Below are 281966 nucleotides of genomic sequence, written 5' to 3' on the forward strand. Positions count from 1 at the left end.
TCCCAGTGCTCCCAGGACAGCATCCTGAGCTGCTCCCAGTGCTCCCAGTGCTCCCCGTGCTCCCAGTGCTCCCAGTGCTCCCAGTGCTCCCAGGACAGCAGCCTGAGCTGCTCCCAGTGCTCCCAGTGCTCCCAGGACAGCGGCCTCAGCCGCTCCCAGTGCTCCCAGTGCTCCCAGTGCTCCCAGCGGGGCCGGCAATCCTGCCGGGGAACGCCAGAGGACAGCATTGCCCTGTGCTGGGAAACCGCCGGGAGCGCCGAACTGCTGGGCTGGGAGCGCTCCGAGAGCGCAGCGAGAGAACTCAGAGAGAACACCGAGAGTGCACCGAGAGAGCACAGAGAGCACCGAGAGAACACCGAGAGAACCGAGAGTGCACCGAGAGAACACCGAGAGAGCACCGAGAGAACACCGAGAGAGCACCGAGAGAACACCGAGAGAGCACCGAGAGAACACCGAGAGAGCACCGAGAGAACACCGAGAGTGCACCGAGAGAACACCGAGAGAACACCGAGAGTGCACCGAGAGAACACCGAGAGAACACCGAGAGAACACCGAGAGTGCACCGAGAGAACACCGAGAGAACACCGAGAGTGCACCGAGAGAACACCGAGAGAACACCGAGAGAGCACCGAGAGAACACCGAGAGAGCACCGAGAGAACACCGAGAGAGCACCGAGAGAACACCGAGAGAACACCGAGAGTGCACCGAGAGAACACCGAGAGAACACCGAGAGTGCACCGAGAGAGCACCGAGAGAGCACCGAGAGCACCGAGAGAACACCGAGAGTGCACCGAGAGAGCACCAAGAGAGCACCGAGAGTGCACCGAGACAACCGAGAGAGCACCGAGAGAACCGAGAGAACACCGAGAGAACACCGAGAGAGCACCGAGAGAACACCGAGAGAGCACCGAGAGAGCACCGAGAGCACCGAGAGAACACCGAGAGTGCACCGAGAGAGCACCAAGAGAGCACCGAGAGTGCACCGAGACAACCGAGAGAGCACCGAGAGAGCACCGAGAGAGCACCGAGAGTGCACCGAGAGAGCACCGAGAGCACCGAGAGCAGCGAGAGCAGCGAGAGAACACCGAGAGTGCACCGAGAGAACACCGAGAATGCACCGAGAGAACACCGAGAGAACACCGAGAGAACACCGAGAGAACACCGAGAGTGCACCGAGAGAACACAGAGAGCCCGGCACTGCTCAGAGCGCACCGAGAGCGCACCGAGAGCCCGGCCCTGCTCGGAGCTCACCGAGAGCCCGGCGCTGCTCAGAGCTCAGAGCACCGAGAGAACACCGAGAGAACACCGAGAGTGCACCGAGAGCCCGGCACTGTCAGAGCTCAGAGCTCGGAGCTCACCGAGAGCCCGGCACTGCTCAGAGCTCAGAGCTCAGAGCTCACCGAGAGCCCGGCACTGCTCAGAGCTCAGAGCACAGAGAGAACACCGAGAGAACACCGAGAGTGCACCGAGAGCCCGGCACTGCTCAGAGCTCAGAGCTCAGAGCTCACCGAGAGCATTGGCACTGCTCAGAGCTCAGAGCACCGAGAGAACACCGAGAGAACACCGAGAGTGCACCGAGAACCCGGCACTGTCAGAGCTCAGAGCACAGAGCGCACCGAGAGCCCGGCATTGTCAGAGCTCAGAGCTCAGAGCTCACCGAGGGCCCGGCACTGCTCAGAGCTCAGAGCTCACCGAGGGCCCGGCACTGCTCAGAGCTCAGAGCTCACCGAGGGCCCGGCACTGCTCAGAGCTCAGAGCTCGGAGCTCACCGAGAGCCCGGCACTGTCAGAGCTCAGAGCACCGAGAGCCCGGCACTGTCAGAGCTCAGAGCTCACCGAGAGCCCGGCACTGTCAGAGCTCAGAGCTCACCGAGAGCCCGGCACTGTCAGAGCTCAGAGCTCAGAGCTCACCGAGAGCCCGGCGCTGCTCAGAGCTCAGAGCACAGAGCGCACCGAGAGCCCGGCATTGTCAGAGCTCAGAGCTCACCGAGGGCCCGGCCCTGCTCCGTGCCCAGAGCCCCCCGGCTGATGCCGCAGGCCCCGGGGAGGCTCTGGGAGCGCAGGGAAGGGCGCCGCTTCCTGCGCCTCGCAGAAAGGAGTGACTGCTGAGGCCGCTGAGCCAGGGATCGAAGAGCAGCACGACGATGCACAGACAAAACTTGTAGAAGTGAAAGTACAGAACAGGATTCACAAGATGCAGAATTATAGGCATTACTCAATTCCCCCAAAATTGTGGGGAATTAGTGAATATTGTGGGGGGGGGGGGAAAAACCCCATTGCTGGTGTGGCAATTATTGACCAAAAAATAAAATTAAGAACAGCTCCAGTGGGTTTATTCTCTCCTTCACTCAACCAGGTACTTCCCTGTTTCAGAAAGGATTCACCAATACATTCTCTCCAATAGTGTTTGTATTATATGCATATTGCTACACATAAAACATTCATAAAGTGCTTTCTATGCCAATGTAAAGGAACATAACTTCTTGTCTTGTATTTATATATAGTTATTTATCATACTGCATGTACTAGAAATGAAAAAATAAATTACCTGTAGGATTTGACAGTCCATCGTAGTCAGTATTATAAAATCCTGTTGGTTTTCAGTAGAAGGAATCTGGATATTCAAGGGTACAATTACCAAAATAGGAATACAAAAAGTAACAATTGAGGAAATAAAAAAGGCTGATAGTGCTTTCAATTCTGGGGGGAAAAAAAAAAGGTTTTTCAATAGCAGAAAATAGAAAAGTTGGTTTGTATCCTGTAGGCACACAGTTTGGGGTCACTGGGGCTGTGTGTGGCACAGTTTGGGGTCATTGGGCTGTGTATGGCACAGTTTGGGGTCACTGGGGCTGTGTGTGGCACAGTTTGGGGTCATTGGGCTGTGTATGGCACAGTTTGGGATCATTGGGGTCATTGTGCTGTGTGTGGCACAGTTTGGGGTCATTGTGCTGTGTGTGGCACAGTTTGGGGTCACTGGGGCTGTGTGTGGCTCAGTTTGGGGTCACTGGGCTGTGTGTGGCACAGTTTGGGGTCATTGGGGTCATTGGGGCTGTGTGTGGCACAGTTTGGGGTCACTGGGCTGTGTGTGGCACAGTTTGGGATCATTGGGATCATTGTGCTGTGTGTGGCACAGTTTGGGGTCACTGGGGCTGTGTGTGGCACAGTTTGGGGTTACTGGGCTGTGTGTGGCACAGTTTGGGATCACTGGGGCTGTGTGTGGCACAGTTTGGGATCACTGGGGCTGTGTGTGGCACAGTTTGGGGTCACTGGGGCTGTGTGTGGCACAGTTTGGGGTCACTGGGCTGTGTGTGGCACAGTTTGGGATCATTGGGCTCTGTGTGGCACAGTTTGGGGTCACTGGGGCTGTGTGTGGCACAGTTTGGGATCATTGGGCTCTGTGTGGCACAGTTTGGGGTCACTGGGGCTGTGTGTGGCACAGTTTGGGGTTACTGGGCTGTGTGTGGCACAGTTTGGGGTCATTGGGCTGTGTGTGGCACAGTTTGGGGTCACTGGGCTGTGTGTGGCACAGTTTGGGATCATTGGGCTCTGTGTGGCACAGTTTGGGGTCATTGTGCTGTGTGTGGCACAGTTTGGGGTCATTGGGGCTGTGTGTGGCACAGTTTGGGGTCATTGGGCTGTGTGTGGCACAGTTTGGGGTTACTGGGCTGTGTGTGGCACAGTTTGGGATCATTGGGCTCTGTGTGGCACAGTTTGGGGTCATTGTGCTGTGTGTGGCACAGTTTGGGGTCATTGGGGCTGTGTGTGGCACAGTTTGGGGTCATTGGGGTCATTGTGCTGTGTGTGGCACAGTTTGGGGTCACTGGGGCTGTGTGTGGCACAGTTTGGGGTCACTGGGGCTGTGTGTGGCACAGTTTGGGATCACTGGGCTGTGTGTGGCACAGTTTGGGATCATTGGGCTCTGTGTGGCACAGTTTGGGATCACTGGGGCTGTGTGTGGCACAGTTTGGGGTCACTGGGGCTGTGTGTGGCACAGTTTGGGGTTACTGGGCTGTGTGTGGCACAGTTTGGGATCATTGGGCTCTGTGTGGCACAGTTTGGGGTCATTGGGGCTGTGTGTGGCACAGTTTGGGGTCATTGGGGTCATTGGGGCTGTGTGTGGCACAGTTTGGGGTCACTGGGCTCTGTGTGGCACAGTTTGGGGTCACTGGGCTGTGTGTGGCACAGTTTGGGGTCACTGGGCTGTGTGTGGCACAGTTTGGGGTCACTGGGGCTGTGTGTGGCACAGTTTGGGGTCACTGGGCTGTGTGTGACACAGTTTGGTGTCACTGGGCTGTGTGTGGCACAGTTTGGGGTCATTGGGATCACTGGGGCTGTGTGTGGCACAGTTTGGGGTCACTGGGCTGTGTGTGGCACAGTTTGGGGTCATTGTGCTGTGTGTGGCACAGTTTGGGGTCACTGGGGCTGTGTGTGGCACAGTTTGGGGTCACTGGGGCTCTGTGTGGCACAGTTTGGGGTCACTGGGCTGTGTGTGGCACAGTTTGGGGTCACTGGGCTGTGTGTGGCACAGTTTGGGGTCATTGGGGCTGTGTGTGGCACAGTTTGGGGTCACTGGGCTGTGTGTGGCACAGTTTGGGATCATTGGGGTCACTGGGCTGTGTGTGGCACAGTTTGGGGTCATTGTGCTGTGTGTGGCACAGTTTGGGGTCACTGGGCTGTGTGTGGCACAGTTTGGGGTCATTGTGCTGTGTGTGGCACAGTTTAGGATCATTGGGGCTGTGGCCCAGCCCCATCCCCAGTGGTGCAGCTGTGAGCAGCAGGTGAGCAGCACTGACAGCAGTGAGCCATGGAGTGCCAGGTGTGCTGAGCAGCCACGCAGGGAGCAGAGGGCACACGGGGCAGTGTGTTGTGAACATCAGGGGGTACAAGGGTGGGCTGAAGGGTGAGGGCAGGTGCTTGTTGCCTTCTGAAGTGGTTTGGTGTTACTGTGTATGGGTGGAAGCTTTGTGAAATGGTGTGGTGACACTCTGTGTATTGTGGCCTTTTCAACTGTGACATGTGCTGTGACAATATTCTATACACTTATGTCAAAATACCATTCATTCATCAAATTCAGATTTGATCATGCACATAAAACTGCTTCTATATTTTTCAGTGGAAAAGTGGAGTTTTCCAGCCTGATCCTGGTTGCACACCACAGAGGCTGCTCACCTGCCCAGAGGAGCTGCCTTGGTGCCGAGCTGTCCTTCCCCAGGGTTTAAATGTGTCCAATCCAGTAATCCAATCCCGTTCCAGTAAAATCCTGGGCTGGGTTCACATTCACCAGCAAGAAATTCTTCTGTTACGTCTTTCATTGTTTCTTCCTTCAGCTCCCAAACTCTTGGCCTGTCCCCTTCCTTAGGCCACTGTGCTGCAGGCCCAAGGGCAGCTCCCCACCACGAGGGATCTCTGTGGAGTGAGAGGAGGCGGCTGCAGTCCGTGCACCAGCCCAGCTGCTCGGGCTGTAGGCAGAACAGGGTGTGTGGTGTCAGTCAGCCCTCCCAGTGGAAATGGGCTCCGTGGTCTGCTTGCTTTTAATGCATGTTTTATTCTCGAGGATTTTTCACAAAGCCCCCTGTGTTCTGGAAGAAACCAGCAAGCTATTGATGTACATGAGCACAGCAGTGGCTTCCTTCTGACAGATAGTTAATGGATCTCATCATTAATGGATTCACACAGTTAACAGATCTCATCATTTGGCAAGCCCTTCACCTGGAGTTTATCCATCCCACCATGTAGAAGCTAATCCAGCTTACAATCACTTTGGTTAAGTGCTCAGTGTTTCTGGCTCGTGCCAAGTGTGAGAGGCCCCTGTTCCCAACACCCTGCACAAGTGAAGCTCTCAGAGCTGTGTCCAAGCCCTGCTGAGGGGCCCTGGTTGCCCTGGCCATGGGCACGTGGGGCTGAGCACGACCCCACATTGCTGGCTGAGCCTGTGCTCTGTCACGGTCACCCAGCCCTGTGCAAAGCCCCAGCAAGGTTTAAATGTGTCCAATCCGCCAATCCTGTTAGACAGCAGGGAATTCAGAAACAGAGCCAGGCATGCCAGTGGAAAATCCCAGCTCTGTGCTGGGATCTCTACTTTGGAGAAAAAATAGAGTGGAAGCCAAGAGTGACGTAATTAATGTGCATATAAGGACTGAGTTAGAGCCACATATAACCCCAACTTCTCTCATTTGCCTGCAGCATTTACAGCCTGCCAGTGCTGACTGGGGTATAAATAAGTATTACATGAGCTGTGTATGACTGAGTTGAAGACAGAGCTCTCTGCATGATGAATAGGAGTTAAAAATATGTTCCATGTATCAGAGGAAGCAAAAAGGCAAAGCAAACAGCCACAATAATCATTAACATACTACGAGGGCCCAGATGCAATCTGTGAGTCAAAACAAGAGAGATCTTCTAACATAATCAGTTTAAATGTCAAGGCAGGGTTAGATGGGGCTTGGAGCAGCCTGGGCTAGTGGAAGGTGTCCCTGCCCATGGCTTTAGGGTCCCTCCCAACCCAAACACTTCTGCCATCCCGTGACTCTAAATATGTGACATAACGCCATATAATGATGGCAACCATGAAATGAAAGCTTTTGCACACCTTGCATTTCATCCCAGCTGGCATCTCAGGTTAAACAAACGTAGCCTTATCTCAAATTACACCTTTATAGGTGCAGAACTGAACTCATCCAGTGATCTTTCATATTTACCTGCTGCTGATTCATCTGAGGGTACGTTTACAGTGTGCTCAAGGCCTGGCTTGCTCCCTGGGAGCTGTGTGAGGAATTCCTTGGGTGGCACCGCAGAGCTCAGCCCCGCTCCCAGGCAGGCCTGGGCCCAGAGCTGCTGCTGCAGCTGCTGCAGGGTCACCGTGCTGCCCAGAGATGGGCAGGCTGGGTCTGTCCAAGCGCAGGCTGGGTCTGTCCAAGCGCAGGCTGGGCTCTCTCTGAGCACAGGGGTCCCTGGATGCTGGAGCAGCCCCACACCGGGATGCTGAGCCCTGAGCAGCAGCATTCCCAGCACAGCCTGTCGTCCCCGCACGCCGTGTGTGGCTGCTGCAGCTCCACTCAGCGCTCACAGATGGGCCCGTGGGAGGGAGCACAAAGCTCGCCTGTTACAGAAGGTTCCCAAACCTCCTGTCCATGCCCACAGATTCTAAATATTAAGAGCATGGGAATATTTTTCTTTAAATACACACTGTGTAAACTACCATTAAACGTGATCACAGAACTCAGCTACAATGCTGTTCCAGACCTTCACTTACACTCGCTTTGTTGTTCCAACCTGTTTGAGTCAAAGAGAACAGAACACAACTCCGTTTACTCATACAGACAAAATCAGCAGGAACAACACTTGATTTGCTGTTTTGAAGAACAGTAATCAAATCCTGAAAACTTTCAAAATTGTGCCTCCCTGAAGGGGAGTTAAAACCCAAAATCACTAGCTTGAGTGATTCAGGTGTGCTCTTTGTTGGAAAGGAAGGCTGTAACAAATGGTGAGGGAGCTTGGGAAAACAACAGGAATAGTTCACTTTACCTCATGAGCAACACACACTTGTCAGCTTTGCTCATTTCCAAACCAAACTCATTAAAATGCCAGTATTTACCAAAACCCCTGAAACACTTAATGAAACTCACCCTCTACAGCTGCCTCCTCAGGAGAGGCACCTCTGGTTTATTTCCATGATTAGCAATGGCCTGTTCTGATTCACAGATCCATGGAATGCTTTGGGCTGGGAGGGACCCCAAACCCCCCCAGTGCCAGCCCTGCCATGGCAGGGACACCTCCCACTGTCCCAGGGGCTCCAGCCCCAGTGTCCAGCCTGGCCTTGGGCACTGCCAGGGATGCAGGGGCAGCCCCAGCTGCTCTGGGCACCTGTGCCAGGGCTGCCCACCCTGCCAGGGAACAGTTCCCAATTCCCAATGTCCCATCCAGCCCTGCCCTCTGGCACTGGCAGCCATTCCCTGGCTCCTGTCCCTCCATCCTTGTCCCCAGTCCCTCTGCAGCTCTCCTGGAGCCCCTGCAGGCACTGACACATGGACAGTTCTGTGAAATGGGGAACTTTGGAGTTCTAGCTCCACCATTAATAGTAGATTTAAAATCATACTAGGACTGGACTTCTAAAACCACAAAATATCTTTAAAAGCACAGAAGTTTGCTTTTAGAGGTCTATTTAATATATCAGTGGTCTCCTTCCTGGAAAGCTCAGTGAAGGTTTCCAGATGGTGGATTTACACTAATTCCACTGGTTCTGCTGGGCTGAGGCAGGTGTGAGGAACCTTCCTGCAGCCAGGTCTCCTGTCCAGCCCCCTCAGGTGAGCCAGTGCTGTGCCCATCTCTGCTGAGCCCTGCTGAGGCAGGTGTGGAGCTCTCAGAACTGTGCTCTGAAACAGCCTCAGGTCAGGGCTCCTGAGGGAGAGTTTAACTCCAAACCCTGAGCATCCCAACCCTCTGCTCAATCTGCCCAGGTCACGGGCAGTGCAGCTCTCTCCTGCTGAAAAAGCCAGGCCAGGAGGGTCTCACAGAGGGTGCCTGGCTCTGGAGCTCCACTTGAGACCCTGGTACTTCAAACCTAAGTGAGCAGCTTTTTACATACTCTGCATGCTAAAATAAATATTCTCTAACATGGAAAAATGATGCAAACATTAAGCACAGGTAAGGCAGATAAAACATGTTTCCTTAGAAAAACACACTGCTTGCCGTCAGGCCGTGCTAAAATGTGTAAAACTTGAAGGTAAATAGTGCTAATTAAGCAACACTACTGCCTAATTAAAAGCAACACGAATTAAAACCAAGGTATTAAAACACAAAGACAATAATCACGTGACATTCTGGGAATGCACGTCGTTGCCTTTAATGATACCACACATGGAACTGAGATTTGGTAAAAAAGGAGCCATCTGTACATCAGTATTTTGACTTAGTTTCCAGTCTCACGGTATTTTGAGTTGATTTTTTTGTATTTTAATATTTCACTACATGGTTTTGCACTTCAAGTAGCTTATTTATACCCTAAGTTTACTGCATTTCCTTGAATGATATCACATTGAACATCCCTAATTCCAGTCTGATACTAATGGTACCCACAGTAATTAGCCCTCATTACAGGAAAGCTTAAGTGTGAGAAGAGGCATTCTGTGGGAATATGCCCAGTATTTCCATTATTAATGGCTTCTGGAATCCATCAGACCATAAATAATGCATCTTTCCCTCTCTGCTGACAACTTCTTAATTCTGCCCTCCTAATGTAAATTTATAACTGCAATACTGGGGGGGGAAAGACAAAGTGTGAGAAGAGACAAACAGAATTTGCTCTAAGAACAGGAGCTCAAACACCTCATGCAAACACAGACACCACTCAGGCTTCTGGTATGTGGATGAACAATGTTGAGCTGCTTCTAAAAATGACTTATGGGGTATTTACAGTGTACTAAATGATTTTGTTAAAGTAGGTCTGAGCACCAGTTGTACACAATGTGATGATTGTGTCCCTGGACACACAAGCACACAGAAGGCATTTCCTCCATATGTATCAGCCAGTACTGCATCTCCATTTCCCCCAGAGTCTTCTGCTAATTAACTGTCCTCTTTTCTTCCCTAAGATCCTGATTTCCCCTCTATGCCCTGTAGAATGTCAGCTACCATTGCTGTCTGTGCTGGGGCAAGCGTCTGCCATGCCAAGAGCCTTTTCCCAGGCCAGCACTGCAGCCCAGCCTCCTGCTCCTGCTCCTGCCCCTGTCCCTGTCCCTGTCCCTGTCCCTGCCCCTGCCCCTGCCCCTTCCCCTGCTCCTGCCCCTGCTCCTGCCCCTGCCCCTGCCCCTGCCTCTGCTCCTGCCCCTGTCCCTGCTCCTGCCTCTGCTCCTGTCCCTGCTCCTGCTCCTGCTCCTGCCCCTGTCCCTGCTCCTGCCCTTGCTCCTGCCCCTGCTCTGCTCCTGCCCTTGCTCCTGCTCCTGCCCCTGTCCCTGCTGTGCTGGCTCCCAGAGCAGCTCTGCTGAAAGCCTCACTCCCCTGGTGCTCCTGGCCATTCCTGGGTGAGTGCTGCTGCCTCTCACACACACACACACACACACACACATACAGCCTCTCCTTGTGCTCCTGGCCATTCCCTGGTGAGTGCTGCTGCCTCTCACACACACACACACACACACACACACACACACACACACACACACAGCCTCTCCTTGTGCTCCTGGCCATTCCCTGGGCTGCTGCCTCTCACACACACACACACACACAGCCTCACTCCCCTGGTGCCCCTCTGGCCATTCCCTGGTGAGTGCTGCTGCCTCTGACACACACACAGCCTCTCCCTCCACTCAGGGCTCTCAGATCCTCAGGCTGATATTTGATCACACCACTGGGCCATTCATTCTCTGTCCTGACTTCTCCTGGCCCCAGCATCCCCTGGCTGCAAAGGGTGCACTCCTCACTGACAAGGCACAGGAAAATTGTCCCTTGGCTCACTCTTTCCTGCCAACCAGCTCCAGTGGAGGCACCCAGATATGACTCCCACATGCCTGAGGCTCCATCCAGAGCAGCTGTGCATCCCCAGCAGCCCCCAGAGGGATTTATTCCCTTTGCAGGGCCCCTGTGGCAATGCCAGTGGCTCAGCTGGGGCTCCCAGGGCAGGGGGAGCAGCTGTGCATCCCCAGCAGCCCCCAGAGGGATTTATTCCCTTTGCAGGGCCCCCGTGGCAATGCCAGTGGCTCAGCTGGGGCTCCCAGGGCAGGGGGGTTTCCTCTGGAGCAGGGACATTGGGCCAGCCCTGGCTGAAGGGACCTGGGGGCCCAGGGCTGGCAGAGGTGGGTGAGGGCCCAGGGCCAGGGCAGCTGAGCCCAGGCAGGGGCTGGGATTCCCTGGGTTTCTGATTTCTGTGAGAATTACCACTTCTACTTGGGCAGACACTCTAGACTACCTTAAATTATTTAGCTGGCCAAGTTCTTAACTTGTTCTTAACTAGTCCAAACCAGACTGTCCAGACTGTCATGGTCATGCTTGTAGTGGTTGCCTGCATGCTCTTCTTATTTTTCTTTTTTTTTTTTTTTTTTTTTTTTGCCTTATATTGTCCTGTTGCTTAATAGCTTTGCAAATTTTCATGGATTTTTCTAAATTTGGTTTTTAAAATTTTTGACTGTTTCTCTATGCAAATGTTTGCCCTATTCAAGCTTAGTCAGACAGAATGAACTTTGTCAGCTAACCCAGTGCTACCACCCACTCATAAATGAAAGCATTATTTTGATAAATAATTTTTATACTGTATTATTTTTCCTCATATGAAAGAAAAGGTACTGAAGTTTTTAGCTGAAGTTTTCCATGTCTTCTTTCCAGTTCATTGTGACTTTCTGCTGCTGATTGCTCCTCAGCAGAACCCTCCTTGCCCAAGGGAACCACGAGCACCCATTGTCCCCTAGGCAGGAACCTGTGCAGCACAGGCAGAGAGAAGGTGACAGGTAGGGGGGCAGTCACCTTCAGGCCTTTCTCTGTGCCTGCTGAGGTGGGAACACAGTGCCAAAGATGCACAATCCCTTCCAGAAATCAAGTTTCTGCTGATTATTTGTAAACATTTATAAATTATATTTCATAGCAGTAAAACAAAAGAAGCAATCTTCCCTGTCTAACTGGATTTTGCAGAATTAAATAATACTTTCAATTATTTTTGATTCAAACAGAAGAACAACAACTGAAATCTGGTAAATCTTTGAGAATATAAATGTACCAAGCCTGTAAGAGAAAGGTAGCATCATACATTGTCCTGACATTTATCTTAGATGGACATATGGTTTATAAAGATGTATTTTGGAAGCGCAGCACCAAAAGCCCCACAGCCAATCTCAATCAGGACATATTTTTCACATTGTACTGCTGGAGTCACTGCAAATCTCCTTTCCCAGCTCAGCTGTACAGTCCAACCTGCCTCACCTTTGACAGGCTGGCTGCTTAAAATTCTGCCTGTGTCTGTCTGCCTCCCTCATTCCAGTATGAAATAATGTATTTGCCCTTTTTGAATGTTTCTCTAAAACCTCACTTGCAGAAATGACAAATACATTGCTCATGGCACAGCTCTTTGGTTCTAAATTACCAGTAATTAAAGCTGAAAGGAATGTTACAAAACAAATCTTGCAGTGTGATTAGCAGCTCCATTTGACAGCACTTCCCTGGAAATGCCAACTCCTGCAATATTGACAAGGTACACTGGAAAGAGACACCAGAGCCCAGCATGAGAAGCCGTGCAGGCAGGGGCAGCAGAGCCTGGAGGCCCTGGGGCTCCGGGACGCTGGGGGTGTGCAGGAGTTTCCCCAGGCACCACGGTGGGGACAGCAGCCGGTGCCTCCTGGCTCCTGCTCCGACACAGGGAGCTGAGGGGCAGATGGAGAGGCACCCACACCCGCTGCCTGCAGAGCCCCCAGCCTCACCAGGAATGCACAGCCTGCTGCTGCCACGGAACCTGGGACTGTCCCTCCTACACTGAAAGCCGGAGGGAAGTTTAACTGCACTGCACACACTGGCTGCAGAACAGGCATTTCATCTACTGCAGTTAAAGTTTGTGAGGGAACGAGGTGGAATCAGCCTCCAGTGTCTCACAGAATCACAGAACAGCCTGGGCTGGAAGGGACCTTAAAGCTCATCCCATCCCATCCCATCCCATCCCATCCCATCCCATCCCATCCCATCCCATCCCATTATCCCATCCCATTATCCCATCCCATTCTCCCATCCCATCCCATCCCATTCTCCCATCCCATCCCATTCTCCCATCCCATTCTCCCATCCCATTCTCCCATCCCATTATCCCATCCCATCCCATTCTCCCATCCCATTATCCCATCCCATCCCATTATCCCATCCCATCCCATCCCCAGTGTCCAGCCTGGCCTTGGGCACTGCCAGGGATCCAGGGGCAGCCCCAGCTGCTCTGGGCACCTGTGCCAGGGCTGCCCACCCTGCCAGGGAACAATTCCCAATTCCCAATATCTGATCTTCACTCAGTCTCTTTCAGTTTGGAGCCATTCCCCCTTGTCCTGTCCCCACACACTCTTGTAAAAAGTCCAGGAGCTCTGGGGAGAGGCCAGGAAAGAGGAATTACCTGGGACCACAGAGCAGTGGAAATATTCCATGCAGGCAAAATGGCCAGGAAAGAACACATAAAGGAAGAACTTGCCTACAAAGCAAAAATCCAGCCCAGAAATGCCATACGTGTAATTAGGGTACAGAGTAACAAAAGTGGATGAAACTGAAAATACTTGTTCATTGCACAGACTGAACGTGCTGCTGTGCAGCTCCTGCTGCTGGCTTTGTGGAGGACAGTGTCTGCAGAGCTCCTGCAGGACCCTGACCGTGAGAGCAGTGAGCATCCCCTGTGCCTGGCCCACCCCTCTGACTGCTCAGCTTTGGGGCCCAGCAAACTGAAGGCATCCCCACCACCCAAACCCACACCTTTGCTAAGCAAGACACAATTCATTACCAGAACACCTTTTCATAATGCCATGAGTCACAAATAAGGAAATGACTTCAAATAATAATAAATTACAAACACAAAAATGGAAGAGTTGTGTTATTAACAGGCAGAAATGGCTTTGAAAATGCAACTTGTAAGGGACTATTTGGGAATACAATCAGATTTAAAATAGTTTATTACGAAGAAACTGAATCTATTTTTAACCAGACATGACCAAAATGAGTCACTGATGACTTCACTATTGGAAAAACGCAATCTCTTTTTATCTTGCTGGAAGCCACTGAGGTTTGGACACTCTGATCTGAGTGCAGGGGGAAGTTGCCCTGGCACTGCCATGCCTGGGGGGCAAGCTGGCACTGCACCTTTCAGCATCCCCTACAAAGCCAGGCAGTTCAAACCACAGCCCCTCGTGAGGAGCTCCACTCTGGAATTGCTCCTAAATCACTGACAGTGCTGAGGAACTCTTGGGTAGGGCAGGCACACAATTCTCCAGTGCCTGGGCTTTCTTTAGTGGCTGGAGAGTGGATAACTGTGCTCTCAGCCCCTTTTACAGCAGAGGAGGCTGAGGCCTGAGCAATGAACTTTTCATCTCTGCTATTCAATGACAATGCTCCATGAATCAGGGGAACCAGATTTGGGAACAGCCACAGGTAAATAACAAAAGTGATCTGTCACTTTTCAGCCTTCTGCCTCCCTTCCAAAGGTGTCACATTCATTGAGCAGGTGACTTTTGACAACAAAAGAAAGTTCAATCAACAAAGGTGAACGCTGAGAATCCATTCCAGGTCCATGGGAAAACATGCCCAAGTTTAACAGCTGAGGCAGAATTATCATGGATCAGCCTCCAAGCTGGCCTCAGATGGCCTTACAGATTTTTGATTGGCAGTGATTGGTATATTGCTCCATTTTGATTGTAGCAGTGCCATAAGACTGGGTTCTACTCACTGGAAGAGAAGGCAGCAGTGCAGGGGTTCCTCTGAGGCAGTGCTGCACTGCAGCTCTGTGTCCTGTCCTGTCCCTGATCCAGGTGCTTCTGATGGCAGCTGTGCAGCCTGGGCACAGCGAGGAAGGAGGAGGAGGAGTGGGCTGGAAATCAGATCACAACACAGATCTTTTTGGGGAAAAACTGTCCTGTGGAAACGTGTGCTTTGTACAATACACTGGGCTTTGCCAACAGCTCCCTGTGTCCCAGGCACAATTCCAGGTGCTCTCCCCGGTTCCAGGTGAGCTGCCTGGCAGTGTCCAGGCCCCTGTGACTGCAGAATGTGATGTGGGCTGCCCTGGGAGCCTGGCCAGCACAGCTGCACCCAGGGAAATGCCTTCAGTGATGTGCACTGGGCAAGTCCCTGCACTGGGCCTCCTTCAGCCGAGGTGAGACCATTGTGCTGCCAGAGGAGCAGCCCTGGGGCAGGGGGACAGGCTCTGTGAACACAGCCTGTGTGTGTGTGACAGCCTGGTGCTGTGCCACTGTCCCACAGTGCCACCCACCCCGGCCTCTGCCAAGGCAGCAGAGCAGCCAAGGCTGGGCTTTGGTAGGACAGCAGCAGCCTGGCCCAGTGCTGCCAGCCTTACCAGTGCCTGGGAGTGCTGACAATACCAGCAGGATGGGAGGGAGGGATGGAGCAAACCCTGCTGGCAGTGCTGGCCACGATGGGCACCTCTGCTGTGCCAGAGCCAGCACAGCTCAGGGGCCTCAGTGCCTCAGCCATGGGGCAGTGCCATGGTCCCAAAAAACCCCAAATGGGCACCTCTGCTGTGCCAGAGCCAGCACAGCTCAGGGGCCTCGGTGCCTCAGCCATGGGGCAGTGCCATGGTCCCAAAAAACCCCAAATGGGCACCTCTGCTGTGCCAGAGCCAGCACAGCTCAGGGGCCTCGGTGCCTCAGCCATGGGGCAGTGCCATGGTCCCCAAATGGGCACCTCTGCTGTGCCAGAGCCAGCACAGCTCAGGAGCCTCAGTGCCTCAGCCATGGGGCAGTGCCATGGACCCCAAATGGGCACCTCTGCTGTGCCAGAGCCAGCACAGCTCAGGGGCCTCGGTGCCTCAGCCATGGGGCAGTGCCATGGTCCCCAAATGGGCACCTCTGCTGTGCCAGAGCCAGCACAGCTCAGGGGCCTCGGTGCCTCAGCCATGGGGCAGTGCCATGGTCCCAAAAACCCCAAATGGGCACCTCTGCTGTGCCAGAGCCAGCACAGCTCGGGAGCCCCGGTGCCTCAGCCATGGGGCAGTGCCACGGACCCCAAAACCCCAAATGGGCACCTCTGCTGTGCCAGAGCCAGCACAGCTCGGGAGCCCCGGTGCCTCAGCCATCTGTCACTGTGCTGCTCCCAAATGCTGCCCTCAGTCCTGCAGAGCTCCTGAGCATTGCATTGCTGAACAAAGCCTGCAGCACAGCAGGAGCACCAGCAGCCTCCTCGAGAGCCACAACAAATGCCACACATGCAGGACACCCCTGAGTCAGGAACAGCCTGGGAAAGCTGCAGCCACCAAAGGCTGGCAGGGCACAAAGCCAGACCCAGGGCCTGGCCAGAACAGGGCAGTGCATGGAACATGGAACATGGAACATGGAACATGGAACATGGAACAGTGAACATGGAACATGGAACATGGAACATGGAACATGGAAGCAGTTTCACTGCAGGAGGGCAGCAGGCTGTGGCTCATTCTGTTCTGGGGGATACAGAGACACTTCAGCACTCAAATAATCTCTTTTTGGTTTGTCACTGCTCAGCTTGGGAAAAAGAGAGCAGAGTTATTGAGGAGCAGGCTGCTCATGTGAGGCAGGAATGGAGTGTCCGGTGTCCTGGCTGCTGGTCACTGCCCTGGGGCAGCCAGAGGGGCAGCAGGGGCTGTGGGGGCCACCAGCCCAGGCCACCCCTGCTCCCTGCCCTGCTTTGATTCCCTGCTCAAAGCTCTGCTGCAAAGGATCCTGCTGGGACACACAGCCTGCTCCAGGATGCTGCAGGGGCAGCTGCACAGGGTGGGAGCTGTGTCTGACAGGGCACTGACCACACGTGGCACAGAGTGACCACAGGTAGCACCCCCACAGGTGTCACACAGTCCCCCACAGGTACCACACAGTGCCCCACAGGTAGCACACAGTGACCACAGGTGTCACACAGTGCCCCACAGGTGCCACACAGTGACCACAGGTGTCACACAGTGCCCCACAGGTGCCACACAGTGCCCCACAGGTACCACACAGTGACCCACAGGTAGCACACAGTGCCCCACAGGTGCCACACAGTGCCCCACAGGTAGCACACAGTGACCACAGGTAGCACACAGTGCCCCACAGGTACCACACACCCCAGGTCACCTCCCAGCTCTCAGCACCCTCTGCACACAGCCTGGGGGCACCAGAACAGGAATGGCTGCCAGTGCCAGAGGGCAGGGCTGGATGGGATATTGGGAATTGGGAATTGTTCCCTGGCAGGGTGGGCAGCCCTGGCACAGGTGCCCAGAGCAGCTGGGGCTGCCCCTGCATCCCTGGCAGTGCCCAAGGCCAGGCTGGACACTGGGGCTGGGAGCCCCTGGGACAGTGGGAGGTGTCCCTGCCATGGCAGGGGTGGCACTGGGGGGGTTTGGGGTCCCTGCCACCCAAACCAGTCTGGGATTCTGTCATTATAAATAACATAAATAATTTCTCCCCTCTCTCATAACACATGTTTGCAATAAATTAATCCCATTCTTTAGATAAATATCAAAGTATTTTAAGGTCTAACCACAGAATTCAACACTGAGAGCCAAAAAAATCTTTGACATCTTCAAAGCAGAAGTGGGCACTCACCAAGCTCTGTGGGAGCTCATTTATAGGATTCCTTTCCAAAAGCAGAGTTTTCAATTGCCTTATCAATAAAACAGAAAAGAGTAGCAACTGCAAAAGCAAAGTTCACTGAATTAAATAGAAACACAAGAATATTTTCCTCTTTAATTTTTTCCTGTCTTTGTTTCCTTCATCAGAAAGGAGTAGGAAAGGCACACAAGACAAATCCAGATTTCTCCAGCATTAACACCAGTACTAGAAAACAGCACAGCCCAAAGCTTTCCAGCATGACAATCTGAAGTTTGCATTTATGCCCATTCATTATACACTGCTCCAATATTTAGTATTTGATCTTTGCAAATGCTGCTTATCACTTTAAAGTCTCGTACTGACTGTCCCCGTTATAAACACATAATTTGCTGTTGTTTATCATCTTGCTGAGCTTTAGTCTTTGGGTTGCTGAGTGCCTTCCTCTGGCTAAATCTGAGCTAAAGCTGCTCAGCCATTTTTGATGATAAGATTAGAAAGAAATATGCCCTGTTTTTATTTAATTTCATCAACTTCCTTTTGTGAAAAGCTCTGGTGTTCCTGTTCTGGGAAGCAGCTCGGCATGGGGCACAGCAGACATCCATGTCACATAGAGGATAATGGGTTTTGATCTATCTGAAACCCATCAGTCAAACCCTGCTCTCCTGAAAGGTGCCAGCACAGGAACACGTCTGGGCTCAGAAAGCAGCTGCTGCTTTGCTGTTGTTGAGTGTAAAGGGCTCAGGGCTGCTGTGTGCACTCCAAGCCAGGCAGGGGGACCGTCCCCACAGCCACCACACCGAGACCAAGCACAAACCAGCCTCAACTGCTCCTGACTTTTCACTGCTCCCCTTTCACCACTGCAATAACATTCCTTTAAACAGCTTTTATATCCAGCAGCAGATCAGCTCGAATGAAACTCTCCAGACAAAGGGCTGGGTTTATTTCCCAGCATTGCAAATTGACTTGTTTACTGTTAAAAGTCAACAAAACAAACACTAAGGAAGCTTGGTAGTTTCAGTCATAATATTTCATTACCTCTAGGAAGGAGAAACAAACATTTTGGCAGCTGTTCAACACCACATTAACATTTGTGGCAATATTTTAAGACATTTCAATTCAATCAAAGCCTGAAAGCACTGCGTTCACATTCACATTTTGAAGTGGGGAATTCAATGGCTTTAAAGCAGAAAAAGGAGGGAAAGGATACCCACAGAATGTCCAAATAGCTTGGAATACAGCGTGTGGACCAACATGTAATGAGGACAAAATGCAACCAAGGAATATTCAGTGGATGGATATTTCTGATGGGTATTTCCTAAAAGCTGAGCTGCTGGTTGAAGTCAATGGGAAAACACAAACAAGCACAACACATGAAGGGACTAATAACTGCCATTAGATTTGAGGAACCCATCATACAATAAGGAACACACAACTTAAAACCATATCAAAATACTCTCACCTGTCCAATTTAAAAATTGGACATGAGAGCTGTCAAAACCTTGGTATTTTCCAGCTATTTTTGGAGACATAACCTTCATTTGCTGCATTTGTCTAATCACGGGTGGAATATGTAATGATTCACAAACAGGAGATCTTAAAATACCTTTAAGCACCTTGTTTCAGTCACAAGACAGAACCATGGAAAGGTTTGGGTGGGAGGGACCCCAAATCCCCCCAGTCCCAGCCCCCTGCCATGGCAGGGACACCTCCCACTGTCCCAGGTGCTCCCAGCCCCAGTGTCCAGCCTGGCCTTGGGCACTGCCAGGGATGCAGGGGCAGCCCCAGCTGCTCTGGGCACCTGTGCCAGGGCTGCCCACCCTGCCAGGCAGGAATGCCTATAGAGAATTTCCCCAGAGGCACCATCATATTGTGTTTGGGTTCTTGTTTCTGCCTCCTTTTCCTCCTGAACACTCTCACAGAAATGTTTATTTCAGTACCACTACTGCAAACAAGCTGGTCTGGGCTGCTCTTCTCTTTCTTTCCAGTAAAAAAAATTTCTTTGTTCCAGTTAATTACCACACATTGGGACTTCTTGTCCTCCACTTCTGGAGTGAGAAGCAAGGAGCTGTCCAAGGACATCCCCAAAGCTGGTGAGACGTTAGTTTGGTGCTCATGGCAAGGTGAGAGCGAGTGTCGCTTCCCAGGGTGGGCGTCATTGTGGTGAACCTCCCTCCCTGCACACCTGTGTGCCAGGGACAGACAGTCAATCCTCCCAAGAGGTGATCAATACCTTGTCTGACAGCCACCCAGAGCAGATGGATGGGGAGCTCTCTCTGGCAGAGCTGTCCTTCACTGCCACCAGGAGGGACACCGGGTTTGTGACTGAGGCTCTGCATTTCCCCTACAACACCATCAAAAGAGCCACCCAATGAAAATGGTACAAACCTCACACCAAAAAGCAACAGCTCTTACATCTCTGAAGTTAAAAGAGTTTGGATTCACCCTGTAATATCAGCTGGACCTTTCAGTTCATCTGAACTTCAGCAAACAACATTAAGCTGCCCTACCCTTCCCCTGCACCAAAGGCAGTACCAAAAAAAACCATCTCAAAGTCTGACTGTTGCAATGAAATTACAGTCAGGCAGGTGGAGGATAAATACAATTGTTATTAGATTGCCTGTGTGACCAGTGATCTTACTTGTGGTAACCAATTGCATGGGGAAGCTTTAATGCTTTCAGGCTGGAGAACCAGCCAAAGCAGATCTGGCAGATTCTGAAACAATTTGTCAGGAATTGTTGATAGGACATTTTCTTCCGGATGCCAGTGCTGAGAGAGAAAAACACAAACATGTTTTAGACCCAGAAAGAGGGGCTGGTACTCCTTGGTATGTAAAATGTCACATGTGAGCACTGTCAAGGGCTCCACGTTTCTGTGGGAGGAACAAGTAAAGGGCATTAAAGAATGCACAACTACACCAACAGCACATGGAAGTGATTTAGTCTGAGATTTTTTCTTAAAAAAAATAAAATACAGGAATTAAAGACCATAGCTAAGAATGTGCAGGGTGCCCAGAGAGGCTGTGGCTGCCCCATCCCTGGGAGTGTCCCAGGACAGGGGCTTGGAGCAGCCTGGGATAGTGGAAGGGAGCCCTGCCTGGGGCAGGGGTGGTGTGGGATGAGCTGTGATGCCCACCCAAGCCATCCTGTGAGTCCATGAAATGCTGATCATGAGGGTGCAGGTCAGGCTGGCACTGCAAAGCAGGGCCACTCCTGCCTGTCCACGTCTGTGCCCTGTGAGGGGAGAACAGCTGAGACCCTCACACGGGGCACACCCGGAGGTGTGAGAGCCATCCCACGGCACAAGAGACAGCCTGAAATAGATTTTTGGGCAAACAGGAAACATCTGTTTGGATCCACACATGGAAACTGAACACCTCCCACAGCTGGGGACACTGCCCCCACTGCTCCCAGCTTGGCTCCCTGGATCAGCCCCTGGATCGGGAACTCCTGACCTGCCCAGATGGAGCCTGCTGCGGGTGGCAGCACCTTGAAAGCTTCCATTGCACCTGAAACCTCAGAATTCCTAAACCCTGTGCTGTCCTGCAGTGCCAAATCATGCTGCTGTTTCACAGGAGCAGTTGGCTCCAATGCACAACCAAATTGCCCTAAATCTCCATGGATTTTTATGGTGCTTTTTGTTTGTTGGGTATTTTTTTTTCATTTTGTTTTGTTTTGTTTTGCTTTGGGCACAAATTCTTAAGAAATCCCCTTACTGGGACTGAATGAGGCAAGGCACCTGTTCCCCAGCATGGATGCATGTCTGCTTTGAACAGACAGATGCTACTAAATAGGCTATTACCTGATTTTAAGAAAAAGCAGGTATGACTAGTCATTACATTATGCTTTTCCTGGAATGGATTTTCTTTGAGGCTACTTAGGCAATTAAATCCTGATTACAAGCAGTATTTGTAAACCAGAGGGCAATATTAATGATAAATACAAATGGATCAATGGCAAAGAAGTGCTGGAAGAAATATTGCTTTGTATTTGTTTACCCAAAACAAAAAATATTTGAGTGTAATTTTATTTAAGGTTACATGAGAAAATACATTAGGATTGAAAGCAATGACATCATTCCATTAATTAAAGCAGGGATTATTTCAGCTAGTTTTGATCTCAGCATTGTGTTTAGGATTTTGTAGCACAATAGTAATGGTGAAACAAGTTCATTGACATTTTGGGGAGAGAAAGTAGACTGGGAAAGATCCAGAACTCAGGTAAATCATCTTAAAGCAGGACTTTCAGTGTTCCTTTTTCAAATCTGGTTGTCCACTTCAATCTCCTCACTGAAGCCTGAGTTCTCTGCAGCACCAGCACAGTAACACAAAACCACTCCTTTAACATGGCACTGTCTAAGAAGATTTTATCCTAATGAGGCAGAAAGAAAAAGCAGAGCAAAAGTCAATAAATACATCCCTCCATAGTTTCATTTGACTTTCAGCAAGCCAGAGTCACGAGCTCCAGTCCCAAAGCAGCAGCCAGAACTAAAAGACTGAATTCTCAGAATGCATCTTATTAAACTGTAGCAGCATATGTCCTTAATTTCTTAGTAAAACATTTGGTTAATCTAAATAAATGAATAGCACAAGGAGAAAAGCAAACAGACGTGTAAATGGAAAGAAAAACAACAACTTAAAGGAGGCAGAAGTCACCAAAAAATTAAAGGGCTGAATTGCTCAAGTAGTGCCAGAAATAAAATGGCTTTTTCACACGATTAGGCAAGCATCACAGCATAGAGAGAATTAAGCAGGATACAGATTTGATACTGCAAAAGGCTAAACCAAAACAAGCAACTGCAGGAGCTGCAGTTACCTCAGCAGCGTGGGAGGCGGGAGCTGGGCAGGAGGGAGGCAGCCCTTGGATCCCACTTTGGGCTGGGAAAGGCCCCGTGGGCCCCGGGGCTGCTCTGGCACCTGCAGGGCTGCTGAGGGGGGCCAGCCTGCCCTGCCACAGTGCTCAGACCTTGGCCTGGGCTCTGCTCTGCTCCTGTGGCACTGCAGGTGAGCACAGAACCACAGAATGGGCTGGCAGGGACCCCAAACCCCCCCAGTGCCACCCCTGCCATGGCAGGGACACCTCCCACTGTCCCAGGGGCTCCCAGCCCCAGTGTCCAGCCTGGCCTTGGGCACTGCCAGGGATGCAGGGGCAGCCCCAGCTGCTCTGGGCACCTGTGCCAGGGCTGCCCACCCTGCCAGGGAACAATTCCCAATTCCCAATCTCCCATCCAGCCCTGCCCTCTGGCACTGGCAGCCATTCCCTGGCTCCTGTCCCTCCATCCTTGTCCCCAGTCCCTCTGCAGCTCTCCTGGAGCCCCTTCAGGCCCTGCCAGGGGCTCTGGGCTCTCCCTGGAGCTGCTCCTGTCCAGGTGAGCCCCCCAGGTGTCCCAGGCTGGCTCCAGAGGGGCTCCAGCCCTGGGGCAGCTCCGTGGCCCCTCTGGCCTGGCTCCAGCAGCTCCAGGCCCTTGTGCTGCTGCTGTGTCCCCAGGGCTGGGGCAGCTCTGCAGGTGCAGCTCTCACCTGAGGGGCAGAGGGGGGATCCCCACCCCACCCGGGGCACCAGCCCAGCCCTGGGGCAGTTCTGGGGTGCCAGGGCCGTGTCTGGGCCGTGCCCAGCAGCCCAGCTCCCCCTGCCAGGGCTGCTCAGCACCAGCCTGGGGTGACTGGGGCCGGGCTCTGCCCTGGCCGGGTGCAGGGCGTTGTGCTTGGCCTGCTCGGACTCGAGGAGGTGCCCAGAGCCCTGCAGCACCCTCTGGGTGCCCCATCCCTGCCCACACACAGCTCGGGGTCACTGTCAGTGCCACTGTCCCTGTCTGGGACATTAAACTGTGCCCATCCCAGCCCCTGAGGGTGCCACTGGGACACAGGGCCCTGATCACACCTCTGTGTGACCATCCAGCCAATTCCATGTCCATTGAGTGCTCCATCCATCAAATCCCTGTCTTCTAACACAATCTATTACTTAACTGTGGTGGTGTTAAAAGACTTTGAACAGCTGGCTCCGAGTCATTACTATTAGCATCTTTAAAAATAGAATTGGCAGTATTTACAGAAACACTAATGATAGGAAAATATGTGAAATTTCCCCCTTATGTAATGTTTATTGAAAGAATTATGTGTTCTGTTAGAGGGACTTTTAAAAATAAACACAGGCTTTTCTCTGTAGGCTTTCTTCTCGATGAAGAAGGCATGTGAATTTTGGGAATCACAGTAATATTCCTTTCATCATCTTAAACATGTTGCAATTACAGCCATAATAACCAGGACAGGACTTTTTAAGGAATTTAATATCATGGTATCTTGCCCCCCTAGTTTCTCTGCCCAAATTAGGAGTTTCTCACAGTACTTGCCTCCTTTGCAGTTTTGTGATAATTGGTGGTATTTTTGTTTAGAAATCGCTTCATCAGCTCCCTGAGACCAGATAACCATGAAGAACATCATGCTGCTTCAGGCAGTTCTATTTCTATTTACGCTGGTTTTAGTCAGGATAGCTTCACTGATAGCAGGGAACCTGATCCTGATTTACAGCAGTGAAAGGAGAAAATTGTAATCATTTTGTGCCACCAGAAACACGACAGAATGGGAACTGTAATAGCTCCCAGTAGGGCACAGCATAACAAGGAAAACTCCAGGATCCGTGCTGCTTAATTGAAATGTGAGATTAACAGTGGAAGTTTAATATTATCTGCAGTTTCCCTCATACTAATTTTGACACGATGTGAAATACTCAGCTCACGATGCTTGGGAATGAGAATGATCAGTCATTCCTCAAAGAAGACTCATTCACTTGCAATACTGAGGCATTTCAGAAAAGTGGGACGAGATAATAACTGGTACAAATACTTTGATTAAAATAGTAATCCAGGAATTTATTAAAGAATTTATTTGGCTTAATTGCATCTCCCAGTTAAATAATGCCCATTGACTTTGCCCATTGAATGTCAGTGGACTTTGATGATGGTTCTGATTAGACTGAGTGAGTTTGGCTCAGCATATGCCACTCTGTAAGGCTGGGGGTGATTTCATGGCTGGTGAAGTGAAAGAAAACTCTTATCTCTCTAAATCTCGGGGAAAAGAGCGAATACACGAAAGCAAAGGTGGATGGGAAAAGATAAACCCTCCCAAAGGTGTGAGTGGTGGCTGTGCCCTCTGGCAGGCTCTGCTCTCAGCCAGGTGGAGCCCTGCAGTGCCAGCTCCCCTGCCCGGGGCTGCACTGACCTGTCCAGGGCTGCACTGACCCACCCAGGGCTGCACTGACCCAGCCATGGCTGCACTGACCTGTCCAGGGCTGCACTGACCCTCCCAGGGCTGCACTGACCTGTCCAGGGCTGCACTGACCCACCCAGGGCTGCACTGACCCATCCATGGCTGCACTGACCTGTCCAGGGCTGCACTGACCCACCCAGGGCTGCACTGACCCATCCATGGCTGCACTGACCTGTCCAGGGCTGCACTGACCCACCCAGGGCTGCACTGACCCACCCAGAGGCTGCACTGACCTGTCCAGGGCTGCAGTGACCCATGGCTGCAGTGACCCCTGGCTGCAATGACCCATGGCTGCAGTGACCCATGGCTGCAATGACCCATGGCTGCAATGACCCATGGCTGCAGTGACCCATGGCTGCAGTGACCCATGGCTGTAGTTATCCATGGCTGCAGTCACCCCTGGCTGCACTGACCCCTGGCTGCAATGACCCATGGCTGCAGTGACCCATGGCTGCAATGACCCCTGGCTGCAATGACCCATGGCTGCAGTGACCCATGGCTGCAGTGACCCATGGCTGCACTGACCCATGGCTGTAGTTATCCATGGCTGCAGTCACCCCTGGCTGCACTGACCCCTGGCTGCAATGACCCATGGCTGCAGTGACCCATGGCTGCAATGACCCCTGGCTGCAATGACCCATGGCTGCAGTGACCCATGGCTGCAGTGACCCATGGCTGCAGTGACCCATGGCTGTAGTTACCCATGGCTGCAGTGACCCCTGGCTGCAGTGACCCATGGCTGCAGTGACCCAGGGCTGCACTGACCCATGGCTGCAGTGACCCAGGGCTGCAGTGACCCATGGCTGCACTGACCCATGGCTGCAGTGATCCATCCATGGCTGCACTGACCCATGGCTGCAGTGACCCATGGCTGCAGTGACCCAGGGCTGCAGTGACCCAGGGCTGCACTGACCCATGGCTGCAGTGATCCATCCATGGCTGCAGTGACCCATGGCTGCAGTGACCCATGGCTGCAGTGACCCACACTCTGCTGGTCCAGCACCAGGAGGGAGCCCCAGAGCACCCGGAGCTCCCAGCCCAGAGCCCCTGCTGGCCCTCCCGCACACCTGGCACACGCAGTGCCCTCAGGCAGGGCTGGGCACTGCCCACCACTGCAGCCCTGCTTTCCATAAGGTTCCCTCCTGCTCTCCCGAGGAGGAACAGAAGCTTCTCACAGCTATTTGTCTGTTGTGATCTAAGCAAACCCCCCAGCCTGCTGAATGCTCCCAGTGCCAGCACTGCCAGGCACGCACAGAGTATCCCCAGGACTTCCACTGGTAAAATGCCTGATTGTCTCTTCATAAAATGTAAACCACTAAACCAGACTGGAAACAAAGAGGAAAAACTGAAAAAAGGAGTAATGAAGTCCAAGTGTTTTCAAGGACAGCCTGTTCCCAGTGACCCTTTGGCCACCCAAATTGCACATTTGCCCCTTAGAGGTGCAGTCACAGCTACAGCCAAAAATGTTTGAGGAATAAATTACTGTGAAAGTCAGTTTTTATTTAAACTCCCTCATTTCAAACACAAAGTGGTTCTCTGTTTCCCTGGAGACCGGGATATGTAAGAAGGCAGAATTTTCTCTCCATTTCCCTTTCCTACACTGGACCACTGTAGAGCAGGTTTTGGATTTTCCTTTTTCCCTCCTACAGGAGTGGCATCAATTATGACTGGGTCATTTTCCTCAGGTGACTGGAGCTGTGTCACTGAGGTGGGTGACCTGTGCTGAGACTCCTGACATGCAGGTGCTGCTGAGGGGATCAGCATCTTCCACTGCACGTCCCTCCCTGGGTTTAAAATTGCTGTCAGACACGAGTGCCCAATGAACAGAAAGGGAGACACTTCTTGAGTTCTTGAAGTAGAAAATTAATACAATTGAAATGAATATATTTCTGCTACAATAATGGAGCACTAAAAAAAACCCAACCAACCAAACAAAAAACTTACAAGATCTTTTATCTGTCTCTGACTCCTGTTTAGGAAGGTGAAACCACTTACTACACTGCTCAATGAAGAATAAATTGAACAAACCCTATGTTGCACTCTCTGCCTCTGCCCAGGGAAAGGAATTAGGAGATGGAGTGGACTGAAATCCTCCTCTGGCACGAGGACAAACACATCCTTATGTGTTTTGCAATGCTATCTTGAAATTTTTTTGGGAAAAGACTCCATGCTCTGGATTTCATTGTCCAAATATTAGTGGAGAATGAGAAAGAAATGACAACTGACTGGAGCTGTTAGATGGCATCTTTCATACTTTTCCCACGGAACGTAAAGGCAGGAGAAAGGAAGGAGGAAAGCTGATAGCTCAGAGATTCACAGTGTATTTAAACACAAACCTATACCTAAACAAAGTTAAAATTACTGCCTTGTATAAAAGTGTTCTATCTTTTTATTTGAGAGCAAATTCTTTCTGATTTTTCAAAGAAATATTCTTTGAGAACTATTCTTTGCCTTTGGAAAGCTGTTCTTAAATGATACCTTTCCATTGTAATCCTTTTACAACTTCCAGGCTCTTTGAAATAATGATTGCCTCCTCGCACACATTCTGTGAGGAGCACAATAACTAATGTATCCATTTCAAAACATGCTGGGAAAGAAAACAGCATCGATTTTAAATGAAAACTTGGGGAACAGCATCTCAGGAGCCACCAAAGTACTGCTGGTGTTCCAGCTGCGGTCTACTGGCTCCAGGGCTGTCCTTTGCCATGGTCTGCTGGCACTGACAGTTATTCCAGAGATGCTTTTCATTAGCCATTCCACGAGACATTCCAGTTCAGCAAGGCACGGAAACCCAAGTCACGAGCGTGTTCCAGCTCAGCAATCTCACGAGCTTTAGCAAGACCAAGCGCTGGTGCTAGGCCTGGACTGGGGCAACCCCTGGAGTCAGTGCAGGCTGGGGGATGCCCCGGAGAAGGAGCTGGGGTGCTGGTGGGTGAGAGCTGGCCGTGCCCCAGCTCAGGGGCCAGAACCCCCCTGTGCCGGGCTGATCCCCCAGCGAGGGCAGCAGGGCAGGGGGGATCCTGCCCCGCTGCGGTGAGACCGCACCTGCAGAGCCGCCTCCGGCCTGGGCACGCCAGCACATCGGCTTTTGGAGCAAGTCCACAGGAGGCCACGGAGATGGTTTGAGGGACGGAGCACCTGTCCCATGGGGAAAGGCTGAGAGAGCAGGGACTGGCCAGCACGGAAAATAAAAATTTTTGCGGCGACCTAATCGCGGCGCTCCAGTGCCTGGAGGGGGCCTACAAAAAGGATGGAGAGAGACTGTTTACAAGTGCCAGAACAAGGGGGAATGGCTTCCAGTGAGCTCCGATATCGGCAGTGAGCCCCAGGGACCGAGGCAGGATGAGCGGTGTGCGCTGGCACAGACCCCGCCGAGCGCCGGGGAAAGCCTGGGCTGGGCTGGGCTGGGCTGGGCTGGGCTGGGCTGCACCGCAGCGCGGCGGCCGCTCCTGCCCGTGCGGGCTGCGCCGTGAGATTCGAATAACGGGGCTGGGGACACGGGGCCGGGGACACCGGGCCGGGGACACCGAGCCGGGGACACCGAGCCGGGCGGGGCTCAGCGCGGGGAGCCGCGGGGGCCCGGAGCGCCGCCCTCGGCACGGCCACGGCCCGGCCCCGCGCCCGGGGGATGCGGGCGGGGCCGGAGGAGCATCCCGGCCCGCCCCGGTCCCGCCCCCGGTCCTGCTCCGCCCGGGCCGCCCCCGGCCCCCGGCCCCGCTCTGCTCCACCCCGCTGCCCGCATCCCCCGCTCCGCTCACCCCGCCCCGCCCGCATCCCCCGGCCCGCCCCTGGCTCCCGGCTCCCGGTCCCGCTCCAGCCCACTGCCCCCATTCCCCGGTCCCTCTCCACCCCCCTGCCCGCATCCCCCGGCCCGCCCCTGGCTCCCGGCTCCCGGTCCCGCTCCAGCCCACTGCCCCCATTCCCCGGTCCCTCCCTACCCCCCTGCCCGCATCCCCGGCCCGCCCCCGGCTCCCGGCCCCGCTCCGCTCACCCCGCCCCGCTCGGCCCCGCCCGCCTCCCCCGGCCCCGCTCCGCTCCCGCCGCTGTGTCCCCGCCCCGCCGCGCTGTGGCCGCCGCGGGCAGCGGGCGGGAGGCGGCGGCGCCGGGCGCTGCCATGCGGGCGGGCGGCGCCGGGGCGCGGGGCGGCTGAGGGCGGCGGCGGGGCCGGCCGCGGGAGCCGCCGGGCCGGCGGGGAGAGGCCGCAGGGCATGCCAGCCGCCCGCCCCGATGTTTCCCTGGAGCAAGTGGAAGAAGAGGATGGGAGCGAGCGCCTCCTCCTCCAAGAGACCCGTCTTCGACGAGCGAGAGGACGGTGAGTGCGGACCGCGATGCTCCGGAGTGCCCGCCCTGCCCGGGATGCTCTGCTCTGCCCTGCCCTGCCCTGTCCTGCCCTGCCCTGGCGGCGGCTTTGCCGCGGTGCCCCGGTTCCCAGCCCCGGTTCCCAGCCCGGGGTGCCCAGCCCAGGGTGTCGGTCCCGGGGTGCCCGTCCTGCGGTTCCCAGCCCGGGGTGCCCTGTCCGGGGTGTCCTGTCCCGGGGTGCCCTGTCCCGGGGTGCCCTGTCCGGGGTGCCCTGTCCCGGGGTGCCCTGTCCGGGGTGTTGGTCCCGGGGTGCCCTGTCCGGGGTGCCCTGTCCCGAGGTGCCCTCTCCCGGGGTGTCAGTCCCGGGGTGCCCTGTCCGGGGTGCCCTGTCCCGGGTGCCCTGTCCGGGGTGTTGTTCCCGGGGTGTTGGTCCCGGGTGCCCTGTCCGGGGTGCCCTGTCCCGGGTGCCCTGTCCGGGGTGCCCTGTCCCGGGATGCGGGGTGCCCTGTCCGGGGTGCCGAGCTGCCCCGCCTGGCCCCGGGGTCCCTCGGCGGAGCGGGCAGCGGGGGCCGTGTCCGGGGGTCCGGCCGGGCGTTGCCTCCCGCAGGACGGGGACCCTGCCCACGGCCACCCCACGGCCACGGGGCGGCCGCCGGTAAAACGGGGCGCTGGCTGGGGAGGGGGCGAGGGGACGGCTCGGCAGCGCAGTTTGGGTCTGTGCACGGACAGCCCCGCTTGGACCGAGGGAGAGCCAAGTGCTGCCGGCATCAGCGCCGAGCACTGCTGCCAGGGCAGAAAGCTGCTCTGGGGCTTTCCCCAAAATGCAGACTGGGAGGGTTAGGAATACGCCGTGAGATACCACCGCTGCATTAGAAATGCAGGGTGCGGGGTGAAATTTCAGAGGAGCAAAGGAAGGAAACTTTGACTGTGGTGGGGGAAGAGTCGGGAGAGCCATGGGGCCAGCAGATGGCCGGGACACTCCTGAATGCTGCGCTGGCCCCGTGGCACCAAGCGAGCACACACAGAAATCCCTGTGTGTGTGTGTGTGGGTGCTGGAATTGTGCGCTGTATAAACCTGGAGTTCGATGTGTTAGTCCGGGTCTGAGTGCAGTGATGTGAGGGTCAGGGTCTGTGGGATTCCCTCGGTGAGGGGACCACACCTGCCTGTGCTGCCCTGGCAGCTGACGGGTTAAATCAGGCAAACTTTTCCTGGCACAGGAGCTGGTTGATTTCTCCAACACGTTTTTATTAGCAATTCACACTGAGCCAGCCGAGTAAGGACACTCAAATCGGAGGCTTCGCTGCAATTACATTCTGAAAACAAATTTTCTTTCTGGGAGGCTTTTAATTCTGCCCTGAGCCTGTGTGCAGGCAGCCAGGGTGAGTGAGCTCTGCAGCTGAATGGCTGCTGACAGGAGCCTGGGAACACCTCTCCAGGTACTTTCAATCAGCGCTCTCGCTGTGTCCCAATTATTGGCACATCGCTTCCTTGATGTCTCCTGCTTTTCCATAATTCCTTGTTAAAGTGTGCTCAGAGCAATTACAGTGTTGTTCCAGTGAACTCATATTTACTGTCATGGCACGGTTGCTATGGTGATCTCCTAAGACATCCCAATAACTTCCTTAGATAAAGAAGCCAGTTGATACTTGGGTTTGTGTGTGACATAATGTGGAAGAGTTACTAGTGACAACAATATAATGAGAAATCAACTAAAAATATGAAAAGACCATTTGGTATGTCCAGTTTTGCCCATACGTGGTTCCTTGTGATGGATCTCTGCACAGGATGAGCCTGACTGCTGAAATCCAGCAGATAATCTCTGTTAATTTGTCAGGGTGTATGTAAATAGGAGGTTAACGTTTATTGTAGTCACTAGTAACACAACCAGTACTAAGATCCCACTCCAAATCGTTGCAGACCTTACAGTCTTTGTCCCTGACTCCCTGGGGACTGGTTTGGGGCTTCACTGAGTCCCTGGTTCCTGTCACAGCGCTGTGGCTGGGGCAGCACAGGGATGTGCTGGGGTGAGCAGGGATGTGTTTGCTCTCTCTGGCGTGGAACACCTGCCTCCAGAGGGTTCTCTGCTGTTTAAGGATGGCCATTTCTCCTCAGCCTGCCCCTGTGCAGCCCCAGCTGCTGCTGGATCTCCTCTGGACCAATGTGTGTGTCACAGCCCTGTCTCTGGGAGGGCACACCTGCTGCTGTGCTTGGTGGGATGTGTGGGTTGAGCTCTCTGAGCCAAGGGTAACCTTGGTATTCCAGAGTATGTCCTAAGGACCTTCTCTCAACCCTCCCCACTTTTTCAGCATCTTTTCTGTCAGTGCTGGCTGGGCTTGTTCTTTGGCAGAGATGGAAGCTGGGCTGGTGCAGCCTCTGTGTGAGGCTGGCTCCTGGTGCATCCAGGGCCAGGCAGTGCAGAGCTGGGCTCTGGGGAGCCGTGCCCCAGGGGCAGCTGTGCTGCTCCCTCCTTGCTTCCCTTCCTGGCTGCTGTGCTGTCCCCATCCCACTGTAGTGCCTGGTGCTGTGTGTTGGGCACACCTGTCCACGCCTTGGGGTGCCCTGCCCGCTGCAGCGTGCCCACCCTGCTCTCCCTGCTTGCACACAGCCTGCCAGAGGGATTTCACAGCTGGGGTTAACTAGCAGGAAAGCTGACTGTGAGAGGACAGTGCCTGTGTGTTTGTGTGTGCTTCCAGGCAGCCCTGGCATGCGGGACATGGGTTTCTCTGGCTCTGGGAGCCGCTGCTCCAGCTGGTTCCAGTCCCACAGAAAAGCTGGCAAGCTGCACGTCCATCAGCTGGGAGGGAGCTGCAGCCTGTCCAGCTGGAGATGCTGCCCAGGGATGCCTTTGTGAGAGCTCAGCTCTGGCGAGGTGCATTGTACCCTGCTCATGAACACAGAAAGTTAATGAATGGAGGGGAAGGAGGAGAAACAAAGCAAGGAGAAAAGTATGGGAAGAGGAAGGCCAGGCAAAAGGACAGAAGGGCTGCAGGCAGAGTGGAGCACTCGGAGCTGAGGTGTGCTGGAGTAAGGTGGGCTCAGTGAATCGTAGTGGGCTTGGGGTTCTGCATTATCACTGCGGGCTGATTTTCATCAGGAAAAATACACCCTCATCTGCAGGAACTTTTCGAGGTTCATTATTCATATCTGTCTCTGTCCCTCACATATCTTTAAGGAGTTTTTAGAAACTCCTCACCAGAGGAGTGGGTTTGTTCTCCAGCCCAAGGGAAGGGTGGGCAGTGCCTGTCTGCAGGCTGAGCCGTGTCTCTGTGCAGGGCACGGGGCACTGGGGTGTCTCACAGAATCACAGAATCATTTGGGTTGGAAAAAGCCTCCAGGATCATCGAGTGCCAGCTGTGCCCACCCAGGGATCCCCACCCTGTCCCCAGCCCAGAGCACTCAGTGCAACCCTCCCTGGGCAGCTCCTGAGCCCCCTTTCCATGGGGAAATTCCTGCTGTGCCCACCCTGAGCTGCCCTGGCCCAGCCTGAGGCCGTTCCCTCTGCTCCTGTCCCTGTGCCCTGGAGCAGAGCCCGACCCCCCTGGCTGTGCCCTCCTGGCAGGAGCTGGAGAGCGAGAGGAGGCACAAAAGTCATGAGGCTTGTTTGCCACTTGGGCAGGAATTATGCTGTTGTTCTGGGAAACAGCCAAGCAAGCTTTATGGACATCTCCCTCCTTTTTAGAAGAAAAAAATACTATTTTTCTTTTAAATTTATTTTTTATGCCAGGTGAGGAAAACCTGTAATTGTGAAGCCAATGGGAATGTTTCAACCCAGCTATCTGGAAAATGCTTAGCAGAGTTGTTGGACTCGGGCACCAGGGCTGAGCAGGAGGAAATACAGGGCACACTTAGTGCTATTAGCATTGCCCACAGTTGTGTTACATGAGAGAGGGGGGAAACCACAGCAAGATTTATCTCTCTATGCAATTGTGTCTGAAGAGGAATTTCAAGAGTGCATTTTGGATGTGGTTTCTCCTGAATCAAAGTGGTTTACTAAAAAAACTGTGTGTAAATATACATGAGAATCTGTGAAGCCATCTGCTGCTTTGTGCTTTGCTGTGCCTCCCCTCACTGACACGAGGCCAGTGGTCCAGGGTTCCTGTCCCAGTCCTGATGCTGAGTTAGTTTTTTCTGCTGATGCACAAGATTTTAATGGTGCAGCCCAGTGACTTTCATCATTATTCGTTTTTGTCTCAATCACTTTTCCCCCCATCCCTTGTTTGGCTCTGCCAGATTGCAGATGGTGTTTTGTAAGGGGGTCGGGTGCAGGCGCCTGTGTTTATCCTACTTGCATCAAAATCGACTTTTAAACACGTTTCCAGTTCTATAGCTCATGGCTGGAGCTCTCCCAGTGGAGCAGCCTGACTGGGGGAAGTGTGGGCTCAGGGCCAGCCCGGGTCAGGTGAAGTGTCCTGGGTGCCGTGTGCTGTGAGGTGTCCATGGGTGCTGTGAGGTGTCCATGGGTGCTGTGAGGTGTCCATGGGTGCTGTCAGGTGTCCCTGGGTGCTGTGTGCTGTGTCCCCTCTCAGGAGCAAGCTCAGACAGCGCTGGGCAGAGGCCCAGGCTGGGCTTTGGGGCTGGAAGGCAGCTGCAGGAGCCAGGGCAGCAGTGTGGGGTGTGCAGGTGCACTGCCCATGGCAGTGAGGTGTCCAGCGTTCTCCACAGCTCTCAGCCGCACTTTTTCAGCTTGGGATTCCTCCCCATAACTTTTGTTCCACGGGTTGGGACCTTCAGGGAGCCAAGGGCATGCTGCCAATCAGAGGTTTGGGGGAACAGGGCATGGAAGGATGGGGAACAAAGCCTGACCTCCCTCGTTCCGTGTCCTTCACCTCTGGGGCACCCAAACCCTTCTGGCCAGGCTTGTGGCAGGTCTGGGGACATCCTGCTGTGCTGCTGGGAGAAGGGACCTGGGTGATGGATCAGGAAAAGTTTCTCTCTCTCTTCTGAGGTGATCAGTGCTGTAAACCACGCGCTGGTCTTGGGGCAGCCAGCATGGCCTGGCTGTGTCCCCTGGTGCCCTGAGTGTTGTCACTGATGCTGGTGCCAGCCATGCTCCTCCTGCCCCTCTGCTCCTCACAGATCCCCACTGTCACCTCAGCTGGGCAGGGCTCGCAAGCCCTGGGCAGGAAACGTTCCCTTTTACTGGAAATCTATGGTCTAGTGCCCAGTAAGGCAGGTGTAAAATCCCAGATACTCCTTATCTGGGGTCAGATACAGATGTGTTCATGTCCATTCTCTGCACACCACTGACTGAAGTGTTCCCTGTTCAGACTGCAGGGAGAACTTTCCCATAGCCTGACTTTCATGGCTGTGGGCTGGGAGCACAGATGCCTTCCCTGATATTTAAGCACAAGGGAAAAAAGCCTTTCTGTATTATCAAAGTGGTAGCTAAGTAAGCAAGCGGGGGGAGGAGGGAGTGGGAATTGCAGGGAGGTGTCAGCAAAGCTGTGTTTAGCATCCTCAGCAGGGCTTTGTTCCGGCTGCCCCTGGATCTGGGATGCTTTGCCCAGGGTCTGGCTCCCTCCAGGCTCTCTGTGCCCAGCAGAGCCACTGCCCCTCATTCCTGCCAAGCACAGAAAACTTTCCTAGGGGTGAAGCTTTGCAGTGTGTATGTAATGCAGAAATAGGTTAAATCCTGGGAATTCAGCAATTTCCAGCCATGGAGGTGTGGGTACCATGGGCAGTACGGGGGTGACTGGCTCTGAGCTGTTTAATGGCTGTGCTGTCCCTCTCCACCCTGCTGGCTGTGGTCTGCTCACAGCAGTGCTGGCTCAAGTCTCAAGAAAAGCCATTCTCGAGGGGCTCATGTGTTTGTGGGAGATCTGAGGAGAGGAGATCGGGGTGAAATGAGTCCTCAGGGCAGCCGAGGCTGTTCGCATGGAGCTGGAGTAACAAAAAAGGAACAAACACAACAGCAGTTTGAAGGACATTTGATGGATAGGGAGGGACAAGGGCAATCAAGGAAAAGTCACTGGAAGTACCATTCGAGTGAAATATTAAATCAGATTAATACTTGGTGTATTCTGTGGAGGCCACAGTCCTCACGACTAGCTTGGAATGGGTTTCCTGTGATTTGGGAATAACATGCAGGAGCATGTGGCTGGGGATGTGCCCTCCTTCCCCCCCGTCCCCAGGGCTGGCGTGGTGACCTTCCCAGCAGGGCTGGCACTGCCAGAGGCTGCAGCTGTGCTTTGGGGGTCCCAGGACACGGGGCCCGCAGAGAGCAGCAGGGGCAGCTGTGGCTGGAGAGCCGCGCTGTGCTGGCAGCGCTGGCTCACCCACCTCAGGCCGTGCCTGCTGGCATAGCAGTGGGCAGCACTGGGCAAGGAAAGCCTCCCCAGGAATGAGAAAAGCTGCTCTTTGTGCACTGCAGTGCTCTCACTGTCTCAGGCTGGGGTGCTGAAGGGTGGAGCGGCTGGCTGGGCCCTCGGTGTGTCACATCAGGGCTGGGGAGAGCCTGCATTTCCTTCTGAATATTGCTGTATTCCTGGTGGGAACGCCTGGAATGGAGCCTGGCTCACCCACAGTGCTGGTGTGCCCTGGGTCAGGGCCGAGCGTGGACTCGGGCAGGGACACGGCTGAGCCCGTTGTTCATGAGCCTGGGGTGAATGGGCAGGTCTGGCTTCTCCCAGGGCTTTCAGTGGAGCTGCTCCCCAGTTTGGGATGCGGGGTCCCTCAGCAGGCTGTGGAGCCCCTCCTGGCTGTGGGGGTGCAGGGTCCACACCTGCCTGCACATCCTGGCCCGAGCACCCCATGAATCACCTCTGACAGCTGCCCGAGCTGGGCTCTGGGGTCCCAGCGGGGCACGGGAGCAGGAGGGGCACGGGAGCGGGGCACAGGAGCGGGGCACAGGAACGGGGAACGGGAGTGGGGCACGGGAGCGGGGCACAGGAGCAGGGCACAGGAGCAGGGCATGGGAGCAGGGCACAGGAGAAGGGCAAGGGAGCAGGGCAGGTCCCAGGGTTGGCTGGGGGTCCCTCCCAGCTGTTGGGGGTGCCAGCCCCTGCACAGGGCTGTGCCAGCGAGGGGATCCGTGCTGGCAGGGCCTGGCTTGGTGCTTCTGTCCTGAACTGAGAGCGGCTCAGCTTCTCTGCACAAGAGGAGAGATGTCAGTGTCCTCTTTCCCTCTGCCACCGTTCTTCAGGAATTAAATTGCTCTCTGTGACAGTTATGGAAAATTAGAAGTGCCTGGGAAATGTGGGAACAGCCGTGTGTGAGCACTGCCAGGCAATGAGGTGTGACAGTGTGCCAGTGTGCCAGTGCTGATGTCTTCATTTACATCTCAGGTGCTGCTCAGGGCTCCCCCAGTACCTGGGAGTGCTGAGGACATGCAGGCACTGAATGATGTTCAGAGTTACGTGGCTTGCTGGTTTGCCTGTGCCCATGAATCCTTACAGGCCCATGGTTAGCCCTGCTGTGTAATGAAATGAAATGAAATTAAACTGCAATGTAATGTCTTTAGAGCTTTGTTGATGTTTCTGGAAGCTGATCAATTTTGTCTCTTAGTGCAGAAAATACCTTTCCTTGGTTCTGGTGGCTCCAGCAGAGAGCTGGCGGGCTCCAAAGGCTGGTGATGCCTGAGGACTTTCAGGGTAGCCTGCAAAGGGCTGTCCCAGCACAGAGGTTCCCTACTGCCCAAATTTGCACTGGGTTGCAGCTGAGCTGTCCAAAGGCACCAGTGACATTTTGTATTTCCATGGATAATGTGTGCACTGGAGCCCTGAGGACGCCCCAGAGTGGCTCTGAAGCAGAGTGGGGAGGGCAGGAGTCAGGCTGTAGGAGCACTGCAGGCTCTGCTGTGTTTCCTTGGGTCTCCATTCCTGCCTCAGCTGCCTTTGCTCAGGAAAAAAGAGTTCTTTCTCCTTTCCATTATTTCTCCTGACCATAACCCCCTCCTACCCTCCGGCAGAGAAAATGCACAACTCACACAATTTGCCATCACTGCTGAAAATACTGGGGTGTGATTTGTGTCCTGGGGTTTAAAGGGATCACGTGGTGGCCACAAAAGGCCATCATATGAATATTTCAGATATCCAGGGTGGGAAAAAACCCCAAGGAATAGGGAAACTTGGTAGAAACTGGGGAAGAATCTTAGATTGGGAAAAACCTGTTGGAGTGTTTGGGAACCCAGGAGCTGAGGCAGCAGAGAACAGCATTGGTGTGTGGGTGGGGCAGTCAGCAGAAGGCACACGCTGGTTCCTTGCAGAATTCCTGTGTTCTTAATTCTGGTGTCTGACAAAGGTCAGAAAGGTTTGGGGGTTGTGAGCTGGGCAGCCTTGGGCTAAAGCTCAGGCTCCTGCTCTGAGCAGGCAGAGCTCCGTGAGCACTGGGAGAAACATTTCTGGCTGAGGGTGAATCTGCTCTGGGCCCTGCTGCTGGCTGGACACCACTGCACCCACACGCTCGGTGTTTCACTGCCCGAGGGATATGGGGTGTGGGATAGGGGATATGGGATATAGGATATAGGATATGGGATGTAGGATATGGGATGTAGGATATAGTATATGGGATGTAGGATATGAGATGTAGGATATAGTATATGGGATGAAAGATATAGTACATGGGATGTAGTATATGGGATGTAGGCTATAGGATATGGGATATAGGCTATAGGATATGGGATATAGGATATGGGATATAGGATATGGGATGTAGGCTATAGGATATGGGATATGGGATATAGGATATGGGATATGGGATATAGGATTTGGGATATGGGATATGGGATGTAGGCTATAGGATATGGGATATAGGATATGGGATATGGGATGTAGGATATGTGATATAGGATATGGGATGTAGGATATGGGATATGTGATATAGGATATGGGATATAGGATATGGGATGTAGGATATGTGATATAGGATATGGGATGTAGGATATGGGATATGGGATATAGGATATGGGATATAGGCCGCCTCCTGTGTGGGAGATGTGGCATGTTAGACAGCCCTATGAAACAAGTGACACAGGGTCCATGGGAGAGCCATGCATTGCACCTTGGCTTTTTGTGCACTGGTTCCAGTCTTAATGGGAACTGGCAGGCAAAACCAGCCAGCAGGGAACACAGAAAATGATACACATTATGTTTGGATTGTTTGCACTGTTGGAAAACGTGCTTTATACTTCACAGAAAATAGGGCCAAAGCTTGGTCCCCAATAATTTGCGCTCTAAAGGCTCAATGCTGCATATGGTAAGCACATGAATAATTCATGCACATGCAAACAGGCCTATGATTTCATATTCAAGCCTGATTCTAGGTTTGCTCAGAACTTTGAACTGGCATGGATTAGTGGCTCTTCCAGCCCAGAAGAGGCTTGGCAGGACAGGCTGAAGCAGTCCCCTCTCCTGGCAGTGCTGGCTGTGTGTCCCTGGCAGCCCTGCTGGCAGCCCCTCTGTCAGAGCCTGCTGCCTGGGGAGCCTCAGAGCCTGGCTGTGACACGCTGGGGTTCCTGCCATGCCCTGCTGCTCCTGTAGCAGCACCAGGGCTGGGGAGAGCTGGGGGGTGCAGGATGGGGCTGTGAGCCCAGCACAGAGCTCTGAGCTGCCCAGAGTGCTGCTCCTGTAACCAGCACCAGGGCTGGGGAGCACTGTGGGGTGCAGGATGGGGCTGTGAGCTCTGAGCTGCCTGCAGTGCTGCTCCTGTAACCAGCACCAGGGCTGGGGAGCACTGTGGGGTGCAGGATGGGGCTGTGAGCTCTGAGCTGCCCAGAGTGCAGGGCCATGGGGCAGCTGCAGGAGCTGCCAGCTCTGCTCCAGCTCCAGCTCCAGCTCCAGCACAGGGCTTTGCTGTGATCCCTCGGGCGTGCTCTGAGAGCAGGGACAGCCCAGGAGCTCTGTGGCCACCCTGGTACAGTGTGGGTGAGTGCAGGGCCAGGGGCTGCTGCTCTGCTCCATGGGTTTTATTCCATGTGAAATGCCACAGCAGCAGCATCGCGAGCAGGTGTCAAAACAAGCACAGCTGCAGCGAGGCAAACTTAGGGATTGATTAATGAATGCTTCCAGCCTGTTGTGTGTTTCTCTACATGGCTTTCTGATGTAAAGATCAGTCTGTGGATTTATTTAAAAAATAGCAGGTTTCTTTTAACTAGAACAAATTGCCTCTGTTTATCGAAAGGCTGAGTAATATCAACAAACAGTTCAGTCTGTGTTGCCCCTCAGCACTACTTGGGAAATCACTTTAGCTAGTGCTTCTTCTGGCCTTGCTTTGGATTTTTCCATGCTCTGAGAGTGGCATCTCCAAAGGCAGCCCTGCCTCCCCCTCTGCTCTCCAGAGGCCCCTCTGCTCCTCCTGCTCTGTGCTCAGTGGGGTTTTTCCACTGCCAGCCCTGCTCCTGCTCCCTTGCCGAGGCTGCCAGGCTCATCCCCTGGGGTTTGCTCTCAGGGTGGCCCAGGGCAGTGGGCACTGGACAGATGGGTGCCCTGGTGCCCAGGGCTCAGTGCTGGGATGCTGAGCTGACACAGCCCCATCTGTGCCAGCAGCATGGCCAGAGGAGCTGTGCAGGGTGAGCAGGGCTGTGCCAAGGGCCCCAGGAGCTGTGCAGGGTGAGCAGGGCTGTGCCAAGGGCCCCAGGAGCTATGCAGAGTGAGCAGGGGCTGTGCCAAGGGCCCCAGGAGCTGTGCAGGGTGAGCAGGGGCTGTGCCAAGGGCTCCAGGAGCTGTGCAGGGTGTGCAGGGCTGTGCCAAGGGCCCCAGGAGCTGTGCAGGGTGAGCAGGGGCTGTGCCAAGGGTCCCAGGAGCTGTGCAGGGTGAGCAGGGGCTGTGCCAAGGGCCAGAGGAGCTGTGCAGGGTGAGCAGGGGCTGTGCCAAGGGCCAGAGGAGCTGTGCAGGGTGAGCAGGGCTGTGCCAAGGGCCCCAGGAGCTGTGCAGGGTGAGCAGGGCTGTGCCAAGGGCCAGAGGAGCTGTGCAGGGTGAGCAGGGGCTGTGCCAAGGGCCCCAGGAGCTGCGCAGGGTGAGCAGGGCTGTGCCAAGGGCTCCAGGAGCTGTGCAGGGTGAGCAGGGGCTGTGCCAAGGGCCCCAGGAGCTGTGCAGGGTGAGCAGGGGCTGTGCCAAGGGCCCCAGGAGCTGTGCAGGGTGAGGAGGGGCTGTGCCAAGGGCCAGAGGAGCTGTGCAGGGTGAGCAGGGGCTGTGCCAAGGGCCCCAGGAGCTGCGCAGGGTGAGCAGGGCTGTGCCAAGGGCCCCAGGAGCTGTGCAGGGTGAGGAGGGGCTGTGCCAAGGGTCCCAGGAGCTGTGCAGGGTGTGCCAAGGGCCCCAGGAGCTGTGCAGGGTGTGCCAAGGGCCAGCCCTGTCCCCTGCAGCCCCCATGGTGCCCAGCCCATGCAGGGGGCAATGCCAGGCCTGGCTCCCCTCCTGTGGGTGATCTCTGGCAGATGTTCCCTCTCTCCAGAGCGAGAGCACATCACTGTGCTCCAGAGAATTGCTATCACAGGAGGAGGATGTCTGCCTTCCCCAGAGGATTTGCACTTGGTGAATAATTCTGTTTGACATCTGCTGTGAATTTGGGTCTGCTCTCTTCTGGTGGAGCTGAATTGAATCCTGGGTGGCTGTGGCCACCCATCCTGCAGGTGCAGGCGGGCCAGCCCAGTCCCTGTGAGCTCAGGTGAGGGCTGCCCATGGAGTGAATCTGTTCTGACACCTCCAGAAGAAAGATCAGGCTCGTTGTGGACAGGGAGCACCAAAGGGGATCACTGCTCCCACCTGGGGTCGAGCAAAATATCTTCAGGTATTCACACTCTCCTGTGGTTCTTTTTCCCCCAGATTTACTGTCGCTGCCAGCACGTGGCAGTGATAGCCTCTCATTCACACTGTCTTGCTCCTAACTTTTCCTTCTTTGCTGAAGAGAGCCTCTTCCATTGCCAGAGCTGTGGGAAATGCCTGCCCAGCCCAGTGAGTGGCAGAGGATGGACCTGCATGTGGGGACCCCCGTGGTCCCTGAGACACCAAAGCCCCGTGGGTGCTGCCTCGGTGTTGGTGCTGGCCAGGCTTGGCCCTGCAGCTCCTGGGGCTGCTGCTGGTGCTCAGCCCGCCCTGGGGTCCCCCCTGAGCCCCTGGTGAGTTTGTGACAGGAGGGGGGGCCAGGGGAGAGCAGCAGCCCTTGCCCAGCCCCTCAGCTGCTGCCGCAGCAGCTCTGCGAGCAGCGCAGCCCCTGCTCCAGCCAGAGGTATTTTGGGAGCGTGTCTGCTGCTCACGAGCCTCTGGGACAAAGATAGGACCGTGTGCCTGAAATAGCACCCTGGAGCTGCACACCCCACCAGTGGCTGCTCTCGAGAGGGAAATCCAGAGTTTGTTTTCAAGCCATCATCGCTGTGTTGACAAGGCTGTCGTGAGGGAAGCGGCCTCAGCTGGGGAAGTCTGAATGAACTCCCAGCACACACACTCAGGGCACGCTGCTCCTCCCCACCCAGAGCGGGCTCAGAAGGGACTCTGCCTTCTGGAGCAGGTGTTCCACGCTGAATCCCAGAGCCTCTGGGGCTGGGAAAGCCCTCCCGGCCCAGGGAGTGCCCCATCCCCACCCTGTCCCCAGCCCAGAGCTCTGGGTGCCACCTGCAGGGACGGGCACCCCAACCCTCCCTGGGCAGTGCCAGTCCCTGAGCCCCTTTCCGAGCCATGGAGGAGCTGCTGGTGGAGGGTGTGCAGTCATCCATGTGCACATGTTCAAACCACAGCCCCAAAGCAGACATCCCTGGATTTTCCTGTATTTTCATGGTGCTGATCCATCCAGTCGCCAAGACATGAGCCTAGCTGCCAGCTCAGCTCTTTTTCAGGAGGTTTTTTTCTGTTCTTTTTGATTTGCTCTTTGGTGCTCCAGTGGTGTGAAATGCTGCAGCAGAGACCATCCTTCAGTGCAGTGTGTGCAGCAGTGCTGGAGTGCTAGAAAACAAGGAAAGGGCATTTCCAAATGAAATGTCTCTGCTGTTGCATCTCTTGCAGCTCAGATGCAACATGGCTGGTGCACAGTCTGACCTTTTGGTGTATTTTCCCAGTGCTCTGGTAGCTGTCACCAGCCCCAGCAGGAGGAACAAGACTGTCTTTCATGACCCACAATGAATTTGCTGGTGTGGCAAGTAGTAAAAGCCTCTTTTGATGGAAAACCAGAAGCAGCTGATTGTAGAAAATATTCTTGGGCTCTCTATGTTACAAAGAGTTGTTGTCCTGGGACTGTTACGTATTGTAGGAAACTGCAGTGGTTCTGGATAAAGATTTGGGAAAAGCAGTGATGATCAGGAGACATAAAATAAATGATGGAATAAAAGAGAATGAGGTAGGTTGTTCCCCAAAAGAGCTGTGTTTGTCTCAGACCTCTTAAACCCTGTCGTGTGATTTAAAAAATAAAAGGAATGCTGAATTCTGTCTTGTTATCAGCAGTTTTTAAGTTCTCAGTTAAAAATGCTTGTGTGTGATCCCTCACACACTGGTTGGTGCTGTGAGCCCAGCAGTTTTGTCACAATACCTTCTTGCTGTTTGCTGCTGCCCAGAACACAAAGTCAAACAAGATGTGGGTGGCTCCTTCTCCTCTCTGCCCTGAGCAGCTTTTGTGGCTCTCCTTGGGTGCACAGAAGAAACCTGCCAGGTCTGAGGGCTTCAGTTACCTGTGGTGACTGGATTTAATGTGGCTCTTTCTTGGAAAAGTGTTCTTAATTATTAATATTACTGGTTTTTTTCTATTAATTAATGTTTTAAGTCTTCCAAGTACAGCGTCAGAGCCTTCCCAAGTGCTGTGGTACTGCAGTTAGCCATGGTCTGTGTACTTTGGGTGTCCTTGTGAGCCATTTCCTGCTCTTTCAGTACAAAGCCCTGTTGTTTTCCTTCTCCCTTCCCTGCAGGACGCAGTTGTGCTGTTGCAGGAGGGTGGGATAAGGTTACAGCATGAAAAAGTGCATTGGATTTCACGATAGCAGCTGGTGCATCTCCAGGATGACTCGAGCTGCTCGTTATTCTCTGTATTGCCATGGCAACGGGAAGGGCTGGTGGGGGGTGAGGGCAGGGTCCCCAGTGCCACCCCAGCCTGGCACTGGGGACACGCAGGGCTGTCCCTCGGGGAGCTCCAGCACAGCTCTGCAGTCTGGCCACAGCTCCTGTGCTCTGCTTTTCCCTGAGCAGCCCTCCTTCACTTTGTGTGCCTCTCCTGCTCAGGTGAGTCCCTGAGCCAGCCCAGCCCCATCTCCAGGTGTGTGAGTCCCTGAGCCAGCCCAGCCCATCTCCAGGTGTGTGAGTCCCTGAGCCAGCCCAGCCCTGCTCCAGGTGTGTGAGTCCCTGAGCCAGCCCAGCCCTGCTCCAGGTGAGTCCCTGAGCCAGCCCAGCCCTGCTCCAGGTGAGTCCCTGAGCCAGCCCAGCCCATCTCCAGGTGTGTGAGTCCCTGAGCCAGCCCAGCCCTGCTCCAGGTGTGTGAGTCCCTGAGCCAGCGCAGCCCCATCTCCAGGTGTGCCCCTCCTGCCCACGGGAGCAGCCCCTGCTGTGCTGGTGGCCCTGTCAGCAGTGTGCTTGGTTGTCCCCAGTGCCCCTGAGCCTGGCAGTGCTGCTGCAGCCCTGACACCCAGCCAAGGCCCTGCTCCCCTCTGGCTCTCCTGAGTCTGCTCCCCGCAGTTCCGGGGCGCTCCCTTCCACAGGACGGCTGCTGCTATATAAAGAAATATCTGTTGTTTCCAAATTTGCCCTGTGAGTGGCACAGAGCATCAAGAAAGCAGCGAGAGGAGCTGCTCTCAGGCAGGGAGAGGGGCAGGGAGGCTGTGCCCAAATTTGCCCTGTGAGTGGCACAGAGCATCAAGAAAGCAGCAAGAGGAGGTGCTCTCAGGCAGGGAGAGGGGCAGGGAGGCTGTGCCCAAATTTGCCCTGTGAATGGCACAGAGCACCAAGAAAGCAGCAAGAGGAGGTGCTCTCAGGCAGGGAGAGGGGCAGGGAGCTGTGCCCAGCTGGCTGGGGCTCTGCTGCTCTCTCTGCTCAGTACCCCAGGCTGCTGGGTCACCCCTGTGTGCCTGCCTGCACCCTGCCCTGGTGCCTGGCCCGGGCTGGGAGCAGGGCACAGCACTGCCAGGGTTTGTAAAGGAGCAAGGAGGTGAGCAAGGCTCTGCTGGCATTGCAGTGGGGTGGGGATGTGGCCCTGCCACAGGCGGCAGCAGCAGGGCCGTGTGCCAGGGGCAGCTGCCAGCCCCAGCCAGGGCTGGGGAAGCCACCCTCAGGTGTCATTGGCACACAGATGGTGCCAATCTCCTTGGCCAAAGCTGGATACAGGCATCGTTCTGCCTGGAGCTGGGCTGTGTCTGAGCAGAGAGCCTCCTCTCTGCCACCAGCCACAGCCTTCTCACTGCTGGGGAAAGCTCACATCTGTAACTGAGCCAGGAGTGAGCACCGAACACGGGGCATTGCTGTGGTGCCACAGTTACTGACACGTTTGCAGAAGAAGTGATTCTTCTCTTTAGGATGGGGATGTACCACGGATGTACCTGTCCAGCCAGGTTCCCTTTCTGGCCCTCAGGTGCCCCCAGTGTGTCCCACACTGGTGCTCTCACAGGATCTGCTGTGAGGAGTGTGACTGGGGCTGTTCTGACAGACCCAAAATCAGGTTTCCCATGCGTGACCCAAGTGGGGGCTCCATTCCCCAGGGGTGTTTTTAAACTTTCAGTGAAGCCCCACTTGCAGTTCCTTTGTGTCTCAGCATGATGCAAATGCAGCACAAGGCTGGCTGCAAAGTAGGTCTGTACTGTCAGTGTTTGTTGCTTTGGGCTCGAGTGGAGCTGTGCAGTGTTGTCAGATCTGTGCCCTACATACCTCAATCCCTTCCTGCAGGTGCTTCCAGAGGTGTGTTTGGTCCATCAGGATGTGGTACGCCTCTGCCTGCAGGTGAACTCTTGCTGTTTCATTGGCTCTGAGCACAGAGGTGTTTGCCCAGGGGGTCCCAGCCCAGGCCAGCAGTGATGCCCTTGTTGGTGTGTCCCTGGTGCCGAGTGTCCCTGTGGCTCACAGAGTCCTCTCTCAGGCACGTGGGTGTGCAGCTGTTACAGGTGCCAGTCTCACTGCTGAGTGGAAGGGCCCATTCCTGTGCAGGGAGCATCTGCAGCTCTGGGCTGGGAGCCCCAGGCTGTGCTGTGCCCCCACACTGGGCTCCTGCTGCCCACATCTGGCCCCAGGAGCGTGTGGGTGTCCTGGCAGGCACCCTGCAGCTGGTGTGCTGGGCATGAGCTGGGGAAGAGGCAGAGGGAGCGGGAAAATGGTCCCTGGTTCTGCTGTTGGAGCTTCTGCTGCTTCTAGCCTGATCACTTCACGTGGTTTGAGGCTCATCCCCTCTGCTGGTCCCCCTGACACCCAGTGCAGGGCCGAGGCTGCCCCTGCACCTCAAAGCTCTGTGTGTGTCCAGCCCGGGTGGAAGGAGTTGCCTTGGGTGGTGTTAGGGGATCAGTGTGTCCCAGGAGGGACACACACAAAGGAGGGAGACACACACAAATCCTCCTCTGGTTCCCCCTCTGGAGCCCAGTGCTGCCCTGGCACAGCGTGGCCAGCACGGTGGGATGGTGCCACACAGACCCAACAGCCTGGCTGAGATCACTCCTAATTAAACCCCACTGTGCTTGGAGGGCAGCGAGATGCCTTTGAGAGGCACTCTGCTGAGGCTGCTGGGTGACACTAATTACTGGCAGTTAATTAGGAAGCAGTTGAGAGGACAGCTCGCAGTACTGGGGGCACAGGGTGCTTGTTGGGCTGATCTCGTTGCCATCCTGTGTGGCACCACTGTGATCTCCTTACCCTGCCTGTGTGGCACCACTGTGATCTCCTTACCCTGCCTGTGTGGCACCACTGGCTCTGCCCCAGGGCCCTTCCTGCCCCATGGAGCTCGGGCTGTGCCAGAGGCACTGGAGCTGCTCCCAGTGCCCATCACCCCTGGTCACCCATCCCCACCGCCCCTGCCTCCTCCTGTCAGCCACGGCCACCCCAACACCTGCATTCTGCCATTTCCACTGCCAATCTATATCGGCAAATGAGCAAAATAGACGCTGCTTGTTTGTTTTGACAATTACAGTAGAGGTTTAATTACACTCCTTCCTCGTATACTGCTGAATGTCATGTGGTGTGTTAGGCGTAAACAAAGATGTTCTGCTGCCGTGAGATATGGTTATTAAAGACACAGGGTGAGCCTGCAGCAGCCTCTGCTCTGAGCTGGTGTCAGCTGGAGCAGCTCCCAGCATCTGCCCGACCCTGGGGCCCGTGTGCTGTGCGCGAGGAACAGGCAGGTGCTGAGCAGAGATGGCACCCACGGTGGCTGAGGGACATAGCAAACAGAAATATAGGAAAAGAGAGAAAGCCACGTCTGTGTCTTCGGTGATTTTGAGGCAGCAGCTTCAGGTATCATAGCAGGAATGCAATATTTCAGTCTCTGAGTAAGTTCTCTGTTCAGAACAGTGGGGATCCTCAATGCCATCATGAAAAGGGCCCGATTTTCCTCCTCATCACTTCTTGCCTTTGAGGAATCTGTCTTAAAGCCTGAGCCTATTGTGTCGTGTGAAAGCAGCTGTAGCATTGTCTGGCAATGGTAAATTGGCAATGACTTTGCATTTCATAATTAGTTAACAAGGAATCATTTACAATGAACACGTCTCTCAAACCCCATTGAAATGTGCAGCACACGTTTGACATTATTAATCAAAAACAGGAACTTCAAATGCTCTCTGGCAACAGCTCCTATTTCCCCTCACTCCATGGGGCCGCTGACAGGGACGAGGCCAGGTCAAGGCAAGGGTTTGAAATTCTTTCTGAAAAAAATACTTTGGGACTCCAGGGTTGTGCAGGAGGGCATGAGACGCCTGACTGTGTTTCAGACCCCCCAGCCCTCGTCCTGAAGCTCCTGAACAGGGCTCTGTGAGCTCCCCCACTCCCAGGGAAGGTCAGTCTCTCAATTACAACTTGTCAGAAAACCTCTCTGAGAGGTAATCCAAGGGAGAAATTATTTCTAAAGATTCTTGTCAAATTACAGAGAGCCTTTAATTAAACGAGTGCCCATTACTTAATGGCAATTATGGAGAGAAAATCCTTATTTCTGAAAGAGGCAAAGCTCCACTTTCCTGTGGAAAATTTACTTTTTAAAATAATAAGATAAAGATGGATTATTCTGCTCTAGAACTGAAGCCTGACAGAAATGAATGTGCATCCTTGGAGGGGTTTGCTGTGGAAAGGGAAGAGCCCTGGCAGTGCCTCTGTGTGCTGTGGGAGCAGCCCCACTGCAGGATGGCCCTCACAGCTCCTTCCTGCCCTGGCACAGAGCTGGGGGTCCATCAGTGCTTTGGGGTGTCCATCAGTGCTTTGGGGTGCCCATCAATGTCTTTGGGTGCCCATCAGTGCTATTGGGGTGCCCATCAATGCTTTGGGGTGCCCATCAATGCTTTGGGGTGCCCATCAATGCCTTTGGGGGCCCATCAGTGCTCTTGGGGGCCCATCAGTGCTTTGGGGGTCCATCAGTGCTGTTGGGTGCCCATCAATGCTTTGGGGTGCCCATCAATGCTTTGGGGTGCCCATCAATGCCTTTGGGGGCCCATCAGTGCTATTGGGGTGCCCATCAATGCTTTGGGGTGCCCATCAATGCCTTTGGGGGCCCATCAATGCTCTTGGGGGCCCATCAATGCTATTGGGGTGTCCATCAATTCCTTTGGGTGCCCATCAGTGCTGTTGGGGTGCCCATCAGTGCTATTGGGGTGCCCATCAATTCCTTTGGGTGCCCATCAGTGCTGTTGGGGTGCCCATCAATGCTATTGGGGTGTCCATCAGTGCTCTTGGGGTGTTCATCAGTGCTGTTGGGGGCCCATCAGTGCTTTGGGGTCCTCATCAGTGCTGTTGGATGTCCATCAATGCCTTTGGGGGTCCATCAATTCCTTTGGGTGCCCATCAGTGCTGTTGGGGTGCCCATCAATGCTATTGGGGTGCCCATCAATGCTATTGGGGTGCCCATCAGTGCTTTGGGGTGCCCATCAATGCCTTTGGGGTGCCCATCAGTGCTATTGGGGTGCCCATCAATTCCTTTGGGTGCCCATCAGTGCTGTTGGGGTCCCCATCCGAGCCCTGCTGGGCTCCCCACAGTGACCCAGCCCTGTCCCTGTGTCCCTGCAGAGCTGGCTTTGGCAGTGAGTAGGAAAGCATGGCCCAGCCGTGCTGGTTTAGAAGCAAGGCAGTGTTTTTGAGATTTGCCTTACGTCTTTGGGGTATTTTTATCGTCTGCCTCATTCCAACGGTCTCAACTGAGTCATCTCATCCCTAGTTTAGATTTATGCTCCCTCTCCACCCACTCCAGCAGGACCCAGATCCTGCTGGCACAGCCAGCTGGAGGCAGGGGAGTCTGGCATTAAATCCTGTGGGCACTAGGTCAGGCAGTTCTGAGTGGTGGTACATTTGATTTAGCAGCCCTCTGGATTTAATGAGTGTCCATAATACGGTAATTCATAATTTATCTTTAATGAAGATATTAGATTAGGTTGCAGTTTAATTATTGCTTATTTTTGTAGCTGTTGTGGGGTTTGTGTAACAAAATATAGACAGGAAAAGCCACCTTCCCTAAATTCCAGCCCTTCCTTTGTGCAGGATTAGGGGAATAGCTGCACCCCTTGCCATGGCACTGCTCTTGGGATGAAATGACAGGACTCTGGCTGAGCAGGTTTTGTCTGGCTTTGAAACTCCAATAATCATTATTCTGATTCCTTGTTAATAGAGAATCAGGGGGTCACTGACACATTCTCTGTGCTTGCATTGACTGCAGGCTGTGACAGGAGCAGAGGGAACGGCCCCAGGCTGGGCCAGGGCAGCTCAGGGTGGGCACAGCAGCAATTTCCCCATGGAAAGGGGGCTCAGGAACTGCCCAGGGAGGGTTGCAGTGCCCATCCCTGCAGGTGGCACCTGGGGGTGGCACTCAGGGCTCTGGGCTGGGGACTGGGAGGGCTTTTCCAGAATCTGGGATTCTGTGGTTTTCCTTCCACAGACACCTGGCTTCTGCTTATTTGGTGAACAAAACCCCTCCAAGTGGGACAATGGACAGCTGCTCCTCTCGCTTAACTCCAAATGGTGAATCTTGTATTTATGAGAGAGAGTTCCAAATATGGTCCATCTGGTGCAAGTTCCTCAGCTGTTCACTTCACAAGAAGAGAACGTTTCCGTGTCTCTGCCATGATGTTCACACGAGGAGCTGAGCCTTTTAAAGCTGTTCAATGTTTTTCTTTGCTGAAGGGTTGCGTACACGTGAGAAATTCCCCTAAATCTTGCACCTCGTGTTCCCAAGAGAGCAGGGCAGCCCAGGTGTGCAGCCCAGGCTGCACAGGTGCCTCAGGTGGGCTCCCTGTCCCCCTGTGCCCAGCCCTGCTGGGTCCAGTGCCTCTTTTGCAGCCCCTGGGCTGTGGTGTGAGGGTGCCAGGTGTGCTCAGCTGGGCAGAGCCAGGCAGAGCCATGGTGCTGGGAGTGCACGGAGCTCAGGGCAGCAGCTGGGGGAGCTGGGTGCTGCTGCTGGGGAGCTGAGGGCTCATCCCAAGGGCTGCTGGGGAACCTCCCCGTTCCCCCAGTGTCACCTGGGCTGGCTCCAGTGCCTGCAGCTCCTCTGGGTCAGCTGAAGCTCTAGTGCTGGATGCCATGGTTAGACACGGATGTACAGAAAGCTTTAGGAAGTGCTGGAGGAGTTTTTTGCCAGAGATTTTAATTTTGCATTGAGCGTAAGGGAGCGGAAGGAGTCAGACACAGTCAGGAGAGCGGGGAACTGCCCAGAAATAATCTCCTGTCTTTGCCTCTGAAAGCTCTGAGAGTTTCTGATTGATTTCAGCAGCACTGCAGACTGGAACGAAGGAAAGTTGCAGAAGATGTGGTGGGTCAGAGATGAGATGGTTTCAAGGATTGGTGATGTGAGAGCTGCTAAGAATAGAGCATGGCAGAGACAGAGCAGTGTCAGGCAGGCTGAGGGGATGGATGCTCCTGCAGATCAGCAGCTCTGGCCATGGCAGCAGCTGCAGGGGTGAGGGTTTGCAGGAAACTGGTTAGAGAGCAGCTCTGCAAGAACAGAGGCTGTGCCTGGAACTGGGGTGTGGGATCCATAATAAAGCCTTGATGTGGAGCAGCCTCTGGAGGGGGACTCTGGCGAGGACCTCGAGCTGAAGGTTGGCCATTGGGACCAGGTGACAGTGCCAGAGGGAGGGAGGCACCTTTTGCTGCATCTCCATCAGCAGCAAAACAGGCCCTAGCTGGTTTAATGAACAGGAAGGAAGCAGTGGTTGGAGGCTGTGGAAGGTTTCCTGGTGGCATGGACAGCCAGCTCCATGGGGCAGCCTCCCAGGCCAGCAGCACATGAGGAGCTGTGGGGACCTCAGGGTCCCCTCATGGTGGATATGGCCAGCTGGGTAAACAAAACCCTCTGCAGGTGTATCTGCAACTTAATGCTTTTCCATAAAATATTCATTATTCCATTTTAGAAACTAATTTTTGCTGAAAATTATTTCTTAAGAATTCTTGATCGCCTCAATTAGAAAGAAGAACAATTCCAGCACACTCAGAAATGCACTGGCATAAATGGGAATAAAAGCTTTTGGTTTCCTGTGCTGCCTGGCAGTCGGGGTGTGCTGCAAGCAACTGCTGCAATTGCCATTTCCATAACACACACACGCACACACACATTAAATTTTGATTCACATCTCTGACATCTAGAAAATTGCTCCTTAACAAAAGGAACATTATAGGCATGCTACAAAATACAGGCTTGGTCTGGCCACACTTTGGATAACTCTACCCTATTCTTTAGAAAATTGGTTTTATTGCTGATAATTGGGCTAAAAGGAAGACTATTTAATCCTGGCCAACCCAACTTTCTGGGACATTAAGTTCTAATAGGCAGATATAAACTGGTCTTAATAGATGAATCTGACATCATCTGGCTGCTTATTAACTATTAAACCTTGTTTCAGTAATTCTCTTGGCAGCTCTGTGTGTGTTGCCATAGTTTCTTTGTTAACAGAGCAAGACATTAATGCATTTTGAGTACTTCTTGCCCAAAAGACATGGAAAAACACCTTATGTTTAAAGATGCAAACCGGCGCCTGCTCCGTGGCTCTGCAGCTGCTGGCACTCGGGTGTGGCTGTGCCCCAGGAGCCTCCCTCGCGTCACCTGGGCTTTGTCACCTTGGCTCTGTCACCTGGGCTCTGTCACCTGGGCTTTGTCACCTGGGGCAGCCAGCTCGGAGATGCCTCGTTGGCAGTGGCCGGGCCAGCAGAGGGGAGCGAGGTGTGTCTGGCTGGGGACACCTGGGGACACGCAGGGGACACACAGTGACCCCAGGGCTGGGCGGGATGGGGCCCAGCAGGCTCCTGGCTCAGGGGCCATTCCCCAGCTCTGCCCTGGGAGTTGGGCTGTATCCTTTCCATTCCCTTTGCCTCAGGAGTTGGGCTGTGTCCTTTCCATTCCCCAGCTCTCCCCTGGGATATGGGCTGTGTCCATTCCATTCCCTTTCCCCTGGGAGTTGGGCTGTGTCCTGTCCATTCCATTCCCCAGCTCTCCCCTGGGATATGGGCTGTGTCCATTCCATTCCCTTTGCCCTGGGAGTTGGGCTGTGTCCTTTCCATTCCCTCTCTCCTGGGATATGGGCTGTGTCCATTCCCCAGCTCTCCCCCGAGAGATGGACTGTGTCCTTTCCATTCCCTTTCCCCTGGGAGTTGGCCTGTGTCCTTTCCATTCCCTTTCCCCTGGGAGTTGAGCTGTGTCCTTTCCATTCGCTCTCCCCTGGGAGATGGGCTGTGTCCATTCCATTCCCCAGCTCTGCCCTGGGATATGGGCTGTGTCCATTCCATTTCCTCTCCCCTGGGAGTTGGGCTGTGTCCTTTCCATTCCCTCTCCCCTGGGAATTGGGCTGTATCTCCGTTCCCTCTCCCCTGGGAATTGGGCTGTATCCTTTCCATTCCCTTTGCCCTGGGAATTGGGCTGTATCCTTTCCATTCCCTCTCCCCTGGGAATTGGGCTGTGTCCTTTCCATTCCCTCTCCCCTGGGAGTTGGGCTGTGTCCTTTCCATTCCCTCTCCCCTGGGAATTGGGCTGTGTCCTTTCCATTCCCTCTCCCTGTTGGCACCTGGCATCCCTGTGAGAGCCATCACCAGGGGCACCTGGGCAGTGTCACCTCCACGGCCATGCCAGCCTAGGCTGGAGCTGTTGGAGGGCTCTCAGTACACATGAATAACATCCAATTTGTTTCTTCTCCTCGTCTGTGGGATAGATCAATCTGGAGGATAAATAGGCTGAAATCAACTCCTGTCTTTCAGCTGACAGTCATCAGCTTCAGCCCGAACTTACTGAGGCAAAATCTGTGGGAGATCTGTACAGTAGTGAAAGGCTTTTGTAAGTAATTACAGGCTTAAGGGAAGTTGTAGCATTGGATAGTGACAAGTGGTATTTATTCCATATTTTGTTCAATATTGTAAATTACATATTTATTTAAAAAAATAACAGGCATCAGCTGGACCAGTGTCTCCTTGTGCACTGGGGATGCAGCAGCAGCTGCCTCTGGACTCCCCAGCTCCTGCCAGAGCCAGTGGAGTCAGCCAGCAGTTAACACGGCAGTTTTTAAAGGAAAAACAAATGCCTACGTATATGTAAAGTCAACCTTGGTTTGCCTGAAGCAGCTGGGAAGGGCCTTCTGTGGAGAGGTTCCTGTCTGGGGATGATTCAGTGTCAGCACTCGGTTCTGTTTCCCTTGGAGATGCTTTGTAGGAATTGCAAACAGGTAGCAGAGACGCTGCCGTTGTTTACAGGCAAGGCTGCAGTGTTGCTCTGGGTGGGATCTGGGCTCAGTGCTGGGGATGAGCAGGCTCTGCTGGGCAGCTCTGGGGCCATGGCACAGAGGGATGGGGATCTGGGCTCTGTGCTGGGATGAGCAGGCTCTGCTGGGCAGCTCTGGGCCATGGCACAGAGGGATGGGTGTTTGGGCTCTGTGCTGGGCATGAGCAGGCTCTGCTGGGCAGCTCTGGGCCATGGCACAGAGGGATGGGGATCTGGGCTCTGTGCTGGGGATCTGGGCTCTGTGCTGGGCATGAGCAGGCTCTGCTGGGCAGCTCTGTGGCCATGGCACAGAGGGATGGGTGTTTGGGCTCTGTGCTGGGCATGAGCAGGCTCTGCTGGGCAGCTCTGTGGCCATGGCACAGAGGGATGGGGATCTGGGCTCAGTGCTGGGGATGAGCAGGCTCTGCTGGGCAGCTCTGGGCCATGGCACAGAGGGATGGGTGTTTGGGCTCAGTGCTGGGATGAGCAGGCTCTGCTGGGCAGCTCTGTGGCCATGGCACAGAGGGATGGGGATCTGGGCTCTGCTGGGGATCTGGGCTCAGTGCTGGGGATGAGCAGGCTCTGCTGGGCAGCTCTGGGCCATGGCACAGAGGGATGGGTGTTATCTGGGCTCAGTGCTGGGGATGAGCAGGCCCTGCTGGGCAGCTCTGGGCCATGGCACAGAGGGATGGGTGTTTGGGCTCAGTGCTGGGGATGAGCAGGCTCTGCTGGGCAGCTCTGTGGCCGTGGCACAGCAGGGTGGGGAGCTCAGGGCAGGGATGTTCTCCTCTGCTCAGTGCTGTGGCCGAGCTCTGGTTGCACGGGCTGTTGTGTCCCTGCTGGAACTCTGTCCCTGAGGTGCAGCTGGCTGGGGAATGGCTCAGCCCAGGGAGTAGGAGGGGAGCAGGATTCTCCCAGCACTCAGAGCCTGGTTGTGCTCCCCAGAGCCAGGCACTGACAGGTTCATTCTGCGCTGGGCAAGCACAGCTCAAGGACTGGCAGTTTAAACACCTCCTGGAAAATTGCCCCGCAAAGGGGAGGAAAAGGCAAGAAAAAGAGGAAATTTTGGAAATGCAGAACTTTTTCCCCCATGTTTTTTCACCTATGGCCCAACGAGTATTGTTTGTGCTGGGGTGAGGCTGTGGTAGGACACTGGTTTCCAGCTGGGAGGGACAAGCAGGTTGTGCTCTCCCAGCTTTCCCAGGAAAGGTGTATCTGTGTGCCTGTCAGGCACTGGAGCTCCATCCTTGCCATGAGCACAGCACTTGGCCCCTCCTCTGGCAGCTAATGTACATATTCTCCACTGTGTGAAGATATATATGTATCCATTATAAGGCTTTTTGGTATTTCTGGATACTAGTAGGCTAATTTAAGAAACATTTAGTCTTTTTCTCTCTGTTTCTTGAACAAAAGGAAGTAGATTTTGAACAATTTTTTCCCCAGGAGGTAGAAAATAGTATTTGCCTTCAGGGAATAAAAAAGAGAACACTTTCTGTTCATTAAATCTAACTGGAAAATGCTTGAGATGTCAAATGTGAAAACAGAGGCTGAGAGAAGGGAAAGGTTTTGATTTCATTCAATTGATTCTACAGTTTATCAGGAATTTGTTGAATTTGGTATTTCTCCCTGCTGTTCGCAGTGAGATGCATGACAAAAGATGTGACCCAGCTGTAGGGAAAGCAGCCGGGGTGAGGAGATGGGGGAGGGATCTGGGCAGTGTCACAGGCAGGTGAGAGCATGGGATGGCCCCCAGTGCTGTCCCCACCTGCTCATTGAGAATGTCTTCTCCCCTCTTGTTTCTTTGGGCATAATTGCACTAGTTTGAGCAAAGACAGGGCTTCATTGGCTTCTGTGAGGTACTCCAAAGTTATATTTATGGCATTTCATAGGAGTTCATTCCCTTGTCTATTTGCTTGGGTGCTTTTGGCATCAGTTGGATGCTGGGTTTGAAGTTTTTCCTGTTTGGAGGCGAGTCATGGTGTGGCTTCACTGTACTCTCTCCTGGCAGGCAGATGGGTCTCCTGCTTCCAGGCCAGGCTGGAGAGGCTGATGGGCAGTAAGAGAGCCCACGAGCTGCCAGAGGTGTGTGTTTAACCACTGTGGATTGCTGAGAGCCAGGATGGGATAGGAGAGCCCACGAGCTGCCAGAGGTGTGTGTTCAACCACTGTGGATTGCTGATAGCCAGGATGGGATAGGAGAGCCCACGAGCTGCCAGAGGTGTGTGTTTAACCACTCTGGATTGCTGAGAGCCAGCATGGGATAGGAGAGCCTGTGGGCTGCCAGAGGTGTGTGTTTAACCACTGTGGATTGCTGATAGCCAGGATGGGATAGGAGAGCCCACGAGCTGCCAGAGGTGTGTGTTCAACCACTGTGGATTGCTGATAGCCAGGATGGGATAGGAGAGCCCACGAGCTGCCAGAGGTGTGTGTTCAACCACTGTGGATTGCTGATAGCCAGGATGGGATAGGAGAGCCCACGAGCTGCCAGAGGTGTGTGTTTAACCACTCTGGATTGCTGAGAGCCAGCATGGGATAGGAGAGCCTGTGGGCTGCCAGAGGTGTGTGTTTAACCACTGTGGATTGCTGATAGCCAGGGGATCTGGGCATCTCCTCCCTCACATGGCCATGCTCCACCCAGACATGGTGATCCCAGCATCTCCTCCCTCACATGGCCATGGTTCCAGCTGGACACGGACAGGTGATCATGGGCTGGCTGGGGAGCAGCACAGGAGCCTGCTGCTGCTTTTCTGCCCGTGTGCAGGAGCTGGGCTGTGGCTGGGATCCAGAGGGGTGCACAGCTGCTGGGGCAGTCCCCTGAGTTTGGAGTCATCCTTTAATCAGCAGCATCTTGATAGCAGTGTAATGGTTTGAAGTATTTCTTTTTTCAGACCCAGGAGGCAGCTGAGCAGTTTCTCAGAGCGGGGTTCCCTGAGGCTGTTCCAAACAGGCACTGCTGGTACTGCAGTCACAGAGCCCAGTGTGCAACAGAGAGCCCCAGCAGCTCTTGGGCACACGCAGATCCTGCCTTGCTTTCCTCAGTGGCTTCAGCCTGGCAGATGTTTGTTCCCGTGGGCCATTGGTCCATGGCCAGAGGTGTCTGCTGAGCTTCCAGGAGCACAGTGTGCTCTGTGGTCCTGCCTGCCAGGCCATGCCTGCTGCGTGCCCACTGTCTGCCCCTCCTGTCCAGTGTGCCTGGCTGGGACACACCTCAGGGCATGGGCACGGGTGCTCAGAGCCATCCCAGCCCTGCCTGCTCCAGGGTGCTGCTGTGCCTGCACTCCTGCCTCTGCTGCCCGGGGCAGAAAGGTCACCCAAGGTCTGGGAGTGCCCATGTGTGGGCTGTAAACACCAGTATGGAGACCTTATATGGACTATCAGGGACTTGGCTGCTGCAGGTGTGATTGGACTCAGTGGTCTGAGGGGACTTTTCCAACCTGAATCATTCTGTGATTCTGTGAGCAGCACTTTTTGAGCTTTTTTCCTTTCTCCCAGCAAACACCGTCGGGTTTTGCAGACTCACAGGAGCGAGCTGTCTCGCAGAGCCTGGGTGCGCAGCATGGCTTCTGGAACATTTTGTTTTCAGTTTAGACAACACTGGAAAAGTTGCACTTGGCCCCCCAGGAGTCCTAATTATCTCCATCAGTGAATGTACACAGGAATCATTAAATGTGTGTGGTTGGGTTTAGCTAAGGAGGAAGGAACATCAAGATCCACCTGACTGCACATAATTAAGTTGAAAGCATGAAGAGTTAATCCTGCTGTGAATTAGAATTTCTGCTGTTTGAGTGTGAACTTCTCAATACACATGGATGGATGGATGGATGGGTGTTAAAAGTTGGTGGGAATTAGTGTAAGCTGTTATTGAGCCGAACAATCGGAACAAGCTGAATGCTGGAATATGGTTGGGAGCAATACTATTATTAGCACTCGTGTTCCTGAGTTGGTAATGATCTCTTTGACCTGCCATGGGAACAAATGATACAGTAATTAATCCGCTGCATATGGCAGGGCAGCTGCGCTCTGTGATCAGCACCCCTCTCGTGGTGTGAATCACAAACAAACAGCATCCCGAGCACACAGCCAGGCTGCAGGGACGGGGCTCTGCCAGGGCTGGGCCACTGCAGGGCTGGCACCGTGCTGGAAGGTGCTGGGCTCTCACTGGGCTGCCTTAAGGCAGGTCCCCAAGCTAAACCAGACTGAGCACCCAGCTGCTGCAGTGGGTGGCACTTCCCAGGGCCTTGCTGGGAGAATCTGTGTCTCATTAAAGTCAGTCAGAAAAGTCTCCTCAAGAGTCCACAGGGCAAAGCATCCCCAAGCTCTGCCTTTGTGCATAGAGGACCTCTCCTCATTGCTTTTGCCTTCTCTTTCCCTGGGAGCTGCAGGCGCTGCCCCACGAGCTGCAGCCTCTCCAGCCTGGAGATGATTCTGCTCCACTGTCTTTGCTCAGTTCCTGTGGGCAACAAGAGCCCCTGTGTTGGTGCCATGGGTGGCACAGCTTGGGGACACTTGGCACTGCAGAGTGTTCAATGAGCAGCACAGTGAACCAGGCAGTGCAATTCACTCTGGATCAGAGATAGCACCAGCAGCAGGGCACAGGGTGGTGGCTGTCCATGTCCTCGGTGGCATCGTTGAGGTCATCCATCCTCTCCATCCTCCCTTGCACCTGCCACACTCAGTTTCCTTCCCTCCCCTGCCTTCAGGATGGGCTCAGTCTTGATTTTCCTCTGTCTCATCAGTTCTAGTGATGGTATTGCACATTCTCAACCCTGGAAATATCCAAGGCCAGGTTGCATGGGGCTTGGAGCAGCCTCTTCTAGTGGAAGGTGCCCCTGCCCATGGCAGGGGATTGGAACTGGATGAGCTTTAAGGTCTCTTCCAAGAGAAACCAGTCTGTGAGTCTTTGATGCTATTTAAGGTCTCCTGCTTTGTACTTTGGCTTCATGTGCCACTTGTGTCCCCTGGGCTGTGTCCCTGCAGGCACCAGCGTGGTCTCCAGGTAATCCAGTGCTGGCTCTGCCTGTGCAAAGCACAGCAGGAGCACAAAGCCTGAACTGGGCCCTTGCTCTGTGCTCCCAGTGAGGAGAAATTCCTGTGGACCCAACAGACAGCAGCAGCCTGGGCATATCCTGGCTGACAGCTTGCTGAGAACAGGCCTCAGCCAAATGCGTTTTGTTTGGGGATGTGTAAAACCAGAAAGTTAAATGTGCCAGCAAGAAGTTTTGTTTTTTTGGGGTTTTTTTTGTTTTATTTTTTTTAATGTCACATTAAAATCTGATCATTTTGGAGATAGTTAGGTAGCAAAAACGAAAAGAAGGAAAACTACAACCTGCTCCCCCTTTCAAGGCAGGTGCAAACCCTTCTTGGCCAAGGGCAGTGGTTGGCAGCATCCTGGCTGGGCTCCAGCAGGATGGAGTTTTCCCAAGCCACGGTGGTGGCATTGGAAAACTGGGGTTATTTCCTTTGCACTTATCATTAAAGCTTTGCTCGGGTCTACAGGAACACCAGACAGAAGTTGGTCTGGTAATACTTCTGCTGGGTGCAGTTTATTAAAAATGGAAAGTCAGGGCACATGGTGGAGACAGTGGGAGCAGCATGAAAAATGCAGACTGTTTAAATTTGGCCCATCCTCACGTGGAGCAGAGCTTAAAAATGGAAACTGGGGAGGGGAGCAGATGAAGTGTATGGTAATTCTTCTATGGGATGAGCATGACCTATTTCTGTAAGTCATTCTTGGCTGCCAGCTCTAAGAAATGAAAATGTATTTTCTGAGCAGTGAATAATTTAGCAACTTTGAAGTGATTAACATAGAGGAGAGGCTGGAGCATGGAAGGTGGAGTGAGACACGTTCCTGGGCAGGATGGCAGCACAAACCCTTTGCATCCTTTCAGTTCTGTGGATTCACTCCAAGAAGGTTCCTGCTGAGAGAGGGGCCAAGATTTAGGCTTGTCACATCCTCAGGGCACAGGTGGACTGAAGACCTGAGGGTGGGGAGCAGTTTGTGTGTCAGACCCTCAGAGGGGGCTTTGTCACAGAACAACTTTTCTCTAAATTGTGAATTGAAATTATTTAAAGAACTAACTTCTTGTTTAATGGTTTCCCTTGTACAGTCAGGACCACAGGGTAAGCCAAGCTTATGGAAATAAGCAGATTTATTTCTGATATAATCCCTGTAATTTATTACACTGCAAGTTGGGGACACTCAGTGGAACTATTACTGTGTCATAAATGTTAAAAAAAATCTGTCCTTGTTGTATTGGACATAAGTGAACTGTGGTTAATGCTTAAAATGGTGCCAGAAGAGCACAGCTCAATCTGCCCCTCACCCAGGCAGTGTGACTTTGATTGGCACAGACAGAATTAAACCTTAGAGCAAACATTAAAGCTGGGGAGGGATGGATGGATGGAGGGATGGACAAATGGATGGATGGATGATGGATGGATGGATGGATGGATGGATGGATGGATGCATGATGGATGGATGCATGATGGATGGATGGATGGATGGATGGATGGATGGATGATGGATGGATGGATGGATGATGGATGATGGATGATGGATGATGGATGGATGATGGATGGATGATGGATGATGGATGGATGGATGATGGATGGATGATGGAGGGATGGATGGATGATGAATGGATGGATGGATGATGGATGGATGATGGATGGATGGATGATGGATGGATGGATGGATGGATGGATGGATGGATTATGGATGGATGGATGATGGATGATGGATGGATAGATGATGGATGATGGATGGATGATGGATGGATGATGGGTGGATGGAAGGATGGATGGATGATGGATGGATGATGGATGGATGATGGATGATGGAGGGATGATGGAGGGATGGATGGATGATGGATGGATGGATGGATGGATGATGGATGATGGATGGATGGATGGATGGATGGATGGATGGATGGATGGATGATGGATGGATGATGGATGGATGGATGTATGATGGATGATGGATGGATGATGGATGGATGGATGGATGGAGGATGGATGGATGGATGGATGGATGGATGGATGGATGGATGGATGGATGATGGATGGATGGATGATGGATGATGGATGGATGATGGAGGGATGATGGAGGGATGGATGGATGATGGATGGATGGATGATGGATGGATGGATGGATGGATGATGGATGGATGATGGATGGATGATGGATGGATGGATGGATGGATGATGGATGATGGAGGGATGGATGGATGGATGATGGATGATGGATGGTGGGGGATGGATGGATGGATGGATGGATGATGGATGGATGATGGATGGATGGATGATGGATGGATGGATGGATGGATGATGGATGGATGGATGGATGGATGATGGATGGATGATGGATGGATGGATGATGGATGGATGGATGGATGGATGGATGGATGGATGATGGATGGATGATGGATGGATGGATGGATGGATGGATGGATGATGGATGGATGATGGATGATGGATGGATGATGGATGGATGGCTGGATGGATGATGGATGGATGGATGGATGGATGGATGATGGATGGATGGATGGATGGATGGATGGATGGATGATGGATGGATGGATGGGTGGATGGATGGATGGATGATGGATGGATGGATAATGGATGGATGGATGGATGATGGATGGATGATGGATGATGGATGGATGATGGATGGATGGATGATGGATGGATGATGGATGGATGATGGATGATGGATGGATGATGGATGGATGATGGATGGATGGATGGATGGATGGATGGATGGATGGATGGATGATGGATGGATGGATGGATGGATGGATGGATGATGGATGGATGATGGATGGATGATGGATGGATGGATGGATGATGGATGGATGGATGATGGATGGATGGATGGATGGATGGATGGATGGATGGATGGATGATGGATGGATGGATGATGGATGGATGGATGGATGATGGATGGATGGATGATGGATGGATGATGGATGGATGATGGATGATGGATGGATGATGGATGGATGATGGATGGATGGATGGATGGATGGATGGATGGATGGATGGATGATGGATGGATGGATGGATGGATGGATGGATGATGGATGGATGATGGATGGATGGATGGATGGATGGATGGATGATGGATGGATGGATGATGGATGGATGGATGCATGGATGGATGATGGATGGATGATGGATGGATGATGGATGGATGATGGATGGATGATGTATGGATGGATGGATGGATGGATGATGGATGATGGATGATGGATGGATGGATGGATGGATGGATGATGGATGGATGGATGGATGGATGATGGATGGATGATGGATGGATGGATGGATGGGTGGATGGATGGATGGATGGATGGATGGATGGATGGATGATGGATGGATGGATGATGGATGGATGATGGATGGATGGATGGATGGATGATGGATGGATGGATGGATGGATGGCTGATGGATGGATGATGGATGGATGGATGGATGGATGGATGATGGATGGATGGATGGACAGATGGACGGACGTTTGGAGCAAGATGGAGCTCAGTGGCTCACTAGCCAGAGGATCCTGCGCCACTGCCTTCCAGTTCTGTGCCTTCTGGAAATTTCAGACAAGGCAATGGAGTTCGGCTGGTGGAATGGCTTCCCCACAGAGCAGTAAAACCTGCCATGAATTGTTTTCCTGTTTGTGTTTAGGAGAGAACCCAGCAGAGCTCCTGTTGTTGTGCCCAGGGTTAGGTGTGCCACACGGGCTGGCCGGTACCTGTCATTGCTTTTGCCCCTGCAGCACAGGCTGTGGGATGCTGATCCTTCCCTTCCTCTTGGGGATTCCATCCCACATCCCACTGCAGTGGCTGCCACAGGCAAAGCCAAACAGGACAGTGGCTGTTGGCCAGGCTGCCATAAGAGCAGCTGCTCCTCCTGGCTGTAGGGCCTCTCTCCCTGTGGGCAGGAGAACGGTGCTGGTGGTGTCCTCAGCATGGGCTCTCCAGCAGAGACACATCCTCCTTCCACCTAAATTTGGGTTTGCATAAGCTCAGCTGCCAGCCCTGCTGGTGTCCCGCCTCCAGAATTCATCCAGCATCTCTGGATGGGCTTAAATATTTTAGAGTTCAGCTGCAGCTTGAGGGTGCAGGGCAGGTTTCCTGCTCCAGTGTGGAGGCTGAGGAGTGCTGCAGTATCCATATTTTATGAGTGACGGGTCTGGTGAGGACAGTTGGGATGAAGGAATGAGTCGAGGGTCCAATCCAGCCTCTGCAGAGCCTGGGACAGGAGAGAAGTGCTGAGGACTTGGGCATCTTCAGTTTCCACCCCTTGTGTGTTCTGGGGGCTGTGGCTGATGGTACAATACAAGGGTGCACTTGTACTTAAGGGAGGACTGCTCTGAGAGGGCTGCAGTAACATAAACCCTCTCTTGCTAAAAAAAATTTATTGGAGTTAAATTTAAGGACATGAGCTGTTGAACTGGGATCCCATGAGGCTACAGACACATCCCATAAAGGGGGGAAAATCCTACCTCAAAGGGATTTCTAATTAAATTACTTCCTTTGATTTTAAAAGATTAAACTGACAGAGGTTAAATTTAGTTTTGATATACTGGAGGATTTCTTCCCTGTGAGGGTGGGCAGCCCTGGCACAGGTGCCCAGAGCAGCTGTGGCTGCCCCTGGATCCCTGGCAGTGCCCAAGGCCAGGCTGGACACTGGGGCTGGAGCACCTGGGACAGTGGAGGTGTCCCTGCCATGGCAGGGGTGGCACTGGGGGGGATTTGGGATCCCTTCTTACCCAGTCCAGTCTGGGATGCTGTGACTCTATGATCCATCTCTGCCACATTTAATATTGGAGATGCTTCTTGAACTTCCACGTCCTGAATTTTATTACAGATTTCAATAATATTTTCTTCATTTCTTCCTCCTCAAGCTTTCTGCTTCATCACAAGGGTCCCCTGTGGACTCCTGCTTCATCAGATGTTGGTAGCCATTGTCTCATAGACCTGGGAGGACTGAGCTGGCTTGGAATAGTAGTGATGAGTTTCTTCCTGGAAACAGTGTATGTCTGCTGGCTGGATTTTATTTCTGATTACTAAAGACTTTTATATCCCTATGAGAGTTCCTTAATTGTATTTAAGCTGGGCTTGCTCAGCAGACCTGGACACTGAAGAGCCAGAACATGCAGAACCTGCATAAAACCATGGATGTTTTCCCAGGGACAGGGGTGAGCTCAGGCTGATGAACCCCAAACCTCCTGTTGTGCTGAGCAAAGCTGGTTGCCAGCTTTTAGTCTTGAATGGAAATGGCAAAGACACCCTAAACTTTGTTCTCAGCCTTGTATTTGGCATTGAGGGCCTGGAGTGTACAGAGAAGGGAACGGAGCTGGGAAGGGGCTGCAGAATCCCTGAGGGAGCCGGGCAGGGGCTGCAGAATCCCTGAGGGAGCCGGGCAGGGGCTGCAGAATCCCTGAGGGAGCCGGGCAGGGGCTGCAGAATCCCTGAGGGAGCTGGGCAGGGGCTGAGCCTGGAGCAAAGGAGGCTCAGGGGCCCTTGTGGCTCTGCACAGCTCCTGCCAGGAGGGCACAGCCGGGGGGGTCGGGCTCTGCTCCAGGGCCCAGGGACAGGAGCAGAGGGAACGGCCCCAGGCTGGGCCAGGGCAGCTCAGGGCGGATTTTGGGAAAGTTTTCCATTTTGGGAAAGTTTTCCATTTTGGGAAAGGCTGTTACCACAGCTGCCCAGGGCAGGGCTGGAGTCCCCATCCCTGGAAGTGTTCAGAATCTGAATGGATGTGGCAGCTGAGGTTTATTGGTGACTGTGGTGGTGATGGGGATGGTTGGACTGGGTGAACTCCAAGGTCTTTTCCAACCTTAATGATTCTGTAATTCTTTGATTAAGCTTTTTTTTTTTTTTTAAATGAGTTTTCCCCCAAAGCAAAGTGTGTTCCCTGCAGCTTGTGGAGAGTGCTGGCCAGGGCTGGGGAGTCCCTGCCTGCACGGTCAGGATGTGGAGCTGGGTGAGGAGGTGAGAGTAGCAGTGAATAATACCCAGTTTGGATATTTCACCTGAAATTCAGATTTTTTCAGAGGAGAAATGAAGATTTCACTTGAGCTCAATCACTTAATTTTGTATAACTCTTTATTCCTTTTATACCTTTTAAAATAAAACTGCAAAAGAGTCTTTATTGTGCTAAAAAATACTGGCATGGCCAGTACTGAAAACACTCCAGAAGAGGCAATTTTACACGTTGTCAACAAATGAATGGAGGCAATTAATTCAGTGTCCTGTTCCAGCCAACTTTACAAACCTGGTTGGAATTAATTTGTCTAAAATTAATTTTAACGTAGCTTTACAAAGGTGCTTCTGTTCACTTTGGGGATTTTAGCAGTCCCAGCCGAGCCCTGAACATGGTACAGCCTCAATCTTTCATGAGGCACCGAAACTCAGCCATTTATCATTCCTAACATATGCTGCAGAAACATTAAGTAACATCCAGCAGCTGTTTATTGCTAACATTATCCAACTAAAAACATGTGCTATAAAGGCTTTCTAATTTTTTTTTTTCCGTAAATCAATTATAGTTCCTTGAAATAAAATTTTCTTATCGGTAGAAGTAAGGAAAAAAGCAACAACCCAAGAAATGCAGGGCTGGGACTGCTGCTGTGGGGCAGAGCTGCTGGTGCTGCTGTGGCACTGCCTGCAGGCTGTGTCTGGGGACAGGCTGGGCTGTGGCACTGCAGTGTGGCCAAGGAGCTGGGCTGGAGCTGGGCTCTGTCACTCCTGATGGGCTCCAGTGGGCAATCCTTCAGCCCAGACCCATGGATGGCTCTGGCACTGCAGTGTGGCCAAGGAGCTGGGCTGGAGCTGGGCTCTGTCACTCCTGATGGGCTCCAGTGACCAGCCCAGACCCATGGATGGCTCTGGCACTGCAGTGTGGCCAAGGAGCTGGGCTGGAGCTGGGCTCTGTCACTCCTGCTGGGCTCCAGTGGGCAATCCTTCAGCCCAGACCCATGGATGGCTCTGGCACTGCAGCATAGCCAAGGAGCTGGGCTGGAGCTGGGCTCTGTCACTCCTGATGGGCTCCAGTGACCAGCCCAGACCCATGGATGGCTCTGGCACTGCAGCATAGCCATGGAGCTGGGCTGGAGCTGGGCTCTGTCACTCCTGATGGGCTCCAGTGACCAGCCCAGACCATGGATGGCTCTGGCACTGCAGTGTGGCCAAGGAGCTGGGCTGGAGCTGGGCTCTGTCACTCCTGATGGGCTCCAGTGACCAGCCCAGACCATGGATGGCTCTGGCACTGCAGTGTGGCCAAGGAGCTGGGCTGGAGCTGGGCTCTGTCACTCCTGGGGGGCTCCAGTGGGCAATCCTTCCAGCCCAGACCCATGGATGGCTCTGTGGTCCAAGGGCTGCAGCTCTGTGTGCTCTGGACTCAGCGTGCCAGAGGGGTTTGGTGATGTGCCAGAGGGGTTTGGTGATGTGCCAGGGAGGGTTTATTCCAGCTGCAGAGGAAGTTTTCCATCCCAGATCCGTGCGGGCCATGGCTGCTCCTGGGAGCAGAAGGAAGGGAAGGTGTGTCCAGGTGTGCAGTGCTCTGCACTGCAGTGCAGCAGTGTGGGCTGGTGGCTGTCCCTGTCCCCTGCCAGCCCAGCAGGGAAGGTGAGCCCTGGCCCTGCAGGTTACCTGGGCTGTTTATGGCTGGGGTGGATGCCAGAGTGACCTTTGCCTTTCCAACAGCTCTGCTCTGATCTCCTGGCAGGCTGTTTAACCAGAGGTGCCCTGTAAAATGGATCATTTCCAGGCAGGTTTGCCGAGGGGCTGTGCCCTTGTGGAAACAGCAGCCAGACACGTGGCAGCTGACAGGGGGAACAGACCTGTCCTGGTGCTGGCCTTGGGGCACTGGGCACTCCCTTTGGGCAGCCAGGGCTCTGGAGCTGCCCTGCAGCCAGCCCCAGAACGTGCTGACCCTGAGCCCTGACTGCTGGGAGGGCAGCCCTGCTCACCCCTCCTGTGTGTGTGACCACATCTCCCGTGCTTTCGGGACCACTGTGAACTCATTTAGTGCTCGTTGACCTGCACCAGCCAGGGCTCAGCTGGTTAATGAGTGCCCTGCTGGCCTCCCTGGGTTGCTGCTGCACACTAACACGTGTTTTTCTAACAGAAATAGCCCTGGTCAGGGACACGGAGCACAAGGGATGAGGTGCTGGGTTTCCTTCTCCATCTCCAGTGCCTCCTGAGCTCGCTGATGGAGATCAGGTGAATGCAACCTGCTCACACTCTTTGGAAGGGCTCCTGGCCAATGCAAAGGGCATTTTTTGCTGTTTAGGAATGGTTTCTGGCCAATGCAAACATTTTTATATTGCATATCCATTACCCAGTCTGCCTAAACTGACTTAGCAGTTGCTTTGCATGGTGCATTTGATTCCTTATGGAGTTGCAGGGACTCATTTTTAATTATACGAAAAGTCTCTGTTTTTACACTACTTTAGAGTTGCTTCCTAGTAGTAGGTTTGAGTCTGTGGTTCCTAAAGGGGCTCATTAGAGCACTGGGCTGCCATTGTACCTTTAATTTCTTCCATTATCTACTAGATTGCCTGGATTCCTGGGTAGTGAATGCTCACTTGAGGTTCCTGACAGCCATATTACACTGTATTTCCATTTCCCTCACCTGTGTAATCTTCTCTGTGGCTATGAATAGGCAAAACAGATTAGCCTGAGATGCTGGAGACCAAACCTGCTGCTTGTGCTTTCTGCAGGAACAACAGGGAAAGAAAGCAGTGGTGTCCTGCACTGCACGGCCCTCTGGCTGGAGCAAATGGGATGCCTTGTGTTCCAAGGGATTCAGGCTGGGGAGGGAGTGCTGGCATCTCCCCCCAAGGCCCTTTGCTCCCTCTCTCCACCAACAGCTTTGTGTTTGAACTCAAATCTCAGCTTCCAGTTCGCCCAGGCTGATCCTCCGGTGTGAAAGCTTTTCCAAGCAAGTCCTCCCACCCCTCCCTTGTCCTGCCCCTCTCCCTGCTCTTCCTGGCAGCTCATCCCATCCCCTCCCTGGGGATGCTCCCTGTCTGCCGTGGTGCTGCTGCTCCCCTGTGGCTCTGCCTCCTTCCCTTCTGTGCCTGATGCCTGCCCAGGCTCCCAGAGCCCCAGAGCTGCCCCAAATCCCCCATCTCTTTGTCCTGCTGGCTTCCTGTCCTGTCCTCTTGCCCTGCCTGCCGTGCCCTGTGCAGGCCCCCATGCCCGTGTCCTGATGCCCCCTCTGTCCCAGCCGGGGTGGCCTCACCTCCCGTGTCACCCTGTGTGTGGTGGCTTCGCAGCAAAGCTGGAACTCTCCTTCCTGCCAGATGGAACTCACGGCATTCTGTGGCAGCAAACTTGTGGTTTCTGTGGCCACAATTTAATGTTTCTACATCAGTTACTGGGGTGCTTCTTCCAAGCTACATTGCAGAAAGACAGTGGGTAGAGAAATGCTATTTGTTATGCCAATGTCTAGAAATATGTTGACAGAAAGTGGATCATGTCATGCTACCCTGACACATTTGCTGTTACAAGATTCAAAAAATTATTTCTTAGGCCTTTAGTATTGAAGAGAATCATTCTTGGAGTTAAATGTCCCTGTTGGTATTAATGATGCTGGAAAACATGCAGCTGAAGGGTAAAAGGTTGACTTGAACCTTAACATGTGATTTATTTTGCTGGCTTCCCCAGATTTGAGGGTGTTGTAGACCAGGTTTACTAACTGCATCCTACTGTATTGTTCTCCTGCTGCTGGAGATTAATACCAGGTCCTGATGTTGAACACTCACGGGGAGTCCACTGTGTCTCTGAAGTATTGCTTTTAGGTATCTTGCAAATAAATGTGGAATAAATAGCAAAAAGTAATGAAAACATTAATAATTTTGAAATAGTGAAGACAAAGCTCTCCTTTTCTTTTTTTTTTTTTTTTTTTTGCATCCCTCATCCTTCTGTACAATGAGTTTTTGCAGGGAAATGGGGAAATGTACTTCTCATTCTCTCTATTTCACTGGCAGTGGAAGCTGTGTATCCAGCCTGCTTTATCCCACAGTACATCTTGTGATTACAATGAGGTCTTAATTACAGGGATGTCAGAGCAGCACCTGGCACTCTGTTGTGCAGTGGGCAGGGCTGGGCTGCGTGAGGTTTGGGGAGGTCCTGTGGGCACGTGGAGCCCTGCCATCCTTGCCATCCATCCTTGCCATCCATCCTTGCCATCCATCCCTGCCATCCATCCCTGCCATCCTTGCCATCCATCCCTGCCATCCATCCCTGCCATCCTTGCTATCCATCCCTGCCATCCATCCCTGCCATCCATCCCTGCCATCCATCCCTGCCATCCATCCCTGCCATCCTTGCCATCCATCCCTGCCATCCATCCCTGCCATCCTTGCTATCCATCCCTGCCATCCATCCCTGCCATCCATCCCTGCCATCCATCCCTGCCATCCATCCCTGCCATCTCTGCCATCCTTGCCATCCATCCCTGCCATCCATCCCTGCCATCCATCCCTGCCATCCATCCCTGCCATCCATCCCTGCCATCCCACTCGTCACGCACTCCTGGAGCTGGAGAGCAGAGCCACAGCAAAGCCAGAGCCACAGGCTATGGTATTTATTTTATTTGTGATTCATGGTTTGTCACTCGGTGCCAGGGAGAGCCGGGAAGCAGCGCATGGCAAATGCCAGCGTCTCCTGTCCCGTGGTTCCCCTCCCTGCCGAGGTGCCACGGTGGTGAGGAGCTGCTGGAACAGTGAGTGTCCTGTTCCTGTGAGGAGCTGAGGGAGCACCCTGGGCATTGCACACAGGCAGGGCATGGGCTGGCTGTGGGGGGCAAGTCAGCTCCTCCTGTTTGCACATTGCAGGTGGGGATGGGATGGGATGGGATGGGATGGGATGGGATGGGATGGGATGGGATGGGATGGAACAGAAGAACAGAATATTTTCAGTTGTAAGGCACCTACTAGTCCCACTCCTCACCTAGACTGATCTAGTTCCTGTGCTTGGTGCTTCAGGAGTGCCCAAAGCTGAAGCATGCCATTAAGGGCATTGTGCAAGTGCCTCCTGAGCCCTGACAGGCTTGGATCATGACCATGGCTGCGGGATGCCTGTTCCAGGCTCGAGCAGCCTCTGTACAGAAATGCTTCCTGAAGCCCCCAGGTTTGCAGCTCCCTGTGAGTGACTGGCTCCTCCTGAGGCCAGGGCTGTTTCTGCCCCCCAGCCTGTGGCTGGAGCTGTGCAGAGCCAGAGCAGTGGGTGAGCAGGGCCTGGCAGAGGCAGCAGCTGTCCCCTCCTGCTCCTGCCACCCAAGCTCCCCTGTGTCTGTGACTCAGGCTCCTAGCCATGCCCCCAGAGTCAGCCAGCCCTGCTGGCTGGGGGTGAATGACAGCTTTCTCCTGGCAGCCCAGAGAGCAGAGCCTCTGGAGCATATGCAGTTGTTCCAGGCAGGTTCAGGATTTCTATTTTAGGGATAATCACGTATTCCGTAGTGATAAGTTAACATTCTTAGTAATCCACTGTGCTGTGCACAAAAAGCAGCACACTGCTACTATGATTTTCTTCTTCACATGCTGAGATTGCTTTTGCTTTATTGGGATCGTGTAATCTTAGAATCGTTTACTTCCACAGAATTATCAGATTGCCTACTGAATCCTGCAGAAAATACTGGAACTGGGAAACCAGGCAGTGCATCATCCGAACTTCCCATCAGCAGAACTCTGTATTAATTTATTAAAAGTGACATCTCTTCTGATAGGTTCAAGGGCCTGGTGAATATTCATTTCTAGGTTTGTTTCCTGCCTGCTGGCTCGAGCAGGCTTCCCAGATCAGTTGTAGTCATGGATACGTGGAAATGACACTTTGGGGTTTGTTTTCTCAGAGGCAATGCCTTTTTACACAATATTCCAAACATTATAAGGAAGAATTATCAAAAGCTCTCCTCCTGGAGTGATGGCAGAGCACTTGCATGTGGGTGAATTGTCAAGAAAACGCTGCCCTTCCAAGGGGCTCCCTGTAGCTGGGCATCCTTTTGGTGACAGGAGGTCAGCCAGTGGATTTGGTTGCACGTGGAAAACATTTGATCTGTTGCTCCAGATGCTTCGGCCAGAACATTTCGGACAGAATACTTGTGAAGCTGAAGCTGCTGTTTTGCATTGCTCACTACAGCCCCTCTAGTAGGAGAGGGAGGAAGATCCTCAGTAAAATCACTGCTGAAACAAAAGGCCCACAGAGGAGGGAGGTGATGAGGAGGTGACACAGCACCCGTGGAGCTGAGCCCTTCCCCTGGAGATGGAGGAGGCTGTCAGAAGGTTTGGGGACACTGGTGTCCCCATGGGGTCTGTTTGGGGTCTCCTGGAGAAATCTCGGGCAGGTCACAGAGTCATTGAGGGTGGAATAAGATCCTTAGCCAAGATCAAGGAGTGCAGCCCTTGACTGATCACCACCCAGTCAGCTAAACCAACTAAACCAACTAAACATGGAGCAGTCGTGGTGCTTCTGCCCTTCAGCATCCCCGAGGGAGGGAACTGGGAGTGCAGGGACACACGGAGTACGAGCTGGCCCAGATTCTGTTCTCAGTTTCATTTGGCAAAGTTTTCTGAGCTCTCCTGCAGAAAACGTCCCACAAAAGTGACAATAACAATATTTTGGATATAAGCCTAGCACAAAAGGGTAATAGGAACTCCATGGGCATGCGTGGGCTCTTGATTCATCCTCAGAGATGACAGATGTGCATTTATTTAAGATCTGGGAGTGGGACTCGTAATATTTATAGTGAATTCTTTGTTCCCACTCCTCCTGAGTGATTTTGGTCTCTGTGGCCAGCCAACAGGCTCAGTGCTCATTGTTGGCCACCTTATGCTGCAAACCCCAAGCCCATGCCAAGCATTTCTTTTCATCCAGACATGTGGCAAGGAATGCTGAGGGTCCCCTGCACGGGGAGGGTCTCATGGTACAGCTGGCAAGGGCTGACAGCTGTATCTGAGCAGGTGGGCTCAGTCCATCAGCAAGCTCCTCCTCACCTTGTCTTCTTTATTTAACACTGATATTAAATTAAATCACAGCAGTACTTTGGTATAAAAATAATTTTGTTTGCAGCAGCAGCTGATGGAGTCAGTGGCTGAGTGTTACAGCTGCACGATCATCTCTTGTCATTGCTCCTCACGCTGGCTCTGAAAAACTATGGATCTCTTCCACAGATGGGTCTGCATGTGAAGGGAGAGGAGGGCTGTCCCTGTCCCTAACACTGTCCTTTGGCAGCAGCAACCACAGCACACCCAGCGCTGGCTGAGCACAGGGGGCAGGGGCAGTGGGCAGTGGGGCAGGGGCAGTGGGCAGTGGGCAGTGGGCAGTGGGGCAGTGGGGCAGTGGGCAGTGTTTGTGGGGCAGTGTTTGTGGGGCAGTGGGCAATGGGGCAGTGGGCAGTGTTTGTGGGGCAGTGGGCAGTGTTTGTGGGGCAGTGGGGCAGTGGGCAGTGTTTGTGGGGCAGTGGGCAGTGCTTGTGTGGCAATTGGCAGTGTTTGTGGGGCAGTGGGGCAGGGGGGCAGTGGGCAGTGTTTGTGGGGCAGTGGGCAGTGTTTGTGGGGCAGTGGGCAGTGCTTGTGTGGCAATTGGCAGTGTTTGTGGGGCAATGGGCAGTGTTTGTGGGGCAGTGTTTGTGTGGCAATTGGCAGTGTTTGTGGGGCAGTGGGGCAGGGGGGCAGTGGGCAGTGTTTGTGGGGCAGTGGGCAGTGTTTGTGGGGCAGTGGGCAGTGCTTGTGTGGCAATTGGCAGTGTTTGTGGGGCAATGGGCAGTGTTTGTGGGGCAGTGTTTGTGTGGCAATTGGCAGTGTTTGTGGGGCAGTGTTTATGGGGCAGTGGGCAGTGTTTATGGGGCAGTGGGGCAGTGTGCAGTGGGCAGTGGGGCAGGGGCAGTGGGCAGTGTTTGTGGGGCAGTGTTTGTGGGGCAGTGTGCAGAGGGGCAATGGGCAGTGTTTGTGGGGCAGTGGGGCAGTGGGGCAGTGTTTGTGGGGCAATGGGCAGTGTTTGTGGGGCAGTGGGCAGTGTTTGTGGGGCAATGGGCAGTGTTTGTGGGGCAGTGGGCAGTGTTTGTGGGTCAGTGTTTGTGGGGCAGTGGGCAATGGGGCAGTGTGCAGTGGGGCAGGGGCAGTGGGCAGTGTTTGTGGGGCAGTGGGGCAGTGGGCAGTGTTTGTGGGGCAATGGGCAGTGTTTGTGGGGCAATGGGCAGTGTTTGTGGGGTAGTGGGCAGTGTTTGTGGGGCAATGGGCACTGTTTGTGAGGTAGTGGGCAGAGGGCAGGACACAGTGTAGGGCAGGGTCTCACCACGCTCTCCGCTCTGCCACACTTGCAGTTTGCTCCTGAGCTCTGTGAAGCTCCCCCTGGATCCACACAGGTCGAAGCTGTATTTTACTTTGTGCTAAACCACTCATTTAGTAATCTCATCCAACCCTCTGCCAGCTCGTGAAGAGACTTGAAAGCAAAGCAGCTGCTGTCCTGCAGCTTCTCCAGAGGAAAACCTTTAATAAAAGCTTGGCCAATGCTCTGTAGTTGTCTCCTTGCCTTCTTTAGGATGCAAGCTTATTTGTAGTAAAGCATTTACAAATGTAAATTCTTTTTTCCTTGCCTTGTAGTGAACTTTGACCACTTCCAGATTCTCCGGGCCATTGGGAAGGGAAGCTTTGGCAAGGTAGGCTTGAGCTCTCAGTCTTGCATGGTTTATCAGGTGTCTGCTGTTATGTATTTGTGGTTTATTGGAACAGTAATGGGGCTGAAATTGGCTATTTTTCTATTTTTTTATGATGGCTGCTCAGTCAACACAGGAAAAATGTTCAGGAAAATACCTTGTTGCCATTTGGCTTTGCTGTAATTCTTGGCATCGTGGTGCAACAGATGTGTTGTAAGTTACCAGCACAATTGTGACCATTTTACAGCAAACATTCTTTATGTTTTCAGTTTCCTGTGGGGATGTCTGGGTTGTGGCAGGGGCAGTGAGGCAGGAAGGTGCTGGAAGTTGTCCTTGGTGCTTGACTGAGCTGGCACATGGGTCAGGAGGGTTCTGTGAAGTCCTGGGCTGTTTTCCCAATCAGAAATCAGTTATGCTGAAGAGGTTTTGTTGTTTATTTTTAACTGGCTTTTCTTGCCAAGCATGTGGGAGGATGTGGGAGGTGATGATCAAAAAGCTGTGTATCTCTGGAGTCGGTTACTGTTGGTTTCCTAGTGCCAGTCCTTCTCCATTCCCTGTTCCTCTGGCTGGCCCCTGCCCCTGTGCAGGTGCCTCTGGCGTTTGCCCCTGCTCTGGCAGTGCCAGCACGGTGCCCGTGGGATGTCTGACAGCACAGGGCTGTGCTGGGGGCTCTGCAGTGCTTCTGTCACTGTGCTCTGCTGCAGCCAGCAGCAGGGGTGCCCCCTGTGCAGCCTCACTCCCCTGTGTGTGGTGGGTGAGAGCTGGGAGCGGCGGTGCCAGCGCTGATCCCGGACACTGCAGGCTCAGGTGTGTCACCTGCTTGTGTGGGTGGGGCTGTGTGCCAGCACTGGGGCTTTGGGGGCAGACATGGCCGTGGAAATAGTGTGAAATGTGCAGTGTCAAAGCTGTGGAAGGGCTTTGGGTCAGTGGGTGGCACAAGTGTCCCCATGCACTGGGGACATCAACAGGACAGCTGAGTGGTGGGGCAAACTGCACCTGCTCGCGTTTCCCTCTGGTCAGGCCATCTTGGCTGGTTTCTGCCATCACACTTTGATCAAAAGCTGATGCCACGAGGGTCTGGAGATGACCCACACTGTCCTTTGCCTTCTCCCTCTGTGGTACAGCCTGACGAGGTCTTGTTCCACTGGGCCACAGCCTGGGGAGCAGCCTGGCCTATACTTGGATGGCTGGAAGATGGAAATTTTGCAAAAGCAGAAATTTCCCAGGAGATCTGAGACCTGTTTGGTCAGAAGAACCCAAATATTACCAATTACTGAAATCTCTTTTTGAATACTTCATGTATATTAAGCAGTTGTGGTGCTGCGTAACAGTGGCAGCACAAAATCAGCTGTGGTCTGTATGGGGAGGGTCCAGCTGTTCTGAGAGGCAGGACAGGGGACACTCAGTCCCAGTGCTGCCATCAGTGCTTCTTTCTAGAGAAGATGTTCCCATCCAGCCTCAGTTCCCTGATGAACACCAGGAGATCCATTACCCTGCTCTGGCACAACCCACCCACGTGAATTCCTGCTGGGCTTCCATGAGAGTCTGCCTGGGACTTCCAGGGTAATGGAAATGGATTGCCAGCAGTGTGCAAGTCACTGTGACGGGTTGAGGGGGTGGTTTGAAACACTCACCCCTCTTTGCAGCCACATCCCTTGAGCAAGGAGAGGCGAAAGCATGCAGCAGAGCTCTGTCACATTTCTGGGCTTCTGTTGAATGATGGCAAATGATTAAATACCAGCTCAGCCCTTGCGCTGTGAGGATAAGGCAAACAGCAGAAGAAAGTCTCCCCAGACACTCCTGGTGAGAACAGGAACACTCAAGGTCTTGTGTCTTCAGCTCACAAAGGCCAAACACTAACTCCAAACCTCAGTGAAAAAGAGCAGCTTGTTTTGAGCTGGTAGGAGAAGATTCATACTTCACATATAAACTTTCCAGACAAGGAGGTTTTGTTCTATTAAGGAGCAGCACCTGGAAAATTAATTCTGCTCAGAACATGAACCAGAGAAGAGCCAGTTCTTGTCCCAGGGCAGGAGTCCCTGGGCTCTGCAGAGAGCTGCTCCCCGTGGCTGCTCCCTGCAGCTGCTCGCTCTGCGTTGCACAAAGGTTAAGTCTAGCACGTAGCAGTCTGTCAGGCAGCAGAACCATACACACACTTTCAACAAAATGCTGAAATGATTCATCTGTCATCTTTCTGGATGACTTTGTCAATATGCTGAATTTCCTCTGACACTGAGAAAAGCATTTGCGTTTACCAAGTCATTTACAACTCACATCAAATTACAGAAAACATAAAACTACCTACCTGGCAAGTGTTCCTAAAAGTTTAGGAGTGACTTGATATGCTTGGTTAAACTCCCTGGCCACATTCAGGAAGATATTTGGGAGCCAGTGTGCGAGCAGACCCTGGGTGTGTGAGTGACCTGTGGGAGCTGTGGCACTGTGTGATCTCATGGTGACAGGACCGGGGCCAGCGCCTGGGGTGGCCTTGGGCACAGCATTTCCTTCCATGGTCACTTTGTGCACCTCTCAGGACAGATGGTGACATCCTCGGTGTGGGAACTGTAGGAAATGAAGGGAAAAGGGACTCAGAAATCCCTTTTGAAGAGCCTGAGAGCCCCAGAGCTGTGGTTTTGGCATATCTGCAATGAATGGCCAATTTCTGTTTTCTAGAGATGGGTTTAATCAGCTTTAAGATACAATTAATCAAATGAAGGTCAGGTTCAACTCCATGTTTACACCAATTAGCAAGTGTGGAATATTTTCCACACATAGTAGAGGTGATATGATTTGATTTTCAGTGATTTAATATCAGCATGGTGTTCCTCCTGCAGCACAGGCTCCTTTCCAAGCAGCAGCAGCAGCAGCAGCAGCAGCTGCCCAGGCTTTGGCTGCTCTGATGCCGTTTCCCGAGGAGCAGCAGCCAGGAGGGGGTTTCTGGACTGGGGTGCAGTTTGTGGCCCTGTTGCAGTGGGAAATGTGCTCTGAGGTTCATTGTGCTTCACCAGAGCCAGCATGAGACGCAGAGATGCCCCAAGGCAGAGGTGGCATTGCAGGACCGGGAGCTCTGCCTGTTTTATTGGCCTCTTGTGGCTTCAGCCCCGTGAGGCAGCGGGGGCTGTTTGCCCCTGACCTCCTCCTCCCACCTGGCTTCCCTCGTGGCTCTGCAGCCCCACTGCCTTTTCCAAGGGATAAGGAGCTGGATGGGGCTCCTGTGGGAATTCATTATTTACACTTCACTGCTGAGAAGACATAAGAACACGTCTGAAGTTTTTCAGCGTGGATTTGTGCCTTTGTGTGCCGTTGGAAATAGGGGATTAAACCAGGGCTGGGGCTGGAATGAGCAGCAGCAGGAAATGGAATCTTCCAGAGGGAACCAGTATACCTGGGGTGGGAGCCTGGGGGGGCCTGGCTTTCAGTTTGCTCCAGAGGAGCTGGGGGTCCTGGTCCCTGTGCCCAGCTCCACTGACCCTCCAGCGAGGGCTGGCTGTGTCTGGGTTTCTTTGTACAAGTACTTCAACTTCATGATTTTGTTGCTTTAATAATTCATACAGCCTGGAGCCGGGTATAGAAAGGCTTTAATCCATTTTCTAAAGGTCACAGATGCCCACCCAGTAGCTGCACCATAAATAAAATTCCCTTCAAGTCTATTCTCAACTGAATCCCTCTTTGACATCAACACTAGCTTGATCCATTTTCTTTTTTTCCAGCTTTATAAATGTTGGATTTTTCCCCCTAAAGAAAGGCTGGAAACTTAATCCCTTGGTATTTAGCTGCCACACATATTTTTTGCCCTTGATTTTTCCTTTCTTGTCCTTGATCTCACCTGAGGCTGAGGGTTTGCTGGAGCCCCCAGCAGGGCTGGACAGAGGCTGTCCCTGCTGGACACTGCCCCTGTCACTCGATCCCTCACCATGTCATTGGCAGCTCTGGGGCCAGGGCTGCCTCGGCTTTGTCAAAGGGCAGCCTGGTCATGGAGAGGGCACAGCCTGAGGGGTGTCTGTGCATCCTGGGGTGCTGGAGAGCTGCTGCTGTGGGGCCATCCAGTGCTGGTCAGGCCCCATCCTGCCCGGCCCCCGAGGCTGCCAGGGAGTCCTGCAGGATGCAGGAGATGGGACCTGCAGCAGGAGTGATGTGAAGGGCATTAGCACTAGGGACAGGTTCATCCTCAGAGGGTGCTGGCACTGCCCAGGCTGCCCAGGGAATGGGCACGGCCCCGAGGCTGGCAGAGCTTCAGGAGCCTTTGGATCCTGCTCCCAGGGATCCCAGGGTGGGATTGTTGGGGTTCTGGCAGGGACACGAGCTGGACTCCTTGTGGGTCTTTTCCAGCTCAGGATATTCCATGATTGTGGGATTCTCTGATTCCACAGCATGCTCCACCATTGCATCCAGCAGTGGAGCAGCTGCCTGGGCTGGGGACAGTGACCAGGAGCAGGGGGTGAGAAAGCACAGGGCACCCACAGGGGGATCCTCCCTCTGACACCATCTCCTCAGTAGTACCAAGGGATTTTTCTTCTTTCCTGGATGTTGCTAAGCTGTGAGCGTGTAATCAGTAAAAGCCACGGGAGAGAATGGCAGAGCATCAAAGGTGCAGTGGTGGTGGGGTCCAGCACCTCCTCACTGTCTGGATCTCAGGCTGTGGGGGCAGCAGCAGGAAAATTACAGAGTGGGAAGTGCCACTGAAGGGTCTGCAGTGACTGGGTGAGCAGTGAGCTCAGCTGGAAGGGGCTGGGGATTTTCCTGCACTTCCCCACTGGGGACCTGTTTGGGGGGGTCTCTGAAAGATCAGACTTCAAAAGACCATGATTTATCAAACAAGCTGCCCACTTTTGTTATTATTGTACACCCAGTGCCTTATTAACATTTGCATTAGAAGCTGCCTGGGGTTATTGGAGCCCCCGTCATTCCCTGTGGGTGAGTCACGCTGGTGTGGAGGTAGGTGGGCTGGGAGGTGGGATGGACCCTCACTCCAGCTGCCAGGGACCTGTGGACAGGAAAGAGGAGTAAGAGAGCAGAGGGCAGAAGCCTGGTCCCCCACCCGAGCTGGCACTGATGGCCCTGGGCCACCCCAGGTCTCCACAGGGGCTGGCACTGCTGGCAGCAGGGGCTGGAGCGTGGCAGTGGCTCAGGGCAGGTGGGGATGAGGCGGCTGATGTCCCCGAGGGGCTGGCCTGGGGCACAGGTGGTCGATGCCCTGTGGATGCCTGCTGGCTGCATGGGCTGCAGCCTCAGCAGCAGCTCTGGAGCAGGAGCGTGCCCTCAGCTGGACCACAGGGAGAGAGCTCACTGTGCCTTGTGCCAGCACGAGTGCTTTCTGTGAGCTCCTGCGTGTGCACTGAGCCTCGACAGCAGCTGGCTCTTCCTGCCTCTTAGATGAGAGGTTTTTCAGCTTTAGGTTCTGCAACAAAATCCACCCACACCCTCCCTGCTCCCCCTCCCCTCCTGAACCCAAAGAGATCTCACTCTGAGGTCTTTGATTAAGGAGACCTTTTCGTGGATCAACATATGCTGCCTGTTGAGTGGCAGATGTGCCTGAATCCAGCCCTGACCCCTTGTCAGAAGGGCCAGCCTTGCAGAGGGGTATGGGACAGAGAGCTGCAAGCGTTACAGGAGGAGGAGGAGGAGGAGCTGTGGAGGAAGCAGGGGAGGATGGAGCTGGGTCAGGGTGACCTGGCTTTGGAGAAACATTAGGATAGGCTGCCCAGGGAGGTGGTGCATTGCCCACCCCTGCCTGGTGGTGTTTGAGGAATGACAGGATGTGGCATTCTGTGCTCTGCTCTGGTTGGCAGGGTGGTGTTTGGTCAAATACTGGATCTCAGTCTTCGAGGGCTTTTTTTAACTCAGCTGAAAGGATTCTGTGATTCTATGAGACTTCTACAGCCTAAGTGCATCACAGAATTCTGTAAACATTCACCCACCTGAAAGGACAGAGAGCAGAATGTTTTGGCATTGTTCAGATTAATGATTGGAAATGTGATGATAGTTCTGTCAGGGCTGCCCTCAGGAGAACCTCCTGTGCCCCTGTGTGCCACTGGCAGAGGCTCCTCCTGTCCTCAGCAGGGCCCTCACGACCACACCAGGCTGCAGCTCTCACATGGCCAACATGAAAACCTCTTATTTTTAAAGTAAAAACCCCATCCTTTGTCACTACTGATAATTACAATTTTCTCAGAGGCTGAAATGTGGCCAGCATTTGGATCTTGTTTTTGTTCTGACAAGCCATCATAGCCCACACCCCCACCAGCTCGTAAATGGAGCTGAGAGATGGAAGGTTCCAGCGTCAGATGCAGCTTTTGGCAACAATAAAATTGAAGCTGTGTTGGACATGGAGGTCATCTACAGGTCCTTGGAAGCTGCAGCTTGTGAGCTTGGGATGTTGTGTTAATGCTCATGGTTGGACAATCCAATTACAAACCACTTAATGTCAAAAATGATAGGGAGCAGTGTCCTCGGTTCCTATGAAATTATGGGTACATCAGCATGATACAGCAAATAGAGTTTATTAAGGAAAATACTGCCTGGGTTTGTTGAGAGGATTATGGGTGTGCCCTGTTGTTACTCTGGGCAGTGGTGTCTGTGGAAGGAACCTTTGTCCTCTTCTTCACAGGATCTATTTCTTCTTGTGGGTCTAAAGTTCATGAGTTCTTATTGAAGTGTCCGTGCACTGCTCAGAAACTGGTCTGAATCTCATGGGAGTCTTTTGGACACAGCTCCAAAAGGCTGGATACAGTTCTGCTCTGGTTTCTCTGTGGTGAAGGCAGAGCTGCCCACAAGCCACTACAAGGCCGTTGGGATTTCCTGTGTCTCAGCAATGAATTAAAGATGGAGCATGAAAAATAGAAGCAGAAACTGATGCAGCTAGTGCACAACTCACAAAAGGAACAGTGTTGTGACAAGGGATTTGACGTGATTTTGCTGAGGTTGAGGGACCACGGCCTGAGCTGGGCACCCGGAGCCAGTGGCAGTGCCAGGGGACAGGGCCTTGGTGTGGGCCAGGCTTGCTAGGCAGGGTCCTTCCCTGGGATGAGCACACCAGGTGCTCTTACCCCTCCCAGTTTTCCTGGCAGCCCTTCTCCTTTGGAATCCCCTCTGCTCCTGTCTTCTGAGGTGGCCATTTGCCTTGTTTCCCAGATGGACGATGCTGGTGGACTGTGGAGAGGGCCGAGAAGGGGATGTGGGAAGAGCTGTTGTGGGATGGACCTGTGGAGGGGGATCAGGAAGGTGGTGTGGAGGGCTGGGTGTCCCCTCAGCTGAGGGGTCCCTTGCAGGGCCCAGGTGTGGGCTCAGGGGTTGTGGGGCCGTGGCTGGGAGCAGAGCAGGCTCTGCCCATGGCCTGAAGAGCCCTGCTCTGCAAAACCAGAGCCCTCCTTGTGCCCTGGGGCTGCTCCACACTGCCTTCCCTGCCCACACTGAGGGAGGGACAGGGACAGGACCCCCGTGGCACCTGCTCTTTCTGTCTATGTGAGGGGTCTGTGTGCCCAGCGCCGCTGTCAGCAGGGGAATGGGGCACTGGAGCATGGGCCATGACAGCCTGCTCAGGCTGTCACTGCAAAGGGCTCCTGAGACCACAGCCAGGAAACACTGACAGCTTTGGGAGCAGCATGGGTACTGGGCTGTGGGTTTTGGTGGGTTTGGGTTCCTTCCCGCTGCTCTTTCCATCTGTGCTGCTGTTGCCAAGCCCGGGGTGAGGGGTGAGAGGCCCTCAGGTGCAGCCCAGTGAGGGTCACCTGCTGAAAAGGCCTGGACATTGTTATTTATGTAATGTGCACGGCAAAATCATGTCTGTTTCAATAGTTCCATAAAATTAAAATATCAGGAGTGAAAATCCTGACAAATTCTAAATTTAGTGCTTTCCATTTTTGTACCAACTGGCCATTTTGTTCTCTGAAATGAAACTGTAAGTACAGGATCACTCTGACAATTGCAAATTGGCTTTTCTTATTTTTTCTTAATACTTTTTTCTTCTTGCTGACATGTCACATTTGGGATAGACTATATTTTATATGTATGATCAGGGATTCTACCTCCCTTTGGAAGGCACTCTGGAGTATAAGTCCATGAGAATTTGTAAAGAAAGAAGAGCATGGAAGGAAACCATATTTATTGAACAGAAGCCTTTTGTGTCTCTGCTTTCCACCCTCACCTCCCGTTTACTTACTATTTATGTCCAAAATTCATTGAGATTCCTTCTGTTCCTGTCGTTTTCTCAAGGAGTTGCAGTAAGATTGTTGTGCCACATTATTACTTTTGATCTAAAAATTGTCTTTAAAAGTAAATGCTAAAAATTCCTCTCAACAAAGGGCAGTGCAGTATGCAATACTTATCTGTTCATGTACAGCAAGTGGTGCAGTGAAACCAAGCCCCAGTGAAGATTGCCCAGCAGCAGCCCAGCTGGAGCAGTGCTGTTTGCCAGGAGGCAGGGGCTGCAGCCAGCCCTCGCTCCATGGTGGGACTGTGCCCCCTGTGTGCCCACGCACAGCTCTGGGGGGCTGCTGCATGCTCAGGCTCTCAGACCAGCTCTGCTCTGCTCTGGAACTCGGTTTTAGCCCCTGCTGCTGTCTCTGGGCTTGTCAGGGGAAGATTGCTGCCCAGAGCAGCTGGGGCTGCCCCTGGATCCCTGGCAGTGCCCAAGGCCAGGCTGGACACTGGGGCTGGAGCTGGGACAGGGGGGGTTTGGGGTCCCTGCCAACCCAAGGCATCCTGTGATCCTGTGATCCTGTGATTCTGAGGTTTGCAGGGTGTTCCTGGGCAGAGGAGTCCCATCCTTGGAAACATGGAGGAATATAAAGAGTATTTCTTTGTCTTGGTAGCTTGAGGTACTGGAGTGCTGTTTGGTGGGTTTGATAGAAAGGCTGGTGAGGCTTGTGCAGGCTCCTTGGGGCCAGGCAGTGTCTGCTGGGGCTGCTGGGTGGCTGCAGTGCAGGAGAAGGAGAGCAGCCAGGAGGGGCAGGGGGTTTGTGGCCAGGCCCACCACAGCCCTGTGCCCTCGCTCTGGCAGGGATCTCCAGACCCTGCCCAGCCTCCACAGCTGCCCTCCAGGCTGATCCCTTTGTGCAGCCTGCTGCTAAACCCCAGCTCAATGGGGCAAGCTTCTGCCAAGGGAAAATCAAGCATTTGGCTGCAAGTGGCACTGATTCCTCCTGAGGGTTTTGCGCTGTGAAACACGAGTATCCCCTCCTTTCTTGGCTGAAAAGAGAGACCCGTGTTTATTTCCTTCAGCACAGAAGGGAAGTTTGGTGCCTGGGGGCGTGTTGTGGCAGCAGCACAAACAAACGAGGACGTTGGGGCCACTTGGGTCTCAGTGCCAGTGCCCATCAGGGCCGGGTCAGGATGAGTGATGAGGCTTTTTTCAAAATAGCACAGCGAATGTTCTTGCCTTGGGGTCAGGGAGCTTCAACATCAATTTACGTTCACAGATTAAATAAGGCCCTCCAATCTTCGTTGGAAGTAATTAGATTTCTTTCTGTTCCCAGTATCTGTCAAATATGTAGCTAAAAACAATCATTTTGCCTCTTTAACCAGCCTATCACAGAATGTGGTCATGGCCATAAGGAGAGATGGCTCCAAGTACCAGACATAACTCAAAATGCATGTCGCCCACAGGAAAACATTGCACGATTTATTCACATAATGCTCATTAGCTGTGGCTGTGCACAGGGGTCCAGGTGCTCATGTAAATCTATGGAGTGCTGCTGAGATGGAGGAAATGCTGGATCCAGGTTTGGATCCACCCAAAAGGCAGAAAGATGGGTCACACTGTCTTCAGGGATCTCTGCAGGTTGGTCTGAGTTTTCATCATTCTACTTTAATTATTGGAAAAGAAAAGCCCAGCAGAGATCTCTGAGCATGTGATTAAAGCCAGACAGAAATGTAGATGCCTGACAGCCTTTCTGTAGGCAGTGTGACAGCTCCAGAACACATCTCTGGGCTGTGCTCCTCCCTGCTCTCCTCATGGAGCCAGCACAGCCCCTGTGCCCTTCAGGGCCTCCCCAGGGGCTGCCCCATGGCCTGGGGTCAGCAAATCACCCCGAGCCCCACCAGAGATGTGCTCAGGGCTGTGGCCAGAGGGGGATCCCAAATGTCTACGTTTGTGTTTGAACCCTGAGTGAAAACACCAGGTTTGGGGCGTCTGGCTGGTGATGGGGCTCAGCTGGTGTGCAGGGGAGAGGTGGAGAGCCAGGACAAGTAAAAGCAAGGAAAAGCACTTCTCTTCCCTTTTTGTTCTTTAGGGCTCTCTGCTGTCACTTCTTCAGTTTCTCCTTGTTTATTTGGATTAGTGTCTCTCCTGAGGAAAAGAAATCTAAACGTGTTTTGGAGCTTCAAGTCAAATAATCCCCCATATCCAAACTCAATTACAGAAACATCTGCTTAATGTCTGATGGGACCTTATTTTCTCAGCGTGACATTAAGGGGAAATGCTTACTCTGAGCCACCTTAAATTGCATTAAGTCAGGACTCAGACCCTGTAGATATCATTCTGAAGTCCCCTTCCATGATTTCTTGCAGGGAAATGAGGAAATGTTCCCTGATAGATGCCTCAGCCCCATGTGCAGGGTGCCAATGAGGAGAGCTTTCCCTGACATAGTTTCAGTGTGCTGGCTGTCCCATTTGTGTGAGACAGAATAAGGCTCATTCTGGAAAAAAAATAAATCAAAAACCATGGGCAAGCTTAGCTTTGCAATGTGTTTTGAGCCGCTCCAGCTGCACCTGCACACGTGGTTTCCTTTGCCTGCACACAGAGTGTGGGCACACCCAGAGGGGATTCAGATCCACAGGGGCCTGCTGAGCCCCAGGGAGGGCTGTGGACCTGCACAGAAACACAGGAACACATCCTTAGGACTCCAGATTGAACCACTGAGATTGCCCAGAGCAGCTGGGGCTGCCCCTGGACCCCTGGCAGTGCCCAAGGCCAGGCTGGACACTGGGGCTGGGAGCAGCTGGGACACTGGGAGGGGTCCCTGCCATGGCAGGGGGCTGGGACTGGATGATCTTTACGGTCCCTTCCAACCCAGACCAGCCTGGGATTCTGTGATCCTCTGATACACAGCACACTGAAGTGCTGCTGGGAACAGCAGGTGTTATTTTGGGTCAGAAGACTTTTTTGGCTCTAACATAAGCAACTGAGAAAGAGATTTTTTATGGAAGTGTTGACACGACCTGGAAACACCAACAGGCTTGCTGTGAATAAAAGTTTCATCAGCTGCTGTTACAACTTGGCTGCAGCAAACAGCAGTGCTGCATAAAAGAGATTTTAATGATTTATGGTGTTCTGACAAACGAGTCCATCAATCTTGTGGAAAAGCACAGCTTTTCAGCAGGGAAAAACTAAAGTTGTAAGGCTCCATGAGAAATATCTTAAGGAGTGAAACGTGGCAAGGTGTCTGGAAATGGAAACAAAATCAGCACTTAAAGATGTGAGGGCAGATTTGTCGAGCTGATAACCTTGTACTTAGAGCATGGCTCCTGAGGGTCCCACTTGTTTGGTTACCACTGCAACTTTAGAGTTTCAGATGGGAGATTGGGAATTGGGAATTGTTCCCTGGCAGGGTGGGCAGCCCTGGCACAGGTGCCCAGAGCAGCTGGGGCTGCCCCTGCATCCCTGGCAGTGCCCAAGGCCAGGCTGGACACTGGGGCTGGGAGCACCTGGGACAGTGGGAGGTGTCCCTGCCATGGCAGGGCTGGCACTGGGGGGGGTTTGGGTCCCTTCCCTCCCAAACCATTCTGTGAGTCTGTGCTTCTGTGAGCTGGATGGAAGGATTGAGGGGGCTGTTGTCACAGCCAGCAGCCCTCTCATGTTGGTGTCCCCTGGGCTGGGTCACTGGCACATGGGGAGGTGGCAATGGCAGCAGATGTCCTGCTCCTGCAAACGGGTCCTTGTGTGCTGGAGACAATGGCTGAGAGCACCCTGCCAGAGACACCGCTGTCAGAGCTGCTCCAGGACAAAGTGCTGCTTCAATAAGCTTTGCAGCCAGGCAGTGAAGGGTTTGGGTTGATTCAGAGTAAGCTTTTATCCAGGGTCAGACAGTTTCCTGTGTTCCGTGTCCCCGCCGAGCGTGGGGCGAGTGTCACTGTCACGGGCAGGTTGTGTGCAGCTGCAGCCCCATCAGGACTTGGTGCCACAGTCCCTCTGGGTGTTACCTGACCCCTTCACCGCTAAGGGTGGGTGGGAAAGGATCTGCTGAGCTCCCTCCCAGCCCCAGCCCTGAGGGCATGGAGAGGGGCTGCAGCTGCTGGCAGCCTGCAGTGTTTGCATCTCTCTTGGCGCTCATGGCACCAAGCTCTGGGTCAGCATTGTGGAAGGGGAGCTCCTGTGAGGGACCAGCAGCACCCTTGAGGGGCTGCCTGCCCCTTCTGGGCCTGCTGGTGCCTGTGGGAGATGCTTCCAGCAGCTCCATCCAGCTGTTCCTGTGGCTCCACGGGATTCACCCAGAATCCCTGACACTGAGTTATGTCACTGCACATACACCTGAGAGGCAGCTGTAGGCTTTGTTCTCTTGGCTATGCCTAAAAAGAAATTTGATTAGCTGATTTTATCCTTGATATTTGTGAGGATTGTAGAACAAATTGTTATGAAGTTTTTGATTACCAGTGTTACACAGATGCTAATTACCAGGGAAGGGTTGTATTTTAATTGCCAACAGCACCATCATAATACAATATGGATACAAAGATGCATTTGAATGCCAGGGGAAGTAGTTCTGTGTCCTGTGCAGCTGTGGCCATGCCCAGAACAGTGATCCCTGTTTGCAGCTTTCCTGATAACAGCTGAGAGTTTAATTTTTTTTTTTTTTTTTTTAATAAATGGCAGGATTCTGCCTGCAGTTCTTGGTACAAGAGCAAAGCAGAGGGGACCTAGGGATGCTGGGTGACAGGGATCTCTCTCCAGCCACTTTCTAAAGGATGAAAACCCTGGGAAAAGTGAACGGTGTCTTGGTGTAAGAGCTGAGCCATTCAAGGAGAGCTTGGCTGAAGGAGATGAACCTGTTCAAAGTCAGTATTGAGGTTATCCTTTCAGCAGTGCACAGGTGTAATAAAGCCCTTCTCACCTGCTTTACTCTTTGCTCAACAAGCTCAGGAAACCAGTGAACACAATTGTCCAGCCTATCCTCGCCCTTGCAGTCTGTCTCCAAAGTAAAATTTAGTGCTCAAAATGAAATCAGTTGTCAAAAAAGCTTGAGCTGTTTCTACATCATGCTAAGTGCCTTCTCACTGCTTCTGGTCCTTCAGGATGAAAGACTTAGTTCTTCCAGAGGCTGCAAATCTCCCGTGTCCCCAGCCCCCCGAGGCTGCTGCCGTGCTGCCCCCACAGCACAGAATTCTCTCCCCACGCAGTCCCAGAGCCTGCTGATGCTTCTGGGTGCCATGGGCAATTTTGTGTTAATGCTCCTCATTTCAATTTCCAGCCTTTCTGCTAAATGGCAGTTCTGTAGATCCTGGGGAAAACAGGGAGGGATAAGCACCCAGCAGAAGCTGGAGGAGAAATCAATGTATGTGGGCAAGGCGCAACCTCTGCAAAGAAGAATTTTTATAAACTAGAGCAGTGGCCATGGTTCAGAACTGGGTGGGATTAAGGTGTTTGGTGTAGGTGTGTAGTGTTGGCTGACTCTAAGCCTTGCCTCTGCTCTGAAAACAAAAAGAGTGAAATCCAGGTTGTATGCTGAAATGTCCCCGTGGCTCAGCTGCAGTCAACAGTGTCTGTGTGTGGGAGGATTACAGGGCATCACTCTCGTCTTACAGAGGCAGAAGCCAAAGGAGCAGAAATTCAAGAAGGAAAGCCAGTGCTCCCAGTTCAGACCCAAAGACAGATCCCTGGGTCAGCTGTGGGTTTGTCACCAGCCGTGACGGTGACGTCCCTCAGGGGCCACGAGTGCCTTCACTTTGGGTGACCTCTGCGTGTGCAGGAGGAAACGAGGTCTTGGTGCAGCCGAGGTAGAGCCATCCCCACTGTTTACCAGCTGCATGCATCCTGCCCAGAATGGCTTTGTTTGAGTCCAGGAGCACTCTGCTGTCCCTGGATAGCAAGGCTAAGTCAGGACATGCTGTCAGATGATTAGGTGACCTCTCATCAGGGGATTTCAGCCTGATGAATTCCTTCAGAATCAGCAGGGCAAAAAGTTATTGGATTTCTAAAGGAGAAAAGGCAGAGCTTGCTGGAGGCAGCGTGCCAGGCTGGGAAGGGTAGGGATTCAGCTGAGCTGCCAGCTGGGGTGACACACAGGTGTTGTCACTGTGATAGTTCAGGTGTTGTCACTGGGATAGCACAGGTGTTGTCACTGTGACAGTTCAGGTGTTGTCTCTGTGACGGCACAGGTATTGTCACTGTGATAGCTCAGGTGTTGTCTCTGTGACAGTTCAGGTATTGTCACTGTGATAGCTCAAGTATTGTCACTATGACAGCACAGGTATTGTCACTGTGACAGTTCAGGTGTTGTCACTGTGACAGTTCAGGTGTTGTCTCTGTGATGGCACAGGTTTTGTCACTGTGACAGCACAGGTATTGTCACTGTGATAGCTCAGGTGTTGTCTCTGTGACAGTTCAGGTATTGTCACTGTGATAGCTCAGGTATTGTCACTATGACAGCACAGGTATTGTCACTGTGACAGTTCAGGTGTTGTCACTGTGACAGTTCAGGTGTTGTCTCTGTGATGGCACAGGTTTTGTCACTGTGACAGCACAGGTATTGTCACTGTGATAGCTCAGGTGTTGTCTCTGTGACAGTTCAGGTATTGTCACTGTGATAGCTCAGGTATTGTCACTATGACAGCACAGGTATTGTCACTGTGACAGTTCAGGTGTTGTCTCTGTGATGGCACAGGTTTTGTCACTGTGACAGCACAGGTATTGTCACTGTGATAGCTCAGGTATTGTCACTATGACAGCACAGGTATTGTCACTGTGACAGTTCAGGTGTTGTCACTGTGACAGCACAGGTATTGTCACTATCTCGCCCGGGAGGTGTCACCTGCCCCTGTCCTGGCTGGAGTCGTGGGTGGGGGCTCCAGCCATCCCTGCAGGATGGGCAGCTGCACACGTGCCTGGCTGTCTGGGGCTCTCTGAAAGCTTTTATGTGCCGTGTCTTGAGCAATCCACTCCCAGCTGCTGCCTGCCTTCTGCCTCGCAGGGCTGGCTCCGTTCCACTCGTTCTCCTAATGGCTGTATTTAACCACCAAACACTCCCTTTGTGTGGCTGCAATGTGCAGAACGAGGACAGTCGTTTCTGCTTCTTGCCTTGCTCCGCATTGTAGACTTGCCTGAAAATGGATTAATTTAAAAAATGCACTCTTGACTTGTGATGAAATAGATGTTTATTCCTTCCCCAGGAACTGATGCATGAACAGAGAAGCACAAAAAGAAAAAAGATAGGTTTTGTGTCACTGCCATTTTGGGGGACACAAACATATCGATGCATTTCTGTAAGCAGGGGCACCGAGTGGCTGAGCCCAGCCAGGCAGCACCAGCACTAGTCCTGGTGTTGGTTTGACCCAAGTTAGACCCTGACCAAGAGCAGTGTGATGTGATCAGTACCTGCTGGTGGCTGTGCTGCGGACACAGCACCCCTGCCCAGCTGTCCATGGGGCTCACTGTGCCCTGCCCAGCTCTCCATGGGGCTCACTGTGCCCTGCCCAGCTGTCCATGGGGCTCACTGTGCCCTGCCCAGCTGTCATGGGCCATGGGGCTCTCTGTGCCCTGCCCAGCTGTCCATGGGGCTCATTCTGCCCTGCCCAGATGCCCATGGGGCTCTCTGTGCCCTTCCCAGATGCCCATGGGGCTCTCTGTGCCCTGCCCAGCTGTCCATGGGGCTCATTCTGCCCTGCCCAGCTGTCATGGGCCATGGGGCTCTCTGTGCCCTGCCCAGCTGTCCATGGGGCTCATTCTGCCCTGCCCAGCTGTCCATGGGGCTCTCTGTGCCCTGCCCAGCTGCCCATGGGGCTCTCTGTGCCCTGCCCAGCTGTCCATGGGGCTCTCTGTGCCCTGCCCAGCTCTCCATGGGGCTCATTGTGCCCTGCCCAGCTGCCCATGGGGCTCATTGTGCCCTGCCCAGCTGCCCATGGGGCTCACTGTGCCCTGCCCAGATGCCCATGGGCCATGGGGCTCATTCTGCCTTGTCCAGCTCTCCATGGGGCTCTCTGTGCCCTGCCCAGCTCTCCATGGGGCTCTCTGTGCCCTGCCCAGCTCTCCACGGGGCTCATTGTGCCCTGCCCAGCTGTCCATGGGGCTCATTGTGCCCTGCCCAGCTGTCCATGGGCCCTGGGGCTCATTGTGCCCTCAGGCAGCCCCACAGGCACAGGGCAGCCCCTGCTCACACCATGGACTCAGCTGCAGGGCAGCCTCTCCACTGCCATCCACTTTTCCCGCAGAAATCAGAGAACAAACATTCCCAGAGTGCCCGGAACTGGTGCTGCTCTGAGTGGAGGTGATGCTGTTCCATTGCAGAAAACTGTTTATCATAATTACAGAGTACATGAAGTTTTCATCATTTTCTCATTTATTATGCCGGGCTCCCATTTTCACTGTGGAGAAACAAGAGACAAATGACACCAGAATAACATGTAATACTCATTAAGGTACAGCAAGTCACAACTTAAAAAATAAAGGACCTAGAAATTAATGATCTTCCAGCAATAATGTGGAATAAGCTGACATCAGGAGAGAATGTTGCTCAGTGCCTTGATGGTTGTTACCCAGAGGATTGGATTGTTTTCAGAGCAGTTCTACAGCAATGACCATGTTTTAAAGGAAAATTGTTAGGGCTTTGCTGCTCAAAGAATTTATAAAATATATTTTTGCCTGGTTTATTGAATGTATAACCAACCATTCAGCCTGCTCTAGGCAGGGGCTGGATCCTGCTGGTGGTGTGCATTGTGGTAGGTCGTTTATTATTATTATTAAGTTTGCATGAAGAAGGTTTTCCCTTATGTTTTGTACCTGGAACAGTCCCTGGCAGCTGGAGTTGAAGGGCTCTGCTCGCCCATGGGCACCGGAGGGGTCCAGATGCAGGAAAACAGCCCAGGTCACTCTGCCCACGAAGTGTCCTTATTGTGAGCTCTGAGGTGTGCAGAGAGTTATGGCAACAGCTGATTTTCAGCTCTCACCGCAGTTGTAACGACGGCGGGAAATAATCGCGGTAATTCCTGTGCATCACTAATTAGGGGGTATATCAGGCTAACGATAACCACCCATTATTTTGTCACCTCCTCGCGGCAGCGTGTCCTTGATGATATTATACCGAGCACCATTAGCACTTGCACATGGTTATTAGTGGCAGCGTGTAGAGGCGCCGAGCGTTCGCGGCTCCCACCTGTCTCAGTTCCCTGCCACCCACAGAAATCCCCTGTCCTTGTTCCACTCGCTGTGAGCGGGACCCACTCCCTGCCTGCAGCCACCCCGGCCGAGCTGCCCGGGGAGCGTATCCAGCTCATCCTAATTACCGCCAGGGCTGATAATTAACAGAGGGCAGGCATAATTATAGCAGATGTAGACATGCCATTAGTAATTTAAAAGGAGTTACCGTGATAGCTAATTAGCTCTTGGGAAAGCAGTCACCTTGGTAATGAAGGTGTCATTAGCGGAGCTGAGGGGGGCGGCAGGGCCAGCCTGGGGGCTCCGTACCAGCCCAGGGTCTCCAAGGACAGGCCTGAGGGCTCTGTGCCAGCCCGGGGGCTCCGAGGACAGGCCCGGGAGTTCTGTGCCAGCCCAGGGTCTCTGAGGACAGGCCTGGGGGCTCTGTGCCAGCCTGGGGGCTCTGTGTCAGCCCAGGGGCTCTGAGGACAGGCCTGGGGGCTCCGTGCCAGCCTGGGGCCTCCGGGGACAGGCCCGGGAGTTCTGTGCCAGCCCAGGGGCTCCGAGGACAGGCCTGGGGGCTCCGTGTCAGCCCAGGGGCTCTGAGGACAGGCCTGGGGGCTCTGTACCAGCCCAGGGGCTCTGGGGACAGGCCTGGGGGCTCCGTGCCAGCCCAGGGGCTCTGAGGACAGGCCTGGGGGCTCCGTACCAGCCCAGGGGCTCTGAGGACAGGCCTGGGGGCTCCATGCCAGCCTGGGGGCTCTGTGCCTGTGGCAGAGCAGGGCTCAGCAGACAGGCCCGGGGTGCCCCTCTGGGCCAGGTCTTTGTTGTTATAACCAGTTTGCATTTTGGTCGCTTTCTGCTGCCTGAAGGGATTATTTTCCCCTTTGGGAGCCCAGTGATGTGCGGGCAGGTGAGAGCTGCCCTGTGGAGCAGCACTGTGAGCAGCGGGGCGGCGAGGCTGGCACGGAACCCTGTGGCTGCCTGACACCGCTTTCCATCCAGGCAGAGCGAGCCCAAAGGTGTCTCACAGCTCCCACAGAGTTGTTGGAAGCACTGTCCCTTTGGAAAGCTCTCTGGAGCTGGCCATCATGCCCTGGAGGCAGCTGCAGTGTCCGATGGGCAGCGCTGGAGCAGAGCCAGGGATGCTGCTGTCCGTAGGTCGAAGTGTCAGCCTAGGGATCAGGGATGTTTGAGGGGTGAGATGCTGAGCAGGGTGCTCTCAGCTCCCAAAGCAGCAGATGAGGACGTGGAGCACGCTCCTGACTGTTTTCTCCTCCTGGCCCAGGTGTGCATCGTGCAGAAGAGGGACACAGAGAAGATGTACGCCATGAAGTACATGAACAAGCAGCAGTGCATCGAGAGGGATGAGGTGCGCAACGTGTTCCGAGAGCTGGAGATCCTGCAGGAGATCGAGCACGTGTTCCTGGTCAATCTCTGGTGAGCAGCTCCCTCCCCAGCCTCCAGGGCTTGCAGGGCCACACACCCCATAATCCCAGGGGCTCTCATAACTTTTTCAGCAGCAGATCACTACAAATACTGGCATTTCAAGTTGCTCAATACTGACTTCACTCTGTGTGTGCTGGCAGAAATATCCTCATTACTGAGCAACATCTAATTTTAAAAAACACTCTTAAAATCAGGTTGAAATCTAACAAATAGCTTGAGTTGGCAATGCCTGGGAAATGTATCCTGTCTAGGCAGTGCCAAAGGCTGCAGTGTGTCTCATCTGCCCTACAACCACATTGACCCTTCAGCCCACCAGCTTCCCTTGGCACGCTTTGCATCACACTCACTGGCCAAATAAAACACATTCCTTTGGAGCTCAGACACATCATTATCAAATTTTGCAGGAAAAACTGATTTACCGTTTTAGAAAGTAGAGCATTATATCCCAGTGTTGTTGGTTAGTTTGGGGTGAGCCCTAGGCAGAGGCCTTGGGCTCCAGTGATCTCTTCTTTCTCAGCCTTCCTGCCCAGTGAAGGGTCTCCTCCCCTCCAGCAGTGCTGGATGTGAGCCAGGCTGGTAGGGAGGGGGAGACTTTTAAAAATTGAGGAAGTTTTATACCCAAAGTGATGGAAGTGGGTGATGTGTCACATTTGTTTTGTTGACCCATTGCTCCAGAATAGCCAATTGAGTTAATATTGATATTTTTTGGTTTCTTAGCAATTGCAAATGTTTTTCCCGACAAGCAATGAAATTCTGGAGAGAACTTGCTCTCGTGGCAAACCCTTTCGTCTCATAGTTTTAGAATAAACCTACATTTAAGATGGGAGCAGAAGTGAGTGATTCATAAGTATTATACAATCCCACATACTCTTTCCTTGGAAGTGCAGTCACCAAATATAACAATGAGCGTTGTTTTGGTGTATCCCCACTGCTGTCAGTCTCCCGTGGGACCCACAGCAGATTTAGAGAGGCGGTTTACTCCACAGTAAATATAAATCTCTTTTCCTGGTTTATCTGGTTAAATTAGCAGTTGAGTTTTCCAATTCATCTTCCAGATAGGCTGAGATATTTTAAGTAGGTTTTATGAGATTGTTTGCAGTTGAAAATGTGAAGTTTCCCTGAAGTGTCTGGCTGGCAGAGCCTGAGCTCTGTGCTGGTGGGCTGACATGGCACAGCTGCTCAGGGACAGTGACAGGGTGAGCAGGGGAACATTACCTGGGATACTCATCTCTTTCAGGGAAACATTGCTTAGTGTAGGAATTGATTTAAAAAACAAGTGAGCATCTTGAGCTGGATGTGCTTGATTGTGAAGGTGCAAGCAGCAAAGCTGCATCTTCAATTTTGGGCCCAACACTGCAAGGACCTTGAGGGGCTGGAGCAGGTCCAGGGCAGGGAACGGAGCTGGGAAGGGTCTGGAGCCCCAGGAGAGGCTGAGGGAGCTGGGCAGGGGCTCAGCCTGGAGCAAAGGAGGCTCAGGGGGCCCTTGTGGCTCTGCACAGCTCCTGCCAGGAGGGCACAGCCGGGGGGGTCGGGCTCTGCTCCAGGAGCAGAGGGAACGGCCTCAGGCCGGGCCAGGGCAGCTCAGGGTGGGTATTGGGGAAAGTTTTCTATCCAAAAGGGCTGCCCAGCTCTGGCACAGCTGCCTGGGGCGGTGGTGCCTATCCCTGGAGGGATTTAAAAGCCATGTGGTTGTGGCAGCTGGGGACATGGTCATTGCTGACCTTGGCAGTGCTGGGAATGGTTGGACTCGAAGGTGTGAGGGAGCTTTTACATCACAAACGATTCTGGGATTCTGTGCCCATGGTGGGGCCACGTGCCGTTCTCCTTGGAGCTGTGTGATGAGGAGAGGGGAAAAGCCTGGCTGGGTTTGTGAGCCCCGGGAGGCTCAGCCACTCCCCTGTCCTGCAGGTATTCCTTCCAGGACGAGGAGGACATGTTCATGGTGGTGGACCTGCTCCTGGGAGGTGACCTGCGCTACCACCTGCAGCAGAACGTGCAGTTCACTGAGGAGACAGTCAAACTCTACATCTGTGAGATGGCTCTGGCCCTCGACTACCTGCGGAGCCAGCACATCATCCACAGGTAACTCCACAGCCCTGCTGCACCTGCTGCACCTGCCCTGCTGGCCTGGGCTGGCTCATGGTGCTGCTCCTGCCCCCACCACCCAGAGGGAGTCTGATGCTTCACTGGGGGCTGAACATTTCAGGGCAGGTGTTTAAGCCATCCAGGGCTTCACACAAATATCCCCAGTATTGTTATTCCTTTTTCCTTGGGAATTACCTTTCCTTTCTGAACAAATCTAATCCTTCCAGTTTTTCACCAAGTTGCCCAGGAAAAGCATATTTCTAGTCCGTCATAAAGGGGCTTGCCTCGTGTTAGAATATTTTTGTTTAATTTGTTCCTAATTTTTGATAGATAAACAATTGCAGGATTTTTGTCATTGAGTCTCATCCCTGGTCTGACTGAGATTCCATCTGCTGTAATCTTCCTTCTTTTCCCAGAGATGTAAAACCAGACAACATCCTCCTCGATGAACAAGGTAGGATCGCTCTGCTTCTCTTTGCTTGCTCCCTCATTCATTCCAGGGATGGATTCCTTATAGTCCTGGGTACTGGATATCTTTTCCCACACTGGGGAAAGTGTGGGAAAAGCTGCTCTGCTTGTACTGGATCGTGTTTGCCTGAACATCCCTGTGCTTTTTAATGCGGGGAGGGTCACCCAACTGGCCTGTCCAGTGTGCTGTGCTCAGCCCAACTTCAGCCCTTGGAGTCACTGTAATTCAATGGCTTCAGTGTCTTGGAGCACCTATGCCTAGTGGAAGCTCCATAGCAGGAGCTTGGAATGAGATGATCTTTAAGTCCCTCCCAACCCAAGCATTCTGTGGCTCTATGATAGTGTTTCCCTGGTGTCCTTTTCACTCCTGTAGCTTCTGGCCCGAGCAATTTGTCCAGTGCTGAAGCTGCTGGGGGTTACTGGCTAGCTCCAAGTGTGATTCACAGAATCACAGAATCACAGAATTTCTAGGTTGGAAGAGACCTTTAAGATCATCGAGTCCAACCCATGTTCTAACACCTCAACTAGATCATGGCACCAAGTGCCACATCCAGTCTTTTTTTAAACACATCGAGGGATGGTGACTCCACCACCTCCCTGGGTAGATGATTCAAAATCAAAACCCAAAGCTCCTTACCCTTTAATCACCTGGCCAGCCCAAATCCTGGGAAACCTTTGGGATCTCCCATGGCCACGCTGTGGGACCTGACCCTGACTTGCCCGTGTCTGTGCTACCCTGTCTGAGGGCAGACGCTTATGAAACAAATGTGTTCTGACTCTGCATTGCCACTGCACTGCCATTAATTCCTTCTTAAAATGTGTCTTTATTTAAGGTCATGCCCATTTAACAGATTTTAATATTGCAACCATCATTAGGGACGGGGAAAGAGCGACAGCATTGGCTGGGACAAAGCCATACATGGGTAAGAGACAATTGCTGCCCCTGTGCCTGTGTCATGTTCTGCGTGCTCAGCACATGCTGCCCCAGCCAGGGCCCTCCAGTTAATTTGGGACATTGGTGCTCGTGCCCAAGTGGCTCAGCAGAGCCCGATTGTTTGAGAAGGGGAACTCCCAGTGAGAAGGCATCGGGGCTGGCATGTCACCCCATCCCATCCTGTCCTGTCCTGTCCTGGCCTGCCCTCTGCATTACACCCTGTCCAGTCCCCTCCATCCTGCCCTGCCCTCCTCATCCCATCCAGCCTCCTCCTCCTGCGCTCCCCATCCCTCTCTGGCTCCAGCCTTGCACTTGGTGTCTCCTGGGGCCCCATGGTTGTGCTGTCCTGTGCTGGGAGGGCTGTCCCTGCAGGTGGCTGACATCCCAGTTCCCAGTGAGGGCAGGCACACAGCTGCTGCTGCTGCTGTTCTCCTGCCTCACACAGCCTCCCCTGGGGCAGCTGAGCAGGAAAATCACCGCAAGTGTTGTGCGCTGACTTACATGAAGTACTGGAGTGAGAACAACAAATAACCTGTTGTGTGTTCTGCCTTTCTGCTCAGCCCCGGAGATTTTCCACTCCTTCCTGAGCGGCGGGACGGGCTATTCCTTCGAGGTGGACTGGTGGTCCCTGGGCATCATGGCCTACGAGCTGCTGCGGGGCTGGGTAGGGCTCCGGCCGTCCCGGCCCTCGGACGCGTGCTCTGGCTGGCCCAGAGGGACAGGGCACGCCTCACCCTTGTGCTCTTGTCCCCAGAGGCCGTACGACATCCACTCCAACAACCCCGTGGAGTCCCTGGTGCAGCTCTTCAGCACTGTCAGCGTCCAGTACTCCTCAGCCTGGTCCAAGGAAATGGTCGCGCTGCTGCGCAAGGTGAGGGGCCCTTCTGGGTGCAGCTGGATGAATTATTGGATGAATTGTCCTTCTGGGGTGGCTTTGGGTTGGATGGCAGCTGCTGTGCAGGCAGCACTAGCTGGAAAATTATCAGCGTATTAATAAACAATGAATAATAATTAAGTAATAATAATAATATATGAAAGACAGGCTGGGAGAGTTAGGGATGTTAAGCCTTGAGAAGAGAAGCTTCAGGGAGACCTTGTGGGAGTGCCTAAAGGGGCTCCAGGAGAAGCTGGAGAGGAACTGGGGACAAGGGATGGAGGGACAGGACACAGGGAATGGCTCCCACTGCCAGAGGGCAGGGATGGATGGGATATTGGGAATTGGGAATTGTTCCCTGGCAGGGTGGGAGGGGCTGGGATGGAATTCCCAGAGCAGCTGTGGCTGCCCCTGGATCCCTGGCAGTGCCCAAGGCCAGGCTGGACATTGGGGCTGGGAGCACCTGGGACAGTGGGAGGTGTCCCTGCCATGGCAGGGGTGGAACTGGGTGAGCTTCCAGCCCAATCCAGTCTGGGACCCTATGATTAATTATGTGTGTTGTGTGTTTATTATCCCTGTTAAAAAATGCATGATGTTTGATAGCAAGGGGAGCAAAAAGGCTGGTTTTGGTGTGACAGTCAGATTCCCAGCTGGGCTGGAATTGTGTCTTCCAGCATCCCATCCTCTCCACGGTCAGTGTCACCTGTAAAGGCAGCACCTCTGGCTGGGTTGGCAGCTGAGATGGAGCTGCACTGCAGCACTGGCTGCTCCCTCTTGCTTGTTTTTGGGGCTGAAGGGTCTGACGGGGTTGTGAGAGCTGCTGGGGGTTCCAGCTCTGTGGAATGCTCTGCTGCTTTCCTCGTGCTGCTGCTGCAGAAAGCTGGGATGGGTTGGGGCAGCGGTTTAGCTCTGGCTTCCCTGAGAACTCTGAAAAGTAGCTGGTGAGTTTGCTGTAGGAAAGGTGCAGCCGGTGCCGGCAGCAAATAAGTGCCTCTGATATGAGTTAATGTTGGATGGGCAATTTGCATAATTAGATTCAGTTTAATGAGGAGTTGCTGGCAGAGGCTGTGGCGGCACATTCGGTGGGTTTGCATTGCCATCTGCTGGGCAGCCGGGCTGCCAGGGAATCCAGCCTCTCACCAGGCATGTGCCAGCAGCCCCCTCAGCCGGGAGGGGACCCCCATGTCCCCCCCGAGCGCTGGGGTGCCCGCAGAACGTTTTCTTAGGTGCTTTTCCTGCAGTAAGTTCTCTATTTCCCCCAGCAGAAAGGCTCCTTGGCATGGCTGAGCCCTGCAGCTGGCCCGGGCTGCTGGCTGCCTTGCCTGCCTCCTGGCAGGGATGCTGCTCTCTCCAGTGCTGTGTCAGCAATGCTTTTCCCTCCCCAGCTGCTGACAGTGAATCCCGAGCATCGCTTCTCCTGCCTGGCGCACATCCAGGCCTCGGCTCAGCTCTCGGGCGTGGTGTGGAGCGACGTGAGCGAGAAGCGCGTGGAGCCGGCCTTCGTCCCCAACGTGAGTAGGGACCTGTCCTGTCCGAGCTGGGGCTGTTCCTCACGCTGCAGGAGCCGCTGTGAGAGAGAGCAGGGCTTTGCTGAGCAGGGAGGTGTTGCTGGGTCTCTGCTGCGCCTCACCTGAGTGTGTCTGTGTCCTGGCAGAAGGGCCGCCTGCACTGCGACCCCACCTTCGAGCTGGAGGAGATGATTCTGGAGTCAAGGCCCCTGCACAAGAAGAAGAAGAGGCTCGCAAAGAACAAGTCAAGGGATAACAGCAAAGACAGCTCGCAGTCTGTATGTGCTCCCTGGGGTAACATGCAGCTGGGAAGGGCTGGATCTGGGCGGCTGTTGCAGCTGTTACTGCCACACTGCTGGAGCCATGGGTTTGTTTTGGTGAAAACATTTGCCCATGGAGTCATTCCAACGACCACATATCCTCTTATGGGAGTTTGATCAGACTTCACAGTAGTGGGTACTTTGGGAAGTGAGATGAGCAGCAGAGGTCTGGTGTGTTCAGCCTCTGTCCCTGCACAGCCTCAGGCTGGGCACGAGGCAGCAGCTCCCTGTGTGCCTTGGCAGGGACTCCCACACGTGGGCTGTGTGCTGGGGTCTCCCCACGCTGCCTGAGCTCCCTTTGGGCTGACAGCACTCCCAAAATACAGGATACATGGAGGAACATGTTATGTTTATGTCAGGAACGGTGTGATCTGTGTTTATAGAAAACTGCTGCCATGGATGGCACCAGCCCCTGGTGAAAGCCACATGGCAGCCAGCCCTGCTGCCTCCAGCTGTTGGGCTGAGGTTCAGGAGCGTGGGGGCTCCTGCCCACAGCTGGGAGTGCCGGGGGCTGCAGGCAGCAGTGAGATGCAAATGGGGCTGCTTATGCATGTTTTGTTTTTCTTCAATAGGAAAATGACTATCTCCAGGAATGCCTTGAAGCTATCCAGCAGGACTTTGTCATCTTCAACAGAGAGAAGTGAGTGTGTGGGGTGTTTTTTTTATGGAAAAATACTCCTTTTTCTGACTTCCCTCAGGAATCAGTGCCAGTGCCTGACAGCCAGGAGCACCTTGCTGCCAGCCTAGCCCCAGGTGACTGGTGTCAGCAGAGGAGCTCAGGTCTGCCTGTGGATGAAAAATGGCTCTAGCCACAACGGGAGGCAAGATCAAGGATTATTAAGTGCCATTAAATAAATATGCTGTAGAGAGACTTCTGGGATTTGACATGTGTGTGTGACACTGCCTCCACTCCCCCATGGCATCTGCTCACCCATCCTGCTTTTAGCAGATGATGTTTTGGGAAATGAAAGCGAGGAAGGTTGGACTCAATGATTGTGGAGATCTTTAACACATAGAATAGATTCACAGGATCATTCAGGTTGGAGAGGTCCCTGGTGGGAATCAGCAGGCAGTGAAAGTGCTGGATTAAAGCCACAGCTTCCCCAGGGTTGGGGCTGCTTGCTGGGTCTGTAAGCAGAGCGTGGGGCAGGCTCTGTGCAGGAGGGGTTGGCAGGAGCCCGGCTGTGCTGTGGGTGCTCATGGCCAAGGTCTGGGTGGGCTGAAGCCTTACAGGCTGTTTTGGGGCATTTCAGAGCAGCTCAGTGTGGTTTGCTGGTACGCTGGGCTGTGTCATGACCTGTTTGTGAGCTCTGGGAGGACTCCATTCTCCATGTCTCTGCTGTAGGCACCTCCCGAGCAGGGAGTGGGCACAGGGTCCTGACCCCTGCCCACTGCTGGGGTGTTTGCTGTGGGGGCAGCTCTGTAACTCCTGTTCCTCCGCTCCCACAGGCTAAAGAAGAGCCAGGAGCAGCCCAGCGAGTCCGTGTCTGCCTCTGAGACCGCCGAGGAGGCCGAGGCCGAGCCCCTGCACATGTGCAGCTCCGTGTGCTCCTCGGGCAGCAGCTAGGCCGGGGCCGGCCGCCGCCCTCACCTGCCCTCAGGTGCGCCGAGCACCCGAGCCCACCGCACAGCACCGGCAGCTGCCCTGGGAGCTGGAGCACGCCAGATTCACACGGGACTGCCCTGGCCATGGATGTCCAGCCCAGGAGCCAGATTCACACAGGACTGCCCCGGCCATGGATGGCCTGCCCAGGAGCCAGATTCACACAGGACTGCCCCGGCCATGGATGGCCTGCCCAGGAGCCAGATTCACACAGGACTGCCCCGGCCATGGATGGCCAGCCCAGGAGCCAGATTCACACAGGACTGCCCCGGCCATGGATGGCCTGCACAGGAGCCAGATTGACACAGGACTGCCCCGGCCATGGATGGCCTGCACAGGAGCCAAATTGCCACAGGACTTCCCTGGCCATGGATGGCCTGCACAGGAGCCAAATTGCCACAGGACTTCCCTGGCCATGGATGGCCAGCCCCGCACCATGGCTGCCTGTCAGGGGAAGATACGGCCTATGCAACTTGTCAGGGGAGGAGATCAACTCATTTAGTCTTTCTGTTTTAATGTCAGGTTGCTGATCTACACGTTTTTAATGCAGTGAGAGGACAGGGAACAAAGCCATGTCCTTGGGCCCCACGGGGAGGGACAAGGAGCAAGGAGGAAGGCCAAAGAGGTGGTGTGAGTTTGGCTTTGGCACTCCCTGTTCACAAGTGCTGCTCTGGGGATGGGCAATCCCTGTGCAAACCAGAGCAGCCCCGGGGCTCTGGCAGCAGCTCCTGGGAGCCTCCAGCTGCTTTGGTCCTGCAGCACATGGGTGTCCCAGGCACCTCCTTGTCCCTGTGTCACCTGTCAGTTCCTTTCCTGACTCAAGGCAAATAAATGTTTTGTGTGCACTCCATGGATTCTTCAGGGGCTGGGTAATGGTTCAATGTGTATTTGAGATGCATTTAAAATGTTTTCTTCCTTGACGTGGCTGCTACAGGCAGTGAGGAGCTGTGGGATGGGTTGGAGGGTCTGGCTCCATGTGCCCAGGTTCAGAGGACACAGTTTATCACAGGCTGAGGTTTTGTTGGAGGCAGAGTGGGTGGCCTTGCAAGGCTGCTTGGTTATGAAAGACAGGAATATTGTATTTCACCCTTCAATTTACTTTATTTTCAGTGTAAAGTACAAGTACTGTATATAATTTGCCAATACCTGTCTTAACTTCTTAATAAGACGGGAAATCTTCCCTTGCTCCAGCTGTGGGTGTTGCCTTTCTCGTTCACTGTATTGATGTTGAACCTGCTGCAGAGGGGTTTTTGGTTGCTGTGAACCCGAGCCCTGCGGTGCCATACAACTGCCCCAGGTGCGTGGTGGGAGCACAGTCACCATCAGCCACCAGCAGCTGTTTGTGCCAGACACTGGCAGGCTGCAGTGTTTGCATCCCTGCTGGGTATTCCCAGTGCAGAAATGGATGGGAGATATTTTTAACAGATCAGATTCTGTCAGGACCAGTTTTGCTGCGGTTTTTGTTTCCATGAACAAACCAGAAAGGCAGAATGGTACAAAATGATCTTCCACAGGCAAGGGCATGGCGTGTGTGTCTCCCACAGTTTTATGTGGGAATCAGTGGCTGCACTTGTGCAGAGATGTGTTTTCATGGAAGTCTTTAGGGCTGTGCAGGAGGAGGGCAGCTGCAGCTCTCTGTCCAGTTATTTTATATATCTGCATGGTTATTTTCAGGGCAGAGCCAGGAGATGCTGTCAGGCCCGGGGTCCCTGGTGTCAGCCATGGGTCCTGCACACCCCATGCCTCGTTAGGAGCTGTGTTAATGATGGCTCGGGGGCTTGGCCAGTCATTGAGAGAGTGCTGAAATCACTGTGTCCTCCTGCTCCTTCTCCCAGCCACGGGAGGGCACCTGCCCAGGCTCTGACCCCAGGCTGTGCTGGGGAACCTGCCCTCTCTGCCCCCAGTAACGTCCTGTCTCTTTACTGGGTACCAGGGAGGCCCAATTACCTTGTCTCACCTGTCAGAGCTCACCTTTGTGTGCAGGGGCTGCTCTGGCCCCTCTGCTGTGCTGAGCAGCCCCTGCTCTCCACACGGGCAGCCTGGTCCTCTGCTGGAGCTCTGTGCTCACCCTGTGTCTCCATCCACATCTCCCAGCTGGAGCACCAGCCCTCTCCTGGCACAGCAGATCAGGCTCAAGCCATGTATTTATTCAGGAGTTATGAATTACAGGTGATTTACTCCAGCAGTGTGGGTAGGGTTTTACAGTGAATTCCGTTGCACTATTTAGAAACTTCCTGTAAATAACAGCAAAATTTTGGACTGTTGGAGTGACGAGGAGTGGTGCTGATTTTTTGACCAAACCATCCCACAGATGGGTGATGAAGATACATCCTCTTCAGCCAGAGCTCAGGCCAGGAGAGGTGTTGGCAGTTACAGGACGTGTGTAGTTGATGTTTTCATCGCTTTCCTTAGGACAAGAGACAGTGGGCCCTGTGGTGGGGGTTGGTGTGTGTGGGGAGGAGCTGGCTTGATTCTGAAACTGAGCCTTCTCAGCCCAAGCCCTCTCTCTGTCGCTCACCTCTTCCCCTTGCAGCACTCCTCTTCTCCAGTGCATTGTGCAAAACAGCTCAGCAGCACCTGGCACAAGCCAGGAGGGCTTCTGGGGGATGCCAGGGAATGGCTCCTTCCCAGGGGACACACTCTGGGTGGGTCCTGGCTGCCTGGGCAGCACCTCTGGAATGCAGCAGTGCATCCCCAGGGATGTGCTGGGGACACTGCTGAACCTGAATCCCTGAGACCAGCACCAGGACACAGAGCTGTGGGGTCACTGTGCTGAGTGGGAGAGACACCGTGGACACAGCACTGAAGTGCTTGGTTTGGGTCGAGAGTAATATTTGGGCATAACCTCACCAGAGCCCATAGGGGACAAGGGTTCATTGCCACCTGTTTGCACTCAGTCCCTGGAGAAGAAATGGCACAAAAAGAGCAATTGGTAAAGGGACAAATGATAGGAACAACAGTGACAACAGCTCCGTGTTATTGTCAGAACCCCTGTGGAGGGTTTCAGTGCTCCTGCCCCCCGTGCCCCACTCTGAGCCCCTCTTGTGTCCCCATTGCTGTGTCCCTGTAACGAGCCAGTGCCAGCTGAGCCCAGCTCAGTCCTGTTGGCCCTACACACCTTTGTGGCTCCTGCCAGGGTGTCCCGTGTCCAGCTCATCCCATGCACAATGCAGTCCTGGGGTCTGATCCTCTCTGCTCCCTGTGCCACTCCCGTGCGTGTTCCCTGGCCCTGGCCCTGGCACAGGCTGGGCTGGGGATGGCTGTGGTGCCCGTGGTGGTGCCCGTGTGGTGCCCGTGTGGTGCCCGTGGTGGTGCCCTTGTTCTGGCTGAGCCCTGGCTGCTGCTGCTGCTGCTGAGCAAACCTCACAGTGAAATTGTGACAGAGCCCTGGTCCCATGTCCCAGCTTGGAAGGTGTCACTGACAGCTCTGGGCTGCACCTCCACTACAGCCAGAACACAGGAATTTTCTGTACATAAATATTTAAATACCTGTATTTTTTTGTATGACAGATTTATACAGTGTGTGCCATTATCTGCTGTGAAAAGTCTACAGCACCTATAAATTATTCTCCTTTAATCACTTGCCATGAGATTGTTTTCTTGTCTCTGTTGTGTTACGAAGTTTTGCAAAGTTGCATATTTTTAAGTGTTTGCATTGAATTCCATGGCCTTCCCTGGGAATTTTGTGCATAAGACAAATGGCAGGTCAGGTCCTGATGTTTCTTCTGTTGCCAATTCTCTATTACTCCAGAGCTTGCCAAAAAGAGTCTAAGAGTAATAAAATAATAGCAAAAATACCAGTAATATGGACTTGACCCTGGACTGAAATCCTGCTGCCTTGGGAGGGTATTTTTAAAAACTATTTCAGTGCAGATATATGTAAATATATCTTTGTATTTTATGTTAATACATTCCCGTAATTTTCTTGCATGACAATTTTACCACATCACAGAATATTTAAGTTATGACAAGGTTGTGTTTTTGCAGATACTGTCGGAAGCCATTGCACACGTGCAGTAATAAATGTGTATTTTTAACATTGCCAAGGATTTGGTGTCATTTCCAGGGTATTGATGCACGAAAGCACGGAAGCGTCCAAACGCTGGAGTTCAGGAGCGCAGCTGGAACCAGGGCTGGTGGGACACTGCCAGCCAGCACAGAGCTGGGTGGGATGGGAGCTGTGGGACCTCCAGCTCAGGAACAGGCGCTGGAAGGGGAACAGCCAGCCCCGGGCGTTCCGTGTGCCCCTCTCGGTGCCAGCCAGGGTTTGTGTTCCATGGAGAGCTGTACCTGCTCACCCTGGGGCTGCGGGCACTGTCCATGCTGGCCGGGCATTTCGGTGAGGATGGGAGCCCCAGGCACGGCCACTGGCCTGGGACAGTGTCACACACATCTTTTGATGAAAATCCTTAGGAGTTTTTCCTCCTGAGAGGCTGAGAGGCCTCAGGAACAAAATGTACCCAATGGTTATCTGCTGCTGTGGAATGCAACAGGTGCAGCTGGGATTGGGCTCATGTGCTTGTTTCTAATTCATGGCCAATCACAGTCAGCTGGCTCTGACAGAGAGTCTGGGACAGCTGCCTTTGTTATCATTCCTTTCTATTCTATTCTTAGCCAGCCTTCTGAGGAGAACCTTTTCTTCTATTCTTTTAGTATCATTTTAATGTAATATGTATCATAAAACAATAAATCAAGCCTGCTGAAATATGGAGTCAGATCCTCATCTCTTCCCTCAACATAAGACCCCTGTGAGCACCATCACGGGACAGCTGTGCCCACTCTGGCCCTGCTGCCATCCGAGCTGGGGCACCAGGGTGGGGCAGAGGGGCAGGACCCAACCTCGCTGTGGCACGGAGGGCACCACAGCCACGGCTCACAGGGGTTTGGTATTTCCCCACAGAGCCCTGGATTACGTATCTTAACCTCAATAAAAGCACCCCTGGAAGTGTCAGGAGATCTCCGCTTTTCCTCTTTGATCCCCCTCAGTGCAGCAATGATTTATCTTGCTCATACACTCGCTGGTTGCAGCGCAGACACAGCTCTCAGAGATGCTGCTCACTTCAAAGGAGCAGTGCAGGCTGAGACAGTCCATGGCTGAGCCTGGACTCGTCCCTTCTGCACCCTCCTGGGTGTCCCCAGGGACCACGGGCAGCCACTGAGCTGGGCTGTGCACTGCAGGGGGAAAGGTGAGGGTCACAGAGGGAGGGCAGTTTCCCACACACAGGGAAATCTGAAAAAAAAAACCCAAAAAACCCCTGAAATCCAGGGCAGGGGAAGCTGAGGGACTGAAACACCCACAGCAGCCAGGAGAGCCCAGTGTCTGCCAGCCCTGTGCCATCACCACTGTGCCTAAACCCTAAACTGTGGCCCCTGGAATTTGCTGGGGACCAACGACCCTCATCAACTAGCTTTGTCTTTCTTACCTGCTGCAATTGGTCCTGCTGCTGATCAAGGTGCTGGATGTGAGGGAAATCACAGAACCACAGAATCCCAGAGTGGTCTGCATGAGAAGGGACCTTAAAGCTTATTCCACCCTGCCATGGGCAAGTGTCCAGCCTGGCCTTGGACACTGCCAGGGATCCAGGGGTGCCACAGCTGCTCTGGGCACCTGTGCCAGGGCCTGACTCTGCCCTGTGGCAGTGGGAAGCCATGCAAAATAAAAACAAACAAAAAAGACACAGTGAGCATGGAAAACCAGGGAGAAGCATGGGGATAGTTCAGTGCCTGCCTGGCAGCTCGTTTGTTCCCTGAGGAGCTCTGCTGTCCTGAGGGAATTGAGGGGTCTATCCCTAAGGAGCACTGCTGTCCTGAGGAATTGGGGTCTATCCCTGAGGAGCATTGCTGTCCTGAGGGAACTGGGGTCTATCCCTGAGGAGCACTGCTGTCCTGAGGAATTGGGGTCTATCCCTGAGGAGCACTGCTGTCCTGAGGGAATTGAGGGGTCTATCCCTAAGGAGCACTGCTGTCCTGAGGGAACTGGGGTCCATCCCTGAGGAGCACTGCTGTCCTGAGGGAATTGGGGTCCATCCTGAGGAGCACTGCTGTCCTTCAGGGAATTGGGGTCCATCCCTGAGGAGCACTGCTGTCCTGAGGGAATTGGGGTCCATCTCTGAGGAGCACTGCTGTCCTGAGGGAATTGGGGTCTATTCCTGAGGAGCATTGCTGTCCTGAGGGAATTGGGGTCTATCCCTAAGGAGCACTGCTGTCCTGAGGAATTGGGGTCTATCCCTGAGGAGCACTGCTGTCCTGAGGGAATTGGGGCTCCATCCCTGAGGAGCATTGCTGTCCTGAGGGAATTGGGGTCCATCCCTGAGGAGCACTGCTGTCCTGAGGGAATTGGGGTCCATCCTGAGGAGCACTGCTGTCCTGAGGGAATTGGGGTCCATCCCTGAGGAGCATTGCTGTCCTGAGGGAATTGGGGTCCATCCTGAGGAGCACTGCTGTCCTGAGGAATTGAGGGGTCTATCCCTGAGGAGCACTGCTGTCCTGAGGGAACTGGGGTCCATCCTGAGGAGCACTGCTGTCCTGAGGGAATTGGGGTCCATCCTGAGGAGCACTGCTGTCCTTCAGGGAATTGGGGTCCATCCCTGAGGAGCACTGCTGTCCTGAGGGAATCGGGGGTCCATCCCTGAGGAGCACTGCTGTCCTTCAGGGAATTGGGGTCCATCCCTGAGGAGCACTGCTGTCCTGAGGGAATTGGGGTCCATCCCTAAGGAGCACTGCTGTCCTGAGGGAATCGGGGGTCCATCCCTAAGGAGCACTGCTGTCCTCAGGGAACTGGGGCTCCCTCCCCACAGCAGGCACAAGCTGGGGACTCTGCAGAGCCAGGGCTGTGCTGCTGTCAAGGGCACGGCGCGTCTCCGCGGTGTCCCTGACCCAGAGCCTGCAGGAAAGCTGTCCAAAGGAATTAGGGCCAGACACGGTGTGGGTGCCACGGGGGGGTTCCTGGCACCGGAGAGCTGCAGAGATGCTGCTGGCTCTGCTCCTGCCCTGGGAGGAGCCTGGGGCAGCTGTGCTGGCTCTGACAGCTCCCTGACAGAGGGAATAAATGCAAACCCACCCTCCCTAGGGAACGGCTGGCAGGGCCCGAGCCTTGGGCTGCCACAGAGGGTGGAGGGACCTAAACTGGGTGATGTGGGACAGGGAACGGTGACTCTGCTGGGTCCTCACTGGCACAAACCAGGCCAACTGTGGGAAAAGGGACATTTGCAGCACAGGGACCTCAGAACTTCCTTTGCCAACTGTTTACAAGCTCGGGGTGCTGGTGTGTCCCTGTCAGCCTATGGATGTTGGGGTGGTGGGGAGGTCACTGCCATCAGACTGTGACTTCTATCCTTCCCATGCCTTATGGACTTCCCACTGCTGTAATTTAAGCTCTATTCAGGATGAAAAGAGATCATAGAATCATAGTTTGGGCTGCAAGGGACCTTAAAGCTCATCTCATTCCACCCCCTGCCATGGCAGGAACACCTTCCACTAGATGTTAATTGCCTTGGTGCAATTTCAGTGAAAATAAGAAAATCAACAAATTAAATAAATTAAATTAAATTTAAAATTAAATATAAAACATCCAAACAAATATATTCCCATGTGCTTAACACAGAAATTACTGCAGCATTAAGCTCTGAAATGTAGGTCATATCAGATAATCAAAAAACCCCCAGCAAAAAATGAAATCCCTCCCTGGTTTATATTTGTGGGTTCATTCCTAATTCATGGATTCATGTATCTGGAGCTGCTCTATGTGTGATTCCAGCCCCCACCCACAAATCAGACCCCTGCTTGTGCACCCTGCTCTGTTTCTCGTGCCTAGCTCAGACAGAGCAGGAGAGCCAAGCCTGGCAGTGCCAGGGAAATCAGTGTCTCATGGACAGGCCATGGCATCTCAGCAGCACCGGAACTGGCGTGGGCCGAGGGGAAGCCAGGCCCCTCTCCTGGAGCTGTGGGTTCATCTGCAAACCACGGGGCAGGAGGCAAACCAAGGGAGCACGGCTGAGGAGAAGGGAGGGACTCTGCCCAAACTACCATCACCAGCCTCTCCCCCTCCAAGGGAGCACAGTCACCTGCAAGTCACGATGGGATGGTCCCAGCCTCACCCAGAAAAACTCAAAGGAAGAAAACAACAAAATGGACTCGGGTGGATCAACCACTTCCACCATTTCGTGGTTGCCAACCAAGTTTATTCCAAGCAAGGAGCAGACAGGAACGGAAAGCCACTCCTGGAGGTACATGCATGGCTCTGCAGCCAGAGGTTCACTCTGTGTACACACCTTTAAATATAATACCTGGGCTAGAATAATCTTTATAAAAAAGTGTGTTGCATGCACCTGGCCTCCAAACGAGCCCCAGTATTGCGTATTAGACTCACACTCAGTTCTTGAAAAACCGTATAAATGATCTTTAAAAAACAAGGCTGACAGAAGGACATCAGCCCACGGCATGGCCAGGTCCTGGAGGGCCAGCACCGCTCTGCCCCAGGGCACGGGGCTGCACTCACCCCTGAGCTGTGGCCACCGAGGGACACACGGGCTGGGGGTGGCTCTGGCTGGAAACCACGGCAGTGCCCGTCTGTTGTAAGTCCTTGGATGAGAGCGGGCAGCGACTGCTGCTGGGAAGGAGCATGATCCAGCCGGGATGTGCCTTCATGCCCACGCGGGCCCGCAGCCCTGGGGCCGGGCGGTGCCACATGCACGGGGAGGGAAGGGCTTTCCTAGCAGCTAGCGAGGGAACACGCACGGAGGACCCAACGGGGAGCGCTACCTCGGGGATCACTCTATTTCTACCTACGAGGGAAGGGCTGGCGCAGCCGGCGAGCTCCGGAGCAGCCCCCGGGCCCCGTCCGGGCTGGAGCCGGCGGGACCCGCGCGGGGACGGCGTCAGGACAGAGAGGTGATGTTGGACCTGCCGCCCGGCGGGGCCATGATCTTCTGCGCCGTGCGCCGGGCAATGTGGTCATCGGCCTGGGACCCTGCGGAGAGCAGAGAGAGGGGCAGTCCCACTGCTGGAATGCCACAAGCACAAAACATTTCCTCAGGAAATACTAATACTTTCATTATATGCCATTGTGGACACTCTATGAGCATGGCACCGTTTGGAATGGCTGTATTTGCCTGAACTTAATTTTTCATTGTTTGTTTCTGGAAGATTTATAAGTGGCTTTCCTAGAAATAAATTCTGTATATAACAAAATGTGGGGACTGGTAACATTTATCAAACAATATGGGACCCATGTGATCCAACCAGCTAAAAACCATTATGGAAGTGGTTTTAGGGCAGAGCATTGGCTTTCCAAGCTCCCCACAGCTGCTTTCTGCAGGCCAAATGATGCTGAATCACTGCCTGCTCTGGCTCCTGGGAACAGAGCCCCCACCAGGCTTTGTGCATTGACATAAATACTGTGGAGCACTCCAGCGCTTTCTGTGCTGCACTCGGTGCCTTGGCTGCAGCCACAGGACACCGCTGAAGTTCCTGTGGCTGAGCCCAGCTGGCAGTGCCCCCGCCCAGGCCCTCCCCTGGCCCCACGTACCGGACAGGCTGAAGCCAGACTGGTGCAGGTTGCGCACGGGCGGCGCCGCGGCTTTGCCGGCGCAGGGTGCGACGCGCGGGGCCGCGGCCTTGACGCTGGCCGGCACCTCGTGCACCGGCCCGTCGTACATCCCCCGGGGCACGCCGTGCACCTCGGCCAGCTGCAGGGACAACAGGGTCAGCCACAGTCACCCTAGCTATCATCCCCCTCCCCGCTGTCCTCCTCAGCGGGAACTACACCCTCAGCACTCCCAATCACCCAAGAGCCTCTATACCTCATTTTCTCCTGCTGGCCCCTTGCTATAACATGATACATCTCTATGCTCGCTGAGACCAACCGTGCCCCTTTCGACCTAACAGAAGGAGAATCCGCACTAGTACCCGGATTCAATGTAGAGTATGCAGCAGGGCCTTTCACACTCTTCTTTTTAGCCGAATACGGCAACATCATACTCATGAATACGCTGACTACTATCCTGTTCTTCAACCCAAGCCTCTTCAACCCCCTCAAGAACTATTCCCTGTCGTACTAGCCACAAAAGTCCTGCTCTTATCAGCAGGATTCCTATGAATCCACACCTCTTACCCATGATTCCGGTATGGCCAGTTGATACACCTACGATGAGAAACCTTCCTGCCGCTCACACTGGCCCTGTGCCTCTGACATAGCAGCACACCAATCTGCTACACGGGCCTCCCTCCTCACCTGAGGCCCTACTGGAAATGTGCCTGAACACTAAGGGTCACTGTGGTAAAGTGAACATGGAGCCCTCTCATTTCCTAGCACTTTGAAAAAGCAGGAATCGAACCTACGCTAGAGGAATCAAAACCCTCCATACTTCCTTTATATTACTTTCTAGTAGAGTCAGCTAATTAAAGCACCTGAGTTGCATTTAGGGGATGCAGGGTAATGGCCTGCAGACTTTAGCAGAAATTAGAGTTTAACTCTGAGGCAGCGGCCTCCAGCTGTGCCAGGGGAGACTCAGGCTGGGTACAGGAACATTCCTCCATGGAAAGGGCTGCCCAGCCCTGGCACAGCTGCCTGGCCCTGGCACAGGGGCCCGGGGCTGCTCTGGAGTCCCCATCCCTGGAGGGATTTCAAAACCCGTGTGGATGTGGCACCTGGGGACATGGGGCAGTGGTGGCTGTGGCAGAGCTGGGAGAATGATGGTCTTCAAAGGACTTTCAACCTGGCCTTGGACACCTCCAGGGATGGGGCATCTGCACCTTCTCTGGGTCCCATTCCCACGGTGCAGGGAGCTGGCACATCCCCATCCTGCCCTCCAGCACCCCAGACACCCTGAGGAACACCAGAGCCAGGGCTCCTGCCTCTGCAGTTAATGTGGGTCACTGATTCCTGCTCTGCCTTTGTGTAGGATGCAGAATTACAGTGTCTGCAACACCACACAGAAAAGGGACGGAGGACAAAGCTCTTAAGAAGCCCTTTACATATTTGCATGTCTTTGTGTCTCTTTAAACAGCTGTGCCAGCACAGGGGAGGATTTATCTTACTATATTCCAGTACCTACAGGCCCCTACACTCCAAAGGCTGCAGAGCAGACACTGGGAATACAGCAACAGAAATTTCTCTAGCACAGGTAAGAGAGGAATTCCTGCCTCTACATCATTACAAAGAAGTCATATCTTTGCTTTGTAACATTGTGATAGGCTAATAAAACTGTCATTATTAGCTCTAATACTAAGAATTCTTGACTGAGGAGCCAGGCAGTTACACGAAAACACACAGAAAGAAATAGCATTGATAATATTCCTGCTGCTGTTGCAGGTTTGCCAGCACAGCAGCTCCAATACACTACAGCTGAGAGATTGTGATCAAAACAAGGGATTATGGCAAATAAAACTCTCCTTACCCTGTTTCTTGCCTTTATCCTTTTATAAACGAAGTCAGGGAATGTCTTCCTAGGGATGAAGCGACCCGAGCCCTGGGTGACACACAGATTTCCATCTTCAAGGACAACTCTTCCCTGACTTATGACCAAGGTTGGGACCCCGTGGCACTCAGTGCCTTCAAATATGTTGTACTCCACATTCTGGAAAAAGCAAACCCTGATATTCAGTGCCTGCAGGATTTAAGAGGAGGCGAACAATGCCCCCCATTTTTGTGCACTGCTCCTCGTGCACCATCAGTCAGAACTAACCAACCCCCTGTATTTCAAATAACAAGATTCCAATGGGAAGCAAACTGGAAGGGAGAAAATAAACCTTAAAACCAATCATATTAAACTACAGCAATAGTTTAATACTTTTTAATAAAATATATTTATATTATTATACTCTTTATATATTATTTACGGAATATTTAAATTTTGTATTATATTAAGATTAATACCATTATATATCAAACTATAGCAATAGTTTAAAACGTATTAAACTGTAACTAATACACAATGCACTTCAGCAATAGTTCAATACTTCAGTTCAGCACTGACATTTTTCTAGTCAACTGCAAATACACAGACCTTAAGATTTCCTTACCAGATGTCAGCTGTCTTGGAGTGCTCACTCAGTACCAATCCCACCCTTTACAGCAATAAAAGGATATTTTCCTACTATTTTTAAAATCAAATGCTAGGTCCTTCATCAGTTTATCCACACAGACAACTCCTCCCGTGCTGAATAATCTGATCTAGCTAAAGCCATGCATTGCCTTCCAGATCTCTTCTGCCTGTAAGACCAGCACCAGAAAATAATTTAAAATGTATTTTACCGAGTGGTGGGTTTTTGCTGAGATGATTTTCGTAGCCTTGGGGTTCCAGAGCACCAGGTCTGCATCAGCACCCACAGCCACGCGCCCCTTCCTGGGGTAGCAGTTGAAGATCTTGGCAGCATTGGTGCTGGTCACTGCCACAAAATCATTCTCATCCATCTTCCCGGGGACCTGGGGAGCAGGAAACATTCCAGGTGGACAAGGGTTGTGGGCAGGTCCCTCCCCATGGCCGGGCATGGGCTGTCCCCTGGCAGGAGCCACTGTCCCCACCCCTGTGCCCATGTAGGTGAGGGTCTGCTCTGCCACAGGGCTGTGTTACAGGGGAGGGGGATGTGAGGATGAGCCTTGTCCCTGTGGCATAAAGGATATGAGAGACAGGGTTTATTTTCCTTGGACTCCAAAGGCTGAGGTCTCTGAAAAACAAGACCTTCACTGGTTGGCTCCAGCTCCTGCACAGGCATCTCAGGATCACTGAAGAGGGTTGAGGACAGCCCAGTGAAGAAAGACTGGAAGTGAACCCAACCAGTGCTGTTTCTTTACCATCTTCACTCGTCATCTTAAGAAAAGTTCTATTTCTCTTTGAACAAAGCCCATCTAAGAGAGGTTTCAGGGTGGCTTGGCTCCCAAGCTCCTGCAGTCTGCACGGGGACATCTGCTCTGTGGGATGCAGGATAGAGCTCCCCAGGGATGCTGCTGGCAGGCAGATGTGCACTGGGGTGCAGGGACACGGGCTGATGCCAGCCTTGCATCACAGCCTTGCTGCCAGGCACACAGGGGTGACAGGAGCCTGCTGGGGTCACCTGGCAGCCTGAAGCATGGCCACAGTCACCTCCCACAGGAGAGGCATCCTCTCCCCATCCACCTGCCCAGCCCTCTGTGAGCACCAGGGGACAGGAGCACCCCATCACCCTGGGGAGAAAGTGCTGCAGAGACTCCCTGGTGACTGAGCAGAGCAGAGGGTGGTCCCTGCACCACAGCCTTCAAAGACACCGTGCAGGCATTTGTGTGTGTCAGTCTGTCGTCAGCAGCTCTCTGAAGCTGCAGCAGTGTCTAGACAGTGTCACTGCTGTGCCTTGTCTGCATTAAGGAGACTGTGACAGCTGGGAGCCCAGGCTCAGCTCCCTGCAGCACCTACCACGCACTTCTCCCAGACGATGGCCATCCTCTCCTCGACGCCGTTGGTGCCCTCGGGGATCAGGGTGAAGTTGTCCTTGCCCACGGCCTTCTGCGCAGTGGTGAAGGCGCAGTGGGCACTGCCTGTGACCTGCAGGTCCCCGCTGGGGAGAGGACAGGGCAGGGCTCAGGGAGGGGGGCACTGATGGCCCCCCAGGCTGGCAAAGCCCCCCTTGCTGGGCAGACCATGGGGCCCAGAGGCTCGTGGGCTCGGGCCCCACAGCGATGCCGGTGCTGTAAATGGCATTGGGTGGGCACGGGCAGGATGCAGACAGGGCAGGGCAGCTGTGCCCAGCTGTGCCCAGGTGTGCCCAGGTGTGCCACGGGACCCACCTGGAGAGCAGAGTGCTGAGGTGATCGGGCGTGCTGGGGTCGGGGCTGATGGGCGGGGACGTGACCAAGGCGGCGGCTTTGGCCCAGTTTTTGCTCCAGTAGTGGGAGCCATCCGTGCCCAGGCCGGCCGTGATGGGCTCCCCGTACACCACGGCACCTGCAGAGCGAGGGGCTGTCAGGGCAGCAGGGCACACACACAGCCCTGCCAGAACCACACACGGCAGCTCCACTCCTTCAGCACTGCCAGGGCCTCGCTAACCCTTCACATTATCTCAGGTGGCTGGGAGACGCTGTCAAAGCAAGTTCTGGATCTGTCTGTCCCCTCCTTACACCAGGCACACATTCCTACGAGCTGTCATGCCTTCCTTTAAACCAAACCTGTCTCTGTCTGGCAGCCACCGGGCCGGGGGAAGCGGTGACTGTGCTCCCCTTCCACCCTGCTCCCCACAGGACTGATCCCAGCCCTTCCCACTCCACCCCCAGCCACAATTTGGAGCTTGCTCCACATCTGTTTTTCATTCAGTTCACACCAAACGATGACAAGTGGATTATTCCCCGTTTCTCAGCTGTGTCTGCCTAGATGGAAGTGTCACAGCTTCCAACACATCCAATCCTCCCAGCTCCAAGCAATTAGCTCTGGCACAGCCTGCCATGGAAACCAGCACGAGCCTCAGCGCCCTCAGTGAGGGGGAGCTCAGGAGATGAGGACTTCTCAGACCTCCCAGTCAGAATGAGATTCCTGGCTGGATTCAGAGGTTCAGTGATTGCCTGTGCAGGCCAGTGTTACCTTTCCTCTTGGCCTGAGCCAGGACATCTGCAGCCCCCCTGCTCATGACCTTGGTGACATAGAGGGGGCAGTTGGCCTGCCTGGCAATGGTGATGGCACGGAACACGGCCTCTGCCTCCACCTGTGGGCACAAGAACACGACACAGGTGTCCCACAACACCGGGGTCCCATGACACAGGGGTCCCATGACACAGGGGTCCCAGAACACAGGGGTCCCACAACACAGGGGTCCCACGACACAGGTGTCCCACGACACAGGGGTCCCATGACACAGGGGTCCCATGACACAGGGGTCCCATGACACAGGGGTCCATGACACAGGGGTCCATGGTCCCAGGACACAGGGGTCCCATGACACAGGGGTCCCAGGACACAGGGGTCCAGGGATACAGGGCTCCCATGACACAGGGGTCCCATGACACAGGTGTCCCATGACACAGGGGTCCCACGACACAGGGGTCCCAGCCCCTCTGCACGGTGGGACTGGAGCTTGGAGCCAGGGCTGGTGGCGTTACCTCCTCGGGGCGGCTGAGGACGTGCCCCTCCGGGCCCGTAATCCCCAGCTCCAGCAGCCTCTTCTGCTCCTGGGGGCGAGGAGGAAGGAGAGAGCAGTCAGTGATGGGCACAGCCCCCTGGAGCACCATGGGACACAGCACACCCTGGCCAGAGCCACCTGAGGGCAGGTGGGACATGGGACACTCCCCAGGGACATCCCACTCCCCAGGGCCACCTCCCAGAGACCTGTCCTGAGCTGCAGAAATGCTCCTGCATGGGAGCTGCTGTGCCCCAGCAGCACCTCTGGACCCTCCCACCCCTCAGACCCACGGTTCTGGAGGAGGGGACTCACACCCAGGCTGCCCCAGCCACAGCAAAGGGAGGGGGATCCCAGCACCTGAGCCTGCTGGAGCTGTGCAGGAGCCCCTGCAGGAGGCAGGGATGGGCACAGGGATCTGTGAGGCTGTCATTGGGGTGCAGCAAGTGCCACCTCTCCCTTTGCACCTCACCAAGCAGCCCAGAGGAAAGGGAACCCACAGTGGCAGATGCTGAGATGAGCTCTGGGATGTCCCAGGTCACTCCTGTGGCATCTGAATGCAGATGTCCAGCACACAGCTCACCCTGTCCCTCTGCTGCTCTGTACCATGCAGCCTCCCAGGCAGCTGGCACTAAGGCAAGGATGTAATCCCACTCCATGGAGCATATCCCACAGCGTCCTTTAGAGGCCCCTGCTCTTAGAGCAAGCCTATTTGTCTGTGTTCTTGTCACAGATCTCCTCCAAGTTTGTCCCCAGGGCTCAAGTGTCACCATGCTGGCAGCTGACAGAAACACTGCTGCAGCTATGAGCTGCCTGGCTCCAGAGCCAGCTGAGGAACAGGTCTCCAGATAAAATCCCAGGAGGTGGGAATTAGCCTTTATCCTGTTTGTTCAAATAAACCCATTTGAAGGATTGGATCTGGCTTTCAGTTCAGCCTTCCTCCCACACCAGACGGAATGCTGGCATGACCATGAGCCTAAGGAACTGCCAGTCTAACTCCACCTTGTGTATCTGACCCAAGCTGGAGCCAAAACTGGCTTTTCTAAGGTAAAAAGCAAAAATAAGGCCCACGAGCAGAGGCTGCAACACCAAGGAATTCCCAAGTGCTGATGGTGGACTTGAATACTGCCCATGTCACAGACACTACTGCAAAAGCCTCAAACCTCCTGATTTTTTCAAGTAATCCAAACTCCTAAGCACAACAGATAAGGGATAAAGCATCACTTAAGGCAGCCAGTCATCCTTTAGGAACCCCCAAAGTGCTTTTTGGGAACCCAAGCACCCACATGATCCATGAGGACACTGATGATTCCACGGGACACCCTGATGGTCCCGCACCTGCTGCTACAGAGGGTCCTGTTCCCTCCAAGGCTTTGGGGCTCCAGCTCCCAGGGCAGGGACAGGGACAGGGACAGGGGCAGGGACAGGGACAGGGATAGGGACAGGGCAGGGGCAGGGGCAGGGACAGGGCAGGGGCAGGGGCAGGGACAGGGACAGGGACAGGACAGGACAGGGGCAGGGACAGGGAGAGGGAGAGGGGCAGGGACAGGGACAGAGGCAGGGACAGGGACAGGGACAGGGGCAGGGACAGGGACAGGGACAGGGACAGGGACAGGGGCAGGGCCAGGGGCAGGGACAGGGGCAGGGGCAGGGGCAGGGATAGGGACAGGGACAAGGACAGGGACAGGGACAGGGGCAGGGACAGGGACAGGGGCAGGGACAGAGGCAGGGACAGGGACAGGGACAGGGACAGGGACAGGGACAGGGGCAGGGGCAGGGACAGAGGCAGGGACAGGGGCAGGGACAGGGGCAGGGATAGGGACAGGGACAAGGACAGGGACAGAGTCAGGGGCAGGGGAAGGGGCCGGGGTTCTCCCCCCCAGGGCCCTGCTCAGCCCCGGGTCCCAGTGGGCACAGCCACGGTACCTCCTCGATGATGTCTCCGTTCTCCGCGTGCACCTGGGCGATGGCCCCCAGGTCCCGGAGGGCGCAGAAGATCTCGTACATCTGCCGAGACACAGGGGTGCCCCCTCAGCCCTGCCCCCTCAGCCCTGCCAGCTCCCACCGGGCTCCGAGCGAGGCCCTGGCTCTCCCTGCGTTCCCGTGTCCTACCTGGCCATCAGTGCACTGCAGCTTGTCCTTGTAAGCCATGAACACCAGGAAGGAGTTCACACCTGGAAAAAAGAAAATGACACGTGTGGCTTTGTCCCTTTGTCACTGCCCTGGTGTGGGCTGGGCAGGGGTGGTCGGACCAGGGGGTTGTTCTGGAGAGGGTTACAATGGAAGCAAAGCAAAGCCAAGGGCTGATGTGGGAAATGTCCCCACTGACCCCAAAGCTCAGGAGTTGTGAAAGACAATAAACCCCTACTTTATGGTGCACCCGAATCAAAAAAGAAACACCTTTTTGGAGTTAGGTACCCTCTGTGACTGCTCCAAATGCACACTCAGCTGCCTCACTCCCACTGCCAGAGGGCAGGGCTGGATGGGAGATTGGGAATCAGGAATTGTTCCCTGGCAGGGTGGGCAGCCCTGGCACAGGTGCCCAGCGCAGCTGGGGCTGCCCCTGGATCCCTGGCAGTGCCCAAGGCCAGGCTGGACACTGGGGCTGGGAGCACCTGGGACAGTGGGAGGGGTCCCTGCCATGGCAGGGAATGGGATCAGGTCCTTTCCAATTCAAACCATTCCACAATTCTATGAATTGCTGTTGTATTTTGTATGGATAGAGGCAATAAGCAATACCAAACCATGACCAAATTACAGCTGTATTTCATATGTGTTCCAAGGAACAGCTCCATTACCTCAGCCACTCTGCATTTTAATAGGAAATTCACTGCGAATTTCTACGGTAATTGGCCAATTAAACCCTTGCTTGCAAGACTACAAATTACACTGAAGACATTTAGCTCTGCATTAGCATATCTGAAGGAAAGTGTAGTTCCAAACACGGCAATAGGTATTAATGAATGCATGAATCCCTGCTGCGTGGTCTACTTTCCTGCTTTCCAGCCAGCCATGTGCCAGGGACACCTCGGGATGCACAGGAGTTACAGGCACAACAGAACCACTATGGAATGCTTAAAGCTGAGTTTCCTTTTCTACGCCCTGTCCCAGAGGTTTATCTTTAAATGTTTTTTTTCTGTACACCTGACAGCCCACATCAGGGTGTCCAGCCCAACTCCTTCAGCTTCCAAAATCCCTTTCCATCACCAGGCTGCCAACTGCCCAAAGGTGAGGGCACAGACCCGGATGTTATGGCAGGAACTTGGTGCCCGTGTCCCTGTCCACAGCTCTCTCCTGGCTGGCCAAGGACAGGGAGGTGCCAGCTGCACGGGCAGGAGCGCGGCCGCCCGCGCGTGTCCCTGCAGTGCCGGGTGCCGGGGGACAGCAGGGCTGCCACGGCCGCCCCGGGACCCTGCAGCGACCTAACCCGAACCCCGACCCCGCAGGGCCCCCCTGCCCTTACCCTTGTCCTTGACCAGGGCCTCCAGCTCCTCCCTGAGGCTCTCGTGCCAGCGCGGGATGTCCATGCTCAGGCCATAGTCGCAGCAGGCCTGGCTGTCGGCCTGGTCGCGCCACTGCTCGTAGGCGGCCAGGAGGCTGCTCCCCGCGTCCGGGCACACGTGGTCAACTGTGGGGACACGGGGGTCAGGGACAGCGACAGGGACAGGGACAGGGTCAGGGACATGCTGGGCACTGTGCCCCGGCCACACGGCTGCTGCTGCTGCTGTGGGGACACGGGGGTCAGGGACAGGGACAGGGACACGCCGGGCACCGTGCCCCCGCCACAGCTGCTGCTGCTGCTGCTGCTGCAAGGACGGGCACAGCAGTGCCAGCTCACTCTCAGCGCTGCTGAGGGACAGGGGGACAGAGCTCCAGGGCTAAGTGATACACGTGCAACAGGCAAACCCCAGGGATGGCCTTGGCATGTTTCTCAGCCAGCACAGCACAGAGGATTCTGCCCTGGGACAGTTGCCATGGGCAGCACCCGTTGCCCATCACTTCCCTCAGCTCTGCTTCTGCTGGAGAGCTGTGCCAGGACTGGTGAGACTGGTCCTGCAGTCACACACTGCAGTGGTTCTTGGGAATGGAACAGGAACAGAACAGAGAGCAAAATTACTTTACATTAAGACAGAAATGGAGCCTGTGCTTAAAGCTGGGAAACTCAAAAATGCCCCACACTTGCAGAGCTGTTAAAAACATATTAAAAGGTGTTTAAAGTGTTCTTCTGTCTTGCTCTCTAATGAGGTGAGTCAGGAGCAGACAGATATTTTTAATATCCACGTGCAGCAAGGGAAAGAGGTTCTGCACAGTACACAGCACCTTCAATTAGCTCTGTGGTGTTTGGATCTGTCCAGCAGCAACAGACATTTCTGTGCTATGAATGTAAACAAACACCCCCGCAGCAGCGACCCCAGGCCTGGTGTGCCTGCTGGAAAGCAGCAGCCCCTTACTGATCATGGTGGTGCCTCCTGCCAGCGCTGCCCTGGTGCCCTGCAAGAAGCCGTCGGCGGAGCTCATGCCCCGGGCGGGCGCCTGCAGCCGCGTGTGCACGTCGATGCCGCCCGGAATCACCAGCTGCCCGTGGGCATCGATGGTCCTGGTGCCGCCGGGAACGATCAGGTGCTCCCCGATCTGCCTGCAAAGGAAATCAACGTCTCCTCTTAGCTGGCAACAGCTTTGAAGTGAGGATGCCAAAACAGCCTCTGTTGCTCCTCCCCTGGCTGCCAGCGCTCTGCAAGTCTCCCCAGCTGCAGCTACACCAGTGTAGCTCTTTCCTGACACTACTCTAAAATGCTGCCTTTATTTTTCTAAAGAAAAAATTATGGGAAGGAACCTTGTTCAAATCCCAAGGCACTGTATCATTCTAAGAAATTACATTAGCAAATATAAATTTTTAACTTACTTTATTAAGCCATCCTCCACATAAATGTCTGCGTAAAATGACTGATCATCGTTGACAATTTTTCCTCCTTTGATTAGAATGTGGTCACCCTAATGGGAAAAAAATCCACAGTTTTTTAAAGATTTTTTTGTTTGGATTCCACCTTACTCATTCCAAGCTTCAAGTAAATCTAGGTTTAGTATTTTCCCTGCAATCACTCCAGTTCAGTGACTATCTAGACTATTCTACAACCACATTTTCAAGGGGAACCATATGAAATTGTCATTTGGAGGAGCCCAGCTCTCTGAAGGGTGGCAGGAGCCAGGGGTGCATTGCTGAGCCCTGGGCACCCCCAGCTCCGAGGGCTGAGCCAGCCGTGTTCCTGCCTCAGCTCCGGCTACAGGCTTCCAGTGCATCTCATTAACCTGGTAATTTATTGCCATTCATCCGTTTTCACAGTCTCGGCTGAGGCAGATAAAGCCTCGAGGACTTGCCTCACTTCAAAGCCAGACACTGGCACAGTTTTCAGATTTGCAGAATCTTCACCCAGAATCTCTAAATAGAAAATTTAGGAAGCAGCAGCACTGATGTCTATGAGGAGCTGCAGCCTAATTTCAGAGGATTCCTTTCCTGCTGTCTGGTGTTGCTTGAAAAATTATTTCGAGTGCTGAAATGGGCAACACAAAGAGCACGGCCTGGGCACAGAACCAGCCGAGGGACGCCTGAGCACGTGGCAGCACAGCCTGGAGATGCTGCACCACAAAGAGCCGGGTCCGGAGAAAAACTGCCTAGAAACATTTTGGGGCTTGTTTAAAGGAGCATCACTGGCATATAAAGTGAAAACTAAAGAACTGCATTTCTTTTCTTTTTAACAGTCAAGGATTTACTGTCTTTATTGTTTCCCCTTGTCCCATAACATCAATCAAAAGAAGCCTCAGTGTTGCTGCCCCATGGGAGAGCCTGACGGCCCCTCCCCTTGGGAGGCCCATCTTCACCCCATCCTTACCCCATGCCCATCCTTACCCCGTCCTCACCCTCATCCTGACCCCATCCCCATCCTCACTCTGTACTCACCCTCATCCTGACCCCATCCCCATCCTTACCCCTTCCTCACCCTCATCCTGACCCCATCCCCATCCTCACTCCGTCCTCATCCTCATCCTGACCCCATGCCCATCCTCACTCTGTCCTCATCCTCATCCTGACCCCATGCCCACCCCGGTGGCAGCGCCCCACGCCCAGGATCCGCTCCCGCATCCCAGTAACGGGGCTGGTCCCTGGCTCCCGCACCCACCGGGCTCTTCCCAAGGGAGTTCTGCCACGAGCCAGCAAGAGGAGAAAAAACAAAACACAAGGCATCGCAATCGAGGGATTTGTGCCGGCTGCTGCCGGGAAGCGCCGGGAGGAGGGAATCCCCTCCCACGCAGCGCGGCCGGCGCCGGGGGAGCCGCGGGGGGACCCCGGGCTGACGGGGGAGGCAGAGCTGGGGATGCTCTCACGCTGCCGAGCCCATCCCGCGATGAGAGCGTGCCCGGGGCACATCTCCGGCTCCGGCGGCGCAGGCGGCCGGGGCACGGCGGGGCAGCCCCGCTGCGGAGCCCGCCCGCCTTTGTCCCCCCGGGGCGGCCCCGGGACAAAGCGCCGGGACCGCCGGGCTCCGGCCGGGCCGCGCAACAAAGGAGCGGAGCGGAGCGGAGCGGGCGGGCTGCGAGGGGCGGACAGGGCAGGGGCTCGGCCCCGCGGCACCGGCCCCGCCGGCACCGGCCCCGCCGGCAACGGCCCCGCCGGCAACGGCCCCGCCGGGCGCTCACCCCGGGGCGGGCAGGCGCCCCCCGGCTGTGCGAGACCGCCCGCCCCGCTCCATCTCCGCCGGCCGGAGCGACCCCCGGCCCGGCCCGGCCCGGCTCGCAGCCCCGCGGCCCCGCAGCCCTCGCCCCGCGGGGACGGAGCCCTCACCGTGCCGCGGCTCCCGCTCCTCCTGCCCGGCTGCGACATCGCCGCCGCCTCCGCCGCGTGTGTGCGGGGCTGCCGCGCGTGCCCGCGCCCGCCGCCGCGCGCCCCCGCCTGCGTGCGCGCCCCCGCCCGCCCCGCCGCGCGCCCGGCCGCCGACAGAGCCGGTCCGGCGGGGCCGAGCGGGGCCGAGCGGGGCCGAGCGGGGCCGGCAGCGGCGGGGCGCTCACAGCCGTGCCCCCCGGGGAAAGGCGGCCGCTCGGCGCTCCCGCACCGCGCCCTGCTCAAACCCGCGCCGCGGGGACGGGCCCAGCGCCCGCTCCCGGAGGCAGCTCCGCGGCACCGGACGGGACGGGGCGGGACGGGACAGGACGGGGAGGAACGGGACAGCCGGACGGGTCCCCGCTCGCCCTCCCGCCGCGGTCTCGGCAAGGCCGGCCGGCCCAGGCACCCCGGCCCCTGTCCCGGCGCAGTCCCGTTACCTGCCCGCAGCCGTCGGGCAGCGCAGCCGGAGCTCTCGGGGGCAGCGCGGCCGCGGCGGGGCCGGGGTCGGGGCCGGGGCCGGGGCCGGGGTCGGGGCCGGGGCCAGGGTCGGGGCTCGGTCCCGCGTCGGGGCTCGGTCCCGGCTGGGTGTCGCGGCGGTGCCCCCCGACGGGTGTTGCTGTTCCGGAGGCAGCGAGCGAGGCGAAGTTCAGCGTCTTGTTGTCGAAGGCGTCCTCCACGCTGCAGAACATCCCGCCGCGCTTCTGCCGCGGCCGCGGGCTGCCCGCGCCCAGCCCCGCAAAGCAGGCGGGCAGAGCCTCCTCCTGCCGCCCCGCCATGGGCCCGCACCGCCGCTCCCGCAGCCGCTCCCGCAGCCGCTCGCCCTGGCGAGGAGAGCCCCGCGCCGCGTTAAGAGCCGCCCAAGGACCCCCGCCCCTCCCGGTGCCCATCCAGCCGTGCCCGGCCCCGCGTGCGACCGCGAGGTGACATCTCCGGCGTCTGTGATGGCAGAGACAGCGCGGGGTTGGCTGCGCGGGGAGCGGGTGAACGCCCCCACCCCGAGCCCTCCCGGGCATCTCCCGGTCCCCAGCCGGGCCGGTGTCACAGCCCAGCTCCCCCATCCCCTCAAACCCAAACCAGTTCATCTAATTTGAAGGTTTAAAACGGATCTTTTTAATTAAAATTGACAATAATTTATGTATTTTACAAAGGAATAGAAAGTCTCTCGATATATATCATAGGAATCACAATACAAAAATATCTGTAAAATTCTCTAGTCGATCTCTCCAGCCCCCGTTTTCGGGCTGTCGGTTGCTGTCGCAGCACTGAACCCAGCGTTCTGTATTTTGGATATGATTCTGGAGTAGGATTAGAGGACACGGGTCACGGCACGCCAGCCAGTGCACCAAAAACCTCCATCTTCTCTGTGTTACGTTTTGCATAAGTTTACAACAGTCCCTTTTTATAAACTGTACAGCACATCATACAGGGTTTAATACACATATTCACACGGCGATTTCCTGAGTCGAAGCTAAATCTCTTCCTGTGCACGCTGCCGGCGAGGGGCACAGGGGTGCGAAGGAGCCGGCGTCGGTCCAGGAGCATTTTCTCCTCCTGGTCAGGAATTCTGTCCACAAGCCACGTAAGGCACTCAAGGAATCACTGAAGGCTACAGATATAGAGCAGAGTACTGGAAATTACAGCCACATCCTCCAGCAGCCGGAACGGGCAGTCCACACAGCCTGGCACACACACGGCAGCGGGTTCGGGGCGGGGGGCGGCCCGCGGCACCCCCGGCCCGGCTGCTGCCCCCGCCCCGGGCACGGAGCGACCGCGGGAGCGCCCCGGGCCGGGACAGCCCCACCGCCAGCCCGGGGCTTGGAGACGGGGTTTGTGAGGGATGCACCGGGCTAGAGCGAGGAGAGAGCAGCCGAGACCCGACACGGCTCAGCCCGGCTCGGGGCCACCAAAATACTCCTGATACAGAGCCCAGCCCGGCTCGGGGCTACCAAAAACTCCTGACAGGGAGCCCAGCCTGGCTCCGGGCTACCAAAAAACTCCTGACAGAGCCCAGCCCGGCTCCGGGCTACCAAAAACTCCTGACACAGAGCCCAGCCCGGCTCCGGGCTACCAAAAAACTCCTGACATGGAGCCCAGCCCTGCTCCGGGCTACCAAAAACTCCTGCCACAGAGCCCAGCCCGGCTCGGGGCTACCAAAAACTCCTGACACAGAGCCCAGCCTGGCTCCGGGCTACCAAAAAACTCCTGACACGGAGCCCAGCCCTGCTCCGGGCTACCAAAAAACTCCTGACACAGAGCCCAGCCTGGCTCCGGGCTACCAAAAACTCCTCACACAGAGCCCAGCCCTGCTCCGGGCTACCAAAAAACTCCTGACACAGAGCCCAGCCCTACTCCGGGCTACCAAAAACTCCTGACACAGAGCCCAGCCCTGCTCCGGGCTACCAAAAAACTCCTGACATGGAGCCCAGCCCTGCCCCGGGATACCAAAACACTCCTGACACAGAGCCCAGCCCGGCTCGGGGCTACCAAAAACTCCTGACACGGAGCCCAGCCCTGCCCCGGGATACCAAAAACTCCTGACACAGAGCCCAGCCCGGCTCGGGGCTACCAAAAACTCCTCACACAGAGCCCAGCCCGGCTCCGGGCTACCAAAATACTCCTGACATGGAGCCCAGCCCGGTCCCGGGCCATCACAAACTCCTGCCACAGAGCCCAGCCCGGTCCCGGGCCATCACAAACTCCTCACAGAGCCCAGCCCTGCTCCGGGCCATCACAAACTCCTGCCACAGAGCCCAGCCCGGCTCCGGGCCATCACAAACTCCTGACAGAGCCGGCGGGCCGCGGGCAGCGAGCGGAAGCAGAGGGATCCCCTCCCGGAGAGTGAGGGAGCACACGGATGGCAATCTCCTGTCTGTGCATTTAAACGGAGGATACAGTTCTGAAAACATTCTTTGAGCCGTTTTCTCTTTCCTATGTACAAAACTTCATACATATTTATAGTGACATATAGATAAGCACGATTCCTTATTTACACACAGACCTGTCCTGTACAATTGGCTTTGTACTTAAACCCCCAGGATCAAGGAAGTTAACGGGAAAACAGAACCGGTATTTGAGACACACGGACACACCGGGCACAAGAGCACATCCCGAATGAAGAGCCATGAGATGGACTCAAGCCACTTCCCAAGGTGCCCTTTGCCACCTCAACCACCACCTGCAGGGCTTCCTGCAGTGAATACAGTATTTTAAGACATGAAGTATTTCAGTAGAACTCAAAATGAACTCGTTTTAGGCGTGAAATGCAGAAGCAAAAATGCAGCTCATCCCAGAATGCCAGCACTGGTATTGGTATCTGGTAGATTTGGAGCTTGTTAAATCAATTCCATGATAGAATTGTATGCTGATAGCAAAATCCACAACCTTGGCCTTAAAACATTGCATCCCTCTGGTCCAAATAGCACACTTCTCTGACCAAATCCCTTTCTTCTGTTTCTGCAGCTGAGCTCCCAGTGCTGGGTTAAAACACGGCTGATGTACAAGTGCAGGAAGAGGTTGAAGAATTTCAGTATCCAGGGGTTTTCTCCATAGCTTTATAAACTCCAGCAGCGCAGGTACCTACAGAATAAAATAAATACAAGGTTTAACTACTGCTGTGGTCCTCTCCTCCACATGGGATTTTTAATCCCAGAATCTACAACATTTCCATTCCATAGGTTGTGCTGGGTTGTGTTAAGCAGCTCTCAGTTAAGTCTAAGTTGGAGCAGATTTAGCCAGTTAGTTTTTTTTCCCTGAAAAACAAGAGATAATTTATTAAATGCTAAATGCACTTTTCTCCAGGCTGTGCCACACATCAAATAATTCATTTTCCTCAAGCAATCCTCTCCTAACAGCTTTGGGTAACACTCAGAATATGGTGATGATCGTGATGAATGATGAATTTAAAATTTGCCTGATCTGACAAACTCTGAGAGGACGAGTTAATAACCACGGAGCCAAATTCCAGCTCCCCAGGGGAGGAGAGGCGGCACGAAGGAAGGAAGGACGGACGTGGTGCCCGTAGGTGGGAGGGGGCTGCTGCAGCTGCCCTGAGCCTCCCGTGCCCCCTCCTTGGCCCCGTGTCCCTGCTCCCATGTCCCACCCAGCCAGGAGAGCAGCACCAGCTGGGCGGGGAATGCCTGGGGAAGGGGCACATGTGGGAAGAGAACAGCCCTGCCAGTGGCCAGAGAGGAGAGAATCCCCATTCCCTGACCCTTCTCCATCCCCTGTTCCCTGTCTCTTCTCCATCCCCTGTTCCCTGACCCTTCTCCATCCCCTGTTCCACATCTCTTCTCCATCCCCTGTTCCCTGACCCTTCTCCATCCCCTGTTCCCTGTCTCTTCTCCATCCCCTGTTTCCTGACCCTTCTCCATCCCCTGTTCCCTGACCCTTCTCCATCCCCTGTTCCACATCTCTTCTCCATCCCCTGTTCCCTGACCCTTCTCCATCCCCTGTTCCACATCTCTTCTCCATCCCCTGTTCCCTGACCCTTCTCCATCCCCTGTTCCCTGACCCTTCTCCATCCCCTGTTCCCTGTCTCTTCTCCATCCCCTGTTCCCTGTCTCTTCTCCATCCCCTGTTCCCTGACCCTTCTCCATCCCCTGTTCCCTGTCCTTTCTCCATCCCCTGTTCCCTGACCCTTCTCCATCCCCCGTTCCCTGTCTCTTCTCCCCGGGCCCCAGCAGCAGCTGAATCCCCTCCCTGGCGCAGGGAAGGGTTAACCCTTCCCAGCCCGCCTGGCCGCCAGGGCAGACAATCCCTGGGCTCGTTTGTCCCAGCCCGTGCCGTGGCAGGGACACCCTGCACCAGAGCAGGTCCTGCAGGCCCCTCTGTCCCCCCCGAGCCTTGGGGCAGGGGATGCTGCTCACAGCTGACAACAGCACCCCAAGGACTCCAGAAGCAATTCCTGAAAAGTAAACGACAGAAGAGGAAGCGAGGGCGGCTGAGGGGGTTTTCCAGACGCCCTTTGCTCTGCTCCCCGCCTGTCGGGGCCGTCACGGAGCCGGAGCGCTGGGCAGAGCGCGGAGCTGCCCCCGCCGGTCCCGGCCCCGCTGTCCCCGCCGGTCCCGCAGCGCTGCCCCCGCCGGTCCCGGCCCCGCTGTCCCCGCCGGCCCCGGCCCCGCTGCCCCCGCCGGTCCCGGTCTCGCTGCCCCCGGGGCTCCTGCGGCTCCCGCGGGCCTCGCACACGGCACCGTCACCCGTCCCTCACCCCCCGCCTCCCGCCGAACACACGGAATGGTTCCAGAGCTGTAAAACTGGGCCAGCAGCATTTGAAAAATGGTAACGGGTGGAGCGTCGGTGTTTGTGCTTCTGAGCACTCGTGGCTTGTGGAAAACAGCAGCTTTGCCGAAGAGAACAATGCAGGGAGGCAGCTCCTCAAAGATCACGGATTAAATTTGATGTGAGGAAGGAATCACAAAACCTCAGAATGGTTTGGGTGGGAAGGGAGCATCTGGGTGGGAAGGAGTGCCAGCCCTGCCATGGCAGGGACACCTCCCACTGTCCCAGGTGCTCCCAGCTCCAGTGTCCAGCCTGGCCTTGGGCACTGCCAGGGATCCAGGGGCAGCCCCAGCTGCTCTGGGCACCCTGTGCCAGGGCCTGCCCATCTTCCACATATCTAAGCTAAATTTCCCCTGATTTAGTTTGACCCCATTACTCCTTGTCCTGTCACTACAGATCCTGAAGAAGAATGCTCACCTTCATCAGAACAGCCTCTTACCAAGGCTGCAGTGGAAGGAGATATATATTTACACATTCATCTTTATCTATGGATATATATTTACATGCTTATTTATATGTACATATGCTTATTTATATATATCACACGGGACCATATGGCTGAGGGAGGCACTGACAGCATCCTGGGCTGCTGGGAAAAGCTGGGATGTGTTTGGGGGTAAGGAAAAGGCACCAGAACCACAGGCAGCACTTGGACTGGCCTAGGCACTGCCTCACTGAGCCCCTAAGCAGAGTTACCAAGCAGGTGAAGTGATGCTGGAGGTGGCTCTAAGGCAGCTCACTCCTCTCTCCCAAAGGAGAGCCTGCCTGGATGAGCCTGAGGTTCTTCATCACTGCTAAAGCTGAATCCAGCCTGGGACACACCCTGGGACCCCGCTGCTGCCTGCAAGGTGTCAGTGGGACAGCAAATCATGGATGCCTCTGGGAGCCATGCCATGGGAAGGAGGGGATCAGAGCCCCTGCACCAACCCCGTGGCCTTGGGGGCTGGACCCCATCCTCACCTGGGACCCCACAAACCCCCAGGAGCTGGGAATGCAGAATCTCTCATCTTCCCACTCAGGCCCCACGATGAGAACAAACAGGTGGAAATTCTTGTCCGTGTAAAGAACAATGGGCTAGACTTGGCTTCCTTGCCTTTTGCCCTTCCTCTCCCACTGGACATTTATGGCACATTCAACCCCTCCTGTGCACATGAATACAAATGCAAATAACCCACGGGGATGTACTGCAGGGCAGAGAGGGGTTCCCAGAGAACAGGAAGATGACAGATCACGAGCAGAATAAAATACAGCGGGGAGGGATTTAACCATGTAAAAATGGTGGCCATTTAGTTCCAATAGGTTCCACAGAAAGGAGAACATTTGATGTCAGGGAAGAGGACGGGACAGGTCCCTGGGAGGAAGAGGAAGCTCTTTTTTCTTTTCTCCTTTTTCCTGGTGAGAGAGAGGAAACTGCTGGCTGCAGTGAAGCAGCCAAAGACCAGGGTAATAACAGCAAATGGATTACACAAATGGACTCACACAAATCTCAGCTGCACCCCAGCTTTGACAACGTGCACCTTCTTTTTCAAGATGCTATTTTTTAACACTTGCCTTTGTGAGCAGGGTGACAGGGTAAACACACTTGGGCAATTCTCTGGAGTGTCTGCAAAAATTCAGATTCTTGATTGCATTTCAGGCCACAGTCCCATGGTTTTTGTGGCTGAAGGATGGGCCTCTAGCCCTGAGAATCTCAGCTATCAGCAGCCCCTCACTGTCCACCTAATTTCTTACTTAATTCCTCATTTTCAGTTTAATAATTAAGAACACTCTTTCACAGGACATCCCAGTGAACATGCCCATGGTGTATTTTGCTCCTGTCTATCTATATTGACTTGGAAGATTCTGGGGTTTTCCAGTCCAATTTACCAAGGAAGGAGTGTTCCTGACCGTATCCATTTCTGCTGACAAATGCTGTGAGTGTACACTGAGCAGAGAACTACCCACGAGCATAAAAGCATTTCACCTCATCAATATTCACAGACTGGAATCTGAAACACTCTTCCCGGGCCCCCTGAAGCTTTCCAGCAGCTCCAGGAGCCCGGGGGGAGGCTGCAGCTGGGCTGGGGATGCTGGGCATCACGGTGCCCATCAGTGCCAGCCCTGCTTGGCCAGCCTGGGACTGCAGGAGCAGCCAGCACAGGTGATTCCAACCATTCCTGTTCCCTTCCTGCACAGCCCATGCCATGAGCCACTCAAACCAGGACTGCAGGGGCAGCCAGCACAGCTGATTCCAACCATTCCTGTTCCCTTCCTGCAGCCCCTGCCATGAGCCACTCAAACCAGGACTGCAGGAGCAGCCAGCACAGGTGATTCCAACCATTCCTGTTCCCTTCCTGCACAGCCCATGCCATGAGCCACTCAAACCAGGACTGCAGGGGCAGCCAGCACAGCTGATTCCAACCATTCCTGTTCCCTTCCTGCAGCCCCTGCCATGAGCCACTCAAACCAGGACTGCAGGAGCAGCCAGCACAGCTGATTTCAGCCATTCCTGTTCCCTTCCTGCAGCCCCTGCCATGAGCCACTCAAACCAGGACTGCAGGAGCAGTCAGCACAGCTGATTCCAACCATTCCTGTTCCCTTCCTGCACAGCCCATGCCATGAGCCACCCCAGACAGGACTGCAGGGCTGAGCTCTGGCCCTGCCATCACCTCCTGTGCTGGAGGGGGAACCCAGCAGCTCTGGCCCCACAGTCAGGCTCTGCCCATCCTGCCCCCATGGACACGGGGGGATTCTGACACAGACACACTGCAAACTGCTTCTGCTAGAGCAGAAAACAGGGCTGCTCCCTCCAGGCATAATAGCAGGGGTTTAAAAAGCTGTTTCCTTCCATTACAAATTATTTACCTGTGATAAAATCTTGGTACTACTCATTTTACACACACACACACACACACACACACACACACATATATAGATATAAATATGTGCATAGAAACCCACAGCATTTTCTTTCTACATTGGATTTTCAGTTCAGTAGGGACAGCTCAGTGGGATCAGCTCAGGGACAGCTCAGGGACAGTTCAGTGGGATCAGTTCACGGACAGCTCAGGGAGATTTGGCAGGGACAGTTCAGGTACAGTTCAGTGGGATCAGCTCAGGGACAGTTCAGGGACAACACAGGGACAGTTCAGGGAGAGTTCAGTGGGATCAGGTCAGGGACAGTTCAGTGGGATCAGTTCACGGACAGCTCAGGGACAACACAGGGACAGCTCAGGGACAATTCAGTGGGATCAGCTCAGGGACAGTTCAGGGACAACACAGGGACAGTTCAGGTACAGTTCAGTGGGATCAGGCCAGGGACAGTTCAGGGACAGTTCAGTGGGATCAGTTCATGGACAGCTCAGGGACAACACAGGGACAAGTTCAGTGGGATCAGTTCAGGGACAGCTCAGCAGGTACAGCTCAGGGGCAGCTCAGGGACAGTTCAGTGGGATCAGCTCAGGGACAGCTCAGGTACAGCTCAGGGACATTTCAGGGACAGTTCAGCAGGTACAGTTCAGGGACAGCTCGGCAGGTACAGCTCAGGCACAGTTCAGCAGGTACAGCTCAGGCACAGCTGAGCAGCACAGTGCCCGGTCAGGCTGAGCAGGTGGAGCTGAGGCAGGAAATGCAGGCTGACACCTCAGCCTCCCCTGCAGCTGCTCGGGAAAGGCACCAGGGGACACTGGGGGACACTGGGGGACACTGTGGGGATGGCAGCCCCGATGGCAGCCGCAGGAACTCGGGGCTCTGTGTGACAGAGCCGCTCCCTGCAGCTGCACACCCTGCTCGTGCCTGACCTCCTCCCCACCTTGGGGAGCCCAGCTGCAGGGAGCCCCCAGAGCCCGGCTCCCCATCAATTCACAGCCCTCAGAGTCCTCCTGGTATTGAACAAAGGGACAAATGTGGCTCTAAGTGACGATGTGAGCATTTCACAGTCCCTTCCAGGCGCTCTCAGCGCTGCCGGCCCCTCTGTGACAGCCGTGACAGTCCCGACAATCCCTGCACTCACCGATCTGCCGTGTCCCGGGGGCGTTTGCAGCATCCTTGTTTATAGCGAGGAGCAAAGTGCCCCCCGGGCAATTCTCCTCAGAAAAGCATCGACAGAGCAGCAGCTCCTGGCTGCCTCTGCCCATCTGCATGAGGCCAGTTCAGCCTCAGTGACTTGGACACGTCCTCCTCTCCCAGGGAGGTTTCTCTGGGATTTCTGCTGCCCTGCAGGTGCAGACAGATCCCTGGGCACCCAACCCCTCCACGGCAGGGCTATTTACACAAACACAATTTACAAACAGAACGCATTCTTTTAAGAAAGCTAACTTTATGATAGATTTTCCAGCTGAATAATTCTCCAGGCTAACGCTGAGTTTGGTAAACTACAAAAATATTTGTCCTTGTTATTTGCAAGAGCTCAGCAAGACCCAAATTAAGGGGGAGAACCCTTCAGCTGTGATGAGAAGTGAAGCTGCTCTGCCCAGGAGTGCTTTGGGGAGTGAAAGGTGAAATGAATGATTATCTTTAAAACCAGCGTGGTGGAGCAGGCTTTTGCCCTGCCAGTCTGTACAGAGTTAGGCAGAGTTTTCATTCTGAGAGCAAGCTGAGGATGGAAGGTGCTGGGGTTTTGAGGGGGAAGCACACGGGACACCAAACTGCTGCTGCTGCACAAATTCACACTCCAAGAAAGCTCTTTACTTCCCACAGCAAGAGGAACACCCCCATAAATGACCCAAGGGAAGGCTCGATGGGGCTTGGAGCAGCCTGGGGTACTGGGAGGTTCCCAGCCTGCCCATGGCAGGGATGACCTTGCAAGTGCCTCCCAGCCCAACCCATTCTGGAACTCTGTGCTGGGTGTGATTCCCCTGCAGCAGCACAGGAGTGGGAGGTTTCGGTTGTAGGGAGGACAAATGAAAGGCCGGTCCCACATCCTGGCCCCGGAACGTGCCCAGGAAGCACAACCACAAGTTCCTGTGTAATAACGCAGGTGTTTTGCTCAGCAGGAGACTCCCGGCTGGCCTGTGGGGAGGTGTTTTCCCGAGGGGTTTGGCAGAGCCATGGGGGAGCAGCCTGTGCCCAGCAGAGATGTCTGGGATGGGGCCGAGGAGCTCCCAGCCTCGGCCAGGCCTGGCTGGAGCCCCCCTCAGCCCCAGCTCCCGCCCCAGGGCCTCCATCCCCGCCTCAGCCACAAATGCAGGCTGACATTGTCACTTCTGTGCACTTCAGGCTGCCGCAGCCCGAGACGGCGGAGCAGAAACGCGCTGCGTGCTCTTACACAAACTGACAGCCATCAACCCACTGGAAATCTCCTCCTTGGCTGGGCCAATCCTGCTCTCCCAGAGAGACAGAAACCCCCAAGGTCTGCAGCACAGCCAGAGGAATGAAAGCTTTTGAGTCAATGCTTTTGCTCAATGGGAGTCTCCTTGACGGCCTGAATTTCCCCACACTTCACTTCAAACGAGGATGTCTGGGCTCACCCTGCACGGCAGAGTGGCCAATTAGCATTCTGAGGCTGGAGCTCATTAGTGCCCCTGAGGGAAGCCATTGCAGAGGGCCTGGGCACTCACACAGCTCCAGCAGCTCCTCACTTCCCCCGGGGATCCCTTCTGAAAGGGAGGAAAAACCCCAAAACCCCACTGAGAGCGGGGTACACCAGGAACACAGAACGACTTGCTACTGTTCAACTGATCCGTGTGCAGAGTCATTTAAAGAAATGGAGTTATCCACAGGACTGAGAGGCGCACAGGCACAGATCCTGCTCTGGGGGTGAAGGAGGCTCTGAGGAGGAAGAACCCCAAAACCCCACTGAGAGCAGGGTACACCAGGAACACAGAAGGACTTGCTACTGTTCAACTGATCCGTGCAGAGTCATTTAAAGAAATGGAGTTATCCACAGGACTGAGAGGCGCATGGGGACAGATCCTGCTCTGGGGGTGAAGGAGGCTCCCCCTGGGGAAACCTCCCCATCCGTGGTTAAATAAAACCATCAAGCTCTGAACTCCTGCAACTGGTATTTCTAATTGCTGCCTACAGTAGGAAATATGCTATGTATTCTTAATTAAAAATATTAAGGGCCATTTCTAAAGAGAATTTATATTGTTGTAAGAAAAAGAAGGGTTAGAGGAGGATCTGAAAATGGGTGGATCCACCATGAACCTAAAGCTGGCTTGCTGCTGGTGACCATGGCTGGCGTCTCCCCATGAGCCCTGGGCACGTTCAGCTCCACAGACCAGTTAAACACAGCAAGCTGCTCTTAGAAACAGGAAAACAGACTGGCTTGGGTAGGAAGGCACTGCAGAAACCATGGAGCTCCAGCCCTCTGCCGTGGGGCTTTCCCCATCCTTCTATCACTGGAAAACTGAAAACAATAATTTCATGTTATTTGTTCCAGCACATTCCACACATTGCTTCCTTTGAATGGACAAATATCAAATGGAGCTATAATAAATGCTGGGGGTTTTAATTAAATTAAGATAATCAGGGCAAAAAATATGGATGCTCAAGCCTCTTCTAAAAATGTAAGAGTAAATATCTAATAAAAATTTCTCTTAGGTAAGTGACAGCTTATTTATTTGGACACAGGCAAGTGCTACCCAGCCCTGTGAGCCCCCAGCCTCCAAAGTTCAAGAGACACTGAAAAATAACTGAAACCATCCTAAACCAGCCTGGGACAGTCAAATGGCCTGTGAAGCAGCATCCTCTCCTCCAGGACACACAGCTCCCACTCTCCTGGCTGCAGCACCCTGCACTGGGTGCCCATGGATGGGGTCTCTGCTGAGGGGCACCCCTGGTGCCCGCCACCCCTACCTGGGCACTGCCCTCTGACCCAGGAGAGCTTCACCTCGTAGTGGAGCTACAATTCAATGCCTTATCAGTACATTAATTTGGCACATAAATAACACTTCTATAAATCCTGTGCAACTGCAGCTTTCTCTGCTGCTCTCCCCATCATGTTTATCTGCCAAGTAACTCCTTATCAGCACAGATTTGGAAAAAAATGAGGGAAATTGTGAATTAAAGTACTTTTCCAATTACTATTTGTCAAATACGCAAAATGAAAAGTATTTTCATTTCCTGCATTTAAAACATGCCTTTTTAAAAGCAGCATGACTGCTTGCTGTCCATACAAATCTGACAGTGCATTTAATTACCTTCCAATAATTTTGTGTTAGGAGTTACCACTGATGTAAAACATAAACCCAGAATTTGTTATTATATCACACTGAAATTTAACACCTAAATTATTAGCAATAATTAAATAAAGTTTACATAAAGACTCTGGTAATTTCAATATCAAATTCAGTATTTCCTCTGTTATCACCTTAAGAGAATAATAATAACAACAGATTAATAACATCTGTAATTATAAACCCAAGTGAGAGAGACCAGCAGGGGAGGGAGTTCCACAGAGCCCCAGGATGAAGGGGTTTCCAGCTGGTCAGCCCATCTTACCTGTCCAGAGCTCTGATCCCTTCCTGCCCGTGCTCCCAGGGAATGGGCACCGTGGGACCCTGGCTGCTGCAGCACCTCGCTCCTGCCCTTGGTCCTGGCTTTGACCTTCATCCCTGGCCTTGGTCCTGGCTTTGTTCCTCATCCCCGGCCTTGGTCCTGGCTTTGTTCCTCATCCCCGGCCTTGGTCCTGGCTTTGTTCCTCATCCCCGGCCTTGGTCCTGGCTTTGACCTTCATCCCTGGCCTTGGTCCTCATTCCTGGCCTTGGTCCTGGCTTTGTTCTTCATCCCTGGCCTTGGTCCTGGCTTTGTTCCTCATCCCTGGCCTTGGTCCTGGCTTTGGTCCTCATCCCCGGCCTTGGCCCTGGCTTTGTTCCTCATCCCTGGCCTTGACCTTCATCTCTGGCTTTGTTCTTCATCCCTGGCCTTGGTCCTGGCTTTGACCTTCATCTCTGGCTTTGTTCTTCATCCCTGGCCTTGGTCCTGGCTTTGTTCCTCATCCCTGGCCTTGCCCCACAGCCCTGCATTTCTGTGCTTGGCTGTGGATCCAACGTGGTCAATCACACTCTGGAATTTCTTCAGGGTTTTCCTCTCTTCTCCTGTTTTTCTAGAGGATTCTTTTTCCTTCCTGGTTCCTGTGCCAGCCCTCTGGGCTCGGGCTCTGTGGGACTTGTGCTCCCTTTCCCCGAGGTGTGGACACCTTCCAGGTGAGGACATCTTCCAGGTGAGGACACTTCCAGTTGAGGACACCTTCCAGTTGAGGACACCTTCCAGTTGAGGACACCTTCTGTTCCCTCTCCCAGCCCAGTGCACATGGATTAGGGATAATCTGGTTATTTCACTCTTTTCCAGGCTGAACTTTTTGCTGGAACAGCGTTAAGCCTTTTGTCACTGTTCAGGGACAGCCAATTATAAATTATTGCATACTTTTTCTCATCATGGTTTACTGACAACTCAAAAAAAAAAAAAAAAATTACAGCTTGTTTTCCTGCACGTAGCTTTATGTTTTTTCCTAAAACTGGGCTCATGGGATATTCAACAAAGCATGGGACATACCCTGTGCAACGGAGAAATTCCTTGGAACAAACCACTTCATTTTCACTCACATCCATCTTTTCATGAGCTACTCCTCTGGAACGCTTCCTAAAGCCTCCTTCCAAGACAGATTTTTGAAGAACTGTGGAACAAACACGAGCACACAGACAGGACAGGGGCACTTCTGCACAGAAGCAATTTGCCACCTGCTTAGCAGGGAACGGGGATAAATTCAGTGTATCTGAATCAGTGAAGGTGCTGCTGTCAGAGCCTGCCCAGCAGAGCAGCCTGGGCTGCAGGACAGGCAGCAGCAGAGTTCTTGGGGTTCCTGGCTTCCTTGGTGGGCTCAGCTCTGTCCTCTCCAAAGGCTCCTCGGGGGTTTTGGGGGTGCAGGGACTCCCCCACAGCCCAGCTCAGCCCCACTGCAAGTCCCACAGGCTGCAGCTGCCGTGGCCAGCAGCAAAGAACGAGACGGATGCGGGGCTGGAAGGGGCAAAGTCTCTGTGTGGGTCTCGGGAAGCAGGGCTGTCCCTCGGGCAGGAACAGCAGGAGCAGCTGCAGCGGCCTCAGGGGGCTGAAACAGGAGAGGAAAACAGCAATCAGAGGAAAGCCCACCGGGGCAAAAATAACATTCACAGAACTTCTGTGAGGTCCTGTCTACAATTATCTGCTGAACTGCAAAACTGATGAGAAAGGATTTGTGATCCGTTCCATTTCTGTTGTTAGTGGGGAGTGTTTCCCTCCATGCCATCCGTGCTGTGGGCATTTCTGGCAGCACACAGAAATAGGGCAATTTATCCCCCATTTACATGGGAAAAAGGGGATTCAGGGGGTCCCTGGGGCCCTATGGCACAATGCCTGGAGGAACACACCCCAATAAATGCTATGTTGCTCCAAACCCACCTGGCTGCTCTCCTGGAGGCAGGACAGGAGAGGGGCTGAGGTTTCCATGGACCTCCAGCACAGATCAGCTGGAGCTGCCCCTGATGCACTCAGAGGAGTCACCCCAGACTGGGGGTTTGCCCTGGCTTGACAGAAGTTTCTTTGTTTTTAAACCTGCCTAATTTTTCCTTTTCCTTCCCTCTAAAGAAGGAAATTCTGTTTGACAAGTTTTTGCCTGCTTGTCCAGGCTTCACGTTTTTTTAAAGGATTTGGAGATTTCCATTTTTGGGTTCTCTGGCATGCCCAAGAGACCCTTCAATCCTGCTGACACAGCAAAAGGAAGGCTCTTTTCTCTATGGGAAAATAGAGATGCTCTAGGAGGAGAAGAGGAGAGAGCAGAGCAGACCCGAGGGCTTACCTTGTGCATGTGGCCTGAAGGACTATGACCAAAGAATGAAAGCTAAAGAGAAAAATAAAAACAAAAATAAAAACTGAAAAGGGGAGAGAAGAGAGGGAAAAATGGAAGAGAAGAAAGAGATTAAGAGTTGACAGTGTGTTTAACTGAGAAATAAGCTGTGGTTACAGACAGAGCACAACACAACTCTCAGGTGAGAAGGAACATGGAGTGTGAAGTGAAGCCCGAGTGCTCGGGGCTCAGCTTGGCTCCCGAGAGCTCCCGTGTCCCCTGGGCTGGTGACAGTGACCCCCTGCCCCTGTGAGCCCAGCCAGCCCCAGCCCCAGGCTCGGGGAATGGGGAACAGCAGCTGAGTTCTGACCCTGAAACACCCGAGCCCGGCCCTGCTGAGCTCTGGGCTCAGGGCTGGCCCAGCTCAGCCCCCACTGTACCTGAGCACGGCCCTTCCACAAGGCAGGGCTCAGCTGAGCCATTCTGGGTAAAACACACCAGTTTGGGCTGGCTGCAGAACGCTCCATGGCACAAACTGTGGCTGCAGCTAGACAGGAGAGCAAAGCCCCCGCTCCTGCTGGGAAAGGCTGCTCCGTGCACTGCCCTCCCAGGGGCTGGGATGGATGGGAGGGAAGCAGGGAGCAACAGCCCCTTCCCCAGAGCTCTGCTGCTGAGCCCTCAGCTCTGACCCTCCCTGCCCAGGGCCAGGCTGCCCTGCAGGTTGGCAGGGAGGAAGGACTCAATGCAACCAGTTCACCTGCCCTGGTACAAATGCAAGGTGTTTTCCTGCAGCTGTGCCCCTTTCTCACTGCACTACACACACGAGCTCTCTCTAGGGTGGTTTCCTTGGCCCAGGTGAAATGGAGAATGGTCATGTGCACACACAGCAGCTGTTCCGTTTGCATGACCTTACCTTTTCCTCTAACTCTTTTATTTGTCTTTTTTGGCCTTCAATTCTTTCTTCTAGCTCTTTAATTCTCTGTCAGATTTCAAATAAAAAGATATTTATTAACCAACCAAAACAGATGTACCCGGAAGATGCATTAGTTTGGGGGACATAAATTGTATGTGCTGTGCTTCTACCAAAGCCAGATTGGGTATTAGGCTGCAGGTGAGTGCTCTGTGATTGTCACCGTGTGTGACAAAGGCAGGAAGGGCAGGTGAGTGCTCTGTGATTGTCACCGTGTGTGACAAAGGCAGGAAGGGCAGGTGAGTGCTCTGTGATTGTCACCGTGTGTGACAAAGGCAGGGACTGCAGGTGAGTGCTCTGTGATTGTCACCGTGTGTGACAAAGGCAGGAAGGGCAGGTGAGTGCTCTGTGATTGTCACCGTGTGTGACACAGGCAGGGACAGCACGCTGCCCTGTCTGCAGGGGTCTCCAGGGCCAAGCAAAGCCTGTCCCAGGCCTGGCCAGCTCGGACAGCCCCAGGGGAGGCCAGAGCTGTCCCTCCCGAGTGCCCTGGCCCAGACCCACCTGCTGGGCGTGCTGGATGAGCTCCATCCTCTCCCGCAGGATCTGGGCGTCCCTCTCGCGGAGCTCGCTCATCACCTGCCGCTTCCACTGCTCCACGGCGCTCTTCAGCTTCTCCTTCTCCTCTTCTGAAAGAAGTTCGGAAATTTTGGCTCCAGCTTCTTGCTGCAGGGCATCATAGAGCATGGCTTCTAATTCCAGAATTTGCTAATCAAAAACAATATAAAGCTGTCAGCTCGACCTTGTCCCCGGCGGGGCGAGGAGGTTGCGAGGAGCAGAGCGTCCGACCCTGAAAGGCAACGGGAGCGGAGCGGGGGCTGCGTGCTGAGCCTCCACGGGGACAGCACAGAAAACTCCATCCAGAGGGAAAACATCCTGAGGGGCTCCGAGCAGCCCTGGGGCTGGCACAGCCTCCCACCAACAGGGGGGAGCCAGCTGCTCCTTCCTGGGGACGGCACCGTGGGGAGAGGAGGAGAAGGAGAAAAGGTAAAGGAAGGGGCAAAGGGAGCAGGGAGAGGGAAAAGGGAGAAGGGGAAATGTAAATAGGAAAGAGGTTCATAAAAGACTCATCTTCTGAGTTACAGATATTTTTTACATGTATTTTTCAGTCCCTTGGTTGCCCTTTCCTGGTAGCTCTCCTGTGACCCAGCAGAGAACGTAACCTCACCCCAGCAAAGCGCTGCTGTTTGATACCTGGATTTCTGCTGTGCCCCAGCCTCATGGACACAAGCCCAGCCCTGTCTGGAGAACTGGCCTGGGCAGGAGAGGGGCAGGGGACCCTCCTGGCCCTCTCAGCAGGGTCAGCCAAGTGCTGCCTGGAGCAGGACCCTGCAGCAGCCAGGCTCAGGGGTTTTGCCTGCTAATCCTGTTGGCTCTGCTTCAGGGGCAGCACGATTAGCTGCTCCTCATCTCCAGGGCACAAAGGAAACATGGAAGTGAAGCGAATTTTACAAAGCAGAAGAGCTTTTTCCACTCGAATTCCAGGGCAGAACAAAGCTTCCTTTGCTGCTTTCAGGCTGCATTTGTGCCCTGGAACAAAGCAGTGCCTGGGACACGCGTATGGTGCCTTCAGAAAACAGAGGAAAATGCAAATAACCCTCAGCCCCCTCTGCAGGGGCTGACACTCCTTGCACTCCCTGCTTCCCATCAGCAGAGTCAGCCCTCAGCTGCACAAACTGCTGCTCAGGACAGGAGGTGATGGAACCACAGAGTCCCAGACTTAAAGGCCACCTTGTTCCATCCCCTGCCATGGGCAGGAAAATTCCACTGCAAGGTGTTATAGGGCTGGGGCCACAGCCGAGGGGGCTTGTGTGCTTTCCAAGGTTTGCACTGTGCCAAGCTTGGCTCCAGATACAGCTCAGAATGTGTCAAAATCAGTCCTAAAAATCACCCACAGGACAGAAAATGTATGGAGCAAAAGCTCCCCCAAATGGTTCAAGACACAAGTAGACAACAGGAGGCAGAGGCATAAACACTCACTGCTCCTCAGAAAGCGTAACTGTGCTCTAGGTTTGTGTAGAACTGGGAAAATGAGATAAACTGAGAGGAAACTTTATGCCTTTTGTGGATATATATATAAAACCTTTCTCTCATTGATGGAAACAAGACAGCTGATGACTGAAAAGATGGGTGAAATGCTATGGATCAGCTAATGATGAACCTGACTTAAAAGCAGTTCCATTTCAAATTTACACATTCCAGAATACCTCCAGCTGCTCTGGTTACAGGGGTGTAATCCAAAATCCAAGGAAATGTGCAGGCTAAAATATATTTTTAAAAAATACAAGACAAATTACTGCAAATCTAATTTTCTTATCAGTCTTTTACGGAAGCTTTGGCTGAATTAAAGCTGAGTAAGTGTTTGTTGAGTAAGTAAATGCTGAGGTGCTAACCCTGCGGGGGCCACTCAGACCCAGGAGTTCTGTTCACAAGGCAGTCCTGGTCAGCTCAGGGTGCAGAGGATTTGCTGGACCCTGACCCATGCAGCCCTCAGGGCACCCACAGCAGCGCTGCCCAGGGCAGAGCCCGTGGGCTGGCCCAGGTGTGCTCAGTCAGCCCCGTCTGACCGCCCTCACCTTGTGAGCCTGGTCCAGGGACTGTTTCCTGAAGTCCAGCTCATCGTCCAGGTATCCCTTCTGCTTGCTGAACAGCTCCTGGGGAGCGAGGAAGGGGCTGTCAGTGACCCCCAGGGCCCAGGCCCGTCCCCTGCCGCCCCCTCCCCGGTACCTTCTCGTTCTCCAGGTCCAGCATCTTCTGCTGCAGCGCAGACTCGGTCACCTCGATCTGCTGGAGCCACTGGGGGACAGACAGAGCCTGAGCAGGGCCCTGGGGCAGGGCATGTGCCAGCAGGCAGGCACCGCTCCAACAGCAGAGCACAACTAACCCTGCTGGTCTCCTCTGAAAAGCCACATGGCAGAGCCTGGCCCTTCCCTCCTGCCTGGCTTTGCGAGTTCAGCCACGTTTCAGTGGGGTCTGCTGCCTTGCTGGCAGGACACCCTGCTGGGACAGAGCCCAGAGCAACTCCTCATGAAGCACCGTGACTATGGGGGGCTGTCAGCTCCCTCTGCAGGTCTGCTCAGAGGGGTGGGTGCTTCCAAACACAGAGACCAGGACAGGTGCCCTGGGCCTCAGCTTCTCACCCTGTGCTCCTCACCTTCCCTTCCTGTGCTCCTCACCTTCCCCAGCCTGTGCTCCTCACCCTCCCCATCCTCTGCTCCTCACCTTCCCCCCTGTGCCCCTCACCTTCCCCCCCTGTGCTCCTCACCTTCCCTTCCTGTGCTCCTCACCTTCCCCACCTGTGCTCCTCACCTTCCCCACCTGTGCTCCTCACCTTCCCCACCTGTGCCCCTCACCTTCCCCCCCTGTGCTCCTCACCTTCCCCATCCTCTGCTCCTCACCTTCCCCCCTGTGCTCCTCACCTTCCCCATCCTGTGCTCCTCACCTTCCCCACCTGTGCTCCTCACCTTCCCCATCCTGTGCCCCTCACCTTCCCCATCCTCTGCTCCTCACCCTCCCCATCCTCTGCTCCTCACCCTCCCCATCCTCTGCTCCTCACCTTCCCCATCCTCTGCTCCTCACCCTCCCCATCCTCTGCTCCTCACCCTCCCCATCCTCTGCCCCTCACCTTCCCCATCCTCTGCTCCTCACCTTCCCCAGCCTCTGCTCCTCACCTTCCCCCCTGTGCTCCTCACCTTCCCCATCCTGTGCTCCTCACCTTCCCCATCCTGTGCTCCTCACCTTCCCCCCTGTGCTCCTCACCTTCTCAGCCAGTGTGAGGACAGTCCTGGCCTGGATGATGACCACCTGCTCCTCGTTGGTCAGATTCTGCACCAAAAGCAGAGCACAATTACAACAAATCACAGTTCTTGTTACTAACCCACTACTTGGGCCACTGCTGTTTCAAACATTAAATATGTCTGAGGAACAATAAACTGAGGCAGAGGAAATTAATATTGTAATGCAAAATCATTGTAAAAGCCATTGTCACTATTCATTACCAACCCTTGTCATACATAATTCTTCAAAAATTCTCATATTTACCAACAAGAGCAGGGACTGGATCTTTGTGTACCCAACAGGGAATAAACAGACATTTACACAGGACAAGATTGAGCTCAGCACAAAGAGCCATGGGGAAAAGAGATGCAGTGCTCATCCCATGCACCATCCTCACTTGTGCAGCCAGGTGATGATTTTGGGAAGCATTTATTAAGATGTTGGCCATTCCATCCACCTTCTGTTGCTTCCTCCAAAATACCAAAGTACTGGAACTGGGCTTTGCATTTCATCCCAAGCTTCAGTGTGACCACAGGTGCAGCTGAAGGGCTGGGCCTGGCTCGTGTGGGACCCTGAGCCAGAGCCAGGGCAGCTGCTGAGCAGGGGGACTGCAAAGAGCTTCAGCCTCAGGCACTGCTGGGACACGGCAGTGCTGTCCTGCAGGGATTGAATCAGGGAATGCCTTGGGTGGGAAGGGACCCCAATCCCCCCCAGTGCCAGCCCAGCCATGGCAGGGACACCTCCCACTGTCCCAGGTGCTCCCAGCCCCAGTGTCCAGCCTGGCCTTGGGCACTGCCAGGGATCCAGGGGCAGCCCCAGCTGCTCTGGGCACCTGTGCCAGGGCTGCCCACCCCCAGGTATTTATAGTTCTGGTACTTCCAGGCTGTGCCATGGTCCTGGGGATAGTGTTTTGCTGCTATCCAGCCTGTCACAGGGAGAGCTGGGGCAGCCCAGGTGCAGAGTGTGAGAACAGTGGGGACCCTCCTGCAGCTGGGGTGGGGGTCCCAGGAGGGCCCTGGAGGTGCTGAGGGCTCTGTGAGACCTTGAGGGGCTCAGCTGTACCTTGGCCCCTCCAGCCCTGGGGCTCTGCTGACAGAGGAGAGCACAGGAAAAGACCCACAGGACCTTGTGTGTGCCTTCCACGTGCATAACTGTGTGCAGCCATTCACTGCCACATGCTGAAGGAGAAGCACTTGCACGTTTCTTGTTATTTGCTTCTCCTTTTCATGCTGCTATTTTGGCTTTTTGTTTAATATCCTGGTTAGTATCAAGGGTTAATGGGTTATTAGGCAAACTCAAAGCATACAGCTGCTGAAATGCAAAAGCAAAGCAAATGCAGAGCAAGCAAATCAAGAAACCGTGTGTGGCCAGTGGCCAGAAAGCCCCAGACACCAACATCACTGAGTAACAGGGACCCAGGAGCAGTGTGGTGACACGAGCCCTGCACTTCACTCCTCAGTGGCAGCAAAACCTTGAAATGGCAGCAGATGCTGTGCTTGCAGCCCAAACCAGAGGCAGGACAGGCTGTGCAGCACCAAAGCAGGCAGCTCTGCTCACTGCACACCAGGACAGGTATTCCCCAAAGCATGCACAATTTATTAAAGGAACATACACTTACGGCGTTATCCCCTAAAATGTCCAACTTTTTCATCAGCTCTGCTACTACAATGTCCTGGCAAGAGAGAAATGGAGAGGTGGGAGTCAGCACGGGGCACCTGGCTCTGCCGGGGAGGGGATAGGAAAGGAGCATCCCTTACTGTTACACCTTCAGCCTCGCAGTACACCTGCAGAGGGCTCTTCCCCTCCGTGAAGGGGCCGTGGTGGAAGGTGATGGCCGGGGACCGTCTCTCCCTCTCCTGAAAGGACAAGGATCCTCGGTTACCCCTGGCTGTGCCACACCACAGCACCACGGACTGCTCTGGCTTGAAGGGCCCCTAAAGCCCATCCCAGCGCCCCTCCTGCCACAACAACCTGCCAGCCACACCGCTGGTGTCTGTGGTTCTCCTCTTTGACCAGACCCTGCACAGAGTGCCCCTCTGCAGTGCCCCGCAGGGCTGGGGCTCACCTCCAGCTCCAGGATCCTGAACTCCAGCAGCTCGTTCTGGTCCTTGGCGTCCTGCACGTCGTGCTTGAGGCGTGCCTCCTCTGCCTCCATCTGCCTGATCTGCCAAAGCACAGGGCACCTGAGCCAGGGGGCAGGGCTGGGCCAGGGGGGCAGGCACACCCAACCAGGTGGGCAGGGCTGAGCCAGGTGGGCAGGCACACCCAGTCCAGGGCAGGCACACCCAGCCCTGGGCACCGTCCTGAGCCAGGTGGGCAGGGCTGGGCCAGGGGGGGCAGGCAAACCCAGCCAGGGCAGGGCCGAGCCACCCCGGGCCAGGGGGACACAGGGCTGGCCCCCAGGGCCACTGTCCTCATGCACAGGACACCCCCAGAGAATGCCAGAGCCCCACTTCTCCAGCAGGTTTATGAAGATCTCCTATTAAATTATTTCCAGCAGGGCAGTGCCATGCAAATTGGAATATTGCCCCTTCTGCATTGCTCAGGACACAAATGCTATTTGAATAATGCAAATAGAAACATTAAATACCTTTTCTACCAGTTCCTGATTCCTTCTGTACAACGCCTGCTTCTCCTCAATCCACTTCATGTCCTTGGGGAGAAATGAACAATGCTGCAGGTGAGGCTGCAACATTTGCAACAGCACAGCTGCAAATATCTCACTGAAGCTCATGTGCAGAGGGACAGAACACACAGTGAGGGCTGTGAAACTCTAAGTCCATTACTTCTTAAAATAACTCCCTAAGCTAAACTTGCCCATGCACTTTTAACAGCTCTGTAGTTCACAAATGGAATGAAAACATTCCAGTGATTAAAAAACTCTTTCAGGTAAAATCTGGCTTGCATTAAAAGGGATATTCCCAACTATCTGTTTACTATCAAATTTCTATTTTACTGAATACAAATCACATATTTCTGCAGATCAGGCAAACTAAACTTTATCTGGAAGCTAAGCTCTTAGTCTGAGGAATATAAAACCCACAAACCCAGGACATCATTTATCAGCAAGAACAACAACAAGAGTTTAAGCTGGGAAGACAATGATGCAATTACTCAATTACTTAATATTTAATTGTTCTCAAAACCATTTTCTGTTTACTGCTGCTGTTGCTTTTGGTTTTTTTTTTGTTTGTTTGGGTTTTTTTTTTGGTTTTTGTTTTTTTTTTTTTTTTTTTTTTTGTTTGGTTGTTGTTTTTTTGTCAGCAGAAGTGGTGCACAAACTGTAACCAGCCTGGGAACCTTTCTGGTCCCCCAGCAGAGAGGTGGGGAAGGGCTGGAGTCAGCATTACCTGTCCCTGCTCAGCCAGAGCCTTCTCCAGGTCTTCTATCTGAGCCTGGGACCGGTGTATTTCTGCTTGGAGCTGCTCACGTGTCTGTGGCATATGAGAGAGAAACAAAAAAACCAAAAAATTGGTAAAGAATAATTTAAAAAGAAGTTTAAAAAAAAATCAAACTTTCTCCAAAAGACCAAACCTAATGCAGTATTGAAAATACCAAATGCTTTTAACAAATTATTTTGAAAGTTCCCTGGCAGAAGAAATTTGCAGCTGAGCACAGAGTATCAAATAATCAAATGTAATCAAATCAAGTCTGGGAGATAGGATTACTGATTCTGAGATTTAACTCAAGATTAACAAAATGGCAAAGCAGAGCTGGCCCCTCACAGCTGCTCATGGCAGGCTGCAGCCAGAGCCTCCTCCCTTTCTCCAGGGAAACAAATGAGAATTACTGTGGCACAATTCTGGGCACTCCTGGTTCCCTTAAATTTGGGGCACGTTAAACATTCAGAGCAGAGCCCACATTACAAACTGGCAGATTTCATTGACCTTTGTGCCTTTGGTGCCTTGTCTATAACTTAGAGCCTTATCTATGATTAAGTGCTACATCTATTTCATACCCATCTCTCATTTTTTACTGTATTTGTACCTTCCTGCTTATTTAAGTAGACACCACATTCCAATACACCTTTTCTGAAAAACAAATGAAATTATTGCTAGTTGTTGTACTTGTTACATACTTTCATAGAACATTTATTTCCTTGAGCCATTTCTCTGCTATTTATCCCATTATTTACACTGAGAGTGACTTTGTTTGCACGACCTACACTGGTGCCTCCTTTGGCCCCCTGTGAAAAGACTAAAACCCAGTCACTCTCACAGCTGGGAATGCCTTGGCTCACTGGGATTTTCCTTCCAGGTGCAATCCCTGATGTTTCAGAGTAGATGTTCATTCTGGGAATGTCTCTTTTCATGCATTACACCTTGAGCCACTCCCAGTGCTCCTGGATAACACCTCCACAGAACAGGTGTAGGAACAAATCTGCAGGCACATTTCTCCTGTTAAACAGCAAATTTGTCCCTTTCCTGATGGCACCCACACCTTTCCAGAATGGGCCTGACCCATCCTGCCAGCCCTTCAGGGAGTCAGGGAATGCTCTGGGTGGGAGGGACCCCAAACCCCCCCAGTGCCAGCCCTGCCATGGCAGGGACACCTCCCACTGTCCCAGGGGCTCCCAGCCCCAGTGTCCAGCCTGGCCTTGGGCACTGCCAGGGATCCAGGGGCAGCCCCAGCTGCTCTGGGCACTGTCACAGACATCTTTTATGGAAATCCTTTCCTTGGGATTTTTCCTCCTGAGAGGCCTCAGGAACAAAATGTACCCAATGGTTATCTGCTGCTGTGGGATGCAACAGGTGCATCTGGGATTGGGCTCATGTGCTTGTTTCTAATTCATGGCCAATCACAGCCCAGCTGGCTCGGACTCGCTGTCCCAGACACAAACCTTTGTTATCATTCTTTCTTTTTCTATTCTTAGCCAGCCCTCTGATGAAACCCTATCTTCTATCCTTTTAGTATAGTTTTAATACATTATATAACATAAAATAATAAATCAGCCTTGTGACACATGGAGTCAGATCCTGGTCTCTTCCCTCATCCTCAGACCCCTGTGAGCACCATCACAGAGCACCCTGTGCCAGGGCTGCCCACCCTGCCAGGGAACAATTCCTCTGTAACTGCTTGGCACACACAGCAAGCTCCCAACAAAAGCAGCACTTCAGGCCAGCTGTCCAGAGCCACAGGAACCCTGTGAGGCAGACAGGCAGAACGACACAGGGCACTTTGCAATTTAATTAACAGAAAAATCTCAGCTATAAGCCTTCTAAACATTTTCTGAGGAATCATGTAATCTCTCAGAGCCCAGAAGGAATTAAAGACCACGCATTATAGATTTAAGGCTATCTGTCCTAGTTCTTTGTAGAAAAAGAGCTTACTTTCAAGGATTTCCCATAGAAACCTCTCCCTGGATTCCCCTTGAGCAGACCAGAGGTGAAAAGCCCGAGCTGCAGCAGTGGTGGATTCTCAGCAGCCCTGGCAGCGCTCAGAGTGCCTGGAGCCGCCTGGCTGAGCCCAGGTGAGCTGGAGAACAGCCTGAGCCCGGCCAGGTGCGTCCCCCACCCACCCTGCCAGCTGCAGGGCCCCATGTCCATGGCATGCACACCCTGCAGACCTTGACTTCGCGCTCTGCATCCAGGGTGCCCCCGACCTGCTCCTGCAGCAGGGCGTAGGCGCGCTGCAGCGCCTGGTACTCCATCGTCAGCTGCCGGAACCGCAGCTCCGTCTCCTCCTTGGCCATGCCCTGCCAGCGCACAAAAGGAGAGAGGGTTAGGTCTGCTGTCTCTGAAAACGGCCAGAATTATCCCTTTTGAAACGCAATTTGGAACCATGGTACGAAGTATCTTAGTTAAGCGCCCTCAAGCTGCTTCCCCTCCGTCCCCTGCATATCCCTTGCACGCTCTTACCTCCAGGAAGTGCAATACAGAAATAAAAAGATAATCCCTGCCTTGGAAAGAGAAAAGCTTGCCTTCCATATAGCACACGAATGACTGCACCACCCTTTCTTACTGGAACAGGGAAAATCATCACATTAAAGGTGAAAATGCAGCTTTCTTTAACAACAAAAGGTTTCAATTTGGAAAGGAAACCAAGCCTGACAGCCTCACTCAATTATTAAAACATGAATCCAGAGTTAATAGTTGTAGAAGTGGTGACAGCCAGCATGAAAGGAGCCCTTCATCTTCTTCACCCTGCTTACAATAACCAGTATGGAGTGCTTTCATGTCTGACCGGAATATTTCACTCAACATGAAATGGAATTACATTGCTGGGTGCATGCATCAACTTCCCACTGGCTGAACGGGGGGAAGATATCAACACAGGAATGAAAAATAAACAGGCTCATGCATACACAAATACATCCAGATTTCCTGCAGTGCAGCCTGGTAACCATCAGGTATCTTTCATGATGGAGTGAGGAATTCTGCAGGCTCCCTTTCTGCAGATTGAATTACACACCTGCAGCCAGCACACCGTGAAAGGGCTGCACATCATCAGGGGCAATTCTTGTTTATTACAGGAGTCTTGTTAAGCCCAGAGCTGTGTAATGGGCCAATGTTCTGACACACACTGGGGAGTGCATTTGTGGGGAAGCCCTGGCAAATCAAGGAATAATCCCTTTAATTTGTGTTACATTTGTGTGCTGTGAACACACAAATGTTCCTCTGGAACCCAGCCAGGAACCAGCCTTTCCCTGGAGCCCAGAGCTTCAGGGGAGCATTCATTCCCTCTCCCTCCACCAACACAGACCTTACTGAGCTTGGCTGGCCCAAACTGCACCTGCCAAAATCTGCAGCCAGGCTCAGAGTGAACACACCTCCCATGGCCTGTCCAATTTCTCCATTTTTTAGACCTGCAAACCTGCCGTAAATTCAATATTCTTAGGATATCAGATTTCCAGCTTGGAAGTTGTGAAGTTACTGAAGACCTGAGATGTAGAGATACTGACCACCATGCACAGCACCAAATTTAATAGAAGTGTTTCATTTTGAAGTCTGAGGGACAGAACGATAGAACAGATATGAGAGAGCAGCAATGATAGATGGAAGTGATGGAACAGAGCAGGGATTTCATTAGACAGCAGCACCAGGGTCCCGAGCAAAGCAAGAGGGGTTTTTGAGGAGTACCTCTTCCAGGTCATCCTCGGGCGTGCACGGGGTCTGGTCGGTCCGGTCGGTTTGGTAGGAGATGGAGGAACCATCAGACTCCAGGGAAGCCTCCTCATCATAGCCATAGAACGTCTCCACCACCGGCTTCTGGCAGAGAGCAGGGTCAGGGAGTGCCCTGGCACCGGGACAGACTGCACCTGACACCCGGACAGACTGCCACTGCAGCTGGACAGACTGCCCCTGCACACAGACAGACTGCACCTGACACCTGGATAGACTGCCCTGACACCCGGACAGACTGCCCTGACACCCAGACAGACTGCCCCTGACACCCAGACAGACTGCCCCTGCACACGGACAGACTGCCCTGACACCCGGACAGACTGCCCCTGACACCTGGACAGACTGCCACTGCACCCGGACAGACTGCCCCTGACACCCGGACAGACTGCCCTGACACCCGGACAGACTGCCCCTGCAGCTGGACAGACTGCCCTGACACCCGGACAGACTGCCCCTGACACCCGGACAGACTGCCCTGACACCTGGACAGACTGCCCCTCACACCCGGACAGACTGCCCCTCACACCCGGACAGACTGCCCTGACACCCGGACAGACTGCCCCTGCAGCTGGACAGACTGCCCCGACACCCGGACAGACTGCCCCGGCACCTGGACAGACTGCCCCTCACACCCGGACAGACTGCCCCGGCACCTGGACAGACTGCCCTGACACCCGGACAGACTGCCCCTCACACCCGGACAGACTGCCCTGACACCCGGACAGACTGCACCTGACACCTGGACAGACTGCCACTGCACCCGGACAGACTGCCCTGGCACCTGGAGAGACTGCCCTGACACCTGGACAGACTGCCACTGCACCCGGACAGACTGCCCTGACACCCGGACAGACTGCCCTGGCACCTGGAGAGACTGCCCTGACACCTGGACAGACTGCCACTGCACCCGGACAGACTGCCCTGACACCCGGACAGACTGCCCTGACACCCGGACAGACTGCCCCGGCACCCGGACAGACTGCCCCTCACACCTGGACAGACTGCCCTGACACCCGGACAGACTGCCACTGCACCCGGACAGACTGCCCTGACACCCGGACAGACTGCCCCGGCACCCGGACAGACTGCCCCTCACACCCGGACAGACTGCCCCTGACACCCGGACAGACTGCCACTGCACCCGGACAGACTGCCCTGACACCCGGACAGACTGCCCCTGACACCCGGACAGACTGCCCCTGACACCCGGACAGACTGCCCTGACACCCGGACAGACTGCCCTGACACCCGGACAGACTGCCCTGACACATAGACAGACTGCCCTGACACCCGGACAGACTGCCCCTGACACCCGGACAGACTGCCCTGACACCTGGACAGACTGCCCTGACACCCGGACAGGTGCCCTGGCAGGCCAAGAGCCGTGGGCTGAAAGTGCTGGGGGATGGAAACAGCCCCGAGCCACAGGGGGGCCCTGGGATCCCTTCTGTGGCTCTGGGACCCCAAATCCCCCCCAGTGCCACCCCAGCCATGGCAGGGACACCTCCCACTGTCCCAGGTGCTCCCAGCCCCAGTGTCCAGCCTGGCCTTGGGCACTGCCAGGGATGCAGGGGCAGCCCCAGCTGCTCTGGGCACCTGTGCCAGGGCTGCCCACCCTGCCAGGGAACAATTCCCAATTCCCAATCTCCCATCCAGCCCTGCCCTCTGGCTCTGGGAGCCCTTCCCTGGGTCCTGTCCCTCCAGCCCCACCCAGCTTTCAGACAGAACGCGCCTCCCTGGAAGGCCTGGATGTGATGCTCAGGATGTCAGGAGTTATTTCCCATTGACCTCAATTAGTTATTCATAGGTTCATTAGCTCCAGCCTCACTCTAATTGTTCATCTGTGGATCACAGCACACTGGCAGCCCTGACATTAAACCTTCCTGTGACATTTTAGTGTTAATATTTACATTAACAGCCTGCCAAGCCCTCATTAACCAACATCCCCTTTTCCCTGAGCTCTAACCACTGCTTCCCTAACCAGCAATTTTCACATGTTACTAAACTCCATCATGAATTATTTACTACATACACATGTTTTCAGCACCATCAGAAGATCATTTGGAGATGCGTTGATTCATAAAATTTGTCTGCTCTTAAGACAACCACATCCCACCAGAGTCCCACAGGGTGAATGCAGAGCATGGAAAGGCTCAGAATGCTCGATGCAAACAGGTACCCTGCCCCCTTGAACATCCCAGTGCAGTCTGTCAATGTCCTTCACCCAAACGGAAGTTCAGGACCCATTTGCAGACCCTTGAGGAGAACATTGCCTTGGCCCTGAGGTGCTCTGAGCACCCCAGCCCTGTCCATCAGCATGTCACCATGGAAGGGTTTGTTTTTTACCTTAGGAATTCTTGTCATTTTTTTCCTTTGCTTCCTGAACCTTAGCAGCTTATCACGTTCCTGCAAGAGTCAGAGACACTGTTAGCTGTTTGCAGAGAGCAATTACTGAAATCAACCCTGTCAGTACAAGGGGCCACTGGGGAAGCAACAGACAGGAATGTCCCTGCTGGCCACTGTCCCATACTGTCTCCATGCCTGGGTTATTTACTCCAACGTCTCTCAGCTTTGCCACAGACAACTAGAAATTGCTCTTTATGTCCATGAAAATCAAGCTAAAATAAAGCTGGTGATAAGCTTTATGCTGAGAGTTTGGGTATGCCTGTGGAGCTGCTCCCTGGGTGACCATGGCCCTGCAGCCCTTGCCATGGCCCTGTCCCTGTCCCTGGTGGCTGTTGGTGGCTCTGGAAGGGGCACACACCCAACACACTGCACACACTGCAGGGCCTCTTGAACTCTGCACTTCCAGGCTCAGCTCCTTCCCTAAGGATCTGCAGGTTCCCTATGTGTCTGGAGTAAGGTTTGAGCCCTTACTGCTGCCAACAATTTTTCCAGTTGAAGGAAATAATAGAATAATCAAATTCCAGGTTGGAGGGACCTAAAATATCACCTCCTTTCACCCCTGCCATGGCAGGGACACCTCCCACTGTCCCAGGTGCTCCCAGCCCCAGGGTCCAGCCTGGCCTTGGGCACTGCCAGGGATCCAGGGGCAGCCCCAGCTGCTCTGGGCACCTGTGCCAGGGCTGCCCACCCTGCCAGGGAACAATTTCCTCCTCTGTGGTATTAGGTTGGTTTTTTACAGTACTCAGCAAAAAGTCTCTGTTCTGGACTTGCAAAGCCTGGGAGTGCAGAGAGGGAAGCTCCACAGGGGAAACCCTCAGCTGCTCCATTTCCCCTGGGTACAAGGATGTGGTGACCTTGGGGACAGTGACACGGGCTGCTGCCCAGCCTGGTGGCCAATCCCAGGCCAGGGACAATTGAACACTCGTTGCCTGGAATGGGAACAGCACATCCCATCAATACCCATCAGTGGTGGAACCCCAAACATCCCTGTTTGGAACCCCAAACATCCCTGCTCACCACAGCACAGGGATGGGGCAAGGGCAGGGCTGAGCACACCCTGCTGTGGGTCACACAAAGCCAGGGGCAGCCAGAGTGAAAAAATGACATTCCAAGGGGACAGAGCTGCACTGGAGATGGGGACACTTGCCCTTGGCCATCAGGACAGGATTAAAGCTTTCCTCCCCACCATCACTGTGCTTTTCTCTGGTGAACAACTGCTGATAAAAAATCTGCTCTGAGGAAACTCCTGGGTCAGCTCACTGCTGAACACAGATGGAAGGGAGAATAAATATTATTGTACCCTGCCTGCTTTCCATGAACAGCAATTTAAAGCATATAGATGAGGAGGAAGCTAATGTCACTCTTACCATGACACTCTTCACATAGCCAGCAGTCTCAAGGGTCTAATGAAACAGAATGAAATAATGTCAGTAACCGGACAGGCTTAAAAAGAAAGGGAAGAAACAAAAGTTATTTTCTAGAAGAGCGTGGTGATTTTGGTGTTTTCTGTTTCCAAGGACAGAGAACATGTTAAGAAGGAAGCAAACCCCAAGCCGAGGGCTGCAGACCCCTCCCTGTACACAGGAATCTTCAGCCCTGGTGGTGTGTCCAGCTGAAGGAGCTCGGACAGTTTCCCTCCCAGATCTGGCCACCAGCACATGCAAGGACATGGTTCTGTCAGGCCAGGCCAGTGCAGATTGAAAGGGTTTTCCCAGACACCACACCACAGATAATTTCTATTACTACTAAGCACAGAAATGCCTGCCAGGTTCCCCTGCTGCCCACTGTGCCCACCAGCTCCCAGAACCTCAGGCACCCCTTCCTTGGGCTTCCTCTGCTCTGCCCTTGGGCACTCTCACGTGAGAACAGTGGCCTCCCATCTTACCTTGGAGAGCTCATCAATGATATTCTGCTGCTCAATAACTTGTAGTCTCAGGAAATCCACTTCCCTTTCTTCCTGGCTGTGGTCAAGGTCATTTAGGGAGCTTGGTCTCCTTATTGCTCCACTTCTTTGCCTCTAGAATGCAAAAACCGCAGGGCAGAGGAGGAAATGATCAGGAGGCTTTGCCAGGGACTTGTCTGGCCCTTCCCTTTACAGCAAGTAGAAAACATCTCTCTAATGGTTGCCCTGGCAGCTCTCCTGCTCCCTTTCTGCTGAGCCTCACGTCCGGGCTCCAAATGTGCCAGAGGGTGCTGCTCCTCCAGCTGGAAGAGGGGCAGGGTCACAGGGGCAGATTCCCCAGGGACTGTGAGGTGATCCTGGCAGGAAAGTTGAAGGTGAGCCATAGAATGCCAGGTGAGTTTGGGTTGGAAGGGCCAGGATGGAAGTTTCCCATGGAACCTGCAAGGGCGGGCCAGTGCCTGACTCCCTCAGCCCCAACGTCCCCCGTTCTCCCAGGAGCACAGGCACTCACCATGGCAATGTTTTCCTGCGTCACAAATTTCAGTTTATTTTCCATTCGACGTAAGGCATGTGACAACTCCTCATTCTTCCTACTGAGGCGTTTGTTTTTGTCCAAAATGGGCTTATACTGACTTTCTGCTTCTCTGAGACGTTTCAACTGAAAGATAAAGAGAAAAATGACACTTCTGGAGATTTTTCATCAAACATATTAACTACTTTCTGTAACTATCACGCTAGAAGTTTTTTCTCCTGATGCAAATCAGAACTGATAAAAACTTGGGATTTTCCATTGGGAAGAGAGCATTCCCACATGAGAAGATATCGTTGTAGGGAGCCCCTGATGCAGGAATAATCTGCTTTGACTCCAATGACTCTAGAAGGCTGAACAAATGCTTTATTAAGCTATATTATATTACACTAATACTAGATATTAAAACTATACTGAAAAGATACTAAAGAAAAACTCATGAGTGTCTCCAGACAGTCACAACACAGCTTTGACCTAACTGGCTAATCACTCTAAACAACCATCACCAGAGTGCAATTAACAAGTCACTTTTGGTAAACAATCTCCATAACACATTCCACATGTGTCAAACAACAGGAGCAGCAAGTAGAGATGAGAGTTATTTTCTCTGAGGTTTCTCACTGCCTTTCCCTTGGGGAAATCCTTGGGAAAGTTGTGCCTACTGTTCTCTGTGAAGAGAGCTGTGGCTACAATGAGATATTCTGCCTGTGTAGCAAACGTTCAATGTGGGGAATGTACTTATTTTTAAAAAGAAATAAATATAATTCGAGCTAATGCCATGTTAAAAATCCATTGCTGCACAAGCCAAGAGGGGAGTGGCGCGGCCCAGCCCAAGCCGCGAGCTGAGCAGGAGGCAGGAGGAGGAGCCCCTCATTTCCAGGCAGCACAGGAGCAACCCCGGGTGTTCCTGGGGCCAGGCACACGTCCCCAGGCCTGGCCCTGCGGCACTCACCAGCTCGTTCCTCTCCTCCGACAGCAGCGCGTTCCTGTCCTCCAGCTTGCGGATGATCCCGCTCAGCTCCGCGATTTTCAGCTGGAAGCGCCGCGCGTCCTTTTCATCCAACTGCTGTTCCTAAAACAAAGATCAACTGCAAATAACTGTTCATAAGTGTGCACGCAAGAGCACATTGGCAAAGCTCAAACTTTTCCTTATCCCAAATGCAGACATTTTAAAATGTTATCGCGTAGAGTGTAACCCGTGGAACCCAAGTGACCATGGAAAGCTGCAGGGTGAGACCAACGGAAAGTCAGGAGTGGAAATGTAACAAAGAATGCAAATGCAGAGGTGTGTATATGCATATGTATGCGTATATGCATATGCAAATACAAGGTCACAAATGTGACAATACAAATGTGCAAACACAAAGTTTACAAATGGTAAACTTGGAAACAACAGAAAATATCAAAACTGAAGGCCGTGTTCCAATGATGCCACTGTTGAACTGAGAGCTTCAGACACATCGCCCACTCTGAGGACTTGATCATAAGAAACTGGTATTAAAATTACTGAATTACTGAATGGGGAAAATCCATGCAATTGTGCATTGAATAAGCTCTTCTTCCAGAAAGCTGTGGCCCTTATGGGGTCCTAAAGGGTCACTCGTAAGGCTACAGGGGTAGCACTTTGTCTGAGTGAAAATGCTTCAATCAAATTAGAAATGAATAGAGATATAGGTAGATGTGTTCTCGTTCAGAATCAGAGGAGTTACAGCTACTGACAAACGTGACAGACTTTCCCCCTTCTCTAAGACTTGTTCTGGTCTTTGGCAGAAGTTGAGTACAACTAGAGAGAGGCAAATTAGTGCCCACGAAAAAGTACTGGTGGCACTTTTGGGAGGTCTAGGGTTCCTCATTCAACAGGTGCAGGAGAGGCTTGGGCCAAAGAATAAAACAGATTGGTTTGCTCAGGTATAAGTTTTACACTTGTACTGAGACAATCGAGGCTGTCGCAAAAGAAATCTTGATGAGGATCAGCAATGAGGACGACCTGCACATGTCAGAGGCACGAGGGCAGTTACCCGAGGGCTCTTCTGGGCAAAGGGGGCCCCAGCAGGGAGGTGCCAGAGTTACACTGCAAAAGCCACTGTGGAGGGCTGATTCCAATCCAATGCTCTGGCTATTGCAGAGGATAAACAGCAGAGGATAGGTCAGGAGGTGTTTGGTTCACTTTGTGTCCTGCTGGCAGTGACCAGCAGTGCAGGGCTGCCCTGGGGGTGCAGGGGTCCATGCTGCCCTGCACTGCCTCCATCCCTCTGGAACTGGCCTCGTACATCTGCTCCCCAAGCCCCAGCCCGCGCCTCCGAGAGCTCGCACACAAACAGCACTTGGTGAGGAATGCATTTGCATCGTTTGTTGGCAGAGTCGTGTCAAACTGTCAAACTAAGGCGGGTGGCTGAGCATGGCACAGTGAGGAAAAGGAGAGAAAGGACAGAGCAATTCCACCCTGCTGACAAAACCAAACCAAACCAAATCAAACCGACCGGGAAACAAAACAACAGAAAGCAAAAGCTCTCCCATGGCGAGGTTTGATTGGAAATCTCAAGGCTTTGGGCACACAAAAGCCAGAGCATGAGCAGGTGCCTCAGGAACCCTGCACAGCCATGGGACAGCTCTTGCTCCAGGGTGCACTCATCAAGATTCTGCCACTCATTTGGTCGCTCGTTTAGGTGAAACCACGTGGAAGTGCTTACGGGGCTTCCCGAATGATCTGAAGCGTCTCCTGCACCACTTGCATAAGGAAGTTCCCGCTTGGGGCTGCTCAGATGCCGGTCAGACTCTTTGAGCTGGGACAGTTGTTCATCTAAAGCCTCCTTTTGGAGCTGCAGTCTCTGAGCATGCCCGGCTCGCACCCCTAACTCTCTCTCCAGCACGAAGACTGCTCTGTCCTTAAACTTAATCTCCTCCATCTATAAGGAGAACAGAACACAGTCACACAGGGCTCGGCAGTCCCCGAGCACCCCAGGGTGGCACAGCACGGCTGCCCTGCCACCACAGTGACAGTGAGCACCCCAGGGTGGCACAGCACGGCTGCCCTGCTACCCACAGTGACAGTGATAGTGAGCACCCTGCACAGCACTGCCACCACAGTGACAGTGAGCACCCCAGGGTGGCACAGCACGGCTGCCCTGCTACCCACAGTGACAGTGAGCACCCCAGGGTGGCACAGCACCACTGCCCTGCTACCCACAGTGACAGTGAGCACCCCAGGGTGGCACAGCACGGCTGCCCTGCTACCCACAGTGACAGTGACAGTGAGCACCCCAGGGTGGCACAGCACGGCTGCCCTGCTACCCACAGTGACAGTGACAGTGAGCACCCCAGGGTGGCACAGCACCACTGCCCTGCTACCCACAGTGACAGTGACAGTGAGCACCCCAGGGTGGCACAGCACCACTGCCCTGCTACCCACAGTGACAGTGAGCACCCCAGGGTGGCACAGCACGGCTGCCCTGCTACCCACAGTGACAGTGAGCACCGTGCACAGCGCTGCCCCTCTCCAGGGCCACCCAGCAGGAAACCCCTCCCTTCAGCAGGCAGCTGGCAGTGAAATACTGGGAACAGCCTGGAATCCTACCACCACTTCAGAATATCTTAAACAAAATTAAACATTCGCATCACACTTGGATTGCTTCACTCAAACACTTTAATGATTCTGCAGCATTTTGCTTGGATGTCACCTCTAGAAAATGTGGATTAATAATTTTTAAAGAAAAATTTTGAAACCTCAGAATCCTTTACATTTTCAAAATTCCTAGAAGAAATATGAATTTTTAAATTTTTTTTCCCAAAAGTCTTCCTTGTGAGCTATTCCTTTTCCATCAGAGGTTTTACTTACACAGAATAAAGATTATGCAAAATAATGAAGTGCTTAAACGACAAACACCCAGTGACCTCTAATGCTCCCCTTCCCTGTTTGCCTGTGCCAAGGGGCTGCGCACATCCCATGGGATCAGCCAGGATCCGACTCCTGGGGTCTGGCTGGAGTTCACCAGGGTGGCTGGGTCCTGCCAGTGAGGGAATCCCTGATCCCAGCCCAGTGAAGGAATCCCTGATCCCAGCCCAGTGAAGGAATCCCTGATCCCAGCCCAGTGAGGGAATCCCTGATCCCAGCCCAGTGAATGAAGGAATCCCTGATCCCAGCCCAGTGAATGAAGGAATCCCTGATCCCAGCCCAGCTGAGCCCAGCCCAGTGAAGGAATCCCTGATCCCAGCCCAGTGAGGGAATCCCTGATCCCAGCCCAGTGAAGGAATCCCTGATCCCAGCCCAGTGAGGGAATCCCTGATCCCAGCCCAGCTTGGCCGGGGTGCTGCCCACGCTGGAGTCCCCACTCACAGCCCGAGTGGCAGAGGTTCCACAGAATTCACACCCATCCCTCAGGCTGCTTTCAGACTCCAGAAACGCAAGATTTTTGCCTTCAGTTTTTGAGATTTCAGACATTTAATTTCAACGGTCAGTTTTTAAACCTGGCCTGCTTCAAATAAGAACATTTTGCCTTCTAAGAACTGTGATAATACTTTTATCTCTGCTTTGTCTGTAAACCTGGAAAGAAATGACACAGGGAACCAACAGGCACTCCAGGGACTTGGTTTGCAGTAATTGCAATGTAGCTCACCCAGGGCAGGTGCTGGCAGGTCACCCAGGCACCAGGAAAGCAAAATGGAGCAAATGAAAGGGATTTTGGGTGCCATTGACTAACCACCCTTTCAACAATGTCAGTGAAGGCAGCCTCTGCTGACTTAGAATGAAACAAAGACACAGGTACTTCCAGAGCACCTGAGGTCTTTCTGCTAAATGCCTAATGAGGAGAAATCGAAATGGATGCACAGGTGAAAAGATAACACATCATCAAATGATTATTTGTTTAAAATAAGCAGAATATTGGGTAGTTAATTCTTATTCATATGGAAACAAAGACATATTACAACAAAGGCAACACATGAAATTGGGAGGAACAAAGAGATGAGAAAACACGAAACATTTCACAGCATTCCACTAATGGCTTGTTTTCCAGAAAAAAAAAAAACCCTAAACAAAACCTTCGTAGATCACAAGCAAACCTCAGCATTGACATCTTCCTCCACCTGAGTAAATTCCCATCCATGACACATGCCCAAGTTTGGTGGCTGCAGCCACTGACAGACAGAGACGGTGGAAAGAGCACAGCTGGGAGGGAAAGGTGTGCCTCAGCACGGGGGGAGAGGAAGGGAGGGCAGGGCAAGGGGTCCCCAGAACTCACTGGCACTGGTGCAGCTCCATGGGCACGCTGCCCTCGGGCAGGGCCAGCCTGGCCTCATGCTGGGCTCTGCTGGGCTGGACCGGCTCTGGCTCCTGTCCCTGCTCCCACCCTGGCGCTCTGCAGCGGGGAAGGGGCGGCAGTGCCGGAGCACCCACCCACCACACACCCACCCACCACACACCCACCCAGGCACCTGCAGGCGCCTGCTGCGCTCAGAGCTGCAGGAATACTGATGAATATGTATGTGTCTGCTCACTGGAGGCAGCCCCAGCACAGCTGGTGCCAATTACAGAGCAGCAGCTGTGCTCAGGGAGATGTGCTGCTCCTCGCTGCTCCTGCAGCTCCAGGCTTTGAGCCCTGGCTCTGTTATTAAAGTTACTATTGCCATCCTGTTCCAACCCAGGCTGAGGGTCCTGGCTGGGGCATCTGTCCCTGCAATCTTCCTGGGGCCCCTGCAAGCTGACAGCTGCTGTCAAAAATGGCCTTTGAAGCACCTGGGATCAAAGGCATCCCCCCAGGCAGGGGGCACAGAGGAGGATCCCTGTGCATGGCAGGCACTGAGCTGGCACCAGGACATGTCAGGAGAGCTGTCCCAGCCTCGATGGGGCTGCCAGGGTGCTGGGACCTGGCAGGAGGGGGACAGGGTGGCCCTGGGTGAGCCAGCCCTGGGAGAAGGGCACAGGGCATACACACAGACCCTGCTCGTTCCCCTCCCTGTGCAGAGCCAGCCCCGCTGCCTGCCTGTCCTGGCACCCAGCACCAGCACAGGGCCCCCGAAGGTTTGGGCTGGGAGGGAGCTGGAGCTCAGCCTGGTGCTGAGTGTAGCCATCAGTGCCACTGGGGAAGCCAGGCACGGAGCAGGGGCTGTGCAGAGCTCCTGCTGGAGGCACAAACCCCACTAAAGCTCTCCCAGAGGCCCCCAGCCCAAGCCCTGTGTTGGGTGTGCTCTGGCAGCACAACAGCGTGGTTACAGCCCAGGAAATATTAACTCCTTGTTTAGGTCCAGAGAAAAATATTGTTAAAAGCTGGCCTGAGAGAGGTGAAAGGAACCCCTCAGAATGAGGAGGTTTCCTGACCCTCCTCAGTGTAGGAGTAATGCTGTCTGGCTTTTACATACAACAAAATCCTTCAGCCCAGGTTTAGTTGGAAAAGAAAAAGTGGTAAATGAGGGTCAAACCACAAATGACTAAAAATCCACAGGTGGAAGAAGGAGAAGGAACAATTCACCTTGAACATGTGTCTGCCTTTCAGGTGCTGCATCACCTTTATAACCCCAGGTATGGGGGATCTCAACACACCAGGGAATCAAATGCAGAAAGTATAGAACTAAATCAATCACCAATAAAATCAATACTTAAAAATCAGCTTTCTACCCTTTACACCCGACATCTTCACTAATTCAGCAGAGCCTGGCAGAGGTCAGGGTCTCTGAGAGCAGAGAGGCTCAGAATGGTGCTTGGAACCTTGATCCCCTCTTTGGCTGTGGGGTGGCACTGCCATGAGGGAGGTGTGAAGTTCTCCATGTCCAGAGGTCTCACAGGGGGATTGGCACAGGGCATTAAAGCTTTTGCTACTCATAATCAACTAAAGTTTGTCTAGATTGAAATTAAGCACTCCCCAGCCTCCAGCAAATCCCATTTCCTCAGTTTTTCTGATTTCTCAGTCCCCTGATAAAGGAGATGGGACTGAGGAGGCTGCAGTGGCCATGGCTGTGTAGAACTTTTCCCTCCCGACCAACCCAGAGTTAATTAAAGTTTAAATGCTCTTTTCCACACTGAATTTTGGTGCCTGCTTGGCAAGCACCAAGGCTTGGGGAACACTGCAGGCTGAAAGCTGCTGCCCTGGCTGTGCACACACTAAGCAGGAGTGCTCCTGCCCGTGCAAATGGCATTAAACACAGCCATGCAGTATTTTAAAGCAGTTTTGAATGCACAAATTGAAATTTAAGGACGGTTGGCTAAAATAAGACATTCTGTCCAAAGGAGGCTGTTGCCACACGTACTCATCACCATTGCAGGGGGATTTCATCTCCCTGAGGCTGAGAGCCAGGGCCAGCTGAGCCAGCCTGTGCAGGCACAGACAGCAGCAGCCAGCACAGCACTGGGGCCAGAGCAGCCTGGGCACACCCAAAAACACCCAAACCCACCCAGCTGCCTTCCCTGTGCTGCCTGCAGTGCTGGGAGCTGCCAGCCCTGCTCCATGGGAACGGGCTGGAGCCTTTGGCATCCACCCTGGCCCTGGAATGACTGCAGTGAGGAGCTGGGGGTGAGAATACCCAGAGCCACAGACCCTGGGGTCCCAGCTGTGCCCATCCCCACCCTGTCCCCAGCTCTGGGTGCCACCTGCAGGGATGGGCACTGCAACCCTCCCTGGGCACTTCCTGAGCCCCCTTTCCATGGGGAAATTCCTGCTGTGCCCACCCTGAGCTGCCCTGGCCCAGCCTGAGGCCGTTCCCTCTGCTCCTGTCACAGCCTGCAGTCAATGCAAGCACAGAGAATGCCCTGGAGCTGAGTCAGTGGGCCCCTGATTCCCTGCACCAGGGCACTGCACACACAGCCCTGTACCCCAGACATCAGGGCTCTCCCCACAAGGGGCCAGGAGCCACCAGCTCCCACCCAAATAACTGAGGTGGAGCCCATGGAGCTGAGAGCACTTGGCTGCACCCAGGAGGCACTCGGGGCTTGGTGAAGTCATGGCATCAGGGTAAAGTCATGGCATCAGGGTAAAGTCATGGCACCAGGGTACAGTCATGGCATCAGGGTACGGTCATGGCATCAGGGTACGGTCATGGCATCAGGGTACGGTCATGGCATCAGGGTACGGTCATGGCATCAGGGTACAGTCATGGCATCAGGGCAAATCATGGCATCAGGGCAAAATCATGGCATCAGGGCAAAATCATGGCATCAGGGTAAATCATGGCATCAGGGTAAATCATGGCACCAGGGTACAGTCATGGCACCAGGGTACAGTCATGGCATCGGGGTGAAGTCATGGCATCAGGGTAAATCATGGCATCGGGGTAAATCATGGCATCAGGGCAAAATCATGGCATCAGGGTAAAATCATGGCACCAGGGTACAGTCATGGCACCAGGGTACAGTCATGGCACCAGGGTACAGTCATGGCATCAGGGTACAGTCATGGCATCAGGGTACAGTCATGGCATCAGGGCAAATCATGGCAGCAGGGTGAAGTCATGGCATCAGGTCATTTCATTGGTGCAGCGAGCCAATCTGATTCTTTCAATCATGAACTTTTTTAAAAGTTTGATTTTCACAGGCAGTTTAGATAACATCCCACTGAACCACTCTGTTCCCTGTAACTAAGACCATGTTTATTTAACAGGTTTTACATTAAAGGCCATTAGTGGGGATGTTCCACGTGATGCAGCAAGTTTATTTAGGATGTGCATTAGCCCCCCATTCACTGTGCTGTGTGAAATCAATGCACCAGTGATGCATGGTTAGAGGACAATGTACTTACACTGCAGGATATTTGAGCAGCATCAATAGAGCAGTTGGTTGTAAATTATTTTCAATATCCTCTTCATAAAAATAAAATAATCTATGAAAAATCCTTAAGAGCCTAAAGTCTGAGAGAAGAGAGGCTAAATAAAGGCAGGGGACACTGCAGTGCTGGCAGTCAGTCCCTGCCAGGCCCTTTGGGGGTCAGGGCTCAGGTGAGGCTGTACAGCACCCCCAGGGCAGGGGGTCCTGCGGGGGTCTCTGCAGCCTGGTCACACTGCCAGCCTTTCATCTGGGGCCAGGCTGGGCATTCTGAATTTATCTGGGGTTTGGGTAACAGCTAAGGGCTAATGACTTAGAGGAGACCTGGATGGGTCTGTACCGGGACACTGAGGCTGTGAAGCAGCATGGCAGACACAGAACGATGGTGACACCACACAGATACTGAGACAAGACCCAAACACGCACCCTGAGGGCATGGCTGTGTCCCCAGGCAAGGCAGCACCCTCAGGAGCTCGGGTGTGGGTCACAAGGCAGGGGCTGGGACAGCACCAGTGAACCCCTGAGCCCCTCCAGGTGCTGCTGGCCTGCCAGGCTCTGCTGCAGAGCCTTCCCTGCCAGGGACCTCCCTCCCTCCCTCCCTCCTTCCCACAGGGATTTCCCCCTTTCCCACCACCCCTCCAACCTCCCCAGCCAGGTGCCACAGGCCAGAGGAAATCTCCAAAGCCACAGGGGTGAAGCTGCTGCCTTTGAGAGTGGAGCTGCTGCAGCTGAGGATCAGGTGCTGGGTTAGTGGGGGCAGGCTGAGCAGCCACACACAGAGGGCCCCTGAGGGCCAGGTGAGCAGGGCCAGGTGAGATCCCAGCCACCTGCTCAGGTGGGAGACACACAGGAGCAGAGCCAGCCCTGTCCTGGGGAAAACCACCACGGTGGGCATGGAGAGAACTCCCCCTGCATGCCCTGCTGCGTGGGGAGCACCCAGGGGTGCAGAAAAGGAGCATTTGGGATTGTGTGAGCCTTGCTGTGGGATGTTCATGGGAACCACCAAAGGTAGGGGAAGGGAGGGACCAAGGTGGATCAGGAGGGAAGGCTTGGTGAGGAAACAGAGGCATAACCCAAGACACATTAGTGTGGTAGCATTCCCCTGCCCAGCCAGGAGCCTGAGGGCTCTTCCTGCTGCCTTTAACGTGAACGACGTCCACGGGCTCTGACACAGATAAAGAAGTTTCTCACAAAACATCCTGACACTTTTAAAACCACTTTGCCCTTTCTGCTAGTAAATGTAAGCAGAGCTGGGGCGAGCCCCAGAGTCCCCACACCCGCCCAGAGAGGCCAGCCCTGCCCATTTCCCCCGGGACACGGGTCAGAAGAGCAGGGAGGGACACGTACCAGCCTGCGGATCTCGCGCTCGCACTCCCTCTTGATGCGCGTGATCTCCTCCTGGTGCAGGTGGTACACGCTCCTGATCTCTGCTGCCTTCATTTTGTCAGCTTGGATCACCATCGTCAGGGCCTCCTCCACCTGCTTCTTGGCGCCCTTCAGCTCGGAGATCTCCTGCTGCATTTTGATTTTCTCCACCTCGAAGCCCTTCTTGGCCTCCTCCTTGGCCTCGCTCAGCAGCACCGTCTTCACCTTGTCGGGGGCCCCGTCCCGCACGGCGTTCAGCAGGGTCTGCAGCCTCTGGATCTCATTGTCCTTGATTTTGATCACTCTGAGCAGCTCGGCTTCGTGCTGCCTCAGAAGAGTTTCTCGGACAGCCTGGAGCTCTTTCATTTTGTCTTCATGGAGTTTGACTTTGAGCTCTGTGACCACCACTGTGCTTTTATGCTGTTCGTGCTCCTTGATCTGCTTCACTTCCTGATTTTTCTCCCTTTCCAACTTGCTGACCTATAGGGAAAATCAAAAAAGTATAGTATTTTCAATCAACCAATGAGTACATATCATGATGTTATTTAAAAATGGTACAGATGACCTTACAGTATTACACCTCAGTGCTGGTATGTCTGTGCCTATAAACTGGTGGTAGCAAAGACCTTTCTTTCACTGCAGGCTCATGTTTAATACACATTCAGGAATCAGTCAGTACTTTCTGAGTCCTTACTTTATTCTGCAGAAGCTCTCACAACACATTACCCCCAAAATAAGGGAAGAACCAGATGCCAAGGCCATCACTCTGGCCCACTCAGGCAGGCAGGCCAAACCTGCACGTGCACAGGCAGGGCACAAAAATCTCTGTGCAAGCTCCTGTGAAGTCCCAAACAGCTGCATTTTACCAGATGGTTTTTTAAAGTGATGAATTATTCAGCAGAAATAACTGACTGTACCCGACCACACAAGGCTCAAGCGATGTTTCAATTTAAAACCATGCCATAAACTCTAGAGAAGCCACGGCCAGAAGTGGCTATGAAGGACAGGGACAAGGAAAACAAAGTCCTCAGCCTTAAAGCTGCAAATGCTGCTGCACAGCAAAAGGATCAACAGATGTTCTATTTAATTATACCTGTGTGTCAGATTCATGGTCTAAAATGCCTAATGCAAATTCATGGGAAAATGCAAACTCTCATTTTGTCCCTGCATGGTAACATATTTCTATTCTGGAACTGAAAACCCCCAAAGTCTATCATTGGAAGCTGAGTTGGAGAAGTGGGGAAAAGCAAATGAACATTCCTGCTCTGGCTGAGAAATGATCTGAGGGCAGGAGCTGGAAGCTCTTAGAGCTGAGGCTCCAGCCCCATTGCTGTCCCTCTCCCAAAGGCTGAGGGAGAAGCTGCGCCTCCTTGGAATCTGGGAATCAGCACAGGGGGCACAGCTGAGGTTTAGCACTGGATATCTGGGTAAGCACTCGTTCTGGAGGAGCTTGAGTGCAAAACCCAAAAGAAATGAGCGTAAAAGGGCAAGAGAAGAAGCAGCCGGGAGGATTCTGGCACCGCTGAGCTCTCCGGACACACGGAATTGCGCGCACAGGGAGGGAAGCTGCCCACCTTGCTCTTCTCCTGCTGGAGCTCGATCTGGATGTCGGTGAGCTTGGCCCGCAGCTCCTCGTTGGCAGCCTGCAGGGCGGCCAGGGCGTCGGGCTTGTCCCCCCTGGCGCGGCTGCTGGAGCCCCTCTTGGCCATGCTGAGGGAGGCCCTCGCTGCTCACGCTGCTCACATCTTCTGGGGCCTGCAGGGAGGGACAGCTGTCACCTGCCAGGGACACAGCCCCCAGCACGCCCCAGGGACAGCTGGGGGCTGCATCCCCGGGATGGGCGTGCAACCATGGGATGGATGTGCAATCACGGGATGGGCGTGCAACCATGGGATGGATGTGCAATCATGGGATGGGTGTGCAACCATGGGATGGGTGTGCAACCATGGGATGAGCGTGCAACCATGGGATGGGTGTGCAACCATGGGATGGGTGTGCAATCACGGGATGGGCGTGCAACCATGGGATGGATGTGCAATCACGGGATGGGCGTGCAACCATGGGATGAGCGTGCAACCATGGGCTGAGAGTGCAATTATGGACTGAGAGTGCAATCATGGACTGAGAGTGCAATCACGGGCTGGGCGTGCAATCACGGGATGGGCGTGCAACCACGGGATGGGCGTGCAACCACGGGATGGGCGTGCAACCACGGGATGGGCGTGCAATCACAGGCTGAGAGTGTAATCATGGCTTTTCCTTGGTCTGAGTGTGCAATCACAAGCTGAGTGTGCAATCACAAGCTGAGTGTGCAATCATGGCTTTGCTCAGGTGGAAGGGTCAGCTGGAGGTGCTGCATTCCCTGGGCTGAGTGTGCAATCACAGCTTTGCTGTGGTGGAAAAGTCCTCTAAGACCATTCAGTCCAAGCCCCACATGCCCAGGTGCCACATCCACACAGCCTTCACATCCCTCCAGGGATCCCATCCCATCCTGTACCCAATATCCAAGCTGAACCTCCTCTGCCCCAGCCTCTTGGCCCATCCCCTGTTCCCTGGGAGCAGGGCCTGTCCCCCCACAGCTGCACCCTCCTGCCAGGCAGGGTCCTGCTCCTTCAGCTGGGCAGTGATTGTCCTGGAACCCACACAGGGCAGGAGGGAACCCACACAGGGCAGGGGATGGGGAACCCACACAGGGCAGGGGATGGGGAACCCACACAGGGCAGGGGATGGGGAACCCACACAGGGCAGGGGATGTGGAACCCACACAGGGCAGGGGATGGGGAACCCACGCAGGGCAGGGGATGTGGAACCCACACAGGGCAGGGGATGGGGAACCCACGCAGGGCAGGGGATGGGGAACCCACGCAGGGCAGGGGATGGGGAACCCACACAGGGCAGGGGATGGGGAACCCACGCAGGGCAGGGGATGGGGAACCCACGCAGGGCAGGGGATGGGGAACCCACGCAGGGCAGGGGATGGGGAACCCACACAGGGCAGAGGATGTGGAATTCAGGAGGGACATCCACCCACCAGTCCCCGGCACTGCCACAGCTCAGAGGCAGCAACCACTGGGAAGATTTTACTTCTATTCTGTTTTCATAGAATCATGGAACCACAGGATGGCCATACAACAAAGCTCAGTTAAAACGTGCTCATATTTGGGAAAACCTTGTTTCCAACCTTTTCAAAGCAATCCTGTTGACGTGGGTAGCAATGCTCCTGGCTGGGGACCCTCAGTGCCTCGGTCTGTCCCTCATGGCCCAGCCACCACAGAGGCACTGTCCCTGTCCAGGCTCAACAGGGCAGGGCACCTGCAAGGAGAGAGCAACCATGAATTACAGCAGCAAAGCAGCAACAGAGCCAACCTCCACAACAACATTGTGATAACAAAAAAGCCTGGTTTGGATTCTAGGAGCAAAAGCCTGAATCTACCCGGGAGAAAAGAGCCAAGGGAGGCAGCGGCTCTGAGGGTACAAAAATGGGATACAAGGCTGGGAGAGGGCTGGAGTTTGGGAGGGCAGAGCTGCTGAGAGCCAGAGAAATCATGAAGGACATTGAGCCAGAGGGGAGGAGGGAGGCTGAGACCTAGAGAAACAAGCGGGAGAATAAAATAACACTCCTGATATTAATTGTCCAAACCAAGGTAGTACAAACAGTCTCAGTTCTGCTGTTTCTCAGGCTGGTGCCTGACTTTGTAGCCTGGAAATTTCTATAAAAAGAAACACGTTTGATTGGGCAAAGAAATAGAAATGAATTCAATTTTAAAGATATTGCCTGAGAAATCTGTAACATGAGTACGTGTTCTTTGCATTTAAGATTCTTGCTGCTTTGTGCAAGCAGACACAACACACCAATGGAGATTTTAAACCCCTTTCTTAACTGATAAAAAATGGGGCAGCCTGTAGCCACAGGCACAGAGCTGTACCTGCTGCAGCAAATGAGCCCTTTGTGCACATTACAATTATTTTCTTAGAGGATTCCCTCCAGAGGCAGAGGCAGAGTGAGCCAGGTTAGCAACCAACAAGCTTGAACTGCTTCCACATGAATGGCAGACAAATGATCATTTGAATGGTACAGGGATTTGAGAGAGTAATTGCTGACAGGATTCCTTTGACACATGAGGGCTGCGAGAATTTACATCTGTGTGCTCACAGAAAAGAAAACTCAGGAGCTGGTACTGGGGAGCAGAGTTTGCTGGGTGGGGATTCTGTCTGAGGTCCATTTGTAGAGCACAGATGCTGATACTTAGGGTGTTGCAGCTTTTTTATTTTCTTTCAAATGTTACGAAGGTTTAACGGTGTGAATTGACACACTTCACGCCAAGCAGCTCTTGGCTCATTGAACTCCAGCTGCTGGCCCTGCACAGGGCAGGCCAGGAGTGAGCACTGTGCCCACTAGACCATGTCACAAATGTCCAGCCCTGAGGAGGTGATGGTGGAGCCTCCCCTTGCACAGCAGTGGGGATGTGGTGAAGGATGGCAGAGCCCAGGTGTGATGCTGCAGCCAGGTGTGTATGTATATACACATATATATATTTATACATTTTATATATATGTGTATATGTGTGGTGCTGGGGCCAGCAGAGCTCAGCCCTGGCAGCTGCCCCAGCAGAGCTGGACTGGCTGGTTGCTGTTGCCAGGGTGAGAATGGAAGCAGGGCTGAGCAGGGCACGGCAGCTCCCAGTGACAGCCACGACCTTGTGTGAGTGTGCAGGGGCACAAGTGCCATTGTTGGAGCCACAACAGTGGGGGCTTGTGCTCCCACCAGCGTGGCCCTGCAGCAGGAGCAGCCCTGGCACGGGGGCCAGCTGGGACAGGGCAATGTTTATCCCAAATACTGGAGCAAAACACGGCACAGAAGGGTTCCCTGGGCAGAAGCAGGCAGGAGATGGCTCCTCCCGGGCCGAGGGGACACAGAGCTGCTGCTCCAGGCTCTGCTCTGACCCTGGGGAGGTCCCTGAGCACAGACCCTCAGCAGGGCCCATCCTGCAGGGCACAGAGCAGCTCCCTCTCCCCACGGTGCTGGGCATGGACACATTCCCTGGAAAACCAGACACCTGCCCCGGGACGCTGCCTTGATTCTCCCCATGAGTTACATAGAAGGGGCAGCTATCAGACACTCCACCTTAATAGAACAGAAAGGTCACGATATTTCTGATGCTGGGAGAATAGATTATGCATCTGATTCCTGGCATGTTTGATATTGAAAACAGCATCAATAATGCATCAGAGCTGCCTTGAGCAGGGCTCAGCGCTCCCTTTGCCTCCTGACTTGCAATTCAGACATCAAGACTAATTGGGAAATGTGTTTTCTAGGTAGTAGTTGCAGAAATGAATGTTTCACCATGCTTAAAAATAAGTGAATTAATCCCTACCCAAAGTACCAATATTTGAAAGCAGAACACTGTTCTTACAAATATGGAACATTTCCAACGCCTGCCTCAGCCCTGTGAGCACTGGTGTTCTCTGTTTTTGACAAATTGTTCTGATTTATTAGTTTAAACAAACCTTTTTGAGCCTCTGGTGCACCTCGAAATACTATGATAGAAAACGTAATGGTTGAGTTCCCACTTTTTCATATGAGTAATGTCCACATTGCATTTAGGATTGCACCAGCCTAGAGATCCAAATGCAAGAAAATGAGTTTTCCTCTGCAAAGGAATTTCATGCTAAGCCATGCAATCGTGTCCCATGCTGGAGCTGTGCTTTTGGGCTTTATCCATATAAACATTTGTCATATAACCATATAAACATTTGTCATATATCCATATAACCCGTGCATCACTCACTCAGCTGCAAGGTGAGAAGGAAACCTGTTGGGAATTGCATGGGAAAAGGAGTGAGCAGGCCGAGACAGGAACTGTCCTGCACACAGGGCTCTGTTGAGCATTTCCTTCAGATCCATGCAGATCCCATGGATTCACAGGCAGAATCCAACCAAAGGATCCCTGGGGCTGGAAAAGCCCTCCCAGCCCAAGCTGTGCCCATTCCCACCCTGTCCCCAGCTCTGAGTGCCACCCCCAGGTGCCACCTGCAGGGATGGGCACTGCAACCCTCCCTGGGCAGCTCCTGAGCCCCCTTTCCATGGGGAAATTCCTGCTGTGCCCACCCTGAGCTGCCCTGGCCCAGCCTGAGGCCGTTCCCTCTGCTCCTGTCCCTGTGCCCTGGAGCAGAGCCCGACCCCCCCGGCTGTGCCCTCCTGGCAGGAGCTGTGCAGAGCCACAAGGGCCCCTGAGCCTCCTTTGCTCCAGGCTGAGCCCCTGCCCAGCTCCCTCAGGGATTCTGCAGCCCCTGCCCGGCTCCCTCAGGGATTCTGCAGCCCCTGCCCGGCTCCCTCAGGGATTCTGCAGCCCCTGCCCAGCTCCCTCAGGGATTCTGCAGCCCCTGCCCGGCTCCCTCAGGGATTCTGCAGCCCCTGCCCGGCTCCCTCAGGGATTCTGCAGCCCCTGCCCAGCTCCCTCAGGGATTCTGCAGCCCCTGCCCGGCTCCCTCAGGGATTCTGCAGCCCCTTCCCAGCTCCCTCAGGGATTCTGCAGCCCCTGCCCAGCTCCCTCAGGGATTCTGCAGCCCCTGCCCGGCTCCCTCAGGGATTCTGCAGCCCCTGCCCGGCTCCCTCAGGGATTCTGCAGCCCCTGCCCGGCTCCCTCAGGGATTCTGCAGCCCCTGCCCAGCTCCTCAGGGATTCTGCAGCCCCTGCCCGGCTCCCTCAGCCCCTCCTGGGGCTCCAACCCCTTCCCAGCACCATGCCCTTCCCTGGACATCCTATGAGGATTTTTTTCTCTGTGCTGTTTAGATTGAGACTAATTTGATAAAATTATTATTTTTTTTAAATTATATTAAATTTAAAATAATTTTTAAAATTATTTTTCGTGACCCAAGCCAGACCTCCACAGAGGCCCATCTGACTGGTCCATGCTGTACTGAGGGAGTTGCAGGCTCCCCACACTGCAAAGGTAACACACCCTGGTACCCACAGACTTGCTGTAGAGCAAGTCTCCATTTCCAGAAGGGAAATAAATAACCAACCAATGCTTCCCAGTGTGAAGGAAGCTCTGAAACCTATCTTTCACAAAATAATATCTGCTTTAAATTCAAAAAAATCCCACCCCTCACCCCCCAGGCCTGACATCCCTGCAGATAGAAGTCTAGCCAAAGTTTTGCTGAGGATTAGATCGATTCCAGCAGCAGCTGTAACAGACACATGTCAAATCCCCACTGACCTGGATTTTTCCTCAAAGATTAATCCTTCCACCGTTGTTGGCTTTAACTCCTTGGTGGGTGGATCACATCCTTTGTGAGCTCTACACTTGCAGCCTCCCCTTGTGTGTGAAGTTTTCCCTGTTTGTGCCACACCCAGGGATGGGATCCCCACCCCCTGGTTCCTCAGCATAAGCCTCACACAGGCTTTTTGGGTTTTGGTTCAGGTGCAAACCATAGGTGGGTGCCAATTATGAAGCTAGTTATGGTTCATAGGGAACACCTGGCGCTGTGCCGGAGGGTTTGGGATGGATTTTGGGGCAAGGTTAATGCCCAGAGGCACTGGGATGAACCAGTGGCACTGCCCAGGGAATGGGCACAGCCCCGAGGCTGCCAGAGCTCCAGGAGCCTTTGGACAGCACTGCCAGGGGTGCCCAGGTGGGGTTTTGGGGGGTCTGGGCAGGGCCAGGGCTGCACTGGGGGATCCTGTGGGTCCCTGCTCAGTCTCTGAGCACAGCACTGGCAGACACAATTGCTGTAAATCCCAGCAGGTGCATTTTACAGCAGGACACCTGCTTAATTGTACAGCTCTTAGGGCTAATTTGCAGAAAGAGCAATAATTAATTAAAACAGGTGACCAGGTAGGAAAGCAATTTCTCCTTTTTCTCAGATAACACCCAATATTTAAGGTACAGAAATCCATTGGAGTTTCTGCAATAAACTCCAATAACATACCCATGCAAATCATCTGTTAAACTGCAGCAGTAATTTGGGGAGGGCTATTAGTGAGGAATATATTTCAGACCCAATTCCACGAGTTTAATAGCGTGTCACTGCCTCCTCTTGCTCACAAACAAGCTGTTAGAGCAATGCCATCCCCTCTCCCAAGGAATTCATGCCTGTGTAATTAACTAAATCAACTGTAACACAGATGGCATCGCACGATCCAAAAGCACTTGATGGAAACATTTTAAGCATGTTATTAACATCCCTAAATAACTATTTAATGCTACCTCTCCAACCCTCTTCGGCACCAACACACAACACAGCTGGATTTGAGGATAGAAAAGGCAGTATTTAATTGCTACACTCTTACAAAAGATTTTCAGTTCTTGGATTTATTCAATTTATAAATGAGCTTGAAAAATAACAGACTCAACAGTGGCAACAAAACCACTGTGCTTTGGGTTTCAGAATTAAGGTTAATTTCCAGACTGATTCATCATCATTAAATTCAGCTGTGAGGAACTGGGCAGCAGAACAAGTCACTGATGGGAGTAGGAACCTTTCTTTAGGCTGACCCAGACTATCCAAAAATTACATTTCTATTTGACAGTGTGTTTTCCTTCTCAGTAGGTGTGTGCCCAGCTCTAAATCAAGATAAAAACTGACATTTCCCAGCAACAGACAAGAATTTGAATGGAAAGCAGATTAATCTCCCAAATGCAAACAGCTGGGAGATGTCCATCAGGCTCTGGTGAAAAGCTGTTCCTGCAGCCTGGAAAACTGAGGATCAGATTATTTCAAACCTGATTTTTCATTACTAACTACCCTGGTTTAAATGACCTTTTTGTGAGACTTGCTGGGAGTCTCCTCCCTGATGCCAGCCCGCCTCTGCCCTGTTACTGACTCGGCTGAGAAACACCAGAGTAAACACAGAGCAACAACACAATACACAAACACAGACAGTGCTATAGGAGGAGAGCAGGAGCACCCCAGCGTGGCTGGGGGAGCCATTCCCCTTCTCCAGTCCATCCAGTTCCTGTCCAAAGTCCCTCTCCAGCTCTCCTGGAGCCCCTTTAGGCACTGGCTGAATAAACATTTCCAACTCCACAGAAAAGATCCATTATAAAAAGGATTTTATAACAAAAGCAGCCCTTGGAAGATAAATAAAGATGAATAAAACCCTAGAAGCAAAATGTCCTCCCAGCTGATGAGCCAGAAACCCTGACCAAGCTGGCAGAACAAAGCTCCTGTTCCAGAGGAGGGACTGAGTAACAGGTGGGAAGGAAAAGGCTGCAGGCCCATGAAAAGAACTGAGAGCAGTGGGAAGCACTGGTGTGGCATGAGCCAAAGCCCGTGCCCATGGGGGTATGGAGGCACAGCCCCCAGGCCCCCAGGCATGGAGGTGACCCCGTGGAGGTGCCCTTGGCCAGGGCAGCTCTGCCAGGAGGGCTCTGCACACACCCCCTGCACAGGCTGAGGACTCTGCAGCTGTAATCTGATTGTTCAAAGCTGATTTGATCTGAATTGCTGCACGGACCTTGGGAGAGAGCTTGCCTGCTGTGCAGATAGCTGTGCCCTGCAGCTTCACTGAACGCATCAGTAGGAGGGAGTGAGGCCTCTTTGCACCCTGGCAGAGCCAGAGCCCGGGGCCAGAAAAGGCTGCTTCAGCCTCACTTGAACAGTCCCAGTCCCAGCACCCAGGGCTGAACAAGCTGCCCAGAGCAGCTGGGGCTGCCCCTGCATCCCTGGCAGTGCCCAAGGCCAGGCTGGACATTGGGGCTGGGAGCACCTGGGACAGGGGAAGGTGTCCCTGCCATGGCAGGGCTGGCACTGGGGGGGATTTGGGGTCCCTTCCAACCCAAACCATTCTGGGATTCTCTGATGCATTTCTCTGGGAAAATCTTATTTTCAACACAAGAACTCTATAACCCTTCTTTTACCAAGACTAACAAAAAAATAAAAAAAATTTTAAAAGGGGGGGAAAGAGGAACTTCCACAGCTGCCTCTGCTTGCACTCTCCATTGGGTCACTAAAATGACTTCCTGGAGTTCACCTCTGAGGCCAAGTGACTCATTCCCAAGCAGCCTCTCCTGGCTGATGCCTCCTCTTGGGGAACCCTCCCCTGCAGGAATGTCCCCCTCAGATGTGCAGATGATCAGGAAAAGCAGCGGTGTGAAATGTGCTACATCATGGACCGGGGGAGCATTCGCACCAACAGCTCCCGTTCAGGCTGGGGAAGCTGCAGAGCAGCCCTTTCCTGCACTGGGTCAGTGTGGCAGCTGGCTAATCTGGGATTTGGGTTCTGCATTCTCCAGTCTCTTAGCCTTCTGCATTTACTCCTTCAGGGAAAGTGATTCTCACCGAGGAAGGGCTGTGCCCATCTGGCTCCTGACCCTGCCGGGTCCTGATCGCTGCTCCGGGAGCGCCACGCCGGGCCCTGCCCCGCCGGGATGCCCGAGGGGATGCTCCCTGTCCCCCCAGCCCTGAGGGGATGCTCCCTGTCCCCCTGCCCCGAGGGGATGCCACAGGGGATGCTCCCTGTCCCCCTGCCCCGAGGGGATACCCGAGGGGATGCTCCCTGCTGGATGTGTCCTCCCAGAGGCTCAGGAGGGGATGCTCCCTGCTGGATGTGTTCCCCAGCCCGAGGGGATGCTCCCTGTTCTCCAGCCCCGAGGGGATGCTCCCTGTTCCCCCAGCCCTGAGGGGATGCTCCCTGCTGGATGTGTTCCCCAGCCCCGAGGGGATGCTCCCTGTCCCCCAGCCCCGAGGGGATGCTCCCTGTTCTCCAGCCCTGAGGGGATGTTCCCTGTTCCCCCAGCCTGGGGGGATGCTCCCTGCTGGATGTGTTCCCCAGCCTGGGGGGGCACATCCAGCCTGGCTGTTCTCAGGGCACTGAGGCTCTGCAGAGCTCTGGGCACCCGGAGGGGCAGCATTAGGAGCAGCAGTGGCTGTGGCTGCTCTGCTCCGGGGGAGCCTGGGAGGTTTTTAATCAAAATGATGCACATTCCTACAGCTCATTACATCCAGGGGAGAAGTCCATGGCCAGCAAGTCCTGCCCAGGCTGCCAGCAGGCAGAGAGGCTGAGAAACGTGGGCTGTGCTGGGGCAGCAGAGTGACCTCAGGTGATGGGGAGGTGAGGGTGGAAATCTGGATCTCAGTTCCACAAGGAGACTCCAGGGTCAGACACTGCTGTGATTAACCACCCAAGAGCTGTATGTGGCCCACAGGGACCACTGAGCCCACCCCAATGCCCACCCTGGGCACCCTGAGAGCAGAGTGAGCAGTGGGATTGATGTGGGACAAACTGCAGTCATGGTGGGGACCCAGACACAGGAGCTGCTGCTCCGGGGAGGAGATCCCAGTGTGAGCTCAGAGCAGGGGCTGGCACTGCTGGCTGTGCTGGTGACCTGGTAAAGGGCAGGCCATAAAAACCTGCTGATAACAGAGGATTATGTAGGTCAATCAGGAAAGAGGACAAGGCAGGCAAACGGAAAAAAAAAAATTAAAACAATAACCTCAAACTAGAAAAAATAGGTAACTTAGCAACACAAAATTCAATCTGTGAAAGTACAAGATAATCTACATTTAAAAATACAACAATTTGACATATCCTGCACACAGAGATTTAGGAGGAAAGATCAAGTCATCACTGAGGACATCTGCTGTGCACACAGCAATGTAAATAAGGTATTACAGAGGCAGGAGATGTGAAATCAGAGGAAAAGCATTTTGATGCTGCAGAAAGCTAAATGGTAGGCGCTCATTAATCCACTCAAACTCTCCTAAATGAAACATAATAGGTGTGGCCAGGTAATAGAAGAGTGAGGCTCTGTGATTTTTTGGAAGGACATTGAACAGGAAGTTGTTAAATGATTGATACTGTGTAGGTGGAAAGGATGTTGCAGTTAGTTTTCCGTACTAATGCAAGAACAAGAAACCACCCTGTGGGCACTGGCAGGCAATGAAATTATTTTTCCGGTGACAAGATGAATCTTTGACTTGGGATCACACACACCCTGGGAGCAGCTGTCCATGGTTCTGCTGCTCCTGAGGCCAAACCATCCCTGGGCAGGAAAAGCAGGAGCTGAGTCCCTGGGGCTGGGACCAGAGCAGCCCCCACAGGGCAGGGCAGGGCAGGGCAGGGCAGGGCAGGGCAGGGCAGGGCAGGGGAGGTCAGCCCAGTCCAGCTCAGCCCAGCCCAACCCTTCCAGTCCAGCCCAGCCTTTCCAGTCCAGCCCAGTCCAGCCCAGCCCGGCCCAGCCCAGCCCAGCCCAGTCCAGTCCAGCCCAGCCCAGCCCTTCCAGCCCAGCCTTTCCAGCCCAACCCTTCCAGTCCAGCCCAACCCTTCCAGTCCAGCCCAGCCCAGCCCAGCCCAGCCCAGCTCAGTCCAGTCCAGCCCAGTCCAGCCCAGCCCAGCCCATCCTTTCCAGCCCAACCCTTCCAGTCCAGCCCAGCCTTTCCAGTCCAGCCCAGTCCAGCCCAGCCTTTCCAGCCCAACCCTTCCAGTCCAGCCCAGCCCAGCCCAGCCCAGCCCAGTCCAGCCCAGCCCAGCCCAGCCCAGCCCAGCCTTTCCAGCCCAGCCCAGCCCAGCTCAGCCCAGCCCAGCCCAGCCCAGCCCAGCCCAGCCCAGTCCAGCCTAGCCCAGCCTTTCCAGCCCAACGCTTCCAGTCCAGCCCAGCCCAGCCCAGCCCAGCCTTTCCAGTCCAGCCCAGCCCAGCCCTTCCAGCCCAACCCTTCCAGTCCAGCCCAGCCCAGCCCATCATCCCGCCCTGCAGCAGGCAGGGCAGGCCAGGTCTGGCCCTCCCTGGTGCCTGCACTCTGCCTTTGGGGGAGAGCATTATCCTCCTCATTTCATTGTTCCTGTGTTGAAATCCCAGCTCCTTCTTTGCTCCTGCCTGGTGCAAGGTGGAACAGGACAGATGTCCTGGGGAGAGCCCTGCTGGGCCAGGAGAAGAGGGAAGAGCCCAGAGGCTCAGGAGTGGGGCAAGGGGCTGGGGGGAGAGGCCCCAGCTGGATTCCTCAGGATGAGAGCAAGCAGCCTCAAGCTGCACCAGGGGAGGTTCAGGTTGGAGTTCAGGGAAAATTTGTACACAGAAAGGGTTGTCCAGTCCTGCCAAGGGCAGCAATGGAGTCACCATCCCTGGAAGTGTTCCAAAAATGCAGATGTGGCACTTAGGGACAAGGTTTAGAGGTGAACATGGTGGTGGTGTGGGTCAATAGCTGGATTTGATGATCACCAAGGGTTTTTTCAACCTTATAAATTCTGTGACTCTATGATTCCGTGATTCTGCTCCATCCCTCAGGGATGTCAGCTCAGGCCACGGTGACCTGCAGTGCTCAGCAGCTGGAGATGGGCTGATCACCCATGGATCAGCAGCACCACAGCTCCTAAAGATGCTGAGCTTTTAAAAACTTCTAAAAGCTTATTAAAAAGTACAAGGAAAACATGTCTAACAACAACTTCAGATTTGCTTTAAAAACCAGATCTGCAATTGAAATGACCACAGATACACTGGAAATAGCAGCCTGAGTGCATTTTTCTGTCTAGATAATAATATCTTGGCAGCATTTCAACAGAACTAGAATTACTTTCAAGTGTCAGATGCCACATTTCACTGGTACTCAGGAAATGCTCCTGTGTCCCTGTCCCACCTGCAGGTTCTCTGTAAGGGAACCCTCCTGTCCTTCCTTCAGCCATCCCAGCTCGCTCCTCCCTGAATAAATTCCTCTGGATTTGACACCCAGAGGAATGTGTCAATCTGTCCTGTAGGCTCGAGAAGATAAAAAAGCTACAGGAAACAAACACCTGGGTGTTCTGCAGCCCCCGTACCGGGCATCGGCACCCTGGGACCGTGCATCTATAGCCCAGGACGGGGCATCTATAGCCCTGGGACCGTGCATCTATAGCCCGGGACCAGGCATCTATAGCCCAGGACCGGGCATCTATAGCCCGGGACCGGGCATCTATAGCCCAGGACCGGGCATCTATAGCCCAGGACCGTGCATCTATAGCCCAGGACCGGGCATCTATAGCCCGGGACCGGGCATCTATAGCCCAGGACCGGGCATCTATAGCCCCGGGCGCGGACGGAGCTGTGAGCCTGCAGCACGCAGAGCCGGTGCCAGGCAGGGCTGGAGCAGCCCCGGGCCGTGGTTGCTCGAGGCTTTGTCTGGCGAGGACAGCCTGCAACGGGAGAGCGGCTCCGGCACAGCCTCGGCACCGGCGCTGCTGCGGGAGGAGCTCTGCCTGCCCCGGCACGGCACGGCACGGCACAGCATGGCACGGCAGAGCTGCCCGTGGCACCGGGCACGGCTCTCCGGCCGCTCCGGAGCTGTCAGCCCGGGACAGGGCTCGGTCCTGCCCGGGACGCGCATCCCGAGCCGCTGGCAGCGCCCGCAGCCGCTCCGTGCCCCGGCCGGGCTGCCCGGGATTTGCCCGGGATGTGGCTGGGATGTGGCTGGGATGTGCCGGGGATGTGCCCGGGCTGTCCCCGGGATGTGCCCGGGATGCGTTCGGGATGTCCCCGGCATGTGCCCAGGATGTGCCCGGGCTGTCCCGGGGATTTGACCGAGATGTGCCCGGGATGTGCCCGGGATGCGCCCGGGATGCGCCCGGGATGCGTTCGGGATGTCCCCGGCATGTGCCCAGGATGTGCCCGGGCTGTCCCCGGGCTGTGCCCGGAATGTGCCAGGATGTGCCTCGGCACAGCCGTGCCACCCCCACCCTGCGGGCCACCAGGGCCGCCGCACGTTCCCACGGACGCGTTCAACTTACGGAGCCCTTTAATGAGATTTAAAACATCATTTCAGGCCAGAAAAGCACCGGGCGGGATCCCGGAGCCCTCCGCTCACCTCAGCCCAACTCCAGCGGCGGCGGCTCCCGGCTTGTCACGGCTCCAGCTCCGAGGGGCTGTGACTCAGCAAAGGAGCAGCTTTTTATTTTTCAGATGGAACTTACCAAACCGTGCCAGTATTACGGGGAGGATCTGCTTCCTGGATCCACCGCTCTGCCAGCCTCTCCCGAGGTATTTCCACAGAACCCTCCCCATCTGGCCACGTTACGACAACAGGAAACGGTTTCTTGGGGGAAAAAAATCAAATGCAAAGCCTGCCTGGGAACCGGGGCCGAGCGAGCAGGGAGAGACTGCCAGGCTCCACCTGCGGCGGAGGGAAAAGCAAAGGTGGCGCCCGTGTCACTGCCAGCCCGGAGCGGGGCTGCTGCCAGCCGGACAGACAGACAGACAGACAGACAGACAGACAGCCCGGAGCTGCGGGTGCCCGCGCCGGGCGGGAACGGGAACGGGCAAGGGGATCGGGATGGGGATGGGAACGGGGATGGGAATGGGAATGGGGATGGGGACTGGAATGGGGATAGAAATGGGGATGGGAACGGGACTGGGGATGGGGATGGGAACAGGAATGGGGATCGCGATGGGAACGGGAATGGGAATGGGAATGGGGATGGGGATGGGGATGGGAATGGGGATGGGGATGGGGATGGGAACAGGAATGGGGATCGCGATGGGAATGGGAATGGGAACTGGAATAGGAACGGGAATGGGAATGGGACGGGAATGGGAACAGGAATGGGAACAGGAATGGGAATGGGGATGGGAATGGGAATGAGAACAGGAACAGGAACAGGAACAGGAATGGGAGCCCCTGCCCAGGGAGCCCTGCCCCAGGAGCCCTGGCAGGCTGGCAGGGATGCCAAGTGCCCCACAAGTGAGGCTGGCTCGGGAGGATCCCTCTGGCCCTTCCACAGGCTGCAGGATCCCCCTGGATGAGACCAGGCAGGGCAAGAGCTCCTCACCCCAAGCACAGCCCTGAGCCACGGGCCAGAGCCACCGCATCCCCGGGCTCTGCACTGCCCACAGCAGGGAGGGACAGCCCAGGGGGTCCCTGAGCGGGGTCCCAGGGGAGCTGGGAAGGGCTGGGATCCCCGTCTGCCCCAGGCTGAGCCTGGGCACAACCCCTCTGGGTGCCCCGTTTGTGCCTCTGGCCCAGCCCGAGCCCCAGCAGCCCAGCAGCAGCAGCTGGCCCAGCCCATGAACCCCCAGCCCCTGCCAGGGCAGCCCAGCTCTGGCCCCACCCCACACCTGGGCAGGTGTCTGCAGAAGGGCCACAGGAGGCCCAGCAGCCCGGGCCGGACACACGGACACTGTCCTGTCCCTGCTCAGCCCTGCCCTGCCCCTGGCATTTGTGACCAGAGAAATGCTCAGCCTGCTCCTGTGGAGAGGGAGAGCTGCAAGCTGCTTCCAGAATGATCCAACTCCAACCAGAACTGCTCCAGAGTCCAGCCTGTGACAAATTAGCAAACACGCCCTTTAATTACAGAAAGCTTTTCCCTTCGATTTTTAATTAGAAGCAGGAATGCAGATGCCATTCACATAAAAGGACAGTCTTGTTTTCCTTCCTGTGCTGGCACCACCAAACCCCAAACACATCCTGCAAATTTCCATGGATTTAACAAAGTCCTTGAGGTTACAGAGCTTCTGACCACCAGGGTTTGAGATACAGGGTGCTCCAGCAGCAGCCAAGAGTTGGTGAAGAAGAGATACAGAAGACATACATATAGAAGAGATACACAGAGAATTCTGACATCTCTGCAGACATAAATCTGATCAAACCACTAAAATATTAGTGACCATCAGGTACAGTTTTCAGGTGTGAACCAATGAACAGCATCTTCTTTCAAAAGAGAAATACAAGGTGCAGTTGAGAGTTTCAGAATGGATTCAATGAGTGAATGAGTAAGGAAGCAGAAGAATGAAATTTTCATGTCATGCAGGAGACATGAGGTGAACACTTCAATAAAAAAATAATAAAACCAGAAGAGAAAAAATCAATATTAGCCTGAAGCACAAGAGAATCCCAATTTAAAAGAGCCTGCAAAGCCCCAGGAGAGCAGGGCTGGCTGTGCTGCTCACAGCAGCTCTGTGCACTGGCCTGGCTTCAAAGGGAAGGGGGCACCAGCCCCCCAGGCCAGAACCAGCACACTGCCCCTAATTACACACCTGTAATTACTGCCCCAGACACAGCAGCCCCGGGGAGGGGAGACAGACCCCAGGAAAGGCTGCAGCCTCTCCATCCAAACTCAGCCATTTCTTTCAGCAGCCTGACGCTTGTGTTTGTTATATCCTTAAAATCCCAGGCTGGTTTGGGTTGAAAAGGAACTCAAAGCTCCTCTCACTCCACCCCACCATGGCAGGGACACCTTCCACCATCCCAGGCAGAATGTCCAACCTGCCTTTGGACACTTCCACCCCATGCCATGGGCTGGGAATGCTCCAGCAGAGCAGGAAACAAACTGGAGGGGATGGAAGTGAAATGCCCTGTTTGGATGTGAACAGAGGATTTCAGTGCCCAGAGTCTGCCCTGCTCCCCTTTAGTGCAGGATTTAAACCAGAGGGGATGGAAGTGAAATGCCCAGTTTGGAGGTGATCAGGGGCTTTCAGTGCCCCGTTTCCCTGCACTGTGCAGGCAAGGCCTGTCCCCAGCAGCCCCAGTGGGATCCCAGGGCCCTGCTTGTCCCTGCACAGTGACACATCCCTCTCCTCACTGCATCACTGAAAACCCCACTTTCTTTGCTGTCAAACGGGCTGGTGCCAAGCAGATTTTGAAAACAGCCCATGCTCAGGAGCAGCTTCCCCAGGCATGGCTGGAGCCGCTGCCGTTGCCATGGAGGCCAAACCTGCTGCTCTTCTGTCTTTTCCCTTCCTGTGAAAAAAGGGCAAAAGCTGCTGCAGAGCAGTGACTGAGCTTTCCAGGGGGCCCCACAGGCTGCAGGCACAAGGCACTGTCTGACACACAGCATCACAGAATCCTTTAGCCTGGAAAAGCCCTCCCAGCCCATGGAGGCCCAGCTGTGCCCACCTTGTCCCCATGCCAGAGCTCTGAGTGCCACCTCCAGGTGACACCTCCAGGGATGGGGACCCCACTACCCCACACAGCTGCTGGGGCGAACTTTGCTGCCTGGAGCATTTTTTGGTGATGGATTTATTTCTCAATCCTTTTAGTCAAAACATTAAGATGAGGAATTGAGATGCTGTCAAAAATGAAACTGAAATGCTTTAGAATGGCATTTGAATTTTTAGAAGCACTTATGTTTAATTAAAATCAAAAATTTTAAAGTCCTGGTTTGCAACTGGAGCCCCTCTGCAGCCAGGCTGGGACACCTGGGGGGGCTCACCTGGACAGGAGCAGCTCCAGGGAGAGCTCAGAGCCCCTGCCAGGCCTGAAGGGGCTCCAGGAGAGCTGCAGAGGGACTGGGGACAAGGATGGAGGGACAGGAGCCAGGGAATGGCTGCCAGTGCCAGAGGGCAGGGCTGGATGGGAGATTGGGAATTGGGAATTGTTCCCTGGCAGGGTGGGCAGCCCTGGCACAGGTGCCCAGAGCAGCTGGGGCTGCCCCTGGATCCCTGGCAGTGCCCAAGGCCAGGCTGGACCCTGGGGCTGGGAGCCCCTGGGACAGTGGGAGGTGTCCCTGCCATGGCTGGGGTGGGAATGGGGGGATTTGAGGTCAACTTTGAGGAAAGCTCCTTACTCAGCCAGCAAGGAGGATGGGGTTTTTCTGCTGCTGCCAAAGAGAAGGGAGCTATAAATGTTGTTCTTTCTCCTTTATCATCTCTGATGACTTAGCATCAAATGCTAAAAATAATTTTTATGCTTCATCTTCAAAGTCGATGTGTTGCAGTTTTTTTTTTTTTTTAAAACCAAAACAAATCCTATATCCCAGCGAGAATATTACCAATATTTCAGGATCCAAATGAGACTTTCTGAAGAAGTGCTGCAGGGCTGCCAAATGTGGCATCTCACACAGAGCTTCCCTCTCTGAGCGCCCTCCCAGCCCTCTGCTGACGAGGAGACAGAGCTGGGACAGTGACACGTTTGTGAGGGCAGGCTGGCTTCCAGAGCTCCCTGCTCTGAGGCAGGGCTGCGAGGCACGGGCCTGGGGGCTGCACAGCAAATCACACAGGCTCTGGTCCCCAGGGGAAAGCTTGGCCCAGCCAGCTCCCCACTCCACATTTCTGATGCTCAGGGCACTTTATTGTCAGCAGTGGGCAGGACACAAGGCACACCCAGCACGGGGCTTGAGCAGGGGAGCACAACAGCAGAGAAATGACAACTGGTCTAACAAAGGCTGCACGGCTGATGGCCTCGATTTAGAGGTAACAAAACTGATCTGGGTGATAAAAAACATGAAAAAACATCTCCGAAAATGTTACTCTACGTGAGCCAAGCCAGCTTGGAATTCAGGACTCCAGGGGAAGTGGAAGGCCCTGAGTTGGCACGCATGTTACTTTAAATAGATGAGTGTCATTAATATGAAATAAGCAGCCATGGAATGAAGTTCCTGAAGCCACAAGTACGGCCCCCCTCAGGAGAGCACCCTGGTCACAGCCAGGGCTCATCAGGGACTGAACCACGCAGAGCCTCTGAGTGCTGATGGACAGCAGCACCTCCAAACTCCACCCCAAAGCTGCAGCTCTGGTTTTAACAAGCCCTTGGGTCCCAGACTGGGGATGTGTCACTGTCATATTTTCTGAAAAATCCCTTTGCCAGGATTTCTTCTCCTGGGAAGCTTCAGCTTCTCCATGCTTTGCTCCTCTAGAATGTGATTGGCAGAATTGCTTATCCAGCATGTGAATTGTTTTTAATTAATGATCAATCACAGCCAGCTGTGTTGGGTTCTCTGAGTCTCACGAGTTTTTATTATCATTCTTATTTAGCCTTCTGATGTCTCCTTTCTCTTCCTTCAGCATAGTTTTAGTATATAATTTTAATATAATATAATATAATATAATATAATATATATAATGCAATATAATAAATTAAATAAAATATAATAAATATAATATAATAATTAATATAATAATTAATATAATATCAACCTTCTGAGAACTTGGAGTCAATTCTCATCTCCCACCTTATCCTGGAGACGCTCACAACAGCATCACAAAAATTAATAACCACAGGGATGTGTGAGTACATCCCTGCCTGTGCAGACATCCCTGCCTGGAGCTACGTCTGCTCACTGCCACTCCCTGATACCCTGTGCAGACTGAGGGAAACACAAGCAGGAGAGGAAATATTCCTGCCTGGGTAATGCTCTTCAGTCTCAAGTCAGTTGTTGACTGGCTTATTTTTAAACAACAGCAACGATATTTTCAGCAGAGCATTTATTTCCCTTTGGCCTCCCAGGTTTATGCAGAACACCGAGTTAACCAACAGCTTGTTCCCCCCATGGAACTGTTACTGCTCCTACAGTAAACCACCCATCCCACCCCGCCCAACCTCCCAAAACACCAAAACAGCTTTGAGGGGAAAGACCATGTTTGTACTTGTCTGCTCCTGCTCTGGATGCTAACTCTGACACCAGCCTTAGTGACTCTCCCCACCCCTGTGCCCCTGCTTTTCCTGCCTCAGCATCCATTCCCACCTCTTTTTCCTGCAGCACAATTCTAGGAAGGCTTTAAGCATTCCTGGCTTTGCATTCCTCTTCATATCCATGATATATCCCATTTGCTGCATCCCTTGCTTCTCCACTATGTTTTGTTACTCGATTTGTGGTTGTAAAACCTTATCAGGCCAAAGCCATGTCAGTCCTAGGACACACACTGATATTTTAGTGAGAGGGGAATTAAAAAAAAAAAAATCCTGACCAAAGAAAGCAAAAACTGGCCTTTGTTGAGGAAGTGCTGCCTGGCAGAGCTCCCTCAGGCTGGAAGCAGGTCAGGCTGCTGGGCCTGCTGGGTGACTGACAGGTAACAAGGGGCACCCAGCAAGCAGCAGCTCCTTTAGCTCCTGCTACACCTGAGTGTGTCCTAGGGGAATAAAACCTGATGGGATTCCCTTCCACTGCCCAGGGAGGGGCTGCAGGCTGGGCCAGCTGAGCTGGAACCACCAACAGGGACAGCCCAGCCAGGAACATGAGCTGGGGGCATAGCAAAGCCACTTTCTGCAGCTTAAAGTGACCTTTTGAAGAGCCCCTGTGGGCACATGACCTTGTCAAGGTCAGTGGCCACGGCAGCAGTGCAATAGCTCCAGCCCCAGGAGCTCTGCTGCATTTGAGGGCAGCCAGGGCTCCACACCCTGCTCTGGCTGCGTGCTTGAGGACACCCATTTATCCCCCAGACGTTCTCCCAAGCCCTTCCCAGCTGCCTGTCCTCAGGCAGTGCCTCTGCTCCACAGATGAAATCCATTGAACCCTCATCTGGATTCCACACCAGCAGTGAATAACAAATCCTGGTCACGTGTGCCTGGAAGGAGCTGCGGGTCTGCACAGCAGTGAGGGGATTCTCTAAAATCTGCCACCATCTCATTCCCCCTTAGAGCCACTTCTACAGAGTTCTGTTCAACTCTGAGACCTCTGGGGGCTTGTTTGGGCACGGCACGTTTGGCTGTGGTTGCAGAGGAAAATCAGGAAATTGCTTTCCAGGTGAAGTGAGTGCTAGAAATGGATGAGCATTTTGGCACTACAGCAGCCAGCACTCAGTGCTCTGGGAGAAGGAAGCTCTCTTCTCCTCTGCATGCAGGTACCTGCTCCTGGCCCACTGTGGGCAAATAAAGACAGCATCCCACGAGTGATTTCCTTTGGATTGCTGAAATTTTGGCTAGTATTTGTCTGCTTTTACCATAAAATATATTCATACGAGTGTTCTTATGTGTCTTAAAATTGTTCAGTGCTGTTAGAGTCTCGCTCCCACAGCAGTTGGATGGGTTCAAATCCTACATCCCAGTCAACCAGGATGTGTAAAATTTTTAGGACTTGCTTTTGAAATTATTTTTCCGTTTAAGCCAAGCCACTGTTCCTGATCATACATGAAGAGCTGCAGCACAGAAGGCGACAAGCTGAGAACACATGTTTTAGGGGAAAATGTTAAAGGTCATTATTTAAAGGCCTTCACTTGTTAACATGCATTTGCTGATGCTACTTTGAATTCAAGCCATCTGCAATAAAAAGTAATATTTTAGAGATGCATTTTAAGGAAAAAAAGCAAAGTTTTACTCGTCATGTAAACTGACAGTGCATTGGGAAACTTGGTGAAACTTCACCACGTGGGAGGTGTTGACAACTGAGCATATACCAAGGGAGGGATTTACAGGCACACAGTTCCACAAATACACCCCAGACTGGTATTTGTCAAGACAACCCATGAGCCTTCAGCACATTCTTTAAAGCCTTACTCAAGTGGGGTGTTATTTTCTCCATCACGGCCCTGGTGACAAATGCGCTTTCCTGTGGCCTCGCACTGGTCCCACTGGCCTCTTAATCACCACTGCAAACACCAAAATTCCTACCAGTCTGGCATTTGCAGGTGAAGAACAAGGGGTTATGGGTCAGGAAGCTGCCAAGGGCCAACATAAACCTGGCAGAAATTCCACTGCAAAGTAAAGCCCTGAGAAACTTTCAGTTTTGAGCATGTATTAAGTGCAGAGAGCCCTTACACAGAGAGAGGAGCCCAGGTGCAGAGGGGTGGCAGGTTAAGGATGCTGCATGTCCAGAGAGAGAGCCCAGGCTGGCAGCTGTGAGTCTTTCTTGCCAGGAAATTATTATTTTGTACTACACACATTTCTCTGGCTGTATCACAATGTGTGAAATTACAGGCAAAAGTCAACGGGACTCCAATGTGTTTTCTAATCTCTGTCTCCATTTTTAGCAGTGTCAGTAGAGGCACCCCATGAAATGAAAGGAAAGGGAATCTGGATGAGATAAATCACATTTAAAATGACCGAGAGAGGAAGCAGCTGGGAAGAAAAATAAAACAGCTTTCTTTTTTTAGGTTAAATAGCACAGAATAGAATCAAAAGCCCAGACTGCTTTGGGTTGTGAGGGACCTTAAAGCACATCCCATTCCACCCCTACCATGGACAGGGACACCAATGTCACACTGTGTCAGGTGCCCCAGGGCCATCCAGCCTGGCCTCAGGCACTGCCAGGGATGGGGAGCCTGCTCTGCTATGGGAAGGATTGCCATGGGAAGGAGTTTGGGTACTGCCAGGGATGGGGAGCCTGCTCTGCTATGGACAGGATTGCCATGGGAAGCAGGGATGGGGAGCCTGCTCTCCTCTGAGCACAGGAGTGCCATGGAAGCAGGGATGGGGAGCCTGCTCTCCTATGGACAGGAGTGCCATGGGAAGGAGTTTGGGCACTGCCAGGGATGGGGAGCCTGCTCTCCTCTGAGCACAGGATTGCCATGGAAGCAGTTCTGAAAGATGCCGTGCACAGAGTTCAGCTAACAGGAAATGCCCGAATCAGCTCCTGGGCGAGCACAGACTCAGATTATTTGTCACAGCGATTCACCAGGGCATGCATTACCCAAACACCAACACCTGCAGCTGCAGAGGAGGCTCAGCAGCAATCTCTGAGCCTGGCATTTCAACTGCATCACACGGACAGAGACTCCATAAAATGCTGAGGAGCAGACGGAGCAGGAAGGTGCAGCTGGGCCCCAGTGCCAGGCAGAGCCATCCCCTCCTGGCACCCGAGAGCACAGCTTTGCACATCAGGGCCATGGTTATCACAGTTTGCACATCAGGGCCATGGTTATCACAGTTTCCACATCAGAGCCATGTATCACCCCCCCGGAGGGAGAACAGGAAATAACCTCAGACACAATGCCCAACAGCACACCTGAAAATGGAGCCCGCAAAGCCTTCAGGCAGCAGATGGGTCATGTGCAGCACATCTATCTATTTATCTGTCTGTCTGTCTATCACACTTTATGTCCGTATTTATAGATACATTACACAGGTAAGCACTGATTAATAAGCACAGGCAGGCACTAATTAAGGAGCAGAGTTAGACACTCATTAGCGAGCACAGGTAGATGCTAATTAAGGAGCACAGGTAGGAAGGAACCTCAGTCCCTCATGCTGCACACCGAGGGAGTCTCTGCCTGCAGTGCACTCCAGATAAAACCTGTAGGCTGCTCGAGCAGACATATTTAAAGAGATTTTTACGATTCACACTGCAAAAGGCTAAAAAAAAAAAAATCCATCCCTGCTGCAGATGCTTCTATTTTCCCTCTCTGTCCTCTGAACAGTGGGATCAGATGAAGAGTGATGCATCGATTGGTCCAGAGATGCACCGAGAGGACAGAGAAGGAAAATAAACCAAAAAATGCTAAAAATCCCCCAAGCGTAGAGTAAAATGTGCTCACCAGGTACCCCGAGCGCGGACGCGAGCAGTCGGAGGAGCTAAGGACGGGTTTCCCCGGCAGGCTGCGGGATGCGCTCAGTGCCGGCAGGCTCAGCCATTGCGGAGTCACTGCAGCTCCGGCAGCACGTCAGCAGCGCTGCTGCTCCAGAGCCCTCCCATCCCTGCCTGTCGGGATCGGCTCCAGAGCCCTCCCATCCCTGCCTGCCGGGATCAGCTCCAGAGCCCTCCCATCCCGAGATCAGCTCCAGAGCCCTCCCATCCCTGCCTTCCCAGATCAGCTCCAGAGCCCTCCCATCCCTGCCTGCCGGGATCAGCTCCAGAGCCCTCCCATCCCTGCCTTCCCAGATCAGCTCCAGAGCCCTCCCATCCCGAGATCAGCTCCAGAGCCCTCCCATCCCGAGATCAGCTCCAGGGCCCTCCCATCCCGAGATCAGCTCCAGAGCCCTCCCATCCCGAGATCAGCACCGCTCCTGCTCCAGGGCCCTCCCATCCCGAGATCAGCTCCAGGGCCCTCCCATCCCGAGACCAGCTCCAGGGCCCTCCCATCCCGAGACCAGCACTGCTCCTGCTCCAGAGCCCTCCCATCCCTGCCTTCCCAGACCAGCTTCAGAGCCCTCCCATCCCGAGATCAGCACCGCTCCTGCTCCAGAGCCCTCCCATCCCGAGATCAGCTCCAGAGCCCTCCCATCCCGAGATCAGCACTGCTCCTGCTCCAGAGCCCTCCGTTCCCTCCGCTCTCTCCATTCCGTGGCTGTCCCTTCCCAGCCAGCCGAGGCTGCTGTCCCAAACGTGCTCGGGCCCCGCTCTCCGGCCGGGATCGGCATTCCCAGCTCCAGGAGGAAGCCAAAGCTCTGCATCCAGCACAGCTGGAGCCCTCGCGGAGCTGCTCCTCCTGCCTTGCTGAAAAGGGCAGGGGGGGATTGAAGGATATTTGGATTTAAAAACAGCTGTCAGGCTTTGCACTTGCTCCTAGCAATAGAGGTGGGATCAAGTTGTAGGATCATGGAATCACGGGCTCTTCTGGGTTGGGAGGGAGCTTAAATCCCATCCCATTCCACCCCTGCCAGGGCAGGGACACCTCCCACTGTCCCAGCTGCTCCCAGCCCCAGTGTCCAGCCTGGCCTTGGGCACTGCCAGGGATCCAGGGGCAGCCCCAGCTGCTCTGGGCACCTGTGCCAGGGCTGCCCACCCTGCCAGGGAACAATTCCCAATTCCCAATCTCCCATCCAGCCCTGCCCTCTGGCACTGGCAGCCATTCCCTGGCTCCTGTCCCTCCATCCTTGTCCCCAGTCCCTCTGCAGCTCTCCTGGAGCCCCTTCAGGCCCTGCCAGGGGCTCTGAGCTCTCCCTGGAGCTGCTCCTGTCCAGGTGAGCCCCCCAGGTGTCCCAGCCTGGCTGCAGAGAACTCTGGACTCACTCCCAGAGGTCCATTTTCCATGGAAGCCCACGCCCTGGGAGTGCAGGGCGGGCACTGGGTCTGTATCTCTTACAGGAGTGGCATTCCTGGGTGCCAGCGTGCTCTGCAGGGACCTGGCAGTGCTGGAGAGTGGAAAAGGCAGGCGTTGTTGTAAGGTTTGATTTGAGGACTAAAACACATGGATATAAAGCAGGTCTGGAACCCCCAGGGCCCTGCATCCCAGTGCTCCTCACACCTGAGGAAATATCCATTGTCAATACTCACTCATTGAAAATCCCCCTTTCCATCAGAAACGGATCACAAGTATGCATAAAGGAAATGCATTTGGGTACAAGATACTTCTAACAGCCCCATACCGCCAAGTTCTCCACAAGCAAATAGAATATAGGGCATATTTGTTTGAGTTTGTGTTTTCCTGACATGAGAAATAGTGAAGACTGGGAACTGTTCCCAGCGTATGTCCATGAACTGCTGACAGGAATGACAGAGTGATCTGAGTGCAGGGCTGGGAAGCAGAAACCTACCCTGGAACACAGTTTGAGTTTTAGAAGGAGGGTCTGGGGTTTTTTTCCCCTTAAACAGCAGCTGTGTAGCTGGAACTTTGCATAGAAAATCTTCATTTTCCCTCCATTGAAAGCTCACAACCGCACAGGACAACAAACACATGACTGCTAACCAGATTCCTCAAGTGTGTTCCTATTTTTGCGGATCCCAAACACGCTGTGTTCCCCCTGCCCGGTGGTTTCAATTATCCTTTGCCAAAGGGACATGTAGTGGCACTTGGAGACAACAGGACTGGCTGTGCCTCTGGAAGCTGTGACAACAACGGCTCCGGGACAAATGAAACTGGCTTCTATTTTTAGAGCTGAATTGCAACACTTTGTGGGAGTTTGTAAGCAAAACAAGTCACGTCGCAGGCAGTGTTGTAAGTGACCTACACAAGAGCCCAGCAGTGGTTTGCATCACTCAGAGAATGGGGGTTTGTTTTTCAGCTGGCAAGTGCTCAGGAGAAGCATTCCTCTGGCAGCTTCCATGGGCTGAGCTGCACACAAATGGGAATGGGCTTTAAAAACCTGCAGTTAGTAAGTAAAGAAGAGCTGAAGGCATTTTCATGCTCTGCTTTTCTGATTCACACTAGAAGGGGTCAGAATTTCTTCCATTGTGAGACTGAAAAGCAAACCAGCAGCACTCTGGGTTTGGTTTGTGCCAGCACAGGGTCTGAGCCCCCTGTGACACCGAGCTCAGGGCAGACAGGATCAATGCCCCTGTGCAGCCACGACAGAACAGCACAAAGTGTGTGGGGATTGCTGAGGAGTGTGACAATGGCACAGGACACAGCACAGAGTGTGTGGGGATTGCTAAGGAGTGTGACAATGGCCCAGGATGGCACAGAGCGTGTGGGGATTGCTGAGCAGTGTGACAGACATGGCCCAGGATACAGCACAGAGTGTGTGGGGATTGCTGAGCAGTGTGACAGACATGGCCCAGGATGGCACAGAGCGTGTGGGGATTGCTGAGGAGTGTGACAATGGCCCAGGATGGCACAGAGCGTGTGGGGATTGCTGAGGAGTGTGACAATGGCCCAGGACACAGCACAGAGTGTGTGGGGATTGCTGAGGAGTGTGACAGACATGGCCCAGGACAGTACAGCCCTGCCATGGCAGCAGCCACACCACACACAGGCTTTTATTAACTCTCCAAATGGAATAAAATCAGAGAATCAGCAAATGTCACAAGGGTTTGGGCTGCAGGGGACCTCAAGGCTCATCGTGTTGCAGCCGTGGTGGGCAGGGACACCTTGCACTGTCCCACATCAGCAGCCTGGGTGAGCAGCAGCAGTGCAGAGAGGACACAAGAGCAGCTGGGTGGTTAATGATGAACCTGGTTCCAAGAAATGCTCAGCATGAAACACACACACGGCTGGATTTCCAGAGGCAGCCAGGGAGGTTAATGACCAACCCTCGGTGGGATGCAGGCGGGGAGTGCTCAGATTTCAGTGGGGTTTCATTGAGGCTGTGTCTGCACAGGAGAGCAACAGTCACAGAATCACTGAATCATTTGGGCTGGAAAATCCCTCCCAGCCCAGGGAGTCCCAGCTGTGCCCATCCCCACCCTGTCCCCAGCTCTGAGGGCCACCCCCAGGTGCCACCTGCAGGGATGGGCACTGCAACCCTCCCTGGGCACTTCCTGAGCCCCCTTTCCATGGGGAAATTCCTGCTGTGCCCACCCTGAGCTGCCCTGGCCCAGCCTGAGGCCGTTCCCTCTGCTCCTGTCCCTGTTCCCTGGAGCAGAGCCCGACCCCCCCGGCTGTGCCCTCCTGGCAGGGAGTTGTGAGCCCACTTTCCCAAATCAGTCCTGAAATTTCCACTCTCTCACATTGTTAGGAAGTGGGTGGATTACTTTGATTTCTATTCGTAAGAAACCAAAGACATGTCAGCAAACATTATCCATTTCTAAACCAATGCAAGTTTATTACAGGTTTGGGATTACAAACAACTGTGCAATGCAAAATACCTGTCCCTCACAGCTGGGCTGAGCCCTCATGTCAGGCCCAAAACCAAACACAAAGTTGAAGCTGCCTGAGCAGCAAGTGTGACTCCGTATCCAAATCATTGCCTTTGTTATTCTGTGGAGGAGACAGTCACTGTTTCTGGCTTAACGGGAATTAATCAATACATGATTGAGTCTGTGACATGCAAGTAAATAAGATTAGAGCGAGTCCCAGCTGTGCAGAGGATCGCAGTGCAACAAATCAATAACTTTTCAAAGACTTCATCCAACAACAGGAAAATTCACAATTTTTCCTGATGACAGCACAGTGCGTCTCTGCCAATAACCCCAAATTTTCTGCCATCAAATTATACATCAAAATAAAAGCATTCACCCAATGACCGATGAAAGAGTAGCTGTGGCTCCCCCTGGATCCCTAGCAGTGCCCAAAGCCAGGTTGGACATTGGGTCTTGGAGCACCCTGGGATGATGGAAGGTGTCCCTGCCACGGCAGGGGTGGCACTGGGTGGGAATTACGGTCCCTCCAACCCAAACCCTTCTGGGGTTCTGTGATTCCATGATCCCCCCGTCCCTCCTGAGGCAGACAGCCCTTGCTGTGTGTGTGCAGTGCTGTATCCCCATTCCTCACAACCGAGGCTGTGCTGGCTGCAGGAGAGGGGCAGATCCTGGAGGCAGAACCTGCTGTATCCCCTGTTCCTCACAGCCGAGGCAGGGCTGGCTGCAGGAGAGGGGCAGATCCTGGAGCCAGAACCTGCTGTATCCCCATTCCTCACAACCGAGGCAGGGCTGGCTGCAGGAGAGGAGCAGATCCCGGAGGCAGAACCTCCTCCCCGAGGAGCAGCTGCTGTACCGGGTGCCCCGTGCCCGGTGCCCGAGGCTGTCGGCAGCAGGGAGCAGCTGCTGTACCCGGTGCCCCGTGCCGGAGGCTGCCGCGCCCGGTGCCCCGTGCCTGGGGAGGGAGGGAGGCTGCCGTGCCCGGTGCCCTGTGCCGGAGGCTGCCGTGCCGGTGCCCGGTGCTGCCGGCAGCAGGGAGCAGCAGAGCTCTGCGGAGGAGCGGGAGCGGCAGCGAGCGCAGGCACCGGGAACCCGCCCCTCGTTCCCAGCTTAAACCCGGCCTTTGCTCCTGCCACGGACGGCTCTTCCCTGCTGGAACGGAACCGGCTCCATTGCCGCTCTTTATCCACCGGTTACACAGAGTGCCGTGCCCAAACCCGCAACATCCGGCCTCGTCCTTCTGGAAGGTTATAAAGCAATAACTCACAGACAATTACTGATGGATTTCACTTGGGCTTTGTGACTCGGCTGCAGAAAGGCACGGGTGAAAACAATTCCAGACAAGGCAAAAAAGCCTGCATGCTTTAATTAATACTTTGGCTAAATAAAATCAGGTTTTATGCGTCCGTCTTTACAAAGTCCCAGCAGTAAATCAGTATCTGCTTTCAAACAACAACACGAGTTAAGTAGTTCCCGCTGTCGAGAGCCCTGATGGCATCGTGTCAATTAAAGATCAAAACGAGATTTATTTACTATCTATTTATTTATTTATTTGCTATTATTTATTAATTTTCTTGGGGCTGTTTTGTGCAGGGCTAAGAGTCGGACTGGATGACGCTTGTGGGTCCCTTCCAACCATTCTGTGATTATTACCTATTTTAGGGCCATGTATCATTCGCTGTCGGCGCTGGCTTAGCGGCCGCAAGCTGTGACTTTGCAAGCGGACGTGTCTGCTTTGAAACCCCCTCCGTGTATCCCTTGAAACCCGCTCCGTGTACACTTTGAAATCCCCTCCGTGAATCCTTTGAAACGTCTCCGTGTTTCTTTTGAAACAGCGCCCGTGTCCGCGTTCCCCGTGTGACTCTGAAGCGCCGTGCGGGAGGCCGGCGGGCCGTGCGGAGCGCTCAGCGGGCAGAGAGCGGGAGTCATGAGGGATGATGATGTTCTGAGGGATGATGTCCTGCGGGATGACGATGTCCTGCGGGATGACGATGTCCCACGGGAACCGTCCCCGCTCTCCCGTTTCCCCGCCCGGCCCCGCTCCCTCCCCGCCATCATGGCGGCCCAGGGGGCACTGAGGGAGCGCGCGCCCCCCCTGCCGCGCCCCGTCCCGCCCCGCCGCGCTGGCCAATGGGCGGGCGGCGCGGCGCTGACGTCAGCGGGGCGGTCGCCGTGCGCTGAGGCGGGCGGCGCGCGGTCAGTGCGTGCCCGGCCGCCCGCCAGCCATGTCGCGACAGAGCCCTCAGGAGGAGAACCTGCAGGGTAAGGCCGCGGGCAGCGGCGCGGAGGGCTGGCAGCGCACTGCCCGGGCGCGGAGGGCTGGCACCCACTGCCCGGGAGCGGAGGGCTGGCACCGCACTGCCCGGGCGCGGAGGGCTGGGGCGGCACTGCCCGGGCGCGGAGGGCTGGCACCGCACTGCCCGGGCGCGGAGGGCTGGGGGCGGACCCGCGCGGGGCCCCTCTGTGTCGCGATATTGGGTGAATGCGCTGGCCGATGTGCGCGCCGCAGTGCGTGTCCATCGCCCCGCGTCCCGGGGAGGAGGCCCGGTGGGTGTGCCTGTGAGCAGGGCTGGGGTCAGTCGCGGGGATCGGGTGCTGGATAGCCCGGATTGGCCGGGGAAGGGAAAATCCCCCACACAGCGCGGCTGGCACGGGGGTTGTAGCGATTTAGGGGCCGTCCTCATCGCTCTGTGGAATTCTGCTTCTTAATTCCCAGCGTTGAAAGCTGTATCTTAAGAAAATTACGCTTCCCAGCGCTGATGCCGTGCTTTGCGGTGCTGGTCTGTGCTCGCACATGTGTCCTGGGCTGGGATATCGCGACAGACCCCTCTGTCCCGAGGCCATCCTCGGGACTCGTCTGGCCGGGCTGTTTCGCCTCTCCTGGGCTTCGGTCTGTTTGTGTTTCCAGCCTCATAAAAACACAGCTGCTTTTATCTTTAAATGGTGATATCACAGCCTGTTCGTGTGCTCCAGCACAGCCCTTCTCTGAGGAGTGTCCGAAAGGAGAAGGAAAGAAAGGGAAAATTGTAAAGCACATCTTCTGTCCCCTTGCTGCTGCAATCCCCATCCTCTCCCTGCTTTATCCTGTATTCCAGTAAGAGTTCAGCAGATAAAGTCTTAATTTGATCTCTAGTGGTTGTGATCGTTCTTTGGTAACAGCTTGAGCTTCCCTAGATTTCGGGGGAAAGGGTAGGGAAGGGTTTGTCTGGCTCTGAACACGCTCCCTGCCACATGCCAGGCACTGTCACGTGGAGGGGAAAATTCCCAAACAAACCCAAACAACAACAAACCAGCTGTGAAGGAAAAGGGGGTTGGAAGAAAAGCATCTCTTCCATTCCCGACGGCCGGGAATGTTTGTATCCAGCAGGTTTTGTGGTACTTTGGCTGTCCAGATGGAGGTCTGTGTATTTGGGGTGGAGGTACTCGTGTTGTTGATGCACATGAGGCAGTTTGGCTTTGTGCTGTTCCGTTTGGTTTTGGAGCCCTCAGTCTCCTCCCAGCCAGGGTATCTGGGCTATCTTTGCTGGTCTGACATTGGTGCTTCACACTAAAGCCCTGCACTGGCTTCTCCCCACCTGGTTCCTGTGCTGCTGCATGGCTGGGAAGGGACCCTGCAGCTCCAGCTGCTCCTGCTGTGCCTTTGTTCCCTGAGCAGCCCGAGCACCACTGGCCCTGTCTGTCCTTTCCCTGCTGATTCCCTGGACATCCTTGCCCAGAATCCAGGGAATTCCTGCTGCTCTCCTGCTCCTGTCCTCGCTGCTCTGCTCTCTGGGCACTGCTGGGGCTGGGCCACATCTGTTCCACAGTGGGGTTCCTCTGGCATTCGTGTAACTCGGGTGTTTTCTGTTCCTTGAGCTCATTCCTGGGGGACTGGAGGGACAGGACACCCCAGTGCCAGAGGGCAGGGCTGGATGGGAGATTGGGAATTGGGAATTGTTCCCTGGCAGGGTGGGCAGCCCTGGCACAGGTGCCCAGAGCAGCTGGGGCTGCCCCTGGATCCCTGGCAGTGCCAAGGCCAGGCTGGACACTGGGGCTGGGAGCACCTGGGACAGTGGGAGGTGTCCCTGCCATGGCAGGGTGGCACTGGGGGGGATTTGGGGTCCCTCCCAGCCAAGGCATTCCAGGATTCCATAGGGAGGGCAGAGCTCCGGGCCTGCAGTGAGCTGTCCCTGCCCAGGAGGGAGCTGTTATTCCCTCCCTTAGGAAAACAGAGCCCATGTGACCGTGTTAAATATACTGCTAGCAGCAAACCCATGACAGCCCTTGCCACACACCCGCAGTTGCTTAACAGCAGCACCTACAAATGGCACTGAAAAAAGGCTGCACTGAACAGTCCCTGGGCTCTGGAGCCCAAAGTCATTTCAACAAACCAACAACTGAACTTTGGCAGCAAAAGTCCTTGAGGCTATTTTGACTGCCACCTATGTTGAACAATACAAATTGAACGTAGCCTACAAGATCTGTATGTGCAGAGAGAAACACAATGTACTCCTGAGCAGCTGCTTCCAGGCCTGTGAGCCCTCCCAGCTCAGCTGCCTGCCCTTTGCATTCCGTGCTGTTTATGGGCCGGGAGGCAGGGCTGGCCTGTGTCCCTGCCGTGGCCCTGGCAGCCTCAGGCTGCGGGCTCAGCTCTGCTCTCTGCCGGCAGGGTCCTGGGTGGAGCTGCACTTCAGCAATGGCAGTGGCAGTGGCAGCTCAGCGTCCACGGGCAGCCAGGAGCAGGTGCCAGCCTCGCTGTCCATCCACAACGGGGACATGGAGAAGATCCTGCTGGACGCCCAGCACGAGTCGGGCAGGAGCAGCTCCAGGGAGAGCTCCCACTGCGACAGGTGAGCAGGGGCTCTGCCAAGGGCTCCCAGGGATGTCCCAGAGGCACAGACACAAATGCTGCATGGGTGTGTTAGCATGCACGTGCCTGTTTGTATGGACACACGTGTGCACAGGGGTGTGTTCGGTGCGTGCTCCCACATGAACACGCGTGTGCACAGGGGTGTGTGTTCGGTGCGTGCTCCCGCATGAACACGCGTGTGCACAGGGGTGTGTGTTCGGTGCGTGCTCCCGCATGAACACGCGTGTGCATGTGTGCCTGCAAACCAGAGCAGGTGTCCAGGGCCTCACACAACAGCCCAGCCCTGGGCCAGGTGCTCAGGCAGTGCCATTAATGCATGTGCTGCATTTTGATGGGCTGTGAGCTCTCCAGCCCAGGTTGTGTTTGGAAATGCCCAAACTCCAGGACTCAACCTCCACAGCAGGGCCTGGCCTGGCTGGTGGGGATTCAAGGCAAACCCTGCTGCCACCCCTCGTGTGCTGCCTGTTGTTCTGTGCCAGTGCCAGGGCTCCCCAGCAGCGTGGGCAGAGGCTGGGGGGCAGAGCAGTGGCTGGGGTGGCTGGGCTGTGGCAGCACTGCCCCATGCAGCCCCTGGGGCATGGGGGGCACTCCTGGGCAGCGTGCCCAGCTCCCAGGTGTCACAGAACACTCACCTCCTCCTTTCCTGGTGCTCCTGTCCTGGTGCAGCCCCCCTCGGTCCCAGACCCCCCAGGACAGCCACAGAGCTCTGGAGATAGAGAGCCACAGCAGTGGGGAGAAGAACAGCTTCCAGGTAAGATCCTCACCGTGCAGGGGGACAGGGGAGCTCTGAGCTTTGGGCAGGAACAGCAGAAGCTGCTGAAGCAGAGCTTGCACAGCTCACAGCAGCCCTGGCAGATCCAGCCTGGCTGTGTTTGCTCCTGCACATGGGGATGTTTTGCTTGGGTCTTTCCAATCTGTGACTGAGGTTTTTCAGAAGGATTTGCCCTCTCCCTTTGGCTGCTGATGGGGTGCATTTCCTACGTCCCCACCAATGCTGAAATGCACCTCCACTAATTCAGTAGGAATTTTAAAAGATATTTTGACAACATCAAGAATTTCTAGAATCACTTAAATATGGCAGCCAGAAACACACAATTTCCAAGCCCTGCCATAGCTTTAATTCCAGGGATTTTAACAATTAATACCAAACCTGAATATCTGCTGCTTTGGTAAACTCCCTGTTCTTTTTGATTTCACTTTGTAGGTTTGTTTACCTTGCAAGGAAAATGAATAAACACATTTGCAACAAGAGTGGGGGAAATAATGTGCATTGACCATATTTAATCAATACAGGGCTTATTGCAGGATGACAGGCTGAAATCTGAAGTCTCCAGTGTAATAAATTAGCTTTTAATATTAAAAAAATGACTCACAAAGCATTTTGAGGAAGGAAGTATTTCAAGGAAGTGAATTTTTCTGCATCATTTCTACAACTCCTGCCAGACTCCAAGGACTCAGCTTTAGGTTAGCTAAATGTGGTACTGCAAGTTAATTATTACTGGAAATTATTATTTTATATTGTCAGAAACACCCTTCAGCTGTTTAAAGATCATTATTTAGACTTTGAGAACAAATAACCCCAAGTCAGAAAGCCATCAGAATTCCAGCTGCCTGGACAGTTTTATTTCCATGCTGTGTGTGTTTGCATCCAGAGCTGTTGGAATTCTGGGAGCAGGATCTATTTTTATCCCAAGGCCTGGGCTGTGTGGAATGGAGCTGAGCTGAGCCAGGAGCTCTGCCCTGACTCAGCATTTGTGCTGTAACTGCACCAGAGCTGGGGCTGGGGGGCTTCTTCTGGGAGCACACACCTGGCCAGGCTCACCTGCCTCCCAGGAGGGCCAGGGACTGGAACTGGTCCCTGCCAGGAGCTGGGCCAGGACTGCCAGGGACATCTGCCAGCTCTGAGCCTGGCCAGCAGTCCCTGTGCCAGTGACCCTCAGGGCTGGGAGCTGGGATAGGGCAGGGATCCCTGTGCCAGTGCCCATCAGGGCTGGGATCCCTGTGCCAGTGCCCATCAGGGCTGGGATAGGGCAGGGATCCCTGTGCCAGTGCCCATCAGGGCTGGGAGCTGGGATAGGGCAGGGATCCCTGTGCCAGTGCCCATCAGGGCTGGGATCCCTGTGCCAGTGCCCATCAGGGCTGGGATAGGGCAGGGATCCCTGTGCCAGTGCCCATCAGGGCTGGGGTAGGGCAGGGATCCCTGTGCCAATGCCCATCAGGGCTGGGAGCTGGGATAGGGCAGGGATCCCTGTGCCAGTGCCCATCAGGGCTGGGAGCTGGGGATATTTTGGGACTGTGCATAAGGATGAAATGCTTGGCTCTGGGATTTCACTGCCAGGGCAGTCTTGTCTTGGGCACATATGGGATATTGGATATGGGATATGGTCTTTGGCATTCTCACCCCACTCTGAGTGAGGATGGATCTCCCTGCTCCTGCTGTTGATCTGGGATATGAACACTCCCTGGAAGGGGCTGGGAAGGGCTGGGAAGGCCGGTGCCAAGGCTGGGCAGTGGTGCTGGCTGCAGGCAGGGCTCTGGCAGCCCCCAGCTGCCCTGCTCAGTGCCAGTGTCAGTGCTGGGCAGTGGTGCTGGCTGCAGGCAGGGCTCTGGCAGCCCCCAGCTGCCCTGCTCAGTGCCAGTGTCAGTGCCATGGCCTGGCAGTGGTGCTGGCTGCAGGCAGGGCTCTGGCAGCCCCCAGCTGCCCTGCTCAGTGTCAGTGCTGGGCAGTGGTGCTGGCTGCAGGCAGGGCTCTGGCAGCCCCCAGCTGCCCTGCTCAGTGTCAGTGCTGGGCAGTGGTGCTGGCTGCAGGCAGGGCTCTGGCAGCCCCCAGCTGCCCTGCTCAGTGTCAGTGTCAGTGCTGGGCACTGGTGCTGGCTGCAGGCAGGGCTCTGGCAGCCCCCAGCTGCCCTGCTCAGTGTCAGTGTCAGTGCTGGGCAGTGGTGCTGGCTGCAGGCAGGGCTCTGGCAGCTCCCAGCTGCCCTGCTCAGTGTCAGTGCTGGCCTGGCAGTGGTGCTGGCTGCAGGCAGGGCTCTGGCAGCCCCCAGCTGCCCTGCTCAGTGTCAGTGTCAGTGCTGGGCAGTGGTGCTGGCTGCAGGCAGGGCTCTGGCAGCCCCCAGCTGCCCTGCTCAGTGCCATGGCCTGGGCACTGGTGCTGGCTGCAGGCAGGGCTCTGGCAGCTCCCAGCTGCCCTGCTCGGTGCCATGGCCTGGCAGTGGTGCTGGCTGCAGGCAGGGCTCTGGCAGCCCCCAGCTGCCCTGCTCAGTGTCAGTGTCAGTGCTGGGCAGTGGTGCTGGCTGCAGGCAGGGCTCTGGCAGCCCCCAGCTGCCCTGCTCAGTGTCAGTGTCAGTGCTGGGCAGTGGTGCTGGCTGCAGGCAGGGCTCTGGCAGCCCCCAGCTGCCCTGCTCAGTGTCAGTGTCAGTGCTGGGCAGTGGTGCTGGCTGCAGGCAGGGCTCTGGCAGCCCCCAGCTGCCCTGCTCAGTGTTTCAGTGCTGGGCAGTGGTGCTGGCTGCAGGCAGGGCACTGGCAGCCCCCAGCTGCCCTGCTCAGTGTTTCAGTGCTGGGCAGTGGTGCTGGCTGCAGGCAGGGCTCTGGCAGCCCCCAGCTGCCCTGCTCAGTGCTGGTGGCTCTCGGTTGCAGTCCGAGGAGGATTTCCTGGAGAGGAGGAGGGAGGTGGAGCGGCTGCTGAGGAAGAACGCGGATTGGATCTGGGACTGGTCCAGCCGGCCCGAGAACATCCCGCCCAAGTGAGTGCTGCCACAGCTGCTGGGAGAGCTCCTGCAGCTTCTCCTCCTCCTGCCTGAGCACACAGCTCACCTTCCTTCCCCAAATGCAGGGAATTCCTCTTCAAGCACCCCCGGCGCACGGCCACGCTCAGCATGAGGAACACCAGTGTCATGAAGAAAGGGGGGATATTCTCTGCAGAATTCCTGAAGGTTTTCCTCCCATCCCTGCTGCTCTCTCACCTGCTGGCCATTGGACTAGGGTAAGGTTCAATTGAAAGAAAAAAAGAGATTTTTTTACCTGCTTTCTTTGAGGCCTGATTCTGATTCCCAATTCCCTCTTTGTCCAAGATGGTAATTCAGGAAGTGCTTCCTGCCCATGGTATTGCTGGATGGTTGAAGTTTTCTGATTTTCTCCATTTGGGAATTTCTCAGAACAATTAAGGGGCAGGGAAATGAGGAATTCTGTACACTGAAACTGTAGTCACACAACACTTGGCTCCACTGGAGATGAGACTCTTAATCTCACAACTAGGAGATCAGCAAAGCAAAAATCTAATACTGAATAGATTTTAAAGTTCCACTGACATAGATTTAAAAATATTTAATATTATTTTAAATTACTCAGTAGATTTTTAATGGGGGATGTTTGCTTTCCACATCAGCGTGGGGCAGGTGCTGGGCCCTGGAGCTGGGGAGGGGCACCGGACCAGGGGCAGTCACTGGGGCTGGGCTCCGGAGCAGTTCTGTTCCTGCTGCCTGGTTACAGCTGCCAGGGAGGGCATTCCCAGCACTGCACCACAGCCGGGCTGCCCGTGTGCTCTGACCCCGCTGCAGGATTTACATCGGGAGGCGCCTGACCACCACGGCTTCCAGCAGCACCTTTTAGAGGCACCGGGGGTGGAGCCGAGCAGCCGCAGCTGGAGCGCAGGAGGTGCAGAGGAGGGGAGCTGGTCGTGGCCGTCGTGTGTGTGTCCTGTCCGTGTCCTGTTTTAGTTTAGTCTAAAAATGGGAAGGGAGACGCTGGAGCTCCCGTGTCACATAGAGCCTTCTGGATCAATCCCCGCTGGATAACCCCTCGAGCACGTGCAGATGCTGTAATGTCCCTTAGTGCTTTGTAGTGAAGTACCTGAGCATTAGAGCAGCTCCGTGTTTAAATCAGTCCCAGCTTTCAGCAGCCCTCGTGCTGGGCCGTGTCCATCCCGCCCCTCCTGTGCCTGCGGTGGGAATGTTGTCCCTGCTCCTGCAGCCCGCACAGGCAGGGAGAGCCCAGACTGGAGTGGCCTTACAGACGATCCGGAATTCCCAGGGGCTCTCGCTGCCCCGGGCAGCCTTTCCTCGGGTAGGTGTGGCTTAGTTCACTTGGGTGGGAGGTGTAAGGTGTTGAGACACAGTGGGAGGAGATGAGCACGTGGGTAAAATCCATCAGTTTGTCCATGTTCAGAGGTAGAATTTGGATTTAGTGCCTACTAAAAGCTGCTTTTGCCAGGACATTCATTTAACCCCAGCAGTTACTCCAGGCTCTCTGCTGTACTTACCGCAGGCTGTCGCTTACAGGCTTTTCCTGTCCCACGTCAGTGTGCACCTGACCCCAGCCCTGGGCACATGAACCACAGGGTGGCTTCTCCTTGGTTTTTACTGATGCAATGCCTTTCCCTTCCGTGATTTTACCTTATTTAATGAGAAAATGAATGTTTGCCAAAATACCATGTTTTATATATTTAAATAAAAAGGTTCCTGGTGAACTCAGTTTCCTCATTCCTTTTCCTGCAGGGGCTGATGAGGCTCTTGGCCTCTGCCTGCCCCTATCCCACTGGTCACTTGCTGACATGGAATGGAGATGTTTCCATGGGAACAGCATCAAGCAAACTTCAGCAGGTCCTGGGTAACCTGCACTCACTGCACACACAGGGTGTGATGCTCCTGAGGAGCTGCAAACCATGGAATTCTTGAGGCTGGAAAAGCCCTGTGAGCCCATGGAGTCCCACCATTCCCAGCTCTGTCCATGTCCTCAGGTGCCACATCCACAGGGCTGTGAGATCCCCCCAGGGATGGGCACTGCAGCCCTTCCCAGGAAGGAATTTTCCTACCCCAAGAGCAAAGGTGGGATCAGCACCCTTGAATGCATTGGTGCTGTTTCCATTTCCAGTGTGACTGGGAGCAGCAGATCCTGGCTGGGCTCTGGCTGGAGAACGGAGGGGGTTAAACCCCGGTGTCCCCTTTTCACTGCCATTGTCCCCCAGCTCCTTCCCCCCAGAGGTGACACCCTGGACAGTGCTGGCTGCTTGGGCACAGTGAGGAACTGCAATGTTCGTGCTCACCCACTCCTCACTGCTGGGACTTCAATCCCAATTTCATGGCACGACATCAGCAGGGGCTGAGCCCACGGCCTTGGCCTGCAGGGGCTGGGTGAAGCTCCCTCGGCTGCTTCCCTGTGGGCCTGCCCAAAGCCCTGGGGCAGGAGCAGTCCCAGAAGGGTTGGGGTTGGGAGGGAGCTGAAAGCCCACCCAGCTCTGCCCCGTCCAGTCCCACCCCCTGCCATGGTGGTAAAACCTTGCACTAGACGGGTGCTCCACTAGGCAGCAGTTTTACCAAACTCGACACTAAAAGCTGGTTTTAGATAAAAGGATAAAAATTCCATGAGAATAGTCAGAAGCTAATTGTAAGTGGTACGAGCAAACAGGGCTGTAGAAAAGGAGATTCCACCACATCCTTTTTATGGAAATTCCACTTGTATTTGCTGAAAAAGCAGATCCACAACCAGCAGCCCTGGCCACTCCAACCAATCCCAACTGGAAACACCCCCCCGGGCTGGCCCATCCAGCCAATTCCCTCCCACACAGAAGGAAACGTTGCAAAACACAGGGAGCACGGCCAGGTAAACATTTAAAATTTATTAAACTTTTTGGTCAAAAGAACTGAACAATTATGTACAACCCCACGGATCGGCTCGAGCAGGCGTTGGGAACGCGGCTGGATCAACGCTTCAGCGACCCCCCAGTTCCACATCTCCAGAGTTCCAAAGTGTCACAACCAACTACAGGGCAGGACTGGCTGGACCGAGCCTTTCCCGGGAGAACCTCAGGCTTTGTCCTTCCCACCTTCCTGGGACCCAGCGGCTCGGGGGCGGTTCCGGGAGGGGCGGGACGGCCACGGTTTGCTCTTGGGACTGGAACAAGCCCTTGTTCCAGGGAAAACGGAGTGTAACCACACTTGGGGCTGGCTGGGGGAAAGCTTGGGGCTCTGGGAAGGAGTTCCCAGGCTGCAGGCACCTGGCAGAGCGCAGCCTCTGGCTGCTGGGGGCTGCTGGACACGGCCCCGGGCTCATCCGGGGGAAGGGGATGTCATTTAGGCCTCTTTGGAAGAAAAAAAGAACAAAGAAAGAAACAGTACCTAAGGCTTAAAACAAGTGAGCAAGAGAGCTCCAGCAGCTGCTGTCCCGCCAGCCGGGGCTCACCCTGGGCAGCCCAGCCCGGCCCTGCTGCAGCACAGCCCGGAGTGGCTCTGGAACTGCAGTGGGAAATGCAAGATTCTACGCCAAATACTTAAAATAAACTGTTCCCTTTGTGACAAATACTAAAAAGGTTAAAAACCATTAACGCACGTCAGGTCTGTCTCTGGCTGAGGGTGAGATGCACCAGGAAGCTGCACGTTTATCCTCAGAGCAGAGAAGGTGTCAATGTTTTGGTTCCCTCCGTGCAAGGCCGACACTTGGTTAAGGCTGTGGATGTTTCTAGGACCCTTTCCATCTCCTACTTGGCACACACAGAGCCTCTGACAACAAATCCAGTGCAACTCCAACTCTATGACAATGCCATGGAAACTCTAAATTCAGAATCTGAAATACTACACAAAAAAGTTTGTATTAGTCTGCCAAAAACTCGGTGTTTTGGGGCAAACCCTGTCAGAGGTGCCACCAGAACTGTTCTGCACCAGCTCAGGACATGCAATACAAAAAGAAGACTGAATACATCCCTCCAGCTCTAAGAACATGTTTGATAGGCTGTTATTTATTAAGTGGTTTCCACCAGAAGGTGTGGTTATAGGTACAGTTGGTGAGTAAATAGCCATGGACACCTGCCTAGACCCCAGCTCAAGCCCTGCACTGTGCTCTGAGGTCAGGCCCTGGCCCGGGCCCGAGGAGGAATGGACAGGCATCAAGCACGAGAAATGTTCTGAAAGGCCCAAATATTACAGCAGAGAGCGAGAGAGAGAAATTACACTTTTATGACAACTTTTTCTTCTCAGGTGTTAAATTTTTTGGTCTATAAACTGGAAAGGAAGGCTCAGACATCAATAAATACATTTGTTTTGAGTGTTGGCCTCATTGAGCACTGTCCACCAATTCTGCCTCGGAGGGTCCTCCCCGAAAGGCGCGTGGATGCTCCCACCCCACCGAAGGCAGAACCACGCCAGGAACTCAAAGCCAGGCCAGATGCTCTCCGATAGCTCAAGGGAAGTAAGTGCATCAATGTTCCTCACTGATAGGACAACAAGGCCTTCTGTTACAGATAAACAACTGAGCTGAACTATGTGAGACGAGACTCTGTCCGCGGGCAGCCATCCTTAGTTAACCTTTTCCTGGAATAAATACAAGTTATTGGTGGCAGCTACAGCGATGATGTTCTCCGTGGGGTGCCATGCTGTGTGCAGAATCTTCTTGTTGAAGTCCAGACTGTCAACGGTAATTTCGTCCTTCTTCCTCTTGCCACTGGTGCACACTTTGCGCGGCTTTAGGATGGCCCGAGGCTTGCTGCTCTCCCGGGACGCCTCCAGCGTGGTGTCCCGGAGCGTGCTCCGCTCAAACGTCCGGAAGAAGTTGTTGTAAGATCCAGTCATGATTGTACTGGTTCAAGGAAAAGGAAGGCACATCTTGTAAGAAATAAAATCCACCCCCTCCTCTCAGTCCTACACGTGCCTGTCAGGCCATGCTCATCACCAGGCCATGGCATTCCATTGCTCTCCTCTCCACTGGACACCTGCTCCGTTCCTCTGGGGCTTGGGCACTGCTTCCAGTGCACCACTTCACTTTGAGCAGTGCTCCCTGCTGTCCCCTCCTGCCACTGGCACTCAGCTGCACTGACACTTTTTCAGCTGCACGTGAGCAAAGCAGGTTTTCCTGGTGCTGCTCTATCCCTTTGTCCCTTGTCAACAGAAGTCAGGTCTGGATTGGAAGGGACCCCAAATGCCACCCAGTGCCACCCCTGCCACGGCAGGGACACCTCCCACTGTCCCAGGTGCTCCCAGCCCCAGTGTCCAGCCTGGCCTTGGGCACTGCCAGGGATCCAGGGGCAGCCCCAGCTGCTCTGGGCACCTGTGCCAGGGCTGCCCACCCTGCCAGGGAACAATTCCCAATTCCCAATCTCCCATCCAGCCCTGCCCTCTGGCACTGGGAGCCATTCCCTGTGTCCCAGCACTCCAGGCCCTTGTAAATACTCTCCAGTTTCTTGGCTCCTTCAGGTACTGTGAGGCGACCCTGGAGTTCTCCTCTCCAGTGAACAGCCTTTCAGGAAGAGCCTGAATAGCCTCTCCCTGCCCTTCCTGCCAGCAGAGCTGCTCCATCCTCTGATCATTTAGTGCCTCCTCTGGATTCTCTCCAGCAGCTGCAGGTCCCTCGTGTGCTGGTGCCTCTGCTGGGCTCAGCTGGGCACAGGGCAGAACAGCCCTGGCAATGCTGTTGGTGTGCCCTGCCCACTGCAGGGCTCTGTGCCCTCCCCTGGTGACCCGGAGCCGTTGGCAGCCCCGGCCCTGGCCCGGCTGAGCCCCTCACCTGTCGGAGCCGTTCCAGCAGCACTCGAACTTGTCGAAGATGCAGTCGTTCTCGTAGAGGGAGCACAGCTTGCTGCGCAGGTACTCGTGCACCTGGGGGAGGGACACGCGTTGGACACGGGCACGGGGACGGGGGGGACAGCTCGGCACGCGGGCTGCTCTACCTGGTAGGTCTCCACGGGCCTGTTCTCCATGTTGAGGTCCCACACCTTGACAGACAGGTAGTCTCTTGTCATCATGTATCGCCCGCTGTGGCTGAATTTCACATCAGATATCGAGGATATTATTTCTGAAAAAAATGATCTGCTGCTAGGATCTTCAGGTTCCTCAAAAACTGCAGAGAGAACACACAGTTCCACGTGAAACCAACGCCGGCTCTTACACGGCCTCCATGTTTTCAGTACTGGAGAATTTTAAATCAGTGACTAGTTTCTTTATGAAGAAAGCTGCTGTTAGACACTTCTCAGAAATAATCTTTTTTAGCACTGTTGTGCTCTAGGTCACCAGAGTGCCAGATGTCCATCTCCAACATTCAAACAGAGCACAGCACCAGCAAACCACAACTCACAGGTCTTGGGGACCAACCAGAGCAGCAAACTGCAGTGGGTACTGCAACCATCACACCTGATCTACACATCAGCCACAACAGCAGCAGGTGGGAACAGCAGGGACCCCAACACCAGGAGACCACTGGACCATGTACTTTTCCTTAGCTCTGAACCACAGCTGTACTAAACAAACCCTGAAATGAGAGCAGCTACATTTGCAATACAGTTTGTGTGACTTTAGGGAGCAGATCAACACATGTGCTGTTTAAATCCACAAGTCAACCTCTGAAATCAGAGATTCCGGACCCAGGCTACCCAGATCTCACTCATTTTTGAAAGACCCCTTGTAGCAGGATGTGATTCAGTCACAAGCAGTTAAAAATGAAGTGCTTTTAAGTGATTTAATGCAACACTGAACCAGATCAGTGGGGTGGCCTTGCATTAGTCACTTCCCATTGCACAAGTATTTCCTTCTAGCCCCAGGAAAGCCTCTCTGCACTGCAGGAAGCTGGCCTGGAAGTGTCTGTGTGGCAGGCACCCCCAGGGCTGGGCAATGCTAGAGCTCAGCTCTGCCAGCAGGGAACAGGAACACGTGGCTGCTGATCCAGGCAGGATCCCTGTGGCTCCCACAGCAAAGCTTTCTTTCCTCCCCTGCTCGTGCTTTGGTGGCTCAGCAGCCAGGGGAGCAGCCACCCTGCATCCCTGGAAACTTCCAGGACATATTCCTAGGGATTCATCCTATCCTATCCTACCCTAGCAGCTGCACTGGTCACAGGGGACAGGGATTCTGGCAGCAGCAGCCCAGTTTGCAATGCACAGAGGTGCAAGAGCTGCCCTGAACTGGCATGGGGAGAGCAGATCCTTGAGGCAGCCAGCCTGAGTGTGGCCAGCAGACAGGCCTCACTGTGCCCAAAGCACTCGGCCCCATCAGTTTATGAGGCACAAACGGGCAAACAGCAGCCAGGTAGGTGGTGCCTCACGCTACACCTGTGCCCAGGGGTGGCTACAACAAGGCAACTGGGACTGCCCAGCACTGCTGCCCTGGAGCTCCCCAGGGAGGTCGGGTACCCCATGGCTGGAGAAAAGGAAGGTGGGAGGGAGGGAAGGGAGGGAGGGAAGGCGGGCAGGAAGGAAGGAAGGCAGGCAGGAAGGCAGGCAGGAAGGCGGGCAGGAAGGCGGGCAGGAAGGCGGGCAGGAAGGTGGGCAGGAAGGTGGGCAGGAAGGAAGGAGGGCAGGAAGGCGGGCAGGAAGGAAGGAGGGCAGGAAGGTGGGCAGGAAGGAAGGAGGGCAGGAAGGAAGGAGGGCAGGTGGGCGGGAAGGTGGGCGGGAAGGCAGGCAGGAAGGAAGGAAGGCAGGAAGGAAGGCAGGCAGGAAGGAAGGAAGGCAGGAAGGAAGGCAGGCAGGAAGGAAGGCAGGAAGGCAGGCAGGCAGGCAGGAAGGAAGGAAGCAGGGCAGGCAGGCAGGCAGGCAGGCAGGCAGGCAGGAAGGCAGGAAGGCAGGAAGGCAGGAAGGCAGGAAGGCAGGAAGGCAGGCAGGAAGGAAGGCAGGCAGGCAGGAAGGCAGGAAGGCAGGCAGGAAGGAAGGCAGGCAGGAAGGAAGGCAGGCAGGCAGGAAGGCAGGCAGGCAGGAAGGCAGGCAGGCAGGCAGGCAGGAAGGCAGGCAGGCAGGCAGGCAGGAAGGCAGGCAGGCAGGCAGGAAGGAAGGCAGGCAGGCAGGAAGGAAGGCAGGCAGGCAGGCAGGAAGGAAGGCAGGCAGGCAGGCAGGAAGGAAGGCAGGCAGGCAGGCAGGAAGGAAGGCAGGCAGGCAGGAAGGAAGGCAGGCAGGCAGGAAGGCAGGCAGGAAGGAAGGCAGGCAGGAAGGAAGGCAGGCAGGAAGGAAGGCAGGCAGGCAGGCAGGCAGGAAGGCAGGAAGGCAGGCAGGCAGGAAGGCGGGCAGGCAGGAAGGCGGGCAGGCAGGCAGGAAGGAAGGAAGGAAGCAGGGTGGGCAGGCAGGCAGGCAGGAAGGAAGGAAGGAAGCAGGGTGGGCAGGCAGGCAGGCAGGAAGGAAGGAAGGAAGCAGGGTGGGCAGGCAGGAAGGCAGCAGGGCGGGCACTCACACTTGGAGTGCTGGTCGCACAGCGCCGAGGAGCGCATGTCGCACAGGCGGATGGTGCCCTTGCTGCTGCTGTACACGAACACGTTGCAGTGGTGCGGGTGGAACTCGGCCGCCGTGATCACCTCCGTCAGCTCCTCCATGTTGGCTGGCTTGATGTCCACGATGTCTGCCACAGCTGGTCAAGGCCTGCAACGCTTCACACCGAGCCCCTCCCTCCCTCCGGCAGCTCATCGGTGACGGAGCTTAACAACCTTTCCACCCTGGGTAAGGTACAAGAGTGGGGGACAGCCTGCAGAACTCTGGATTTGACAGGTCACAGTCATCCCAGAATGGTCTGGGGTGGGAGGGACCAGCTGCTCCCAGCCCCAGTGTCCAGCCTGGCCTTGGGCACTGCCAGGGATGCAGGGGCAGCCCCAGCTGCTCTGGGCACCTGTGCCAGGGCTGCCCACTCTGCCAGGGAACAATTTCTGCCCAACATCCCATCTAACCCTGCCTCTGGCTCTGGGAAGCCAATCCCCTTTGGTCTGTCATTACATGCTCTTTTAAAAAGTGCTTCTCCAGCTTTCTTATCTCAAATCCACAGATGCTGGGCAGTTTCAGACTCCTGGAATGAAAGAATATCTCACAAGAATCAAAGTCCAGCAAGCCTCCCTAAACCTCCTTCTTAATGCTTCCTATTGCACAGCAAATAAGCCTCATCTCTTTACCTAAAACATTGGAAAACCTGACCTAAAACTTTAGAAATTGACTGTACTCCTGCAACTTTTATTTTACTGCAGGTTTCTCAATGTAAAGCACTCTGTTAGTTTTAGTTGCATAGGTTTGCAGAAAGATCTGAAAATGACTTCTGCAGTTAACGGTATCATTTGACATGAAACAATATTGAGATTTGGTTTCAAGAGAAGTGTCACTTGGTTAAGAGACCACAAGCTTTGAAAGAAGTATCCACAGTAACAAAGGATCTTCTGTTCATATCCAACAACTCTTATTTAAGCTGACTGAACTCCACAAGTTAGGGATGCTCCCACAATTCCTGAATTTCTCCTTAGAAATCAAACCCTCTCTGATGTTTCTACTGACAGTTTTCCACTGGAGGCATGCTTGCCCTCAGCAAAGACTGAGCATCCCGAAGCCTGCTTTCACTGCATTACACCTCCAGACTTCAGAAATTCTCTTTTAAGCCCTGGCTTCAAACACCCACTCTAATTAGTCCCAGTGAAGTGATTCTCTTAAATACAGGCAGCTGAGCTGCACCTGCTGTGCAGAGGGCACCGAAGGATACTGAAGCTCCTGTTGGTGACCTCCAGGTGCCAGAGGTTGATGCGGAGGTCGTCGGCAGACAGGTACGTGGCGTAGTCGCTGTTGACAGAAATGGAGTTGATGTGGTAGGTGTGGGCGTTGGCGAAGGTCCTGCGTGGGCTGGCCTCCACCATCAGGTCCATGGGCTTCAGCGTTGGCACCTGAGCGGGCACAGAGCACAGGGGCTGGGCACAGAGCACAGGGGCTGGGCACAGAGTCACTGCTGACCCCCATTCATCACCCTGGCACAAAGTGACTGCTGACCCCCACACATCACCCAGCATAGAGTGACTGCTGACCCCACTCATCACCCAGCACAGGGTCACTACCCTAGGAAAGACCCTCTGGATTGTGTCCATTCCCCCAGCACTGCTGAGGCCACCACCATCCCCTGTCCCCAAGTGCCACAGAGAGCTGTGAAACCTCTCCAGGTATGGGGACTCTACCCCTCTGGCCTGGCCCATGAATCCAGCCTGTCCAGTTTCCCCTGCAGAGCTTCCTGCCCTCCAGCAGATGCACATCCCACCCATCAATGTTCCATCCTCTTGTCAACTCAGCGGCCGCCCTCCATCTCCTCGGCCAGATCATCAATAAAGACCTTAAACAGAACTGGCGCCAACACTGAGCCCTGAACCCCACAGCTTGTTTGATGGCAATTCATTAATTGCACTGCACAGATTTCTGTATTGATTCGGTGACTAAACACTTCTGAAATCCACTGAGCACAAAAAATACAGAGAGAGCACATGGATGCTGACTTTGGACACTGCCAACAGGAAACCTCCCAGTCAAAGCCAGCCCTTGGTGCCTCACCCAACACACATGGGCTGTGCTTGTAAACAAACCCTTAGAAATGTCCCCAGACCTTGCATGGGTGTCAGGAAACTGGCCAGAACAGTCTCCAAGAAAATTCCCAATTTGCTCATCGACAGTCAGCAGGAATTCAGGCACACCTGGATGCTCTGCTCCCACACCCAGCTGAGCTCAGGGGTGCCTAAGGTCACCTGTCTCCCTGGAACAAGGACTGACCCAGCCCAGAGCTGCCTACCTGCCTTGCCTTCCTGGTTTGTATCTCCCAGCCTGTTTACACCACCTAACGACTACAATTAATCCATTACTTTTTATCAGGCCATTGTCCTATCTCAGCAGAGTGCTCTCACCCTGGCTGTGACAGCACAGGTGCACTAATAGGAAAGATCAGGAATGGGACTTGGGAATGCCATGGTCTCCATGTAAAGTGCTGCTTCTCCTCCATGGACACGTCCCCATGACCATGGGCACTGTGTTTCTGTAACAAACCTGCCAAGGGAGCCCCAGAGCTCCTGGTACACTCTGGCTCTCCAAACTCTGAGCATTTTAACACATGAAGGTACCCCCAGGTGAGGTTTTTCCTCCAGCCAGCTCTTGCTCAGATTTGGCTCACCCATCAGCCCTTCTCCCAGGCTGCAGTGCCTGCAAGGGCTGCAGCCCAGAGCAGCAGCAGGTGCAGGGACTGACAGGAGAGGTTCTGCTGCTGCTGCTGCTCCCCCCATGCAGGACAGAGCCTTAAGGCCCCCAAAGGGCCCCTCCAGAGCCCCAGCTGGTGCCTGCTCCAGCAGGGCAAGGCTACACAACCCAAAACTCCACTAGGACCTCCTCCTACCACTGGATCCTAAGGGATGTAGCTGCTCTCATGGAACATTCAATCCAACCCTGGCTTGCACACACTGAGGCAGTGGAAATCTTTTCCCAACGCATTTTGTACACCCAAAGCTTCTGCTCAACATTCAGCTTTGGCAAAAGCAAGACAAACCCCAAGAAATGCCTCCAGCTGAAGTCTCTACCATGGAGGGGGCCTTTGAGAGCATGGAGAGCCTCAGTTCTGCTCCTGCTGATGGTGGAACAACATGAAACCCCAGGAAAAACCCCAACCCCACCTTTCATTTCTAGGGCTCCTGCTCCAAATGATCCCAAGTTTGGAGCACTAACCTTACCGCTACAGCACATCCAAGACTATTGCAGTGCACATTAGGTTACACAAATGCCTGGAACTTGCTCTAACAAACACAGGAACATTCATCCAGCCACAGAGTATCAGAATATCCTATTCCAATTTTTGAGTCATCCTCTTAGAAATACAGTATAATAATGATGAAAGTTTTCCTCAAGTTTCCCAGAGGAACTTTTTTTAATAGTTTTTATATGTAAGAATAATATGAAGTATCTCCATTTTTTCTGAAGGTTTCAGTGAGCCTGACACAAACACCATTTTTGATTTGCACATTTCAGTTTGGTAGCACAGAGACAGAGAAGAGCATGCAGAGAGGTACACAAAGTCAAAGAGCAGACGTACCCGTAGTTCTGTGACTCGGCAAGGCTCCCTAAGTCTTCCATCTTCATCTTTTAAATTATAACCTTCAGCTCGTTTATCCCTTTCACTTATTTTCCATAGTTTAATAGTTTTATCTAAAACCAGAAAATTCACATGCTTGAGAAAGGATTGAATACAAAATGAAATCAGTAAATATGGACTCAGCAGAGTGGACATGAGTGACCTGTCTGCAGCAGAGGGACCCTGACTGAGTTCTTTACCCACAAGGTCAGGTGCAGTTTGAATAAGATCCCAATTTGTGTCTGAGCAGTAAGGCCCTGTGCCTCCCACTCACCCAAAGGCCACTGCCTGGGGAGAGTTTCACAAACCAATTACCCAAATTCTCCACTAGGCCTGGATGATTTGCTGAATTACATTAGGAGACCACTGCTAGGGACCAAACCCAACAAACACAGGAAGCCCTCATACTACCAGTCCTGAAGGAAACCAGGTTTGTCCCAGGCACCTGCTCAGAGCCAGCCAAAGGCAGAGATCATTGTTTGCCCCAGTGTCTCCTAAGGAATGCACTTCCAGAAGTGCTCCAAGTGCAGGCAGTGAGTGCACTCTTGTCTCACCCAGTGGTGAGAGCCTTGGCTAACTGGAGCCAAACCTCTCCTCCCCAAACTCCTGCAGAGCATTTCAGATGACATCGTTTAAAGAATGCTTTATTAACACTTCTATCAGAGGAAATTGTTTTAATTGCACAGACCAGCAGACAGAAGTCACTCCTGCTTTTAGAATTTCACCACGACCTCACAAAGTGATCTAAACTGTTAAAACAATGTATTCCTCTGATAATAAGAGCAAGGTTTTTCCACAGAATAGTTTAGGTTGGAAAATACCTTTAAGACATGAGTGTAACTGTTCCCACTAACCCATGTACCCAGTTCTACAATTTCATTTACAGATGCTCCATGATGCACCAAAACTAAACAGACCCAATATTCACATAGCCAACATTACAATCAAGACATATTTTGCATGTAATTAGAGAAGACATTAAAACAACCCCAAAATATGTCAGAAAAAAACCCCAAGTGCATGACAGGTGAGACAATATTCCAAAGACAAAGTTCTTTGTGCAAAATAAAGGGCCCTTACCATTTGTAGACAGCAGGAAGTGAGCAGCATTCTGTTGTGGTAACCACCTAATTTTATTAATTTTTTCCTCAATTTCTAGACTTTTCAAGTAGTCAAACTCAGGCTCATGACTCTGGAAGGTACTGTAAACATTGTATTCTCCCCGAGAGAGAGGACGGCTTTTAGTCTGCAAGAAAAAGAGCATTTCTTGAGGCTGGTGGCACTGGGTCCCTCAGAAATGGCCTGCACAAAACAACCACTAGAAACTGTCAATCAGAACGTCAGCTTTTACAACAGCTCTTGGATTCTGAATCTTCAGTCTGTGATATTGTACCCAGTTTAGCATCAATACAATGCACACAGCCCTTCCTCTTTAGAAATGCAGGTTTGTGTATAAACATCTGTGCACCCTTCAGGCTTTGCTATTCTCATGTAGTGGGTGTGGGAGCAAGGAACAGAGGGCAAGGTTCCCCAGATTTGCATTATCAGATTTGAGGCAACCTGTTATCAGGCTTTCTGAGTAAGTTGGTGTCAGTGGTTTGTGGTGCAGCACAGCCCCAGGGGTGCAGTTTGCCCTGCAGTGTCCCACAGCTGTGGAGTTTCCACACTCTCACTGAACTCTCAGACTTTACATGATTTTACTCCCTACACGTCATTGACTTGTAAGAATTGTGGGCAGGCTCCTCTCACCTGACCCCATGCAGAAGTTCCCTGCACTCAGGGTGAGCTGCCTTGGCACTGGTGCTTTCCCTCTCTACTCACATGTTTGGCTGGAGGAATTGCTGCTTGCAAGTGAAGTCAAGTCCTATGAGCCCAGGGCATGGTGCAGGGCATTCCAGGGTGCCTTTCCCAGATCCCAAGTGTCTGGGGAACTGTATAACCACCATAAACTGTCACTGACCTGGTGAGCTCAATCTTAAATCCAAACTGGGTAAAAAATATGGTTATTATTTTAAGGTTCCAGCATTATACACTATTTTAGATTCCTTCCTGCAGTTTTGCACATGACAAAAGAAACGTCCCTCATTCCCAACTCTTGCCTCAGTCTCCATGTGTGTTTCCATGTGTTCCCAAGGAGACAGCTGAATACTCCTGTGTGAACAGTCTGACCTGGGGCTTGTTTTTCCCCTCTCTGAGGAAGTGCTGTGACAGGCAGGTTTTGCCTTACAGAACAACTGAGAGCCAACCCCTAATAGTCCCCCCCTCCAGATCAGGCAAGTCCAAGATCCTGAGAAGTTCAGGATGTGCCTGAGGCACCTCTGACCTTATCTCTGGCCACCGCAGTAAATGATGGATGAGCCTGGAGCCGTGTGGGTGCAGGCAGGTAACACTGCAGCACTGCTGGCACCTCACTGCTCCAGAGCCTCCCAGAGCAGCCACACAGGCACCTGTGGGACAGGCTGGCACCACAGCACAGGGAGCACAAATGCAAAACACTGGCCAGGTGTTCATTAATAGAGCATCATCTCAGCCCCACAAGGACAACAGAGGGGTTCTGCTGGACAAATCCCACAGCACCCAAAGATCTGTAATATTCATGTACAAACAAGCTGAAATAAAGTTCCATTATTAATTCTGGTATTTCTGACCCAGGAGAATGCTCAAACCCTCAAGTTCCCTCCAACTCCTCAAAGGACAGAAGATGCAGACACTTTGGTGAGAACTGCCATGTGGAATAGTGACTTTTTAAAGAACACAATCCCAGACTCCTCCCAGACATGACAATTACTTTTCAGCAATTGGTGGACGTTTCCCATGCCCACTGCTGCTCGGGATATCCCAGCTCAGGATGAACACACAAGGACATTACAGCACTGTCATACAGCTGAACTCATGAAGAGGAGCTGTGGAAGTGCAGGAGTGACAGTGCTCCCACTCTCTGATGGGAAATGCTCAAGTGTTTCTGGAGAAGTGGCTGTTTCCACTGGTTTTAAATCCTCAAACAAATTTTAACTACCTTATCCTGTAGTTCTTGCAGCTTATTTCCTGAACTTCTTTTACATTCTCTCCCAAAGCATTGTGATTTATCTCGGGTCAGCTTGACCCAGTGGAAAAATTCAGGAGAAAGTCCAAATTCTGCAAAGCGACACTGAGGACACCAGGTACAGATAAAGAGCTCACTTGGATTTTGGGGACTTTTTTTTTGCAAGGAGGGAGGGGAACCCTCACGAAACCAACTTACCAAGTACAGCATAGGGCAGATACTTACAAATGAGTCTAACTTGGGGCTTTCTGAGAAAACTCTCCATTTAAATATCGGGGCATGAACAGATGAAGTGAGACTGTGCAACACAAGAACAGTGTAGTAACAACACTTTTGTTTTTTGAGTCACTGACCTCTTGTTCCCTTTGAAATATAACCACTCTGCCACCTTTGTCTCCTGTTGCAAGAAGATCACCAGTGTAATTAAATTCAACTGTTGAAATTATATCAGCTGTAAAGAGAACAGAAATAAACCAGCACTGTAATGTGGAAAGCAATCAAGGAGTTCCAAGACTTGAGCACAAAAAAAGCATTACAACTTGTATTAATGCAATGACAAAATTCTTCATTTACATCCCCAAATGCAGCCATGTTTCAAAGCCTGACACACTTTTACTGACAAGCCAAAACACTTACTCATTCCTCAGTGCAGGCCTTTAGTCACCAGAAGTACACTGGCTTAGGAACCCAAGGTGTGTGTGCTGCCTGTGGGCAGTGTCCATGGGGATATCCCTGCCCTGAGCTTTATCCAGAGCTTTATCCATGGGGATATCCCTGCCTTGGGCTCCCCAAGGTGTGTGTGCTGCCCCTGAGCTTTATCCACGGGGATATCCCTGCCCTGAGCTTTATCCATGGGGATATCCCTGCCCTGGGCTCCCCAAGGTGTGTGTGCTGCCCTGGGCACTAACACTGCAGTGTCCCTGGGGATACCCCTGCCCTGGGCAGTGTCCATGGGGATATCCCAGCCCTGGGCAGTGTCCATGGGGATACCCCTGCCCTGAGCTCCCCAAGGTGTGTGTGCTGCCCTGGGCACTAACACTGCAGTGTCCATGGGGATACCCCTGCCCTGGGCAGTGTCCATGGGGATATCCCTGCCCTGGGCAGTGTCCATGGGGATATCCCTGCCCTGAGCTCCCCACCCCAGGGATCCCACCCCAGGGTGTGCCTCCTGCCAGGTGTGTACATCCTGCTCCCACCTGCAGCGTGCCCTGATCCAGGTGAGGCTGAGGCACTCCTGCCTTCCCAGCCAAGCACTCAGGGAGTTCATTCCTTTAAGAGCCTGGAACAGGCAGCTCTGCTCGGCCAAAGGTACAAAATAGAAACAAAATTCTTCAGTTGAGCTTCCTGAACCAGCTCCCTGCAGAAGCATCAGCGAGGACACGTGGAAGCAGGGGAGCAAAGGAAAAGCCCTCAGGACCTGCAGTGCCCTGGGGCTGGAGAGAGGCCAGTGCTTACCCCCAGAGCAGCCCCAGCCCCTCTGGGAGGTGGCAATAAAGAAATGATTGCCACTGAACAACCCCAGCCAAGGGGAGAGGAGATAAGGAGCTGGAAATGTCTGTCCCAGGGCTGGGGCAGATGGTAACAAACCCGACAAAGCACTCAGCAAACACTGCTCCTGCTCACATCAAATATTGCATTTATGATGCAGATAGCAAAATTCTGAGGCTTGAAGTGTATCATATCAATTAGTTCCAGAGTGTGCAATTGGAGACTCCCTGGAAACTCCTTTCCTGTATTGATCTTGATGTGCTATCTTTGAAATTCCTTTCAATAATGCCCCACTCTCATGAGGAAGGAGATTAGAAACACTAACCAGTTTTCTCAACATAAATTCATTTTTCACCTTTTATCAATGATGCCCTTAAATGTTTTTTTCCTAGTATGGAGAGATAATGATTTACCTTCTGGATTAAAAATATTTAGAACAACTAAATAAATGAGTAAGTATAATCTTTCCACACATTATATGCCAGATTTATGCCAGCCTTCAATATCACATTACTAACCAGCTTTTGGACACATCCAGTTTTATAGTCACCTTTCTTTAAAGGGAATTACTAGTCAATTATCAGTTATTATTAATTATACACAGGGATTTTAGAAGACACCCTGGAGAAGCAGGAAACCAAGGAAAAAGAAACAAACTGAGAAGGTAAGCAATCAGTGAAGTGACTTCACTGAGAATTTTATGACATTTTCAGTACTCAGACAGGAAGAAGACCTTGAGTTATGGTAGTTTATTAGTAGCAAAACTAATATTCCACTACTACCCCCACCTGCAAGCCCTTCTAGCAAGGATCCCTTTTACCCTTGGAGACTCGGGAACAACAGCAGGAATAAATGCCTCCTTAGCACATATAATTCCTTCAAAGTCACAAAAGCTACTTTTCCATTTATTTTAGAAAAAGAAGAAGTTATTATTAGCTTATCCCATTTTCTACTGGAGTATTCACACAATTATTTGCTCAAAATAATCTGTGTACCATTTTTGTTTCTCAAAAATGCCCAAGCCAGCTGCTGACACAGCCATTATGTCCCAGCAGTGCGACCCAGACAAGCAGAATCCTGGGTGGAAACGCACCAAAACACAGACACTACCCAAACTCCATGGCTTGAGACAAGAAATGCAGGGAGAGGAGGGGAAAGAAGATGCACTGAAATAGTCTGTCACCAACCTGCTCTAGGGAACAGGGAACTGGGGGGCACAGCAGGACAAAAATAGAGACGCTTCCTTCAAATATTTTCTAAGTTACAAAATTTGGAATATGAGCAAATACCTGCTTTAATAGTCCTGTACTTGTTTTATCCATAAATGTATGAATTATAAAGTTTTCCCTACAGGCACGTTTAATTGAAGCAGATCAATCCCCCAAATCATTCCACCCACTATCCTCAGCACTCTACCATCTCAAAGCAGGTGAAAGAAAAAAAAATATTCCAAGACTCCAAGTAAAGCACAGAATGAATTCCAAACCATTCCTGCTCTGCTCAACACTTCACCCACCTACATTTGCTCTTCACTTCCAAGTCACCTTAAAACTTTTAGGAAAGAACAAAGCAAACCTCTGCAGGCTCTTCATCACTGCACTAACTCTGGGATTTCTAGGATTTTTTATTAGAGGTCATAACTGCTTCTCAGGTATCCAAGGCCCAGTCTTATCCCCCTGCCTTACTTTCAGCCTCTTCTCCATGCCAGTGGAGTAAGTCCCAATGGAATGTGGGAAGGGTGAGCAAAGCCAAACCAGTCTGATATTTGCTCCTGGACAGCACCCCAAGGCTCTTCTCAGGTACTGCTTTTTTAGAAACAGAGGTTTGTCCAGCTGTCCCTCCAGTTCTGTCCCTCTGGGGCTGGGACTTGCTCTGCACCCATGCAAATCCTCCTCCTGTAGCCAGGGAGGTCAGCAATCCCTGGGACTTCACAGTGACATACAAGGCTAGCAATATTTCTTTCTAGACAAGAAAAATTCATGTTTAGCCTCATTTCTGGAAATGAGTTCCAACTTGGTTACACTGCATCCAGAGGAGAAACTCTGAGCTGTTTTCACAGCTGGTGTGTTAAAAGGATTGCTGGCAACTACACTGTGATTCTGTACCCCCAAATTTAGGAGCACTGATCACTTCCATGGGTAGGAAACACCATCCCAACACATCAGAGGCCACAAATCAAGCACTGCAGTAATGTGGTGGAGCCCAGTGCCTGCCTCAGGAGAGCCCTGTAAGCCCTGACAGATGTGCCAAAGCTCAGTTGGAGTGCTCTGAGCCTTTCACCATCTCTGCTGAGTGCAAAGCTCCCTACAAACAACTCCTGCCAGAATTCTGGAAGTTCACAGCCTGCAGAGCCTCCTGGGCAAGCTCTGCTGGGAGTGAAGGGAGCCAGGGTGGCAGAGAGCAGCTTTTGTTAGGATCTGCAGATGACAGCAAGCTTACACCTGCAAACTAACTTAATCCCCCCAGGATTCACCCCGGGTATTTCTGACACCGGTATCAGCGCCCGGGCTCTCAGCTGAGGTAATGGAGAATGCAAAGAGATCCACAACATCTACAGCAGGTGCCTAAAATTAGCTCCTGTGAACTTTTCCTCTCTAAGCTGCCTGTGCATTGCTGCTCTGGTTAAAACCCAAACCTGAAAACATGGAATCATCTGATGGCTCGCTCAGGAGAGAAGGAGTTTGCAGCTGCAGCTTGCATTCAGGACCAACACTAATGAGACATGGTCAGCACCAGTGCCTCTCATCCTCCTGAGCTGCTCAGAGCCTTTTGTCACAAACCCACTCCTCAGACATGGAGTGAAATGGAACCAAACACTCACAGCTCTCTAACAGCACCTAAAAAGGAGGCTGTTCCAGCTTCCAGGGCATTTTAACCTAGAATTTTCCAAATATGTAATGGACAATATACCACTTCAGCACAGAGCCTGAACAATGCCTGCCTGCAAACCTGGCTCCTGTCCTGCTCCCTGGAAAGGAGTCTGAATGCACAGCTCCATTTGCCATGGCCCATCCTGGGACCAAAGCAGGAACTTCTGTAAGGCCCAGGGAAACCTCTGCAGAGGCTCCTGCTTTGAGAGGAAATGGCTGCAGGCAGATGGTTGGCATGGACTGTCAGGGGACAGAGAGAACATTTCTGTGGCTGTGATCAGGCTCAGAGGTGACACACCTTTCCCTCCAACACTGCTATCCTACAAACAAAGCTGGAGTTCTCCTGTGGCTGGACAAAGCTGTGGAGGCACTGTGTGGTGTGCAGAAGGGATCAGCACAGGTGATGTGCTCCTACATCAACTCAGAGAGCAGGCACTGGGGTCCCCCTGGAACGCTGTGCTGAACTGTGTGACACGACATCAGAGGGAACACAACTCTCTTTGCAGCAGACAGGGACAACAGACCATTCTGAGGGAGCACAGGTGACAAACATGGGCAGTGAGAGCAGCAAGGAGCCATCGCTTCAGAGCAACTCAGGAAAGACTCCTCAAATAAAAGATATAATAGGAGCAAATAAGATCAGTCAAAAAAAGAGAGCCCCTTTAGAGGGAAGAGATTATCAAAGAAAATGAAGCAATTTAGAGACCAGCACCTGCTAAAGAGCAAATCATAGAAAAAATGTTTAAAAACCAAAATCCTACTGGAGCTTAACGAGTTCCAGACACACAGGGCCTCAGAACTGCTTGTCAGTGATGTGCAGTACCTGCCCTTCCCAAACACTCCCGTGGCTATGCAGCTGCACGGAGGGCTCTGGGGCAAGCAGAGGGAAGCAGGCTGTGAAGTCAGACTGCTCTCCAGCTGGGATGGCTGCTGCAGCACCCTGCTCCACCCTCCTGGGGCTGGGCAGGCACTGCTGCCACTGCAGCCACCTCTGCCCCTCAGCCTGTCCCTCCTCCCTGCCCATGTCACTGACTCGATTCCAGGGGAAGGAGGGCTGTCCCCTGCAGCTGCCAGCACAGCCAGTGCAGCAGAGGGGCCACCCTGCAGTGGGGAGGGACCCACTGCTCTGCTGTCAGTGCTCCTCAAGGGCTGTTTCCTAACAGCTGATAGAAATCACAACCCTCCTGAAACATGAGCCAAGCTTTACAGCTGCCAATAACCACCTGACAATTTACATACACATCCAAGGTACTCAGATCACCTATTTTTCAGAATACGCCTCCTTACATACTCAATTTGTACATTTCCACTTGCAGGGTTTCTTTGAAGAGTTACCACAGGAGTGAGGTGTACCAGAAATCAGGAGAATAAGCCAAAGGGGTATAGTTTTGCTCAGACCAAAATTCCCTCAGCTTACACCGCTAAACACTCTGCCAACCTGAAGAATTTGTAAGGACTAACTATTTTTTTATGCCCTAATACTCGACTCACTTGTGAAATTGGCTTGAATTGCCTTTAGGCACCTGGCAGTGCTCAACTTAGTCCAAAATAACTCTGCTTTTGGGACTGATTGAAATCCTTGAACAGATTTAAGGTAAAGCAAGAGCAGAAGCTCTTTGAGGTCAGTGCTGCTGCTGACAGGCCATGGCAGACTCCAAACATCTTGTTTGGAGCCGTGTGGGAAAGCCTGCCAGCTCCTGGGTGTCCTGGATGCCTGGAGCTGAGCCACCTGGCTCCTGGAGGGGCGCGCAGGCTGCTCTGCCGGGAGCGCCGCGCGGACAGACACACAGACAGACAGGGAGGCAGCAGCACCCTGCTCAGGGGCTGCCAGCACCCCCAGGGATGGCACAGCACCCCCGGGGATGGCACAGCACCCCCAGGGATGGCACAGCACCCCCAGGGATGGCACAGCACCCCAGAGCTCCGGCTCATGGCAGACCCGAGTGCCATCCCCTCCTGCAGCTCCGTCTGTGTTTCCATCAATGGAACCAGACCGTGACCTGACCCTGGCAGCCCAGTCTCTGAAAGCCACCCCAAAAAAGCTGCATTCTGAGTTTGGGGTGCACAGAGCTGGCTGTGCCAGTGCAGGGAGAGCCAGACCAGCACAGCACACAAGGAGCAGCAAAGCCAGAGCTCAGTTACACAGCTGTGCTCCTCTCCTGCCTGCAGAGCTTGCCCTGCCTTCCCTACAAGCCATGAGAAATTCTGGAGGCTGTTTCTCAGATTCGTGACATAATCCAGTACTCTTTGTGCAAATCTACTGCCTTGGTATTATTTTTTAACCTTTGGAAGACTAATTCCAGTAAGCCTTCTCCTACTAGAAGTGTATTTAATTAATTCATGCTATTGTTAGTTTTTTCTAAGTAGCTCATTGTGATGGTTTTGGGTGTACTTCTATCAGGAGTTCATAAAAGTCTTAACATGATAAGAAAATCACATTTTTCTTTCAGTTGAAGCTTTCAGACCTTCCATCCTTTAAAAAAATAGTGTTTTTTGTCATTTTTCATTAGGCTTTTCCCTCTGCACACAGCCTGCCCATCTGCAGGGACCAATCCAGCAGCTCCCACTGCTCACACAGGAAGACTTGCACCAAGTCCTGTATTCCCACTACCCAAATTGCTTTGCTGTGCATTCCCACTTACAACTCTGCAACTGATATTCACTGCTTATTCCAACTCTTCACCATTCACTAGCTCTGTCTTACCAAAGCTTCCTATTTCATCAAAATATAATGATGGAATCCCAGCCTGGTTTGGGTTGGAAGGGACCCCAAAGCCCACCCGGTGCCACCCCTGCCATGGCAGGGACACCTTCCCCTGTCCCAGGTGCTCCAACCTGGCCTTGGACACTTCCAGGGATCCAGGGGCAGCCACAGCTGCTCTGGGTAACCCTGAGGCTTCAGGGAGGGCAAAGAGGCACCTGAGGTCCTGCTCCTGCCTTTCAAGGAGAAATCCAGCCCAAAGCCAGCTTACAGCCCACCTTGTGCCCCTCTGCAGCACAAGTGTCACCTCCAGGCACGACCAGTGACTTGGGGTGACAGCAAACAGCACGTGGCTCTGCAGTCACTAATCTTACACAAAAAAAGACAACATTAAAGCTTGCAAGCAATTCTGCACCTCCCTTCATGCAACTGAACCACACATCACCAAGCTGCACCCCCTACTGCAAGAGTTTTTTTTGAAGCACAAAACCATGCCTGAATTTCTTTTAAGAACAGGAGAATAGCCAAAATGAATTCCTGAACCACACATGAGAACGTTTTAAACCACTGATTTGTAACAGCAATTTCTAAAGAACATTTCTAAATCACTTGTAGCTGCACTCAGGATTACAGACTAATATACTTTTATCAGATGGTGGCTGTCTTTGCTCCTTGTGTTCTGCTTCCTGGCAAACTGCTGAGGTGTCTGACCCAGCCCCTAGCAGGCAGCAAAAGCAGAAGGAGAGTTGGCTGAAGTGATGGTAACAAGGGATGCCTCAGTTTGGCAGGACAGTCAATCAATACCAGTCACTATCTGGAGAATTTAAAAAAAGAAAAAAGAAATTTATTTCTTGGATCATTAACTGGAGATACAGCACTGCATCCACAAGTGGTCATGGGTTAGATGCAGAACATCTGGCACACGGGAATTTGGGCATATCTGTACATTATTTAATAAACAAATGTACATTTTACTTGCCCCTCAAAAAAAGAACCTCCCAAAATGGACAATTTTGAACATGCAAAACAAATTCAACACAAAAATCATGGAAGTGATAAAGTCTCTGGCAGCATTTGTATTCTCTATTTAGAAAGGTCTTTCTACAAAAAAAGCAGCCCAAGAATTACAAGTTCCATGGGCAATCAGTGCAAGTTCTGGAGTCACGTGGTTAACAAAATTACAGCAAAATTACAACACAATCTTTAACAGCCTTTGCTTTCAAATTGTGATTGTTGCCATCCCTAATATTAAATCTTTTACTCAATCTCTGTTTTATCCTCCAGTCCTCTTCCCTGAATCCAACTAAACTTTTCCGTTCTAGAAAAGTCACATCCAAGCCTTTACAAATCCATATTCAATAAGTGATGGATTACCCTGGTCTTTCAGAAACGGTCAGACTGAACAGTGCCCTTCTCTTTCCTGACACAGAGCCTGAACAGAGGTCAGGGATTAGTCACCGAGGAAGGCAAGGCACGGACAAGACAAAGAGGAGACAGTGATTTTCTGTATTAATGCCCCAGTTAGGAAAATCCAGCTGCCAGTCTGATACAGGCACTTCTCCCAGTGTTTGTGATGAAGCCAGACACCTGAGAAACAACTATGGAGTATAAAATAGATGTTAGAACTGCACAGTAAAAGAAAGTATGTTCTGGTACAGTTGCCTGGCTGAGCAGTTTCAGCTCCTGAATAAACCCCTAAGAAAATCCAGCACAACACTTTGCATGGAATAGGCTGGACAGCCACTCATGGTGTCCTCCTCCTCCTCTAGAGCTGATTTTTCACAAAATAGACCAAAAATTGACAGCACTAGCAAGTTTTCACCATCACAAAAATTTCTGTGCAATTCGAAGGCTATGTCAAGGCAACAGCTGTCCATCAAGCAGGTTTAGATGTGCAGCTTGCTAAGAGAGGATTTAAAAGATGGTAATGAGTAAATATGTCCCTAGCTGAAGCCCAAAATCTAGCCATGTATTTGTACTCTTACTAGAAAATTAAATTTGGGCAGTTATTAGCAAATAAATAGTGTATTTTTTATATTTAATTGCAATTTCAAGGCAAAATGTAAGAGGAGGGGAAAGACCACGAATCAAAACAAAAAATCAAGAAGTCACAAAGCCTGTAAATAGTTCTAGTATTCCCACAGGAAAATGAAACTTTAGTGGTAGTTTTGCAAAACCAGGTGCTGAATGATTCCTGGAGCTTTCCTGCTTGTGCAAATCCAGGCTGCTCAGGAGTTACCTGGGAAGCCAGATGTCCCCAGGAATATATCCTTCACTCGTGGAGAACTGGCTGTTAGTCACACAGGTGACAGGTCCGAGAAAAAAGAACTATTTAAAAAACATACAAGCTACTTATATACATTTCTGCAACATTTCTGGGAACTTCAGAGCAAGCTACAAACATACAGAGGGAAGAAAAAGGAAGAAAACAACTGAGTGAGCCCAGTTTCTTGAGCAGTTTCCAGTCTATCCCTCCAATGGCCATTATTTTAAATGGAATGCCAAACAAGTGGTGTGAAAATGAAAACACTGTCAGCACAATTTCCCCGTAGCAGGCAGCAAGGAAAAATATTTACTGCATCCAGTAACAAAAATAAAATCCCAAACCCAAGCTGAGCACACATGGCCCTGCAAGTTAATTCACACTTTAGAAAGGAGCACTGCCAGGCTGGGCAGTTAGAACACAGAAAATTTAGGGGCAAAAAAAGAACTTTCTCATCAGAGTCAAGCAAAACTCCACCCAGCTTCTGCACTCCACAGAAAACACTTTTCCCAGTTAAAACATTTCTTGTTTTCTACTCTGTCCAAAACATGAAGCGCCTGGAAAGTTTCAGAGAAATGTGAAGGTGTGCCCTTTTTCCCTGCTTAATATCCCTATTTATAGCTCCCAAACGTTAACAAGTGGGAATCAAATCTCTCCACAGCTGCAGGAACCCTTTAAACTGCACTTTTCAATGCAGCACAAATGACAGAGCTGCACTCTCTGTGCGTCAGAGCGAAACTTGACAAGCCTGACAGACTCCACTGGTGTTTCTTTTTTTCCTCTCCCTGTATCGTATCACTGTTGTTACCTTTTATCCTAAGCCTAGAACTGTAGACAGTTATCCTAAGCCCAGAACTGTGCCCAGTTCTGGGCTCCTCAGGACAGGAAAGCCAAGGAGCTCCTGGAGAGGGTCCAGCGGAGGCCACAGGGGTCATTTTGGGATGGAGCATCTCTGAGATGAGGAGAGACTGTGGGAGCTGGGCCTGGCCAGGCTGGAGAAGGGAAGGCTGAGAAGGGACCCCATCACCCCCTCCAAACCTGCCCGGGGCTGTCAGAGGCCGGTGCCAGGACAGGGAGCACTGGCAGGAGCTGAACCACAGCAAGTTCCACCCCAACATGGGGAAGAACTTCTTACCCTGGAGGGGCAGAGCCTGGAGCAGCTGCCCAGGGAGGGGCTGGGGTCTCCCTCTGCAGAGCCATTGCAAACCCTGCTGGCCGCGTTCCTGTGTCCCTGCTGCAGGTGGCCCTGCCTGGGCAGGGGTTGGGCTGGGTGATCTCCAGAGATCCCCTCCAACCCCAACTACCCAGGGATTCAGGGATTCACACTGAAGACCCGGAGGAAGGCGCCGTGACTGCTCCGAGATGCTCTACGGGTGGGAGCTCGCTTAGTCATGGCACACACCCCCCGGCACGGCCGGGGATGCTGCGGCGCTGCCCCGCGGCCGCCCGGGAGGGCTCAGCGCGCAGGGGCTCCCCTCACCTTCCGCCACGTCCTCGTCGATCGCCCCCTTCACCTGCAAGAAGCACCACTGCACCTCGTTGTTGCTGCTGCCGCCGCCGTCGCCTCCAGCTCTCGCCACTACTGCGGAGGGAGAAAGGGCGGTGAGAGAGGAGGGAAGAGAGGAGACCCGGCGCCGAGCCCGGCCCGGAGCCCTCGGGGCCGCCGCGCTCGCGCATCACCCGCCGCTGCCGCCCGGCGCGGCCCGGCCTGCGGCCGGCTCCCACGGCCACACGGAGCCGACCCGCGGCCCATCCCGGCGCGAACGCGGAGCCGAGCGCGGAGCCGAGCGCGGGGCGCGGACACAGACCTGCCATGGCGGGGGGAGCCGCGGGAGCGGGGCCGGGAGCGGGGCCGGGAGCGGGACGGAGCCGCCCGGAGCCGCGGGAGGGTTCGCGGTTTCAAAATGGCGCCCATTGCCGGGCGGCCCGGCCGTGACGTCACCGCCGGCTCCCCTCAGGGAGGGCGGGCCGGGCAGCGAGCGGGGCGGTGATCGCGGCACGGCCGCTGCCGGTACCGGTACCAGCCCTAACCCCACTACCGTTACCGGTACCGGCCGCGGCACCGGCCCGGCGGAGCGAGCTGGGCGGCGGAGCGGGAGGATGAGCAGCAGCAGGAGGAGGAAGAAGAAGTGGTCTTGGTGCTGTGGAGGCGCTCCCCAGGCGGCAGCGGGGGCTCCACGCGCGCTGCTCCAAACGCGGCTTTACGTGAAGGGACGGGGCGGGACCGCCACGGCGGGGAAATAACGCTGTGCCTCCCGATTTATTTCTGCTCGCTCCCTGAAGGGTTAATTGTGACGAGGGAAAAAAACACAACACAACAAAAGCAATAAAAAACCCCAAACGTGCCTCTGACTCGTTTCCGCCTTCAGCGAGCGCCAGAGCGAGGGGAGGGAGGGTAGCAGGGGCTCAGGGGGTTTATCACAGATTTATCACAGAATCCCGGAGCCACTGAGGCTGCAAAAGCCCTCCAGGATCAGCTGGAGTCCCAGCTGTGCCCCATTGTCCCCAGCCCAGATCTCTGAGTGCCACCTCCAGGAATTCCCTGGACACCTCCAGGGATGGGCACTCCAAACCTCCCTGGGCAGCGCCTGCCAAGGCCTGAGCACCCTCTCAGTGACAGCTTTCCTGAACCCGGCTCAGCTCTGGTGTCTCTGACAACATTTCCTAAGCCTGGCTCATCTCTGGTGTCTCTGCCAACATTGCCTAAGCCCAGCTCAGCTCTGGTGTCTCAGTGACAGCATTTCCTAAACCCGGCTCAGCTCTGGTGTCTCTGACAACATTTCCTAAGCCCAGCTCAGCTCTGGTGTCTCAGTGGCAGCATTTCCTAAGCCTTGCTCAGCTCTGGTGTCTCTGGCAGCATTTCCTAAGCCTGGCTCTGCTTCTTTTCCAAGCACAGTTACTGGAAGTTGTGCAGATGCAATTTCTGCCCCTAAGTCTGAGAGAGCAGAAAGAAATGAAAGTGAATTCTCTGTTTGCCCCAAAACCCCACTGTTAATGTATTCCTGGTCTCTAAGTCCCTTGGAAAGTGGTACAACTTAAAGAACTTTAAAGCCCAGCTACTTCTAGGGGACAGCTAAGTGCTGAGAAAGGTGACAGGTCTGCATTGTTGTGTCTTAGTCTGAGGTGGTTTCCTAAATCCTCTTGGTTGCAGGAAACAAAAGAAAGTGGTTGGTAAATAGACATGGTTAATTGTGATCTTGAACCCAGATGAGTGAAGAACATCCTCTTACAGAGTAAGAGTCTTGTTAGGGACAATCTCTCTGGTGGGAGTCTTTATCTTACTGAATGAAATTTTACCTGGAGGTTCTTTGGGATTTTCCTGTGGAAGGACTAAAGTCTAGCACTTGCCTGAGTTCAGAATGGTTCCTCTCAGAGACATTGCTGCTCTGGGCTTGCAGGCTGTTCTTGGTAATTTGGATACAGAAATGCGCTTGACTCAAGATTTAATTTCTTGCTATGACATCTGTGTGCATTTATAAATTCATTACTTGATTTGTGTTTATTCCTTATGCAGTGTGTTGTGTATCAAGTGCTTAAATAAAATAATTTTTTACTTAGTCTCTTGGCGGTCTCCTCTGTAGCTGTAGGAAAGTCATCCTGAAGGGCAAAGAATGCCTTTAAACCTTGCCCTTTGGCAGTGGGAAGTCCATCCTTTCCCGTGTCCTGGCCCTTGTAAATCATCTCTCTCTGGTTTCTTGTTGGCTCCTTCAGGTGTTGTGGGGCTGCACTGAGCTCACCCCAACCTTCCCCTGTCCAGGTGAGCCCCCCAGGTGTCCCAGCAGAGCTGCTCCATCCTCTGAGCATTTGGTGCCTCCCCTGGATGCCCCAGCAGCTCCAGGGCCCTCCTGGGCTGGGCTCTGCAGGTGGGGCTCACCTGGGCACAGGGGCACAATTCCCCTTTCCTGCTGCCCACGCTGGACAAGGGGTGGTTCTGGGGAGGGAGTGCTGGGAAAGCTGTCCCTGCTCAGCTCGGGGAGTGTGTGGGGCCTGGGCAGAGGTGTTGCACAAGCCGGGGCCAGGGCTGGGTCTGGTGCTTTTGCAGAATTCCCAGAACCAAGGCACAGGGTGTCAGCAGCGGCTGTTCCCAGTCACTGGGTCACTGCTGTGTACTCAGGGCTTGTACTCACAGGAAGGTGACGTTCTGCCCTGGCCTCTCTGTGCAAGAAAAGCTCCTGAGAGCAAAGTTTCCAAATGTGTTCTGGAAATAGATCCTGCTGGCCAGCTGCTCCGTGCCCCCACGTGTGCCATGGGAGTGCTGCCAGCGCTGCAGCCCTGTCCCTCAGCCCGTTTTCCATCCTCTGGGCAGGACTAACAGAGCCCTGAGCCCTGCCAGGGGGCTCTCACTGCTACTGCTCTGAAAACAGAGCCTGCTGCAAGGGTAATTTCAAAAAACACGGGGCAAGCCATGGAGAGGGTGGTGTTTATCCTAAAGGGAAGTACAGCTGGTGGGCACACGGAGTCAGATTTCATTAACAGATAGAAACCACACGAACATCATGTGCTCATTGACAGCAAAACACCTGATTATTCTTAGGTGAGAAGCGCAACAGATTTTTTTCCCATGGAATTTTTGTCAGCCTTCCAAACTTCGGAGCAAAGCTGTGGTTTGGCAGCCGGTGGGTTGCCTTATGAGCCCTGTGTTCAGTAATTTTAGCTGTGTTTTTTACACTGTATTTACCCCTATGGTACATGAAGATCCCCTTCAGTCCTTGTTAACCTCTGGTGGCTCCTGCCCAGGTCCCTGCTCCCACAGCTGAGCACAGACCCTGCTGTCCCTGAAATGCTGGCGCTGTGTGGGGTGTGCATGGCATTCAGACTTTTCCTGCTCCAAAGAGCCTGTGACCGTGTTCACAGGGGTTCCAGGATGAGGGAATAGATGAGGATCTGACTCCATGTTTCACAAGGCTGATTTATTGTTTTATGATATATATTACATTAAAACTATACTAAAAGAATAGAAGAAAGGATTTCATCAGAAGGTTAGCTAAGAATAGAATAGGAAGGAATGATCACAAAGGTTTGTGGCTCAACTCTCTGTCCGAGCCAGCTGGGCATTGATTGGCCATTAATTACAAACATCCAACATGGGCCAATCCCAGATGCACCTGTTGCATTCCACAGCAGCAGATAACCATTGGGTACATTTTGTTCCTGAAGCCTCTCAGCTTCTCAGGAGGAAAAATCAGGAAAGGATTTTTCATGAAAGATGTGTGTGACAAGAGCCCTTGTGTCCAAGCCCCTCAGGACAGTCCCCTGTGAGTCACTGTTCCGTCCTGCCCACCCTCAGGGAGCGTTCCCAGGTGTTCCACAGGGCTGCCAGAGAGGCCGGAGGGTGAGGAGAAGAGAGGGATCTCAGAGCCCTTCTCAGCTGCTGACAGCCCTGAAGAGCCCTGGCAACGTCAGCTTTAGACATCTGAAAGCAGTGATGGGTTTTTTCCCCCAAAATAGAAACAAAAGAACCTCTTTGATAGCTGAATCACCTCCTGACTGAAGAAAGTCTGTTCTATTGTGTTCTTCGTGCTGTGATCCAGTAATTGCTCTCTGGCTTTATAAGGAAAGATCTAGAGCTAACCCAACGCTTCAGGCAGCTTCTCCGCACTCTGGGAGCACTTCTGCAGGAACCACTTTGGGAGAAGTGTCAGAAATGTTGCTGCTGCAGAGGCTCCTGGGAATGGGTGCTCTGTGCCCCGGGCTGAGGAGCCACAGTGGCACTGGTGTGAATTTGGCAAAGCCTTTGCCTGTTCTGGGGCCCAAGCCAGGGTCCACATCTCGTTTGGTGCCTGGCTCACTGCTCCATGGAGCAGAGCTGGGAGCAGCTGAGGGTCACTGTGGAGATCACCCCCTGGTTATTTGCCTGAGAGCTGGGAATTCCATCCTGTTTGCAGTCAGATTCATGGCAGCCAGCCTTTCAGGTTATCACTGCCTTTGACACAAGTGGTTGCTTGCTCTTCCAGTCCCTGCCAGTTTGCTTCAGGGCTGGGTCACAGCATTGCAGAGGTCCCAGGTATGTCTTCCCAATGGGAATTGCTGTTGGAAGGAGCCAGGTGTGCCACTGTAGTCCTTCAGGTTAAATTGGGAGCCAAGTGTTTGTCATCTTGTACTGTAATGAAAACCAAATAAATCTCTGCCTTGCCACGTGCTGCGATGTCTGATGTTGGTCTCTGCCAGTGTCTCCCAGCTTCCCCCACCACAAAGTGTCTCTTCCCTGGGCAGGCTTTGCTCTGGGGACATCGGTGTTGCTTCTCTGTGCCGTGCTGTCCATCCAGAGAGGGCCCTTGGTGCTGCTTTCACACCTCAGCAGCAATGAACTGTGAACGTCCTCCCAAAATATCCATTTCCAAGTTACCTTTGAAGGGAGCTTGTATTATAAATAAATGGAATTGCTCATCCCTCTGCTTCTCTCAGATTAAAGTGAAATTATCTTGATCTCAGGAGTCGGAGAAGACACCTGTCAGGCACAGCAGTGGGTGAGTCATATCTGTGACAGCAAGATTTCTCTCAGTGACACTTCCTTAAATGTCAAAATCTCATTCCCATTCCGCTGTAGCTGCTCCGCTCTCCGGCTTCAATCAAAAACTTCGGAATAATTCCAAACATTTATGGGTTTGTCCAGCCTCACCCAGATTTTAATTGCTACCTGTGCGTTTTCCTCGGAGAAGAGAAGTTGTGAACGTGTCCCAGCGGAGCCGTGAGTCACTGCCTGGCAAGGTGTGGCTGCACTCCTGCACTCTGGGCTCCCAGTCCTTCCCCAGGGGCACTGCCAGCACAGACAGCATCACTCCTCAAGCTTTTCTTCCTGCGTGGAACTCGTGGGGATGCTTAAGGCAGGGTGAAAGGAAAAGCACTCCACTTTGAAAAGAAAATGTTTGAATTTCACTGTGAACGCTCCTGTTGGGGAAACACCCATTTATTTCATAGAATCAGGGAATATCCTGAGCTGGGACCCAAGGATCATCGAGTCCAGCCCCTGTCCCTGCCCAGACCCCCCAAAATCCCACCTGGGCGTCCCTGGCAGTGCTGTCCAAGCTCTCCTGGAGCTCTGGCAGCCTTGGGGCCGTGCCCATTCCCTGCCCTGGCCCAGCTCCAGCCCTTCCCCGGGCCTTGTCCCTGTCCCAGGGAGCAGAGATTGGAGCTGCCCCTCAGGAGGAGCTGCAGACCCTAATGAGTCTCCCTCACTTTGGGTCCGCTGTAAGAAGAAGCCCCCAAACCACTAATGTGGGATGATATAAATGTAGGAAATGGCATTTTTCCTGGATGCAGCTTCTCTAGTTTGAGATGCTGAAGGCTTGGATGAAGACTCCTTTTCCCCTCTTATCTTGCTGATGGCAGGCTGTGATTTCAGGAGGGTCAAAGGATCAAAGGGCCATATGGGCCAAACTCAGGAGCTGCAAATGAACAGGATTAGCAAGCCCTTCTAGGTTCCTTGTTGGCTGCTGCAGGAAATGCACATCCCAGCAGCAGTGCCTCAGAAAACCCTTGGGGTGCTTTGCTTGCCAGGCTTTGGCAGGAAAAAGTGTTCAGCAAAACTCTTAAAAAATGAGGGGGTTTTTAAGGGAGGTGGGACTGAACAGGTGCTCCCTCCACTCTGTCCAACAAGGTGATGGTAAGTTTGGTTGGCTTCCAGACCCATTATCCTCTTCAACTGGTTTGGTTTTTTTCAGTTTTTCAGTTGTTTTTTCCTTTATTCATGTTGTTCAGAATAACAGAAGAGTGGCTTAGCTGTAGTGAAATACTGGAGAAAATTCAGTGCTGAAGCAAGTAGCACTGACATATGGTGGAGCTAAATTGGGTTGGAAGTCTCAGGAAGAATCCTTGAGGAGTTGGTGGATGTTGGTAACAGAATATGTTACTATGGGCTCCACAGAGTGAAATTGTTAAAACTCCTCTGTCTCCAGCCTGTGTGCCCTGTGCACCTTGTAGTGACAATGGTGTGTGAGGGGGAGGGAGCTCCAGACCAGGGACAGTGGTTTTGGGTATTTTTATTGCCCCGGGAGAGCCGTGGAGACAGGGCCCTTCTCTGTGTGACCCCCAGAGCTGTGGCACTGAGGTGCTTTGTGCTCCAGCCCTGGGGACAGAGGGACAGCCGCGTGTCCCCAGGAGCTCTGTCCCTGAGTCCAGCTGTGCCCCGCAGGCTGGGGCCATGGGGGCTCCAGGGCGTGGGGACCAGTGGATGGTGGGGCTTGTAGGGACGACAACACCGGGATCAACTTCTAGTAGGCGGAAGTGTCCTAAGGGTGGCTCTGCTGTGGGGATTAGGTAGGAGTCGAGTGTTGGGTCGTTGAGATCAGTGTGTTGGTAGGTTCAGTATCCTTGGTGAGCGACGGCTTTTAGGGTCAGACGGGGTTCGTTGATTTTGTCTGTTGTGTAGAGGATTTGTAAGGACGGTAGGGCGAGCATGAGCAGCGCTGTGGCTGGGAGAATCGTTCAGATGAGTTCCATTTCTTGTGCATCAGCTGTGCTTGATGACAGTTTTTCTGTAAGTATGTGGGTTAATAGGTAGAGGACTAGGCTGCAGATTGCCAGTGCAACCATTAGGGTGTGGTTGTGGAATCCTGTCAGTTCTTCTATGATAGGCGAGGAAGCATCTTGGAAGTTAAGTTGTGAGTGGTTGGCCATGCTTAGGTAGAGATGTGCTGGGTTTTCACCTGCAATTTGGTCTTGACAAGGCTATGCAATTGTTTCACTAACATCTCTTTATGAGAAAGAAGCATAAGTGGTCTATACGGTTGGCTTGAAACCATCATATGGGGGTTTGACTCCTTCCTTTCTTGGACCTGGACGATGGCTGTGCACCCTCCCAGAGCCCCCAGCAGCCCCTCTTGTCCCCAGTCCTGGTGCCAGCCAGGCAGCAGTGTGCTGAGAGCACCACAATGCCAGACGTGGCTCTGTAAAGAAGGGAACAGGAATGCTGTTGCTTGGGACAGCTACAACTGGAGCTGTAAAACACGGCAGGAAGCAGACCCAGAGCCTTCAGCCGTGTCCTGGGCTCTGAGTGCTCTGCTCCCGGGCTGCTGTGGCTCCCCAGTGTCCCTGGGGTGTGGAGTGTGGTGCTGTGCTCGGGCACATGCACAGGGACGGGAGCATTGGTTACCCCAGCCTGGGACACCACAGCCTGTCACAGTCCCGAGCTGCACCGAGGAGCCCCAGAATGTTCCTGTGCCAGCACCTGCGGTGCCACAGACGCTCACAGGGCTGGAGCATCCCTGTGGCGCTGCTGTCCGGCTGCCCTGCCCCTGCTCAGCTGAGGAAAGGTCCCTGGCTGTGTCCTGGAGCTGTGTGCTCGGGGAAGGGCACAAGCTGTGCCGCACAGCTGGCACCGGGCCCGGAGCGGGGCGAGCGGCACCCACACAGCGTGTGAGCAGCGCAGCTCAGCCCCTGCCAGATCCCTGCAGGGATTTGGGCTGCCCTGCTTGCTCACAGCAGCCTTGGGAAGGGTTTGCAGCCACTTGGGAAGCAGGATGTCCTACTCAGAAGGAATGCAAATTCTATTAGCAGTGCAACTTGTCTCAACTATTGAACTCTTTAAAGTCTTAATTCCGAAGTGAAGCCTTTTCCATTGATTCATTTCCATCTCAATGCCATAGAAGTTACCGACGGGCCACACCTATAAAAACACCCATGAGGCTGGTTGTTGAGCTGTATTACAAGCCCTGGCTGGTTACCTGGGCATGTACTGTCAGGGAGCTTGGCTGTGGCTGGACTTGCTGGGCTCCAGTGCCTCTCTCTTTGCTGGGTTGCTTTGCTGTCACCCAGTTAGTTACACTCCAGATAGGGGGTACATTTAGCTGTACTTCCAGCTCATCCCAGTGCTGCAGCACATGTCACTTTGTGCTGTACTGATTTTTGCTCAGTGTTTCCAAGGTTGAACCTTTCCTCTTTATCCTCACACCAGTATTTTTGTCAACATTCTCTTGTGTCTGTCCTATCGGAGCTTCCCCTTGGTGGTGAGCAGGGCCAGAAAACACCCCAGGTTTCAGGTTCTGAGGGGGATGTGGGGCTGGTTTGGTGCTGTGAGGCACCATCAGTGTTAGGGGATGAGCTGTGCCCATGTCAAAGCCCCTGTCCTGCTCTCTGACAAAGTGTGCAGGTGCCTGCACAGGCTCTCTGCACTCAGCACACCTCAACCAGGCACTGCACTCCCCATTTTACAGATTTCTGTGTTCAAACCTTTTGTCTGAGGCGTGTTATACACACGACTTCTTGAATGATCTCAGGCAAACCCAAATCCCTCTGGAGGGCTCCAGCACAGCCACAGGGAGCAGGGAGCCCTGGGTTCCCCAGATGTCAGTGATGAACAGTGAAATCCTGTCTCTAGAAGGAGAACACCTTCCCCTGGAGAGCTGGAAGCCCTGCCCTGAGCTGTGCTGCTGAGGGCTGTGTGTCAGCCCAGTTTAATTTGGAGTGCTCTCTGCTTTCACTCCATTCTGCACAAACCTCTGCATTACTTGCATGCACAAGTACCACGTCCCCATCCCAAATTCAGTGTTGGGTTTCAGGCACTCTGATATAAACTGAAAGAGAAGATGTTTTCCCCTCTAATCAAAGCAAAGCTGTTCTCTCCAGGGATCCCAAAGACGTGGGAAGCAGTGGGGGAGAGTTGAGCTTACTAATGAGCCCTACACCAAAGGCTCTTCTATGGCAGAGGGGTTTTTATTAGGAAGTTGAGCTGCTTAAAGTCAAAGAAAGGGAACTTATTTTGAAGAGGGAAGCCATGTAGTGCATTTCAGGCTGGGTGCTGATCTGGGGAAGGTGTGAAACAACTGCACCAACGAGAGGGTTTTATCCAGAAACCCAGAAGTGCCCTTCTGCCTGTGAAATCAGAAGGGAATTGCTGTTTCTGCTGAGAGGAGAGCTGGCAGGGTTGGAAAAGCTGCTGTGTCTGAGGAACTGGGTGAGTTTGATGTCTCTTTGAGCAGCCTCCTCCTCCTGGCACTGCCTGAGCAGCTCCGTGCAGGGGCTGCCCCAGCTCCTCCCCAGCCCGAGGCGTTTTCTGCTGAGTGCCAGCACGAGTGGGCCGGGCTGGAGATGCGGAGCTGGGGAGCAGAGCATGTGCCAGGGCTCCAGCAGGGTGAGAGTCCTGGGTGAAGGAGCGGCTGAGGCAGGGCAGCAGGGCCAGGTGCACCAGGGAGCCCAGGACTGGACCCTGCAGTGCTGGGGTGAGCTCTGACAGGGCTGTGTCCCTGCAGGTGTGCTGCTGCTGGTGAGGGAGGCTGGGGCTCTGCAGCTGCTGCTCAGGAGGCTCACCTTGTCCCTGCACCTGTCCCTGCACCTGTCCCACCCTGCTGCTGGCACTCAACTGCCCTGGCTCTCAGGTTCTGCTCATGGAGGTTAATGCTGCTCCTTGCCTGGAGCCCTGGTGGTGATGCTCAGACTGCTGTGTAAAGTGCCAGGAGCACGGGTGGGTGCTGCATCCCCACCCTGCTGTGCAGTCAGACAGAAAATGCAGCTGGCTGCTGGGAATGAGGCTGTAACCACAGATCCCTGCTCCTTTGGGCCCTTGTTTGGGCACTTCATAGCAGCTTAATGCTGCCTGGGCTACCTGAGTGCTGGGCAGCACCTTCTCAGTGTTATCCCCCTCTGCCCAGGGCAGGAGCCCTGTCAGTGGCAGTGATGGGTCACACTGTGGTGGCTGCATGGGCAGAGGCCAGCAGGTGAGGGTCAGCAGGGCCGAGTGCCAGGTCCTGCCCATGCTGACACCATGAACCCTCCAGGCTGGGACAGAGGGGCTGGACAGATGGGAAAGGCCCTGGTGGGGCAGGGGCAGCTCTGGAGAGCCCTGGAGGGGCTGGAGCAGGGAAGGCAACGGAGGCTGGGAAGGGGCTGGAGCCCCAGAAGAGACTGAGGGAGCTGGGCAGGGGCTGGAGAATCCCTGAGGGAGCCGGGCAGGGGCTGCAGAATCCCTGAGGGAGCTGGGCAGGGGCTGCAGAATCCCTGAGGAGCTGGGCAGGGGCTGCAGAATCCCTGAGGGAGCTGGGCAGGGGCTGCAGAATCCCTGAGGGAGCCGGGCAGGGGCTGCAGAATCCCTGAGGGAGCTGGGCAGGGGCTGCAGAATCCCTGAGGGAGCTGGGCAGGGGCTGCAGAATCCCTGAGGGAGCCGGGCAGGGGCTGCAGAATCCCTGAGGGAGCTGGGCAGGGGCTGAGCCTGGAGCAAAGGAGGCTCAGGGGCCCTTGTGGCTCTGCACAGCTCCTGCCAGGAGGGCACAGCCGGGGGGGTCGGGCTCTGCTCCAGGGCACAGGGACAGGAGCAGAGGGAACGGCCTCAGGCTGGGCCAGGGCAGCTCAGGGTGGGCACAGCAGGAATTTCCCCATGGAAAGGGGGCTCAGGAACTGCCCGGGGAGGGTTGCAGTGCCCATCCCTGGGGGGGTTTCACAGCCCTGTGGATGTGGCACTGGGGATATGATCAGTGGTGGCCTGGGCAGGGCTGGGAATGGACTCAATGTGCTCAGAGGGGTTTTCCAGCCTGAGCAAGTCTGTGATTTTCTGGCTCTCAGGTTCTGTGTTTGCATGGATAAGGAGGTCTGGCTGCCCCTGGGTTTGGGAAGGTGGCACGAGGTGCTGTCTTCAGCTGTGAGCAGGGGGTTTTCAGTATTGATAGAAGTTATGAGGAGTGTATTTTGATTTCTTGTGAGCTGGTGAGCACTCTGCAGTTAGAGACTCACACCAATGTGCTGTTACCCATACAGCAAACTTAACAGTAGTACTTCAAAAACTTTTGGCATTTTTTCTTTTCTTTTACAGCTGTATTTTAATTTACAAGTTGCTGACTGTGGCCATTTGGCTGGGGTCTCCTGGGTTTCCTTAGCACTGCTGGGGCATTTCTTACAGCAAAGCCTCCTGCACCCAAACCTCTCCCCATCTTCCTGGAACTAAACATTACAACAATTCCAAACGCCAAACAAAGTTCCTGGGAGAGGTTCAGGCTTTGGAATTTTAAAATATTCCGGCTTTTACCAAAGTAGTACATTTTAATGAGTTGCAGATATTTGGTTTATTACACGACACAGTTCTTTGGTGCTCAGCTATTGCCTGCTTCACCTTTTTTCTTTGGTTAGAGCTGGAGGTGATGTCTCCTGTTTGCTGCCTTGCTCACCCCTGTCTGGCTGAAGATCCTGGCAAGGTCTGGGGTGTTTTCCATGGGCAGCAGTGCTCCCTGCTGTCCTGGGCTGTGCTGCAGGGACAGCCCTCAGCTGGGCCTCAGCCTCTGCTCCTGCTTTTGGCTTTCTTCAGCCCCAGGGCTTCTGGCTTCTCTGCTGAGTTCTCCTCCGAGCTGCTGCCCATGGTTACAGAATTCCAGACTGGATTGGGCTGGAAGGAGCCTCAAAGATCCCCCAGTGCCAGCCCTGCCATGGCAGGGACACCTTCCCTGTCCCAGGTGCTCTCAGCCCTGTCCAGCCTGGCCTTGGGCACTGCCAGGGATCCAGGGCAGCCACAGCTTCTCACTGTGTGGAAAAAGAAAACCTTTGGAATGGGAAAGACTTTTCCCACAGCTTTGGATTTTTCCGGTATTTTCAACCCTACGGTGCTTAAACATTTAAATAACAGATCCAGAACCCCAAGGTCTGAGGGGACAGGCAGTGTCATGGCCTTCACTGAAGTGGCTATTGCTGCTTTTCTGGACTTTCCGTCCCAAGGAGGAGTCACCGAAATCGCGATTTTTCCATTTCCACACGTCCCCACTTGGTGGCACCATTGGTCCTTTTTACACCGCTCTTACAACTGCGGTTTTACTGAAAACCACTGAAACTTTTGGGGTCCTTCCAAAAGCTTCTACACGTGAATGAAAAGAGAGACAAGTAGGATTTTTTTTTTGTTTAATGACTACAAAATTATGGAGATTGATCTTAATGGACTGGCTTTTCTAGGTCATGGTTTTTCATCTTTCTTTAAAGTGAAAAATATGTAAAACACAAGGAAATGATTCCGAACCCATTTCCAACATTCACACACTCTCAGTCTGTGGCTAGAATGCTGATAAAGGAGGGGTGTTTTGTATGGAAATGCTCTGTCACAAGGTAAAATTTGAGGATTCATTTTTATACCCTGTAAGAGTGAATGCATAATTTCCATCTGCTGCTTCAGGAAGTCTGAACGGATTAATAACCACGGGAGCAGAGGGCACAGCAGAGAAGATGGGCAGCAGGGTTGGTTTAGAGGAGGAATTCCCTAGGATAGCTTCCATTCGTGTTCATGGGGGACATCTGCTTCATGTGGGGATATCTGCTTCACCTGGGGACACTGGCTTCACCTGGGGACATCGGCTTCACCTGGGGACATTGATTTCACCTGGGGACATCGGCTTCACCTGGGGACATTGATTTCACCTGGGGACATCTGCTTCACCTGGGGACATTGATTTCACCTGGGGACATCTGCTTCATGTGGGGACACCAGCTTCACCTGGGCATACCTGCTTCACCTGGGGACATTGGCTTCACCTGGGGACACTGGCTTCACCTGGGGACATTGATATCACCTGGGGACATTGATTTGACCTGGGGACATTGATTTGACCTGGGGACATTGGCTTCCCCTGGGAACATTGGCTTCATGTAAGGACATTGGCTTCATGTGAGGACATTGGCTTCACCTGAGGGCATTGGCTTCACCTGGGGACATTCACTTCCCCTGGGGACACTTGCTGCCCTTGGCTGGCCCTGGTGGGGCTGAGCAGTGGCAGCTCCTGGGCTGCCACTGAGGCCAGCACAGTTTCTTTTCCTGCCCACAAGCAGCTGGCTGTGAGCTCGTGGCTCTGCAGAGCGGCACTGGCACAGTTCTGTGCTCCAGCATTTCACCTGAGATGGGTTTGGGTTGGCAGCTCTCACTGGGGTGGGCAGCCCGGGCACAGGTGCCCAGAGCAGCTGGGGCTGCCCCTGGATCCCTGGCAGTGCCCAAGGCCAGGCTGGACACTGGGGCTGGGAGCACCTGGGACAGTGGGAGGTGTCCCTGCCATGGCAGGGCTGGCACTGGGTGGGCTCTGAGGTCCCTCCCAGCCAACCCATTCCATGATTCCATGGTTCTTTCCCAGTCCCCGTTGCTGCTGGGGGGCTGAGTTGGGGGACACAGCCCCAGCAGGCAGGGGAGGATCTTTGGGGGTTGCCAGGGTCAGGATCAGCAGCAGAGGGGAATCACTGGTTCCTTCTCTTGGGACCTGCTACCGGGAGCAGCTCTCTCCTGTGATCCTGAGCGGATGGCTGCAGGTGCCCGGGTTAATTGTGCTTAAACTGCATCAGGTTAACGTTTTCCTTCGGGCTGGCTGGAGGAAATTGGGCACTCGCTCCCCTAATTAACCTTTGAATGGGAAGTGTCTGATCTGCAGAGATCCAGAGCACTGTCTGCCCCTGCCCAGCTGAGAGGTGAGCTCAGCACTGGGAGATTCCTCCTGGGGACGGAACAGGAGCTGCACAGGGACCCTTCAGCACCAGACACATGGGTCAGTGACTGGGAATGCTCATCCCAATGACTGGGGATGCCCCATCCCAGTGACTGGGAATGCTCATCCCAGTGACTGGGAATGCCCCATGGTAGTGAGCTGGGAATGCTCATCCCAGTGAGCTGGGAATGCTCATCCCAGTGACTGGGAATGCCCCATCCCAGTGACTGGGGATGCCCCATCCTAGTGAGCTGGGAAGGCTCATCCCAGTGACTGGGAATGCCCCATCCCAGTGAGCTGGGAATGCCCCATCCCAGTGACTGGGAATGCTCATCCCAGTGACTGGGAATGCTCATCCCAGTGACTGGGAATGCTCATCCCAGTGAGTTGGGAATGCTCATCCCAGTGACTGGGAATCCCCATCCCAGTGACTGGGGATGCCCCATCCTAGTGAGCTGGGAATGCTCATCCCAGTGACTGGGAATGCCCCATCCCAGTGGCTGGGAATGCTCATCCCAGTGATTGGGAATGCCCCATCCCAGTGACTGGGAATGCTCATCCCAGTGATTGGGAATGCCCCATCCCAGTGACTGGGAATGCTCATCCCAGTGACTGGGAATGCCCCATGGCAGTGAGCTGGGAATGCCCCATCCCAGTGACTGGGAATGCCCCATCCCAGTGAGCTGGGAATGCTCATCCCAGTGACTGGGAATGCTCATCCCAGTGACTGGGGATGCCCCATCCCAGTGACTGGGAATGCCCCATCCCAGTGAGCTGGGAATGCTCATCCCAGTGAGTTGGGAATGCCCCATCCCAGTGGCTGGGAATGCCCCATCCCAGTGAGCTGGGAATGCTCATCCCAGTGAGTTGGGAATGCCCATCCCAGCCAATCTGTCTCTCCAGATGTCCTGGAGCTCCCTGGCTCGGCACACGGAGCTCTGCTCTGGTGGATCCCTGGGGATCCAAAGGATGGATGTGGCTGCAGAGAGGTCCCGAAGCAGCTGCGTGCCCCCATCCGGGACAGGGAGCACCTGGGAGCTCTCAGGTGTGCTTTACTTCTAGAGAGTTCTGCAAGGAGAGGGGACTTGGGCTCGGTGAGTCCTGGGGGGTCTGGCGTGGGGAAACATGGGGATCATGGAAATGCAGCCGAGTGCGTGCGGGGCAAAAGCGAGGAATGAATCCCGTGAGGGCATTTCCTGGGGCACGCGATGGCCCCCGGCTCCGGGCCGGCAACAGAGGGCACTGCTCTCGCACCGATGGAGTCTGCATCCCCGATCCGGCATCCCGGATCCCTGCCCAGATCTGGCATCCCGGGTCCCGCATCCTGCACCCGCTATCCCACATCTGCAAACCCAGATCCCCGCACCTGGTATCCCCCATCCCGGATCCCCCATCCCATGGCCTGCATCCCGGATCCCGTATCCCACATCCCATATCCCGGATCCAGTATCCCACATCCCGTATCCTGTATCCGCTATCCCTCGTCCTATATCCCACACCCGGTATCCCACATCCAGGATCCCATGCCCCATATCCCACATCCTGCACCCAGTAGCCCCCATCCCATATCCTGCATCCTGGATCTCACATCCTGTATCCCAGATCCCCCATTGCATATCCCACATCCCACACCCGGTATCCCCATCCCATATCCCAGATCCCCCATCCCATATCCCACATCCCACAACCGCTATCCTGTATCCCACATCCCCCATCCCATATCCCACATCCCACACCCAGTAGCCCCCATCCCAGATCCCACATCCCAGATCTCACATCCTGTATCCCAGATCCCCCATCGCATATCCCACATCCCACAGCCGGTATCCCCATCCCATATCCCACATCCCATATCCCGTATCCCCATCCCATATCCCAGATCCCCCATCCCATATCCCACATCCCCCATCTCATATCCCATATCCCGTATCCCCATCCCATATCCCATATCCTGTATTCCATATCCCATATCCCGTATCCCCCATCCCATATCCCATATCCTGTATCCCCCATCCCATATTCTGTATTCCATATCCCATATCCCGTATCCCCCATCCCATATCCCATATCCTGTATCCCCCATCCCATATTCTGTATCCCATATCCCATATCCCCCATCCCATATCCCGTATCCCCATCCCATATCCCATATCCCATATCCCCATCCCATATCCCGTATCCCCATCCCATATCCCATATCCCATATCCCCATCCTATATCCCGTATCCCCATCCCATATCCCATATCCCATATCCCATATCCCATATCCCATATCCCCATCCCATATCCCATATCCCATATCCCATATCCCGTATCCCATATCCCCATCCCATATCCCGTATCCCATATCCCCATCCCATATCCCATATCCCATATCCCATATCCCGTACCCCCCATCCCGTATCCCATATCCCATATCCCGTATCCCCATACCGTATCCCATATCCCCATCCCGTATCCCATATTCCCCATCCCGCCCGGCTCTCCTCAGGCTGGTGCCCGTTGGGGTTTCCCAATCCCACAAGGACTGTGCTCTGTTCACTGCTCCATGGTCGGGGCAGGTGAAATGCTCAGCCCTGGGCACAGCCACTGCCAGGGGCCGGGCTGCCTTTAATGCTTGTTCCTCACGCTGCAAAAAGCAATCAGAGGGAGAAGCCAATCGAGGAAAAAACATTTCCTTAAATTATTTTTTTTTAATTAGTACCTTACAAAAAATGCATATTAGCAAGTAAGGATTTACAACTGCACAAATGGGTTTTAGCTGCTTAGAATGAAACGACTGAGGAGTGACGAGTCTCTCCCAGGCAGCTGTGATGAAATATTAATTGGATAAAAGCTTTAATATAGATTTTTAAAGCAGCTTTTTTCCTTTCGATGTAACATATTAGAGCTGGAAACTGCTCTCATCCGCTGCTCTAAGAGCAGATGAGGACCTGACTCTCTGCCACTGTGGACATTTCCTACTGGTTCCTCAGTCATTTTTTATAGGAGGAATTAAGAAAGAATTAGGAGTGGAATGGGAGAGGAAATACAAAAGACAGATTGGAGGAGAGAGATCAAAGCAGTGAGAGGTTGGGTGCGCTAGAACAGAGGTGTCAGTGAGGGAATGAACTCGGGATAATTTTGTCCCCTCTGTTCCTGACAGAAGCATGCATCAATTCACTCCTGAGCTTTCAGCATGGGAACACACAACAGCCCCTGGGGGCACAGCTCTGGTTTGCAGGGCATTGCAATTCCTGCATCCCTGGCATTGCAGGGAACCCATGAGCTGGGGATTGCTCCTCATCCTTGATCCCTGGCTGTTTCACTGCCTTCTCATTTCCAGTGTGGGGGTATTTTCCACACACAGCTCAAACCATATGAGCAATCAAGATGCAGCAAGACATGAAACCCAATATTTTACTGCAACTCCAATTTATAACTTTTCTTTTCATCTTCCAACTCTGTAACACTGTCAGAGAGTCGATCAAGTTTCTCTAGAAAGATTTCTCCTTTAGAAATTGGTGTTTATTACATGCCAAGGCACTGCTGATTGATTTGAGAGATTAGTGGTTTTCCCCCTCTCAGAGTTGTCTCCAAACAGAGCCTGCCCTGCTGAAATAAACATCTGAGCTTGTTGCACACAGGGCTGGTGCTGGAAGAGCTGCTCCTGGGGAATTTAGCAGAACTAGGGGAAAATCCTTGAGAAAAGAAACCATTGGCTCATTAGGACAATCTTTTGCTCCGTGGCAGTTTCATGAGTGCGAGGAGGGGCTTTGGACATCACCTGAGTTTTCTCTGGGGACAGGAGAGCTTGTGCACAGCTGGGACAAGCATGGGCTGCTGCTGCTGCTGTGGGTTCAGCTCTGGAGACTGCAAGAGGTGCTGATTTCCCTCTGGTATTGTCCCTAATGGAGCTGTACCAGGGTGACCTCGGTGTTTCTGGGGATCATCTCTTGAACCCTGCACTGCCCTTTGGCCAGGTCGGGAATATCAGCTCTGGTCTGGGCAGGGGAGGGGAGGGCCCAGGTGAGGAGTCCCTGGAGCCTCCCTGGCAGGCAGGTGATGCCACCTGGGCTTCCCCTGGGAGCCGGGGAGGGAGGGTGCCCTGGGTGGGGCTGTTCACACAAACGTGTACAAACGTGTCCCTGGGGTGTCCCTGGGTGTCCCTGGGGTGTCCCTGGGGTGTCCCTGGGTGTCCCTGGGGTGTCCCTGGGGTGTCCCCTGGTGTGTCAGTCCTTGGTGTGTCCCTGGGGTGTCCCTGGGGTGTCCCTGGTGTGTCAGTCCCTGGTGTGTCCCTGGTGTGTCCCTGGGGTGTCCCTGGGGTGTCCCCCTGGTGTGTCCATCCCTGGGATGTCCCTGGTGTGTCTCTGGGGTGTCACCAGTGTGTGCTGCCCGCGCCCTGCCTTCCCAGAGCTTCTCCAGGGGGAAGATTAAAGGCACAAAGTGGAAGAACCCAACATCATCATGGAGCCCCGTGGTTGGGGTTGGAAGGGCTCCACAGCCCATCCCATGGGCAGGGTTTGCCCCAGGCTCTGCTCAGAGCCCTGTGCCAGCTGTGCTGTCCCCAGCAGGGCAGGGGTGGCAGTGCCAGCTGTGCTGTCCCCAGCTGTGCAGAGCAGAGGTGGCAGTGCCAGCTGTGCTGTCCCCAGCAGTGCCAGCTGTGCTGTCCCCAGCAGGGCAGGGCAGGGGTGGCAGTGCCAGCTGTGCTGTCCCCAGCAGTGCCAGCTGTGCTGTCCCCAGCAGGGCAGGGGTGGCAGTGCCAGCTGTGCTGTCCCCAGCAGGGCAGGGCTAGGGTGGCAGTGCCAGCTGTGCTGTCCCCAGCAGGGCAGGGCAGGGGTGGCAGTGCTGTGGCCCGCAGTGAGGCAGCCAGCAGTGCCTGTAATCAGCATTAACCATTCATTAATCAGCATTAACCGTTCATTAATCAGCATTACCTGTTCTGAGGGCAGCCTCAGCCCTTCCCTGTCTCCAGGGAGGAGGGGGATGTGTTGGACACAGAGCAGGGGGGAGCTGCCCCTGTCCCCATGGCATTTCCTTGGCACACAGCTGCCTGCCCACTGCTGCGCTGTTGTGCTGCATTTTGCAGCCAGTGCAAGCTGGTGCTGCTTTTTCACAGCCATATGTTCTGTCCAGGCCCCATCCTGCTCCCCCCGTTTAAATGCGCTTTCCATGAGTGTTTTTGCCTTCTGCAAAAGAACTTTAATATTTCTGTTTACTCTTTCGGAGACAAAATCAATATTTGTTAGATGCAATTATGAAGAATGATGGATGCGCTGTCAGCGGCATGAGAGTCAGGACAATGATATTATGGGCTGTACACAGGGCTGTGCTTAACAGAGCCAGAGAGGAGGGAGACACACGGGCTGGCCTGCACAGCCGGGCCCAGAGCTGCAGTGAGCAGCGAGCTTGGCAAGGGCTGCCCCAAACGGGAGAGGATCGCCTGCTTGGGGCAGGGACTGAGCATTGCCTGAACAGGAACTGAGCATTGCCTAAACAGGAACTGAACATTGCCTAAACAGGAACGGACTTTGCTTGGCTGGATGTGCCTTTGGGTGTGTTGTGGTGACAGCCCGGGGGTGTCACACGAGGGTGTCACACGGGGGTGTCACACGGGGGTGTCACACGGGGGTGTCATACAGGGGTGTCACACGGGGGTGTCATACAGGGGGTGTCACACAGGGGTGTCATACAGCGGTGTCACACGGGGGTGTCACACAGGGGTGTCACACGGGGTGTCACACAGGGGTGTCACACGGGGTGTCACACGGGGGTGTCACACGGGGGTGTCACACAGGGGTGTCACACGGGGGTGTCATACAGGGGGTGTCACACGGGGGTGTCACACAGGGGTGTCACACAGGGTGTCATACAGGGGTGTCACACAGGGCTGTCACACGGGGGTGTCACACAAGGTGTCATACAGGGGTGTCACACAGGGGTGTCACACAGGGGTGTCACACAGGGTGTCACACAGGGGTGTCACACAGGGGTGTCACACAGGGTGTCACACGGGGGTGTCACACGGGGATGTCACACAGGGGTGTCACACAGGGGTGTCACACAGGGTGTCACACGGGGGTGTCACACAGGGATGTCATACAGGGGTGTCATACAGGGGGTGTCACACAGGGGTGTCACACGGGGGTGTCATACAGGGGTGTCACACAGGGGTGTCACACAGGGTGTCACACGGGGGTGTCACACAGGGGGTGTCACACAGGGGTGTCACACAGGGGGTGTCACACAGGGGTGTCACACAGGGGTGTCACACAGGGTGTCACACGGGGGTGTCACACGGGGGTGTCATACAGGGGTGTCATACAGGGGGTGTCACACAGGATGTCACACAGGGGTGTCACACGGGGGTGTCACACGGGGGTGTCACACAGGGGTGTCACACAGGGGTGTCACACAGGGTGTCATACAGCGGTGTCACACAGGGGTGTCACACAGGGGTGTCACACGGGGGTATCATACAGCGGTGTCACACAGGGTGTCATACAGGGGTGTCACACGGGGGTGTCACACGGGGGTGTCACACTGGGGTGTCACACAGGGTGTCACACAGGGGTGTCACACAGGGATGTCACACAGGGGTGTCACACGGGGGTGTCACACGGGGGTGTCACACAGGGGTGTCACACAAGGGTGTCACACAGGGATGTCACACAGGGTGTCACACGTGGCTCTGCAGGTCCCCACCAGCTCCAGCCTGCCTGGGGAGCTGCTCCTGCTGCCAGGACAGCCAGTTCCTCCACATCCTTCTCCTTGCCTTCCATTCCAGCCCTAGTTTGATGCCGGGCGAGGTGGGGGTTCTGGCACTGTCCCATCGTGACAGGCTGTGCTCCCCATGCTGCTCTTCTCCCAGGTGACAGGGACAGGACAGGGAAATGGCCTCAGGGTGGAGATTAGGAAAAATGTCCCGATGGAAAGGACGGGCTGGCCAGGCAGGGCTGGAGTCCCCATCCCTGGGGGATTTCACAGCCCTGTGCCTGTGGCACTTGGGGACACAGGGCAGCGCTGGGAATGGTTGGACTTGAAGGGCTCCTCAAAAATTCTGTGATTCCATGGTTCACAGGTTTTATGTTTGCATTGATAAGGGAAACCTGGCTCAACAGAACCCAAACCCTGGGTGTTTTTAGGCTGGGAAAGCCCCTGAGCCCAGAGCATCCAAGCACTCCCAGCTGTGCCAAGGCCACCACTGCCCCTGTCCCCAGCTGTCCTGGGCTCCTTTGGGCAGTGCCCAGGAGCTGTCCCTGCCCTCTGAGCTGCAGACAGGGCAGGAGAAGGGGCCTGAGCCACACTGAGGAATATTCAGTGCTCTGCTCTCCAGGAGCTGGGCCAGTGCTGCTGGCTGAGCTGAGGGCAAGGACAGGGACACAGCTCAGCTGGGGACTCCAGCTAATCACAGCCCAGAGATTCAGATTTATGGGCCTCCCTGGTTCACCTAATAGGAGATTTTTCCCCTTATTCCTTTCCTGCCTTGGAGATTTTCCCAAGAAGTGAAGCTCAGAGTGTGGTTTTCCCGAGGAGTTTTCCCAGGACGGGTGAGGGGATGGGGATGCTCACCCCAGCTGTGCCTTTATGGACCCAAACCCTTCACAGAGCCAGTTGCCTTTGGGCTTGAGCTTTTTCCCTTCTCTGTGTTCAAGGTTAAACTTTCGCTACAGAGAATTAGCTGGTAAGAGACAAAGAGCACTGCTCAGGAGGGCTAGGGAAGATAAATTTCACAAAAGATTTTCAGCTGCAGTACCTGAAGATAGATCAATATTTTCTATTTGCCTTAGCACTAAGCTTATTTTCCTTCATCACTGAAGAGATACTCAGTTGTGCCTTCTACCAGAACATTAAACTGTTCTCTGCTGATAAATGGTTAAGAAAGACAAACAACAGCACTTTCCAGGAGCTGCTTTATCTTGCAGGACGACACCAGTCCTTTTGATGCACAGAAAGCTCACACTTCTGTCTTACCTTGGGGAGCCCCTGCTGCAGCCCAGCCTGGCTGCTCCCTGCTGGCCGAAAGCCCCAATTTCCCCCATTTCCTGGAGCCTCTCGGCGTGGTGTCCCTGCAGGCTGCTGCCCCTGCCTCCCCAGCACACAGGGTTATTTATTCCAGCTGGCCGTGCCCGTGGCCAGGGCACCATGGGCACAGCGAGCTGCAGGTGTTTGCTGTCCCTGCTGGGCCGGCTGTGCTGAGCTGTGTCTGGAACAGCCCAGCCAGCTCAGCCAGCACAGCTGGAACGGAGCCTGGTGTGTGCTGACAGGGTTGGGAGCTATGGGCTGGCTAGCAGGCCAAGAGAGCACGGGATTAGTGACAGTATTAATTATTCATTAGTGCAGAGACTGCACCGGGCATGGGGAGGGGCAATGGCTTCCCCTGCCAGAGGCAGGGAGGCACAGGAGGCTGGGGGAACCTCCTGAGAGGTGCAGCAGGGCAGGGCTCCTGTGCAGGGCACAGCTTCTGCATGGCTGCTGTGCAGGGCAGGGCTCCTGTGCAGGGAATGGCTCCTGTGCAGGAATGGCCACAGCTGCAGGGCAGGGCTCCTGTGCAGGGCAGGGCTGCTGTGCAGGGCATGGCTCCTGTGCAGGGAATGGCTCCTGTGCAGGGCAGGGCTCCTGTGCAGGAATGGCCACAGCTGCAGGGAATGGCTCCTGTGCAGGGAATGGCTCCTGTGCAGGGCAGGGCTCCTGTGCAGGAATGGCCACAGCTGCAGGGAATGGCTCCTGTGCAGGGAATGGCTCCTGTGCAGGGCATGGCTGCTGTGCAGGGCACAGCTTCTGCATGGCTCCTGTGCAGGGAATGGCTCCTGTGCAGGGCATGGCTGCTGCATGGCTCCTGTGCAGGGAATGGCTCCTGTGCAGGGAATGGCTGCTGTGCAGGGCAGGGCTCCTGTGCAGGGCATGGCTCCTGTGCAGGGAATGGCTCCTGTGCAGGGCACAGCTCCTGTGCAGGGTATAGCCCCTGCATGGCTCCAGTGCAGGGCACAGCCCCTGCAGGGCTCCTGCTGCTCCCAAGCTGATGGAGAAGAGGAGGGGTCACATTTTGAACCCTGAGCATCACAAAGGGAGCACAGCACAAAATGTTGGCTGCCAAGCTGTGGTTCTCTGCAAGGTGGTGAAAGTTAAAGTGATAGCAGAACAGTGGTGGAGGGGTTACCATGGGTTCTGAAGGGTACAGATGTTCTGATTTTCACTAAATTTCTGCATTCTTATGAATAAATCCCTGTAAAGAGCCCCGGAGTTTAACCCCTGTGTGCAGAGAGGGAAATGGGGCAAAGCACAGGAGCTGCCTGGTTTAGAATGGGCTGGAAACACTCGAGCCCAGGCCCGTTCACTTTGTGAGGGGTTTATGTTTGCTCCTCCTGCCCAGGGCGTGTTTGCCATCTGTTAAAACCAGGGGTAGCAGGACCTGCCTGGGGCTCTCTGGGTGTGGGATGGGAGTGGGATCATCCCTGGCCATGTCTGCACAGCTCCTCATTCCAGGGCTGATAAACACCTGCATCGGGACTGTCTGATTGCACAGGATTTATTGGGATGTGACCGTGCTTCCAGCTCCCGTGTCACAAACATTGCATTCCTCCCTCAATTGTGTACATGTTTCAAACCCAAATCACATTTGTGTTTTCCAGCAGCTTTACAGCCCTGGCAGATGGAGGGCTGCACAGCCATAGGTCAGGTTTTGCAAAATAAAACTGTATTTTTCCTGGAGAATGGCTCCTACCGAACAACAGAGAGGATTTAGATATTTTTCAGTGACATTTGGCTCTTTAAACCCAATTTCACTGTGGAATTGTGGCTGGTGCTCAGGTGCAGGAGCAGGATGTTGAAGAAAGGCAGAGCTGTGCCAATGGCTCATCTTGGAGGCTGCACAGGCCTGGAGGAGCAGGGGCTGCTTGTTCAGCTGTGCACAGGTAGGGACACATTTGCTGTCCCTGACAGAGCTCCAGACATCCACAACTGCAGCACCAGTTCATGCCAGCCACCTCTGCCAGCACCTGTGCAGGCAGGACCTGCCAGGGTTTGGGCTCTGTGGAGCTCCCACCACACAGGTGCAGCCCAAAGGGGCTGGCTCTTGGGGCTGGGGGCTCTGTGCAGGGTTTGGGGCTCTGTGTAGGGTTTGGGGCTCTGTGCAGGGGTTTGGGGCTCTGTGTAGGGTTTGGGGCTCTGTGCAGGGTTTGGGGCTCTGTGCAGGGTTTGGGTTCTGTGCAGGGTTTGGGTTCTGTGCAGGGTTTGGGGCTCTGTGGAGGGTTTGGGCTCTGTGCAGGGTTTGGGCTCTGTGCAGGGTTTGGGTTCTGTGCAGGGTTTTGGTTCTGTGCAGGGTTTGGGGCTCTGTGCAGGGTTTGGGGTCTCTGGAGGGTTTGGGCTCTGTGCAGGGGTTTGGGGCTCTGTGTAGGGTTTGGGGCTCTGTGCAGGGTTTGGGGCTCTGTGCAGGGGTTTGGGGCTCTGTGGAGGGTTTGGGGTCTCTGGAGGGTTTGCGGCTCTATGGAGGGTTTGGGGCTCTGTGCAGGGTTTGGGCTCTGTGCAGGATTTGGGTTCTGTGGAGGGTTTGGGTTCTGTGCAGGGGTTTGGGGCTCTGTGCAGGGTTTGGGCTCTGTGTAGGGTTTGGGGCTCTGTGCAGGGTTTGGGCTCTGTGCAGGGTTTGGGGCTCTGTGGAGGGTTTGGGGCTCTGTGCAGGGTTTGGGCTCTGTGCAGGGTTTGGGCTCTGTGCAGGGGTTTGGGCTCTGTGCAGGGTTTGGGTTCTGTGCAGGGTTTGGGGCTCTGTGCAGGGTTTGGGGTTCTGTGCAGGGTTTGGGTTCTGTGCAGGGTTTTGGTTCTGTGCAGGGTTTGGGGCTCTGTGCAGGGTTTGGGTTCTGTGGAGGGTTTGGGGTCTCTGGAGGGTTTGGGCTCTGTGGAGGGTTTGGGTTCTGTGCAGGGTTTGGGCTCTGTGCAGGGTTTGGGTTCTGTGTAGGGGTTTTGGTTCTGTGCAGGGGTTGGGTTCTGGGGAGGGTTTAGGGCTCTGTGCAGGGTTTGGGTTCTGTGTAGGGGTTGGGTTCTGTGTAGGGGTTGGGTTCTGTGCAGGGGTTTGGGGCTCTGTGGAGGGTTTGGGGCTCTGTGCAGGGGTTTGGGGCTCTGTGGAGGGTTTGGGGCTCTGTGTAGGGGTTTGGTCTCTGTGGAGCTCTCCCCCCACAGCTGCAGTTCCCCGGTTTTCTCCTTGCTGGGGCTGTGCTCACCCTCCAGCCCCGCTTTCCCTGCAGGAGCTCTGGAGCTGTGGGGCCTGCTCAGAGGTTCTGGTGAGCTCTGGGGACAGGGACGCCCCCAGTGCGGGCTCAGGGGGACACCTGAGGTCCTGCATGGGGCAGCTGCCATGGGGACGTGCCCAGCATGGCAGGGATGAGCAGCCTGGGCACCATTCCTGGGATCCCCTGGGGTGGGATGGACCCCAAATCCACCCAGTGCCCCCCTGCCATGGCAGGGCCCCTTCCCCTGTGCCAGGTGCTCCAGCCCAGTGTCCAGGTGGCCCTGGGCACTGCCAGGGGTGGTGGCACACACAGGACACACAGAGTCCAGGAGCTCTGTGCTGTGTGCACAGCGGGCTCTGCTCTCAGAGCACTGACAGGACACCTGGCTGGGCTGTAATAACCTTTCCTTTTTAATTAAAACCTCGGCTGGGGCCAGCCCTGGTGCAGGTGACCCTGGGCAGCTGAGCTCTGCTCTGTGTGGCACTGGTGGGTGGCACTGGTGGGTGGCACTGGTGGGTGGCACTGGTGGCACTGGTGGGTGGCACTGGTGGGTGGCACTGGTGAATGGCACTGGGCTGGCAGGGCAGGGAGCACACCAGGCCAGGCCCACAGAGCTGCAGTGCCCAGGGCTCAGATGGAGCTTACAGACTGAGGGAAACAGAAACAGGCAGGCTCTGAGCTTGGTGCAGCTGCACTGGAGGCCTCAGGGGCTGCTGCAGCAGGGCCTTTCCAGGCTCTCGTGTTGGGTTTGGCTCTGTGGGGTTGGATTCAGGGAAAAGCTGAGCACACAGAGAGCACTCACCAGGGTGTCTGGATGGCAGCTATGAGCAGTGCCCAGGGACACTGGAGGCTTGGATGTGGGATGGGTTTGTTTGCTTTTGAAAGGTGATTCCCCCTCCAGTGCCCCTCCCCATCCTGCCCCTGCATTTATTTCTCTCTCCAAGGCGATTCCTCAAACGCTCTGTGCACGGAGCCTCCCGACCCTGCTCAGAGTAATCAGATAAACATTGATTGCACTTAACCTCACAGAGCTTCCAGATGGAGAGTTTCAGTGGTTAATTAACAATTGTTAATAGTTTTGGCTGTGGGAGGATGCTTGTGTCCCTCCCCAGCCCTTACCCTGTGCTGTGTGCCTGGGGCTGGGGCAGGCCATGGTCCCCAGCTGCCACCTGCCCTGCCCAGCCCTGCCTGGGATGCAAATAAAAGCTGAATAAATAAAGAAATAAATAAATGTCTGAGTGCAAAGCCCGTGTCATTCCCATGATCTGCTCCAGAGGAACTGCTCCGTGTAGGAAAGTTATTTTTAAACACCATTAATTCCTGTTGGTGCTGCAAAGGTTGTCTTGTACATCCAATTAAAAACCACGCTTGGTGTAATTTGTAACCTGAGAAAAATCGATTTCAGCGACAAGCCCTTCATGTTCGGGGTTTTGGCACCAGGTGTGCGGCTCTGAAAGGGAGCCCCAGGTAAGGCAGAGAATCAGGCAGCTCCAGGGGGATGGACAAACACCCAGCCAGAGGGACAGACAAACACCCAGCCAGAGGGATGGACAAACACCCACCCAGAGGGACGGACAAACACCCAGCCAGAGGGATGGACAAACAGCCCTACAGAGGGATGGACAAACACCCAGCCAGAGGGATGGACAAACTCCCAGCCAGAGGGATGGACAAACACCCAGCCAGAGGGATGGACAAACACCCCTACAGAGGAATGGACAAACAGCCCTACAGAGGAATGGACAAACACCCAGCCAGAGGGATGGACAAACACCCCTGCAGGAGGATGGACAAACACCCAGCCAGAGGGATGGACAAACTCCCAACCAGAGGGATGGACAAACACCCACCCAGAGGGATGGACAAACACCCACCCAGAGGGACAGACAAACACCCACCCAGAGGGATGGACAAACACCCCTGCAGAGGGACGGACCAACACCCCTGCAGGAGGATGGACAAACGCCCCTGCAGAGGGACAGACAAACATCCCTGCAGAGGGACAGACACACATCCCTGCAGAGGGACAGACACACACCCCTGCAGAGGGACAGACACACACCCCTGCAGAGGGACAGACACACACCCCTGCAGAGGGACAGACACACACCTCTGCAGAGGGACAGACAAACACCCCTGCAGAGGGACAGACAAACGCCCCTGCAGAGGGACAGACACACACCCCTGCAGCACGGTGGCAGCCCATGGCAGGGGCTGTGCTGCAGAGCCCTGTTCTCCTGTAACATTCCCACATTTCCCCTTCCAGAGAGCTCTGGCCCTGCCGGCACTCAGGGCCTGCTGTCACTCCCCAGCGTCCCCTTTAACATCACACAAATGTTTTTGTCACCCTTTCCATCAACTTAACAAAAAAACCATCACAGGACTCTGGGTTCATCCTCCCTTGCCTGATCTCTTGTGCAGGCTGAACAAAGCAAAGTCTCCTCTGGCTGCCATCCTGACCCTGTCTGTCCCTGTGCAGAGCCTCTCCTGTCTCACCCTGATTTTTTAAGTTTTTCCAGGCCTTCTGATGTTGACATTCTTGTAAGGAACTTCCTCACACACTTTCTGTAAATAACTCATTGTTTTCCATTCCTTTATGGAGGAGGAGAAATTTGATGGGCTGTTGGTTTGTGCAGTGTCATTGGAGAGGTGGCACTGTCACCCTGCAATCCAGGGTCACTTTTGGAAATCTAGAAATGTTGGGGTCAGAAATTAAACTTCCCTTTTTTCTTCTTCACCTTGGGAGCAGCAGAGTGTGCTTGTGTTCTTTGGTGTCCTACAGTGGCACTCCTGCAGTGACGCCTCCATCCTCGTCCTTCCTCCCTGCCCTGCATTGCCAGGGCTGCAGAGGCCTCTGTGCCAGTGGGGGAAGGCAAAGGGGTAACTGTGACAGGGCACAGCAGATTTTCCTGCCTGGAGTGAGCACTCGCTCTTGTTTCCCTGCTATTTGTATAAATTACCCATCCTTGCCCATCCACTCTGCACCTCCAGTGCTGCCTTTGCATCCTGGGGATAAAAATAGCAGAGCAAGGCTGGTCGATAAAGGATCTGGAAAAGGAATGGCAGTGGGAGTGTGCCTGCCCTATTTCTGGGGTTAATTCACGTGAGGATGTTTTGTTTCTTCTCTCCCAGAACTTGCAGTTCAGCTCATGAGTTTGTCCTGGCATGGGACCCCGAGGCAGGAGAGCCTCAGCAGGGCCTCAGCAGAGCCTTGGCAGCTGGGGCTGGCACAGCTGGGCTCCCTGTGCCACCTGGGCACCAGCACCTGAGCAGGGCCTGGGGCCAGCCCCGCTCCAGGCACCCAGCAGGGCTCTGGCAGCAGCCACAGCTCCTGTGGGGTGCAGGATTCCCTGTTTGGGGTGCAGGATTCCATTTGTGGGGTGCAGGATTCCATTTGTGGGGTGCAGGATTCCCTGTAGGATGCAGGATTCCATTTGTGGGGTGCAGGATTCCCTGTGGGGTGCAGGATTCCATTTGTGGGGTGCAGGATTCCCTGTGTGGGGTGCAGGATTCCCTGTGTGGGGTGCAGGATTCCATTTGTGGGGTGCAGGATTCCCTGTAGGATGCAGGATTCCATTTGTGGGGTGCAGGATTCCCTGTGTGGGGTGCAGGATTCCATTTGTGGGGTGCAGGATTCCCTGTGTGGGTGCAGGATTCCCTGTGGGGTGCAGGATTCCCTGTGTAGGGTGCAGGATTCCCTGTTTGGGGTGCAGGATTCCATTTGTGGGGTGCAGGATTCCCTGTGGGGTGCAGGATTCTCTGCAGGATGCAGGATTCCATTTGTGGGGTGCAGGATTCTCTGTAGGGTGCAGAATTCTCTGTAGGATGAAGGATTCCCTGTAGGATGCAGGATTCCCTCTGTGGGGTGCAGGATTCCCTGTGTGGGGTGCAGGATTCTGAGTGGGGCGCAGAATTCCCTGTGGGGTGCAGGATGCTCTGTTTGGGGTGCAGGATTCCCTGTGTAGGATGCAGGATTCCCTGTGGGGTGCAGGATTCCCTGTGGGGTGCAGGATTCCCTCTTTGGGGTGCAGGATTCCCTCTGTAGGATGCAGGATTCCCTGTTTGGGGTGCAGGGTGCTCTGTTTGGGGTGCAGATTGCTCTGTGCAGCTGCCAGAACTGCCCCACACAGCCTGGAAATGGGACCTGGCTCTGGTCCCAGCCAGGGGCACCTGGGCACCCTCAGCCCCGTGGCTCCTGAGCTGACCCGGCCCTGATGGAGCCCTGGGGCGTCTCTCACAGGTTTGTTCCCCATTTATTGCGGATTTATTGCGGATTTATTGTGGATTTATTGCGGATCTATTGCAGATTTGCTGTCAGGGCAGCCCAGTGGAGTTTCCATCCCGGGCAGTTGGTGCTGCAGATGGTGCCTTCAGCTCTGTTTGCATCTCAGAGGGTTCCCAGACAGCTCCAGCCCCTCCTGTGCCCAGCCCTGGTCACCCCTGGGTGCGCTGGGTTGGGCAGTGATGCACACACACACTGGGATGGACTGGCAAGAGAGTAAAACACAAACAAAAACAAAAACAAAAACCAACAAAAAAACCCCAAAAACCCCCCAAACCCCAAAACAACAAAAACCAAAACACCAAAAAACCAAACACCAAAACAAACAAACAAAAAAAACCCCAAAATCCCCCAAAAACCCCAAAACAACAACAACAACAACAACCAAAACACAAAAAACCAAAACCAACTGAACAAAAAAACCCCAAAAAACCCCCAAAACAACAGCAACAACAACAACAAAAACAAAACACCAAAAAAACAAAAACCAAAACCAAGAACAAAACAAAACAAACAAAAAAACAAACAAAAAAAACCCCCAAAAACCGAAAAAAACCCAACCCAAAACCCTCACAAAAACAACAAAAAAACCCCCAAACAAAACACAAAGCAAAATGAAACAACCACAAACAAACTGAAACAACACCACCAACAACAAAAAAAACCCACCAAAAGACAAAAAAACCCACAAAAACCAATGATAATGATACACACACACTGCGATGGCCTGGCAAGAAAATAAACAAAAAAACAAACAAAAACAAAAAAAAAAAGAAAAAAAAGAAAAAACCCAAAAGACAAAAACAAAAAAACCAAACCAAACCAAACAAAAAAATACCTAAAAAAAACCAACAAAAAACCAAACAAAGCACAAAACAAAATGAAACAACCACAAACAAACTCAAACAACACCACCAACAACAACAAAAAAACCCCTCCAAAAACCAAAAACTAAAACCAACCAAACAAAACCACAAAACCCAATGATAATGATACACACACATTGGGATGGCCTGGCAAGAAAATAAACAAACAAAAAACCCCAGCCCCAAACAAAACACAAAACAAAATTAAACAACACACAAACAAATAAACAAACAAACTCAAACATCACCAACAAAAAAAGCCTCCAACCAAAAAAAACCACAAAAAACCAAAACAAAACCAACAACAGAAACAAACAAAAAACCCCAGAAAAACAAACACACACAAACCTTAACCAACCACCCAAGCAAGCCAAGAGCCCCTCAGCTTCCCTGCCTCAGGGCCCCAACCCCTCCAAAGGAGAGCACTGAAGAATGGCACAGTGCCTTTGGAAACTTAAAGAAAGGCTCAGCTTCAGCTGATTTTAAAACCAGCCTTTGGAACTTTTCCTTTCTGCTCTTTGTGGGGATGCTTTTGCCCTTTTCTTTAGAGAAATTCTGCTGATTAGACGTTTTACTGCACAGTATGATAATTATGCAAATAAATGCATAGTACCTGAGTTTAGCTTAATACACAAATTCCACTGTGTACATTCAATTTTTTGTTTTTCTTGTTCTCAAGCTAAACAAAACCCACAAATACTGTAGGAAGAAGATAACACTGAGCCCCCTTCCAGCAACATGTGCTCAATCAGAATGTAAAAAATTGCCTTTATTCTCCCATTTGTTAGATGACAAAACCTCCTCTTTGCTGCTGTCCCAGGGGAGCAGACATTCCTTCAAGTAAGGTTTTATTCCCTGTGACTCCAGATCAATTTATTATAAGAGTTCTTAGAATAATGAGGAAAGACTCCTACATCCTCAGAAAAAGACAATGCAGCAGTGAAAAAATAGCCACAGAAAATTGGTCAGAAGGGCAATTTCCAGCTAAGGGGCACATTCATTAATCTCTGCTCTGAAAGTCAAGGGCTCTTGCTGCTGCTGGCTGATTGCTCAGCACTGCCTCGCTGGCAATCTAGTCCCAGGCTTTTACAAAGCCAAGAGAAACCAAAGAGTTCATGGATGTGAGGGCTTTGAGGGCATGGAGCAGCTGAGGCCACTCCTGCTGATGTCCCCATGTGCACATGGGCACCGGAAGGACACGGCTGCAGAAGGGACCAAACTCATTTATGGAGGGAAGAAATCAAAGCTGGGGCTTTGCAGAGGCTCTGCCTCCTCCTCCTCAGCCTGTGGGAGCTGCTTGGGCTCAGTGTTTGTTTGTTTGGAGCTCAGAACCCTCCTTGTGGTCAGTGTTTGTTTGGAGCTCAGAACCCTCCTTGTGCTCAGTCTTTGTTTGTTTGGAGCTCAGAACCCTCCTTGTGCTCAGTGTTTGTTTATTGGAGCTCAGAACCCTCCTTGTGATCAGTGTTTGTTTATTGGAGCTCAGAACCCTCCTTGTGCTCAGTGTTTGTTTATTGGAGCTCAGAACCCTCCTTGTGCTCAGTGTTTGTTTCTTGGAGCTCAGAACCCTCCTTGTGCTCAGTGTTTGTTTATTGGAGCTCAGAGCCCTCCTTGTGCTCAGTGTTTGGAGCTCAGAACCCTCCTTGTGATCAGTGTTTGTTTATTGGAGCTCAGGGCCCTCCTTGTGCTCAGTGTTTGTTTATTGGAGCTCAGAACCCTCCTTGTGCTCAGTGTTTGGAGCTCAGAACCCTCCTTGTGCTCAGTGTTTGTTTATTGGAGCTCAGGGCCCTCCTTGTGCTCAGTGTTTGTTTATTGGAGCTCAGGGCCCTCCTTGTGGTCAATGTTTGGAGCTCAGAACCCTCCTTGTGCTCAGTGTTTGTTTATTGGAGCTCAGAACCCTCCTTGTGGTCAGTGTTTGTTTATTGGAGCTCAGAACCCTCCTTGTGCTCAGTGTTTGTTTATTGGAGCTCAGAGCCCTCCTTGTGCTCAGTGTTTGTTTGTTTGGAGCTCAGAACCCTCCTTGTGGTCAGTGTTTGTTTATTGGAGCTCAGAACCCTCCTTGTGGTCAGTGTTTGTTTGTTTGGAGCTCAGAGCCCTCCTTGTGGTCAGTGTTTGTTTATTGGAGCTCAGAACCCTCCTTGTGCTCAGTGTTTGTTTATTGGAGCTCAGAACCCTCGTTCACATCTCAGGACTGTCCCCTTTGGGCAGCCCATGGACAGGGAAGGGGATTGGTGCTTTGAGAAGAAGAATTAAATGTTCCTGTGTTCCCTTTTGAGAGCTTGGCCAATGGAGTCCAGCCCTGGGCCAGCCCAGGAGGGACCTGGAGCTGCTGGGGAGTCCAGAGGAGGCACCAAATGCTCAGAGGATGGAGCAGCTCTGCTGGGACACCTGGGGGGCTCACCTGGACAGGAGCAGCTCCAGGGAGAGCTCAGAGCCCCTGCCAGGGCCTGAGGGGGCTCCAGGAGAGCTGCAGAGGGACTGGGGACAAGGATGGAGGGACAGGAGCCAGGGAATGGCTGCCAGTGCCAGAGGGCAGGGCTGGATGGGAGATTGGGAATTGGGAATTGTTCCCTGGCAGGGTGGGCAGCCCTGGCACAGGTGCCCAGAGCAGCTGGGGCTGCCCCTGGATCCCTGGCAGTGCCCAAGGCCAGGCTGGACACTGGGGCTGGGAGCAGCTGGGACAGTGGGAGGTGTCCCTGCCATGGCAGGGCTGGCACTGGGGGGGTTTGGGGTCCCTTCCCACCCAAACCATGCCAGGATTCTGGGATTCCATGATTGGATAATGGCTGGATTTGCCCAAAGGGGTTTCTAGCCAATGAAAAAAGCAGGAGCTCAGCACAGGAACAAAACTCTGCCCCATCCTTCTCTGGAATCATTTCCCAGCCCCCAGACGTGTGCTGAGCCCCAGTCCCCGCGTGCTCCCAGGCTGATCTCACACCTGAGCAGCACCAAGGCTGCTTATTCACATTTGAAGCTCATTCCTCTCATAAGCAAGGAACATTTGGACAAAGCCTCATTCCTAGAAATCATTTCCTGTGGGAGAGTGCTTGGTTAAGCCTGGGGACTCCCCCAGCCCTGCGTGGTTATGGCTGATCTGGGCTCGTGTTGGTTTTTACAGCTCAGAAGCATTTTGTGTCTAATCCTCGCAGTATTTACTCTGCATCTCATAAGACCATTTACCCAGGGGAGGGCTTAACCCTGCAGACTTTGTGCAATACTTTGTGAGAGTGATTCTCCTCTCAGAGTTCTCTCAGTAAGGCAGTGCAGAAGGGCAGGATCACTGCAGGCAGCCCCAGCAAAGTGCCTGCATCCGCTAATGGGGCAGGGGAGAGCCCCCAGGAGGGGCAGGAGAGCCTGGAATTCTGTAAAATCCACTGCACAGGACTGGAGCTGTGAGGGGGAATGGGCCTGCCAGGTGGGAGAGCACCTGCTCATTGCCTGAGCACCTGCAGGGTGGGGATCAGCACCTCCCCTGCATCCCCCCGACCCCTCTGTGGGGAGGGAACCCTCCCAGTGTCCCACCTGAGCTCCTGGTACAGCTGGAATGGGGAGAGAACTCTCCCAGTGTCCCACCTGAGCCCCTGGTGCAGCTGGAATGGGGAGGGAACCCTCCCAGTGTCCCACCTGAGCCTTCTGGTGCAGCTGGAATGGGGAGGGAACCCTCCCAGTGTCCCACCTGAGCTCCTGGTACAGCTGGAATGGGGAGGGAACGCTCCCAGTGTCCCATCTGAGCCTCCACGTGCAGCTGGAATGGGGAGGGAACTCTCCCAGTGTCCCACCTGAGCCCCAGGTGCAGCTGGAATGGGGAGGGAACTCTCCCAGTGTCCCACCTGAGCCCCAGGTGCAGCTGGAATGGGGAGGGAACTCTCCCAGTGTCCCACCTGAGCCTTCTGGTACAGCTGGAATGGGGAAGGGACTCTCCCAGTGTCCCACCTGAGCCCCAGGTGCAGCTGGGAGCACGGTGTGTGTTTGGGGATTTGCAGTGACCTGACTCAGACATCCTTACCCAGGTCAGGATCAATGAATGGAGGCTCAGGACACGCTGTGAGCCCCTGCCCCTGCTAGGGGAGGGAGCTGGGCAGGGCAGATGGGGGCTCAGGGGGCAGATGGGGGCTCAGGGGGGCAGGATGAGCCCCTGTCACACTGGGCAGGGCAGATGGGGGCTCATGGGGGCAGATGGGGCTCAGGGGGGCAGATGGGGGCTCAGGGGGCAGGATGAGCCCCTGTCACACTGGGCAGGGCAAATGGGGGCTCAGGGGGGCAGGATGAGCCCCTGTCACACTGGCCAGGGCAGATGGGGCTCAGGATGCAGGATGAGCTCTCCATGGAGCCAGCAGTGCTGCCTGCTCTGCCTGTCCCTGCCCCACAAACAGCCACATTTATTTCCTGTCACTGCCCCTGCACAGCAATCCCTCCCTTCCCTGCTGTGCTCTCTCCTCCCTGGAGTGATGGAGGGAGGGATCCAAAGTCTGGGCAGAGCTCATTGTCCTACCTGCTGGAAAGGGTGAGGCCCAGCAGAGAGGGGAGCAATGAAAACTCCTGTGAAAGCCAGCAAAGGGGAAGAACCCATGAAACACCAGGAGAAAAGGGCTGTGGCACTGTGCTTAGCTGGGTGTCCCTGCAGCTGTGCTCCCTCTGTGCCCTGGGCAGCGTGGCTGCTCCCCAGCCATGGCAGCAGTAAATAAAAGCTCTCTCCCAGCTGGGCTTGGTGTGCTCACCTCTGGGCTCGGCTCAGTGCTTTTCCTGAGCTGCTGCGCTCTTGGAAGGGTTCCCAGGAGGAAAATCAGGGTTTTATTCCTCCCTGGCAGCAGCTGCTGCAGGGCCCAACAGCCTTTCCCCCCTGCTCTTTGGGCTGCACATGGAAATAACAATAATTTTTTATCTCATGCATGATGAACTATTAAAAAAGTCTTGGGTACAATAAAAAGCTGTAGTCAGAGCTGGTCTCAGGTGGCCCCTGTGCCACAGGTGAATTTGCAGCCTGGGCCTGAATCCTCCTTCTCCTTGAGCAGCCTCATGAGAGGCATCAGCAGGGCTGAGAGAGGATGGAAGGGCCACTTCCCACTCCTCTGCAATTATTGCACTTGACAAAATAAGGCAGGGAAAGTGTGCAGTGCAAATAAAGAGAGAGCTGGGTTAGTAACGAGGTGTGTGTCCCTATGGGCAATTCCTGCTGGTCTCTGTGCAATAAATGGTGACACACAGATTCCCCAGGCCCTGCTCCTCCCTCTGGGGTGCCTGCGAGGCTTCAGTTCCAGCCAGGCCTTGTTCCCAAAGGAGGCAGGAAAGGAGTCAAGGGAGGAGCTGTCAGTGTCTGACAGGAGCTGACAACCCTAAATCACAATTCCTGCTCTCCATAGGAAGCTGCTGTGGAGGAACTGGGTGGGTTTCACTGGTTTGATGTGTTTGTGCTGTGCAGGGGAGCAGAGCAGCTCACCTGCCTGCACAGGGAACAGTGTGGGAGTGACAGGGGGTAGGACAGGGGGGATGGATGGAGAGCAGGGATCTCTGCAGCCAGGTCAGGAACTTGGGGTTCATTGCAAAGGGCCTGGGTGCAGGGGCCTGCTGGGATTTGGGGTTCATTGCAAAGGGCCTGGGTGCAGGGGCCTGCTGGGATTTGGGGTTCATTGCAAAGGGCCTGGGTGCAGGGGCCTTTTGGGATTTGGGGTTTATTGCAAAGGGCCTGGGTGCAGGGGCCTTTTGGGATTTGGGGTTCATTGCAAAGGGCCTGGGTGCAGGGCCCTGCTGGGATTTGGGGTTTATTGCAAAGGGCCTGGGTGCAGGGCCCTGCTGGGATTTGGGGTTCATTGCAAAGGGCCTGGGTGCAGGGCCCTGCTGGGAGCTGCCAGGCACAGCTCAGAGCAGGCCTGAGAGAAGAGAGGGGGAGAGAGGATGGGAGGGTAAGAGAGGAAAAAAGTAAAAAAGGTAAGAGAGTAAAAGGGGTAAGAGCATAAAAGGCAAGAGCTGAGACAAGAGGTAAGAGAGTGAGGTTCCCGTTACAATACCATAAATCTTCTGTGCTGAATATTCTGATTCTCACTAACCAATTTAATACAATACACAAATCCTATAGCATTTACAAACAGCCCATAAGAATCATTACATTACCACACTGTGGTACATTTTAAACCCTACAAACTCCTCTTTGGGCCCTTCTGCCAAGCTATAGGGTCTGCTCTGACCCTTGGGCCTGTCTGCAGGCAGAGGGTGCTGTTCCATCAAAAGGGGATCACCTTCAGCAGCCACACCATTGTTTTCCAGTTGATCAGTAGCTGAGGTATCTCAAACCTTGCTTTCATTTCAATCTCACAGTTTCCATATTCTCAACATCTTTTGCCAGGCAATCATATTGATAAGGCTTTCCTGTTCCATCTTCCCCAACAGAACAGCTCCCATCTGCTGCAGAGAATTCCAGGTTTTGGGAGCTCAGAGCTGTGGGAAGGCAGGCACAGACACAGTGCAGGTCAGGAGGCACAGCTGGGGAATGTTCCTGAGATCCCCCCACATCTACTCACAAATAACTCCCCCAGCCACTGGGAAAGAGCAGGGCTTGATTCTTTCTGGATTTTATCACTGGGAAAGAGCAGGGTCTGATTCTTTCTGGATTTTATCACTGGGAAAGAGCAGGGTTTGATTCTTTCTGGATTTTATCACTGGGAAGGAGCAGGGTCTGATTCTTTCTGGATTTTATTACTGGGAAAGAGCAGGGTTTTGATTCTTTCTGGACTTTATCACTGTGGTGAGCTCATCCTGGCTCATCCTCTGACCCTGCTGGGTCCTGGCTCCCACCACAGCCTTGGTGTCACAAGGGCTGTGGGATGTAGGGGGATAGAATATAAGGAAATAAAGATAGTGTAGAAAGTAATCTCAGCCCTAGGGAGCTGCAGCTGGGCCAATTATCAAAGATCAGGAGCAGGCCTGACTTTAACAGGCCACAGCTGTAACCAATGGGAAGAAGATGCCATAAAAGAGTGGGGTGGTGTTGAGAGGGGACCTGGGGTCAGTTGGGTGCTTTGTGAAGATGAAGGAGTCAGAGCTCTGAGAGCTGCCCATGAGGAGCACCCAGCAGGTGTGAAACCTTTGTGATAGGAGATAACAGCATGGAACCCCTGTGATAAGATGATAACAGTAGCACACAATGTGAATCAATGGCATTTCTGTTCCCCCTTCCTGGTGCTCTGTGCCCAAGTGGGAGCCCTGGGCAGCCCACCCAGAGGTGTCTCCCATCCCTGCTTCCTCCCCCTGCTCACCACCCCAGCTTCAGATCAATCCACAAACTTCATGTATTACAAGTGAAGTTCTAGAGGTGACAGACATCCAAGCCTGTCTGATGGGATGATCCAGTGTTATTAAAAGACTCACTTCATTTTATTAAAAGAGGAATGAATTATATCAGATCCCTTTGTCAAAGTGGTTAGGCTGTACTGAAGTATTTGGATCTCAATTTGATATTTCATTCTCTGCCTCAGACAGGAATATTACTAGTGGGACATTTTATGAGTAAAGATAAATTTGTAATAAACCATGGTGCCTATTTAAAACCTCATTATCCCCATCCTGTTCTTGCCCTGAAAAGCTGCACATGAGCTTCAGTGCCTGTGGGGAGAGGGGAAAAGGCTGGTTCTGTCTGCTCTGACACCTTGGCCCTCCCAGCTGCTGCCTCTGGGTCTGGGCTGAGGCAGGACCAGGGGGTGCAGCCAGGTGGGCTCAGGGGCTTTGCCCAGGTAATGGGGAAATGGTGACAGAACAAGAGAAACAGCCTCAAATTGTGCCAGGGGAGCTTTAGGGGGAATATTGGGGAAATTCTTCCCTGGAAAGGGCTGCCCAGGGCAGGGCTGGAATGCCCATCCCTGTGATGGTGCTCATAGGGGTCTGAGTATGAGGGAAGAGACCAGGATCTGACTCCATGTGTCACAAGGCTGATTTATTGTTTTATGATATATATTACATTAAAACTATACTAAAAGAATAGAAGAAAAGGATTTCATCAGAAGGCTGGCTAAGAATAGAAAAGGAAAGAATGATAACAAAGGTTTGTGTCTGGGACAGAGAGTCTGAGCCAGCTGGGCTGTGATTGGCCATGAATTAGAAACAACCCCATGAGCCCAATCCCAGATGCACCTGTTGCATTCCACAGCAGCAGATAACCATTGGGTACATTTTGTTCCTGAGGCCTCTCAGCCTCTCAGGAGGAAAAACCCTAAGGAAAGGATTTTCCATGAAGTACCATGGGCACACATCCCTGGGGGCATTCACAGCCCTGTGGATGTGGCCCCTGGGGCCATGGAGCAGTGGTGGCCTGGGCAGTGCTGGGGTGCTTGGACCTGATGGGCTCACAGGGGCTTTTCCACCCTGAGCAGTTCCGTGACTTTGGGGTTTTGTGGAAACCACACAGGGCCTGGGGGGAGTTTGGGGCTGGGGAATTTGGGGTCAGAGCCCCCCGGGAGGGTCAGGACCAGGCAGGATCAGAGGTGTGGGCCCCCAGAGCAGGGTGTGCAGCCCAGCCTGGCCCAGCTCCATCCCTGCACAGCCTGCAGGGCCCTGGCACAGCTCACACCCTGGGCACCTTCTGTTCCTTTACACTTTGCTGCTTTTTGGCCGTTTCCCCCAGATTTTAAATCAGCTTTGCCATCCCTGCTGCCAGTGCAGGCAATGATTCACGGCTGCCACGGGCACAGGACCCTGGCACAGCCACCCCTCCACAGCCCCTGCTCTTCCTCTCGCTCCTCCTCACACACCCCAGCACCTGGCCCTGCCCAAAGCCCTCCAGGGCGTTTTGGGGTGAGCTGTGCAGTTCAGGGTCACTGTCAGGGGCATTTTGGGCTGTGCCTGGCCAGGAGCTCCTTCCTGCAGCAGCTGAGCTCCCGCAGCTCCCCTGACAATGTGTGAAATGAGCCCAGGCACACAGAACAGAGCTGAGCCCTGTGAGGCTCCCTGGTGCTGTCACACGGTGAGGAGCAGGGAACTTTCTGGCACCTTTTCCGAGCAGGCTGTTCCTGAAATGTGGAACACACACAACACAGGGCCTGGGGTGAGAACAGGCAGGAAATATCAGCGCAGAAAATATCAGCAATTCACGGCATGTGCAGAGGAGAGGTACCACCCTGCTGCCAGGCTCAGGTGAGGCAGCTTCTGCCCTGGATTTAGAGAGGGTTTGCTTAGAGCCAGCAGTAATTGCTGACATTCTCTCTGGATTTAGCACACTTTTCTGCACAGGGCTCTGAGCAGGTGAGAAGTCAGAAATCTCTCAGTAGTCCCTTTGCTCCTGCTGCTGCTGTGCTGTCAATCACCCTGCCCTAATCTGGTTATTCCCCTCCACCAGATCTCTTCAAGGCCTGTGAAATCCTCAGGATAAGTGCCCTGCTGCAGGGGGGCTGTGCTTGGAGTGCTGCTGGAGGGGATGCACTGCAGCTGGGTGGGCTCTGGGCAGCTGTGCCTGCAGCTGGGTGGGCTCTGGGCAGCTGTGCCTGCAGCTGGGAGCAGTCAGGGTGTGCTCAGCCCATGGCCCAGCTGTGCCTGCAGCTGGGAGCAGTCAGGGTGTGCTCAGCCCATGGCCCCAGCTCTGGGAGCAGTCAGGGTGTGCTCAGCTCATGGTCCCAGCTCTGGGAGCACTGAGGGTGTGCTCAGCCCATGGCCCCAGCTCTGGGAGCAGTCAGGGTGTGCTCAGCCCATGGCCCCAGCTCTGGGAGCACTGAGATGTGCTCAGGGCCCCAGCTCGGGCTGCCTGTGCTGTGGTGCAGTGGGATGGGCTGGCAGGAGCAGCTGCAGTGGGTTTGGATCAGTGTGAGATGTGATGGAGCACAGCCTTTGGGAGTGCTCAGTGATGCTCTGGGCAGGGAGCCGGGAGCAGCTGGGTGAGAGGGGCAGGGATGGGGGTGGGTGTGAAGGGTGTGGGTGATGGGGATGATGGGGATGATGTGGATGTGGATATGGATATAGATGTGGATGATGTGGATGTGGAGGATCTGGATGATGTGGACATGGATGATGTAGATGTGGATGATGTGGGTGTAGATGTGGATATAGATGTGGATGATGTGGGTGATGTGGATGGTGTGGAGGATCTGGATATGAATGTGGATGATTTGGATGTAGCTGTGGATATGGATGTAGATGATGTGGATGATGTGGGTGGTGTGGATGATGTGGTGGCTGTGAGTGTGGATGATGCAGATGGTGTGGATGATGTGGGTGTGGTGTGGGTTGGATGTGGATATGGACATGGATGTGTGGTGTGGATGTGGATGGTGCAGGTGATGTGGTGTGGATGGTGTGGTTGTGGACATGGCTGATGTGGTGATGTGGCTGTGGCTGTGGATGGTGCAGGTGATGTGGTGTGGATGATGTGGTTGTGGACGTGGCTGATGTGGTGATGTGGCTGTGGCTGTGGCTGTGGATGGTGCAGGTGTTATGTTGTGTATGATGTGGTTGTGGACGTGGCTGATGTGGTGATGTGGCTGTGGCTGTGGCTGTGGATGGTGCAGGTGTTATGTTGTGTATGATGTGGTTGTGGACGTGGCTGATGTGGTGATGTGGCTGTGGCTGCTGTGGTGATGTGGCTGTGGTGGCTGTGGCTGTGGCTGTGGATGGTGTAGGTGTTATGTTGTGTATGATGTGGTTGTGGACATGGCTGATGTGGCTGTGGCTGTGGCTGTGGATGGTGCAGGTGTTATGTTGTGTATGATGTGGTTGTGGACATGGCTGATGTGGTGATGTGGCTGTGGCTGTGGCTGTGGATGGTGCAGGTGTTATGTTGTGGATGATGTGGTTGTGGACATGGCTGCTGTGGTGATGTGGCTGTGGCTGTGGCTGTGGCTGTGGATGTTGCTGGATGCTGTGGCTGTGGGCAGGGACACAAAGCCAGCCTTTGGAGGGTTCTGGGGAGCCCTTTGCTGGCTGCAGAGGGTGTTTGAGTTGTTTTAGCCCTGAGGAGCACTCTGGGCTCCTGTTGTCCCCCCGTTCCTGGCTGGGCACCCCAGCCTGCCAGAGCCCAAAGTGGTGATGGATGGGGGATGTGGAAGCCCCTGCAGGGAGTGCATTTCTAACAAGGTGAACTCTCTTGCTCTAAAACCCTCTTCCCATTCTGTGTTCAGCAGCTTTCATGTGTCACAGTCACACACGAGTGTCTGAGAGCACCCCAGGGCTTTAACCCACTTAAAGAGAAGATCTGTGGCAAGCCCAGCTCTGGGAACAGGGGAGGTTTGTTCTCTACCAGGTACACATCTGAAGGTGGGCATTCCACTTCTTTCCCAGACAAAATAAGTGGTTTGAAAACTTGGCTTTTGGAGGTAGAAAAATGCCAGAGTAAAATTTTCTTTTGTAATTTCTTTGTATTTAGAACAGAGACCCTGTGCTTTCTGTGTAATCTTATTTTGTGCTGATTTATCTGCTTTATGTTGAATCTGTATTTTGATGGAATTATTTTCTTGGGAAAAATTATACAAAATAACAGCTCTGGCTGGTGCAGAGCAGCTGCTGTGGCTCCTGCTGGGCAGGGTGAGCTCTCCCCTGCTGCCACTTGCCCATTCCTTGGCCCAGGGAGCTGCTTCCCAGTTTATCCTCTCAGAGTTTGTGCTTTCCTTCCTCTTTCACAGCTTTGGTGCTGCTTCCTGCGCTGACTTACACTCCCTGCCTCTTGCAAAATGTGCTGCAGATCTGCTGTGCCAGAATTAGACTGCTGAAATTTGGAGTTTGGGGTGTCACTGAGTGTGGCAAAACACTGGAGCTCCCTGTCAGCTGCTCGAGCAGCAGCTTCTGCTGGGAATCACCAGGGGATGGGGTGGGCTGGGAGGGACCCCAAACCCCCCCAGTGCCAGCCCAGCCATGGCAGGGACACCTCCCACTGTCCCAGCTGCTCCCAGCCCCAGTGTCCAGCCTGGCCTTGGGCACTGCCAGGGATGCAGGGGCAGCCCCAGCTGCTCTGGGCACCTGTGCCAGGGCTGCCCACCCTGCCAGGGAACAATTCCCAATGCCCAATCTCCCATCCAGCCCTGCCAAGGAACAATTCCCAATTCCCAATCTCCCATCCAGCCCTGCCAGGGAACAATTCCCAATGCCCAATCTCCCATCCAGCCCTGCCAGGGAACAATTCCCAATGCCCAATCCCCCATCTAGCCCTGCCAGGGAACAATTCCCAATTCCCAGTTCCCAGTCTCCCATCCAGCCCTGCCAGGGAACAATTCCCAATTCCCAATCTCCCATCCAGCCCTGCCAGGGAACAATTCCCAATTCCCAATCTCCCATCCAGCCCTGCCAGGGAACAACTCCCAATGCCCAATCCCCCATCCAGCCCTGCCAGGGAACAATTCCCAATTCCCAGTTCCCAGTCTCCCATCCAGCCCTGCCAGGGAACAATTCCCAATTCCCAATCTCCCATCCAGCCCTGCCAGGGAACAATTCCCAATTCCCAATCTCCCATCCAGCCCTGCCAGGGAACAATTCACAATTCCCAGTTCCCAGTCTCCCATCCATCCCTGCCAGGGAGCAATTCCCAATTCCCAATCTCCAGCTACATTTCCCCTCTCTCCCTTTGTGCCCATTGCTCCTTGTTCCATCAGCTCCTGCTGGAGGTCCCTGTGATCCCCCAGACCCTGGAAGGTTCTGGGAGGGCTCCCCACACCCTTCTCCTCTCCAGGTGAGCACCCCCAGCTCTCCCAGCCCTTTTCTTGGGGAATTTGCTGCTTTTTGACTTCCTGGCCTCCTCTGCTGTCTCTGGGGCAGGAGCTGCTCAGGCTGGTGCTGCCCAGCTCTGAATTCCCTGAGCTCTCTCTCAGAGCATTAAGGGCCAGTTTGCCCCACTCAGGGACTGCAGAGCTACATTATTTCAATAATTAAAACCAGAACAATCTGATAAAATAGTTGGCTTTTTTGCCTTCTGCTTAGAGACAAAACTTTTATTGCAGCAAATGGAACTAAAATCAATATACATGGAAATGACTCGCATTTGGGGACCCTGGGTATTGTTGATTTAATACTATTTATTTAACAGCTTGGCAAATGTGTGGTTTGTCTGTCTCGATAGATTTTGAAGAAAATGATAATGTTTTATAGTAAACAGTATAAAAATTCAAGCAAAGGCATCTTAATCAACTCCTATAAAAATTAAATGAGAGATTGAACATGTCACAAGCTCAAGTCTGTTTTGTCATGCTGCTCATATTAATGCTGCAGCTCCTTTTGTGTTGGCTCCATCAATATTCATGAGGGTTTAGTGCAGAAGTGTGCCTTTCTTCCTGGGGTTCCCTCCTGCCTTGTCTCCAGCCAAAACTCAAACCCTCTCCAGCCCTTAGAAACAGCAGATTGTCTGTTGGACCTAAGCAGAAGTGACATCTGTGGCATCCTGAATGTCAGCCTCATCCTGGATCCCAGCACTCAACTTCAACTGGAGATAAACCCCTGACATTCCTGCAGCTTGGGGCAAACCTGGAGGAGCCAATCCAGCAGCCAAGGCTGGCCCCTGCCCTGCTCTGGGGCACTTTGGTTCTGTGTTCACTGGATCTCAACACACAACTTCAGCTGGAACAGGTGATAAAACCCCTGACATTCCTGCAGCTTGGGGCAAACCTGGAGCATCAGTCCCATGGGTAACAGCAGCCAAGCCTGGCCCCTGCCCTGCTCTGGGGCACTTTGGGTCTGTGTTTGCTGGATCTCAACACACAACTTCAGCTGGAGATAAAGACCCTGACATTCCTGCAGCCTGGGACAAACGTGGAGGAGCCAATCCAGAGCCAAGCCTGGCCCCTGCCCTGCTCTGGGGCACTTTGGGTCTGTGTTTGCTGGATCTCAACACACAACTTCAGCTGGAACAGGTGATAAAACCCTGACATTCCTGCAGCTTGGGGCAAACGTGGAGGAGCCAATCCAGAGCCAAGCCTGGCCCCTGCCCTGCTCTGGGGCTTTTGGGTCTGTGTTTGGGTCTGTGAGGAGGGTTTGGGCTGGAGACAAAGGTGATCCCCCAGGGGTGGCTGCCCTGCACCTCCCTCCCTGGCAGGGCAGGAGGGCAGGGCTTGGCATGGGGGCCTTGGGAAGGGCCAGGAGCAGGGCTTAAGGGGACAAATGACTCTCCAGGTCCAAGCTCGTCCAGCTGGGAGCCCCTGTAAGGGTCCTGATGGCCTCTGCTGCTCTGAAAATCAAATTTTAAAGGCTTGCCAGGAAGGAGGGTTCAATTCCTCTTTTTGACTGAGGAGGCAGGTTGGTAGCTCCTATCTTCCCATGGTGGGGATGACTTCTCTCCCCTTCTCACTGAACATCAAACAGCCTGAATAATATCTACTTTGATGTATTTATTTTATAAAAGCCAAAAAGGTGTAGTGGGAGATGGAGAATCTGTCTTTGGAGGAATCCCTATCAAGGAGTTTGGAGATGAAGGTCTCTCTTGCTCCATGGCAGTGGTAACGCACTGAATGACAAATCATGAAGGAATAAATTTGCATTCATATTTATTGAAGGCAATCTTGAAATATCCCCAAGCAAGAGAGACTTGTGTTTTGAAAGAGAAATTAAGGTGACATTGGTAATCAAAGCAGTGGCTGTGGGATGGGGAGTGTCACTGCTGGGGCAAACCCAGGAACTTCAGAGCAGTTTCTGTCCAAAGCAGTGCCAGGAGAAAGGGGAACAATTTTAACTGAAAGAAGGTTGATTTGGGTTGGATTTTGGGAAAAGATCCATCCCTGGCAGGGTGGGCAGCCCTGGCACAGGTGCCCAGAGCAGCTGGGGCTGCCCCTGCATCCCTGGCAGTGCCCAAGGCCAGGCTGGACACTGGGGCTGGGAGCCCCTGGGACAGTGGGAGGTGTCCCTGCCATGGCAGGGCTGGCACTGGGGGGGATTGGGGTCCTTCCAAGCCCAGCCCAGTCAGTGGTGCCATGGACCCAGTGAAGGTGCTGGGACAGGGACAGGGACAGGCTGGGCCCCATGGGGATGGGGTCTGACTCTGATGCTGTCCTGTGAGGGGTGGCGGGGTTGTCTCAGCTGGGGAGACCCCTCCTCACAGCCCATTGCCTATGATATTCATCACAGAGGGTTTTTGCAGCCAGCTGAACCCACTGTGCAGCTCAGCCCAGTCTGGAGCTGTTTGTGGGAGCAGAGCCCAGCCTTGGGCTGCAGAGGGGCTGGGCCTGGCCCGGGCATTGCTGGGGCTGTGCTGAGCAGAGCACCGGGGCCTCGTGCAGCTGCCCCTCTGTGCTGGGGCCACGTCTGGGCAGGGTTCAGGTGTTCCCACCCTGCCCAGGCTCCTGGGAGTGCTGCTCTGAGCAGAAGCTGAGCTCTGGCCCCAGCAGCCCTGGCTCGAGAGGCTCCAGCCCTGTGAGGGCCCTGTGGGGTGAGCCCCTGCTGGGTGATGGGCTTGGATCAGCAATGGCCCCTGAGCCACACAGGGACATCCAGGGACATCCAGGGACACCATCTGTCCCTTCTGGTCCCCGTGCAGGACAGGCTGTGGCTCCCAGCTCGGGTTCAGCCTCCCCAGCTCACCCTGGGCTGATCTCCTGCCCTTGTCTCGCTATTGCCCAGCCCCAGCTCCCCACGCAGGGAGGGACTGGGGCTGCAGGGATCCTGCACGAGGCTGGGGATGAGTGGGAAGTTCTCAGGTGGTGGCAGTATAAGACATTGAATGGAGCAGCTTCTCCTGCTCTGCTCCCTGGCCCTTCCCTGGCCCTTCCCTGCCTCCCCAAGCCAAGCAGGGCATTCCTGCAGCTCCTCATTCCCCACAGCCGAGCTGTGCTGTGCTGTCTGTGCCAGGTGACGTGGCTGTGACTCTGGGTTCGGTTCTTGCACTCTGGAAAACACAAAACTGAGAATTCCTGCCTCTGCGTGGCTGGCAGTGGATCAGGACCCAAGCCAGGCTCAGCTGCAGTACCTGAGTTGCCAGGTGAGCAGTTCCTGAAGTGCTCAGGTGGGATTTTCATGGCACAGGACACAGATTTCCATCCCTTCTGTAAAGTCCAGGTTCCCTGGGAGTGGGGTGAGAACAGGGGCTGAGTCCCAGTGGGCAAGGGCAAGGTCATTAACAGGATTTAATGTGCTTAACCTGCAGGATCAGAGCCCTGTGCTCCTGAATGCAGGATCCTTGTTCCAGCTCCATTTCTGTGCTACTTCCATCAAGCATGCTTGCTTTCCTTAAGCTCCCCTTATAGCTCCATTCTTAATTTGCAAATTACGAAGCATTTTGCTCTTTGTTGCTGTCCATCAGACACAGCAGCAGCTGTTTTCTTAGCCCAGCTTTCTGAATCAGCCTTAAACTTCTTTTATATCTATCCGACAATATCCAGAGAGATGTGTTCCCTCATTTTTATATATATATTCCCTCATTTATATATATGTTTAGCTGCTGAATTAACCCAGCATTGCAGGAATCCAGTGTTGCTGGCCTGGTTCCAGCTGTACCCTGGGGACACAGGCCATTTGTAAGGAGTCATTTCCCCTTTGTCCTGTTAGCCCACAGTGTGCACTGGGGAGTTCCAAAGGCACTGCCTGTGGGTGTTTTCCTTGTGTCTGCTCGGGGCACCTTGGAGCCCCTGAGTCACTGAGGCTGGAAGAGGCCTTTGAGTGCAGCCAGCAGCTCTGTGGCCACCAGCAGCCCTGTCCCCATCTGTCCCTCGTGTGCTGGGGTCGGGGCAGGAACAGGCAGGATGGCAGCAAAGGCAAAGAGGGCTTTATTCTAAAGAACCACATGGTTTTTATAGAGTGGTGTGATAGGTTCTGTTCTATTGGCTAACTAACAGAAACAGCTTTCTCACGCACTGTCCTTGGGAGGAACAGAAAAATAAAGTAGAAAACCAGCACCTGCAAATTGTTTATAGTCAACAGGTCATCACATCTTTCCAGCTCCCTAAAATTCCTCACAAATTGCTGTGAGAAATGCTTGCTGTTTCTCTCTGTCTGTCCCATGGCCTCCACACCCATCCCCACTGCCACCCCCACGCCTGTCCGGGAGGGACAGGAACTGCACAGAAAGTTCAGAAACACTCTCAGGATGGGAAATAACAGCCTTGCCTTCCCCCAGGCTTCTGGCAGCCCTTGCATTGCACAGAGGAGCAGGTGAGGAGCCAGGGGAGCAGAGCAGCACCTGTGGGTGCCATGGGCAGTGCCCGTGCTCCCCGTGCCCTTCAGGGCTCCTTCCCAGCCCAGCCCCAGGGCCTGCCTGCTGCAGGAGTGATCCTCTCTGCCTTTCAGCTCGGCTCAGCCACCCAAAGGTCAATAAACTGCTCATTTATTTGAGCGCCAACGCTTCACTGGGCCGACAAATCTCCATCTCTGCGGCAGCAGGGCGGGCTCGGGCTGTGATCCCAGGTGCAGCCTGGATTTGTAGCCCTGCAAGTACAACTGCTACAAGTTAATAACCTCTTAAGGGGACTTTGACCTTTTCCCCCTTAATTTCCTCATTTTCCCAAATTGGTTTGATTCCAGCTCCTGTTTCAGCCTAACTGCAGCCTTCAGGTGTCAGTGGAGTGGAGCCACAGCCACTTCTTCCAAAATTCATCTTTGTTTTGGTTGTGGTGGGAGCAAAACTCAAACCAGCTGCAGGTCAACTGTTGTAGCTGGACAGCCCAGAAGGATGGAGAAAGGGATGGTTATTTATTTTACATATTGATTTTACAAATGAATCTGACTTATGTTCGAATCCTCAAGGTGATGCCCCTGGCTTTGCCTGATGTCATTAGGGGGAAAAGCCCGCAAAACCTCAGGTGTGGTGTGAAAACAACAGGAGAGCCCCTGGAACCCCTGCAGCCAAGGGTGCGGGGATGGCTCCTGAGCCCAGAGAGCACCAGGGGCTGGTTTGGCTGCAGAGCCCAGCCAGGCCTGCCTGAAGCTGAGTTTATCCCATGTGCTGCAGTTGTCAGGATCCCAGGCTGGCAGCTGGGGGCCCTTGGCTCTGAGCAGTTGTTGGAGCAGCCGGAGCTGCTGTTTCCAAACAAGCCCCTCTCACACAGATGGCCAGAGCTGCCTCGTTTGGAGCACAGCTCATCTTCCCACCGGCCTGCTGGAGTTGAAATGCCACTGAACATATTGACAATTGCAGAGGCATTAAAAATAAAAGATGTATTTAAACTGGCAGCAAAAATAACTTGCAGAGAAATATTACTAAGGACCGTCGGTTCATCAGAGGAGATCTGGGAGGGGAATTTCAGTTTGCACAGTGAAAAATGAGAGGCAGAAGTGGCCAGGAGTGCTGTGATGGCTGTGGAGGGAGCTGCTGTCCGTGGGCAGCCATGGGAGATTAAATGGAGCCCAGCCTGGGATGCTCATGGGGCTTTTCAAAAATGGATTTCTGCCCAGCTGGTGCCTGGATTTGCAGGGTCATGTGGAAACCTGATGCTCCTACCTTCATACTGGCTAACAGGATTAATTTAAGGAAAAGGGAGAGTATTTGAGTTAAGGTGCTTCATTTGGGGGTTAAAAGTGCCCAAACACCAAAGCACCAAGAGGTAACAGGATTGGGTTACACAAAAAATGTCTCTTTAAAGGTTTAACTTGGAACACTCCGAGCAAACTCTGAGGGATCAGAGAGTGTGTGGAAAACAAATCTAATTTAAAACAGCAAAGACAAGCCAATAAAGCTGATCCTATCAAACAGTTTCAATAGTGGGATAAAATGCAGAGCTGCTTTTAGCCCATGCAGTCCTGAACACAGGAAAAAAGCATTTTGATTCAGTGTACAACCAGCAGTGGATCAGAGGCTGAACTGGTGAAATTTCAAGAAGTGATCTCCGAGGAATTCCAGGGGTATTCTCTGAAGGGAGGGCAGAGCTCTGTGTGTGGAGCCCAGCCTGAGGAGCTGCTGTGTCCCTGGTGTGGTGCCACAGCCCCAGCCTGGATTGGGCTGGGAGGGACCCCAAACCCACCCATTCCAGCCCTGCCATGGCAGGGACACCTCCCACTGTCCCAGGGGCTCCCAGCCCCAGTGTCCAGCCTGGCCTTGGGCACTGCCAGGGATCCAGGGGCAGCCCCAGCTGCTCTGGGCACCTGTGCCAGGGCTGCCCACCCTGCCAGGGATCAATTCCCAATTCCCAATCTCCCATCCAGCCGTGCCAGGGAACAATTCCCAATTCCCAATCTCCCATCCCACCCTCACAGGGAGCAATTCCCAATTCCCAATCTCTCATCCCACCCTCACAGGGAGCAATTCCCAATTCCCAATCTCCCATCCAGCCCTCACAGGGAGCAATTCCCAATTCCCAATCTCCCATCCCACCCTCACAGGGAGCAATTCCCAATTCCCAATCTCCCATCCCACCCTCACAGGGAGCAATTCCCAATTCCCAATCTCCCATCCCACCCTCACAGGGAGCAATTCCTGCCTGGCTGTTTCTGCTGCTGATGTTTAAATCTGCATCCTGAGACAATGCCCAGCAGTGCTGTGATAGCAATTGCCCTTTCTACAGAAACAACTTGTAAAAACCCTGACTTTGTGCCTTCGGAGCTGGCATTAAATTGCTGAATGGAGAGGATGTTTCTGTGGTTAAAGGAAAGTGAACCGTCCCCGTTTGCCTTTGCAAGGTGACACTTGCAGCCAGCACAACAATTTCCTCCCTCCGCCACGCTGCCATTTCAAAATTTGCCCTTTTCAAAAATCCATCTAAAATCTCATCTTTTCCCAGGTTTACCCAAAGTGCTAATTCTAACCCTGCTCTCGCCATGCTGTATTTGTTTGACTTGCGTGAACTACTATTTTCTCAGGTTTTCTTATTGCTGTGTTGTGTGCTTTGTACCTCTGCACAATCCAACCTTAAACATTGATAAAAGTCCTTAAAAATCCAGAAAGTCAGCCCAAAGAATAAGCCATGAACTGATTAATCTGTTTCACACTTAAAAACCACCGGGAGGGGGGTGAGCAAAGCAGCACAGGGACTGTGGGATTGAGAGGTGTGTACTTGTGAAGAAATACCTCATTTAACAAACAGAGCTAATTTGGCAGGGCTCAGCCCCTGCAGTGGCTCCCTGGCTGGGGCTGCAGGGCTTGAGGCCATGGGAGCCCCAGGCAGAGGGGCAGGCTCAGGTGAGGCAGGCTGGGGGTACCTGGGGCACAGGGAGGGGCTGGGCCTGAGGCTTTGCAGCCTCCTGGAGCGGGATTGAGGATGCAGGGGGAGAACAGGAGAGGGGTGTCAGAACTCAGCGCATCCCTCTGGGTGTCCAGAGCTGCTGGGACCCCACCAGGGGCTCAGAGACCCTGGCACACAGCCCAGAGCACCTGGGGGTTTGATTGTGAGCCCTGGAGCGAGTTACCAGCTTTGTATGAGGGCATGAAAGCCACACAGGTTTGAATGGTGGAATAACAAAATGATCACAGGGCGAAAATGTAGATTTTGGGATTTTTGGTATGGGGGTTTTGGGGACAAGATGGAGGAACTTGGGCATGTCCAGCCTTTCTTCTTCTTGTTCTTCATTTTCTGCAGTGGTGTTGGCACTTTGGGACTGGTTTAGAGTAGAAGTGCACTGTCTAACACAGGTGATAGGTGTTGCGAATTTAGTGTAAATATGTTATATTTAGAGTAGAAGTGCACTGTCTAACACAGGTGATAGGTATTGGAATTCAGTGTAAATACGTTATATTTAGAGTAGAAGTGCACTGTCTAACACAGGTGATAGGTATTGGAATTCAGTGTAAATATGTTATATGTAGAGTAGAAGTGCACAGTCTAACATGGGTGATAGGTATTGGAATTAAGTGTCAATATGTTATATTTAGAGTAGAAGTGCACAGTCTAACATGGGTGATAGGTATTGGAATTCAGTGTCAATATGTTATATTTAGAGTAGAAGTGCACTGTCTAACACAGGTGATAGGTATTGGAATTCAGTGTCAATATGTTATATTTAGAGTAGAAGTGCACTAACATGGGTGATAGGTATTGGGAATTAAGTGTCAATATGTTATATGTAGAATAGAAGTGCACTGTCTAACACAGGTGATAGGTATTGGAATTCAGTGTAAATATATTATATGTAGAGTAGAAGTGCACTAACACAGGTGATAGGTATTGGAATTCAGTGTAAATATGTTATATTTAGAGTAGAAGTGCACTGTCTAACATGGGTGATAGGTATTGGGAATTTAGTGTAAATATGTTATATTTAGAGTAGAAGTGCACTGTCTAACACAGGTGATAGGTATTGGAATTCAGTGTCAATATGTTATATTTAGAGTAGAAGTGCACTGTCTAACATGGGTGATAGGTATTGGAATTCAGTGTCAATATGTTCTATGTCGTTTGCAGTATAAAAGGACAGCACCACCCTGGGGCTGGTCACAGTGCCTGTGGCTGCCCTGCTGAGCAGATCTTGGCTGGGCAGGAGAAAATTTTATAGATGAGAATTAATAAACAACCTCAAGAGTGAAAAGTGAAGAGTCCAGACTCGTTGTTCAGTTGTGGGGCCAGAGCAGAGACACCCTGCACATCTCAGGGCAGCAATCAACAACCAAAACCCGAGAGAGGGGAAGGAGGTGCTGGCTGTGAGCAGGGTAAAAAGGTGGATCACAGGGGGGAACAAGGGGAGGGAGCAGGGCTGGGAGGAGATGGAGGCGCTGAGCAGGGTGGGAAGAAGGGAAGAGCAGCTGAGGTGGAGGAAATGCTGCGGTGGCAGGGGAGCAGGGCACGGGGCTCTGGGCTGGAGGCTGAGCCCCTGCGCTGCCAGGACTGCCTGGGCTGGGCAGCTCAGACCGTGGCTCTGCTGGCCAGGGATGCTCCCTGCCTGCTGGAGGGAGATAAGTCCTTATCTGACCGAGGGGGAAAGAGACAGAACTGTGTGCAAAAATTGGTAATTATGTAAAGCTCAGCTCATAATAGGCCATCATAAGGAAGTCTGGGTGATAAATTGAAAGATAAGTGCTCATGAAAATGAAGTTAAATTCTTCTCTGAGCAACCTGGGCTAGTGGGAGGTGTTGGGATGAGATGGGCTTTAAGGTCCCTTCCAACCCAGACCAGTCTGGGATCCTGGGAATTTCCCAATCCAAGATTCTGTGACTGAATTCCTTCCCAGTATCCTGTCCAGCCCTGCCCTCTGGCAGTATACATTCTCAATTCCCCCTTTTAAAGAAGATCTGGCCTCTTGCAGAGCTTAATTCTGCCAAAGCACTGCTGGTGGTTAACCCAGAGGTTTTCTCCTCCTGCTCTCACCCCTGCCCCAGCCTGTGAGAGTGCTCACAGGGGCTCTTGGGTAAGGCAAGAGATGAGAATGGTGACTCCATGTTCAGAAGGCTTGATTCATTATTTTATGAGATATATATATATATATTACATTACAACTATACTAAAAAGAAAGAGAAGGACAGGTTTTCTCTTAGAAGGCCAGCTAAGAATAGAAAGGAATGAATAACAAAGGTCTGTGGCTGGGACAGAGAGTCCAAGCTAACTGGGCTGAGGTTGGCCATTAACTGTAAACATTCAAGATGGGCCCAATCCCAGATGCACCTGATGCATCCCACAGCAGCAGGTAACCATTGGGTACATTTTGTTCCTGATGCATCCCACAGCAGCAGGTAACCATTGGGTACATTTTGTTCCTGATGCATCCCACAGCAGCAGGTAACCATTGGGTACATTTTGTTCCTGTTGCATCCCACAGCAGCAGATAACCATTGGGTACATTTTGTTCCTGTTGCATCCCACAGCAGCAGATAACCATTGGGTACATTTTGTCTCTGAGGCCTCTCAGCTTCTCGGGAGAAAAAATCCTCAAGAAAAGGATTTTCACAAAAGATGTCTGCGACACCAGCCTGTGCACACAAATGTCCTTTTCGCCCCCAAATGAGCTCTCCTTCATGCAGATGGGAATTTAAAATACCACCTTATGCTGATACCTGGATTTTTTCAGCCATTGAGGGGTTGGATGAGCAGGTTTAGGGAGAAACTGAGTCACACCCAGAGCTGGAACAATACTTTGAATTCTGTGAGTGTTCCCTTGGCACTTTGCTCAAAGCTCTTGTTCAAAACCAGAGAACTCACACTGGAAAGGTTTTCAGTAATATTAATTTTCCTCTTGCACACAGTACAACTTCCTCTAAAACAAAGGATTTTTTTTTCCAGTGTACATCATGTTTTGTTTCAAAAAACCACTTTGCAGTGTACATGATGTTTGGATTTGCTACAGAAATGAATTTCAGCACACTTGTGTTTGAGGTATTGATTGGAAGACGGGTAACTGACAAATCCAATACAAATGTGATGGTTTAGAGCTGCAGGTGCCACCTTGAGCAGGTTGGGATGTTCTTTGTGGCAGGCACAGTGTGTGTTGCATGATCCCCTCCTCATTGCAGGGCCCAGCTGACCTGTGCTGCCTTTCTGACAGAAGGGAGGAATTCAGAATTCACTGCCTGCAGCCTGGGACAGAATTCACTGCCTTCAACCAGGGACAGAATTCACTGCCTTCAACCAGGGACAGAGCTCGCTGCCTTTAACCTGGGACAGAGCTCATTGCCTTTAACCTGGGACAGAATTCACTGCCTTCAACCAGGGACAGAATTCACTGCCTTCAACCAGGGACAGAGCTCACTGCCTTCAGCCTGGGACAGAATTCACTGCCTTCAACCAGGGACAGAGCTCACTGCCTTCAACCAGGGACAGAGCTCACTGCCTTAGCCTGGGACAGAACTCACTGCCTTCAACCAGGGACAGAGCTCACTGCCTTCAGCCTGGGACAGAGCTCATTGCCTTTAACCTGGGACAGAGCTCACTGCCTTCAGCCTGGGACAGAGCTCACTGCCTTCAGCCTGGGACAGAATTCACTCTCTTCAGCCTGGGACAGAGCTCACTGCCTTCATCCTGGGACAGAGCTCACTGCCTTCATCCTGGGACAGAATTCACTCTCTTCAGCCTGGGACAGAACTCACTGCCTTCAGCAGTTTGTACGTTCATCCCAAGCGTGTTTGGCATTCAGGTGCAGGGAGGTGAAGAGGTGGAATTCAGCTGCTGGATGATCTGGTTTTGCTCGCGCTCTCCCTGGCTGAGCAGGCGCTGACCCAGGCTGTGTTCTCCTGGCTGGGATGTGCTCAGTCTGTCCCTCCGTCCCAGGGGTGTCTGTCCTTGGTCCCGAGGCTGGGAAGGCACAGCTGGGGGCTCTGGGGCTCTGCCACCCCCGGGGCCTGGGCTCACAGCCCAGCCTGAGAGCCCCAGAGTGAGCCTGGCAGCTCAGGGGGCACAGGGAGCTCACGCAGGGACTCTGCAGCACTCCTCACTCTTCACCTGTTCAGAATAGCTGAGAGCTGCACAGACAGAGCTCTCTGTAAATAGAGCCATCTGTAAATAGAGCCATCTGTAAATAAACCCATCTGTACACAGACCCATCTGTACACAGACCCAGGGGCTGCACGAGGGGATCTCCAGAGGTCCCTTCCCCTGGCCCTGCTGTGGCTCTGATCTGTCCCCCTGCCCCTCCTGCCCCTGTCCCCCAGGGTGAGTCTGGGGTGCTTTGGGGACTCTGGGAATCGCAGAGCTGCAGAAGCACTGGGGCTGGAAGAGCCCTCTGGGAACACCCAGTGCAACCATTCCCAGCCCTGCCAGGGCCACCACTGACCATGTCCCCAGTGCCACATCCACAGGGCTGTGAAACCCCTCCAGGGATGGGCACTACAACCCTCCCTGGGCAGCTGTGCCAGGGCTGGGCAGCCCTTTTGGACAGAAAATGTTCCAAATATCCACCCTGCCCCTGCCCTGGCCCAGCCTGAGGCCGTTCCCTCTGCTCCTGTCCCTGTTCCCTGTTCCCAGACTGTCCCCACAGCTGTCCCCTCCTGGCAGGAGCTGTGCAGAGCCACAAGGGCCCCCTGAGCCTCCTTTGCTCCATCTCTGTGCTGAGGCTCATGGCCCAGGACTTCAACACCCGTAATTAAAATAAAAGGTATGGTAGCATAAGCTCTCTTGTGGGTAAATAAACAGTTACAACAACCATTTTACACTTGTGTTAGCACAGGGATGTTTTTAAGCCATAAGTGCCAGGTGATCTGGAAGGCATTCCAGTGAGGGCATTCCAATTCAGAGCTGCTTTGGTAGCAACACACAGAAATAAAAGAATAAAAGCTTCTGCTTAGAATGGCTTTTTTCTTTTATTAATCTTGGATCTGCTCTTTAGATCATTTGTTCTCCCTACCAGCTTTGATTCCAAAGGTTGCTTGGTGCACTGCTCAGTAATGTGCAGGTGGGTGGCACTTGGAGGGGATGAATTAGACACAGGATTATTCCTTTCTCTGCTGAGTTTAGGGAGTTGTGCTGGGGTGTTTTTTCTAATTGTTGCTGTGTGTTTGGGGTTTTGTCCTGGCTTCCTGTGTCTGGTTTGCTGTGTGGTGCCTGGTGCTGTAACTGCAGCCCCTGGCTGTGCCAGGGCACAGCTGCTGGGTGCAGCCCTCAGGTCCCTCCCCAGTGCAGATCCATTTGCAGACATGGGTTTCCATGTCAGTGCTCCAGCCCTGCACTGCTGGGGACTGATTTAAGCTGTCATTACTCAGAGCAGAAGGGGTGGGACTGGGAAATGCAGATTGGTTGTGTGTGTGATTTCTGGAGCCGAATTGGCAGGTGCTTTCATGAAGACACTCTCAGGAAATGACTCAAATACAAAGATAAACAGTACTTAGGGAATGCCTAATTAATAACTACAATCATAATATTTTGGTCTAAATATTAAAGGAAGCCTCCTGAAAGGAATGCAGAGGCTGTTATTTAGGCTGGCTTGGCTGGGGGAAAGCTGAATTTGTCAGGCTAAGAAGTTTCTGCGCGGGTTTGGTTGTGCTTAGGAGGTGTTTGAGCACAAAGCAGTGTCTGTGTGCCATAGCACTGATGTTTTTCAGCCCCAATGGGAAACCTGGGCAGTGCCAGGAGGGCAAAGGGGCTGCAGCACCCTGGGCTGCTGGGATGTGGCTTCCCACTGATTTCTGACCCCATGCTCTCCAAAGCCAAGGCCCACCCAGGCTTCATTTCCCTTTTATTGCCTGTCCAGCCGTCACTGCTAGTGGTAAATCTGAAGTGAGGGTGATCCCCACATCCTCTGCTGGCAGTGGGTGGGCCCTGGCCCCTGCTGCTGCCTGACCCAGCCACTCTGGCCCTGCTGGAACTGGGGGCTGGATGCTGCTCATCTCTCCCTGCAGTTCCCATTTCCAGCTTTAATCTCCTGTTATTAGGAAAAGATTGGTTGCTGTGTGTTTGTTTGGTGCCCAGAAAATCATTCCCAAAATACTCCTCGTGCTTCTGCAGAACAAATCCCGTTATTGCTGCTCACAACAGCAATCTCCCTCCACAGGCCTGGCTGGAGACAGGAGCTCTTCCCTCCAAGTGATAACACAGGCTGGTTTTGCTTTCTCAGGGGCAGCTCCTCTGTGCAGGATGTGCTCTGAACAGCTGCAGTGTGAGGCATTGCTGGCTGCCCTCTCCCAGAGCCCTGCTGGAGAGCATTTCAGTAAGGCTGGAAGAACAAGGCCTGAATGGTGAGCTGGCTTTTGAATTTACCTGGCATCACCAAAATAACGGGTGCTGCCACTCCAGAGACTCTTCCTGAGTGGGCTTTGCTGTGGGTGCCCTGGGGAGGAGAGCTCTGTGCTGCCTCTCTCTGAGGCTCCAGGGGCTGGAGCAGCTCATGGCCGTGTCCAGCTGCTCAGGCTGGGCTGCTGTCTGTCTGTCTGTCTGCTTCCAAAAGCCTGGAAAAGGCTCCCAAAAGCCTGGGATAGCCAGCCTGGACAGAGCTTGGGCTGGCTCTGAGAGAGGCCCAGCACCCAGC

At 53.7% G+C, this 281966-nt stretch overlaps 5 protein-coding genes and 1 long non-coding RNA gene across 10 annotated transcripts; 2 read left to right on the forward strand and 4 right to left on the reverse strand.

Annotated features, from left to right (window-relative positions):
- Nucleotides 1-25981: 25981 nt before the first annotated feature.
- LOC143694751 (uncharacterized) lies at nt 25982-28538 on the reverse strand. The gene is made up of 2 exons (XR_013183404.1): nt 28494-28538; nt 25982-27741 (listed from the first exon to the last, which is right to left on the reverse strand). It is a non-coding gene; the product is annotated as an uncharacterized LOC143694751 (long non-coding RNA).
- Nucleotides 28539-28549: 11 nt separating this feature from the next.
- STK32C (serine/threonine kinase 32C) lies at nt 28550-102779 on the forward strand. 3 transcript variants are annotated; one of them, XM_054637285.2, is made up of 12 exons: nt 28558-28814; nt 72163-72218; nt 90785-90936; nt 92854-93027; nt 93447-93484; nt 94332-94421; nt 94993-95096; nt 95187-95303; nt 96692-96817; nt 96961-97092; nt 97707-97774; nt 98584-102779. In XM_054637285.2, exons 1-12 carry the CDS (start codon nt 28730-28732, stop codon nt 98699-98701), a joined length of 1260 nt encoding a protein of 419 aa, XP_054493260.2. In that variant the 5' UTR covers nt 28558-28729; the 3' UTR covers nt 98702-102779. The 3 variants fall into 3 exon arrangements, 2 of the variants coding, with proteins under 2 accessions (XP_054493260.2, XP_077038866.1); XM_077182751.1 differs by lacking the exon at nt 72163-72218 and having other exon boundaries at nt 28655-28814; XR_013183403.1 differs by lacking the exons at nt 96692-96817; nt 96961-97092; nt 97707-97774; nt 98584-102779 and having other exon boundaries at nt 28550-28814; nt 94375-94421.
- Nucleotides 102780-106879: 4100 nt separating this feature from the next.
- DPYSL4 (dihydropyrimidinase like 4) lies at nt 106880-121598 on the reverse strand. Of its 2 annotated transcripts, none has more exons than XM_054637072.2 (14): nt 121130-121598; nt 118719-118807; nt 118267-118451; nt 117279-117443; nt 115928-115989; nt 115742-115822; nt 113799-113867; nt 113284-113404; nt 112497-112653; nt 112126-112267; nt 110991-111161; nt 110134-110313; nt 108264-108423; nt 106880-107705 (listed from the first exon to the last, which is right to left on the reverse strand). In XM_054637072.2, exons 1-14 carry the CDS (start codon nt 121577-121579, stop codon nt 107614-107616), a joined length of 2124 nt encoding a protein of 707 aa, XP_054493047.2. In that variant the 5' UTR covers nt 121580-121598; the 3' UTR covers nt 106880-107613. The 2 variants fall into 2 exon arrangements, with proteins under 2 accessions (XP_054493047.2, XP_054493048.2); XM_054637073.2 differs by lacking the exon at nt 121130-121598 and adding an exon at nt 120654-120754.
- Nucleotides 121599-121778: 180 nt separating this feature from the next.
- JAKMIP3 (Janus kinase and microtubule interacting protein 3) lies at nt 121779-177425 on the reverse strand. Its single transcript, XM_054637075.2, is given in 26 exon segments — nt 121779-124268; nt 133392-134907; nt 134909-134997; nt 135724-135765; nt 136625-136690; nt 137186-137389; nt 139258-139335; nt 139409-139477; nt 140441-140506; nt 142071-142130; nt 142216-142314; nt 142524-142622; nt 143049-143111; nt 143809-143892; nt 146025-146153; nt 147538-147666; nt 149929-149988; nt 151356-151391; nt 151874-152005; nt 152403-152549; nt 153373-153492; nt 155111-155326; nt 162514-163011; nt 164106-164286; nt 165713-165843; nt 177307-177425. Coding segments are annotated over 23 exon segments (2841 nt in total). The 5' UTR covers nt 164241-164286; nt 165713-165843; nt 177307-177425; the 3' UTR covers nt 121779-124268; nt 133392-134687.
- Nucleotides 177426-192655: 15230 nt separating this feature from the next.
- Nucleotides 192656-200853, forward strand: BNIP3 (BCL2 interacting protein 3). Its single transcript, XM_054637247.2, has 6 exons — nt 192656-192802; nt 195189-195369; nt 196056-196140; nt 199026-199132; nt 199222-199371; nt 199946-200853. The coding sequence occupies exons 1-6, from the start codon at nt 192766-192768 to the stop codon at nt 199995-199997; spliced, it is 612 nt and encodes a 203-aa protein (XP_054493222.2). The 5' UTR covers nt 192656-192765; the 3' UTR covers nt 199998-200853.
- Nucleotides 200854-201987: 1134 nt separating this feature from the next.
- Nucleotides 201988-225627, reverse strand: PPP2R2D (protein phosphatase 2 regulatory subunit Bdelta). 2 transcript variants are annotated; one of them, XM_054637153.2, is made up of 10 exons: nt 225363-225627; nt 225035-225133; nt 214586-214683; nt 212270-212435; nt 211151-211263; nt 208802-208979; nt 207521-207685; nt 205042-205211; nt 204879-204970; nt 201988-203954 (listed from the first exon to the last, which is right to left on the reverse strand). In XM_054637153.2, exons 1-10 carry the CDS (start codon nt 225367-225369, stop codon nt 203675-203677), a joined length of 1368 nt encoding a protein of 455 aa, XP_054493128.1. In that variant the 5' UTR covers nt 225370-225627; the 3' UTR covers nt 201988-203674. The 2 variants fall into 2 exon arrangements, with proteins under 2 accessions (XP_054493128.1, XP_054493127.1); XM_054637152.2 differs by having other exon boundaries at nt 225035-225136; nt 225363-225624.
- Nucleotides 225628-281966: the final 56339 nt, after the last annotated feature.

This window comes from Agelaius phoeniceus, chromosome 9, assembly GCF_051311805.1.
Source record: "Agelaius phoeniceus isolate bAgePho1 chromosome 9, bAgePho1.hap1, whole genome shotgun sequence".
Classification (NCBI taxonomy): domain Eukaryota; kingdom Metazoa; phylum Chordata; class Aves; order Passeriformes; family Icteridae; genus Agelaius; species Agelaius phoeniceus.

Bases quoted from the DNA above. Each gene is read 5' to 3' on its own strand.
- STK32C (XM_054637285.2), top strand. From the start codon at position 28,730: ATGTTTCCCTGGAGCAAGTGGAAGAAGAGGATGGGAGCGAGCGCCTCC. The intron at 72,219-90,784 runs GTAGGCTTGAGC...CTCCTGGCCCAG, and splicing joins GGAAGGGAAGCTTTGGCAAG to GTGTGCATCGTGCAGAAGAG. The intron at 95,304-96,691 runs GTGAGGGGCCCT...TTCCCTCCCCAG, and splicing joins TGGTCGCGCTGCTGCGCAAG to CTGCTGACAGTGAATCCCGA.
- DPYSL4 (XM_054637072.2), bottom strand. From the start codon at position 121,579: ATGGGCACCGGGAGGGGCGGGGGTCCTTGGGCGGCTCTTAACGCGGCG. The intron at 113,405-113,798 runs GTAACGCCACCA...TTGTGCCCACAG, and splicing joins TCCTCAGCCGCCCCGAGGAG to GTGGAGGCAGAGGCCGTGTT. The intron at 112,654-113,283 runs GTAACACTGGCC...CTCGCTCTGCAG, and splicing joins GGCTCAGGCCAAGAGGAAAG to GTGCCGTGGTGTACGGGGAG.
- BNIP3 (XM_054637247.2), top strand. From the start codon at position 192,766: ATGTCGCGACAGAGCCCTCAGGAGGAGAACCTGCAGG. The intron at 196,141-199,025 runs GTAAGATCCTCA...TCTCGGTTGCAG, and splicing joins GGGAGAAGAACAGCTTCCAG to TCCGAGGAGGATTTCCTGGA. The intron at 199,372-199,945 runs GTAAGGTTCAAT...ACCCCGCTGCAG, and splicing joins CTGCTGGCCATTGGACTAGG to GATTTACATCGGGAGGCGCC.
- PPP2R2D (XM_054637152.2), bottom strand. The intron at 212,436-214,585 runs GTCAGTGACTCA...TTTTTCTTGCAG, and splicing joins TATTTCAAAGGGAACAAGAG to ACTAAAAGCCGTCCTCTCTC. The intron at 208,980-211,150 runs GTACGTCTGCTC...GTGCCCGCTCAG, and splicing joins GCCGAGTCACAGAACTACGG to GTGCCAACGCTGAAGCCCAT.